The following is a 286822-nucleotide window of genomic DNA, read 5'->3' on the forward strand; positions in this document are numbered from 1 at the left end:
TGGAAACATCCAGAGCCACCGTACACAGGCGTGTGCAGGAAATGGGCTACAGGTTGCCGCATTCCCCAGGTCAAGCCACTTGATAGCCACTGCTATCAGCAGATTTTGCAGCACTTCATGCTTCCATCTGCCTAAAAAGCTTTATGGAGATGAAGATCTCGTTTTTCAGCACAACCTGGCACCTGCTCACAGTGCCAAAACCACTGGCAAATGGTTTACTGACCATGGCATTACTGTGCTCAATTGGCCTGCCAACTCTCCTGACCTGAGACCCATAGAGAATCTGTGGGATGTTGTGAAGAGAAAGTTGAGAGACGCAAGACCCAACACTCTGGATGAGCTTAAGGCCGCTATCGAAGCATCCTGGGCCTCCATAACACCTCAGCAGTGCCGCAGGCTGATTGCCTCCATGCCACGCCGCATTGAAGCAGTCATTTCTGCAAAAGGATTCCCGACCAAGTATTGAGTGCATTACTGAACATAATTATTTGAAGGTTGACTTTTTTTTGTATTAAAAACACTTTTCTTTTATTGGTCGGATGAAATATGCAAATTTTATGAGATATTTTGGAGGAATTTTGGGTTTTCATGAGCTGTATGCCAAAATCATCAGTATTAAAACAATAAAACAACAAGACCTGAAATATTTCAGTTGGTGTGCAATGAATCTAAAATATATGAAAGTTTAATTTTTATCATTACATTCTGGAAAATAATTAACTTTTATCACAATATGCTAATTGTTTTAGAAGGACCTGTACACAAATAAATCACACGCACATCCACGCATAATAAAAATAATAGCACGCCTCACTTACCAACACACAACCGGGCACCACGTGGGTTTACAGAGGTTTAATAATCCCTCACAGGCGTATTAGAACCCTTAAGGCGCTCGCTCGTTCCAGACACGGTTTGTGTGCCTTTGTATGCACTTCAACCACAGCCGCCAAAAGCATACGCTTCTGTAAACGTATGCTATACTGTTCAGTTCCCTGCTAGGGTGAGGCAACACCCAAACAGACACCAGGAAAGTAAGGACAGTATCAGACCACAGCGGATAGGACAAACAACAATCAAAAAGGTATAGATTCTTAAAACAAATCCTTAAAACTCAAAGTGGCAAAGAAACTAAAGGCAAAACAGACAGGCCTCCGGGAATAGGCCACAACGCTACCTGGTGGTTCCCTCTCGGACTCTCACTCCCAGGCTGGTTGAATCCCTGCTGGTGGCAGCCAAAACAGCCAAATGCCTCCCTGCACGAGCGAGCCCCTGCGTGATGTCTTCTGGTGCCGCCCCCACCGGGATGGACCATCAATTACCTTCTGCTGGGCTGTCTGCAAAACACGGAAAGACAAGTATACACAGGCCACCAACAATGGTCAGGGACGTAACAATGCTGTTTATGTTCAATGCTGAATGGGGTACTGCCTACACATACATGTGCACAAAGCAGTAGCTTCAAGGCCATCAAGGCAAAGCCTTAAGCCGGGATTTTCCTTTCTTCGGTCTAATTGAGATTCAAAATCGTTCACCATTTCATTGCTCCTCTCGCATTTCATGAAGCACATCTTTCTCATATCAGTCTTTTTTAGAGCGTGATCCAGACGCTTGACTTCGTGACTAATTGACATTGATCTACGACTAAACATCTCATTGTCGCTCCCTTACTTAAATGAGGCGACATCCCTGGGGAGTGACAAACAAGGTAAATGTTTAGGCAAACAAGAACATCGGCAGGGCCAATTAATGTGCATCTCCTGCCAGTTTCAGCATCTTGTTGACAATTAAGACAACATGACAAAAACACAAAACTGTGATGTCGTTATTAAAGATCTACGAAGCAGCAATAAAGGCGTGATTGATTGAGGGTGCAGACACGTGACGGATGAACAGCATCCTAAACTGTCGTTATTGTTTGACAGCGCCACAGAGGAAATGTATATAAAAAAATGTAACTATATGACATTCGATGTCCCTAGGACAAATAGCTGGCTCGTTATATAATTTATAGAAAGACGCGAGCGTCTTCACGGGACACGTGGTGAGATGCTGAGAAAATGCTTTGCAAGAGTTGGCAGGAGATTAAACAGAGACGGGGGGGGGGGGGGCGTTTTGTTATTGTTTTGAGTTCATTTTAAGGAAATGGATTTCACCCTTGGCAGATTTTTGCCTGCTGGCTATGATGCAATAAGCCGACTGATGTTCGCTCTCCAAGATCTCTCTCTCTTTCTCTCTCTCTCTCTCTCTCTCTTTCTCTCTCTCTCTCTCTCTCTCTCTCTCTCAATTTGTCTCTCTGTCTCTCGCTCTTCTTCTCTGACTGTGTTTTCCAACTACACATCGATGAAGAGCTAGCAGCAGGGAGACCCAAATCAAAACCTGTGCACACATACATATACATATGTGCATACATATATATGTATTGCCTACAAGTGTATTATACCTGAATCTGAAAAAAGCTGTCAAATTGTAATAAGAAGTGTAATATATGGTGCAACATGACAGACTTATAAAGAAAAATACAAGAACATCAATAACATACGTAGGTATGGTATTTGCATTTTAATTGTGTACCCTGTCATGATTGCAACCTTCCACTGCAGGTAGTTTACAGCAGAGGAAACCAGAGAAGAGGCAAACAGCTGATTTCTTATGGCGGCTTATTAAAGAGAGATTGAGATACAGTCAGTTACTGTAATAGCTTTGTGCACTGTGATAATTCATCATCCTGCTTGTTTGTTGGCCCTTTGATTGCCACATTATTATGCACCGTTGCTCCATTCAGTTTCATTTTGTGAAATCACATTATGCGAGTGAAGATGTTACAGCGCCAGCCACATTTTTCCAAGTAATTGCTTTTAAGACTTGGAAGATGATAAAGTTCATTTAATACAACCGTAAAAGGTTTTAATGGTATATAAACCTTTAGCTGCATCTAAAAAAGCACAGTTTCCCACAAAAAAAAGCAGATTGAAATGCTCTTACTGTCCTCTTATTCCTTGGACAGAGGTCTGATTGTCCCCTCTCTTGCCATTTAAAGCTCCTCATAATGATGATGCTTAAGCCACTATTGAGCGGATGATAATGGATGGATGTGCTCCAGCCTTTATGCTACATTGCTACCTTGTTTTATGTCATGCGTGTGCGGTGTTTTACGTATTTCGGTTACTTCTTATACATCCTTTTCTTCGGCCTGTTGAAGTTGTGCTTCACCTGGCTAGAAGACAAATTCCCCCATGGAGACAGTAAAGTTCAAACTGCAGTTGGGTGCGGGCTGTGAACTGACATTTGGTTTTGTGAGTAATGACAGATTTTAATTTCCCTCTGCCCCTCTTAACGCACTGTTTGTCACTCTCTCTTTAAAAAAAATGTCACGTTTAAGGTGGAGTGTATCTCACTGGCTGCAATATTAATAGCTCTGGGCTCTGGAGCAACACGCTCCATCACTCTTGTGCTTCTGGTTTGTTTGTGAAAGAGGAAAGCGACGGAAAGCGCATTGGTTTACTTTTCGCTCTTTACTGTTGTCCATGAACATGTGATGCCTGCCCTCCATCAAAGTGATGCGTTCTCTTGCGTGTGTGTGCGCGTTTCTGTTTGTTTGAGGGTGAAACTATCTGAACACATACTTTGTTTTATCCATCACACGGGACGCATTGTTTTCCAAATGAGTTCCACTAACCTTCGTAGTAAAAAAAGAAAAATGAATGTGTCAGAAAACACAGAAACCGTAATCTCTCCATGTCTGACTAAGTTTACAGGTGCTCTTCCCTCCCTGCCTCTCTTAGCCTGGGATGAGAGAGATAGACACAGAGAGAGAGAGAGAGGGGGGGGGGGAGGGAGAGAGCCTCCAGCGTGTGACGGGCTGTGGGCCGTGAGATCCTTGAAAACAACTGGTTACAGATCAAGAAGGGCCCTGCAGTAGGACGGGGGCGAAGCAGAGACATGTGTCGTGCTGAGTGTTCAGTCATTTATGTTCCTCTCATCTTTGCCTCTCTCCTCTTCAAAAAAAAAAAAAATCTATTAAAAGCTAAATTAAGTCAACTACAAAAAAAAAACAACCATCATTTTTGATACCGGATACAGCCTCCCTTACAGTTTATTATATCCTTCACATAGTTCAAATATTTGCACTTTTAGGACACATTGTTATATTATTTTAAATGCATTGTGGTGCTAAAGATCTGTTTTGCTGTAAAAAAAAAAAAAGAGGACATTTAATTTCCAAAAGATTCTTTTTTGATTGTGTTCCATATCAATAAATCAGTTCCTCCTCTTTTGAACGAAGCCTAATCTTATGGGTTCATCGTGGCATTTCTATTTGAAACACAACTCGTGTGAGATGGTCAACTGATGTCAGGTGGCAGTAATTTAATTAACTATGTTTAATTTGATTAAAAAAAACATTTCACTAACTACTCTACATCAAGTATTGTAACTATTATTATTAACTCCTTGTCAGTCTATAGTAACTAGACTTTTACTCTGTCTAATGCGATCAGACGATTGATCCAAACCTAAAATCTATCATATCCTTTGATGACCTCATGCCAGTTGATGATCAAAAAGCAATAAAACATTGCATTCATTGAATTCCTTTTAATGAGATTTGTTTCTCGGAGTGCCTATTCTTCATGTGGCCTTTGTGGCGTCACACTTTCAGTTGCAACGGCTGTTTGATATTGATCGCTTTAATCAATGTCACAGGAGCACATTGAAAAAAATTACAATTACGTAAGAAAATGAAATGTTAATCTCAAACAAAAGGGTTGCCTGTGGAAAAAAAAGGCTTGTTATGTTCTGTGTAATGTTTCAATAGATAATCTGTACATTATCAATATCTGACATTGATGCCACTTTCAGTGGTGAAAAAATGCATTGAGCAGCTCTGCATTTACACCCGACCATCCTTCAAGCTGCTGATGATTGCTCAATTAATAACAACCTGCTCTGTGTTGGCATAATCTCCTCCCGTTTCTATGCGGATTTCGAGCCAGAGGGTAGTGGTGCATATACAATAAACTCTGTAATCACCTTGTTTTGTGGTGCCATTTTATATAATCCTCTTGCCGTCTCTTCCCCTCCCGGGAGGGGGGGGGGAAGGGGGGGTGTGACACGATGCTCCTGCGTCATCACACTGCTCCGGCCTCCCTAAGAATCCTAGAGGGAGTTGGATTTAAAACGGCCCTACAATCCAAAGCTTGCATATTACTACGTAGTTTAAAAGATGTGGCTGCCTAATAATCCCTGCATCCCAGGACCAAAATGTAATGATTTTAATAGTGACTGATGAAAAATAAACTCGACCATGCTTAGTGGCTCACATCACATTCTCTCCAGGGCCTTCTGACGCCGCCGTACCTACAAGTCACAGGTATGGGATTCATTTTCCCCAAAAGCAACCAACTGTTAAACTGACTACAGTGATGGTAATTGTGGACCCTTGATCGAATTAATTCTTAATTTATGGCTACATTTTTTACTTTGTTATTGCGCTGTTAAAGAGGGCCGCAACTGAAGAATAAAGAAGCTGAAACTAATAGAGTTGCAGAATCATTTTTCTGTTGAATGACTATCGATTCATTGATTCATTGATTCATTTCAGCGGTCGTGTATAGTGACGGCAGCTCAGGCCGCAGCCTTTCTAAATCCCTTTTGGCACATGCCTAATCTATATTTCCTAAAATCAGAGTGTGATATTAGCTCTGGTGGGAAAAGTCCATTTTTTAAGACTCTATTAACTTCTGTGATAAAGATTCTGGTATCGACAGCCATTGGACAGCTAAAATTTAAATCATTTTATTTTATATTATTCATATATATTTTATTGTGACCACTGCACTCCATATTTAAAAAAATGTATTCATGAATAACTTATAAGACACTATATTGTAAGCTTTTGCAACTGGTTCATTAAAAGTTAATGATTCATTAAAAATACAGTATGTACAGTTGAAATATTGTTATATAATTAAATTTATTTATGATGTATTTATAAATACTTCATTGCTACTGAGCAAAAGATGAGGCAAGTGGACCTGGAGTTACTTTTTCTAAGTTCGATGTGTTTTTATGAATCCTGAAACACACAAAAACTGCATTTTATTAATTGATTATTACAAACTTTAAGCAGTTGTTAATATGTGTGTATTTAATTGCAGTTGATTACAGTTGTATTATTCTTTATTATCAATCATTCATTAACTGTCACAGCTTCACAGGTGCCTCACAGGAGGAATTAGGGTTGACATATTGTCCTCAACTCTGCATACACCACATCAATGCTTTATAAATGATTTTACATTTAGATCCAATGCTTACACATTTTTACCTCTAAATTAACTATAGTGCCACAATTGATTTTTATTATTAATCTATTTTATTCATTATTATTATTATATAAGTTATAAATGTTCCTGTAACCTATATCCATCCTGCTTAGTGTCATCTGTTTTGTGTCTAAATTGCCACACGGTATTTTACATTCTGGTCTGTTCGTGCTCACTTAGCCCATCCTCCACGTTGACTGACCCATGGTGCCTTAGAAGCCGAAACTGCCCCCCCCCCCCCCCCCCCCCCAATGTGAAAGAGGGATGTTGCATGACTGAAAACATATCATAAATGTAATGCCAGCCTTCATTTTGGGAAATAAATTGCCCATCATCTTTTCTTTTGACTCCTGCAGGATTGATGTCAGAGGGGTTTTACACCACACTGATTTGCTGAAACACATCAAACACACCACGTGCTCTACTAGATTGCCCATCATCATCATCATCATCATCATCATGTGGCTTGTGTGGAAGCAAATTGATAAGTTCCTCACTGCTTTGTTTACTCAACAACTTCAATTGATCCATAAAGATTTGATGATGATGAGCAGGTCCCAAGTTGTGGTTTTCCTCAACATCACCTGATCCCTGCTTAGCTCATTAACTTTTTAATTGTCTAAACAAAGATGGACTCATATTTATTAATGACAAACTTCGATTGCTTTTATTGTTTCAGTGCTACAAAGCTCATGGTGTGGGACGGAAACCCCACGTGTCTCAGGATAGAATGCATGAAATCAGCACATGACACGTGTTGCATGGCATTATAGCGATGGCTGCTGTCGCATATAGGGTATATACTGTGGCTACAACACAAAAAAAAAAAACACGAGCTTGTACATTAAAAGCGACCGTTCCCGTCATGTCTCATTTCATCACCGGGTTTTGATTTTTTTTTTTTTTTTCACGGTCGAACACACATTTGAAAAGACACAGTCCCTGAATGAAAAGTCTTGATTCCCTCCCACCCCAAAGTATACGAACATTTCCTGCTGTCAGTTCAGTCTCTCCACTTTTGAGTAAACACAAACGTTGTTTTCGTCGTGTGTGGTCACGGTCTGTGGAATTTGCATCGTATGATCTTCTTGAAAGCACTTTGGAAATCTTTGTTGAAGTAGGCATATATGATGGGGTTGAGGAGAGAGTTGGAGTAGCCCAGCCAGTTGATGACTGCCCCCAGCCAGTCGGGCATGTAGCAGCTTTCTGCACAGAAAGGCAGCACAAGTGCGACAATAAAAAAGGGCAGCCAGCAGAAAATGAAAGTTCCCATGATGATACCCAGTGTTTTCACCGTCTTACGTTCCCTCGCCATCGCAATCTTCCTCTTCGCCCCCGAGTTCTTGTCGTTCATGTGCTCATAGCCCTGCGAGGAGGATTGAGGGGTGTTGGGCAGAGGCAGGTGCGTTTTGGAGGTGCTGATAACTTCTATTATCTCAAGTGACTCGCCCTCCTCTCCGTGTTTCACCGCGCCGTTTACGCACGGAGAGCTGGGCTTCGACTCGTTGCAGCGCTTCCAGCCTTTTCCCCCGGCCTCCCCGTTGGTTTTCTTGTGGAAGATAGCCGGAGACACAGTCAAGCACTTCTCGGACTCTTTTGATCTATCGGGTTTCTTCACCGTCTTTCGAATCCGAAACCGAGCAGCCTTGAATATTCGCCCATACAAGACGAGCATGAGGATGAGAGGGATGTAGAAAGCCCCAAATGTGGAGTAGATGGTGTAGCCCGGGTCCTGGCTGATGATGCACGCGTCGGGGTTCGCCCTGTCTTCGGCACTTCTCCAGCCTAACATAGGCGGAATAGAGATAGAGAAACCAATTAGCCAAGTCACGCTAATCAAGATCGCAGCTCTCCTCGGTGTCCGTTTATTTACATAGTCAATCGGGTCTGTGATGGCCCAGAACCTGTCCAAGGCGATTGCGCACAGATGCAGGATGGATGATGTGCAGCACAATACATCCAAAGAGATAAATATGTCACATATCTCCTGCCCCAGTGTCCACTTGTTCAAAACCTGGTAGAGGGCCGCCATTGGTAGAACCAGAACCGATACCATGAGGTCTGTCACAGCCAGAGATCCAATCAGATAGTTAGCCACATTCTGGAGAGATCTCTCCAGAGCGATGGCAGCCACAACGCACGCGTTGCCAAATATGGAGCAGAGGATGAGGGCCACCAAGAGCAGAGAAGTGATAATCTGGTAACTCAGCTTTACATCTGGTGGAGCCCCAGAGCCTGTGCCATTCTCACTCCCGTCCCAGTCGGTAACTACGTCCACCCCGTCAGGGTAACCGCTGGTCGCGTTGCTCCCGTTGCCTCTTGCAGCTATAAAATCCATAATGCGACCACACCGAGAGCGCAACTTTCCCAGAGCAGTCGTGGGACGCGCAGCTGGTCAGATAAGCAGGACCCAATCAGCCCCTCACACTGCTGTAGCTGTGCGTTTTGCCGGGGTCCATCGGAGTTACCGCGTTCGTGCCGTCGGTCCCAGGACGCATGACGCAAAGGTGTTGTGTGAGTCTGTGCGCGTGTGTGTGTAAGGGGGGTTGTGGGAGCTGTAGCCCATGAGTGTTGACAGCTGGGTGCGCTCACGGGTACTGCGAATCATCTGAGCTCGGTGACGCCGTGAATTCATTTATACCAGCAGCTTTGGATACGTCAGACTGTGTGGAGGTCGCCCTGGAGTTTTGTGCCTCTGCTCTTCTTGTTGCTCCGTTTTTCACCGCAGACAGCAGATGAGGGCGCAGAGCCCTCTTTAGTATCTCCTTTGTTCTATTCTTTGGACTCGCTAATTGTAACATTTTGTGGATTTATTTTAGTTTATATTTCAGATGCTGTAGGTGCAAATCAGGATTAAAATCTAATATACTAATAGTTATTACAAAAATAGCATGATAGCAACATGCAACATGGCAGCAGAATACTCGAACTGAGAAAATGGCTTATTTTATTGCTACTTCTTCTTTACTTTTGGTTTAAAGTAACTTGATTGGAAACAGACGGTTTTTTTATAAGCAAAAAAACTCAGAGAAACCCAGTAGGTTTACAATATATATAGGGACGAAAACACGCGTTTCAAGCCGGGATGAAAGGTAAGGCACCCTGCCGAAAGAGCTGGAAGCGAGAGGTAGTTTCAGGACTAAGGATAGCGCCACAACGGTGCTGAGAGGGTCGCTGCTGCCATCTGGTGTTTGTAGCGGGTACTGCATCAGACGATAGCCCCCGTTGCACCAGTATTATGCTTTCATAAGTTCGATACAGAAGAAAAGGATAAGTAAATAGGAAATAGATAATTTTCGCCTTGAATAAAAAAATAGCAGATGAGGGAAGACTTGCTTGCAGGGTGGCTAGGAGGGAGCGGTATGCAGGGGTTATAGCTGGCATCGTTTTACCAAAAAATTCCATATGAAAAGTTAAAAATGAAAGAAAAAAGAGAAAACATTTCAGGAATCAGGAAAAGTTTATTGCCATAATATGTCAGACATACATGAAATTTGTCTGATGGTACTGCAACATTAGCATCATTAAAGAATAACCATGTAGACCCAATATGAAGGACAAATCACTCATATCTCTTCCCACCACGGTTACAACAGTGAAGTTAAGGCACTGTGACATTCTGCTCTGCATGCTCGTTGAACTTGACTGACTCTCGTTGCTGCCTTGAGTGTCATAATGAAAATCTGTACGATACTACCTCAGGGCCTTTATTCTTTTATTACAACATTTTCACTTGAAGTTTAGTCACAGTCACGCATGGATGAGTTTCATCAGAGGGCATAAGTTTGAAGATTTTGCCTGAGTGTGCAATGTGGGTGAGTAAAATTCTGCTGCAAGCGGCACTTAATATTCAAAGTGGACTCACTCATTAATTTAGCTCATAAAATACAAGAACATGGCTCAGTCTTACACTCCCTCCATTTGTATGATACTCCACATGTGTGGGGGCTCAGAATCATCAAAAATGCAGTGTTCATTTTGAGAAGCAGAAGGGATAAAACACTGCAAAAACACATCAGGGAGTACTTCCTGACCTTATTAAATCTGAAGACAGAGACATGAGCAGAAAAATGAGGGAAAGTGGGAGAAAAGGGGATTTGGGAGGAAAAAGAGATGGGTAGAGGTTACCGTCAGGCCAGTTGTTAAAGTCGATCATGTCCTTTACTTATAAAGGAGACAGCTGCACAAACTGCAAAGCAACATCAAACCCTGAGGCTGATTATTCAGATTCGGTTGAAGTCTTATTTTCTTTCTCCATATCCTCCATATCCTTTTTGGGGAAGAAATCGAAACAGAAGCCAAACGTCAAACATAAACATTCAACAAAAAGATGATCAGAAGACATCTTCAAGTCAAAAACAAACATAAAGGGATAAAAACCAAGTCCAGTTGAGACCGCCTGTCATAAATCCTTTATAGAGTCTGCTCTACGGGATCTGTTTGTGTCTTGGACTGTAGCGTCTTTACAGCCCCGGTGGAGTCTGATGCATCAAGGACATTGGTGCATTTTAGTGTTTCGACAGGCTCTGTATGCTGTCGTGTCTCTTACAGCCTTGGTGGACTGTAGTGTCTCTGCTGCCTCATGGACTGTTTCTTGACAGCCAGGTGGATTGTGATCTTGTGACAGAGTTGTCAATCAACTTTGAGGTTTGCCTTAGTGATGCCTTAGTGATGGCTTACTGATGCCTTAGTGATGCCTTAGTGATGCCTTAGTGATGCCTTAGTGATCCCCTAGTGATGCCTTAGTGATCCCTTAGTGATGCCTTAGTGATCCCTTAGTGATGCCTTAGTGATGCCTTAGTGATGCCTTTGTGATGGCTTAGTGATGCCTTAGTGATGCCTTAGTGATGCCTTAGTGATGGCTTAGTGATGCCTTAGTGATGCCTTAGTGATGCCTTAGTGATGCCTTAGCCATGGCTGTGTTGGTGGAGAAATAGAAGGAGGTGTGGCAGGGTTCCTTCTGTCTGACTTGATGGCAAGAAAGAAGGTTGATTCTGTCTCTGAACTTGAGTGCATGCATTTTGTTATGTTCTTCTATTTATTTTAGTGAAGGCAATAATTTTCCTTCTAAATACATTCTTTGTTCTTCTGTGCTCTTTACTGTAACAATGTATTTAAACACTTAAGACACAACACATAAGCTGTTCTGCTGTTCTGTCTTACGAAGAATACCTTCCTTTTTTTTGTCTCCATTTGATAAAGAATAAAGCAACCTGTTCTCATGTCATCATCATATAGGATTTCTTAGGGTCTGGAAGAAACTTCAAATCAGACACACAAATAAAACCCACACTCATTCTGTGTTCTGTTTGTGAACCCTAGGGTGAGAAAAAAAGCTGACACCATAGTTGCGGTCGTGAGAAAAGAAAAGGTGGCTCTGGTTTTTTCACCTGACTTTTTGTGTATTCAGTGGTTGCATTGCAGTGTGTTTTGTTTTGTCCCAGGGACAATAGTCAAGCCATGAACTGCGCACCTATTGTGATGAGGCCCACCGGGGGGGACATTGTCTTTGGCAATAGTGTGGAATGTCCCAGCGGAATGACAGAAGCAGGGGAGGGCAGGTCATGGGACTGCAGTGCTCACCTCTCCTACACGGGACCAGTCCCTTTAGCACTTGCAGAAAAAAGGAGCTGGAAGCTATACAAAAAGGAGTTGGAGGCATAGAGAAGATTTGTGGGGTGGGGAGGGGGGTGGTGGGGGGGGGTGCTCGAAAGTGCCGTGATGAGCACCCCTTTGAGGCGACCTTCTGGTGTCAATGTCTCAGGCCAAGTCGGCGGTGACGGAGGTGAGGATTCCGTCGAAGACAACGGTAACAACAGGACTAACACCCGGTGTGAAGGAGCAGCGAGACCCGGGCCGGGGAATGCGGATCCGGCCGGTCAGGGAAGGTCGAGCAGCGTGGAGCAGCTGGTGAGACCTGCCCTGCCAGGCAGGAAGGCACACAGAAAGACCTGCAGCAAGGACCGCGGGGGAAGATGGAAGGGGGGAGACCGAGACAGGGATGAGGAGACAGGACATTTTGAGCGCGACGCAGGAGGCAGGGGAAAAGGAAAACCACGACAGAGAGAGGCCGAAGGAAGTGGCACGCAGGGAGATGGAGACCGGGACAGACCGGGAACAGGAGGCACTGACAGTCTGTCGAGTGGTAACTCTGACACCCCCTTCAACAACACTTTGGAAGTTGGAGAAGGATCCACCAACTTTCAGCGAGGACTCACGCATCACAGACTCCCATCCACTGGCTGCACCCGGACCTTCAGCACTAATGTAAACCCCCAATCCCCTCGGCCAGCAATGAGATCCATTTCTTCTGATCTCCATCAGCCTCCCAACCAAACCAGGTCCACACCTCTGTGCCCCCGGAGAATGTCATCCAGCACAGCGGCAGGAAACCTGCACCGCCACTCATTTAGTTCCCGCAGAGAGGCAGATCCATTGGGGGTGGAGGTGGGAACAGGGGCAGCAACCGCAGGGTCATCCCAAAGTCCTCAGACGCACATTCTGTCTCTGATAGGCCCGGAGCTGAGAGAAGAGGAAGAGCAGGAGGGAGAGGAGGGGGAAGGAGAAGAAGAAGAAGAAGAAGAAGAGGAGGAGGAGGACTTGGAAGATGGCGAGGAGCGAGGCAGTGGCGTGATGGGGACGACGGGTCAGACCGCATCCTCAACATTGGTTGTGCCTAGTGTTCCTTTTGGGGACAGACGGATGAGTAAAAGGGAGAAGAACAGGATCAAGTATCTGAGGAGGAGGCAGAAGAGAAGGGAGAGGTGGAGACAAAGTCAACTGCAGGAGAGCAGACAGGTGAATGACACAATTACCTGAGACATGTCAATGTTCTTTTAAACAAATGATTGGCCAGTAATTTTAGATTTAGGATGAAATTATTTATATCTTTGTGTGTTACAAGGACAAATCACAGGGCTTATGATCAAATCATGGAATGATTTATTCTCCCCTTCCTGTTTCCCAATCAATGTTAATACAATGCAAATCAGTCATTAACTATAGAAGTCCATGTTTTATTGGCCACCGTGCAAATGTCTACCGCCGAATGACAAATCGCTTTATCTTTCAGTCTCCAAATCAAGCGATGCTGTCATCGTGTGTAGTCTTTTTCAGTTTGCATTAGCAGGATACTTGAGAAAACCGCACAATTCTCCTAAAATGCTCAGGTCCAGGCAATCCCTCCTTGAATTATCTAACTGATCCACTTAAAGGTCCATTTAATATATCAAATTAGAGTTGTGTGTGTGTGTGTGTGTGTGTGTGTGTGTGTGTGGTTCAATATAATGGAAAATCAGACTAAAATATGGCTACCTGTATTTATTTATGTCCCTTTTTGTGTCTGTGTGTGTTCTTTTCATCTACAGTCTAACAGATCTATCAGCAGCCAGCTCATCTCAAAAGCCATTGTGTATGCAGTTTAAAGTGGGGTTATATCTGAATTAGTTGCATGATGAGGCTTGGATGGAGAACCCTTCAAAAGCAGCCAGACAAAAGAGCAGAAACAGATTTGATTGGCTGCCGCACATCTGCTGTTACGTTGGTGGATTGAAATTATTCGACTGCTGAATAAGAGAAAGTAAAATAGAATGAGTTGCTTTGAAAAACAGAATGTCAATTTTCCAATTCAACGCCTCCCTGCTTAGTGTATTATTTTTGGGTGAGATATTCCCCTCCCGCCCTCACATTGGAGCTGGTGTGGTACTGTATTCATGACGTAGATACATAATACCCATTCTATCTGGCTCTAGCAGATACAATTGTGTTCAGTATAATGTGGACAATTAGTTCTGTGGGAAGGAACGTATTGCACATGAGGAAAATTCATGAAATGTTTTTATGTTTCCCAATTGGCCCAACAGTTATCATGAGCCACGTATTGAAAGCTCACATTTCTTTCTGGGAGTCGGATAAGAAGCTTGATACCAGTCGCAGGTCTGAGAGTGGTATTGTTCTTCTCACCTAAAAGAAAGAGCGCATATTTGTCCCACCTTTACCCTTTCATTTAGAAAAGAGAAAATTAAATGATTTTGCTTGGTCGTTTATCGTTAGTAAGGCTCTTCGCTTTAATTTGATCTAATTTTGCTCCTAACCAGTTAGTAGTCATTTTCACATGGGAGCTTCTCAATGCAGCATTTTGGCTATTAGTAGTAGTCCAAGATATTTATTTTTTTGGTAACGGCAGCTAAACAATAGTCATTCGCCCTCTCACATCATTGATTTGTTTTTGGACCCATTGGTCACGTAGCCTGATGTAAATTTTGGAGAATGATTTTTGGTGGATATGGTTGTCTTAACTCGCATGTTTAACAATTGTGTAAATGTTTTCTTGCTGACATTTCTGCGTAGGGTAACATGCGACAGTTCCTGCATCCAGTTCCATACAGAGAGTAGATGACTGCAGATCTGCAGATACAATTATTTGTCTTACAATAGTTTACAATAAACAAATCACATGTGTTTTAGTTTAGGGGTGCAGTAGGTATCTTAGAAGTCAAGAGAAGTCAAGATGGTAAACAGACTCAATTTATCCCTTTCATTTACATTCCCTCTGGCAATGAATCGCATTTACTTTTTCACACATTTAAAATGTAATCAAGACAGAGGTGCCATGATAAAGTTCATGTTGCCAGGGGAGAGCATCAGTAGGCCTACCCATGATCACTCGGGCACTGTGTGTTCTCTACTCTGTGTTAATGACACACCTTGGGAAACAGGGCTGGTGCAACACGGAAGTCGAAGGAGCTCCCCCTGGGAGAGAAAGTGGTAAATACTCGGCATATAGTCCCCCACCTCTCCATGGCCTTTTTTTCTAAGACACATGCTTCCAACACCAATCCACCAGGTCTGCAGACATAAGTCTGAGAAAGAGATGGGAGCCTTTTTTCGGGGCCTTGGATACTGTGACGAATCTTAATCTCACTCTCACATGAGTTGTAGCCGGAATTTGGAAATGTGGGCCTGACCACTGCCGAGGAGGTGACAGAGATACAGGCAGAACTAAACATCAGTAGTAAAGAACATCAGTAGCATAAACAGTTGTTTTAAATCATGGCATCTAAATTGTGTATTATGGAAAAAAATCGTTGTGATGCGATGCAACACCTTTGTTTTCTGTAGAGTAAATGGAGTTGGAATTAGGGTCAGCGTGGGGGTCAAATAGCTCTCTTTAGCAAACAACGTTTGTGCTTTACAGTAAGACGTGAGAAAACGTAGGTAGACGTTTCACTCTGCTGAGCTCACACCCACCTTTTCCTCACACATATTATTATGCTGTGCAGGTCGGTGTCAAAGGCATTTGCACCCAATCAAATAGGGTGTAAGAAGAACAGAAGAAAGTATTTTATGCACAATCTCACGAGATACATGAATGAGGACATTCTCACTTATTTGTATTGCCAGCTGGTACAATGACATGTTAATGCTAATGATAATACATGTAGAATGGGAGGGGACTCATTCCGTATGGACGTGACACGGGAGAAATTAGTTTGGCACCATGACTTTAGAGATGAACAACGCAATAATTTTTAGATATTCAGAAAAGCATTTCCAATATTTTCAGTTTTCTTCAGTTTGGTCCACGGTGTGGCCGCAGAAGTGGACCCCAGTTTTCCGAGCAAGGTGCTCTTTGTCTGGCCGTTGCTCTTGATCTGACCCTACTAGGTGTTATTGTCCCTGACAACAGCTTTCATTTACAACAAATAGGATTGGAGATGTTTGCCACTAATCTGAACACACACATTGTATATAAATATACCCGAAGAGGAGGATGCTTACGTAAAAACATACAGATACACCTATCAATCTTGTCTATCTCTGCCTTACCTCCTCACCCAGAGCTCAACGGGGAACCCATCCAGCAGCAGCGAGGATGAGGACATGAGCGCTGGGGACAAAGAACGTTACATCTGCGCAGTGTGTTTGGATGTGTACTTCAGTCCTTACATGTGTCAACCCTGCAACCACATCTTCTGTGAACCCTGTTTGAGGACGCTGGCTAAGAACAGCCCCACCAGCACCCCCTGCCCCCTCTGCAGAACCATCATCACTCATGTCTTCTTCCAGAAGGGTGAGCTAATGAGCAGAGAGCACTTGCCGTGCAATTCACATGATTATAAATAACTATAACCTCGGTTTGTGACTCTGCTCGGAAGTCGTGATTGAATAACGTCAGACACATAAAAATAGAGTTTTAAATAAGCCAGTAAAATGTATAGCTAACTGTATTAATATACACGTCAACTTTATTCATATGTTTACCTAAATGTATAATCAGCTCTAAGTGTATTTGTAATTCTGTTGACTGATGTGCTGATGACATCTAAACTACAATTTGTTCAGAGGGCCCAGCTGCAAATATCCCATAGGGAGCAGAGTAGACCTTTAGTTCAGGCCCGACCAGATGAGTCAGCCATAACGAGAAGGAGAAGACAAAGTAAACGCTGTTGTTTAGTTCCTTCTTATAAGGAATAAGAAATACAATCCTTTGTCAGTGAATAAAGCATTGGGCTGTGACAAGAAAAGAGGTTTTTATTAGGGCGGCAACAGTGGAAAATGAAACCCTTACCTCCTAATCATCAACCTTGTGATCCCCGTGTGCTGATTACAGGGGACATAGTCAAGTTCACCCCGTCACTTTGGCCTACTTCTAGATGTGTGTAGGAGAAAGTGAGCGGCAGGGATACCGCTGCGGCCATAAAAAGACCGAGTGACCACGGTTATGAGCACTGCAGACACACTGAGGGCTCTTGTGAGTGATTGGATGATGACGAGGGTTGTAGATTAGATTCTTGTGTTGATTGCGAAACCCGAGGTGACACAGAAACAAAACATGACGGGGTCCGGTGATGCAGCATCTGCTGCTTTTTAGAATATATCGCGCAAATCAAACGTTATGCATCCAGGCTGCCATGAAGTGGCAGTGTGGTTAAGATGTTCATGTTTGTTCCCTTTTTGTTTGTGCTTCTTACAGAGCTAAACCAAACAGCGAGGACATTCTTTCCAAAAGAATATCTTTCACGGAGACAGAACTTCCAGAAAGCAAGTTGTGCGAAGTGGCCTCTCCCAAGCTGCCGAAAGGTATTCCGTATCTTTGGAGGCAAGTTTTTAATCAATCCTGCAATGCACGATACCTTCATCAGATTTGGCAAAGCCGTCAGTGAATGCTAATCACTTTGTATGAACGATTGAAAGTCTCGACAAGAACTGTGACAGGTTAAATGATACCTTCTACACAATCACCTTAAAAGTACCTCAAAGGTTACAATGGTACAAACATAACACTTTGACTTTAAAGAATACAGAATACAGATTTAAGGCCTATCCACGCATGCAGGCAAATTCCTAATACACAAACATCTTTGGAGAAGATCTTGATGCTGAGCAATGTTGCGCCATATGTTTACCCATTAAACTATGTGCAATTACTGGCAGCTTTATACTCATTAAAGTATTAAATGTGGAGTCAGCCATTCAGGAGAAAGATTGCTTGTATTTTGAACCCAATGCCCAAAACAATTAATGATAAAAAGAGATTTAACATGCCACTCGCTTTATACATGGACTGGATTGGGTCTGTCCTGTGTACCAGTATAAATCCACAAAGTGTTGCCCAGTTTCAGCCAGCGCTGTATAAACACCAGATTTTTTTCAACCCACGCACAAAATGTACCGCAAGTGGACCATGAGGAGATATTATCTGAATTTGAAATTCTGTTTCTGATTTAAATTGCTAACTACACCTTTAAAGGGTCCCACCTTACGCCACCACGTCAAAATTGCTATTGGCATAGAGCACACAGGATACAAAGTAGTTTTTTGGAATAAACTGAGCAAATAGAATTACAGAGAGAATAAAAGTTGATTGAAACATTTCGTTCAGCATTTGGTAAGATAATGCATCCATTAACCATCTGAGAAATGTTTCACTAGTTGACCAACAGAATCTGTTTAATTTTGGTCCAAAGACAGATTTAAATACAAATCAGTTAGGTACAATTTTTCATAAAGTATTTTGGGTTCAGTATCAGTACCACCAGATGAGATGCCCCATTTGTCACCTAACCAGGCTTCCAGAGGCAGTCTGGTCCCATTGTTAGACGCCAGTTCCCCCACGGAGGAGGCCACCAACTGGGCGACTTGGACTTTGAAGAGGACTCTCGAGGCTGGAGCTTTGACATGGACATGGTCATCATCTACATCTACTCGGCCAACTGGGTTATTGGCTTCTTCATATTCTGCTTCCTTTGCTACCTCTTTTTCCCTTCTTTTTGACAGTCGTGGCAACAATGATGGCGTAACAAAGAAAGAGACAACGATTCATTTTTTTAAGCTGGTGGGATGACGAGATGGAGGGAAATGACAGGTGTTCCAGATTGTTGTCTCTAAAAATATTGTACCAGGAGGTGTGGGAATAAATTGTTTTCTGTCTCCATATGTTGCACATGAAATGTGGGTTAAACAACACGTTTTGTTCCTGTAAGGAGGGGAATTATATAACATTTCTTAGGTTGTAATGATGTGCTTTAAACAAGTCTACATACAGTGTGTTATGTAGTCTTATATCTTATTTGTACTAACAGCACTTTATAAGAAGTAGATATGACCATTTTGATTATTTACAAATTTGGTCAGCAAACCTGTGTACTATTCAAAAGCAAACAAGTGGTTTGACCGCAATAAAAGTCCGGGGCCTTGGTAGCACAAGTGTAACTTCTGTTGTTAGTTCAGTTTAGCAATTGTAGGAAGCAAAACAGTCCTAAAGGGATGGGTATTCCTGGATGACACTCTGTCCTCTGCCATTGTTTGTAAGATGAGGGTTGCAAAGCCTGCAAAAATACCTTTGGGGAGGCCATGGAGACAGACTTTCAGTTGGCAACTGAGGAAGGGATAATTTAACATTCACTAATTAAAATGGTGTGCATTTTTTGGACTAATAGCCATTTAAGAGGAATTCTTTAATCATTAAAAAACAGAAGATGGGTTATATTCTCTTCAAAAAGATTCAAATCTAAGTCAAAGAAATGATCAATGCATTATCGACATTTTAAAAGACAAATGATAAGACAATCATACTGTACATTTGGGCCTCTTTGTGTTCGTCTGAGTGGAGCTGTGGCTGTATGACACTTACATAGATGGATTTGAAAGTCTTTCTCTTCTCCGCTTTCATAATTAAATAATAATGAAGGTTTAAAAAGAGCTCTCCCCGTACACTGAAATGGACTACTAATTTATTCAGAACTTTGAAAAGCATGCTAGGGCAAATAGTCATTGTTGAAAGATGGATCCAAGTTGCAAACTAAGGAATGTTAAAAGAGTATGGTACTGATACATTATTGCTTTATTATATTCATATACTGTAGCTCCATGTGATATGAAAGGAGCATATTACCTATCACATAATACTTATTGTGGTCATGCATTGTCTGGCATGATTTAAATGATATAGATTGCAAGTAAGCTCTTTGTCGATAATAAGGCAATGAAAAAAGCTACAGCCAAGTAACAGAATTTTGAAGCATTAGGTATATTTTCAAATAGACTCTACATAATAAAACACAATTATTAACAATTGACCTAAAAATATCCGTCCATATTACGTCCCTGTGAGCTTTAACAAAGTGACACTACGCCAAACAATGTCACATTTTTATTGCTGCAGTGACAGAGATATTACCAAAACACACAATAAAACAAACTCTTTTAATCCCAAGACATAGTGCACATACATATCATGATTATAGCATACATGTGTATTTCAAGCTTAGTGTTCTAAAGTTTAAATTGACCCAAATGTAGTCATCATTTGTGTATTGAACTAAGTGGCCCGCAGTCTGGTATATCCACACGTGTAGGAGCTTATGCACAATTCAGGGGGGGGGGGGGGGGGGGGGTTACCTGATGAGCCCAATTAGCATGCCCGTCCTTTGGGTGCGCAGTGTTGCCAGCCAGCCCCCGAGCCACGTCAGGCCTGCAGCAACTGCTCGTCTTCTGTCCAAGGTTAGAGAGGGGCCCGCCCGGCCAGATGGAGACACTCGAAGGGAACGCACTCTGGAAGCCGGTTGAGACCCGTAGCGGGGGATTAAGTTTTTCTTTTTTGTAACGTTCAGCTTTCCTCGGGCATATAGGCTGTGCGATGTTAAACTATCAGCGGCATTGTGTCTCTGTTAGAAGACAGAAATAACGTTATCGCTTCGGTTTCCTGCTGCTTGATGGAAACGCGCAATCACGCAAATGGTTGCATTTGGAGAGTATCCGTGAATGCGATCGTCTTCTTCCGACATCGGTGCGTCAGAGAAGACTCCTCGGCTAGCTGGACCCCGGGTTGGGTGTGAAGTCTTCGCTGTGTGCACCGTGTGCTGCTGGAGTGAAGGTGACTTGCGCCCCGACGCAGTCGAGGCAATGCGGAGAAGAGTCGCAGGCGCTCATCCGGTACTTTTTCTGCACTCTAAGGCTCGTCTAGCAAAATATTTGCTCCCTCTCCCACAGTAGAGAGGGAGGAACGTGAAAGATAGACAGAGCAAAAACAATAATCGGGGTTTCAACCCAGCCGGTAGTTGTCTGCGGTGAATTGAGCGTATGAGCGGAGGAGAGAAGAAGGTGAACAGTAAGGTTCAGGGGGGTGAGGCAGGAAGCGAGAAAGTGGTGGACTTCTGCGGGGGAAAAGACAGAACCGTTCTGTGGTAGGGCTGTTTTATTCGTGGATGTGTATGCATGAGTTCTGCATCGAATGGGCGCAAAAACCGCCCCAGATCAGCCGGGAACATCTTCCAGATCGGCAAGCCTCCTCACCGAGACCCGGAGAGGAGGGAGAGCACCGAAAGTACCCGCAAAGCCCAGCGTGCCGTGGCCGACTGCAGAATGGTAGGTTTGCGACCCGTCGATGTCTGCATGGTTCCTCTGATCAGGCTGTTAATAGGACAACCTTCCTTTGTTCTAAGACGACTGACTATCCCGTGAACGAGCGATGCACAGGCGACAGCTGTTAACAGCTGCAACAAAAAAAATAGGATGAAGATTATTACCTGGTCGAGGAGCCTAAAAATAGATGCATTTTCATTGCTTTGTTGACAGTGACGGCAAACAGATCATCTTGGCGTGCAGATCGATTGTGATTGCATTTTGAGCGTTAATGATTTGAGCTAATTTGAACAACAAATTAAAAGATTATCGAGATGTTCCTGATCGGAATGCAGCTGAGTGCAGCAGGATGTTATTCAGGAGTTGCACAAAATGAACGAAATATTTGTAACCCAATCTCAAGCTCTGGTGTTGTGCAAACCACCAGATGTAGCAAACGTTAATACGTTTTTTCACCATTACTTGTATTTATTAAAAGTTATTTTAATGGCAGGGCTTCACGTTTTGCTTAGTCACCGGTTTCTGTGAGATATTAATGGACTTTTTTGAACATATATGTGCAAGTTAGTATTTCTTTGGATCACAGCAAGCAACATACGTTGGTACATTATTTGTGTTCAGTATGGGGAGACAAAGAATATGAGGCTGGTACTGCTCGGCAGTCCTTCCTGTCCAACATGTTTTCATGTTGACATGTCTATGAAGACCAGGGTCATTCTACGCAACGATCAGAACAAGCAAAAGTTCTCTCTTTTGCATTTGTGCGGTGCTTAGTTGAACAAGTGATTTGAGAGAATAACTTGGTGTGATTTTGCATTGTAACACAGATTGTCCAAGAATTCAATACGCTTGTGGCTCTGTACCGTGAGCTGGTTATCTCCATTGGGGAAATCACCGTGGACTGTCCTTCTTTGCGGGCCGAGATGCTGAAGACCCGGACTAAAGGCTGCGAAATGGCCAGAGCGGCACACCACAGTCTCTCCTTGATATCGGGGTGAGTTGGCACAGTCGCTCTCCATGGTTCTGGAAATAAGTACACCGCAAAAGGGCTGTCCACGGTTGTGACTGTGCACCAACATTGGGCGCTCTGCAACATTGCTGCGCTAAACTTCCATGGCTTTTTTAAATTCATTTTTTAACCAAAGCACATCTCTGATTTGCATAAGCATCCCCCGTTTTCGGCACTTGTAAATTTAAGCCTGCTTAAACACTTCAAAAGACGTTATCCATGTGTCTGCCTTATAAATATGAAAGGGTGGGTAGTTTGGGGAAAACAGAAAATGAGTTTAACTACAAACAAGAAAAGCAAGTGATGCCTCTTAATAACGAGGGAGACATGCAGCTTTACCAGGAACCAATCCCAACAACATGCTGTAACTGACCACTTCCCATTAGCTGGGGCCTAAAACGTTAATGCAGGAAATGGAACGCTTTCCCGGGACAAATATGTGAGATAACGGTATCAATGATGTGAAACCAATGACTTCTGCATTGCTTTTAATATTTAATGTGTTTTGAGTGTTGGTGGGTATGTGTGTGTGTTTTGTGTTTCTGTTATGTTCATTTGATCATTTATATATCAGCATGTTTTTGAACAATGGATGTTGTTATTTTGTAGAGTTCAGAATATTCTCAAAAAAACGAAATCCTTGGATTCATCCTTCACAAAAAAAAGAAGACAGCCCTTTGGTAAAAGCCAATGCAAACCATGGATCAGGGGATTTGAGGTCAAATAGAGGCTTACTTATGCAAGAGGTTTTGTTGAACAGAAGAAGCTCGACATGTCTGTTGAATTGGCCCGCCTGCTCCATTGAGCACAACATCTAATCCACATTGGTGCCAGTGGAAGAAGGGCAAAGGGAGGCTTGGGATTTGAAGGTCCTCAGTGATGCCAAGATGCCAGTTGACTTGGAAACCTCACACTTACTTAAAGAACAATTGGACAGACTGACGCCAGTAGTGAGAGGGATTTGGAAAAACGCTCTGCGGTGTTATCTGCTTGCAAAAGCCCGGGCGCTAGGTCCGCTCCAGCTATAGTCCATCTTCCTATACACGTTTGTTGGAGACCTGCAAACTCATCTATCTCATCAATCTCCATTAAATGTAGGTCTGCCATATTTGTCATTGGCCCGAGTTTAAATATGGTTAGCCAGTGAGCATGTCTACTGCATGTTTCTCGTCATAAGGAGGCATGAATCATGCAACTTCCTTTGTACATCTCAGGTGCATTTTCATAACAAGGCTTTAATGACCTCTCATTCAAATCATCCGAGAAACAGAGCAGTTTACAGTGCTGAGCCTTTATGCTCTGCACTCCTTTTTTCCAATATACGGCTCTCAATTAAACAGCTAGATACAGTTATACCGCCAAGCCAACGTGTACTATCATTTATAGTCCTGTACCTGAATTTTCAGCTGCTGCTTTAGAAAAAGAGAGTGTAGCGGCTTCAGAGAGAACTTTAACTTCTTTTTGTCCAAGTTTCCACAGGGCATCGAAATCACTCTAAACTTCCTGCTCTTTAAAAGTTCTCTGGGCCATTTTAATGTCCGTCTCCACTACTAGACACAGGGCTCGAATTAGACGGAACAGATCATGCCCCTTTAATCAAATAAAGCTGGTGTGTCTCAATGGTTTGAGTGATGCGTGGCCTCTCTGACTTAGAACAGCTGTTGAGCCGGATAGCGTTGATGACAGCTCTCCTTCAGCAACGGTCCTGTAGAAGTAAAACAAGGACGGGAAGGAGAAGGTTGTCGCTGAAAGAGGGGAATGCAACAGCAGGATCTGTGTGAAAAATATTTGAACCAGGTGCCAAGTTTCACACCTTCCATCGCTGTCACTTTCCCCAGTGATATCACACCCGCTGCATATCTCATGCTGTAGTTCCCCCCTCGAACACCGGATTGATACGTTGGATGCAACTGTGGTGTCTTTTAAAAGCTAGTCACCAGCAGTAGAAAATACTCAGATAGGGGTTTTATGTTTGAATGTACCCACCGCATTTTATTTACACATTTTTTGGACACACAGTAACATAATCAAGCAAAATCAAGCCAGTTTGGCCTTGTCTACATTAAAGAAATACAACCCGGTCTAAAGAAACAGGCAGCCATTGTTTATTCGTCCTTAAATGCAAAAACCCAGCATATCTCTCAACTCTTTTCATGTAGTCTACAACCGCTTTTGATATTAGTAACTCTTCATCTGTGTTAAGATATTTCAAAAACATTATCCACACAATCCAATCCACCATGTAGTATTTAAGAAATAAGTAAGTTAGGTGAATTGGACTCTTTACATTACTATTGGCCATATTATTACCGTAATCGGGCAATAGCTCCATTTTTTATGCAGTTTGTAGTGATCAAAGGAACTGCTACAGACTAAAGGGTTAGGTTTGGCACATACATGTCAAGTTACTGAGCTCAACAAATTCAAACTCATCAGCTAACTTTTGTTTTACTTTACACAGAGACATGAACTTTGTGTACAACGGTTTTATTATAAAACTATGGTTTTATTTTTTTTTCATAAAGTTAATTGTATCCAGAGTTCAACTAGTTCCAGTCATCCAGTAAAGCTCTCTGTGCTCTAACCATGTGTCATTTCAGGCCAGAGGATGGGGAGATCCATCCTGAGATCTGTAGGCTCTTTATCCAGCTGCAGTGCTGTCTGGAGATGTACATCACTGAGATGCTCAAATCGGTCTGCTTGCTGGGCTCCCTGCAGCTTCACAGGAAAGGTTAATACACAAAGCCTCATGGCATAGCTTAGGTTTGCTAGTTATTATTCAGAATGTCATCTAAGCCTTCACAAACATTCTTTGAATGCTAACAGCAGCCTAATCAACACTCCTGGATATATATAATAAGTGATTTTTGTATGTTTTGAGGAAGTTGACAAATCATTTAATTGGACGGGTAAATTCATGTCCGTTTCCTTTCATCCTTGTTTCCCCAATGTTTAATGTAGTGGTGACACATGTTTAGGCTGGCTGCTCTCTGTATGCTTTAGGTAAGGACTCCTGCGGCCCTACCGGACTCCAAAGTAAGACAGAGGAGAGTTCTGACATCCCCATCCTCGAGGAAACCTCTTCTACCCCCACTGACTGTCCTCATCTCTCCTGGCTGGTGGCAACTGACATAGATAACATAGAAAAGTAGGTGTATCCTTCTTCCTGTGTGTAAGTGCTGTGTTTGTACTTGCGTGTATTTATTGACGTGTAAAGTGTTCCTCGTTGTAGTACGTACGTAAAGAAACATACGTATATATATATATACACACTGGTTGACATTCATCATTTCAACATTTCATCGCGACACAGAATCAAAAAATATAAAGTGCAAGGAGTCTGCAAACTACTTGGAAAAAAACCTCACATTCATGCCACAAAAAATGTATTTAAGATGTATTTTCAGATGACACTGCAAAAAATGGGGCAGGTGAGCATTTTCTGAAGTTGTATGTCTATGTGTGTGTGCGTAAATACACCACATGACAGACGTCCTAGATCTAAGACTATATTTGTGTCGTTGCAGGGATATGAGGGAGATGAAGAATCTTCTCAGTAAACTCAGGGAGACAATGCCTTTACCATTGAAGAACCAAGGTAAGATAGACAGCCAGTATCTATTAAGCTTCAGCCTATTGTACATCCCTAAACACACCTCATGCTCTGCTGTGTGTTGTTGTGCCCAGATGACAGCAGTTTGCTGAACCTGACTCCCTACCCACTGGTCCGACAGAGGAAGAGGCGGTTCTTTGGGCTCTGTTGCCTGGTAACCAGCTGAGGGCCCCGCCTTCGTGGGTAGGAGGCGGCAACAAAGACACCATTACCCACTGTCCTTCACCACTCGTGTCTCCCACCAATCTATTACTGCCATTTTCAAATGAATTGTCTCTTTCTCTTTTTTTTAAAAGGCTGCCCATTTTATAATTTTATTTTGTAATACAAAGAATAATTGTAACTGCAAAGTAATGAAAACAAAAGTCATGAACATATATTTAAGATATTTTGCAACACCTTTTTTTTGTAAATGAAGTCAGATATCTGCTTGTACAATGTTAAAGCGAATGAGAGGTGATATGAAAGTGTTGATGTTTATTTACTTCTGCAATGCCGAGTGACTGAAATGAGGATTCATGTAAAAAAAAAAAAGAAAATCGAGAATGTTATTGTCAGTTTTTGTCAAAAATAATGTGTTAAATTATGAATAGAAGCCATCTGAAAATTTCAAGATGACACTTGACAAAAGTTATTCATATGTGTGTGCTGGGATGAGAGGTTTGTGCAGTGTACGTCTGTTGTGTATTACAGTGTATGTTTTCTGTTTAATGCTGTTTTTTCTTCTCAATGTACTTAAGTTAGTCTTCCATAAACCTAAAGTACCTGTATCCAACTTTAACCTTTCAGCTTTCAAAATGGAATATATGATACTCAAAATACTCAAAATGAAAACTTCTTTGCACATAATAATATATCTACAAACTGAAACGTTAGACATGTATATTCACATACTCTTTAGGCAATGCTCTCTGAATTATTTTCAAAGATGGAGATGGAAAGTAAATAATCTGTTTGTTGGTGTAAACAGGGAAGGTCAGTCCAGGGCAGACCGAGGCCACGCAGCATGGCTATTAATGATAGTGATCAATATTTATGGCACGGTGAAGGTACGGTAGTCAAAGCTGATATAGGTCATTTTACATTGTTAATAAACTTTTGTTATTGAAACTGATTAACCAGTCTCCGGAATTGTCTTGCCTGTTATCCACCAATTTCTCCACGGGGTGGAGACAAACTATTAACAAACTGAAAATTAAGTGCTTTGTATTCATAAACGTTTGAAATTGCAATGGGTCTCCATCAAATGGTTGCACATCCCTCCTTGGGAGTAAAGAATGGTACTGCTGCTCCACTAGCGTTGATGTGATTTCATTTTGTTTCTCTAGGACTGCTACCAGATGTTTAGACTCAGAACTTTGCATTCCAGGTGTAGGTTGGTGATGCTCAAACTGGGGCTTTGCATGGGCCGGAGGCAGGTAAGTAGACATGACTTGTGATTGTGGTACCATGTTTACTGTCAGAGTTGGCCTGTGATGGTTTCACTCTGGGCCTTGCACCCAGTATGTGGTCTGCAGCTGAAGAATGACATGGTTGTCGTTCTGATGCTCTCGGGGAAAATATCCCAGCTTCCGCGTTTAATGGACAAAGCTTAACTTTGTTCCTTTCTCCTTCCAGGTAAGAATTCATCCCGTTGGTTTTGCTCCTGCTAACTTCAGATGGGCAAGAGTCAGACATTCCAAGGACTTTCAATTTGGCAGTGAATGCAGCAATATCCATTTCCAAAGCCAACTTTTCCTTCCTTTCTCTGAGTAGTTGTTCTTCCGCTTCCAATGCATGCTTATCTTGCAATAGTTTCTGACGAACCATGAGTGCAGCCATTTCTGCTTCAGCTTTAATGTGTGCTGAGCGGGTGGATGAAGTGTTAGATAGTTTTGGATTGTTCTGAAATATTTGAAACGCTGTCACTTGGTTTCACATCGTCCAGTTGTATAGCAGAAGTCAGGAAATCAGGATTTTCTTTAAAAAGCACATGACAATTTTCAAGATGAGACTGTATGGCCTTTATATTTTGTTCATTTTGGTTTACCATAAGGTTATTTATTATGTCCATTAACCTTCTAGTTTCTTGATTTTTGTTTGTCTTTCCTTTTGAATACCTTCAATTTTAAGTGCTAATGCTTTGGCAGTAGGTTTAACTTGTCTCCTTTCTAAACCTCCATTTTGACAGTCATTTACCCCTTCAGTATTCATTTTTAATTCAAGTAAATGACCATTCATCGATTACCGGAACACCATAAAGTTCAAACACTCAAAAGCAACGGCAGAAAATGACATTAATCAGACTGTAAGCAAACAGCAGTTCACCACGTTATTAATTCACAGCAGCAGGAAAATCGAAATGTTCATAGGGGAAACACCATCAGTAATATGCAGCAATGTCCATAATCCACAGTAGGCCGAACAGGCACTTGAAATGTTCATAAGAGAGACCACGAAATTTAAAAGTATGATCTTATGATCCCATACGATTCAGTCAAAGAGTCTTTATACCTCAACTCCAGCGACGAGGCTACGAAGACGCATTTAATCCAACAGGGGGCGTTAACGTTGAAGACGCCGAATGCCGTTTTCACCACACTGATAGTCAACTTTGTCAATACCTTTGATTCCAGCGGTTAGGGCTTTGACGAAGACGTCGTAGTAGACCTAGTTACTCTCGGAAGCTTTTCAGGAAGCAAATGAGGAATGAATCAAAGCAGGCGCCCACAGGTACGTAGAATCAGCTTCTCCAATCGTCTCGTGGCTCAGTAGATGCGCGATGACGTCAGGAACAACGTGACCATCTTCTTCACGTAGTAGAATACGATGATCAATTCCAAGAGATTCAGCGACAACGTTTCACTGTTAGCGTCTTTGTGTACCCATGTCTCATGACAATCAATAAACAAAACATAAATCAAAACAAACCAACAACCCACAAAATGTAACATTTATAAAAAGCAAATAATATAAAGAAAACATCTATGGCTCCTACACTTTGAGTTCACATAAGGTAATGGTTAAAGGGTGGTAATTTGTATTTTGGGATTAACACCCCAAAATGTACTGTATTTATTTTGTCGAGACAGAATGGCAAATAAACCAGATTTGCTTTCATTCATAACAAGCAGCGTTTGTCACTCTTTACAGAAGGCTGGAGAAATGGAGTGAAAATGAGAGTAAAAGGTTAAACCTTCAGATCTCAGACAGGATTTAACTGCTTAGAGTTTGCTGTTTTTGTAATGGTGAAGTGATAGATCGTTTCAACACAAACATTTAGCCAAATGACCTTCAAGAGTTAGGATTAGCGTCAAATAAATTTGATGATAAAATAGGATTATGGTGTGACCATTTTAAAAATTGTTGTGACATACAATATTATTACTTTTTCATGACATCAAGAAGCGGGTGTCACACAGGTTCAGATACACATACGGCTAACTAGTCGGAATACATTTTCAGCAGGTCCATTTTTCTATTTATTTGTTGCTGTGATACAGTTTTACAATATGGTTTTATATATGCATAACCATCTGGTGAAGTTACATATAATGAAATACATATTCACTGAAGAAATATCATCATCTTCTATATAGCTTATCCTCGTGGGGCTGACAGAGAGAGAGACAGGCATTCAATCTGGCATTTTAGAGTGACCATTTTACCTCTACTACATGCCTTTGGAACATGGAGCATTGAAACAACATGCTATCGCCCACACCACCGTGCAGCCCTACGAGGAGAGTGTAAAAGTGAATGAATGTGTAAGGGAAGTCATGTGGTCAATCCCGCATCTTCAGCAGTACAAGGCTGGATACTGACGACTGACACCTTTTCTCCCTTACATCGGCGAAGTCCCGTTTCACACTCGCTCATGCTCTGAGTCACTGAGGTTAAGTTCTCCCCAATTCTCACACACACATTTATACCTGGGCTCAAGCAATCTGCTGAGTCCTTGCAGCGACACGCGTTGGTTTGATCTGAAAGAGTGGCGAGAAGAGGAATGGGATCAGTAACGAAAAGCTGCAGATACTTACGTTAACGGATTGAAACTGTTCGATGTCCCTACCGTCACAGGTCTCCCACATGTGGCAGTTTGTGCAGCCCGTTTTGCTGCTGGGCTGCGGCCACTTGCATGAGGCATCCTCCGCTACGGTATGGACGCTCCCCATACACAGCAGGGCATGCATTTTGCAGACATTCAGAAGGACTGACTTTCTACTCACAGGATTAGTGGCGCATACCTCCAAAGATGAACTGGTGATAACAAAAAAAAACTTCATCAAACACAGTAACCACAGAAACAATAGAATTTAATAAAGTCCGTTCAATTCAACTACCTGCACTCAAAAGGCATTTTGCAAACACATTTTCCTTTGTGAAGCTTCTCCCACGGTTCACATTGCACGACCAAAGAGCGGTCTACTTCGGGTGTTGTGACTGTGGAATACATAAGAATCACTCCCCCACATTGCTGACATCCATGCATGCAACAAAATAAATACAGTTTACGAAAAAGTGGAGTACAATATACCACAGTCACATACTGCATATACAGTCTGTTGGATGACTTCAAAGCATATAAACCTTGAAGTAAAATGTACCTGGGCTGCATTTGATGTCTGATGGGTCTGGGGAAAAATGCAGACTGGAGTCACATATAATCGTTGGTTCCCCTAATAGCTGTCTGCCTTCTGGACAGGACAAGGTGACTCTCTCCCCTATGCCATAGTTCTGCTGTGAAGGAGAGGCTGTGACGTCATCAGAGAGGGACAGTGCGGTGCACCTGGAGACTTAAAGAAAAGCCCCAAATTTGCAAAGCACACAGTATACAAGGCAACACACCTGGCCGTTAAACAACCCTTTTTTTCTGTTCTGTGTTTCTCACTTTGCCCACTGACATCTTGGACATCATGTCAAGCTCCATTTCAGGCTGTGTGAACACTGGAACAACACAAAACTGATGTCCAGGGTGGGAATGCAATGTTGTGATGTACCTAAAATCGGAATGATTCTGTGCGCTTAATGATGACTTGCGTAATTTGGTATGCATGGTGTCCACCGCTTGTCTGTTTGACCCCTGCAAAGTCAAACCATGGCTCTGTCATGTTAAACTACATACCACCCGGGTCGCCGGGAGCCCTTTATACTGCATGGTGTTTAAGAACTAAGTTGCCCCTGCCGCTCTTAATACACTGAATAGGGCGTAGGATGGTTTGTGCTGCCCTAAATACTGGGACCACACAAACAGGAATGACTGGAGCGCCGGCTCCGACACTGATACATCCACAATTCAACTCGGATTACAATATGCTTAGCTTTATTATAGTTACTCACCTGTGCAAAGTCCAGGGCTGGTAGACCAGGTTTGATTAGCAGTGCATTCTAGGATGCTGGCACCAACGAGATAAAATCTGTCTGTGCAGGTGTACTCAACTCTACTACCCACAATGTAAATGTCCAGAGGTACCTGCGGAGCAAATGGACACAAGAAGGGTTTTACAGTAGTTTTACATTCACAAAAATATTTCCCACATTAGTATTGTTGTTTTTATGTTGTGTCTCAAATATGCTTTAAAAAGCTGCATCATTTCTTAGAGTAGCGCTAAACTCTGCCCTGCTTAGTCTCACTAACCCTGTAAAAGTGTTAAAAAACGAATGAGTGTGATGATGACAGTATTTGATCTCTGCAATGGTTTGTTATGCAATGAATGGTAAGTTCATGTTTGGTTTAATCTTCACCCGGATGTAGCCGTTGATTAGAGGAGGTGGATTTTCACACGTCTGACTTGCTGGGAGAGTTTGGTCAAAGCAATTAGGCTCCATGGTTCTGTAGACAAATAATACAAATTCAAGATATTGTGTAGAGTTGATGTTGGATGTTGGGAAATTTCCATCAAGGCAGTGAACCCGGGTTACAATAGTGTTAAACTTAAAATGAATCTGACTTTAGGTATTGGAGGTCTTGGTCTTCACAGTCAGACGCCTCAGTGGGTTCTCCGATACAATGCTGCCCCCCGTTCCGGGGGGGGGGATTAGAGCAAGTACGTCTTCTTGATCTTCGACCCCCAGAGCACAATGACCAAGCGGACCAGCAGGTCCAACTGCCGTGGATCACTCCTTGATGGGAAGAAACAGAAAAGAAGAGCGTGGGACAAAGTGCGGAATATATTGCTGTCGGTGTGATTTTCTATTAATTACCTCATCTAACCGGGAAAGAATTGAATCAGCCTTTTTATCAAACTGTAAAATCAGTCCTTTAAACATATCAAACCACATTGAGACCAAAGGGACAGGAGTTGTAAAGAACCTGTCAAAAAAAAATGTAAAACCCACCCGGCTGACCCTGCGCTTCGATTCCCTGCTCACAGCCCAGTCCTGATGTGCCAGGCTTACAGATGCATTTGCATTCATCTCCATCCATGACAACCAGGCCATTGTTGCTGCAGGGCCGGCAGTGGCAGGTGTCGCTCTCAGTGAGGTACTGCTCTATGGCATTGCGAAGGTAGAGTCTCTTCACCCCAGCACACTGAACCTCTTTCACCAGCTCTGACACCGGCCGCAGCTGCAAAACAAGAGAGATGCAGCGTTGCAGTGTCGCTATTCGATAAAGATGCATGTATGTGGATTACTTTCATGGTTTTATAGTTCAAAAGTGCTTATTTCAGTCTACCCTCACCGTTTGTTTTGTCACTTTTGGAAATGATCGAACAGACTCTGCCCAGTTTGAGAACATTTCCCAGTTCCTGTCCGGATTAGCGAGCTCCATGCCCTCCAGTGCTGCGATATGTTGGATGCCTCCTCCAACCACATTCACTTTTTTCACAGAATTGGAGCTGGAAGAACCTATTTTGAAAAGGTTCGCCAAGAAATAGGATGATTCATAAATGGCAAAGGACCTCATTGGTTAGTTAGTTAGTTAGTTGTATTCGCCATAACATTTGACCTGATCTTATTGGCGTCCAACGTCTGTCTTTCTTGCAGTCCACATGATGGATGGGGAATATAAGAAACCAACGTTTAGTCCTTGTACATTCGTCAAAGTCATGTAGTGTGTCCTCTTGGAATCCAAGGAAAAAGACAAACAAAAGGCAGCGTTAACAGCAGGATTGAAGCAGTGCTGTTCAATTTCATCCATTGGATGTTCAGAATGACGAAAAAAACTGATATATTTATACATTTCCATGCAACCACATGGCTGCATTCAGCCCATTTAAAAACGCATATTTATTATTTATAAATTCGATGTGATTTACAAATTAAAACGATGCAAGTATACACAATTAGAATACATCTGATCAGCAACCAACGCTATCTGAGGTTAAAGATACTTTATCCCTGTGCCTTGCGTCCCTTGCTGGAAATGTATGTTTCTTAATAATACATAATGCTGAATCTTTCAGAAGGTTGACGATTCTTTCATTCCTGACCCGACAATCCTCACCCGTCTGTTTGTGAGTTTCCGCATCAATCTTGGCGATGATCTCTAAGGAGCCTCCGAGGCTTCCTTCCGACAGGTAGTGTGTTCCAAACATCTTCAGAACCTTCCTATAGGCGGCATAGTCGTAGACCGATGGGAGTTCAACCAGTGCCTTCCAGAACTCCCCGGACAACGGGAGGTACTGGTGGGAGTTGCTCTGGAACTGAGCGACCTCTATGTCACTCTTCAGAACCAACAGCTTGTGGGTCTACAAGGAATAAAATAAGTGAGTATGCTGTTTTTCAAATTTTCAAATTAGATTTTCCCTTTTCAATCCCACAAATGACCACTGGGATCTAGGGTGACAAAAAGTTCAACACACACCTGGGTCTGTGATTGTGTCTGGTGAAAGTCGTAGTTGTTGTGTCCTGTCGTGGTGCCGGTCACTTTCTCTCTGTTGACAATGTCCTTCGCATATTTCCATTCACTGGTGTACATCTCATCTGAGAAGTCACTCTGAGCTTTAACCTGAGGACAGCACAGGTTTCAAAATGTTAATTTAATAATATCAATTCAACCAATCACAGGAAAATGAAATGAAACATGAACGTTAGTAAGCAATGATTTTACTACTAAATTGTGAGCATTAACCGAAGGTCTTACATAATAACCACAATACTGCCTTCTTCAATCTGCATATTGTTATATGCGATAAGCAAAGTATCTGTTTTTTCAATTGAACAATTCAAAGCTGATTCAGAACTAACTGATGCCCATTTGTGGCATTGCATTGCTTAATTTGAATGCATAGTCTTTGTCATCCAAGCCCAGATAATTGATCACTAACGAGCTCATTAACACCAGGTGTAATGCATAGTTACGTCAGATCATAATATGGTATGTTAGTACCAGGTGTAACTGGGGTCTTTGAGGGTTGGATCAACTTACCTCTCGTCTTTTAAACCAGCTACAAGTCAAGTCTTTGTCTCTATTGTCCCTGAAGACTCAATCATCACCACATTCTTTCCTCAACTTTAGTTAGGAAGCCGCCCCAAATGAACCAGATCACAAAATGCATCAAATGCACCGAGGAAGGGGTGAAGAAGCCGTAAGTAGAAAATATTTTAAACAGTTGATAGGCTTTAATGATCCGGAGAAATGTCAAGGCAGCTGCCAAATGCCTACAGGGTACCTTCACAGCGAGACACCTCCAAGAGAACTGTCGATAAAACATTGCAGTTCTAGATGTGACCAACCATAAAGCTGAACTGGGTGGTACTAAGCGGCAATCGGTAGAGAGCACTGTGGACGCCGCTGAAGATGACGCGGCACTGTCCCCCGAAGCTCTTTGTGTTGATGACAGGGGCCCTCTGCTTCCCTGACACCACGTCAAACCTGCAGGTTATATACATCCCAACGTTACGCATATGGCTCCTGCTTTTGTGTTGGTGCAGCAACATGTCACTTACCCGAGTCCAAGCAGTTCAATGTTAGGCGGGGGAACTGACTTTTGACACACAATGTGTTTTTCCGCGTCACAGCCACGTTCGTCATCTCCGTCTTCCTCGCAGTCCTGATCGCCGTTACACAACAGCGACTTGCTGATGCACTTCCCTTGTGGGGAAGGAAAAAAACAAGACAAACGGCCCTGAGATTCATATTCCCATCTGTGTGAACACGGAAGGGAGCCATGGTTCATCTTCTAACCTGAGCGACAGCGATACCTGTCTCCACACCCGTCGTCTAGAGGGCAGCCTTGTGTGGTTTCACAGGGCCTGGTCTCAGTCCGCTCCCCAGCGCAGGGGTTCCCTCCAAACTGAGCGTAGTCGGCCATCGCTCGGCTTCTCGTCTGCGACACACGTGACAACGAAACTTAAAATATATTGAATTAACAAGCATGCAAAATGTGTTCTTTAACTACTCTAAGTTGTGTGGTCTAATAATTACAGAGACAGAGGAACACTCTTCAGTTCTAGAAGTAATCGTCCTCACCATTGATTTGGTGCAGCCGTCACATTCTGACCATTCACCATAAGGCCCCCACTGGCAATGAACTCTTTGGTAACAAAACCTTGGAAATGAAATTTAAATCAGGTGCTTCAATAAGTGAAAACAAATGTGTAGCGTAATGAAACCGGATTGTTATCGTTTGTGTCATTTATATTGTTGATAAAGCTGAAACAGTCGAGCATTAACATATTTACCCTTGGGGAGTGAAAAGGAATAGCAGCCATGGAAGGGCTGCCGAACAGAGTCGTGCAATGCTCTGAAGAGGAGGAAGAGGAGGAGAAAGGAGGGAGGAAGGCAAGAGAGGAGAAAGGTTTTAGCAGCAAAACTTGAGGGCACAAAGTAACTGAGTGTAAAGCCTACTTGCCTTCATGGTGAGGGAAGAGCAGCAAACACAGTCTTGAAGATGGTTTGGAGCAGCTCAGTTTTGTTCAAGTTAGGGAGGCAAACTCTTTCAGGAACATTCCTTGGAATCCCTTGGGTTTCATAATTTCATGTGTGTGTGGACGGGGGGGGGGGGGGGCAGGGAGTATTTGCTTTAGACCAGAGTAAAAAAGACATTTTTGTGGATATTCCTGCCAAAAAGCTTGTTGCGAAACTCAAAAACACAAAACCAACCAATGAATCTCTATCTGCTGTTCCTCTTCAGACAGTTAGGAAAAGGTTACTATTTAGTTTATTATTCATACTGAGACAATCATGTTCTCCACCTCAGGCACCACGAGATTATTTGGACATTGACGAACAAACATCTTGACTATCAGTTGACCCCAAACACATCTGGCCAGAGAAAGAGAGAAAGAGAGAGAGAGCAGACTCTCTCTCATCTGAGTTATTTCGAAGGCGAAACATTATTTAAGTTTTCCCAACATTCCCCAACAGACGATGCTCAGCGGTGGTTCTTCTTCCCATAGAAAATAAAGTTTCATTTCCGGGACTGTCACACACACTACGTACTAATACGTTACTGCTCCACAACTACCTCTCCATTCCCTCTCTGAGAACTGAGTTAGGCTTTTGCATTTAATGTCCACATCTCAGTATACGTGGCTCTCTGAGACATGCGTTTTGCCGTCTCATCACATTCCCAATAGAGAAACATGTATTAGGCTGTCACAATAAACGCTATTCATCATTCCCCACATCCCCTCTGGGATAGCAGAAGCAAAAAAAAAAGCTTTCTAAAAACCATTAACAATGTTCTTGTGTGGTGCTTAGCACAGGGTGCAGCCACAATATCCTCGCAAAATAGAAAACAGACTTATAACCATAGAACACACCAGCTGTTTCTCAATGATTGTAAAAACAATCTCAAAGACACGATAGCTATGAAGTTTCTGTGTGAGTGTATGAAGAAAACAATTCTGATTCACTAGGCTGCAGAGAAAGGGGCACCAGCAAAAAATGTTTTTCCTAATATGGCACGTCAAACTGTCTGCTGTGCATTGAACCCATCCATGGTGAAGGTGAAGGAAATGTCATTTCAACCCAATCAGCACATCTGGGACTTCTCGTGGTACATTACACATGATAGCTTAAAAGTTATTGCTTTTTTCAAAGGTCATCCTCAACTTTTAAGCCGACGTAGACAGAAACAGAATCAACTTTATTGGAAGTTTTTCTTGTGTGTACAGAAATAGACAATACAGCTTGGAACAAGGACAACAAAGCTGAACAGTTAAAGGTAAATGATAATGTGTAGAAAAGTACACTCTGACCTTGATTTTTTTTGGTGCCAAACGATATGACTTTTAATAACTTTATGACACATTGCATTATGACTTTTTTTGATCAATTAGGATACAAGCTTTTATAACCTTTGAGATGATTACACCATGATACTTTTATTCCTTTCTTGTGACTTTTGACCCCCAAAAACACATTGATATTCTTGTTAATGTTTAGAACTTTTTATTTCATAATACTTTGATAATTAAAAAAATATATTGATCCTATTGCAGAGTAACCTTTGTCACATTTAGGGTTAGGGTTACTTTTGCATTTTGAGTAATGTAGTGTATGAATAACCTTGTTCTAGGAGCCTCACATCCACAAAGTCAACAATTGTTCCCTGCAGTGTTGGTTTCTTCCTCTCCAGACACTTAACGCTTTGTTGTTCATCAATGCCAGAGGAGATGCAGATGCTTTGTAATAAAGATGACATGTTAAAGGCTCTTCTTATGGTTTGCAATGATGCACATTTCAATCATTTAATGAAGCAAGGACACAATTAACTAATTATCTGCAAATGTAGTAATCACCAGGATGTTGGCTTCTCCGGCTGATTAATGCCATTTCGGCGTTACAATGTCCAGAAGATATGTGGTCAGTGGGGTCACACACTTCCAATGGAGTTAGGTCCACTGTGTAGGATCGAGGGACATCTAGCGGTGAGCTTGCAGATTGCTTTGAACAGAACCCCCCCCCACTCATCACTCCCTTACCTGGTCCACTGTCAGGATCTCTGGTGTTTTTATAATCTTTTGAGATATCTAAAAGAGGATGAGAGCTTCTAGTTTTTAAAAGCCTTTTTAACGTGCAACATCTTACGCCTTACCTTTATCTCCATCCGGGGCAGCCAGCTAATAAGGATGCCAGTAGCTTGACCTGCGCCTAGTGCATTGCATCCTTGACCTTGTTATAAATTTCACTATTTATATGCAAAAAAGGGAAATTGTCAGCAAAATTCTTGTTGGAAAAATGCAGAGTGTAGCGTTCAAGCAGACAAGTTTGAACATCTACAGGGATATTTAGCAGATGTCTTCTTTTTTTACATACAGTTCATAACATTTTTCTAAAATCAATGTGCATTGGCATTTCTGAAAGCCTGTATGAACAAAAACTAACACGGAAGCACATGCCTGTGAGTATTGAGATGTAGTACAGTCTAGGAAACAGCAGAGAGCAATAGAGATTTGAGAATCACCTTCCTCTTCATGGCTGAGAAGTGATTCAAGGCTGAGAAAATTCATGGAATCATGGAGTAAAATGGCATTTAATTAGGAACTATTAGATGATAAAGTTGTGATCCTAATGATTTGTCCGCATGTTAAGAGACAAAGAGCAAGAGAGTCTGTATGAAGAAGTTTGACAACCAGATGTGCAGAGAAACATACCTTAACAGACTATTTAATGAGAAAGTGTTTTTTTTCATTTTTTAGATGAAATCAGCATCAGCTGCTCTATAACAAGAGCTAATTCATACGGACTTGCAATCTTGGCTTGCTGCATGAATTACTATTACTGTAAGTATTGTAATTGTCAGTCGTCATGTCTGACATTTAAACTCAACATTTATATTTATATTTAACATTTACATTTAACATTTATATATAACATTTAACATTTACATTTAATATTTGTTATTTAACAACTTTGTGTTACTGCCAAACATTGTACTTGGAAAAGTTGTTGCATGTATTAACATGATTTTGTCTCTAAATGTTTGAAAAAGTGTGAATATTGTCCTGATTTTTTTATTCATGTGATAATGCTAAATGTACGAAAACTGCGCAGGATTTTAGAAGGTGCAACATTTTACAAGCGGCGCCCCATAATTATGGGTATATATCTGCTCTCATTGCCAGACAGGAGGCCACAATGTGCATATACATCACAAACTGAGTTTATGTGTTCCAATTAAATTTTTTTTCAGCAGCATTAGGTGAGGTTGTGTTGGTGAGTGTTAATTCCTGCGACCTATCATTTTGTGAAATGACACAAAGACAGTGTTATCCTGCCCATAAATTTAGAATGTCAAATGGGCTTGGTTTTACTACCGTGGTAATTTCCTTTTGGAAAAGCGGATAGATTTTCTGACACTTCACAGCAGAGGTATCAAACAGAGAGAAAAGCTAAAACCATTTGCCAACAATCCCCATCACTACATTTACAAAAAAAAATGAAGCTCCCTCAAGGTAAGTATCTCATTCAAGAGCCATTTTCCAGGTCTAGCAACTTCAGAGCAAACTTTCTTTAGAGAAAAGTCGTGTCATTTGTTCTTACCAGTGCCTTACCAAGACAGACCTATGTCCCCAAAGCAAGGATTGGTAGCATATACTAGTCGGGCTTATGCGTGTTAAAGCCAAAAGCGTTTCATTTTTGGATTCATAATTGGAGACTGTTGAAAAGTATTGACTCTTGAAGCCACAAACATTTACAGTACTCCCTCGCTGTCGCTTTGATGATAAAATAAAGTAAAGTGGTGTGTAAAATGCTAAACAGACAAATCTGCACTGCAACTTACTACATTTGTGCAAAATAATTAATACACAATATTGTTCTAGTTCAAGTTTTGATCAACATTTTGAGAAAACATTTAGATATTGTCACCTCAGGTCAAAATAGACGATAAAGAGATAAGTACAGTACATTCTACATTGGATAATTACAAAAAAACAGATTTTCGGTATTTTTTAAATTAACCCCCGATACTAAATGCCTTGCTTCTGTAGAGCAGTGACCCAAGTCCCTGAACAATAAGCCACCTGAGAGCGCCCTGCATCAGGGCTGCTTCCAGGAGCCTCGTGGTGTTCAGAGGGCATCTCTGACCGCCATCTGCCCGGGAAGACTCTGACTGAGACAGACTTAGTGAATGCACTAAGTATATATAGTAGTATATATACAATATACTGTATATATATATATATACACAAATTTGTCCATTTCAAAATGAAGCAGGATTAGATCTTCCTTCATTTGCAAGTTAAAAACAATTCTCTACTGTATGTATAAGACAAATATGACACAAAAACTGCATTTTCCTTTTTTTCATCAAAGGCTGGCGTTTTCTGAAGCATTTTCTAAAAATGTAAAAAAAAGTAAGTATTATGAATATGTGAAACCTGGTTAATTAACATAAAGTACCCAACCCCCCCACAATGATTTCATTCGAAGCGTAATAAAATACGATTACATTAAAACAGATAATTGACATACAAATAGGCAAATAATCTGCTGGTATACTGATATAAGCTCTGAAAGGGCATAGGGAAAGCTTTGATTTAGAACAGAGACAGGACATAATGCCAGGCTATGCCTAATTCTTTGACTTTACAGATTGCAAATGTAAATGAAAGTAATGCTCTTTGACGAACAAAGTAATAAAGAACCACTGGTCAGTTCTGTTCAATGGCCCTTTCCAATAGAATGACACGATTAACTACTGTTTTTCTCCGTCCCCTTGCTGTGAGTGGTGCTTTCAGCCTCCCTCCTGACATGTCTGACTGAGTAAATAAATGATTACAATCCCAAGCTCTGTCTTCTATTGACTTTTAATTACTGTGAATCCAAGCATTTTTGTCTCTCACTATGATATTGTAGATTTTTGTGTAGCTTGTATAGGCAGTTCAATTGGCAGCCTGCATGGGGTGCACGCCATACAACTAGACACAGTGGTTTGTGAAATTACTCCTCCTCCTCCTCCTCCTCCTCCTCCTCTTCACACTTTTCTGAAACATCTCTTTATTGCCCCTCTTTAGACTGTCTGAATGCCATTATCCATCTCTACCTCCCACACCTTTACCTCCTCATCTATGTATTCACCTGTGTATGTGTTTGTGTGTGTGTGTGTGCGTGTGTGTCGGAGAGATTGACAAAGAAAGACCCAAACACATGCACTCATAGATAAGCATTTTTGTATTTTCTATTTGCACAAACTCAAAGGACATAATGGTGCCTTTTCCTTTCACTTTTCTTTCACAGCATTAATAATGGTCTACTGTCCATTAGGAAATGGAATAAAGCAGCACTGTAGCTATTACCGTAGCCATTATCAATCAACTGTGCATTTACAGGAAATGCTAAATGTGGACTTTAATATTCAGTTAAGTGTTTGTTAAAAACAGCCTCATGCATTGTTTATGAGTCACATGACAGAAGGCCAGAATAGCAGATGTTTGTTATTTTATAAAGTAACAGTGAGACCTTGATCCTATCGAGGGAAGACGCGCACACACAGTGAGGCACTGCATCTGGGATACCTGTTTCCTCTTTGTGCGCAACACCTGGCTCCAGAAGGGCAGATGCTAAATCACAAAACAGTCTCAGCAAGGTCACCCTGGGTGCCACTGCCCACCCACTTCCATCCTCATCTCCCTGGAAACCGGATGATTTTGGGATGCTTCTCTTCAGAGATAGGGGAGGAAATACTGCCATTTTAGCTTTAAAGCTGCAAATCTACCTTATATATGTTCTACCAGTAGCTGATTGAACTAAATCCCAATTTATTTATACAATGTTTCTTCATTTAAGCAACTAACCCAATTACCACTTATCAAGCCACAACCTTTACATAATCACCCATTAGGCATAGATGCTTTATTTGATTGATTTAATTTGCCGTTTCCACTTAAAACAGAGTAACCTTTGAACAAAAAGTTTTGGATTTTTACAACAGCAAATGGTTCTTGTCACACCAGAACATGAAGGCAGAGACAACAGTTGGGACCAGGGAAGACGCACATGTCCGTACAACAAAATTCACAAGCCTGCTAAGGCTTGTTTTCATTCTTGGTGTGTATGGGGGTATTAGCAGTGCAACATTTAGAAAACAGATCACTTTGGACATGGGTCCTAAAGTGTAAAAGCATTTCCAGCTGAGATGCACTCATGCTTTTGAGAACATTGTGCTGAAGTACTGCTGAATTACTAATGGGCGAAAGAGAAAAAAAATAATGTTGAATAATGTTCATGCTTGCACTTCAGGGAAAATAAGAATAGAAGAAGCGGTATGATAGCTCAGTTCAGGTATAAGTTAAGAAATTATTGTCAATGACTTTGCAAAAGTTAAAATAATTTACAGTTCATCGGCAGCATACTATTTGCAATTACAATATGTACAAACCGTTCACGATATATAAAACATCTTAACATGAAACCACATTGAAGTGAAAGAAGAACTGTTGAAACTCGACAACTTTAACATGAGCTCCACATTGAAGCATAAAATACAAAAACAGGAGTTTCAAGCCGATACTCAGTCACTCCATCATTTTGTATTTTCTTTGTAAATGTCAAAGTTACTTGCACATACATTCACAAATCCAAAGAGTTGAGTTTCCTGTTCTGGTTGTACGTTACCAAACTAGACAACGACGTCCTTACAGAATACATTCTCAGCAGCAGATGCCACACTGAGCATGTGCGGACGCATGTGTCACTCGTATGGGATTGTTTTCATGCAAAGTGAAGCAAAACCTTGCAATAAACCTTCTGGATGCCATTTTAAAGTAATTTCCCATCTTAAATGACATCCTGCAGGGTATAGAATGACATCGATAATAAAACTGAATGAAATGATAAAAACAGAAATCTGGGGATTCAGTAACATTCAGAAACATTAATACACCTGATAAGGTAGACACCAAAGATTCACGGCTAGACATGAAACTAAACATTTACTGTATTATTTTCCATGTGTTACATCACGGCTTTTGCATCAAGACCCACTGACTCCACATTATGACGTTGAGCCTTTTCTGACTTAAGAAAAAAATAAGTCTGGGTGAGTGTTAAGCAACATTATTCCCTGTTTTTTGGAAAGACACAACTCTGTGATACATCTCACGATGACTCCTGTATATACACTGCACTACAGCAGTAAGTATAGACGCCCACACAGACGGTGGATACACTTTTATACCCAGACGTACTGTATTTTTATGCTTGGCCATCACGACTCAGCACCCACCACAAAATCCAATGCATTTGACACGTTGGAATCAGAAATTACTAGTGGTATTCATTGCACTTCAATTTGTCCTAATTTTTTTAACTTGTAGCGACAGCTGTTGCTTCTCTTGGAATTTCAAAACTAGCCGATGTTGTTATGATGGTTGTTTTTTTGAGATGCGCCAAAGAATAAAGTACACATCTTGATTGGTACATTGATTTATTTTAGCCACGCTGCACTCTCAAAATCTCAGTGGTTTAATGAGTGAGGTAATTAGCGATGCACAAAGGTATGTGAGCAATGTCTAAGCTGCAAGTTGCCTTTAAAGGACACTATTAAGCGCATTCAGACATTACTGCTGTAGAAACATATTGAAGATGGTGCATTTATTATCTATGTACTGAGTAAGCAAATGGTAATGACACTTTTTTAACACCGTCTGTATTTTTTAATCTTAGAAACACCTGCAGTGATGTGACCAAGGCTGCATACTATAATAATAATAAAAAAAAACGTTTGTATATGTTTGGACAAAGAACAGCAAGCTATTTTAACCAGCCTAGAATTAGAGTGGTTTAAGTTACATTATTTTACAACAACTCCTGAAAAGAAAGTCACTTGAGTACTGATACATTTAGCTGAGATGTACCATCTATGCTGTGAGCAAACTACCCCAGGTGAGGCGATAAGCCAGAAAACGGGGCATTGGATCAGTGTGAAAACCCATTTTTAAAGCACAGGAAGTAAAGCAAATCAACATCCTTTGGGAAAAAGAATGTCAATCCCCAACCTCACTCGCTTGGTGCTCCAGCCAAAAACCTGTGGCGTCTCTTCCAATCCCAACTTCTTTTACCTCAACACACTCAAGCGTTTGAGCTCTCAATTCCCTACAGCCCTAAATAAAGTGGAAGGAGCAGGGCAGCTGCCTTCCTGAACTAAATGCCAAAGAGAAAAGAGGGAGACCAGCACAGACCAGCCCCTAGTGCTAGTGGTGGTGAGCGCGCCCCCCCCCCCCCCGACGCCCCCACCCCCCCACCCCGCGTTAGCTCTCAGGTGGCATCATCTTCATCTTCGTCGTCCATGTGATAGTTGAGGGTGATGACGGCGCTGATGAACTCGCCGAGCTCCACAAAGTCCGCTGTGATTATGTTGATTCCGCTCTCCCCGGGTCGCTGCGATCTGATCCACTGCATCATGCCCGGTAAAGCCCTGCGAGGACACACACACACGCACAGAGACATGTTAGGGGTATGAGGAAAAAGGGGGGGGGGGGGGGGGGGGGGTATAGAGTCAAAAAAAAGGGGACGATTCGTGGTTGGCTGGTTTAACCCGGAGAGAGACGTGCGGTGATAAAAGATCTCTGCGACGCAGCATGAGATGTCTGCCAGCCTGACACCAGCTGCGAGGACGGCGCTCTGAACACTTGCTGGACATGTTATCTCTGTGAGGGGGGGGGGGGGCTGGGGGGTGTTACTCTTGCGGATGCCTCGCCCCAAGTTTCCGCTTGGCAAAATTCTCAGAGTTGTCTCCTCCTCATGCTCGCTTTCTTGTTCTGTGCGTAGAAAAAAAAAAAAAAACGAATGCATGGAATCCTGAAGGATGCCGACATTAAAGTAACCAAGCGCCTGGTGAGAATTGCTGATAGTGGACGTGTCAAATGAATAATTCATGCCAGGGAAATTTGTGTTTTTTGCTCCCGAGGCTTTTAACTAAAATGGTGACAGTGAGAGGGAGCTATTTACAGACAAAGCAGGGGGGCAAATCCTGAAGAGAGAATCCTGAACCAGAACTGAGCAGGGGAGATGTAGCGAGAGGTAAGTGACGGATGAGAAGCATCGCCTCAGGCCTGTGGCAGCTGTAAAAAAAAATAAAAGTTAAATGCTAAACTACCTAGGCATACCAGCAAAAACAACTTGCCTCTGGATTTAGTAAAAAAAAAAAAAAAAAAAAGGCTGCAGTGGGTCACATGAGACTGTTAATGTGAGTGCGTATGCAGTACCAGTCAAAGGTTTGGACACACTTTCTCATTGAATTGAATGAGAAAACGTGTCCAATCTTTGGACTGGTACTGCATGTCAACATGCACATGGTTTTTGGTTGCAAAAGGTTTGGTTCCACACCGCCTGTGTATACATTGAATAATACAGTGTGACATTCAATTCTGATCCAATGTTAAACTGTATATGACTTGCAAACATTCGGGCACCTTTCAGTGATTGTCTCTCTCAGTCCGCTGGCAACGCCCTTCATCACCGTGCTGGCCTTTGGTGTCAGAACAACCTGGGAGACAAAGAAGGTCCCCTTCCTCCTGCAGGAGGAAAAAAAATAAGATTTACGAGTTATTTTGCTGTATTTTGTTTTCTTCTGAACATGTGAAAATAAATCAAGGTTGACTCATCGCGGTAAGCTCACTTGCACAGGTGACATGACAAAGCACATATCCCTTTTAACCCAGTGCACTAAATCAATTAAAGTCAGAGGCTGACCTGCGGTCAGTGACCGATGCCTGGAGAAACTGCACCAGCTTCTCTGGGTCGGTGGTGTTGGCCCAGGGAGAAGGCATCATCTGCCCTGGCCACAGGAAGGGCACCTCCAGGGCCATGGGGTGGTGGTAGAAGACAAGCACCTGGTACTGCTTCTCCCACAGGTACTGCAGAGACACCTGGAGAGGGAAGCAGGTGCTCAGGTTATAAGGGGAGAAATGGCGAGACTTGATATAAGGATAAGAAAAAGGGGATGGGCGTTTAACAGTAAATACAAAAGAGAAAACACTTTGCAAAGGTGCCAGTTTCTCTAGTAAGTTTTGTGATTTTTTAAATAAGCAAATATGAATGAATGGACATAATTGCCTAATGCATTAATAAGCAGCTTTAGTTCAATATCCAGTTCTGATTGAGCGTAGATATTACTAGGAGTGTTCAGTGGTGTAGTCCCTGCATTTGATACATAACTACGAGTGTATACTAGTATTTCAATGGCTTTTTGGCTTCTATCTTATCATATTGTAAAATGGATTGCAAAAAAGGTTTTTGAAGACAACCGTTGCGTTATGTCTAATCATAGTCTATCGCTCATCCAGAAAATAAACCATGGCAAAAGTTGTATTTTAAAGCCCCTACAGGCTATCCAAGAGGTACGACCATTCCTGGTAAATAATAAACCCTTTGTGCAGATCTATACGAGTCAATCCTTTTTCATAAAGGGGTTAGCAGCAATATTTTACATGGACGTGGCTGCGGTTCCACAGTGTGGACATGAGGAACATCTTTTGATTGAATCTCTGTTAAAACATTTGAGCTGGAAGGGTAAATTAATTAAAGTTAGCAAACAAAAACAAAACAAAACAAATGTGGATATCCCCAGTGAGCGGTTTATTGGGACAAGCCAGGTAATAGGTTAGACCCAGTTGTGACAGTAAAATAATTGTCCTTTTCATCTCAACGCCCAGCTCTTTTTTTTTTAAGATTCTCAATTTAGATTTATTTTGTGATAATGAGCCTCCATTTGTATATTCCCTTAGAATAAGTCGAGCAACCACTGAATTGTGGTACAGTGGATTAAGTGTATGTCTACGGTAAGGTACAATCGTAGAGAAGAAAGGAGTGAATATATACCTGTGGAGGTCATTTGTCTTCTCTAAACAACACTGCATTGTGGAGGCTTTTTGTTATAAATCATTACTTTTAACAACTAGTCAACATTGGCCCTCTTTCTTTGTACTTTATATTCTCACTCGGCAGCAGAACCAGACTGGAAACTATGATTTGTATCATTGATTTCTTCTCCCTCTTCCAGGTCTCGGAGACACACCGTTACTTCAGGGTGGGGGGGGGGGGGGGGGTGGAGGTTAACCAAGTGGTGATGGGTGGAAAAAAAGGGACTAAAGATTGCAGGAGGAAAAAGACAAATGTATCCGAGCATGTGGTCGCATTTGTACTTGACTTATATGTATGAAGGGCATACTTCATACAAACCAACAAATACAAGCGAGGTGTTGTATCATCCACAGTACCTCCTGAGCGAAGACGACGGGGCAGAGCTTGTCCCCAAACACGTCTTTTAACATGGTCACCAATTTTTCATGGTGCATGTTCTGGACGCCGTAGAAGTGGTTGAAGTCCAGGAAAACAACCTCTCTGGCGTGAGCCGACAGGAAACCGCTGATCTGCTCTAGACCTTCTCGGACCTAAAGGCGGTGCACAATGATTATATAATTGTGAGAAACAGACGGAAGAAATGATGAAGAAATGTGGTATACTTATAATCTCTAAAAGACCACGTGTCATTCGTAAATGTAAAAACATCACTTAGCAACCGCCAGCATTGCCAAATACTGCCATCACATCAAAAGCCAGTAAACGTCCATGCTGACCGTGGCGCTGAAGAGCCCGTGGGCGAAGAACAGCTCGTTGTCGGGGTCGCGGGGCTTGGTGGAGATGCGAAGGTCAAAGAAGCGGATCCCAGCCTGCAGTTGGCTGGTGAAGTTCAAAGTCTGTGTAGCTAACCACTTCCTCATCAACTTCTTGGCCACCGTGCCAAAAACAGAAACAAAGTTCTGCACCGTCTCCGGCTGCTCGGGCCCGACCGGGGACGCCTCGTCAATGTAGAAGCTGAAGGAATCATGGGAACCTGGAGGAGACACACACGTGAGGGTGCGTGCAGTCATTGAGCGCTGCGGGTCGTACTTCTGCATGTGGGACGCAGCTGGACGAGTGGGGTCAGTGCTGGACAACATCCTGGTGCCATGGCAACAACACTGACAGTGAATAACACTATTGTTCAGGTAAAAGCTGATGGCGGTCTGTGATCCTCTCTATCTGTGCATCCCTTTGAAATCTGGTGTAGTTTAGTATTCCATAACTCAATTTACAGGAAAGGTTCATTTCTAGCTGTCACAGGTCTGTCACACCTGTATATCAGATGTCTTTGTAAATATTAATATCCTTCCTCCCCCCCCCATAAAGCGATTGGTATACTTTGGTTGGTCAGGAGAACCTGGGTAAATCAATTCACGGTGGCACTTTTCAAATTCGAGTTTAGGGTTTATTTCAGACGGAAATACGATCCAAGAAATCTAATTAGAAATAGTTTCATTTTCAATAAATCATTGTCTCTTGCAGGGACAAGGAAAGACAAAGACAGACTAAAAACTCCACTCGTCTACATCACAGCTATTTTCCTCCCTCTGAATAAAGGAGACGTCGCTGCACAATCAATCTGATACAGATATCTATCAGACAAGGTCACTGAACTGAGATGTAACTGCGACTGTAAACGCGCTGACCTTCCATAAAAGTTCTGCTACACTAACATTAGTGCTCATTATGACTCAGTAAAATATCAAACCATTCTTACATATATATATTTCCTCTGCAGAAAATGTTCCTGAGGAAACTGAACAGAAAAATGCTGCAATAAAAATGTAATGTAATTTATCATTGCCGCAAGGTTTACGAACAAAATGCTCATTTACATTGACAGCCGTTGTTTTGAAGTAGCGGCGAAAACTTGCCAGAGAAACTGTGAGATATCTCAAAGTCATACAAAGTCTGATAAAACAGAAACTATCAGATAGCATTAGATCTTTCACAAGCATTTGATTAAACCCTTTCAATCAAAGGGGAATTCTAATATAACCGTTATTGAAGGAGCTTTATAAAAAGAACAACAAAATCCCCATCACAAAATCAGCTGTTAAATTGACATTGGTGTGTCAATGTATTGATGCTTTCCTCAGTGACACTTAAGTGTCTTCTCACAGTCGATCCATGGTGAACTCTAGCTGGTCTGAAGGTTGTGTGTCATTCCATTCCTTTTGAGAGAAGGAAAAGTGTGTGTGTGTGTGTGTGTGTGTGTGTGTGTGTGTGTGTGTGTGTGTGTGCGCATATGCGGGCACATCATACAGATTAGGAGGGCAGTAATTCTGGTATTGTCCTCCTGCTCTCATAACTGCAATCAGCGTCATCATGCCCCTTCACTCAAACAAACACCCCCCCCCCTCCTCCCGCCCCCTCCTCCACCAACACACGGACACAGAGCCCGTATTGACCTTCAGCTCTACGCCATCGCCAGGTCTGCGCAGTGGGCCCAGAGGATGACTGTAAGCAGGTTAGACAGCTGAATCCTGGGGCAGGGCAGCAAACAGCATCTCCACATGATCAACCAGCAGAGACGCAGCGTAACAGAGGCGCAGCGTAAAACAGTGTCTGTGCGCTTTCTGCAGAATGAAAACATCTTGTTGCGGTAACAAAGCACCATAATCACACGTATCCAGGAATCTACCTGCACCTTCCATCACCTTCATGGAGTGAGTTGAGAACGGCAAAACACGCTGAGGAACGCTCACAATCACAAATGGCCCGTGTTAACAATTTGCACACGTGACAGGAAGGCCTGTGCATGATGCTTCGCTGCAGAGACGAGAGAGACTGAGGCTGAAGAAAAGGTGCAGAACCTTGGATGAGAATGGGCAAAGAAAGCTGCAATCCAGCACGCTCGCTACCTTCGGTCTGAATATGATTAACTGTTGTTCATGTTATGAAATGATTTGCTCCACTTTGATACTGGGGCTGTGTGCCAAGTAAATCAAATCCATTTAGAATTATGAGGAATACATTGTCAAAGTAACTATGTAGACAGCACCCTTTAATACTCGTACAATACATCTCCCTTTTATTATTGTGTACTATAAATAAACACCCATGCCGTAGCAAGTATATGACTTTTACACAATTTTCTTCCGTTTGATATGTTTAAATTAGACAGAATGAATCTCAAAGAAATCCAAATTACTGCTTCCCTCAGCCCACAGTGAAGAAACGTCCCTTCCTGCATCAAAAAACAACTCATTTGGAGGTAAAAAGCTTGCATGGTGATTGTGCTTTTGGTTCATTTAAAACGAAACGCTTACTGTGGAACACTAAACCCAAACGTCTAAGCGTGCAGTTTCTATAGCTTTAGCAAAACCGTGACGGTAAAGTGACCAGTAAGTCGCTGAACAACATGAATAACCATGGATTTCACAGGCAAAATGGCTAAAGTTAAGTTGTGGTGCACTGGAAGGGAGGAAGTCCATTTTGTTCGACCGATACGCTTCACCTCCCACCGGCACCATGTGTACTATTTTGCATATTTTACTAAGTGAGTAGACAGTGAGTAAGATGTTTGCAAGGACGAACTAATTGCACTGAAAATAGCAAAGAAAAGTAAAGTAACAAAGCAAAGGTGAGCTAAATCACACTTCACTACCTCCTATAGATTTGAATGGTTTGATTCAACTGTTGCTCCTTACGGCCCACTGTTCTTCAAACTCCTGTTCAATTTGCACCAGTCAGACTTTGTCTTCTACCTTGTTGCTTTATTCCATCTTGTTTGACTGGTAGTGTGCACAAAGCCCATACATTTCCAATGAGGCCGAATTATTTTGCTTTTAGAATCAAGATAAATGTCCTCCTGCTGGAAAACTCAATTAACTCCTTCCGTGAGGCAAAAGCAGCCTGTGGAGAATCCATACCGAATCATTTCTGTCCATTTAGATATTGTGACAAAGGGATTTACTCGAAAATACTTTAATATCACATCAACGTGCACCTGGTCAAACACGTAAATCCACAGTTGGGGTAAACAGAGATTTGGGTGGTTTGTGACATGTCATCCATTAGCTTCATTTCCCGTAGGATCATCATTTCTCACTCCCTCTCTTTCTTTCCAGCAAGCCTTTTTTCTCCTACTTTGTAGGTTTGAGATTATACTTTTTTTTTTTTAATGCCATGGCTTTTAAGGCGACTCATTTCCTGCCCCTCAAGCATCACCCTACCAGTGTTCATCGTGGCAGAGATACCATTTATCTTTCTTGTTCGGGGGTTTAGGACTAGAGGTCCTGGTCCGGCCTTTCCTTCTGCCCGAGGTGCCTGGGAGGCAATCTTATTCCTTTTTCCCCAACTTATTCCAAACACATTCATCCTGGCCAATATGCTATTAATATTTTACCTCTGGTTAAGCCTTATGCTGTTGTTTGTTACAAATCATTTCATCCTGTGTCGGTCAGCTTTAAATGAAAAGAAAACTACATTTTATATATGTTGAAACCAAAACATTTACATTGAAAATGTGAATGCGCTCCTGCATGCTCATTATATCTCAATGATCTCAAATCATCCCAGTAGTACAACTATGACCATTTATTTCATTCTAATACGACAAGGTTTGAATCAAACGTGTCTCTTTTCTAAACTTGTTTTATGTTAAGCAAGACAATTTAGTTACACCAGTTCAACAAATACATTTAAAGCCGCCTTGATCACTGAGGTTTATATCAACACTGAAACAAATCATGTCTCTATAAAAGGATTAAAATATGTCATTAACAAGGAGAAAAAAACGTGCGGAATGAAAAGAGTTATTCTTCCCCCTAGTGGCCGAAAATTTATTGGATTTTTTAAAAGAAATCCATGCCGCTAAACCACTTAAATTAAATGTAAAAACCTTGGCTTGCGGGGAAGAACTGGAGCTTTGTTGATCAGTATACAAACAACATAGAACTCTAGGAATCTGAATTTATTTTTAAATCCCAGTGCACACCTGTTGGACAGAGATATACTGAACATCAAGTTGAATCGCTATGGTGGCAAAACAGGTGTAAAGCGTGTTTCATGGTGAGACAACCACAGAGGAACAGAATCACAGCACAACCTCAGTCGGATGAACATGCCGCCTGGCAGCCTGCAGCACTCACCAAGCGGGTCTAACAATAGCCTCTGAAAAACTGCCCATCATGTCCCCCCACTGATCAGCTTGGGGGGGGACGGGAAATGATAACTACTCCCTGCATCTTCTCCTTTTCACCTTTCAATGACCTCCATATTTAATCTGCCACATCTCCCTCCTGCTCCTCCCCTCAGCCCTTCCCTAATTAGCTACAGAGCGGAGCAGGCGCAGGTCGTCTGACTCGAGGACTCGACAGTTTGTCACAGTGTGGGGCAAAAGTGGCATATGGGGCACTGAGAGATGAATCATGTCTGAAAGTAAACACAATGTTATCTCCAACTAGGTGATTCGGACCAGCGGAGCACTGGCGGGAATATGCTAATAAAAATATGGATTATTTCTATGTAATACATGATAGGGTGCTGGTTTTTATCATGAGCAAAATAAAGAATTGGCAAAAAGTGAAAAGTTATGTTCCATGCTGCCCGAGTATTTTTTTTTAAATGTTTTATTTTTATCTATGGCTGTGAAAAACGCTCTTCTCCTTCTTTGGGCACACATCAGTCAGCCTGCAACACAGCACTGAGTCAGCTCTCTTCAGGGTGACAAATTATTTATTGGTATCTTTGGACTCTGACAATCATGCAATTTGAATTCAGTTGGAGCTCTATGACAATGGAAGAGAAAACAGCAACACGTTTTGGTAAAATGTAGGATCCTTATTGGCACTCAGCATCGGCCTTTGAACAGATATGGACAGAATATATTGTAGCATTTTGTCTTCCTCTGCACCTGTTTTGGGCACCACAGTGTTGCTTTATAATGCCCATTCTAGTACCATGGGAAATGTTTGCAGTGGGATCTATTCAAAGAAGTGAAATAACATTTGGTAAGACTTCATGTCCTGTAACAAGGATGATATGCAGCTTGATGACACCTGCTGTCCATCGTTTTGTGCTCAGTGGAAGGTTCCACCGTAGAAATAATGAGGATATTAATATTAATATTGTTAGATTAAATATTTTTCTTTCTTCTTTGGGGACGTTTTTATCTCTTTACTTATTGATTACTTGAACTCTTGGGAGTCGGTCAGTTGGACGCGTCTCGCCTGCAGCTTGTTCCACAGGCAACAGCCACGACCCCTCAAGTAGAAAGTCCACCCTTGCCGCCTGTTCCGCTCTCTGTCTTCCAACTAAATCAACCGTGTTATTTTTTTTCTCAAATACAGCATCAATAGTGTAGTGTATCTTTAGTTCACTAATTGCGAATCCTACAGATGATTATGTACAGTGCAGCGCTGGTAACGCAGATAGTGCGGATTGTTTAGCTTTTTGGCAACAGCAGAGCACTGAGCCATTACATCACCCTCACGAGTGCTTTAAATTGCCGAAACACTCTGGTCTGGATCTCTGAGGCCGTCGGCTGGTGAACTCACTTTTTTTTTCCTGGCAAATAAATAGCATCACTGAATTATAGGGAACAGTGGGCGGCTGCCGAGGATTGTGCATCACTACATGATGAATACAATGTTATTGTTTATTTCAACAAAGGAGAAAGTAAACTTAATATAAATAAAACAGTTGTCTCATTTGCCCCAGTTTTATTTCAGCATGACTTCTGAAGATAATCAACTGTACATTCTAATAAAAAATATAGTTTTTTGCTGAATAAACTCATGAACTCCTGTGAAATCCCCCCCAAATTATACATTATACACGTGTGCACAAAGTGCAAATAATCACAGGATGTTAACAGAATCTGTGTCCACATAAAAGATCGACACAACGCAGCTGAGCTGCAGGCCACAAGCCAATAAGAAGTAATGATACCTAATTAAATGGGACAGACCATGTTCCTTTGCCGGCTTGGCATGGTTGAGATGGGGTGCAATACAGCACGTCACGTGATTTGGCAAAATTACAATGATGAGGTAATACACGTCACGCTGCTCCTGTCTATCAGTGAGTATTTGATTACAATGCTGGACTGCATGAAGTCTTGGCATCCTTTAGAGCAGCGGACACGGCTGATAATACGAAGCCACTCATTGGACTCGTGGTCCAAGCCTTCTGCAACTGAAAAGCCATCATTGCACATGCTGTCAGTAAACACACCAACATCAAAAAAAGAGAAAGAGATAGCGAGGGAGTGGAGGAAAAGGAGAGCTGGGAGCGCAGAGGATTAGATATGCAAGAAAATGAAGAATGAAAGAGCTTTGTGTGGAGGTGTGATAATCACTAGGCAGCAGATATGGAATTAGCTAGGCCATTCCATCACTCAGGAGTGCTGGGCTTTACAACACGCGTTTCCAATTTGAATGGAGTATATGGAGACCTGCACACTGATTGGCTGAAGGTCCAACAGCTCATTTTCTACATGTGATCCCATCCCACTTTCTTGTCCTCTATGGCCACCACAGAGCTCATGTTTAGTTAACGTATCCGTTCTTTACAGTGAATGCCAATTGAATTGTCCTCATATGTCCTCCTACAAGCCGCATAGCATCACAAACGGAGGTTACTGGTTCAGAGTGGATGGCAACCTCAAACGTTGCGCAACAGGTTTGACCCTTTGTTCAGATGAGGTGAAATGAAACCCAAAACCACAATTAGGCTATGTGGGTTCCACGGGGTGCGAAGTAAAACATCAAAGTTTGCAAACCAACCCACTGTGTTACATGTGTGCTCGTCATTTACTATGGCAGCAACAGGAAATGCGCGCAGACAGAAAGACACGGACGCACTCCCTCACCTGATTACACCGGGGCAACGTAAAAGAAACACCTACCGGGAATGGCCAGATTGGTGAGCGGAATAGTGTGCATGCTCTGCGGTAAACTTGCCATCCAGTCAGCAAAGCGCGTGTCGCTTCTCCCGTGAGACGAAGCCATGCTGCCGCTGTGCACAACGCGCCGTTCTCCCGGACCGGTGCCTGCGCCAACCTGGAGTGCGCTCTCTCTCTCGCGCTCTCTCTCGCTCTCTCGCTCGCTCTCTCCCAACACACCCTCCCCGACGCTCTCTCTTCCGCGGTCTCTCTCTCTCTCTCTCACTCTCACTCACACTCACACTCACACATACACTCACCAGCGTCACGGAAAGCCGGTCCACGGGCATCGGCGGATGCCACAATTGCAAAAAAAAAAACGGGGGTTCGTTTGGTGCATCCAAATATTACAATTGTTACAATTACAATACATTCGTAGTTTACCAACTGTCATTGTTAAATCACCATCGATCTAAAATCCGCGTATTTTCTCACGTGTGTTTGTAGCGTGGTGGTAGAAGACCATGCAGTGGCTGCATGGTAAATGTAGTACTGTCTCAGTCTTCTCTAAAGGAAATACCTTCCAAAACTACAGCCAGGTTGAAGAAGAAAAAAAAAAAACGAGCAACAGTTGACTCTCCACAAACTGTACAGTTGTACTGTACACAACATTATTGAAATCGAGATTCACTCCTGAAATGACCACTTTACAACGGAGGAATAAGGCAGATACTGCGTTGACAATGTGCAATATACATCGCGTAGTCACATCGATGGGAATGTCGCTAGTGGGAACCGAACCAGCGACCACAATCCCGGACTTGAGGTGCGCATGCGTAACGAGGGTCGGGAGGGTCGATCAGCCCGCTGAAAACAAAAAGAAGATATTTGACTGAAATCATTCAAATATAGCTATCGTTAGAGAATGATTTAAAATTACGATACCGCTGATGAATGAAAAGTTATTTATCAATTCATTTTATTTATCAATTCATTTTACAGGCACAATGCACACTAAATCAACCGTTGTACTGTAAGTGAGATTTCCAGCTGCTGTCCCCAGCCAGATATTTTTTAGGCAGCCTAAAATAAAATAAATTAAAATAAGTGGTGGCATACGCAGGTTGCAGGTCATGGTTACATTTGGTTTATTCTGTTGAAAGTCGTTCTAACAGGATCAGCGCTAAATTGTGATGAGACAATTTGAAGTATTGAGAAGTAATGCGTTTTGGATAACTTTACTGTTTTGAATGAAATCTTTCTGATGTTTGCTGAAGTTAATTGGTTAGCCCTACCTAAAAAGAATTTCCACCAGCCAACCAGCGGCGACTGGTGGGACAACGAATTTGAGCAATTTAATATATAGCATTTTATCACAATGCGTTAATTAAAAGCCTCCTTGTTACTTGTATAATTTGAAGGTATACTCCAAATTACATTGTTAGAGATGTGCAATATATTATCAGTTCTCTACTAAATTGATTTCTCTAGTTAGACTGAATATTAGCATTGACAAGCCTTGACAAAAAAACCCAATATGAGCCTGAAATAAATGTTGGCTCTAAATTAAAGTGACGATGACTCAGTCCCAATAACCCAGAAGCAGGTCTGAGGTCATACACTTGGCTGATGAAGATCCATATGGCAGTGATTAATTATCACTGCAATTAATAGAGCAAGGTTTATGACTAATTGACAATCACTGTGGTGATAATCAACTGGCTGGCCCACTTATTGTCAGTTAATCAACAAACTGGGTCACCATGGCAAAACGTTAGACAATCTACCAACAACTTCAGATTTTAAGGATAATTTATACCCGTGGGGGCAACTTCAAACCTGTGTCCCTCTCCAGCCATTCTAATACAGGCTTGAGTGGAAGCCTGTATTCCCTCACATCAAGTACCGGCACGAGAAATAGGCTACTAAACGCAGGCTTACAGGGTACCACTCACATTTGACTCATAAAGGCTTGTGCCGGATTTACATTAACAGCCGGTGGCAAGGGCCCCTGTCACTTTCTTCAATTTTTCGGCTTGATGACCCAATCCAGTTCATCATCTTCATCCCAAAAGCCCCGCTGGCTGAATTGCCCAGTTATGTAACAGCCGTCAGGTGATGGTAGCTCTACTCGAGTGGAGAAATCACATCAAGAATCTCAATGCAAGCGCAGCACCCATATATAGAAAGCTCTAACCTGTCGTGTCACAATCAAAGCTATTTGCAGTCAGTCAGTGTAAGTTAATGAGTCCTTTTAACAAACAAGCTATTTGTTGTTTTTCATCCAGACGTAAGATTTAGAGAAAAGAAAATAATCAGAGTATTAAACTGGTTTCACTCAACAAGGTTGTATCTGACTTTATATACAAAGACCAGGCGAGAGCAAATGCTTGTGTAACAAATATCAGACAAAAAAGAAAGACAAAAAGTTTTACAGTGTGGCACTGATTATTGTTAAACATTTTTCTGTCGGATCCTTATTACATTTCTAATTTTTTCAAATGGAGAAAAACTGAAAACATAAATCACATTAGATGTATTGTACAAGGACATGTTTGTTGGTGTAGCACATTTACACCAACTACAAAACATATTCCCTCCCACGCTGAAGAATCACCTCAATTAAAGCACCTTTGTTTTCTAACTTCTAATAAACCTTAAGTATTGCGTCACTTGTTCATAGTACAAAGTTGCATTTTTCTCACAAAAAATGTAACTGAAAAAAATGATTAAATGAATAGCAAAGAATGTTCTGCCCTCCCCCCCTATGTCTGACCACCTCCTTAAAAAGAAGCATGCATGCCGGTTCCTGTGATTCAAGTCAACTAAACCCTTGTGATGTGTGCATGTTGATTACCAGGGAACTGAACCAGACTGCTCAATTTAACAGTCCCTTGTGACCCATCTCATCCTCCTTTATCACTGGCTGTTGACCACGAGGGAAGAAAAAAAAACAGGTGCCACACAAGCGGAAAACAAAGATCCACTGCAAGCTCCTTTTAGATTTGCTGCATGGACCTCAGGTTGGGGGATACCTAGAACATACACCAGACAGATTTTACCTAATGTAAAGGCATCTCATGGAAATGATATATAGCCCTGGTAGGCAAACTGTTGAGTTACTTACTTCAAAATCGGTTCCAGTGCACGCTTTGATATCCTCAGGAGTGAGCCCCTCCCATACTTCTATCAGGGTCAGGCCTTTTGTCCCATCTACATCAAACACGGCCTGGCGAACAAAAAGAGGCAGAAAAAGTGGAAGGGAAAGATAAAGAAAAGGATGACACGTTTAGAGAAAAAGATTAGTTTGACACAAAGACAAAATGGCCTTCTCTTCATTTCTTTGACAAATCGGTTAGAACTCCATGATGTTTGGTCCTGGGGGTCAAAGTGGAGGATGTGGGGGTCTCAACTATCACAAGTGATCTAAAAGAGATGACAAAACCCTACCGCACCACTTCAGTGACATCAATAGATGACAAAAATAGCTGCAATTAATGGTGAAATTGGGAGTGTGCAAAAGAGTGGTCCTCAACTCCGGGAGGTTAGAGCACAACAAAGTAAAGGGCAATTAGAATTTAATTGTGGAAATACTTTTAACAGTCAAAGCATGAAAGAGACAACAAAGAAAAAATCTGTTGGAGTCCCAAGTCCCAAGTCCCATGCTGGCTCTCGAGTGCTGCCGCAGGTGCTTTGTGATGCAGCTCAAGAGAAGGGGGATGAAAGGAGGCATCGCAAGCATCCAGAGGGAAGGGATAGGACTCAATGGGAACTCAATTCAACTTTTGTTGTTCTTAAAATAACAAATTTGTCAAGATTTACAAAAACCTCAACAAACATAACTAGTCTACTTGGTGTAAAAGCAACATTTCGGTCAAATCTGAAGCATCTCTTCAGCCTCCATAAGTGTCGGTCAACTATCAAGATCAGTTCTGGTTTAACGGCGCCATGGCGAGTTTCTGCACAAAACAAGCCGTGTGTGATTCAAAGACAAGGCCCTGGGAGAGTGCAACATCTCCAAGAATAAAGAATTGCAGTATGTGACAGGGCATTACTTCTGTTAAAAAGACTGGGGAGGTGGAAGCCTTTTGTAAATTACCATTAAGAATCCTCCCAACCCGGTAATTTACACTGACTGACAAATAAATGCTCAAAAAAGACAACAACCAAGTCACGTTCTGTTTTGTGAAAAGTAGGGCTGTCAAATGATTAAAAATTTTAATCAAATTAATCAGAATTTTCAGTGGATTAATCATGATTAATCACACCTGAATCCTAACCATTTTTTCTTTCTGAAATGCATACTAAAGATAAATAACAGGACACAGATACATAATTATCATTATTATCATCATTATTATTTTTTACATAAATACATGTTATTGATATTTGATTTTTTAATTCATTTCAGAAAATAATCAAAGCAATGTTATTTGACAAGTCACAGACTGATTTCCCTGCATGGCTCTAGAAGGGTCTCGAGCCTCTGCAGTTTATCCCACTCTGCTGTGAGTTTGTGCTCCTGATGGTTCAGGGCTGCGATGACCAGACATGTCAACCCTCCCGATGTTTCAAAGCCCCTCCCGAAAATCTCCCGGACCGACCTTTCTCCCGATTTCCACCCGAACAACAATATTGCTGCACCACCCGTCACTGGGCGCGCCGTTTCAGACCGAACAATAATAAAGGTTACACCTTGAAGTCGAGCGCGGCGATTAGAACGACTGGCGCTGCAAAGAAATCCGCTACCACCCCCATTTCAGTGTGAAATATCCCCATACCCGGGAGGATTTAGATCGCATTGGCTTCCCTTCCTCCGCATGTTTCAGAACAGTATTACGGGTCTCTCCGATGGTCCTCTACCTCAGCGCTGCTCTTAGCCAAGCTCTGCTGGGCGGAGCTTTTTTTCTCTGTTCTGCTGCGCGAGAACGGGGAGGGGGGGGGGGGGTGCGGGTCTCTGGCGCAAACGACTTGCTGAACCTGACGTCCTGACATATGCCTGCAGGTGGCAGTAATGTGTTGTATAGGATGAAGTGCATTCCCTAGAGGAAGAGGCACTTTACTGACCTGAATAATTTGTCACACTGCGCATGCGTGAAATGCGTCAAAAAAATTGACGTAATTAACAACAAACAGCTGATTAACGCCGTTAACGCGCTATTTTTGACAGCCCTAGTGAAAAGTCAATCTGATGCACTAAATGCTTGGCCTTCAGGGCGCAGACGTGTCATCACCGCTTTAAGGCTTAGGAGACAAAATCCTTATTTTCATTATATGAGCAGTGTCTGCGTTTAACACCTGAGTGACACCGTTTGTTCTGCCCAAAGTGCCTCAAACACATTTCTGGCTTTGGGTTGGCTTCTCTTCTTCTTGGATTCCTGTACGTGTACTGAATACTGATGCTCAACACTGCACCCGTACACAGGAAAAAAAAAGGTTCTTTGTGGGAAAGCACACACTAAGATATATATTATTTAAGCAATAAGGTACGAGAGGCTGTACTTTCTGTGCGTATGATGTTCATTTTTACATCTACAATATTTGCTTAAAGACTGGAAACCTTTTAACATGAAGATGACTTGATTTCTCAGGTACTTCCATACTATTAATGCGTTGGATAATTGACAATCTTGAAAAGCACCAGTGTGCAGGATTTAGGGGCATCTAGTGGTGAGGGTTGCAGATGGCATTCAGCCGGCATCCCCTCATTCCACCGATCCCTTTTCAAAGCGCGTTAGATCACTACGATGGCACTGAGCCAATGTAACAAAGCAAAAGGCTCCCTTGTATAAACAGTATTTGCTTTTGTATGTGCTGTGCTACTGTAGAAACACGGCCGGTCCTGTTAAGGAAACTTTAGGGACTTTACACTAATGCAAACAAAGTTAACAAAATCTCGGAATATATTCATGCCGGCTATATGAAGCAAGCTATGTGTACATCCAGTAAAGCGTATACAATAACACACAATAACACACTAAAAGGGCTCTGAGCTGCGCTGGTTCCGGTTGCTTCTGTCAGCAGCGACTGACACACTAAAGCCACCAACACATCCAGCCAAAGCCTGTCAGGACTTTCAGCTCATTAGACCCAAACACAGACACAGCGACACGGCAGGAGGCAGATCTCTCACTCCAATATAGCAAGACAGATGGAATGTCACAAGGAGCAAGGGGTCTATGGATAACACCGGCACTGACACACATCTCTAATCGGGAGTCGTGTCTCAAGTGATTAAAGGGGAAATTCAGCATGTCCCACAGGTGCTGGATAGAGGAAGAACAGGTGCTATGAAGTCACTGTTCGAATTATGTTCATTTTCTATTTAATGTTTCCTATTATCTGGACCTCGAGTCTGAAGTAAAAGTTTGATGGATTGAATGTGAGCTCACGGCTTGAGGTTTTCGCTTTAAAATACCTATAAGAACTATGACACAAAATGAGCAGGGTGAGTAAACGCTAGAGGGACAAACCATCAGCCAACCTAGTTTCTGTTAGGGACACCTTTTCTACTGGAAAAAGAAAACTGTGGCCTTATTTGCGTTGCAGCTTTTTTTAAATGGGAAACTGTTGAGTCATCTTTCTTCACAGTGTTCGGAGTCGTCACCGCCACCATTAACAAGATAGATGCTAGTTAGCCATTAAGAAGCTGCTAGTCTGGTGCGAAGTGGGCTGAATGTCATGGAACATCAATAGGAGACATCCTTTAGCCCACCTCAAACTCTAGACATATTCCAAACAAGGTAAAGAGAGGCGGCTAGAAAAAATCTCATTTTACGCGCTAACAAATGCTCTTGGTGATCGAGCGCCATGTCAATGTGTAACAGCAATCACGAGGAGGAGCAGGTTTGGTGATCAGACCAAAACAGTGTGACAAGAAATTAGCTTGAATTGGTTTTCTGGAGTAACAATTGCTGCCATTGGACTCTGCCGTCAGCCCGGAAAACGCCACAGGTAACACGTTTGATGGCCCATTGTGATGATTTAATGGAGGATTCTTTTTTATTTTTTAAACAGAAGATAATTCCCTGGATAACTATTTAGACAAGAAAGCACTGAGGAACCAAACCCCCTTCATGGCAGCGACTGGAGCACGCAAGTGGTGCGATTCCCTTTCTGCACATGCGATCATTTCAATGAGGTTGCCGAAAGCGAGCCCCACGTGAGAAAAGGGGAACTGTGGTTAAGAGAAAAGAAATGGCAACATAGTTAATAAAATGGTCCAAACCGCGTAGACAGGCAGCAGAGACGGTGCCTGAGGGACCCGCATCACGCCGGTTCTCAAAACGCCATTAAGAAGCGACACTTGAATTACCCTTCCTTCTGGCGAGGGAGGGGTGCTTGCGCTCCTCGGAATATATTGTGTGTCAGCATCTACGCATCGGTCTGAGTGGAGGGAGCAGAATATTTTTTTGGCAGGTTTGGCAGACCACAGTTTATGCAAATTGAAGCAGAAAGGGGATTTATGCAACTGAAAGAAATATATCATATATATATATATATATGATAACCATTATCAGGGTTTTAAAAGGATTTTTTGCCATCCGGTACAAAGTCACTAATGATTTACTAATGGGAGTTTTCTGTGGTGATCACCAGAATAATAATGTTCTCACATCCCAAATAATTTCATAAACTGTTTTTTCGCTCCTAAAAGCTTGAATGTTAGGCCGTTATATTTCATTCATCTGACCATTAGCTGCTCATATAAATCAACTCTTGACATTAAGCTCTAATTGGTTTTATGAAAGAATCTAATAGGTTTTTAGTTTAGCACCATATAACGCGTGCGATACAAAAGTCCTGGCAATAATCCTCCGTGAGATTGAAGAATGGGGCTTTATTTATTTGCAAATAGTTATTTTCATTTACCAGCATTTATTTGAAATAACAGCTAGTTATTTTTCAATATTGTAATGGAGATACATGCAGCAGAGGCAACTATTGTTCTACACTCAGATGCATATCTTGTTAAACGAGACTACAAGGAAGAAAGACAAGTTGAATCCCAACAGCCCCACAGGAGGAGACCGTTTCCTCTCATGATACCGATGCACGAAGGCTTTTCATGCTTGACAGCAAGTTTGAAGGTCAATTCTTTCCTTCTCATTTCACCTCACTTCATGAATGTCAACTAAACCCTCATCTATTGTATAAACGTGCAGTAAAATCTACTTGTCAGTGTGTTGCGTGCTACTCTGAATCTTTCTAGTCTCATTTCATAAAGGTAAGAATCATCCCTTGAGAAAAGATCATCATTATCATTCAGGTCAAAATAGGAACGACTTCTTCGTGTCACTTGGACACTATATTAGTGGGAAGAAGCATCAGGAAGGGAGGGATGAGAACATAACGTAATTATAGTATGAACCAAAAACATTTTCACTATAGTGGTTGACTAGATGTGGATTCAAACCATTTTTCAAACCCATTCGTTAAATTAATTTTGTTACACAATTGCAACAGTGACAAAATCGGCATATAGAGCAGAAAAGAGCGCTCTGAAAAGTAGTTAGAACGTGTTGATAGATGTGCAAAGGAATTGAAAGTAGAAACATTATCGAATTTAATCATTTGAGTCATGGGCAGGAGTAAAAAGCTGGGATGCAATAAGACTGGAGAGTACTGATGGATATAAAATAGAAGGGAAAACCGCAGGAGACGAAGAGAGGAGGAGGAGGAGTAGGTTGTACAAGTTGCAGCTGGGCAGCAGAAAGAGCTTTGACATTTATAAATATTGACAGAAATCGGCTTGCTGAGAAACGTTGGGCCATCGCGACAAAAGCCAGCCGAGCGGGAGAGAACAGCCGGGGTCAAGAACAAAAAGCACGGACGTTGCCCCCGACAGGTCGGGTTTTATGAGCGAGTTCCAAAAGCAGACAACAACAGCGGCCTACTGGAACCGCACAGTTTAGACCATTTCTTCCCCCCATCCTCCCACGCACATTTCTTTCCACCCCCCAATCAGCATGTATGCCTCCTCCTTCCAACCTCCTCTGCTCCCACTAACTGCCACTAAACCCCCCCCCCCCCCCCCTCCCCCACTTCACAGCTCTTAATTTCCTCCCAATCTTGTACTCTAGCTTTCCGCTTATTTCCCCTTCAGCAGAAAATTCCACCCCTGGGCCTTCGTCATCACTACTCTGACAAGATAAGTGTTACCTGTGAGTTGAATGTTGGCCATTACAACTTGATTGGAAGTTGTGCAAATAATGGGCAAATAATTATGAGGCCCTCCCTCCCCCCCGGCGCCACACGTGCTACCGAGCGCGACGGCGTGTCGCTGTAAACGGCTGTATCCAAATAGTTTGACCTTGCTGCGTCACAGCGCGTGGAGCGCTTCACATACAAATGAAGACGTTGGAGATCAGGCGTCATAATTTTTCCAAGGGACACTGAGCAGGGAGATTCCAGAGGAGCAAAAAGGGGGGCTCAACCAGGATCAATGTTTTCCCATCTGTGCCACTGTGAGGCTTCTTTACCAGCTCAACGATACCCTGCACAAGAAAGTCCAAAGCCTATGACGCTGCAAGTTAGCTACGACTACAATTATTGTTAGCATCAACAACAGGGAGGCGGGCCCTGAGGCGGGGATGGTACATTATTAATAAGAAGCCGCCTTTACCAAATCAACCGATTCATTCGTTCATTTATGAATCCAATCTAATTTCCGTCTAATGAATATGTCAGGGAGACGAAATTGAGAGATGAAGAAATAATGTGTGACTTGTGTTGATTGTGTCAACTGTCTGTGCGCGTCAATTATTGACATATTCGGGGGACTGATTGGCCAGCATAATAAAAGAATGTAACCCCACGGATTTTTTTACAATAATTCTGTGAAACAACTTTTTACGTTTTGATCTCGCTATTGCTTCTCAAAAATGGAGAAGCAGCAAGCTCTGTCTCTGTGGGCTTGTAAGTAATAATTTATATAAATAAAATGTACAAATAAACGTACCTTTTCTGTGATGATTCGATCCACACATTGCTTCCCAGTTAAAGGCAGGCTGCATTTGTCCAATATCTTGTGTTTTCCGCCCTGTGAGACAAAGGGTAGTTGGTATAAAATTAAAATAAAAAAGAAATCTATTATTACAATTTGTGTTAAAAGTTGCATGGAAGCAGCTACTTAAGTGCACGCATCCTATCCCCAAATGATATGCAGCATTTCCATCAGAGTCGGTCTCAGTTTCCACAAAATTCTCCTTTACAAATAGGCACTCATGAAAATGCCTCGGACGATGCTCGAAAAGCAAACATCATACATCAACCCGCCCCCCCTCCCTGCCGATAATGACCACAGCAGACTTCAGTGCAGTACTCTGGTGATTTATGCTCACCTGATGCACTATCAGGAATATAGCTGGGCAGCCAACAGGCTACTATTAACAAACCAACGCATGCTACTCGGAGTGCAGAATGTTACGTTGAACTTGCATCATATTGGTTTGGACTAAATTTCAATTCAGTTGGAGTGTGTGCTGCTTTTGTTTAAAGCCCTGTGAGGTTACTCATCCCTTCTTACAAAACGGTGCCAACTAATCAGCTTTTCCCAACACACCAAATCCAATTCAGGATTGGCCGGCGGTCTCTGGTGAAGCAATCCATTAACGGAGTTATGCCTAATCAGTCATAACACTCATTACCGTGGGAAGCAGAGAGTAGGTGCGCTGCTGGGTCGTACCAACTTGTGAAAATAATATTTCAGATTTGATTGGACCTGGACCTTTGGGGAAGGAAATTAGTATTTTAAATTTGTGACTGCAATGGTGGTTAAAACCAGCGCCGTAAAACGCCCCCAATACACAAACACACACTGTGGTATACCCACCTTGGCTGAGTGCTCCATTGTGACCACCACCTTGGTCCCAGCGCTTGCCACCAAATCCATTGCTCCTCCCATCCCCTTCACCATTTTACCCTAATGGAAGGAAACATTAATTATGGCTTCAGTGTCATTTCTTCTAAAAAGGTCACGGGCAACATTGACAACAATATATCGCGCTTGAATCATACGTAGCCAATAATCCTGGCCTTAAAAATGACTAAGAAGGGTCTTCAAACCAAGGGTCTCTTCCAATGCCATAATTTCTTCTCCATAAAAACTTAACAGACTGGGACAGAAGAGGAGAAGGAGTTCAGAATGGATCTTCAGCAACCATAAAGCCAGGAATTTCTATAGATGTGTACGTTCCTTTGCACTTCTCGAGAAGCATTCATCAATTTGCAAATGTAACGCTGTTCACATTAAAAATGATTAAGCTTTTAGTAAACAAGCAATAGCTCTCAGCAAACCAGTTGTGGGAGGCGGGGGGGGGGGGGGGGGGCTTAAGGGCTCTGCTCAACGTAAAGCCTGTGGCTCTGTAATGTCTGAACATGCATCAGCGCGTTAGATCGCAGATGTCTGCCAGACGCAATGCGATTATTCACGTTTAAAAGTTTACTTTTTTTTAGCGACACGTGTGTAAAGTCCAAGCGGATGCTCAATAAAAAGGCACGGAAAAGCGATTAGCTGGTAGCCCAACACGCCGTCTAAAACGATACAGTTGATCAAGCTGTATTATCTCCACCATGTCTCACAACGGGGGCCAGTTGAAGGGAAGTGAATGATGAGTCAGCAGCCAATCAATGGAGGTTTTAAACCGGGAAAAAATGTTCGAAAAAGATGTTTTGAAAAAGCACTGCAGCCACGAGAGGTCTTTGGGCGTGCAGCCATAAACGTGTTCGGTGCGGCAGTAAGCAAGTTAAGTCATGCACACACCTACATACCATTTTATTCACAAAAGCACAAATTCACTCATGGCTGATCTTCTGATCCACTGGTGGAGATAACAACATTCACCCTGTTTATATCGAGACTCCAGCAGAAATATCCGATAAGACCAATTTCTTTAAAAAAAATAAATAAAACAATCTGAAAGATAATAACAGCCACAGATTTGCCAGCCGGGTGAAAACATTTCTTCCCGAGTCCCTCGTGTTCAGAACAGAGGGTTTCCAAATAAGGATGGCTGACATGCAGATATGGCCCCAGGATGACGGCTGAGTAACTGAATTAAAATCCCATTTGCCCATCAATCATGTGAAGAGCCTGCTTTGCTCTCCGCTCGATAACCAGCGATATATATGCCAAGTGTGGTAGGGATACTGTCTGCCTCCAGGGAGGCCAGCTGCGTGGAGAAGATATCAACAGGGAGCGGAGCGAGGGTAGGACAAAGTAGGGAAAATCATAGATTGAGGATTTCGGAGAGAGGCTTTATTTTTAATGTTATATAACAGTATTATCTTATAGAACACAAAACGCAAAGGGGGGGGCTCCATAGCATACCACAATAAATACACCAACATGTATGTGATTCAAACAGGGTACATCTTGACCTTCAACCCTCAAAATGCACTCATCTAACACACAGTGCTTCTAAGATGATACTCCAAAAGGAAACGGGGTCCTTTTTCTTATGATCAATGTTAAATCACCAGACGATGCGTCCAGAGGCCCGAGGGGGATAATAACATGATGGTAGCAGGTAGCAGGATTTATAGCTGCTTATGTACTCCACTCTGCAACTTAAATTCATGCAACAGGGCATTTGCTTTTAAAATGACTAAATACGGGTCAGGGTATGATCAAGAGTCAAAAGAAGAAAAAAAAGAGCATTTAAAGGGAAATTACAAAATGATCTGGTTTTGCATTGGGGACAATCAAATGTTAGTGGCAGCAGATGAATTGTTGTGAGTCATTCATTTTTTTTTATTTTTTATGAATGCAAGTTATGGAATTAAATGATGTGGCCACAATGCCTGTGTTGCGTCGCAGTGACAGCAGCCAAGCTGCAGGAACAACAACGTGTGTGTAGTTGAATGTCTCTCTAATATTTGTATAGAAAAACACCATGTCCATAACTACTGGGAGGATTTGCATTTGCTTGCATCAGATCAACGGCTCTGCATGTGGTTACCAGAGGCCGCTTTGATCTGACCCGTCAAAACTAAAATTCATGAAAAGGGCGCAATGAGATAGGCCTTTAACCCTTTTCTAATCAATTGTCAGCAAAGGAATTCTAAAGTATCTATAAAAAAAAAAAACCTGCTACATGGACACTTCCTTATACGCTGTCAGAGCATGCAAGATGGCACTTTAACCAAACAAAAGAACTCACAGTGCAATATTCACAGAAAGAAATATCCCCCCCCCCGTCTCATGGATGATTTGGCAATTTAATTAGCTTTGATGACATTAACATTGCTGGTCTGACCGAAGCCCGACAGGTTTTTAATTTCCTCACCACTCAGTGTCCATTTGACTGCTGTTATCGCCCTTCTAAACTGCAACTATAGTTAAAATGATGAATTTAGCATATTTAGTAACAGCACACAAAAGTCAGTGTGGGTTTGGCACTGTAGGAAATAAAAGTAGGATGAGTTTATTGTCATGCATCTTGAATTTTGGATAACACTTATTACACTGTGCAAATAGTTTTGATTGGATTGGTGTTCCACAACACAACTTGGACCAGCACCGTATTTGACGTAGTAAGCTTAGGGGTTTCCTTGCATATTATAGTTACCATGACAACAGAGTATGATTTGCTCATTTGTGTTCAACACAGAGAATGACCCCCTTTACAATCCTAAAGTTCCCACTTACCAACTGGCTTCATTTCTCTCCCCCACAAATCCCCTGACAATCTCCGCTGTCGGATACGAAAGGCTCTCTACCTAATAACATAGCGACGGACCATCACCGGCCTTAGTTACTCACACAACTAATTACAAGATTCAAGAGGGAGAGACGGGAGAAGAAAGGAGACAATGGACAACATGCACAAAGTACTTAGAATACGTAACATTTTTACAGTGAACACATTCAAATGTTTTTCTAATGACACTTTTCATTGTTTATGCAGATGCTTCAGACTGTGGAGATGTAAAAGGATATTAAAGCCCTCAACCGGACAATTACCATTTGCATTTAGCATGTTTAAAGTATTAAAAATCGACATAATCAAGCGTATTAATTGTCTTGAGTAATTAATCAAGAGTACTGCATCCACCCCTCCTGGGTAAAACATTTCCAATTTTCCGCTACGTGCCCGTTGTAGGCAGTGAATCATTTTCATTATCCTAAAAGGTGGGAAATTCCCATGGGTCCCTTTTAAAATCCCTTTTTTTAAAAATTGGTATAATAAAGATGAGTATGGAGGTGAGGACACAGCGGCATTTCTTTCTGTGTTGCAAGACACTGAGACGCAGGCGGGTTAACAGCTACACTGCAGGGCCTCAATATTTGCACATGTGTGATCAAACACCGGTTGATTAGCAATTACCGTGGACAAACGAGTACAGCCGGGGAGGCAAAGAGAGAATGAATAACCTCGCAAAATTTAGAGACCACCAGCGACCGAAGCCTGCCTGGGCTCGGAGCTCGTGCCCTACGACGTCACCTGTGTGGGTTTTTTTTTTCGAGGTCCCTACATGTGAACCGCGACTCAGTCGTCTGTGTAAAAAGATGTGCAGGCTGAACGTCCTCGCGAGCACACTTGAGTCAAACAGGAAGCAGCTGTGTGCCTGGGGCCATTTCTGGTTGAGTCCTCCGACGTGGCAAAAAGTCTTTCTAATGGGTTTGTGACCTGGGTAATCACCCAGAAGGACCGTGACCGCTGTGGTGTTGGGAGCAATTGAGCTTGTGAAACGTCTATCGATAATGTCTGCCAGCCTTTGCACTGTAACTCTTCCCCCCCCCCCCCCCCACCCCTGACAAGCGTGTGCCTGTGCTCTTGAATAACAATGACCAAAGGCTGCACCACTAAAGACACCTCCTATCATGCCGAATACAAAAGGCCATCATCTGTAAAAGAAACAGGAGCTAAACAATGAACTGTCTAAAGATAAATAATACACCACTGAACTAAATAACTTTGGGATTTGAACTGACAGTCGGACAAAATAAGCAATCTGTAGCACGCAGCTCTCGGCAGTTCTGGTTTAACCGATTTGGAGGTTACATACAAATCCCAGTTCAATCAATAAATATGATAACTGTTTTTCAGTTTTCATAAATCAAGTCAAGTGCATTATCGATTGACAGTAAAACATATCTAAAGTCAATTTAAAAAAAGGCTATTATATATTGCGTAAGGCAGCATTTGGATCAGCCTAGTGCACTGATGTGGGTTTGTTGACCCCCAGCAGATGGAGCAGAAAGACAGAGTTTGCAAACCGAGGGATGCGGGGCATAAGAAAACCAACTTACGGGGATCATCCAGTTGGCTAGGTCTCCGTGTTTGGACACCTGCATGGCTCCCAGCATTGTCAGGTTGATGTGGCCGCTACAGAGAATGACACAAAAGACGACGACAGCTGTCAACTTCAGTCCTTGAGCTCACTCATCAAGTCCACTCATCAGACAATGCATACAGTCCCAGATTACCTGTGGCAACACACAATACAAAACAGTGTATTTGAAAATGAATGGTAGTAGATTCTCACAGCAAACAAATGACAATAACAACAACCTTCCTGTCTTTGCTGTTTTCTTGATAGCAGAATTTGTCACGAATAAAACATAACTTGTGTGAAAGTGGTATTTTCTTTCTAAATCTCCATAAATTCCATCCTTTTCTCCTGTTTCTCCGGAATTAATCCCGGCCTCCCAAGCAGTTGGGATGGTTAAGATGCTTGCCGTTGTATAGGGTTAATCCAGGATTTATGGCAATGCTGGCTACAGCAGCTAGCGCATCATTCCTCCATTGCACACGGCAACACGTGGCCGGTAAAAAGTTAAGACCAACACAGAGATGCTAAAAAGCGAACTGGGTTTGTGATTAAGACGCACAAGTCATCCGAGTAGGAGAAGAGGCTGGATTGGTATTTGAGGCCCCACAGTTCACAATCCATCATAAGTTGTGTGATTCTCCCCCAGTGACTCTGTGCGCTCTGTTGTGCCAACACATTGTAGAGACCACTCGCACGCACAACGTGGTGTGCAGTCGCACGCACCCGGTTCTGTTCTCTCCCTGCCAGTGTGACCAGACAGCTCTATTTATGAGCACTATTGGATTTCCACCGGGTGTCGGACAAACTGAACCGATGCTGCAGGGTGTGCGGGCGAGCAATTTCAGGCAGTCGGCAAATCAATAAAAAAGGGGGAGATTGGGAATATTGGCAAAGTCGCCGTCTAGTTGAGCCGGCGACATTGCTATTTGTCACTATCCAGCGTTGCAAATCGTGGCCGTCTTCTCTGCTCAAATCCAATGGTTAGAGCTGGCTACAGTGCGGGGCATAAAACTAGTGAATGAAGAAAATGTTTGAGAAATGAATGTGTATGTTGTGCAGAAAAATGCATCACAAGGTTATAAAAGAGAACACCAGTTTGATGACTTTTCCAAAACTTCTGGTCTTACCCTCGGATCATGGCAAAGGATTCATCACTTGAGAAATAGGCAGCACCTGGAAGCACAGTGACAGTCTCCTTCCCTGCGGACACATGATATTTTTAAGTCTTTGAGATACAGCAATAGCAATTTCCTTCATTTAATATATATAATTTTCAGGCAATTTTATGCTTCGAGCGAGTTTAGAAAGTTCATAATTTCTCCACTAAAATTGGCTTCAAACAACTGTATTTACTCAAATGTTTTGATAAATAACATTACAACACATCGCGATAATGTAATTGATCTCCACACAATACAAATTCTCACTGAATAGAGCTTGAATGCATCATAATGCGAGTCAGTGGAACCTGGGTTAATGTTAGCTTTCATAAGCAGGACTGATGCTATCTGATGAAATCACTGCAATTACTCCGAGACAATAAGTGCCTGATTATTTTAGGGATGTTTCTCCTTAATTTTGGACTTGCAGAGGTGACAAATTGCAACATTTACGTCTTCTTCACTTGCACTGAACAACATCCACTCAGACGAGAAGCCCTTGAGTGGTTTTGCACAGGTATTGGTTTTCGGGGTGTGTGTCCGTGACACAGTCTGTGCCGATGTAAAACTATCATGCGGCGCCGTAAGTGTGCAAATATGAACGGAAAAATGTGAGACCGATCAACTGAGAGGCGGTCGCTTCTGACCAGCAGCCCATATGATTTTTTGGGGGGGCAAAACTGAATATTGGCATTTATTGGCATAATTGATCAATTTCACAAAATAAGTGTATTTAAAAGCAACACAGATAAACATCATCCCATGGACAGGAAGCATAATTATAGAAGACTTACAAGAAGGTGATTCAAAGGAAATGTGCACCTGTATTGATTGAAAGTGCAACTGGATAAAAAATGAAAGGATTTTCATAGAAAATATAGTGTGGGAAATAAGAAAAAAATAATAGGATAGCAGATGCCAACAAAAGAATCCCTTAATAGATCCATCTTTTAGTTGGAGTTTTACACACGCATACATTTGTCATTGGTGTGCATTGATTGGGACGACACTCACCGGCGTTAATTAGGTCTGCATCCACTGCATCCTCAGTGGGGTACGGCCCCTACGCAGAGAGAGAAACAAAGATAAACGAGACCGTGCAGAAGCGAGGCAACCTCACGTCATTCAGCCAAGACGATTCAAAGAGACGAAAACACAATTCAGCGATTTCGATGACACGTTGATTCACGCAATGCTCAAACCGTTTGGGTGCAGAGGGCGAGAGAGAAGAGAGGTGGGATCTCTTTCAAACAGACACTTGGAAAATAAGGCATTAGCATAGGCACTTACATCCTTCTGCCAAAACCACTGAAATGAAAGTCATTCCATGGCAGCAGCCTTTGTGGAAGGCTTTGTCAGCAAATAACGATCGGGCGACCGAGGAATGGAAGAAAAAGTCAACTTCGGTTGTATAATAAGCACATTTTGAATGATAGCGCTCAAATGAGTGGTTATTCGTCTCAGCTTGAAAATGTTTACTGCTGCCGAGACGTCTACACACAGGACGAATAATGAGCCGTTGGTTCGCTTCGTTTAGTTCTGAAGCACTGAAGAAGAAAGCTCTCTGCGGGGGTCTTACCAGTCCCAAAATTCCATTTTCACTTTGGAGGTTTACAGTGATGTCTGGTTTTATAAAGTTGCTGGCCAGCATGGGGATACCAATACCAAGGTTGGCTGATAGGCTCTTTGTTAAAGATGGTAACCATCACATCAGTGGTCATGCAACGTGAAGCAGGTATTTCGAGAAACATATTCCGCTTTCAACAGAAACAATCAAACACCTTACAGCACGCCGCGGACATGTGTGCACGCTTGATAGATTCCACACAACCATTAAGTAAAGACAGTTCCAAGATACCAAATGCATTGGACTAAACAATACGAGACTGTATATAAATATATAAATTATTATATAAATGTAAACTGCTGACGAGTAGAATTTGAAATCGCAATCAACTACAAATATTTTCATGTGTGTTAAAAAGACAGCAGGGCATGGCTTTCTTTCTCTCTGTACAACTGGTTTGCTTTTACCCATTTTATTTTAAAGAAGGGACCTAAAGCAGAAAGTGATGAGGTTTTGTGATATGCCGGCTCCTTGAATTCTTTTTAAAGGATACCATACATCCCATCCTCAAACTCCAGAGCAGCCCGGCGAATGATCCTTTCCCGAACGATGTCGGAGTCCTTCTTTGGTTTGGGCTTCTCTTCTTGGCTTCTCTTTACTGTGCGTTTCTGGAACCAAACAGGGATGTACGAGGATCAGGGAGGCATCATGCTGGGAGGATATTTCTGGCTGAGCATAGAGACATGTGAACAGGAAGCGAGAGCATGTGCATTTCTCAACAATGATGGAAACCTAAAATCCTGCAACAGTGGCTTAGCCAGAAATGGTTTAATCCTGCACTTTGCCGCTGTAGGATTAATCGTTCCTTTTAATAATTTAACCACTTGTTGAATGTAACTTTCTATAAAAGACGCAAGTAATAGAGAGAATTGAAATGCATACGGCCGGCTTGGTACCTCGATCCTTTTTTCGTAGCTGGCTCCCCGGACGACCCTCTGGACGTAGATGCTAGGTATGTGGATGTCCTCTTCAGCAAAGGTCCCAACATCCACCACCTCCTCCACCTACACAAGACACACGGTAAAATATCTCACGACCATTGAGATTAAATTTCAGATAAGGAGCCCACACACTGGTGGAACTGCACTACCGGAAAATAACCTCTGTCTGCCCACCTAGGAAATTGAACAGATTAAAGACTTAAGAGTTAAAACCTTTTGCAGGTTGGTCTGAAGAAATGATCTTGATATTTAGGTTGCGTATTGTATTATACAATACATGTAGATGAAATCCAGCGTTCTGATTGGTTGAGTGAGTCACGAGGGGCGCATTATTGAGCGATAATGTACAGTTGCTGTTCACATTGACCTGATCGTTCTATATCACCGCGCACACGTTAGACTTTGTGGAACCATTAGCTGACATGTTAGCTTTTAGCTCGGTGGCGATCGCCGGAAATCCCACAAATGATCGTTTTGAGGCAATGTGAGCTTTCAATTAAGGTGGACGTCATGAGCGATGTGAATGAATGAGATGGTGTAGGACAGCTGTTTACCTGCACGTACAGGGACTATTTTTCCTCTCGACGGATGAAATGTGATACAAAACGTTTGGTGGCTACAACTATTTTATGCTGAAAAGGCAGCTATTTACTTACTATTTATAATTTCGCTATTTATAAAACCGTGTTTGTTTTAAAAGCAATAAGGTACTTGAGGCAGTTTGGAGGGTTGCCGGGCCTCCCCTGCGCGTCGGGCCTAATTACACCCTCGAACTGTTACATTATTGAAGATGAAGTACAGTCTCTCGTACCTTGCTTTACAAAGCCATTCCTCGTTTTTTTTCACTGTTTTTATGTAGTTTAAATGTTAAATTTAGAAATTGAGCAATAAGCTCCCCTCAGGGTGACACAAACACATAGATATATGCACTAATCTCATGGGTTAATTTATTAATGGTAAGGCAAGGTGAATATTGTAGGGAGAATGTCTTACATTTATTATTTTAGCAACACCAGTCCACTGAAAGCCGTCTGACTGAAATCAGGATCCTTAGAAACATCGACACAGGGAACGCAGATTCAGAAAGCTTATTCTTTGTATCTCAGTGGAGCGGCTGCAAACCTTGCCATTTAAATGGTCCGAACACACATCCATTACACAAATCATTTTTCATATGGCAGCATTGTGTGTGTTAGATATGCGCTAAACAATATTTTCCTGCTCTGAGACAGAAGTGCATCACCTTTGTGTAGAAAGTGTCCAGCAGCAGACGAGGAGTCTACATAAAAGGGTTATTTCTGTCCAAATAACAAGACAGATGGAAATGGCTATTGATTTAAGTTGGGTCAACATGCCTGGGATAAAAATCCCTGAACAAACGCACCTGCGCCATCCTCCTTAGGTAACATTTGGAACGGCTATAAACCAAGAATACAGCCTCAACTCGACTCAGGTGTTCAGGGACCCGTGTGTGTGGGCTCCACTTAATCTCGCTGCCCACTTTATCCTGCTCTAGCGCCTAAAAACTCATGTCATGCTTATGTACACTGCGTTATTAAAACACTATGGCCCTTCGGGTTTTGAGTCAACATGTGATTAGATTTACAAGAAGGAAGAATTTTCTTTATCAAATAGAAAAAAACTCAAAAAGTTGCAATTGCTTTCCTTCTGAGGATTCATCAAGGGAGGAAAGAGCATTTTAAATCACAGAAATATAAATAGAAAAATAAGAGTTATCATCCTATCTTTGGGGGACCAAAAGGGGACTTAACCGTGACAACATAATTCTCGCCTTTTCCTTTTTGCGCTTGTGTGCTGCTCAGAGTGCAACCCCCTTAAATCCATTTACATGAGCGACGAGCAGCCGTTCACAGCAAATTGAATTGAATCTCTCCTTATCTCCACTTCCTCCCTCGGCACTGACTGAGAGGAGTCAATGGCTAAGAGTGGATCCCATCTTAGCGTTGTCATGGATACACAAGCTTTGGTGTGGTGAGCTAGGGCCACTCAGGGCTGCAGAGTGATTTTTAAGACTCTTTCTGTGGCAAATCTCCGATGCTCCACAGTGGAAACGAGGCCATGCAAGATGAGATTGAGGGCGCCCAAGAGAATGGATACGGCCGTCCCACACATCCGCCCACATCCTTCTGCGGGGGCTTGATCTGTCTTTTGTGAAAATTAGGATTTCCATTCGTCAAGCGCGACTGAGCTCATCCCACTATGAAGCAGTTACGGTGACAAAACAGGCAAGACCGGGCTGCAAATATTTCATGGCACTAATTTCGACACTTTAGATTAATTTACTTAATCAACAGTGAAAACCTCTCATTTTGTGTCCTCAATCCAAAAAGTGGCAAATAGTCACCTCAAAAACCCATGGCTGAAAAAATAAATAAAAAGAAACTGCGCGTCAAACACACGTTACCACCTAGTCAAACCCATAAAACCAAACCGTGTAATGAGCTTGATTTTCAATCAGCCTTCCTAAAAAGGTAAGTTGCAAGCTCATACAATTTAAATGTGCGGTGTTCATAAAAAAAAGCCTCCTGCTCCTTTCATCTGGGGGACGTGTCCCGCCTGCACCGGCGCTCGCATGCTGTTCAGACAGGAGGTTCAATGGACGGGGACGAATAAAGCATTACAATGACGTTGTAACCCCCGCGAGAACTACACACAATTACACCCCCCCCCCCCCCCCCCAATGACCAGGTGTGTGGAGCAAGCAAACGGGCACATGCACATTGATATTCCTGTAACCGTAGAACCATTCTCACATCAATGACAGCGCAGCCAGGCACCAAGTGAGCTGGCAGGAGGATAGAGGGAATCAAAGTGCCCTCCGGGGACACAACAAGCCTTTTTTCTCTCTCCAGGGTTTGTGGCTTTTTAAAACAGTGAGCCGAGTGTCTAATCTTGTTCATCTCAAAACGGATTGGATCACAACGCTCGCAGATTCCTAGAAAAAAAAAGAAGAAAAAAAACGCCAGCAGCGGTGTCGCATGCAGGGTTTCATCTGCGCTTATTGAACAATGCGCCACGCCGATAGCCAATGTTTGCTTAAACAAAAAGGCGCTACATTAGCGCAGTTGACCGCATTTTCCGTTACATGGAACAAAAACCAGGCTCATCAGTGAGTACACAAAACACAAGCATGCTTACAGACAGGAATGCAGATGCAGCCAGACAACCCTTCAGAATCAATCACACTCAATTCTCGGAGGAAACGTATTCATTTGGTGCACATCTGGCGTACACCAGAGAATTTATCAGATCATGAAAACACCTAAAAAAAAGGATTAACTCCCCTGAGTGGCACTCTTTTTTTGTTTGTATACACAACATTGTGGTCAATATAGTTTGTTTTGGGGGGGGGGGGGTTTACAAGAAATTGGAAGAACAAAATATCAAAGTGGAAACACATTTTTGCAAAAGAATATCAAAGAATTTATAATAAATAAGAGTAAAATAAATAAGATTCACCCCTTTCAGGTCAGTATTTAGTAAATGCACCTTTGGCTGCAATCAGAGCACTGAGTCTGTGTGGATAGGACTCAATCTGGCTGGCACATTTGGACACTGCAATCTCTCTCCATTCTTCCTTGAAAGACAGCCCAAGCTGTGTCGGGTTGGCTCATCAGATCAAAAGAACTTTCTTCAAATTGACCTTAAAGCCTCCCACATGCCTTTTGGGCCAATTCCAGGCCAGACTTCATACAAGCCCTTTTCAAAAGTGGCTTTCTCTTTGCCTCTCTGGTGAAGAACCTGGGCAACAGTGGTTGTGCAGCATAAACATGGGTCTCCTGCCCACCTGAACCACTGAAGCTTCACAGGGTGGTCCGAGGTGTGATAGCGGTGTCCCTCACCGGTCGTCTTCTTCCTGCCCGGTCGCTCAGTTTGTGAGGACAGCCAGCTCTAGGCAGACTAATCAAGTGCCGTACGAGTGCCATGTCTCGATGATGGATTTAACTAAACTCCGTTTTTTGGGGGATTTTTTTCCTCTTCATGTCGCAATTGTAGCAGAAGCACTGCGGGGCGACTGTGGGTGAGTGGAGAGCACGGCCGTCGTCCAATTAGAGGACTGGCGGTTTCGACCCCCACGTCCTGCTTACCCACGTGTCGCTGTGTCCTTGGGCAAGACGCTTCACCTCGACATTGCTCCCGAAGCTGTGACTACTGGGTGTGAATGGTGTGAAAGTTAGTGACTGACGGGCAGGTAGCACCGTGTGCGGTGGCTGCTGTCATCAGTGTGTGAACGGGTGTGAATGGGTAAATGATAACATGAAGTGTTGAAGCGCTTTGAATGGTCAGAAGACGCTATAAAAGTCCATTTACTGATGAGCCAGAGACTGGACCTCCCAGACGCGGGTGTTTTTCTACTACAATCCCTCGACACACATGGACTGCCCTCAGGAGAATTCGGTTTCACTAATTGTGACACTGCTGGCATCAACTAGCTGGACCTGAACTGGTGAAATCAGGTCTGTCAGGTGGCGCTGCAGTCGTCGAATGGCATGACCACCAAAAATAAAAATCAACAGAACAAAAGTTCCTTGAAGTAGAGTATTGAATAGTCAGTTTCAAGCCTCAATCTTTACACGTCGATAAACTGAGATATTACCGAGTGCACCTCTTCAGTGGCCGACACTATAAATTACCAAGCCACCTGACTATCTAATCCACCCTGTTTGTGTCGGGTGTGCGTACGGATGTGGGGTAGCGGAGAAGGAGATGCTAAGGGTATGGGCAACAGAGCAGGAGGATGACAGAGACACCGCACTCTCATTACCCCGTGTATTTATAGCCTCTCCATCTTCCTCCCAGTGTGCGTACGTGTGTGTGTGTGTGTTTGTCTACGCGGGCACTTGGCCATGCTCGGCTGCCACTTTTTTTCGGGGCTCATCTCCGGCTCCATCCTCTAACCCAGAATACTGACAACATGAGCAATCTGTTTCCTCTCAGTGGAAACTCGCCTCGCCTTTGACAGGCTTCATTGTATCCAGAAAATGGGACAGAGCCAGCCAACGCAAACCCTGACGACATTATACGAACTAAAAATATGACTTTTTTTTTTTTCCAGCGACACATGCTGCCCACCAAAGGACATGGCGTCATATGGATTTCAAACTCCAGTCGCAGCTCAAATGGTAATGTTTGCATTTGAAAGAACACTTAAGCCTCTGTGCAGCACGCTTCACATGCAGATGACAGGCAGCCAGTCAGTCATCAGAGAACATTAAACACTGTCTAATTTACCATTGCAGACATCCAGTTTGTGGATCCCTTCCTCTCTTTTTTTTATAATGTAAACTCTCCTCCTTTCTGATCAAATAACCTGTACAGACACCTACAGCGAAGCAGAATAATAAACTAGGCAGTTTGTCACTGGCTTTGGCACCAGTCATCCTAAGTAAATGTCAGGTTGGAACAGACCTACTCACACACAAGTTTTGTTTTCACCAAATTGCTCACTGTGCCCTTTATGTGCCAATGCAGAAGGGCAAATAGTGCCATCGAGATTCCTTGAAAAGGTACGCTGTAAGACACACTAGTTCTTAAATATTAATGAGCGTTTCTGTTGAGACTGTATCATCAAATGCCTGAATTAAAGCAGGAGAGGCCTGAGCAGAGCCGCAGCAAGCTCACAGACTACATCCAGTCGCCCACTTTAATACACAAATACACAACACAAATCAGATTTATATGTTTATTATGTGCACAAATTGATGCACCACTTCCAAAACAGAAATGGAGAACCAAACCGACGACCTACAATGTAGAGAACTTGCACACGACCGTAGAATAGTATCTGGTCTTACTCCTCGGCTGCCATTATCAAGCTTTACGGCTATATATATATATATTTAAATTAAGGCAACCATAAATGAATAGAGTTCTCGAAGGATTTTATTTTCCTCTTTTTGTTGTTATCAAAGCAATTTGCTGTGGTTATAGCCAAGCCAGCCATGCAATTACCACTGAGAGGCTTCACCTCAAGGTGATAATAACAAATACTCACAATTCTGGAGGACAATTTTAACATTGTGGACGAGTGTCCCTCACCAGTATGTAAAAAATGGGGACGCAGTAATGTGCAATGACTTGGTAGATATGGCACTTGTTTTGAACCAGCATTACTATATTGCACAAGGACTTTCATGTCAAAGTCACGTCAGAAACAAAAAAGCAAATCCCCCTGCAGTGCAACACAAGTGTGCTGCAAAAACACAAAATAAGGCCCTCCCATAGCAGCTTAGACAGAGCACTGAATGCCTGTTGCATTTCAAACTGCATGAATAAGCGTAGCCGCAAGCATACATTGCCTTATTCATTAGGTCTTCTACTTACATCTACATATCCTGACATCATTCAGAAGTGTATGAAGATTAATGTTATTCACCTCACGTAGGTGCGGGTCTGAATCTGAACAGCTTTAATTGTAGCGCTTTCAAACTCCTCCGCATCAAAACCTTAATTAATTACCATGTTTCGATTCTACTTCGAGCTTTGTAAGGTCAATTTCTGATTAGCGGAAATCACAGCCACATTTGTTATAGAATGCAGACTCAGATCAATGGTATGGTGGTGCTTACGGGTGGGTCCAAACACATGACGGGTTAGTGGGAAGCAGTCAAGGAACACCAGCCCAGAAAAGGTGGGACAGATTTGGAAAAATGTGCCTTTGGTCTTCTTCACTTAGCGCTAAATAGCAGGCATATTGGAGTGGGTCATAGTTTGTCAGTCCCTAAAACATCCCGGATAAAGTAAATTAGGCAACTGCACTTGAGCCAGCACCACTCCCAAAGCTGGATGTTTTTCGATGTTCTCGTAGCCGGTGGGAGGGTACTCCTTTAAGGGCAGATAATCACCACTGCTGGGCCAGGTTGTCAAGGCCTTAAAAGTCAATGTCCGGATCCCGAAAGAAATTGGGACATTCATTGCATATTTTATGTAGACCAACGCTAATTCGTGAACCTCTTTATGCGGGAAATGATGGAGAAAATGAGTGGATTCATAAGTATTTGTAAATAGCTCGAGGAATGGAATTGGTCGGGGGAACACGTCAGGAAAACTCAACAAGGCATCGTAAGTGCTGTATAAAGGCTTTACGAATGTGAGCTGCGATGAATAATTAAAATTCCAGCAGGGAGCCAACAAAGCATTAAGCCCCCGATGATAACAACCGTGACTCCCAGGCCAAACGGTGAAGGGAAATACTTGACAGGACCTACACATAGTTGAATCCAACAGTTCCCCGACTGAAACTATGTTCTCCTGTGATTTAGAAATGTGCCGGAGAATCCCTCTAAGGGGGTGGAGATCCATTATATCAAATTAGCCTCTAGCTTGGTGAAAAAACCCCATAGTGACACATTAATTGAATTCATGCGTGACTGGCTGGTTGTGTGTTGCACGGACACAGTCACAGAATACAGTGGATCGAACAGCAGCAGAAACCACCGCTTTGAAACTCTCTCTGGTGTATCTTATCCCACAATGCAATGGGCCTATACTATGACTGTGAAAAGAGAATTACTGGACCAGCTGGAAACCGTGGAACATTGAACAATTGAATAAGCAGGGTTTGGTTGCCTAGTAACCATGACAGGAGCTGGTGATGATCTGGTCATTTCACAGTGCCTTTTGTGTTCTCGTTTTTCTGACACTCCTCCTGCCTCTTTTTTTTTTACTAAGATTCAGAAGGAAAAAACAAAAATAGGACCAAAAGAATGCGCCTCGGGTCACAGACTTCGGGGAAGGAATCCGTAGTTAAAGTTGAATCCCTCTATGATGGTGCGTGCGTTATGATTTCATGTAAGCGGTGTGGTGGTTAGCACTGTCACCTCACAGCAAGAAGCTCCTGGGTTGGACCTTTCTGTGTGGAGTCTGCATGTTCCCCCCCGTGTCTGCGCGAGTTCTCCACGGGTACCCCGGCCTCCTCCCACAGGATTAGGTTGATTGGTAACTCTAAATTTTCCCGTAGGAGTGTGGATGGGAGTTTGTCGGTGTTTTAGCCCTGCCAATCCAGGGTGTACCCTGTCTCCTGCCTCGAGTTGGCTGGGATTGACTCCCATTTACTAATCCAAAAGAGTTTCTCAAATCCAATCCAGCGTGTCTGTGTACAGGATGCAGCGTCTGTCTCTATGGAGTTCACTACAGCAATTTTAGTCTCAAGTCCTTTTGACCTGTGATGAAGCCTCACATTTAGTTTCTTCATCTGCGTCATCGATTACCCCGTGTCTCCAAAACACCGGTAGGCATGGGTTCGTTTTCATACAGGTGTGCACATGGGAAGCGGCATGCGGCTCGTTTCAGACCCCATTTTGGTTATAAATGAGAGACCCGCCGTCTAAATTGCTGCCCTTTAGCCGAATGTGAGAAGTGCGTAATCTTCATTCGACCCAATTTTCCGTAGACCAGTCAGCCTACCGCCGCCATGTCCTGACATTTTTTTGCCCTTTGATAACAACGAATTGCTTCGCTGCTGAACAGCTCGAACCAACGTGGACCGCGCTGTTCAGGCTGCAGGAGAAAGAAACCTGGTGAAGCAGACAACATGATCGTGGAGAGCTCGCCGCACGCTGGCCCGCGCTGCAAGATACACGAATAGCCTCAAAAAACACCTGACCCCGTCGGTTGGTTCTTTGCCAACTTTAACGAGTGCACCAGGGGAGCAAGGTCAATATTGGCAGCACATCACCATATTCATGACCGAACATGGACTGAATTCTAAAAGGGTCATTTATTTTCAGTAAAGGTGGTAATTGCTTCACTATCAGAGATAAAAAGGTGCTTAATGGATATTTCAATACAGGCCTATCATTTTATTGTCACCCCTGAATTGGCCTGTCAAAGATAAGGTTCATACGTCACCTTCACCGCCATAAAAAGGAACCATAAAAATGGTAGATACAATGAGATAAATAACCTTAATAAGACGGAAAGAGAACGTTTTCAGGTGGCTGTAATAAGTTTAAGTACTTGGGACAACTATTGAATATCATATCAAATATACTTCTGACATATTATTATTATTACATATTATTCAATTTGACACTTAGTATTTGTATCTGCCATGATCGCATATTTATTTATTATTTCGTGCTAGGAATTTGAAGTGAATTTATTTCTAATGAGAAAGCGACTTGACTCTGATTTTGTTTTCAAAACGCAGATCAAATCAACCACATGATGTAATAGAGACCGTTTTTAAAATGTACCAAACGTCCAATTATTAATTAATTAATTAATTTGGATTTGAATTCTGTCTGTATTCATTTGTCACACAGAAGCAAAATTGAGTGAATGCCCGATTGTATAGAAGCATTTGGTTAGACAAGTATTTGAAAGCACTATTTGTTGAAATCAAAAATCTTCAAAAGACTTCCTCTACAAGCTGACAGTCCGTTTTTATTGCTGTGAAGGAACATAACATTGAGTTCAAATTGATTAACTACAGATGCAAATGCAGAGCTTTGCTCTCCCAAAATAAGACGATCTGTATGAGAGTCTGCAATGTCTTTTGGTTGAGTTTAATTAAGTGAAACATTACTTCTTTTCACAAATAGTCAATTTAATTCCTCCAGGCTGCACACCACTGTTAGTACTCGACTGAAATACTGTGTCCTTAGAAAATGGATTTAAGAGTTGGCAGCAGGTGCACGGTAAATAACTTTCCTCCTTGGTTGTGAACTGAGGTATGTCAGGGGGCTCCTGGAAGCTTGTGATAATGTGGGATTTAAATATCACTTCTTTTTTGTACATGTCATTTCTTGCTTTTTTAAGAAATGCCACAAAAACAATCTTAGAAAAGCACCTGCAAGTTGAGAAATCGCTTCATCCTCTCCAATCACTAAAATACAGTGTAGAAGCAGGTACCAATTATGCTTGCATGTCTCAAGGTGGCTTTGCCATGTGACCACCGTCTACATTCCAACTCCAGCACACTGACACATTGGTAGCGCTGCTGCTGTCGGAGTGACTAGTCAGATTATCCCTTCAGAACAACATTAGAAAATGGAGAACTGACTGGCCAGAAGTCATTGGCATCGTCACCACACACACACACGCGCGCACGCACGCACACACACGAAAACTTCTTCAATTCCTGTCCCCCGTACCACTTGTCTATGTCTAAAGATGTCTAAACGCCGATATAGTGAGGAAATGTCATTTTCCCATTTGGTCGCAGACATTTATGAATCAACAGAAGTATAAATCTCAAATCCAGCCACTGTGGAATAATTGAAAATGTGGTTCGTGGAACCCACTTAGATTTATGAGAGCCCCTTCGCTACCTATTTATTTTCAGAAAGCGCCTGTGTTTTATGGTTTTTCACACACACACAGTTTTTCTCCCTGCTGCTCTCTTAATCAAACGGTCTCTATATGGGAGGTGTGAAGTGTGTTGGAGACACACACACACACACACATACTGTACACACAGAGAGACGAGATGAGCGATCACATTTCTAGACAATTGAATGCTAGACAGGTGGATGACAAGAGAGAGCGGATGACACAGACATCCGAGAGAGAGCAGGACATTCTAACCTTTCAGTTATACAGATTGAGATTGATCTTTGAACTTCTAATCTTTTAATATTCTCACGTCCAAGACTTATCTTCAGATGAATATAAGCCACTTCCAATTCAAAGTGATTTTTTTATGCCAAGCATTTAACCCCTGTAAGATACCCGTCTCACATTTCTGCTTCGGACCTTTCTTGTCATTCGAGGTTGGTTAGATAGCATCTATTTGATGATGAATGTGTTGTTTTAGGGTAATTAGTTCAGATGCCGTTTTATTTACACCATTTCCATCAGGATTTGGAGACTTTCAGTTGAAAGACGATACCGCAGGTCAGCTGTGACCCCCCCGTGTGAGCGGTGCAGAGCGGCGGCTGTGAGCTAACCAGTTGGGGACGCTCGCATACGCCAACGTTGATAGAAGCACGCGGGGCGGTCTGGCTTCATCATCAAGGAAAGGACACACAGAGCGAGAGCAATTTTCCGCTGTGAGGGCCAGAATAACTAAATTCCTAGAAAATGGAAGTCTACATAATGCATGACAACCAATCAAAAGAAAGCTCGAGTCTGGGTTGTTAGATATTCCTACCTCAACTATTGTGGTTGTGGCTGCCTTGCACATGGGTTGATTGAAATTCCTTGCCGTTTTCCTGAAACATAAGAGCAAGAAATGAGTAATTTGAAAACAGATTTGATAACAATATTCCAACCAAAGGCACCGATGAGCAAGTTCATGCAAAATCCCCCGTAGCCTAAATATCTCGTTTCCCATATGGCATGTTAGTTTATTGGAAAAGACTGCTCTCTTGTGGAGAGATACTTTACTACATCTACTAATTATCATTCCCATCCGCCAGGCATGGGGCATTTACATTAGTGATAGTTTAGATTTTATTGATCTTCAATCCACTTATAACCGGGTATAACTAATGAGGATATCCATAAACCTAATGAGGGGTTTATTATTTGGATTATTATTAATCCATGTACATTGTTGAACTGGATCTCAATTGGTAATTATTAGTTATGATCTGAAACAGAAATCAGTGTGCTCAGAGAATAATTCAAGATATAGAAGCTGATACTGATGTGTGTTGAAATTAGATCTTACAAATGAAAAGCATGGAGCGAATACACACAGAGCATATACTGAGACTAAGACTCAGTCCATACAGTACATCCCTCAAGGATCCTATCAAGAAGGTATGGGTTAAAGAGCTAAGAACATCTTAATGAAACCCAAGCCCAGCCTTCCCCTAAACTGTTTCACTATCAACACATGACACCGGCATCATGTGCAGATTGTTGTGCAAACAACACGACTAAGACTAGTCGGAAGCGCTTTGGAGGCAAGAAGAGCAGATAAATACTGGTATTTTGCCACATCATCTTTTACCTGAAAATTATGTTTCCGGCCCTGTCAGCTTTCCACGCCTTGATCAGGGCGAAGTCTCCAGTGATGGCCTTTTCCATGATGTAGTGCCTGCCGTTGAACTCCCGCACCTGCACAGTGACAACACAATCCAAAGAGTGAGTGCCGCTGGATGCAGCCGAGGCTGAACACGCTGACCCGTTCTACCGCCTTTTCACCCTAGATTTGCGAGTCCATAACAAAGTGAGTCGTTATTGCGGATTTGTTTAATTCACACAAGAAAATCGAATCACATTGGAAACAACTGTGGCGATGCATCCGCCAGCTGTGAACAGTCCTTATGTCTGGATGTTTCCCTCGTTGTTTGAATACAGAACCAATGAGTGTTTTTGCCATGTATACATATATATTATATATCCACATAGTGGACAAAGCTCTCACCTCTCTCTTCTCACTGGCGATGCAAATGCTGCCGTCTTTGTTGTACTTAATAGGAGAGCCTCCCTCTTGGATCAGTGTGCCGTAGCCAGTGGCTGTGAAGAAGGCTGGAACCCCGGCACCCCCGGCCCGGATCCTCTCTGCGAGAGTTCCCTAAGGGGAAAAACGTGTCAGATTAAAAGACTACAGTTCTTACATGTCCCCTGCATGCCTTCTCCAGTGTATCAACGTCTACAGATTGAGGTCAGATCATTTGGAAGCTAAAAATGATACATGTAAATATGGAGGGATATTGGTTGGTTAATGTGCATTTTCATATAGTTTGTATCGTTTTTACTGAAGGGAAAGGTATGTGTAGAGCTTTCTATGTATTCTGACTAACCTGTGGAGTCAGTTCCACCTCCAACTCCCCGGTCAGATACTGTCGCTCAAACTCTGCATTCTCCCCGACGTATGAGGAGATCATCCTCTTGATCTGCTTGGTCTTCAGCAGCAGACCCAGGCCAAAGTTATCCACCCTAAAGAAAAACCAAGACTTCAATTAGAAATGATCGGGTAAATTGTTAACGGAGGTAATTTGCACGTCTTCCAGCCTTTACAAAGGCTACAACCCTTCACAACACAAGCCAACATTCACCCCTTAAAACACACACACACACGCACACGCACACACGCTCTTCGGGAACAATATGTACTCACGTATTTTAACCCAAGAATCAAGACCTCATACATAAAGGACGGACCCGCCACTCTTCTGATTGGTGGACGTCCGCTCTACTTTCTCACATCATATGGTAAATGTATTTAGTGAGGTTGTAGAAATTTGTTGCCATAGTATTTTATCTGCTGATCAGTTTCTTACAAATCCTAGCCGCATCCACTGTTGTTCTACACTACCCCCCACTGGATTGGTTTCATGTTTCCCTCCTCTTTCACTGGGAGGAATGTCCTGACATTGTACAGTATGTATGCTAGCTCTTATTACCAACGCGGTAATTCAAGGTTGTTGTGAATGGGCCAAACCAAGTGAAACGGCTCCTTCTATGCGATCTTAAAGATAAGAACAGAAAAGCCCAGCAGACCACTGAGAAACCAGACATTTGAGAGGGCCCCTTTGTTTATTGTCTTACTGTATCCTTACTGTTTTCATGATGCACGAGGCTGTGGGGCATTTCTGTCTCAAGTCTGCGTTACACAAGCTCCATGTGGTTCTGTAGGACGTCACACATACAGACCTGAAGAGACCATTTAACAGCAAGAAAAACTCATTCCCATAAATATCACTGTGGCTACAAAGACAGTCATTATGTTACATGTGTTGTTGGGATTCTGGTTGTGTGAGGCGACTGAGGTTAAGGCCTGTGGCTGGTCAGTCATTAACACATCGTCTTCATAAACCACATAAAGCGGTTTTAACAGGGTTCTGTCTTTTATGTCCATTTCTCACCCTGTTTTATTACAGGGGACATTACTTTGAGGACACAGCAAATGATTTTTAACAGCCAAACAAATAAAACTTTTTACTGCGTGTTAATGGGTACAGAGCCAATGCAAAAGCTCAGCTTTGCACAGAGTTTCTTTCAGGACTGGAGCCACTGCTTTGTACACAACTTTAACCTCAGATGAGAAGATATCTAGGTTGTGTATGTCCAGAATATCGAAAACAGATGACTGCGTGAAGCCCCCTGCTCCACACAGCGCTAGTGTTACAAAACATTCAAAGCAGTCTGTGTAAAACGTTCGGCAAAGTCTGACTAATGGTAGCAGTGAGTCAACATCGACGGGTGGACTCTCCTGTTGAGGACAGACAACAATGTAGAACCAAAAAGCAAGCTCTCCAAAATAAATGTTGTGTGATGGGACCAGCTACAAGCACTGCACACAATGTCTGCCTTTCGTACACAAGCTATGCTCATTAGACACCGAATACAAAAAGTTGCAGGGGGTGCAGTTCTCTCAATTATCTCTTGTATACAGCGGAATCCCCTCTCGACTTGTATTACAGTGCACAAAGAGCCCACTGTTTATGTCTTCATCAAGCAATAATTCAATCTTCCCACCGTGCCGAAACATCAAACACATTGCCATTGCTATTTATACGACACCCTTCTATTCGCAAAATGATGAAAGTACTGCTTTCCCCTTCGCAGCCCTCTTCCCGAAAGACACGCTTCGCTGTGTCCACATCAAAAGGTTTTATATGCAGCAAACGCAGGGCTGGTAACTCTAACAAAACAAGAAACAGCAGTCATCCGTTACACCGTCTATATTAAAATCCTCTCCCCTTGATGCAATACGAGCCGGACGCGAGACACTATTTGGGCGCACTCCACATACTCGAGTTCCCACTAATGACATGATCCACTGTGTTGGGATTGGCTCAGAATTGACACAATAAAAGCATACGCCACTCTTTCTAAGAAGTTGCACTACACAGTGCACAGGTAGCAGTGTTCAGTGCTCAGGGGGACGCCCAGGGCTCCAGTTAATATTTTGTGTAACTATTCAAAGAATCAATATGCAGAAAAATCAAAGTCCACGAGAAAAATCTAGTGAAGTGTAACTTCTGTGCACCACATTGTGAAGTCTGACAGTCTTCGGCTGAAACAGCTACTTTGAAGAGACATTTATTCACCAACTTTGAAGCCATTTAATCTTCTTACCTACAATAACTACAATAAACAACACTGTGTGTAACCAATTGGCACTCTAACCACTATTTTGCCATTTTATTTAGCACTGACTATTTTAATAGTTGAGTCTGTGTTTTAATACTGGTATTTTGTAGTGTAATTACAGTAGTGGATTCCTATCATTTGGGATTATACCTGGAGTTTTTCCCCACTGAAAAAGACACACACACACACACACACCAATGTCACCTGACACTGCAGGAGTCACTTTCCTTTGTGACTGCAAATCTGATAACTTATCAGAAACCAACATCTGGGCATCTCTCCAAGTAAACACGGCCTGTTTGATGATACAGCAACAAGGTCACTAATTCCTCTCGGATAAACCTTTAAAACTAGTCTGAGAGGAGATTAAGAGACACTTGTTTGCAGGTCCAATTAAGGTCCTTTGTAGGTCCTTTGCAGGGCTCATTTTTATTACACAACTAACGCACACCTTCCAATGAAAGAGAAATGACAGATGACGGGATACATTAACTTTCCAGATAAGATCAATGAATAAAACAAATTGGGATTTAGAAATGACAGTGGCGCTGGCATTACATGAATACTAAATCAATCACCGCATGGGAAAGCACGGTTCTGCAAGTCAGCGTTCACGCGCACACTCGCACACACTTACCCTGCATTGTTGCTGACGGCTGTGAGACCGTCAACGCCCGTCTTTAGTAAACTGTTGATGAGGTTCTCTGGGATTCCACATAATCCAAAGCCTGTGTTGGAGCACACACAAAATATAGAAATCTATAATAAATAAAAACAAGTAGAAGCAACCGAGGAATCACTGCAGTGTCTGAAAAGAGAGGACTATTGTCATTCAAGGTGGAATTTTCACCCCCTAGTACTTATCTAGTACAGATAAAAGTAACACACTGAAACCTTATAACATTAATTAATAACATGGTCAACCTTGAACAAAGTCTTAGATAATTCAATTTGCGTCTAAGTATCAGGTGTTTCTCATACTGAGGGAGGCAGGTTTCTGTAGGACTGTGTTTTCCCCCCCCACAGATAGAGAGGTGTGACACAATGGAAAATGTTTAACAATGTCACTCCGAAGTTGACTATAAATAAGAGCTGTGGAATTTGTTGTGTGTGGATGGTAGTCAACCACCATGCCAGACAGAGTCCAAGCTCACTTTGCTGTCATGTGGTCATTGAACATCTTTCTGTACTTTTTATCAGTTAACAAAACTTGCATGCAGCTGAAAACTAAGTACAGGTAACCATCCCATAATCTTAAGAATGCGTTTGTGAAAGTGGTGCAAATCTTACCTCCCACGAGAATGGTAGCTCCACTGGGGATATCTTTGACTGCTTCTGTGGGATCCGAGTAGAAGAGGGCGCTTCTTTGGCTCGAGGTAGAAAAGTGGCAGCCGCTGGTCTGCTGAAAGCAGTTCAAGAGGTGCAGAAGATGAAACGCTTAGATTTATTTTTTCAAAAGAGCTCCAGGAACAAGCTATACGGGATTCTGTACAAGAACAAGTTCAACTCAAACAACTGGCCGATGCCCGAGGGCAGCTGTGTCGGTACAGTTTGAATGGCTCATTGAGTTGATTCAGTTGAGAAGGGGAAAGATCAGCAAAACCAATATCATTACAAAAGGAGCAAAGCCTCACAGCAAAGAGTAAAAAAAAAAAAAACAGTTATCGAAGTTTAATTGTTCAAATAACATTACATTTTGTTGAGTTTTGCCACATCTATTGCACAGACGGGGGTTTGATGGATTAAAGCTATGACCCCTATTGTGGTGGACCTCAATAGGCAATACGTTTTTTGCAATTTTCTTTATAAATCAGTATAACCGAAATTGATATTGCATATTTGTAATTTCAGTAACCCAGATTCCTTTGAACCTGTTACCTCGAGCCGTTTTTAAATCCAGACATGACATTGCAAGTCAAGAAATACTTTGATAAATATATTCTTCAAAGTATTTCTTGACTGTATTGTGCAACATGGGCATTGACATTACAGACGCACGATGGAAACTACTAGAAGTTTAAATACAGACTGGAAGGAGTCTATTTTAAAACGCACCTGTGTTAATTTCACCTTCCGCACAACTTCGCCATGGACGTGTTGACTTTACAGTTTGTAAAACTGTGAGTTTAACCAACGTGTGCATCAAATAAAAGTCGTTGTCTACATGCAAATTCACGTTGTGAATATCTGAAAGTCAGAAACAGTTTGTCATAAGGTGTCGAACTTTTGACGTTAATATGGAGAATCCCTGCTAGGTTAAATTGTCGCAGTTAAAGGTCAGGTAACGGTCAGAAAGTCACTAAAATAATATGTGAACTCTGCTAAATGACTCGTTTCAAACATACATTCATGACTCAGTATTCCGAAATGTTGAAAAAAGCGGCAACATGAGAGTCACAATATAATTAGCATTTATTAGGTCACAGCCATGTCGCTTTAACCGTGTTAAGTCTAGAAACAATGTAGCCGCACCAACCTTGCTCCACTGGAGATTAGCGACATTTAATTGGGTTGTGCACGGACCCAGAAGGACTTTTCTGAAGAATAAATTCTCCGCTCCGCGCAAAGCTGTGAGCGCCGCCATGTTTCGGAGACGGCCGAGGAGGTGCACAGTTACAGCTCGAGGAGACAGATGCTGTGGGCTGCACAGAGGTCGCAGCGTGGCTACTAGCAATGTAGCTAACACCGCGCGCGCGCGCACGCGCACACACACAAACAAAAAGCCTGGATGGGCTGGACTAACAGGGGGATGTGGAGAGGCTCGGCAGGCGCGTTGACATTTAACTATTTCACCGCCACCGTGAAGTGCTCGGCAAGCTGCCAACTGTTTCAACTAATACAGAGATGTTAATGGTATTTGAAAGCTCAAAGCCGGATGAGGCCCGATCCTAATCTCCACCTCCGCGGACTGTAAAGCGCACTCCCGCTAGCTGCGTGCGGGTTTAGGGCTGTTGTCACACACCGCCGAGTGTTTGAGGCCCTCTGGTGGACATTTAAAAAAAGGTAAACGGCACATGTGTGTTCAGACTGTCATATAAAAATGTATATCCTTAATGTTTAAAGCATTAATAGGCATACATTATTCATAAAGTATTAAAATCAAAGCATTTTGACTAAAAATATTATTTGAAAGCAGCTCTCATATTATGATAAAAAGCATGAAAGAAGAGTAATAAAAAGTATTCAATAAATACACTTAAGTGTAAATCATTCTTTTTGACGTCATGGTGAGGTGATATGTTGCAGCCAAGTGCTGTCCCGTCGTTATTTAGTTACACCATTTCAAGCCCTCACAGACTGTCACACTCAACCATTTACCGGGTGACGACAGTTAAACCCCTGAGGGTCGATGGTTTAGGGGAGATTTGGGGATTGATCCTAAATATCGTAGTGAGGAGATAACTAGCCTGGGCACGCGCACTCAAACATACTGACGTCAAAGCGTGACACCATGAGCACGTGAGTAATCCCAGGCTCACGTGACGTACACTTTTAGTCATGGCCGACGACTACAGGCGACAGGGTTTCGAGTTGGAGAGAAGGATATTTGAGTTAGACATCAAGTGTTCCAGTCTCAGAACTGAAAAGCAAGGTATCGACGAGACGTTGTTGTTCGTTTGTCCCGTGGCCATTCGTGGCACCTCGTAAGCGCGCCTGAGCTTATTGTTCAGTTTATTAGCCAACTAGCAGGCTAGCTAACGTTATCAACCGTAGCTTGCAACTATAACAACAACAACAGCTGTTGTCTGATGCAACGCTGCTTATCGGCAAATACCACGTTCCGTCCAGTTAACGACGGGGCAGTGAACGGTTAACTCGGTGGCCGTTAGCAGCTCGCCGATGTTGGTTTTTGAATATGTGTCAACGGCTAGCGTAAATCTGCTAACGTTAGCTAAAATGCATTATTGTTGACAAACGGTTTACGTTAGCTGACTGGGAATTAAGATGCACCGCACTAGTCAAGCGAAAGGGGCGAGAGTTAACAGTAGCAGTGAAGTTGCCATCATTTTGTGTGAATTTAGCCTGTTACATTAGTCATTACACGTAAACATTGTCAAACGCATCAACATGTCAGTTCACATTTCATGCAATAATTGTAACGTGGCAAAACATTTATCTTGTTCTGGTCCGGTTGTTCTTCAACATTTAACAATTTATCTTCGTAAAATTCCGTGAAAACTGTTCTGTATAAACGTGTAATTATATAACGTTAGTGCCATTCATCCATGCCAGTACTGAGAAATATTTGACATTGGAGAAAATTCTGAGAGGACTTGTAACGTTAATTGGTAACATGTTAATATTTTTCCCACAGATGATGACTATTTACAGAATGCTTCTGCCATACTAGATAAGTTGAAAAGCTATTACAGGCAAGGAGGGGAGAGTAGCAACCTTTCCAAGGTGCTTCAGGATTACACACAGGTAATTCATTACATTACACTTCATTACTGTCCTGATTGAAATCTGACTCTATTTTTAATTATTAGTTTTATATTTTATTACGTTTAACATCAAATTCGGTCCTTACTTTTTATTTTATTTTTTCATAAATAAATAAGCATTGAACCATTATTGACAGATGTTATTTTTTGGCTTGTTTTACCCCCATTAAACATTGAGCCCCTCCAAAGTTCCAAAGCATATGCTATACATCCAAGTAGGGGTGCCATTTAATATCATAATTATATCATGGTAGTTACTCAACTTTGTACCACAAGATGCTTAAATTGACTGTGTGCCGGAGTCAGAGTTTTGTTGTAGATTTAAGGTTGTCTTGTGATCTAAATCCTGACAGTAATAGACAGTAAGGTCTTTGATATCAAGGTGAGAATAATCAAGAAACTGGTTTCCTCTCAATACACTCTCAGACCCTTGGCTCTCGAGTCTGCTTTGGAGAAGATGCTACAGTTGTGGCTAACACTTCCTGGAGCTTCATTGCTGATTTGATCTACTTTATTAATAAAGAACTCAATATAGTGATTTAGTTTGCTTCAGGTGACTTCAGTTGTTTTTTGTTATTGCGAAAGTTGTTTCATAGATTTTCTTGAACATTGTTTTCAATGTGCAGTGTAAGTAGGCGTTTGCTTGTTATCATGTAGGTGATCCTGGACATCACATTTTATGAAGAGAATAAACTGGTGGACCAGGAGTTCCCTGAGGACTGCTCACCTTTTAAAATCCAGCAGCTGCTGCAAGACCTGACCGAGCCAGAAGTTTTGGCAGGGAGACTAGCACCAACACAAGAGGTGTGTATATGTGTCTCTCATAATGATCTTGTTTTCATGTTCTGTAAATCTTTTTTTATTTATTATTCCCACTTCCCAGTAATAGCAGTTCAATTATAATGTTGTCTTTAATTCATAGATTTACATATAGTAGTAGTATTAGAACACATTTGCTTCAATGTTATTGTCTAACAGGGCTGTGTTTTTTAATATAGGTGCAGTCTATGTTGGGTCTTGAGCTGTTAGAATGCCTCTATTGGAGACGTGGAGCTCTGCTGTACATGTACTGCCACACCCTTCATCAACGAAAACAGTGGATTAAGAAAAACAAGGACACATTCCTTAAGGTGCCACACAATGAAGTAGATTTTGTGAATTGTGTTTCATTAATAGAGACGCGGTCTGATTCTGCTAAGATACATTTACTTTGTTTTGGTGAAATCTGAAGTGTAGCCTTCATTGTTGTTGTTTTTTTGTTATGTGCGACATTGGTCCTAATCCTGATAAGACTCCGGTGGTATTTCAATGTAGTGTATTCAGGAAGGGGTGCGCTACCTAATGCGGATGCTGCAGGTGAGAAACTCTGTGAAGCTCAACGATGGGGTGGTGCTCCATGACACTGCTACAGCAAGCTTCCTTTCTGAAGGTAAATATGTCATCGGTTATCTATGAATTACTCAAACGTTTGTTCCGTTTCTGTCTAGTCTGAGACAATTGAATCAGAGAAAATTCTCCATGTGGACCGTTTGATCATACTCACTACTTACTTGTGATTTTGGTCAGGCATCTTCTCAGACACACACCTGTTGACGATGATGTACATTGGGGAAATGTGTTTCTGGGCGGTCAAGTACGAGGACTGCAGTGCTGACACAATGGATCGCAAAGAAGATCGCCTTCAGTTTCGGGACATTGGCACACAGATCCTCAACAAATACGTGCTTGCCTGTGAGGGCCCCCTGCAGGGCCAGGGCTGGAATACAGAAAATGCCAAGGAAATCCTTAGTATTTTACAGTGAGCCCAGCTGCCTCTGTATTGAAGTTGCCCTCAGGCACCGATCTAAGTTCAGTATTCAAATGTGTGTCAACCCCAAATAAAAATGCAATTCATCAGATGGGGTGTAATCTTGTGGAAGGTGAAGTGGAGGTATGGAGAGAAAGTGTATGTGAAGAAAAGAGTCTTTGGATCAGTGTCTACAGGCAACCAGAGCCAAACGGTCCAGGCCAAAGCCGGTGACCAAGAGGCTAGAGAGGATAAGATTGGTGGTGTAAAACTGACAGGGGGGATACACCCAAGGTTGTTAAATAACATTTAGCCCTGTCCTGCTGAAAAAGCAGTTGTCATCTTGATTCCAGACTGTTGACTGGGGCACTTATTTTGCTCTGAGAATGTGTTATAATAACATTAATATAAATATTAAAAGGTTATTAATGAAATTGACCTTTCTTTTTTTTAAGTTTTAAGATAATCCAGCTGGAAATGAAACATTGCACAGTAACATTTTATTTATTGTTTTTTTTTTGCCATTTTGTTAAGCTTTTTAATATATTATAACTACATATACTTTCTATGTGTATGTGTGTATACAAATATACACTAAAGGCAGAAGAAACGTGTCCACTAAAACAATTGAGAATGATGTGTTCCTGACTATTTGAAGTATGTTCACATTTGTTCATACCAGCTTTGTAATGCGCCACTTGTATTCCCATCTATTGCGAAACTACATTTCTTTCTGCCACGTCAGTAATCTTGAAAGTGCAACTATTAATAGAGACTTTGTGTTGTTTGGACGAAAATCATTTTCTGTTTTTTATGTCCTCGTTGACAATAAACACGCGCGTTGTTTTAAGAAAAACAAGATATAGCTGCACATTATTGAACAGACATTACCCACAATGCCTCACTACAGCCAGCAACAAGGAAGTACACCGGACGGATATGTCGTCATCGCCTTGATACCACGGTGTTTTTTCAGTATCTGCGGGCATATTATCACTCACTTCTGAGACCATGGCAGGACCGACCCAGCAGCTCAACGAGTCCGTTGTGATACGAAGCTTCAGACGGTTCAGAGACCGATATTTTACAAACTCTGGTCCGGTTGTCAAAGATGACTTGACGGACGCGGCCGCAGAGCCGCAACCGGGGCTCCTGGATAGTTTACCGGTGAGTGAAAGTCACTTAAAAGCTTTTGGTTCCAGCTCTCCAAAGCGATATGGACTATTCTGTTCATCTCATGAATCGAGTTAGCGTAGCTATGTGAAGTTTAATAAATCGATTTATACTTATTCAACTGTTTTTCATACTAAAAGCCAGGAAACTTTCCGTCTTTCTGTGTGTGTTCTCCGTGTATCGAGAACCGCACCGATACACTTCTCCCTTAGTGGAAATATATCAATGCAGTCCATTAAGTGATTTTTTTTTATACGTTTGGTACGATTTTGACAGTGGCTCCTGATTATGTAACTTTGGCTGTTCGCCTAAGGAATGCTGTGTGACGTCATGACTGAATATACCTTCACTGCCCTGAACGCAATTTGAAGCTTTTTTTAGTTGTAACGTAATAATCACATTAGGTCATGTCGTCCCTGTTTTAAGGTGGACATACAGTTCTTGATCATGACCTTTCTGTATCCGGCGGATATCTGCAGCCTGGGAGCCGCCAGTCGTTACTGGAGGGCCGTGGTTAGAGATCCATTACTTTGGAGATACTTCCTGCTCAGGGACATGCTGAATTGGCCCTCCATTGATCATGTGAGCATGCCCCAACTGGAGTTGTTGGACGCGCCACTGATCAACGAAGATGAGAGTCTGGACGACAGAGAAGAATGGGACGACAAAGGGATGGAATCAAAAGTTGACTACATGTCAGAGTGGGTGTCTTTTTCTGTCGGCCTGCGTCAAGGTCAGTGTGTTCGGATCGAGAGTTGATCCGCCGTTTCCGTGTCTACAGATACCTGAAAGGATGCCCATCCAGCAGACAACAGTGGCTTCCCTCGCGGCCGGCGTACAAGGTCGTGACCTCATTTCTTCAGTCTCTGGTGCCCTCATCTGAGCCACGTTATGCCATGTTTGGCCCCGGCATGGAGCAGCTGGATGTCTCTTTAGTCACAAGGCTCATGGATGCTCCAGATATGCTTCCTATGTTGGCCACTTCTCACAGACAGATCAATGGTGAGATGATGTGCGCTGAAGGATCTTGTTGGACAGATTAACTGAGTTTATTCACTCCTCAGACAACCTGTTTGGCTTTAAAGCCAAACATCGCACTGACTCGTGTGTGTGTGTATATATAAGAAAATTGGTTAGCAATGGTGTCCAACAAGGAGGGATTTTGTCCCCAGTTCTTTTTAATCTACACATTGATGGTTTGTCCAAGCAGTTAAAAGCCTGTAATGCTGGGTGCATAATTGGAAATATCTTAATTAATCATATCATGTATACAGATGATCTTGTGATTATTAGTCCATGCAGCTCCTTACTACATGACATCAAATACAATGCCAGTAAGAGTGCTATTTTGTTCTGTAGAACTAAAGAGGAAAAATTCTAAAATTCCCTTCAAATTGTCTGATAATTACCTCAGTGTCATGAGGTGAAATATCTTGGATGTCTTATAACAGAACAGATGACCAATGATGAAGATATCTATAGGCAATGTCGTAGGGTCCACAAGGGAAACTTCTCTCACACGAGTTTAGTATGTATACAGATGGTATGAAGATGTGTCTTAGAGCATATTGTACACCACTATACACTTGTGGTCTAAAGTAAAAAAAACAAGGAGCTTATAATGATGCCGTGAAAATATTACTTAAAGGGACAGAGGTGGTGTAGTGGCAGCGAAATGCTTGTGGCTGCAGGAGTTAATACTTTTTTCAACCCTTTTGTATTATGTATACATTTATCTGCCTGCTGAATATCTCTGAAAAGGAAATCATTTGGGATTTATCAAACATTGCTACAGCTGTCTATTTATTCTATTTAATGTTGTATACTATCAGGACCTTCAGTCTGATATAAAAGCTTGATTGATTCATTGTAATCACAATCAGTTCACTTTATTGTTGTAGTGTGATTTGCCTTCCACTAGGTGGCAATATTGGACAATAATTCTTTTCAGATCGACGCTCCAAGAATCTAACTTGTTTTTAACTCATTGTTTTTATACTCTAGGTATTGGCTCGGGGATCAGTTACATGTTGAGGAACCAACATAAATTCAATATCCTGACTCTGTACTCAAACATGATGTAAGCACTTTGTATTCAAAATAACACGTCATCCGTTATTTATGCATATTATTGTGAATATGGCCACAATCGTCAAACTGTGTGTGCTTGTGTGTTCAGGGCAGAGAGGGAGAAAGCCAAAGTGCAGGAGCACAGCATCAGTAATAAACTTTTTACCTTTGAAGGAACCGATGACTCAGGCTCTCCAATCTACAGGCCTGCTCCTCAAGTGCAGCAGGTGTGCAGGGTGGTGGACGGTTTCATCTATGTGGCCAATGCAGAGCCTGGCAGAGGTGAGATTACATTTCATTGCTATTCGCAGCTTCTGCTCATCTGCTACCACCATAAATTGCCCCTGTCATCATTAGGGGATGGCGAGTCCGAGGCGGCTCACATTCGGGCTGTGCTGAGCTCTGCTGAGGATTCAGCTACGAAGCCTTTGCTGGTGCTCTCTTGTGTCTCCAGAGAAGAATCGGAGGAAGTCAGAATAACCCGTCTGCAAATTGCTAGCAGCAGAAACATGGGTAGACGTCGGACTCCCTGTGTCGACATGGCAAAGAGACTCGGACTTCCCCAGCTGGCCAACCCCTGGATGGTAAATATCTAGTCAACTGTGAACGGCTTCAATTGCATTTACATCCACCCAGGGTCAGCTTACAGTTATCATCTGAACATGTTGTGTTCCTCTGTCTTCAGGTGCAGGATACAGCAGCAGAATCCCTGTCAGGTCTCATTGACGGTGTCTCCTGGCTGTTGAGATGTTCCAGAGTCAAACTCTATGGTAGCTAGTTATCTAACTTTTTCTGGCCGCCAGATGAATGGAAGCCACAAGTTGTATTGCAGTGTCATTGTGACACCCAGACATGCTACGCTCCACTGAGAGGAACTCGAGAGAGCTTCATGAAGGAGTGATTGCAGGACATCAGGACTTCCGACAATAATACTTGCAACAGCACAACAAATATGACATATTACATACAACACATATTCAGGTCAGTTCGGTTCTTTAAATTACATAAAAATAATGTTGTTGTAGAACGAGGAGATTGCTGCTTGCTCGATGAAAGATGCAGGAAAACCCAACAAGGAAAACAGCCTCTGGTGCAAAATTAGAAAAAAATGCAAATATTAAAATGTAAATTCCCCCTTTGACTCAATTTATTACCACATTATTTGTCATGGCAGAGCTTTCGGACTCGATGTGCTACTGACTAATCGGGTTACCTGCAGTTGAGTTCAACATGTTTTTGCACAGAAAATAATTCACGCTTAAAACTCATTTAGTTTTTGAGCTAAACAATAATGTATTCTCTTTAATGAATTCACTTTATTTTAAATACTTGATGTGCAATAGTAAATTCTAATCTGTAAAAATTGAAATGTATATAATGCATTTGTTGCATAAAAATGGTTTCACGATTGCAGATTTCTCTACACATGGTTTTAAATGTCCCGAGCAGTAGAAGGACAGTCCCCCTGCTTCCCTTTCCCCCTGATGTGAACACGTTGAGTCCACATCTGGACGTCAGGCAGCATGTGAGGCGTTTCTGCCGCGGCCACCAGGGGGCGTGACCAGTAGCTGGTGGCCAAAGGCTCTGCCTTTTCCAACCGCCTCGACTGTTTGGCCAGCGCCGACCATAGGAATATGAAATGGGAGGAATATTTGTTCAACGTGGGTATGAAATAAACGCAGAAGAACTGAGCCAGTTTGTATGGTCCCATAGATAATCCAGGTGCGCAGTTGGACCTCTGACTTATTGTGTTTGTCCCATTTAAAACGACCAACCCGTTCCTATTCGGCGTCTCTGGCGGCGGCGCCTGCAAGCCTTAATGGCAGTATGTCAGGCGTGACAGGATAATGTGCCTTGCTGGTGCTCTTCTGTTCTAGTCCCCTAGGTAACCACAAGTCTCTATTTAAAAGTATGCCTCGCACCCCTGGCATCAAAAGGCTCTTTTGTCTCAGCAATCATTTTCATAGACGTACAGATTTAGAATAGTGCCATAATTGGTGCGATTAAGGTGCATTAAGCTGAGCTGAACAATTCCTAATGAAATTTAAAGAGAAATGATGGTATGTGAGCCACTCTCTCTCTCTCTCTCTCAGGTTTTAGCACCACTGTTATGTACCTACATTGTATGTTTGTGCCTTGTGTGTATTAAAACTCATGCTTACACAAACTGACCAACGATGCTTTGCCATATGTCTTTGATCCATATGATGCCATTGAGCTGTCAGTGTGGATGAATATGTACAGTTACAGTCTAAATGATAATAATAATAATAATGAAGATGAGCTACTTTGGGTGCAAGGTCTCTTGTTTTAGAAGGAAGGCCACTTCCAAAAACAAAAATGGGCCTTTGGGAAACGATAGCACGAGGAAGACACTCGTATACTGACCCAAGACGGGTGACAAAAGTCTTGAGGCAATAGAAAAGAAGAATCTGCTATTTCCTGTCATTTCTCCACCGTTTGCCCTGCTCATTTGAGCTTGTGTTTTATTGCGCTCTGCAATATTTATAGTATCTCCTTATGAGCCACAATGGCTTCATTCACCACTACGTTTAAGCATTTGTAGATTGAGTCAAATATTGACTGATTATGCTTTCTGTTGAGTACATTGAATGAAAAACACTTTCTGTGCACCTATAAATAACAGCTTGGGTGAACCACTTTTAGAAGCACCTGCACAACACAGTCTGTCATTTTGCAATTACTGTTACTGTTGCCATGCTTTTGATATTACGTCGCTGTTGGGTCTATGAGTACTTTCTGAAGCTGTGGTGTGGTTTGTGGTGGTGGAGAGTTATGTATTCATCAAGCATCAATCATTCTTTGTTGATGCAAAGATTCTGTAGATGTCGATTTAACTTATGTAATTAAACTGCTTTGAATCCAATGGCGGTCTGCAGCTGTGTCAATAATTGTCCGAACCTCAAAACTTAACTAAACCCCCCCCCCCCCCCCCCCTGCCAGGGTGAAACACATCAATCACAGTCTCTAGCTCTACCTCGCTGCTTCCTCAAACATCACCCTCTCCATCAGCCACCGTGCCTCTTCTTCACGTTTGTGTCATTCCACCCTTTTCACTTCTCCTCCTTTCATTAGAGTTAAGTCCCTGATTTGTATTCAGCAACAACGGCCAAGATTGAAGTAGGCATTGAAAAAAAAAAATACCAGCATTTGCATGATGCATTCACTGATTAGGCTAAGCGCCCCTCTTAATTGTGTTGTTTTGCACATGGTGGGGCTCTCATGCTGACACTCTGTGGATCTTACTCTTCCCATGCAATCTTGCCAATTCGCTTCAATTTCCTCCCCACTTGCCTGCGTCCATGGCACCTACCTCCTGCTGCCGTACACATGCAGTACACGGCTGGTCAGCGACTCGCACTACTGGAACAGGGTTTCAAGGTGTTAAATGCCCACTGTGTGTGTGTGTGTGTGTGTGTGTGTGTGTGTGTGTATCTCCCCCCTGAAGCCATCTCATCTCTTTTACACTAATCCAATAGGTAGCAGGGTGGTGACATATAGTTCTGTGTGGCCACACTTGATATGAGCCTGCACTAAATGCATTACGGGTAAAGGGGATGACACACACAGGGCACTCTTTCAATGTGTAAAAGCCCAACAGGGGAAGAGGTGCCTGTATTGCTATTGAAAAGCTATCTCAACCAAAAAATATATATATTAGGGGAATATGATAGTGACTGAAGCAACGGTGCGCAGTTAGGCGGCTCAGTGTTGGAAAGTGCGGTGAAATACATGTTTTTGATACAAATCACGACAACAATGAAAGAATGATGCTTTAACACATACATATGGCACAGTATTACATTGAACTTGAGTCCAGTAGAGTAGGGTTTTTTTTTGGTTTGTTTGTTTTTTCGCTCATCCTGTTTACACCTTTCCCCTTCTGTAGATTTCCACAGGCACATTAAATCCATGCTGAAATAGTCCTTGATGAATACACTCTTTACTTCAGTTTCACTAATGTGTCCTCAAAGGTACAGAGCCTATGGCTGTCTTAGGAAATGATTTAGCCTTTTTAAGAATCGCTCATTCAAGATCTACATATTCAGTCGGGATCTGGGAAGCAAAAACAAGATGTGGAAGTTGGAAAGTGTTTACGGAAAAGTAATGCATGGTTGTTCACGGTCTTTTCATATTTCTAAAATATTTAAGATCACCCTTATCAGGCTTGTCAAGGTTGAGTGACCAGCGGCCGTGCAGTGCAGTCACCGTGGCATCAGTCTGTGGGCCAGATGCATTGTTCTGTTGTCACATTCGATACAGCGGCCGTCCACATGATCACTCAGGGCAGACAATCGCAGGAATGACTACTCAATAACAAAGGAACCAATTCAATGGACGCCCCCGCCCAAGCTCCAATCAGGGCTCTCCGTCCCTTTGCTGACCAACACGTGGGCATGTTCAGGGTTCACTTAATACAAACACATTGCTTGCAGTGTGTTTTCCCTCTTTAGTCATTAATGTCACTGTCTAGTCAAGGGTCAGCTAATTACAGGAACCTCATTAAATGCATTTTAGTCATAGCTCTTTTCCATTTGCAACTGCACTCTTTCTAATTGACAGTATTTGTGCTGCATGGTGCTTTAGTTGCCTCGCGGACAGTGTTTTAATGTGCACTGCAGCCGTAGGATTTAGGAAAGCTAAGCCATAACTCGAAGGCCCTTTAGATTCAAAGGAGACGAGGATGAGACTATAAAAATAAAAGCAGACATCCCAATTTCATTTCTCTCCCGCTTGCATCACAAATGATTTCAACAACAGCGTGGAGAGGAACATAAATACGCTGCCAGTGTGTTTCACATCGGGTCTTCTTTTTCCCACTGACAATGTGGAATGACGTAGATTTGAGTTCATCACCTTTTCTTAGTGCTGACATATACGCTCCAATTGTAGTGTTTGTTTGTTCAGAGGACAGTGGTGGCGTCACGAGGACGCTGGTGATGTTCGCCTTGGGAAGATGATTTAGAATGTAAAACCATTCAAGTTCCATCTACTGGTCATTCATCCTACGGCTGAACTATGGTCACGGAGGATGGGTCGTGACTGAGAGAGCTCGGTCCTGGGTACAGGACATGGGTTTCCTCAGGTTCCCCCCCCCCCCCCCCCCCCCCGGAGACCCAGGACTAGGTGGAGAGATTATATCTCCACACTGGCCTGGGAACGCCTTGGGATCCCCCAGTCAGAGCTGGTAGATGAGGCCTGCCAAAGAGAGGTAAAACAATGTTGTATTTTATTCCATGTGCCACATTTGTTTTACAACCCTCAACCAGCTGACGTGCGATCACACACATCTTCTGTTTTATTATGACAATTAATTACAGTCAGACTGAATGATGATTACGCTCTCTCTGCAGGTTTTCTTTACAGACATAGCAATTTCCTGTTCCATCTGCAGTCTGTAAATGGGGGTGATGTGGTGCATCGTCGATGCCCAATTATACGCACGCCGTATCCGCTGGTTATTTACGTGCAACGTGCACCAGACTGTTAAATAAAATAAAACAAAAAAAGTCTATGTTTTCCGACGAAACTATCAAACTAAAAATTCATTTAATTCAAATTGAAATAGCTGATGTTATGTTTCTTGGTTCTCTCCAATAATGAGCACTATATAATAATTTATATTTCTATACAAAAGTAACGAGCGGGGCCGCTGCTCCTCACTGGAGAGTTTTATTTTGGAGGTCTTTCTCCCCGGCTGTCCCCGCTCATAATGGAGCAGATTGGATTGCTAGCGGATGAGGGCGCTTCACCGCCATTAGAAACACACACATAGACACACAAACACGTCTGCGCACACACGCACACACACACACACGCACATACACACTGACTCTCAGCTGCGTAGCGCGTGTAGTTGTGGAAGTGGGTACATGATGGACTGAGTTGCAGATAAGACTGAAAATATTCAGCCCGAAAGCCACGCAGAGCTGATTATTCGATGATCGGATGCTCTGGAAAGCCCGATCGCACCGATCAGACTGGACCGAGCAGGCTGCTGTGAAGAGGCAGGACTTTTCGGGCTCGTTCCTCGGGCTGGCTATCAGATGAAGTTCTGAAAAGTCGATCAGCATTGTCTTTGCGGCGTTTTAAGCGCAAGACTTCAAAATAAGTAAGTACATTTGCGTTTTGGTTTCTCTAAAAAAAAAACTGCGCGCGTTACGCACGATCAGAGAAACTTTGCTAAAAATAATTTGCAGCACATTTGTTCTGTGGGGTTTTTTTGGGGGGGGGGGGGGGGGGGACTCGGGGCTCAGGCTGCTTGTTGCAAAATATCTTTGACCAAGCATAAATATTTAGTACACCGCGTGTACTGCAAGCTGTCCTGCTCTCGCGTTACTGTGACATAAACTTCGAGTTGGTCCAGGGTTCTGCTGCAGACCTTCACGGATGTGTCCTAAAGGGCGTACCGATAGCCACGTTATGCCGAGAGAGGGACACAAACATCTGTCTGGAATGGACACAACGTTGAACATGCTGGCTCAATGAAACCCTGCAATGAAGGTGGTACAGCTGGAACATCTGCCCAGATGGACGTCACCATAGGCCCACGCTCCCCTCAGGGAACATTATTTATTTTTTACAGTAGGAGTGCAACCATAGAGATTATCAATGGTCTTTTTTTTCAAAAACTGTTTTAATTTAATTATCAGCAAATGTAGGAGTGTTAATGAAAAGTTTCCAGACTTAGTGATGCCTTGACTCATCAACAGCCCCAAACATAAAGGAGTTCATCTGCATTTTTCTTCCTGTTGTAGTTCGTTAGATTGCTTAAGAAAACGTTTTTACCGCACCAATGGGTACCATTACCTTTTATTTCCACAAGTCCATCTGTTGTTTCTCCAGATTGTCGCTTTGATCCAAATCCTATCAAACATCGGTACCAAATGCTTTGCGATTTGGATTGGGTCAAATTTAGGGGAAAATAATAAACAATCCCCAACACTGTGGGACATTGTAAATATCAAATACCAATTTCCTCTTTCCCTTTCCCCGCATGTGTGGATGATACACACTAAATACGAGAAAAAAAAAAGTTGAGCCATATTCAATATGTGTTACTGTTCCATCAGATGAAGCACGATGCCTAATGGCAGCCATTACAGCAGCGTCCAGGTACAGCTGGTACGCACTAGCAGACGAGGCGAGTCATTCTCGGTCACATTCAACACTAAGTACAGCTGTTTGGTTTCCCTGAGTGCCGTCAGAACATTTCGATTTAATTCACATCGGCTCTGTCTTCTGTGATGCTGGTTTTCTGGGCAGGACTTGGGTGCAAATTAAAAAAAGTTTGTTGCTGAACGCTCAAGACTTAGACTTTTCTTTGTGGTTCTGCGCAGAGTTCAACTCTCAAGCACTGGATGTGTTTCATTTATTTGAACCCGATTAGTTCACGTGTGACGGTCCATTCTTTCAATTCACTGTGGAAAAAAGACCCAACGGAGACAAAAGGAAGATTGTTGTGCTGATGTCGAGCAGAGGAGACAACAGAGAAGAAAAGTTAGATTCAGGCTAGAATCTGGCTTGAGAGCAATTATTTGAGAAATCTTTGTCAGACTGTTGCATGCCCGTGCGTGCTGACATGCACACATGGGACGAAGCACGCCGTCTTTCCCCAAAGCTACGTTTTAAGATGTGTGTCTCTGTCTGTTACTGCTGGTCCCAGGCTCCTGCTTGCACTTTCTACCTTTCTTGCTCTCGCTCCGTTACACACACTTGATTTTTACACACACGTGCCTGCATTCACGTGCATGCACGTACATGCGCGTCAATGCACACACACACACACACACACACACAGCTTTCACTCGGTTAACGCAACGCACACAGACGCACACAGACATACAGTGTAGTCTGATTCGCAGATGTGTGTCGTGCTTCCAGTACTCCAGTACAGCTAATGCTCATGCCAGTGTGCTGACTCTGAGTTTTCCACTCTCTCTCTCTCTCTCTCTCTCTCTCTCTCTTATGAAATAAGAGTAGGAGACATTAGAGCACTTCCAGTAGCCAGATCTGAATGCCTGAGCGCGCTCACAGGGACACGGGTGAAAAGTGTGTCCTGTGCATGCGTGTAGGGCCCCTTCCTTCTCCACAAACACATGTCCATACTCATCCCACCACTGGTCACGGCATTTATGTGAATTTACCACCAGTCGAGGGTCTATGGGGAGCAGCTGGCTTGAGCTGCGAGCTTTCTGGCCCTGCCTCCTTTGCCTGTGTGGACTCTTCCTCACCAGTCTGTGGTCTGACGTGCAGGCTCAAGTCTGTGGTATGTTTACTCCCAGTTTGTTTATTTTAAAGGAAGAGGTGATAGTGGTGGAGCCTAGAAAATCTATTTGCATGATACTTGTGTAATTATTGAGAGGCCAAACGGTGGACCTTGGACTGCTTTGCGAATATTTTTGAAATGATCCCAATGTTTCTGCAACCATATTTTTAATGTAATGTTTAATGTGTATAATGCAGCCATGAAACCCTGCCTTGTTGAGACAGTGATTCAATATAGGGTTCACTGATTGGTGCTAGGTGCTCGGAGGTCTATGTGCGTACAATCAAGGAAAGGCATTATGTTTGCATTCATTTGTCGAAGTTGTGGTTATTACACAAAGCCCTTTTTTATGTTGACATCTTCGAGATCCTTCACTGGCTGCACACCAGAAGAGGGAGCGGTTTTCACTTATAACTACGATTTTCAAAACAGTGCCTATCTCGTCAAAACACAACGCACAATTTACACCATCGGATCATATCAAATTTTGGCACTGTTTGGCCGACACACACACACACACACACACACACACACACACACACACACACACACACACAACACGGTTCATCTGGTCCAACACTGCTGTGCCCAATCTAAAACTTTGACTTTGATCACTCCTACTGGTCGTCTTTGATTGAGTATTTGAATGAGTAAACTGTCCGTCAACACACAAAAGTGTTTTGCACACTAATGAAAATAATAATTTCCCTTCACTTTGTGAAAGCAATAAATGAATCCCAGCTGCTCCGTATGTGCCATGTCGAAGTGTCCCTGAGCAAGACACCTAACCCCTAATCGCTCCCAAGGCAAAATGTTAACCATGGGTGGAAATGCAATGCATGTCGCTTTGGATAAACGCGTCAGCTAAATGACATGTAATGTAATGTAATAACAGCCTCAACAAATTGTTTTTCAAGGGTTGCATTTTGCACTGCAAATCAGAAAAGAGCATATTCAAAATAAAATACCATTTATAGCCAGGTGATTTGGGGGGAAAAAACAGACAGGATGAATTACAGTTTTTTTTTTTAAAACTAAATACACATCTTTGAAAACAGGTGTGTCGCTGCTCTCTTAACCCTCCATTGTTGCTGAAAGCGGGACGACAGTCTGTGGTTGCTTATAGTGGCAGTGCTTCGCCTCGGTTTGTCTGTCCGCTGGTACGAGATCGCTTACCTATGTGCGTCTGCGCACGTGTCCGTGTGTGCACACACGTGTGTCGGGGGGGGCGGAAGCGCCGTGCCCAGCGAGGAATGGACAATTGTCTGAGTAAACATGGCTGAAGGGCTGCTGTATTTTCAGTACGTCAGAGTTTTGGCAAAACATAAAGCGCCGTGTGGAACTGCTGTTTTTGTTGCACAGCAGACATTGTTTGGCATTTCGAGACCCGAGCTAAGTGTCAGTATAATTGTGCGTTATGGGTCATTTTAGTGTGTTGGCGGTGGAAACGAATACTGCAAGCACAGTGGCTCAACATCAAGTCTTCTCGGTAAGATTTTGAGTGTGTATCTATGCGCTTTCTTTTGGGACGGCAACGCTGGCTCCAGCACATGCTAGCTAACATAGCACGTTTCACCCAAAGGCCTGTTTCCTTCCGGCATCACGCTCACATGGGCTTTACTCCGCGATTGTAGTTTGTCTTTAGATTATCTTTGGCTTAACTTTTTTTTTTTTTTGTCTCGTTCCTTGAAATCTAACAGTGAATAGATATTTTTATGAAGTCATTCAGACACTGGTTCCCGAAGCAATTAACAGGGTTATACTGAATTGATTAATACCATTCTTTAATTTTAATTAAACTCCGAGCACTAGCACATTTGTAGTGAAAGAGAGACCGTAATGAATGAAAGGTAGGGAATAAAATACATAATGAAGAGTTTACAGTGAGTGAGCAAAAGCTCAAGAGTGCTCTAATGTGAGGCTTCACATTCAAATTAATTCATTCAAACACTTGATACATTTAGCTGCCAGTCTTACAATGAGTTTTTCTTTTTAGGCCCTTAAGATATACTTCTCGACAACAGTGGTTTTGTTGTATGACACATTCTATAAGATGAGTTGCAGAATTAAGTCAATTGCCATGCATGTCTAGGCGGCAACCTAGGATTGAAAAAGTGAAATGCAGAGGATGTTCAATTAGTATATTAGGACAAAGCATGGTTCTTTTGGGCTTGCTTGAGTTGTGATGTGGCTCGGGTGTGTTCACTGTTCATAAAAGCTAATTGTTACAACGTCTTGCCCATAAATGTCTTCATCAGCTTTTGATTATAACTCTACTCTCTCATATAACTTCATTAGATTGGCATCGGCCGAAAAGACTTCTCTGTCTGCTTTGACGCATACATTTCACAATTTTTTTTTTATTTTTATACTTTCATCTCGGAAAGCTAGAAATGGCACAGTGTCTTCACAAGACATAATTGCAATATCTTTTTGCAGCGTCTGACTCCAGCTGAGGAGCTCTGTCCTGGTTGTTTTTACCAAAACTCATTGTGAGTATAGAGCTGGTCCATCAAAGCCATAATCCCATTCAAATCCCATTCACGGATGTGTTTCTATAATCGTGTTAATGAATTTGCCTCACACTAGGTAAGCATCTTGGTGGATGGTCATTTCTAGATTGTTTTTTTTTCTAGATGTTAAGCATAGAGCCTGTGTGGTATTTTTACAATGGTTTGCTGAGTTTCTGCATGCATGGTTAAGGTCTGACAAACCGGTTGGATCTATTTTAGAGCCAACATAATCATATCATAGATGATTACAGGCATTTCTGAAATACCGGACTAGTGCAATATTGTCCCTTTGCACTATAAATGCATCCAGCCATTCAATCATTCATCCACAATGTATAAAACGTGACACTGTCACCTATACTCTAACATTTCATTTAGCTCACGCTTTTATTCAAAGCAACTTCCAATAAGTGCATTCAACCAAGAGGGTGATGACCCATCACAACAAGAATCAAGAAAGTACCGTTTCTTCAAAAAAGTCAAAGTGCTATAAGTAAGGGCCATCTTAAGTGTTAGTAAAGTGCTACCTACTCCAGGTGTTTTCACCTGATGTTCAACATGAATCTCTTATTTACCTCATACGCTTCATAAAAAACATTTCAAAGCTTCAGCAGTGGTCTTGTAACAAATTAGAAATACAAGTAAAGCCGTTATTTATTGTTGGACTTAAAAAGTTTTAGTGTACCCAGAGTCTATAGAAAAAGTTAGTGTCCACCAGCTGTGCAGAGAGATGATGAATGTGGGATAAAGACAGAATAGCAGAGTCAGAGCAATCACTCCCCAGTCTTTCTGCTTTTTCTTTGAAAAAACCTTAAGATAAACTTTGGCTTACAACATCAATCTGTCTGCGTGTGCGTGTGTGCGCGTGTGCGTGCGTGTGCGCGAGGGGGTGGGGGCCAATTCTACAGCTATGGACGAAGCAAACACAGAGATGATGTGACCTCTCACCCCATAACCTTTTATTTCCTTTGGCTTCAATCTCACACCATAACCCCATCTACTCCTAGAAGCCTATCCCTCTTTTGACAGCTCCCTTTGTCCGCAGATGATCAATTCAGAATTGAGGAAACATGGGACAGGCGGGCTGCTGATGGTGGGGGTGCCAAATCTAGTGTGTGTGTGTGTGTGTGTGTGTGTGTATTTTAGGGCAGAGGTAGTGGGTGGAGGTTTGACCACTGAGGCCTTAAATGTTTACCAAGTGGACCCCAGGAGGCCTGAGCTGAGCCTCCCTCTTTTTTGATTGGCCATGGTGGCCTTCTCGCGAGTCTGAGAGCTCGCACTGGCCCAGTGGAGGAGTGGAATGGGGGAGAAACATGCAGGAGATGAAAAAGCACCAGCCATGCCAGAGAATGAAGGCCTGAGACTAATGCTGGGATTAACATGAAGCCACATATTGGAGTGGAGGGACTGTTTGACCCCCCCCCGCCCCCCCCCGCCCCCTCGTCATAATACCTTGAAGAAAAATCTGTTTCAAAAGTGCTGATAATAAGGCTGATAAGTTCACTGTGATGATGGCCCTTTAGCTAAGAGTGAAGAGAGGTTTTAAATCAAGATTCCAAATGACAGATTACCCAAACTAGAAGGAGAGTGTATGACAGGATCCGATGAAGCAATAATTGATCGTAAATGGAAGATTTTAAATGGACCAGATGCACCCGGTGTCATTCATTCTTGCATAACTATAACTTGGCCATTTATAGCTTCTGATACTTGGAGTTGGTCCCCACACACACACACACACACACACACAGTCACTCAGGCACACACACTTATGACTGCACGTTGTTGGACTAAAATGAGAAATATGTATAATATTATACACACACAAGTCCAGTTTTACAAATTACAAGTAACAAATTTACATTTAGCAAAGATGTTGAGATTATCTTTACGTTGCATAGGTTTTGTTGTAGTTGCATTTTGCACATCTGTCATTTTCAAAGCTGCATAGCCTTCACACAGGGTCGCAGGGGGGCTGTAGTCAATCCCAGCAAACGACGGGGTACACCCTGGAGTGCTCACCCTGTCAATCGCAGGGCTCACATGGAAACAAACAAGCATTCACACTCACATCCTCACACCTTTTTAGAGTCACCAATTCACCTAATCCCCAGAGCACAGTCTTTGACTGTGGGAGGAAGCCCAGGTACCTGAAGGGACCCCACGCAGACACGGGGAGAACATGCAGACTCCACACAGGAAGGCCGCTGAGTGGACACAAAGCCAGGACCATCTTGCTGTGAGGCGACAGTGTTAACCACCAAATGTTCTTGTTTTCAACAACTACCGGTGATTTGAACGCTCATGGGAACCTTTAAATATGCATTCATGTGCAACTTGGTCTGGCTAAACTCGCCACGCTTGTCAGCCATAAATAAATGCGCATTGGCTGGCTTCAATGCCCAGCAGTTGTTCTCTACGTGCGAGAATGTTGTGAAATAGTCAGTTTGCCGTACTATTTTCTAGGCACAGCTAACTGTTTTCCATATATCAAAAAAAAAAACTACTGACGAATTTCATAAGCTGTATTACTCACTGTCAGAGTACATCAGACCAGGGAATAATATGGCCACAGTTGCACTGAAAAACACCCTCAACGTTTTGGTTTGCTGGCTGCTAGGCAGCTGTAAATAGCCACGGGTGCGGACTGAAAGTTTGGCCTATATTTAGAGGTTGGACTTCACTTGTGAGTTGGCAAGAACATTTTATTGACAACAGTTCTTGTCTCTGTTTTTCTATGTCAGAACATACATCAATAGTTTTAATTGTAGGTAAAAGACCCAGATGAGCGAGGCATGCACTTCACAGGTCTAAAGGTTTTTAGTGGAATCTTTGAGTATCATTTGGAGGAGTCAATGTTCCTTTTGAAGTGGTACATTGACATCTTTCTAAATTCTCACAGCTCAACGATTGCACACCAAATGTCAAATACTACTATTCATTGCTCTACTAATACTGTAAGAGTTCATTCTGAAAGCTAGTTGGCGCTGTTGGCGGGCATTTAGAGGTGAGAGGGAAAAGTTAAAGTGAGAAGAAGAGGCAGAGGTGGTTCAAGAAGACTCTGGGCTTACTGTGAGTTGAGTGATATATAAAAACCCTGTGGGACATGAATGATTTCATGAGCATACACCCACGTCGCTTACAATACTGTATGTACAGATTTGGCATTGGAGTATTTTGTTATGGATCAACTTTATTTTGCTTTGAGCAGCTAAAAAGTGCAATATTTACCTTGGAAAGTGGTAAAGACCAAAACAAAGTTTAAAAAATGTGTGCAGCAAACGTGACTGAATGATAATGTTGGCACATATCTCTTGGATAAGCAAAGGTTTCCCAATAATTTCCCCAACATCACAGGCCATATAGAAGAAGCGGCCATTTTGTTTGGGAGCAGGATTTTTTTGCAACCTCAAGTAACATGAGACGGGAACAAAATGTGACAATAAAGGTTGGTGAGCAACTGAGAAAGTTAAACAGAGACAATTCCGAGAGCGGACAATGCTTTGGTAGCGCCCTGTCCTGACATATCACATATTTTGGATGTGTTGTGTTGTGTTCACAGCTTGTTTCTGCTGCCCCCAAGTTGCCATAAGAATCCATACAGGTTTAATATTACTATTACTATTATTTTGTTTTTCTTTCTAAAGACTAAATCTTCAAAGCAATGAGTTTAGACACTGTTGTTTAATTGTTAATGTTATTTTAAACACAAAACTACTCCCATCTTGGAGGCCGAATTTCAACGGGGTGGATAATGTTGAACCAGTGACTCTTCCTGCTGACCTCGTGCACTTTGCTCTCAACTCTCCAGCATTTTACGGCTCCCCACATTTAGCCACAACGTTTTCAAACCAATATTAGGGACATAGCGGTGGTCCTCTGCAGACTGTGTGCCACGCAGGGTAACCTTAGATGTTGAGATGGAAGTAGCCTAGCAGCTAGCTTAGCCTAGCAGCTAGCTTAGCCTTAGCCATGCTTTAAGTGGTCCTTTTCGCCCCCCTTCTGTTTAACACGTGGAGTAATTCCTCTGCACAGTTCTCCGCTGGCGTTTCCGCGGTCAACTTTCGGTGTATATATACTGTATATATATAATAAAATATATTGTTGCCTTAATCTCGGCCACATTAATGGCAGAGATGTGTTTATGTTGACAGCGCTATTATTTAGAAACCAGAGTGGTGTAAAATGGACTTGAGTAACGTTTCAAAATATTGTGATGATTAGAAGTTGATTTATGCAACTCTTTAATTCATGTTCGATGGCCGTCATGAGTTCTGCTTCTGTCTCAATCTTTCTGTTTCTTAACCTACAGTCTATATTTTTAATTATATGTCTGATTAGAATCAAGTCCAATGACCATACATTTCAAATGGGCATGACTGAGAAATATTTTTTAAGAAAAAAGAAAAAAATCTTTCTTGGACATTACGCAAACGAATAACACATAGCGCTTACATTTCACATACACTAGCTGAAAATAAATGGTAAAAAAATGGTACCGACCCACAATGTAATGCTCTCAGGGCACAGAGCAAGAAGGAGAGAAAAAAAAAGAGGGAGCGAGCCAGAGAGTAGTGAGGAAAGGAGGCGGTTTTTCACATGGGCATGTCATCATTGAGTTCAACTGATAATTATATTCCCTGTGTCCCTGTCCTTTGCTCATTCTCCCCTCTGTCTCTCTCTGCAGCATCATGGCTCTCTTGTCCTCCAATCTCCTGTTTCCTCTCCTTATGTCCTCCCTGGATTGGCTGTCCACTCCGGGAAATGGGTTTTTCATGGCCCGGCACGACGTGACATCACCAGGTAGGCTTATTTGTGGGTTTTTTGTTTCTTTTCAAAGGGGAAAATCAAGCAGAAGTAACCGACTGATGCAAGGCAATTATCATCCTTCAGCTTATTAAGCTCTCTCCATGGTGTTCTTCGAACATTAACGTGATCCAGGTCCTGCGAGGACCACGCTGTTGACACTCGTTATCATGTCTGATGTCAGACACCAGTTGCAGCACGCCGTGTTTGCGCGGATACATGTGGAAAGGTTCAGCGTTGAGCAAACGCCGCTCTTTCCTGGTTTGGCTTGTCAAACAGTCTGGTGATCAATAGTGCTAGGGTAAATATATGGTTGGAGCTTCGCTGTCAAAGTCCAGGGACAGGATGGCGCAGGATGTTCAGCCAGCCAGTCCAGCTGCCATTGAACCATTTGAAATAATAAGGTGAAAGAAGGCTGCGGCTGAGTAAACGGGCCAAACAAGCAGGTTTGCATATGATTCGAAACCCAACGGGCCGCCAAGATGTCCTTTACCGCTTAATATCCACAATCGATCATTGCTTACGAAATTGAGGGTACATAGCCCTGTGGTGATTCGGCACCTTCTTGTGATAGTTGCAGGCGAAAGCAGCTCCGCCGAAAATAATTTAGACGCTAGATCATCATGATTTAGAGCAGTTTCAGCTCCCAAGAAGGAATTAATACTGCTGTTGACTTTGTTAAGTCTTGTCTTTAACCTTTGAAACAGCTGTGTGGCTGTTGAGTTCTGCTACGGAGGTTTCTTTATTGGGGATGACAGCAACACTTTTCAATGAAAACCTTTTTCAAGGTTGCTTGATGCTATGTGAGTGGTTCCTACCTACAAATTCAGAAAATTGACAATCAGCAGGAATTTATTTGTATTTAAATGGTTCATTATGGTAAAAATGACATAAACAAATGTGATCAGCATGCCCTTGTGACATCAATTAGATACAATCAAACATAAAGTAGACCTGAAACAATTCCTGATCACATCATTTGTAAAGTAAATACATAAATTCCCTCTATAACTTGGGCCTTTGTAGCCTCTGATACTTGGAATTTGTCCACACACACAATTACTCAGACACACACTTAAAACTGCACGTTGTTGTTGATGGACTGAAATGAGAAATATGTTACACTGTGTTATAGATTAGTTATAGATTATATTCACAACTCCAGTTTTTCAAACTTAAATTTTGCAAAGGTGTGTGTGTTTGTGCGTCTACTCGTAATTGCCATTCGTAAGCGAGCCAGATGTCATTGGACAGGGACATACAAAAGATCCAAACATGCCTGGCGGGTCGACACAGCACCCACAGCCAGAACCACGCACGTTACCTGGAGGAACGGCTGTGTGACCCGACTCCGATGGAGGCCTCATGCACTTGATCCCTGGCTCCTCCTGTCCACGTGCACATGGGCAAGAACCTGAAGCCCAAGTTTCTCCCCAGGGTGCTACACCGCAGCTCACGGAGCGCTTTGGAGTGCCAAATCTCATGTCTATACCTGTATCTTTGTGAGACTTTTACTAAAGATTTATCACGAGGTTCCTGCACATGTACTCGGCCTGTGTGAAGGATTTGTCTCAGCCCTTCATTTGCATCGGCACAATATATTCCTTTTAATTGGATGCACAGAAATTGAGATTTGATGTTGCTTTATCTGGCTCAAACGAGGAGAACGTTGTTACTTGAGTGTCAAGGGACTTTCGTGTCACTCTCTGAATGTGAGTCTTCTCCTACACCCAACTCAATGGTTATGTTGCTTAAAGCCAACTTCAGGTAAAGACGGTATATTTTGAAAAGATACTATGCATGTAACGAGTGAAAAGTGATAGGCCGTGTCCGTCTTGTCCCAAACTGATTGTAGATCACTGACCGAGCGTCAGCTTGTTGAGAGTTGGGTGTGTGAAAAAAGGGTTCATTTTCTAATTTGTTATTATCTGGCTCAAACTCAAAAACAAATAATGTCCTTGAGCGGGACAATGAACCACTACAATGAACCACTATCTATACAAGACAAATAGTTCAGCTTGCCTTTTCTGGTTTTATTTGGGTTTAGTGAAAACCAGCTGGGAATTTCACCACCGCCATCCACTGGAAAAGGCCAATTCCTCTTGTCTTCTTCTGCCTCGTCCATGATGGACATTATCATGTTTTGTGTTAAAGCCTCACTCGGTCCATGAAGGCCATTGTGTAGTCTGTATTTTTCTCGGCTGCATCGATCGGGGAATCAGGGAAGGAGTCAAAGCTTCACCAGTTGAGGAAAATAAATGACTCAGTGCACTGAAGTTTGAGAACATTGGTTCAATTATTGTGAGCTGTGAACATATTGTTCTTTGCGCTCTCCAGCTTTAAGTGCTTTTCCGAGTGGAAGAAAAAAAAAGATCACGTCTCAGACATTGTGGTTTTCAAACAAATCTCCTCTTCTTTTAAACCATTGACTGAAGTGATGTCTGCATGAACATACTGTAAGCATTCCTATTTAGTAGATCAGGGTGATCATGGTTCATGGATGGAATTCTGACTATACGTTTATGACTGAGATTTCTATCATAAGATCTTTGTTATTGCTAAGAACTTTGGTCATTGGTAAATGGACTTGTACTTGTACAGCGCTTTTCTAGTCTTCCGACCACTCAAAGCGCTTTAACACTACATGACATCATTCACCCATTCACACACTGATGGCAGAACCCACCATACACTGTGGCACCTGCCCATCAGTAACTAACATGGAGAGAGGAGAGTCTCGGTCAAGTGATTTGGGAGTTTAGTAGGTATAGCAAAGGGAGAACAACACCTCAAAATGGGAGTGTCCCGATAATATACTCCAACAAGCATGTTGGAACATGTGTATACAATAGAAGCAGCCAGTGATATCCATGCAAAACAGATGGGTCTCTGTGGCTCTACTTTAAGTCAATTAGTTCAGAGCTCCACGTCTCTGCTCTTGGGCCTTTCGGCGTCACAGCCTGCAGCCGATGTCTATATCTCTAGCGTCAAGCTACTTTTCTGATAAGCTCCCGGACAAAGAGCCAGGTCCAACTCCTTAAATATTTACAATGGCCTCTGTATGCTTCTTCCTGGACAACCGTTAAAACATCTTTAAACACAAAGCAGCCACTGACTGCATGAGCAAACTCACGCAGCCTGTGCCAGCATCAACTCCAACCTGACGCACGCTTTTCTACCCTTTAAACAGCCCGTCTACGACCCACCGCTCTATTTCCCAGGCACATCTAGGTTGCGGAAATTCCTCCATTTTGTTGAGTACTACCGAGTAACCCAAGACATTGTATTTTGGTGTGGTTTTACACCCCTTTTTTTTGTTCCATTTAATCTTTCCTGCATTTTTTGAGTGTTTCATTTTTTTTTTCCTGCAGCATTTCTGTGTCCACTGTCGAGCCAGCCACATAACAAGCCCAGAGTAGAGGTTTGGAGACGCTCGTATGTATTTAACGGCTTACCAAAGCGATTACAGGCGCTGGTAGTCGTTTGTCTCGAGCTGTCCTTGTGCACACGCGGTCCTTTTCCTTCCCCTAAAACCTTTGCTGAGCATCTGTTTGTCTCTCGGGAGAACTGCTCCTCGGGCCCCGAGTCTGATGAGGTGGTAACCAGCGGTTAACAGTATGGAGGGTTGATTTGTACACACAACCTAACGTTGCATCTACTTTAAACACGAGCAGTGGGTGTGTTTTTCTCTGTGCAGCGAAGCCGGAGCCTTCCTTGAGATGCTTCTGAAGTTAAACGCTCCAACAATCGTGCATGTAGGAAAAATGTTCCTGGTTTAACAAAAGTGGGCCCTATTGGTGTAATGAAGCCTTTACCTACAGCTTGATATGTCCAATATCATATTCTATAGGAAAAAAAGAAATACTTAACTTAACTCAAAATGATACTGTTCAGATTCTAATGGAAAGTACAGTCCCATTTTTTTTAGAACATGAATCCAAGGAGCACTTGTTCAGAAAGATAATGTAAGTTTAATAAAAGCCTCCTAATAGGAGATGGCTTCGAGATTGGGCGAGTGGAGCGGTGGCTGCAGCTTAGAAGAAATGTCAGGTTTTCAGCATCTCTCAAAACGCTACGCAGCCGTTTTGGACTGATTTCCGAAAGTGGGACGTCCCACCTCATTGTGAGACCGCACAGTCGCCGGGTGGATTTAACACGTTGCTTTGTCCCGTGTGACAAAAAAACGTCTTGACGGCCTGCTGAAGTATCGAAGCTAGCCGAATAGAATAGGTCAGAAAATAAGACGAAACAGAAATGTGGAGCGAGTGTGCCATTGGTATTTACAGGTGTCCAAGCTCGCATGTTATATAACATAACTAAGTCAATACTGGGCCATGATGTCATTAGGGGAGATTAGCATCATTACTTCAGGCCAACATATTGCTGGGAGAAGGAAAAGCTTGCATGGCCGAACACATCAGATCGTTTCTGGAGGACTTCAAAGCCGTGAACACTCACGGGAATCATGAGGATCCGATGGAGCGGCATCTCCTCGCTCTGAGCTCCCACACTTAAAGAAGGAGGAGAAAGCCAAAGGTCCTGTGAGAAAAGGCGGAACGTTTTCGAGGAACCGGACAAAGGAACTTTGATACTCTCTGTCGGTTTTTGTTTTCGAGGTGCAAGTTCAGTGTGGAACTGTTTGTGCAGGTCGGTAGTTATTTATACCACCTGTTTGCATTCCCTTGTTTGTATATTGTTGCAGCCTCTCACCTTTCTCCCTCTCCCTTCTGGCCCACTTCTTGCTCTTTCCGGTTTCCTCCATGGCCCCCTGACTAAACATTTAACCTCCACTCATAAGCGTAATTGGTAGTGGTTTTTATTCAAATTTCACATGAATAAAATACAGAGTCGGAGGCTCGTTGGCTTGATTAAACTCACCTGGCCTTCTAAGCCACGAGGGCTGCCCCATGTGTGACCTTGGCCTCTCCATTCTACGCCCCTGCATTGCTTTCAGTTGGCATAACCTTGAGTGGACTCCATTTTTGTCACATGTCCACGTGAGTTAGTTTGTGACACAAACTAAAGATGAGACTAAAGTTGGGTGGCTGGTGAACTAGCCCTGTGACTCTCTGGCTTAAGAACACTTGGCTACTTTGATGGGAGAAGAGCTGATGGCCGCTGCGGACACTGACCGACTTCACTTAGTGGTGCAGCTCTAAATCGGCCTGTGTAAATCCCGGCCACCGAGCGACCGGAGAGAGACCCAGAACTGCCAGGGACCACCTGTCCGCAGGCCACCAGCTCACTTGGGAGGGATGAATTTAAGTTGCTACATCGCTATCTCTTTGATTTCCCCCTCCGTGTAGCTCCAATGCGGTCAGCAGAGACTCATTTGGGATATAAAGAAAATCCACATTCGCCTTTTACAATATTTCCTTCTAGTCCGTGCATTTTCTCTTCTTCTCATCATCTAAGACACGTTCCCTGTGGGAAAACCGAAGAGAGCTAACCAAACAATGTTTTTGCCTTTCATGTGTTGGAGGTTACATTTCCCTGTTAATTTGAGACTTCCAGGGTCAATTCAGCTGTGTGTGTAATTATGTTTACACTGTCAGAGGAGAGCAGAGTACGAGTCGAGAGTTAACGGACTGAGAACAACAAGTTCTACTGTTCACAAGCCGTGTGTGTGTTCTTTTCAAGCGTAGGGCAATTCAAATCAATTACGTGCTAATAGCACGATGAAAAGTCACTCAATGTCCATATAGCTAGGGTTAATGCTAGTGTGTATTGTTTTTGTGCTGTTTTTTGACAGTGAGAAACACGTAAAATCACTTTGTAAAACCCCAAAACTGTAGATGCAGTGTCATGGTTTATTTTATTTACGTTAACCAGCCCTGTTTCTAAATAGTGGTGAACTGCGTGATAATGAATCCCCTCCAGGGACTGAAATTTCTCTCGATAAACCAGTTCATGACGGACTGCAAAAATATTAAAACCCTACAGTAAGAAAAGGGCTAGATCTGCACATTCTCTCTTCTCTTCTCTCTCTTCCTGCTCCTTCTTACTGTGCGCATCTCCTCACTCCCTCTCGCATCCCTTTAACACTTTAATCACCTCAACACCAGCTTAAATCTGCAAATGAGATGGAAATGCAATAAGGCGCAGGCCGAGAGCCTCGTTTTCCGACACATTTCATACGGCCGTCGAGCATTTCACAACAAGGTAACACGTCGCACCTTTCTCCCTGTATTCCTGCTGCTTTTTGCCCGTTTGCCAGCTGGAAGAAGAGAATTTTAGTGGATTTTAAACCTTAATGGCTGAAGCTGATTCAGAGGTAGATAAGTGCTTTCCTAGCTCCCCTCCACGGCCTGATGAAGACAGGACGTGAAGCTAAGAGCTGTTTATCAGCCCCAGACAAACACAGCCCTCAAGGGCCGACAGACAAATATAGACAGACAGGATGAGCACACACACACAATTAAGTTTCTTCTTGGAGACGAAAGCTTTCAACGGCTGATCATTTTATGGCTGCTGGCAGGCACGGGCAGGATTTAGCTTTCCATTGCTGAAAGGGGGTATGTATTAGTAGAAAATGGGGGAGCGAGGCCCTGCTACAAAATTACCAGGCAGGACTTTGCCCCGTGGCCTTGAAAGCCAGTCACAACTTGAAGACTTCAGGCTTATTTCTTTTTATCTTTTTTTTTTTTTTTTTTTTTTTTTACAGAACTTCACAGGGTTAAGCATCGTCATATCAGGGTAGAGTGAGAGAGTAAGATGACAGGATTAGAAAATGAGGGTTAAGGGGGAACGCTGAGAGAAAGGGGAGAATTGGACACTCCAGATGTTTACCTCTGGCAGACGTCAGACTGACGAGCAGCCACAGCCCTGCTTTAAATAAAAAAATTTAAAAAACTTTACCGTTTGATCTTTCCAAGTGAAGGCCTATTCTTCTTCTCTGAATTTAACTTTCAAAACAATCGCTGTGCAAGGTGAAAAAAAAGTGTGAGTTGCCTGAAATATTACCTTACCATGACACCCATTTAACCCAAAGACCTTCATAACAAAGGCGTTATTTCACTTTTTATGTAATCTGTCCTGCTGCAATGCTAAGCACTCCTTTGCATCCAGTGTCAGCAGTACGCTCTTTGATGGTCGCAGCTGGAATTTGTTGAATGGGGGAGGTGAGGCCCAGATGAAATAGCAAAGCTCTGGGAACCAAGACAGAAGATGAAGGGAGGGAGGGAAGGTGGGAAGCGGGGAGGGAGGGTTGAGAGCTCCAGGCCCAATGCCGTAGGAATGCAATGAATTGTGAGGCCGTAATGGCATCAAATTCTTATTTGTTCGGAGGGTTTGTTGTGGTTGTTGTTGTGTGTGGTTGATGTTAATCTGGGATGCATGATAGCCCGTTGTGTGTATTTGTGCAGATATCGTATGCATGCACATAGCGTGTATTCAACGCTATTTAATGTTGAGATATTGCTCTTAATGCCCACAAAACCAAAAAACGATTGCATGAAGATGGCCTGCATTTGGCCAGCAGTGCTGTTCTTGCTGCCCCCGTGTTGTGAAGCATGTTTATGTTTCCGGGGTCGGGTGGGTGATTTATGCTGCAGCAAGCGCTGCAGGCGAGCGAGTATAGACAAAATCGATGATGCCTTTCACGTGGCTTATTTATGATTGTAGCCAACTCTGGGACTCTCATTGATGAATGTGAAAATAGCCTCCGATCGGAGAGGAAGCGGGTGGCGTGGGGATTGGTGATGAAAAGCGACAGGGGTGCAGAGGGAGAGGTGAACAGGGCTGAGTTAGGACCTTGGGGCAGGGCAGATGAGAAATGGTCAATAGGTGCAGGAGTGGATAGAGTTAAAAGGTACAAAGGCACAGAGACTGAGATTTGATGCAGCCCATAACTGTCTTCCAATGGGTTGATTTTCTACCCACAGATGTACAGGGAGCTGAAATTCATTTTAGAGTAACACAAGATGCAGCAGCAGAAAGCGTCATTCCCTTGCTGCAGGGCTATCATCATGGCGGCTGGGTACTACAGGAAACTCTTAACCCCCATGACTAAAAAAAACACAATGCTACTGCAATGCACTGTGTATGTCCAATTATGTTACTAGTAATGAATAAGGTGTTGGGCTTGTGTATTGGAAAAATATATTTAAATATCATTTAGATTGGGTTGCAGCTTGCTAGTGTGACAAAATTAGACGACTATCACGGTTTCAGGGGGAGTGGGAAAAGACAGTGTTGGGTTTAATTAGGTTTAATAAAACCTTTAAAAAAAACAGAGATTTGATAGATCAGCCTAACGCAGCCTTCTGTTTGTCCTGCCTCTCATCCTACCTTTCTTTCTCTCGCTGCCTTCTAGCTCCCCTGGAGCCTCACATCACCGAGTGCATGTCAAGAGACCAGGTGACATTCCAATGCTGGTGGAGTCCGGGCAACTTCCACAACCTGTCTTCTCCTGGAGCGCTCAGACTCTTCTACATTAAGATAGAGTGAGTGTGGTGGCCACAGTGTCATCTTTTTTCGGATCAGCGTGTGCATACGTGAGTTTAACGCAAAGGGTAACCGTTTCGCTCCATCCTTGTTTCCCGCCCTCTAGATCTCCCCCCAGCGAATGGAAGGAGTGTCCAGAGTATGTTCATTCGAATCGGGAGTGCTTCTTCGACACCGACCACACGTCCATTTGGGTGACTTACTGCACGCAGCTCCGCGCCCTGAACAACATCACCTATTACAACGAGGAGGACTGCTTCCGCGTGGAGAATATCGGTTGGTAAAGACATTTCTGCATTGAGTCCAACGTTTTTTGTTTTTTTTTACGACTCGTTCAAATCCATTTGGGTGGTTCTACCTCAATTTAATATTTAGCAAAGCACGTTTTCTCAAAACAATTTCTTTCAAACCTATGTGGAAGTTGCTGCGCTGGTCATTGTCAAACCTTGCTCAGTGAATAATTCAAATGGCGAGAAGACATACGCTGTGGGACAGCAGAAAACGGGCAAAGCAAGTATAATAGATCACTTTTCGCTGCTGCCGGCAAATGTCCCATGCCTGTCAATACCACAGGGAGTGTCAGATACCCAGTGTTTACATAGTGAATGTTTTGTCTGATGGCCTTTATTTGACAGGATCTGTACCAAACCCTGAGAGATACTGCGGTATCACATGATATTTGTCATATCTTTGCTGATTAGTCTTCAGGCGGATCATCTCTCCGCGTGTGCACACATTGATTATCAGCATGTTGTTAAAGCTAACTTTTGGACGTTGCCCTCTGCTGAAGCCACGGCAAAGATGTTGGACGTTCAGTAAGTTTGTGAATATTTAAGGATGATCCTTAACCAGCCCCGTCCAGTCCCAACATCAGGCCAAAAGTTATTTGTTTGTATTCAACATATTTGCATTAAATGGATTCACTTTTCTCCCTGTTTGACTGCTGCCTCAAGCCAAAATATGAAATCTTTATTCAATATATATTTTAATCTAAGCCAAGGGCCATGCATTTTTTTGGGACACACAATTTTAATGATCTTGTTGCTTTACATCCAGTTTCATCCTCAAACCAATCTTTACATGTTGAGCGCCACAGCTGGAAAGGCCTAGACTAGCACAGTTGTTATTTAACATGTTTTTTTAACTAAACAATATTGTACCGTGGAGTATAATGTATAAATAATGTCTACTATGCAATTATTATTTTTTTTTTCAATTTCAAAATGTTGGCCCATGATGCTAACATAGTGACGTCCACTACACTGTAGACCTTTACAGTTTGTTTGTTCATCTGCACATAATCAAGTGCATTGAAAGCAAGTCTTACTTAATTATGATTTTGATATACAATTTTCATAAACGTAATATATTTATGAGTGAAACTGACCTTTTCTCTTTCCCTGGCAGTACGTCCTGACCCACCAGTGTCTCTGAACTGGACCCTGCTCAACATAAGTCGCTCGGGGCTAAACTATGATGTCATGGTCAACTGGGAGGCCCCGCCCTCTGCCGACGTCAACACGGGCTGGATGCGCATTGAATACGAGATCCAGTACACAGCGACAAATTCCACCAAATGGGAAGCAGTAAGTCTTCTCTCTACTTGCTCCCAAATGATTCCCTCCTCTTTCCCAAATGCAGACACATAGCGGTACCACATAGCGGTAACACACGAGAACACGCAACTTAAAGCGTCTCAAAAGGCACCATGTGCTCAGGCACGAGCCGACACATGCAAACACTCATGCACTCTCTTTAAAGTAAATTGTAGGCAGGTCAAACAGACACAGTGTCGTGTTTCCCTTTCCCCTCCCCCTCCCCTGAACTTGTGAGGGTGAAATGCAGAGTAGCTTTGTTGGCGAGGCAATGGAAGCCAGAGCAAGGCCCTCTGGGAAAACACAGCCTCTCTGAAGGAAGTGAAGGGAGGGATCTGTAGGTCAGAGGCCATGGGACCTTGCTCAGGCTCGTATTTAGTAATGCGGGGCCATCCAGTCTGACAAATGCAGCCCTGGTAACTGTTTTAAAGCCTTCCATTGTGACAGTAGGTCCTCTGTTTAATGGATCTGAAATAACTCAACTATTTTACTTTGGGAGAAGTTATATTCTTTGGCAAAACTAAACCTATACGTCTTCTTTCCTGATAAAAAAAAGCTGAACCCTTTTGTTTTTATTCTCTCTCTTCCATGTGTTGTACATTAGGTGGAGATGCAGACGCAAACCCAGCGGACAATCTACGGTCTCCGCACAGGAACAGAGTACGAATTGCACATCCGCAGCAGGATGCCGGGCTTCGTTAGGTTTGGAGAGTTCAGCGACTCCATCTTCATCCATGTGGTGAAGGCTCCCGTCAAAGGTGAGATCAGCCAATCAGTCTGTAGTCATTTGCAAAAAGGTAATAAAGAGTTGGGCCTGGTCTGGGTCAGACCGATGGAGTGAACCATCATTGGTGATGACGACGGGATGTGTTTCATGCTGTCTTGCAGAGTCTACTTTTCCGCTCACCCTAGTTCTCGTTTTCGGAATCACCGGCATCATCATACTGGTCATGACTGTTGTTGTCTTTCTGCAGGAAAGGTATGAGCGGACTCTTTCTCACTCTTTCATGCATCTAAACCAATAGCGTGGATGCCACATTCAAACCTCTACTGCTTAACAATGACAGTTATGACACACACACACAAATACTGTGAACCAATTATCTTCATCATGTCAACCCCTTCTCCTCACTGTTACAGATTGATGATGATTCTGTTGCCGCCGGTTCCTGCACCCAAAATTAAAGGCATCGATCCAGAGCTGTTGAAGGTACATTAATGTCTGTGTTGTTATTATTGTCTGGGATTGCTCTCACCCATAAGCAACCCTCACATACACATTGGCATCCCATTGGCAGTCCTAAAGATACCAAGGATGCTGTATGTTTTTGGCAGTTCAAATCAGTGTCCCCATTATCCACCAGATAGGCCCTGACAAGTTTCATCTGAAACATGTTCAACTTGGGTTAATGTTATGCATTCGTGTTAAATATTGCATTTCTTTCACTCGCATTAATGAAATACTGGTCGTTCATGTCAATGAATCAAATTGCTCCAAACACGACATTGCAAAAATATGTTAAGGAATTCCCGGCATCCAATAAATAGATTAGATAGATTTTTTTTTTATTCCATAAAGTAGTTATATTAAGTGTAGTATTAAATGTATTATAGTTTTGATGAAGAACAGACAAATCTAGGTTTCAGTTGTCTGAGGCCTATTCAGCCACCTAATCATCACACCACTTACTATACCTTTCCCGTCCTGTTCATCATCTTTTTCAACCAACAAATAAAGGCGTAAACAATTTCAAAGCAAACAGGTCCTCTGGTTTGCGTGTAAGTAAACGAGGATAAGAGTTCACGGGGTAACGATGTGAAGAGGCTCTTAGTTCAGCATTGTGTTGTGGGTGTGTTATTGACAGAGGATGTGGGCATTTACCGGGCTGCCGGTGTGCTGTTTACAAAAGTTCCTCTCCCTTGAACACTGGGGGAAAGAGTGCTTATAGGAATAAGGACAACAACAAAGCTGCTATTGCATGCTTAAATCTGAAACACAATGCACCAGGGCCGGAGTGGGATTCATCTTTGGCCCGGTGGGGGGGGAAAGAGTCTCGTGCCTCAAACCGGCCCAGCTTATTTAACAATCTATTTCACTGGAGATAACAAGTTATAGTCATGACCTGGTTGATCAGAGTGTTTTTTTAGCACATAATAAGCCCACAAAACAAAGCTATTCGGCAGCTTAGTCAGGAACCAAATGAGACAAAACAACATAATAAGGACTTGACCGCCTTCACAGTCTCATTGTGTATTTGCCTCATGCAGGCTTGTTGAACTTCTATTATATTCTGATGTAAGCTCTTTACTTTGGTGATCAGAGTGTGGTCGTCAGCATGTTGTCCTAAAGTACCATGCTGTTGTTTTTTTGCAAAAATCCCAAATTCAGTGTGAAAATCTCTTAGGTTTTTGTCCAAGGAACCAGTGCAAAGCTCTAGGGCTGGCCTACAAACACTTCCTATTATAATGACCCCACATGGATCAATTATTTAAGTACACATTTAAATAAAAAAAAAATCAATTTGCATCTACATTTTCACTTGTTTTCTCAGGTGTTTTAAAATGTAAATGGAAGTCTTTTTTCAGCCCGGCTGAACAGCGGACCATTCAAATGCAATACAAACAATTGAACTGTATTATATATTTCTGCAAGCAGTATTTAAGTCACACTTATTAAGCATTTGCAAATTAAAATTCAAACAGCATTTGACATTTCATTTCCTGGGCAACACTGGGCAATATTCAAATGTTAATGTGAATTGAAAAAATATTATTACTTATTTCCAATTGTGCAAGCAGGATTTAAGTCAAAATTAGAAATAAATGAATTGATGAGTCATCCTTCATCCTGATTGCTTCATGCAGAAAGGGAAGCTGGACGAGCTGAACTTCATTCTGAGTGGTGGAGGTATCGGCAGCCTACCCACTTATGCAACAGATTTCTACCAAGACGAGCCATGGGTGGAGTTCATCGAGGTGGATGCTGAGGATGCAGGCACTGGGGAGAAGGAGGACACCCAGAGGCTCCTGGACGTGTCCCAACCCGTTGGCCACCACATGAACACAGGCTTCTCCAATGCCGTGAGGTACTGTGCAGATGGTCACGTACGGCAATGACTTCACGCCGCTGAATGCCGTTTATTTTTGTGAAATCTTCTTTTTGGCTCTCCCCCAGCTTCCCCGACAATGACTCGGGGCGGGCCAGCTCTTATGACCCAGATCTGCCGGACCAGGACGCGCTGTTGCTGATGGCCACCTTGCTGCCGGGCCAACCCGAGGACGGAGAAACCTCCCCCGAAGTGGTGAAAACGGCCCCGGCTCCAGAGAGGCTCCTCATCCGTACCCAAACCGCAGGGCCCCAGACTTGGATCCACACAGACTTCTATGCCCAAGTCAGCAATGTGATGCCCACCGGGGGGGTGGTGCTGTCTCCTGGCCAGCAACTTAGAAGCCAGGAGAGCACCTCTGGCACGGAGGAAGGAACACAAAAGGGAAAAGAGCACAAAGGCAGCGAGGATAGCGAGGAAGAAAAGGAGAAGGAGGAGCAGTTTCAGCTGCTCGTAGTGGATCCTGAAGGAGGCAGGCAGGCTTCAGAGAGCGACGCCCCACAGATGTTTGCCCCCCCCAGCTCCCCCATGCCTGGTGAGGGTTATCAAACCATACCCCCCCAGCTAGCGGAGACTCAACCTGCAGCCAGAGCAGGGGACAACCAATCCCCTTACATTCTTCCAGACCCTCCCCAATCCCAGGTCTTTGCACGGGTTGCGGACTACACAGTGGTACAGGAGTTGAACAGTCAGCACAGTCTGCTCCTCAACCCGCCTCCCCGCGAGTCTCCCCCCGCCTGCCGGCCACAGCACCCACTCAAAGCCCTGCCCGCCATGCCTGTGGGGTACATCACCCCGGACCTGCTGGGGAGCCTCTCTCCGTGAAAATGCCAACGCCGGCGGGCCTTTTTTAGGTGTAAGAATGATCGACCAGGACGTCCCCACGCAGTCACAAGTTTCTCACTGATTCCCGCCGCAAACCAAATAACTCGTGCGGGTGGTTTTTTTTTTTTTTTTTTTTGAGGGTGCCAAATTTGAGACGAGAAAACGCCGCCGTCGATAACGGAACCACCGCAAAACCAAACGACACACTTTGCTGGATTTCTTTGACACGCGCACATAAAAGGCCAACGTTGTGATCGTAACGCATCAAAGAGCATTAGCCTCGCCGCTACTCTGGATCGCATTCGCTGATATCGTTAAGAGCAAACGGCACTGTTGAAGTATTAATCTCACGGACGGACGTCAGTGTGTGAGCGGGAGGAGACGAGCACGTTCTGGCCGTGTTTTTTTTTTCCGCACACCGCTCTGAGAAGAAGCCCCTGTTGATCCTTCTTGCTGGTAGAGATGCTTTGCCGCTCGATTGTGGCTTAGTTTGTATTTTTATCTCGTATTCAGTGATTGAAGTAGAAATCGGCCACAAAATAGAGTAAAAAAACACTAGTATGCAGTTTTACCTTGCATTCCTGGCTCCATTTTGTTTAAGGCTGGTCATATTTTCATGAAATTTAGATTATATGATGTCAAGATATTTTTCTCTATTTTTCTACTGCCACAATAGTGTTTAAAAGAAGAACAACTTTTAACAACTGAAAAAGTAACGTTCAATAGAAATGCAGACACACACTCAGACATGAGTGGGATACAACTATATCATCTATTTCCTTCCTTGGGGGATATTTAATGAAGGAAATAAAAGGTAATTTCACAAAAACGTATTTATGTAACGTGTTAAATATTCTGGAATGATTGAAAACAGCCCAGCATTGACCTCCTCATTCTACATTCACACAGCGAGGACAACTGCAGCACTGAATAGTGCTTATTTAGGAGAATTTGGTCGGATTCATTCGCAGCCGGGAGCCGCTCGGCTCCAACAGCGCTGCGGTACCCCGAGCACCAACAAGTGCCTTTTCTTAGGGGCCCATTGACATAGTTGTTCAATAGAAGGGACGATAAACACACCTGTTGCATTTCACCCTGTGATAGCAGCAACCTCTGTAACCAGCAGCCACCCCTAGTGGCTCGACTGAAACCTCAATGAGCGAGCTCTCTCCCTGGGAGTTGTATTCTTCTCCTGTTGCACTGCTATTGCAGGGACAGCATCTGGAACAAGTAGAAAGACTGTGAAAGTAGGTAAGAGCTGTAGTAAGCTAACATTTTATACGTGTTATCTGCCGAGTACACTCGGCAACTTGTGCCTATCGATAGTGTTAAAAAGCTTTCCGTTCATGTGCCATGGCATGCTTATGTGATTAGGATTTATGCGTTATTGTACTATGCGTAGATGGATAGGTGTAAAGCCTCCACTAAACTAAAAACCTGCACATACACTAGCACAGCCTACACACACGCACTACACTGCAAGTTTACCTTTGTTGTGTTTTCATTTGGCCTCCATGACGTGATCATGGCTGAATTTTGTCAAAGCTAATAGTTTACTTCTGTAACCGTGTTGGTGTCACATCACTCTTGTAAAAACTGACTTACCAAAAATGCTGATCAGGGCTGTTGATGACAGACTTTGAGTTCCACTTTCTGGTTTAATTTAATCTTTAAGAGTTATGCATTGATTACTTTGCCTCGCAGCAATCAAAAACTGGGGCAGAGTCCGTTGCTCACTCAAATATTTAGTCCCGATCAATTGTAATGTAAAGCGCTCTGGGTTAGGTGTGCAGGTGAGTGGGTGGCATGGGTGACACCCTCTATCAAGGTTCTCCTCTTATACATTTTTTTATTCTCACCACAAAGGCTTTGATAACCAACGCGGCTGCACAGCATAACGTACACAAAAGCTATACAAGCTTTGGCTCGAGGAGGTTACCCGATGCTTCAATGGCAAACATAGAATTCCCCTCACGGCGAGTATACGATTGATTTAAAAGGATCGTTATTGAATAACGTCAAAGCAGCCTCCGAATGAACACATCGCAACAACAAAAAAACACATTTCAGCACGCAAAAGGAAATGCGTCATGCCGCTGAATCACGTCGCTCTGGATTCACCCTTGAGATAAGCGGGCTAAGCGGATGGAATAGGTCGTTAGTAATGGACAATCCCTTAATGAAGAGAGACAGGGCGAGAGCCATGAAACGGCTTTAGAAAATATTAAACTGTGAATGTCAAGAGATGTGGGCCATTTCTCTGCTTCTGTCCCTCGGTCGGTGTTCTGTTCCTGCCGCCTCGTGTTGAGGTTTCCAGCGAGCCGATGCTGTTGCAGAAATGTCTTAATATATTATATTCACACTAAAAAAAAGTCAAACTATATATACATATATGTAAATTTCTATTATGTTGTTATTGTTACTAATCCAAATACAGTATATTGCTGCTCGGTACACGTAAAGACATGTGAAAACATGCTAATTGGATGATGCTGGTATCTGAGAATGGGAGAAGTGGGAGAGCACGGTTTGGTTCAAGCGTTTGTTCCATTATCAGTAGCAACAGAAGGGCAGCTTTGCCCCAAAGTCCACATGTAATACGGTCCACACCACAGATGCCCATCCAACATTGGGTGTTGAAGGCTCTCTGTGTACATGAAGGAAGATGGGAGAACGTTAGACAATAAAGATGAAGGCACTGCTAAGGTGCCGTTTCAGGTAATTGTGAATGTTTGGAAACTGGAATATGCGATCACATCTTTGAGGGAAAATTGGCCAAAACAAAAGAAAGTTACATCACTGAAAGAGATATATATTTTTAAAAACCAACCGCGCAGAAGATAAATCAGGATGTGTATGTTTTCATTTTATTTTAAGGATTGCTGTACAAGTGTGTACTACATTGTGTCTGCAAATGTGTTTGCCAGTACAAAATGGGCTCTTTATTAACCTAGTGTAAAAGTTTGCAACTACTATTTCTAGCTTATAAATGTTACAGACACTTTAGAGCAAGCACTTTGTACGCAAACACATATATTGATGTATGATTTAGTATTCTGATTTGGGATTTTGGACTGAATCAAGTCCAAAACCTACATGTTTTTTTTTTTTAAACCGCATTATCGTCTCGTTGTTTTTATTCAGCACAATAATCAGACAATGTGGAAACTTCAATAAGCTTTGCGTCCGAAAGAGCTAATGCGACATATTTTACCAGATTGGTTGAATTATGTTCATCGATGGAGTATTTAATGTTTGCTGTAAGATTTGTGGTTACCAGGAGCAGGTCGACCTCGCCTTTTATGAAGTCAGAGTGAAATATTTACACTGCAAAATGACACTTGCAGTTATCTGACTTTGTGATTTCAGCATTTCTTATTGGCAAAATGCATTTGAAGGGGCTACAGTGTTTCATTTGGGCGTCTTTGTGTTTTTTTTGTTTGTTGTTTGCGTTGGTTCCAGGTTGGCTTTGGTCACTCTGTGAGAGCCTGGAAGACATCTTGAGAGCCTGAATTTGTACCGGTTGCAACTCTTCGTTGTAGAGTTCCCAGTCTGACATCTTTTGGGTTGTCGGCAAAATGTTTTAATTCATGGCCTGAGTGCTGCTGGTGGCTTTTTCTATGACAATGTTGAGTGGCTCCACTCTCTGTGTGCTATTTATTTGGTCTGCTTACAGTCCTCAGATCACCTGCCCACTCATCTAACCACAGCGAGTGGCAGCTTCAGCGTGTACTGTTATTCTCCAACGTGTGGCATCTAAGCTCGGAAAGCTGCAAAAATTTGGAAACGGCTTGCATTGCATTGCAGGCATGTGTGTGTGTGTGTGTGTGTGTGCGCGTGTGTGTTAGCTTGCATCGGCTTCATTCTTTTCCCCATATTTTCAGCATCTTGGAGCCACCGTCGTTGTCTTTTGGCTGCGGTTAAACTCGAGGCCGAGAAATGTGTTGATCTTCTGATGATTTGTATTTTTTGTTGTTACCCGTTGAGCCTCTCTGGTGTTGTATGTGTGATCGATGAGCTTTCAATAAGTTACACAATAAACATATATACAGCATCTTAATCATCTTGTGCATGGTATTTTTTTTTTTAGATCAGTTGTATTACCCAGTTAGTCCACTTTTATTCATGTCTCACAGGTGCTTTATTCTCTCAGCACACTTTCATGACTTTGTATCATGGTTTTCTGTTTGTAAAAACAACAAAAGTGTATCTATGTATTTTGATGCTGGGAGATCCTAGTTGAAAGCACCTTGCCTATGCAGTTTTGATAGAACTGTTTATAGATTTCATGTTTCCGACAGATCCTAGTTTAAGATCTCGGTAGTAGCACTCTGTCAGTGCCAGTGTAAAAAAAATCTAGTATAAATGAAATTAGTTACAGAAATTAACTTTCCTAACTAACTTTCCTAATATAATCACATGTTGCTTTCAGATTACATGATTGCATAACCAAAATTGTTTTGAGAAGAGAATAACTCTGTTTCCCCAGTCGGCAGCATGATGATAATGAGAGTAGCACTACCGTTAAATTGGACCCAGTATTTAACCAAACATATAATCTAATGTGTTATTGTAGGAAAATAAAAGTAAATGGGACCAATTAAGTTATCCAGACTACTTAAAGTGATTTAGAACGGAAGCCTGTAGTGATCTTTTATTTGAAATGTAACTGATAGAACAAAATATTTCCTTATCTCACGGGCAACTGTGGCGTTGAAAGTACACGAGCAGCATTCAGCACAGTGAAACACGGCTCACATCAGCACAGACCCCAAATGTACAGCACACTGAGGCCTGAGACCTTAAATGCAAATAGAGTTGAGTGTCTGAAAAAAAAAAAAGAAGTGCATCTGTGGCAGTTCCAGGGTGGAGAATGCCTACTTGTTTGTGAGCAACACAAGGGCGCTTTGTGTGTGTGCGAACGAGTGTGTGATTCTCCCTTCTTGCTGCCAGAGGAAGCGGCTGCAGAAGCAGTCGCACGTCGGGGGGAAAGCATATCGGACAATTAAGTCAGAGGCTCTGTATTGCACTGCTCTGTGTGGGGCTGATTGAATCAGAGAGACAGCCAATCACAGCTCTTCGTCTCAGGACATTGCAGGTAATTACCCATAAGTCACTGTTTCCCTGTATTGGATCTTCAGCCCAATTACGCCCACACAGGCGGTCCACCCAGGCCTCATTTTATTACCTCTGGTTGGCTGTTGACCTTTTCAGACACACAGTAACACACACGATTCAGATTAATTACGCTGAGGAGAGGGTGTTGCAACCTTAGTCTTGAAGACAGTTTTGTCGATTTTCACCCTTTAAGTTGATGCAATTGTATAAAAAACTGCTAGAGAAAATGAGCAAAACCCGTATTCAAGAACACTGCAGATAAACAATCCCAAACACAGATATTGTTAATGCACATGTCTTACTGCATATTCAATAAAAACTTTTCTAGAGTCTGTTTGACAGCCTTATCAATACAAGAATTAGATCACGAATAAGTTTATTATCAATCTATTGTAAGATTCTTCATATATGTCACAAACCAGCTGAATAGTTGGTGAACCAAAATACGGTGTGTGGAAAACAGGTTGGGTGTTTTTTTTGTTGTTGAGTTAAGTTTAGTTCGAAATTATGAGCGCTCACTTTCACCCACTGACATGTGACAAAAGAATCTGCATATCATATTTTGGACCACTGGAACTGAGACTGCAATGTTTGTTTGTTTGCAAAGCGGAAACAAGATGGAGATGGCTAACTTGCACGATGGTTAGAATTGCTAGAGTAATTCATCGGAGCGGAGAAAATCTGAAGAACCGTGTGGTGAGCTAGTGTGAGGCCAGTGAGAGGAGGAGTGCACTCAATAGACAGCTGTTGGTGTGGTGGATGATTTATAGTGTGGACCTCCATCGCCATCTGCTGTACCGTCTGTACAAATATCAGTTATATCTATATATATATATATATATATATCTAGTGAAACCCGTTTTATCTACCTAACAGAATTGGGACACGTAGATTTAAGATCGCTCTATCGGTCTTAAACAGCACGCTGGAAACTTGTGTGGATCTCAGGAATCTACAAGTAAGGAGGTTATATGATCCCTCTTCCTTTTTCCCGAGTCACATGCGTCCACCTCTCAGGCACGTGCAGGACAGTTGAGAGATATTTACCAAGCCCCCCCCCCACCCCACACCACTCCCTCCAGACCCATCAATTCTTCTCACACAGCAAATGTAAGAGTCAGTATGCTAAAATACAGTCATCTTTTATCTGTTTAAATTGTAATTACAGAAGAGATAAAGAAATAAAAATAATAAAGAGGTTAGTGTTAAAAAAAAAGATTACTTGCATGTTTATGGAAAGATGATTACTTTACTCATCCCGTGTAAAATGGATGAATATATTGTGAACAAAGGTATTCATATTGTAAGCATTGGATATCAATAAACTACATGAAAAAAGTCCAATTGAAACAAAAGAGGGATAACTTGTACCATTAATTAGGCTACTTGAAATATAAAGGTCAATATAAAGGTGCATTTGACCTTGGCACAAGTTGACCTGCAAAGAACCCTGATTGTAGATCTGAGGCCTACAATTCAACAATGGCATCCAGCAGGACAGAGCTGCTGGTCTGAGTCCTTGAGTTGTCAGAAGGAGGTAAATCACAGCTACGGTTGGGGTTGAGTGTCTGGCCCAAGGACACGTTGGCACAGCTCGGGATCGAGCCCCCGATGTCGTGATTGAAAGACCACTGACTCTACCAACATCTTAAACGTGTTTTTGAGATAGCATTAGATAATGATCATTAGAGAATGATTATCTTTAAGTGAATCTGGTATAATTCCACAGACGGAAATAGAGTAGTAATTCACTTTGATGTTTATTTTGATTATTTTCCCATAGGAAAATCTCAATATTGTGTAAAAAAAAACAATATTTTCACATGTCGCCCTTTAACAAGAACACACACCCACCGACTCAAAAGTAACTCAACCATCTTTATTCAGCTCTCGGTTCTATGTTTGACATTCGTTACACAATACAGTTTCCTGTACAAGCATCAGGTTTTCAGGGTGACTTTTAATCTTTCCGCTGAAACCATCATTGAGTACAGAGAGCGTATTCCAACAGTTGCAGCTTCACGCTCATTTTCCCCTCTGCCCTCCTCACTTCAATAGAGTCTTTTCATTTGTTTTTCTTGCACTCAGCATTTTAAATGTATATTTTTTTTTATCAAACAAACTATGCTAGATACATGTTTTTTTTGTGGTGGTTTATATGCGCTCATGAACAACAAACAATAGCCTGCACTAAAGTTTCAGCTTTTAAATGTGATCAGAACTGTGTTCCAAGAAAATAAAAACAGTGCTTTTCAGGTTTCGCTAACAAATAAATGTGGCATTTACTGCAAACTTCTCTTTTTCGGTTCTAGTTTGATTTTCTCTTCGCAGATTGTACACTTTTTCTTCTATTCTTCTTCTGTTTCCTCCTAACCTCTCCTCCGGTAATGTTTAACGTGTTTGTCGTGTTCACGAACGACCCTCTCCTCTCCCTCCATCCTGACTTCCAACAGACGCCACTAGAGCGTAGTTTCTGCGCCTGGCTTCATGAAGGATGGAGAGAGCAAAAACGGCGGGGGGGCCCATCTGTGAACACCGACAACCACAAGCATCCTGAGACAGGACGAGGGCAACCCGCAGACCGACACATGGAGAACAGGCGAAACACAGCATGTATTCTTGGATTTGTATACCTCGGCCGGCCGACAAATTGTTGGCGTTATTTACCCGTGTGACTTTGGACTTGTGTTCATCTGTCCCACGTGCGTGGCGCGCAGGCTTGCCCTGACCTCTCCCAGGGTCGTACTAGTTGGTATAAAAGAGCGCTTGGCCCCCGGTGTTTCTAGGTGGTCTCAATCTGAGGCTGAAATCAGAGTCGGCCTACAGCTGCTCTCATCCTCAGCTCACACCGGCGGCTCAGGCTCACGGGGCCGGCTCAGGCTGCTGTCAGCCGGCCGGGGGCGAGCGTCACTGTCAGGTCTCCCTGACGTCGTTGGCTACGCCGGCCGTCAGCCCGTGTCACTGTCAGGAGGCGGGAAGCGCCTCGTCACAGTGTCACAGGCCCAGCGGCTGCTCGCTCCCCGCTTCGCCAAACAGCCTGCGTCAGTGGCAGCATCAGCTGAGCTTAAGAGAGGCTTCGTTGTCGGAGCCCGCTGCCAACTTTCAGCTGTGCTTTGACTTACATCTGGCGTTCTCTTCCACTCAGGGCCTCGCAGGGGCCGCTTCGGCCCCATGCGGCATCTGGGGAATATGCGCTTCTTGCTGCATCTGGTCTAAAGCGGAATTATGTTGCCTGTGAGATGCCCCAACGTGTCCCTCGTGCCCGTGGTGTCCTACAGCTTGCTGGCCATCACCATGGTGACGACCATGGTGGTGACCATGGTGGTGACCGTGGTGGTGTCCGTGGCCGTGACCGTGGTGGCCATGGTGGTGATGTCCATGATGTCCACCTCCCTCACCATTGTCCTCCACAACCGGGGGAGCGTCTGTGTCAGGCTGTGCAGCCGCTTTCTCCACACACTCCTCAGGTGTCGTGTCGCTCTGTTGGTTTGAGAAATAAAACTCCACAAATGAGCTTATTTTTTATTATTCATTATGTCTATTTTTGCTGATGTGAGCGGTTTGTACCTCGTGCACACAATCCCCACATGTGCGTTTGCAGTAGGCGTCTTTGATGGCGCTCTCCACGTGGCCCTGACCGATGATGGAGTAGGGAAGAGCGATGTGGTGCGTGAGGCGGCCACACCTGAGGGCAAAGGGATACAGAAACATTGGTGAGGAACGGAAAAGAAAATGAAAATGAAATCCACGATCCACCGCTGGCGACAGACCTGTCGTAAACCAGAAAGTCGTCCTTCTCTCCGCCCAGTGTCTTCCAAACATCAGGTTGCTGCTCGTCCTGTTTGTAGAGGTTGATGTTCACCGACAGTCTCTGTGCCAGCATGGGGTGCAGGCGCTGTGCCTGCTCCCCCTGCTGGTTAACGACCATGTAGGCCACGTCCCTCAGTCCCTGACTCTCCAGCTTCTGGCGCAGGCCGTCCATTCTGCTCAAACAAGGATTGAAAAAAAATAAAGTTTAAAAAAACAATCTTTACAAAGAGCTTTCCTGGTTCGTTTGCTTCACAAACAAGCTGTAACTTCTTTAAAGGGGAACATTGTTGCATGAGAAGGACGGATGTTTGCACACACCTGGAGGCCTGCACCAAGCAGAACAATCAGCTGGCCTGTAACAGGGCCACCACCGTCACCCGGCCCATCGCCCCCTCCATAGGCTCCACCTCCCCTATCCTCCACGGCGCAGGCGGCTGACAATGAGGCCCATCCCCAACACTCTCCGCACCGCCCCCTTGGAGCAGGCAGAGAGTGATGAGCAGGCTGAGGGACGCCCACATCCCTGGGATGCCTCCTCCCCACAGCCTAAATCTGCCGAGCACACACACACACACACACACAGACAGAGAGAGAGAGAGAGAGAGAGGTGAGTGTGGAGAAAAAGGGAGGGGGGGACATCAGAGATTGGTCAAATTCAGAGGACAGAAGGATAGGATTGTACAAAAGGTCAGAGTAGGGTCAGAATTTTAACATTTCCACAAATCTTTCTATAATAGATAGTATGACGATATAGAAGACTGCAGCAAGTAGAGGAGGCAAAGCGCTTCATTCGAGGACCACAAATCACATTTTTTTCTGATCAAACTGTAAAAAAGAAAGGCAGGAATGCTGCTTTCGCTTTCTGGGTTTTTCTGCATTTCGTGGAACTCGGTGATAGCCAAAGAACTCTCTCACTTACCCTTTTGGTCGAAAAGTTTCCGTCTCTCTATTCAGCTCTGAGTTGCTGCAGCTCCTTGAACAAAACAAGTCTCCTCCTCCCCTGCTCCCCCCTTTTATAGTCTGCCTGTTGTTTTTCTTTCTGGAGGTAGGACAAAGTTCAGCCCGATCTTTATGCTGATGCCTACACTTTTCTCAACTTAAAAAAGGAAGTCTTGTGATGCTTGTGTTTGCAAATTCAATTGCTGATAGGATCGCCGCTTGTTCTTTTTGTTTTTTAATAGAATATGTTTTGTAGCAGATTGCATTTTACAAATTCTTTCAGCAGAAGGAGATACAGTTGCCTCTTCATTATGGCTAGGCAAAATATGTCAGCCCGGGGGAGAGTGCATTGCCTTTGCCTTTCAAATCGAGTTCAGCATATGATAGAGTTGCGTTATGAGTTCCCCAAAACATGGAAGAATATTGTGCAATTGTGTTTTTCGCTTTTAGCAAGCGAGGGGAAGTGAAAATGGACACATGCTGGGACTCTGGTCCAGTGCCAGCTCGCTTTTGCAAGGTCAACACAAGCACAGCAAGAAAATACGCAGTGACATGTTCTAAGGATAAAGTATTCTACAGTTTAGCATTCAATACGGTTAAAATAGGAAACTATGAACAGGGATTTGTATAGTTCTGAACATGGGAGATGAAGCCAATCGTACTTAGTTACGGGCAAGCCCAACAAAAACAAGAAGTGTAATTTATTAGAACAGAGGAATTTAACTCACTAAGTGAGCGATCGGGTGGAAAAAATAATAATATTCCAAACAGGGCAAAGAAAGCAAAATCAAACCGTACAATCTGCCTTCAGGCAAGTTTCTATTCATTGTTGAGGCACATTTAAATTCTTCGTACAACTGGTTTCCCTGCTTCGGGTCGGTGTGCAGTTAATGCGTTACAATGCGTCAAAGTCCGACCAGGCAGGGGAGATTGTCTGCATGCAGAACAGATAGGCCAAGCAATTTGGGGCAGTGAAAGAACAATGGCAAGATTATGTTAGCGCCGTTGTTGTTAAGCAAATAATGAAATGCGTGTGAATACATTTGAAACTATGGTGAGCCGTACACACAAAGGACATAATAAAAGTAACAATGCAGAGCTGTAAGTTCTATATTTGCAGCTTCTTGATGTAACTATGTTTGGGAAGTGTTTGTTTTCTCTCCATGGTGATGCAGTTTAATGCCTGCCCCATGGACTGTGCTCCATGTGCATGTTGCTGGTGCATGTACAAACACATGTTTGTACATGCACCAGCAACATGCACCAGTTTTCAGAGTAAATATGAATATCAGTGTTTTTAATCACCTTCTGATCAATACAGCAAGACAGGACCACAGGATGTGTGCTGGAGCATCAGCTGACAGAGCAGAAACATTTGACCTGCCATGGCTGGCTGTCTGCATCACCATGTTACTCATTTACAATGTCTGGCACTGTGACATGCGCCTTTCATTCGCACTCACTGACCTTCAAAAAAGAATACACATCAGGACATTTCAAGAGATCTGAATTGATTATAATAATTCACCATAAACTGTAAATAACTGACAGTAAAACAGATCACAATCTTGTGAACCTTTGTCAGCATAAAACCTTGTCAAAGATACTTTGGACTTTGCCTCTGAATTATAGATTGTAACAACTGTAGTAAATCATGTCTAGTAGTTTCACAAAATTGAAGTTGAAGTAACGTGCTTTCTCATACCTTTATTGCAACATTCTGTTTAAGCTCTTTTTTCGATTCACTTAACTATGACTTTTTTAAATACAATTTATACTTTTATGCAGTACACTTTGTTCAAATCAGCCATACCTTATCTTATGGCCACAGACAGATACTGTCTGATAATACTAAGACATGTGTGTATCACATGATTATACAGTACCGGTCCAAAGTTGAAATGAATGAGAAAAGGCATCTTTTGACTAATACTGTAAGTGCATGGCTAGCAAAAGCTGCAGTGTTACATCATCTGACCTGGTCTAGCGCATTCTGCTGCTTTAAGTACTATATTTTGCTATAAGACGGTCCTCTTTAGTTATATCTTAAAGCACGGCCTTTTCTTGTGTGTTGAATTTTAATACTCTGTTTTCGCTGTACTTCCCATGGTGATAGGTATAAATAAACTGGTTCAATGTAAATTTATACTGCATTATGCATTACTCAAAGTTTATGTTACTTACTACGGCTAAATGAAGGTGTGGTTGTTGTAGATTTTAACTTACATGGTTATTTTTGTTAGATTACTGCCAATTTATGAAGAAAAGGTTTTAATGTAATGCAAATTAGATTTTAACATAATGTAAATTAAATCTGAAAATATTAGTACCGTTTCACTACCGATACATTTCAATTGATCAGAAGAACAACCACAGCTGTCACTAAGCAACGCTCCTCAGCGTCCTTGACTTCGCAAGGGTTTCTGGGAATCTGAGGCCTGCAGGCAGAACGACCGCCCTTTTTTGGAGCAACGAAAGAAGAAGAGTGCTACATGCGTCGAAGGAAATAATATCGCAAAGCAACTTTCTGAAGCAGATTGACCAAACTTGAGGTATGAATTCCGATGGATTCTGAGCCCTATTTTGACCCATGGCGATTATAATTACGAAATCTCTCTTGGAAAAGTGTATTTTAATGCGCGGTTTGATGACGTAATGTTGATTGTCAAACGCGAAATGGCGAGCGTGCTAGGAGGCCCGTTACCTTCTAGACTCTGGGGCTGCAGCATGTTTATTTCCTTCATGTTGCTGAATCAAAACTATTACATTGGTTTGTCAAGTCTTGGTGAGTTTGGCTTGGGTTTAACTTATCTCTAGGGAATGTGAAATTACTTGTGTTACAGTTCTTTCGGAGGCCGAATCTTATGTTGTGCTAGTTAAGCTAACATGGAGATGAACTAACGTTAGCAGAGGCGTTAACGTTGCCGTGTGGGGTCATTCGTTGAATTAACGTGTCATGCCGGACTCCTCGTGTGCCACGACAGGCTCCGCTATTACAAACAAACGGGGAGGTTTTTTTAAATGTAAAGTTTTAATTGTTTAAGAGCAACGTAACACCTCCGATGAATTCACTTCCTTCCGAACCGGTGCAGTTTAATTAGTCTGTTGTCTTTTGCATAAAGTGCTTCCACTTTAGCTCCAAAACAGCGAACTCCGATGCAGTGATACATAAAAATAGAATAAAAATGCATTCACTTGACATTTACCTCAATAATCTCTTCATGACGTTTTTTTTTACTTTAGTTTGACATAATTTTCACCTGAAAAGAAACCCGATGGCGTTCACAAAGTTGTTCTAATTGATGACACATGTTCTTATTATATGATTATTATAATAACGTTATGTATATATTCTATGTTGGTTAGAAACTGTAGTGATGTGTGAAGGGACTGAGGTGCAATTGAACTCTAGTTTTCTGTTTGAAGAGAGACTACACACTACACTATATCTTGTGTCAGGTTGCACCCATTGGGGTCACAAACCCTGTCTGTGCTGACATTGCTGCTGCTATGACATCTGCCACCCAAACTTCATACATGGATTTCTGATGAGGGAGAGTATTACTGTAAGGGTTATGCAGATGGAACTTTTATTTATCACCACCAAATGACTGCAGGTGTGAACAAGTGTTTGAAAAAACGTTTTTTAAGGAGTTCAGGGGTACCAAAGTGACATTGTCAGGCCTTCATGCACGTCTGCGTGTGTGTTTCGATCGCTTCAGTTAATGGCTGTGTTGCATTTCATGAAGAATCTTAACTCTTGTGTTTCCATCTTCCCCCTTCTTCCAGAGAAGGATACGGTCCACGATGGCGGCTGAGGCGGAGGCGGAGCTGGAGCGAGGCGATGAGTACCCAGCGCATTACAAAGTCATGATGGACAAACTCAACGAACAACGACAGCTGGACCAGTTCACAGACATCACCTTGATTGTGGATGGTGAGTTGGCATTTACCACAGGTCATCTTCATGATGTCTCATTCCTAATCAACGCCTTATCAATGCTTCTTATGGCCATGTCTCTCGTGTCTCTTGCAGGACACCAGTTCAGAGCCCATAAAGCAGTGTTGGCAGCATGCAGTCAGTTTTTCCATACGTTTTTCCAAGATTTCACCCAGGAGCCTCTGGTGGAGATTGAAGGTATTTTGTGCTTTAATTTGAATTTTGATGAAGAAAAGTAAGAAGGCAATACAGATTTTGTTATTAAGGTATTGTTCCAGGCTTCTCCATCAAAAAGTCTGGAGCCGCAAATATATGTTATTGTGTTACGTCCAACAGCTGTCACTCACCAATGCTGCTCTGTCATACCCAGGAGTGAGTAACGCAGCCTTTAGCCAGCTGATGGAGTTCACGTACACAGCCACGCTAGTTATAGTCGGAGAAGAAGAGGCCAACGATGTCTGGAAGGCCGCTGAATACCTCCAAATGCACGAGGCCATCAAAGCGCTCAACGTAAAGTGAGTCTTGATTCACTTGTCATGTCACCTATTGCTGACCATCAAAATAAAGATGATATCATTTGCATATTCACTGGTGAAGCTTTTTCTATGAGCTAGAAAGCAAACTGTCTGCACCTCTTGGTGCAAACTTCGGTACCGCTCACCAACAGCTTTCTCTTGTAGAATAAATGACAATCCCTCGCTGACTGCAAAGAGCAAAGGTAAAAAGAGGAAGATTGCGGAGACATCTAATGTGATAACAGAAACCCTTCCTTCGGCCGAAGGAGAACAGGTAGGTACTCTCATGGTGGTCACACTCCAACAGCTAGTATTCAGGGCTGGACTGGTAATCTGGCATACCGGGCAAATGCCCGGTGGGCCGACGCACTTGGGGGCCGGTCGATAGGCCTATACAATTTTTTATTTATTTTATTGCTTTCGACCGGCCCATAAAGCAGGGACAGCGGCCCAGTGGTTCATTTTCCATACTGACACTGGGCTTGCCCAATCATCTCTTAGCAGGCTCCTCCCCTCCCTCTCCGTGTGTCAGTCAGATGCAGTCAGTGGCTCAGAGCCAAAAAGAAATCTGTGGATTACGATGGAGAAACAAAAACGTAGGCGCAAGGGGGGTGTGGAGAAATTGCGGGCCAAAAAAAAAAAATCTAGAGGTTGATGCCTCAACATGTTCAAAAATAACTGACGTGTTTAGTGCTGTAGCTTCAGAGTTTCCAAAACTACTACAGTACCTGACGACATGTTGCAGAAACAGCAGGTGAACACAGCACATGGAGGAGGAGAGGTGACTAGCCATAGCGATAGCGGTGCTTGCGGCTCGCAGGCAGCAGAGGAGAAGGTGCAGCAGGTGTCTGAGTCTGACAGTGAAGTCAAGGAGGGGCAGAGTGAGCAGGAGAGTGTCATTGAAATGGTAAGCAGGCAGGTAGCTACATGAACAGGGAGGGAGTGTTAATCAGGGCAGTGCATGAGGATAGTGTGTGTGGGCCTGGCTGGGCCACAACCAAGATGATGACGATTTAACAGTTACCTCAATTAATGAATATTATAATAAGGCAACTAACATAATCGTTGTCGGTTGTTGCTATTATAAAGTCTGAGTGTCAGGTTGTCGTTTGTCAAATTGTTGCTTAAAAGTTACTGCAATGGCCACTCAGTTAGCTAAAGTCAAATAACACTGCATAAGCTATTTTGCACTGTTTTTGTAGCTAGCAGAGTTGAGAGTTCACTTATTCAATTGCAACTTTGGATATTCTAATGTAACCATTTCAAACTCATAACGTCGACGGCCCTTCTTCTCTAGAAAAAAACGTAAATGATGCCATTTGATTATTTTAATTATTACTCGCCCACAACAAGTTTACACCTTAGAAGAGGCCGCTAATGTATGTTATTTAGGGGTTAAAAACCCGCTTTGCATTTTGAAAGTTGTATATTCAACTAACGAGATATTTTCTAATGTATATTCTGAATTTCCAATATCATCAATGTGCAATATTACGGCAAGTGAATACTCTAAATTTTATAAATATTATCAGGATGATATGTGTGAGTAATTTGTTTGTATAGGTTTTTTATGGGAAGTATCTCAACAATTAGAGGTAAATGTTGTTTGGTGTCACATTAAAGACGGGTTTGTGCTCTTTAAAGGGATAGTTCACCCAAAAATGAAAATTCTGTCATCATTTACTCACCTGTTTCAAACCTGTATGAATTTCTTTATTCTGCTAAACAAAAGAAAGATATTTTGAAGAATGTCTGTAATCAGACAGTTGATGGACCTCCATTGACTTCCATAGTAGTGGAAGTCAATGGGTTCCATCAACTGTCTGATTACTTTGTGTAGGCCCTGCTCCACTGCCAGCTTTGATCACCAGGGACTGGGAGTCAGTCAAGAGAGAGTGGGTACACTGGTCCATGGCACTTACAGTAGTTCTCAGCTTTGTATGGGTTTTTGGGAACGGAACAGTAGATGTGCATATCTACAGGGACCGCAAAGATAGTGTACTGGTTGGTGGTTGTGTCCGACCGATTGTGGTGGGCCTGTCTGAAGCAAAAATGCCTGGGCCCTTTTTTTGTCCCAGTCCAGCCCTGCTAGTATTCCTTGCAAAGCAGTGGATTTTAATATTGCATCCAATAGCAATACATTAGTTGGTTGTAACAGCTACCTTTTATGTATGAAGTGCGAACATTTAATTGTCAGGACTGCATTTTTTCCCTGTGTTATAGATGGAGATTGAGGTATTGGGGGAAGGGGCCATCGAGGTGGAGGAGACCGGACTGGAGGAGGTGGTCGACGCGGCAAAGAATGCTCAGGCGGCGTCCGACGACTCTGCTTTGGCTCTTTTAGCTGACATAACCAGCAAGTATCAGCAAGGGGAACCTGCGCTGCATGTCATGAAGAAGGACGCAATAGAAGAGGTAAACTCACTTGCATTGTCACAGAGCCTCGGTCGAGCTGAGTGTCTTGTGCCATCTTGTTTATTAATTGTTAAACGGTGTGAATACAGTAAGTGTTCTACATGTCTTTACCCTGCTTTGCCATGTGTTTGCACTCGTCAGGAGGTGGTGTATCAGGAGGAAACGGTGACTGCCTCCAAGGTGCTGGAGAATGTCGAGGTCGTAGAGGTCCAGATTTCCCAAGTGGACAACATGTTCCGCTGCAACAAGTGCGATCGCAGCTTCAAGCTGTACTACCACCTCAAACAGCACTTGAAAACACACCTTGGCTCGCTGGAAAAACCCCACGTGTGCAACTACTGCGGGAAGGCCTACACGCGGGAGGGCGCCTTGAAGCAGCACGTCACCACGTTCCACTTTGATGCAGAGGAGCTGTCTCTGAACCAGAAGCCCCAGAAGAGAGTGCACGTGTGTGAATACTGCAAGAAGCACTTTGACCACTTTGGCCACTTTAAGGAGCACTTGCGGAAGCACACTGGTGAGAAGGATGAAATAAAGCTGCTGGCATTCAGTAGTTTTTCGTTTGGTCATAATAATGCGTCGTTGACTTATTGTGTCGCATCTAGTATTGAAATGTATTCCTTGGTTTTATGTGTCTTTCTGTAGGTGAAAAACCTTACGAGTGTTCAGACTGCCACGAGCGATTTGCACGGAACAGCACCCTAAAGTGCCACATGGCAGCCTGTCAGAACGGGGCCGGAGCCAAGAAAGGACGCAAGAAACTCTACGAATGCCAGGTACAACTGGTCTGGAATCAGGGAAGGGGGAGGATTGAGTTTTAGCGTGTGTCACAAGATTGTCGTGAGTCGTAACTTAATTCATGGGATGGATTAAGATGGGATTTGTAGGTTGAGATCTTGAATTTGTGTTCAACAATCCATGCATCATATGTGTTCAGCCATTTCCCTTCTAACCGCATTCATACCAATACATTAATGGCGGTAGTGAACATCCTCTTGATTGTACACGTGTATTTCCTAATGGCAGCATGGGACGTGTCAGAAAAGGCCAGGCATTCTGATATATTTTTTCATTTGGGACCCCGACTTCCTTGAATATTTAACCAGTTTTGTGTGTACTGATGTGTTGTCCCAGTTTAGATTGTGGGGGTCATTCCTGTGTATTCCTCTTAATGTAACACATATTTATGGGCAACTTCTTGATAAAATGTTAAGGACAATTTAAACATTTGTTTTCATCCAAATACTTGACATTTCTTTTAGCTTTTCTTTGGCCTTACATTAGTTGATAGCAGTCCAAAACCAAACGTACCTTGAGCTCCGGGCATGTGATGTGCCTTTTGTTACCGTTTTAATAAACACCAAATGTAGTAGTAATAGCAATTCCTATGTGACCCCCACTTTTTTTTCCTCCTCCATCAGGTCTGCAGCAGCGTATTCAACAGCTGGGACCAATTCAAAGACCATCTTGTGAGCCACACGGGCGACAAGCCCAATCACTGCACCATGTGCGACCTGTGGTTCACCCACCCAAAAGACCTCAAGGCCCACCTCAAACACATCCACTCCATTGAGGACAAGTCAACGGAGGAAGTGGTCATCAGCGACTCTGCCGCCGCCACGTCCGCCGCCCTCGCCATCGAAGCGCAGGGCGTAGAGACAGCCGAAACGGTTCTGCTGGAAGACGGCATCCAGGTGGAGCACGTCACGATGGAGCCCGTGGACGTGATGGAGATGGAGGAGAGGACGACGGTCGTGCTGGAGGACGGAGGGGTGGCGGAGATGTGCGAGGAGGACGTGGAGCGATTGAAGCAGGCCGGCTTGCAGATCCAAGTGGTGCACGTGACCACGACTGAAGTTGACGGGCAGCAGGTGGTGAACTCTCAGGTGGAAGTGGAGGTGGCGGGCGAAGTGGTGAGCGTCGAGGAGGAGGAGGAGGTGCAAGCAGTGGCCGTATGAGAATGTGGAAATAAAAGGACTGTGTCACAAAAGGAAGTGCAGGACACTCTTTCAGTCCCGAGCGGAGGCGCTCCCCTGGAAGCTGAGAGGTTTTTACATAAAGAACTGTGCATGTGAAATACAGCATGTTGCCATGCAACATGTCCGGCTGTCTGCCATCACTCCCTTAACTTATGGGCGGGGCTACGGAGACGCATCATTTTCCGCTACTGATCCTGTATTTATTTTTAAGGTGTTTGCCATCATATCAAATGTTTTTTTTTATCACTCTCCAGTGCTTCAATCAATTTTTAAAGTTTTTTTTTGTGCACTTATTTTACATCTGAATTATATTTTATTTTGGGTCACTTGCCAAGACCGTTTGACAATGAAAAGGGCCTTGTTGCTGCATACGTATGGTGCTGAATTTCCAGTCTCCAGGTTTGTTTAAGCTTATTTTCATATAGACTTTGTGTTTTCCTAGGAAAAACCAAATAAAATGTGTCTCCAGCATGGGCTACTAGTCTTGCATCTATTGGCTGTGTAGATCATCTTACAAAGTGTGACTTCATAATCAGCTTTTTCCCCTTTTTGCTTAAGTCTGCTCCATATCTGCTGGATGAACATTTGGCCTCTTTCCTTCGTAGGTGTCATATTTCTGTAGTAGAGCACATTTTGAGTCATATTTCATTGAAAAAGATTTCCTGATCTTAACCTGATTAAGTTATCTATATTATTTTAGCTATGTTGTTGTAAAAATACAAAAAAAACCCACAAAAGTTTATCGCCCATGCTTTGGAAGGAAAAACCCTTTTTTTCCAGTGAGTACATTACTCATCACGTTCTGCTGAGGGAAACGAAAGGCCTCCTATCCTTCTTAGTTTTGCTGTTTTCACTGACGTTCCCATGATGCTGTTTTCTTAAAGGTCAATTCAACAAAAGCCATTCACTGAGGAAGACCATGGACCCATAGAAAGCTGAGTGGACCTTGATGTTTTAGTTAATTTCATAAGCTTTTGGTGCAGTCACCCATACTTATATTAAAACAACCCGGTACACACACACGCACACACACACACACAAAGAGTGAGCTCGAGACATGGACACAGCTCGCTCCAACCTCCGGATGACCCCCTGACCCCACCTTGGACCTCTCCGGTGCTGCGTCTCCGGCAGGGTTATGGGGTTACGTTCCGCCGCCTCCTGCTGCGAACAGTTCCCGTGGTGCTGAACCACCGGCGCCATCTCGCATCCGATTGGATAAGCGCTCCACGCAGGACTCCCGGCAGTCCGCCGCCCATTGGTCGCTTCACCTGTCAGACAAGCGGAATTTCCTCCACGAGACACCGAACCGCGGAGCAGCTGCTGCGGAACCGGGGGGAGCTCAGTGTCTCCGGGATGCCGGACAGAGGCGGTGTCACGGCGGGGTCGGTGAAGCTGGTCGCCACGGGCTCGTGAAGACACCCACGCAAGTAAGACACGGTCACGAACGTGACGTAATTTCGTGGTGACGGGATTATGGAGGGAGCCTCGCCGGCCCGCGGAGGTAATGGCTTGCTGCCGCTGTTGACTGTTGCCATTGAACACCGACAGACGGACCAGTGAATGAATGCAGGGGCTTCGTTTACTCCAGAGCAGCTTTTGTCTTATTTGTCGTTATATTCATTGCACCACTTTTGGAAACAGTATCACAACGCAGATTTAAAAAAAGAAAGTTCTTTTCTTAAATTATTCCAAGTACTTTGCTGTGGACTTAAATGGATGGAGAGGAGGGTTTATATCTGATATGCACACTTTATTTGCGTGTCAAAGTTGCTGTGTGTCGGTCGCTGAGAGCGATGAGCGATTCTTATGACTCAGCTGGATTTGCATGTCTCAACCACATTGCGTGTCTTTGCAAATGTAACTATCAGAATCCTCCATATGTGACTTTTGCCATTTGTCAAATTAGCCAGAAATATGTAATGTATTGCATATGGCACAGGCAACGTATTATGTGTAGACACCATTTCCATATCTTTGAAGCAATAGCACTTTTTTGGTGGTCTGATTACTTCCGACAGAAATGCAATTTGTTCTTGATTTTAATTTATTCGATGGCCAATCAGTCAGAGCACATGAAACATTGCGCTTCATGTGCTCTTTCTTTGATGCAGATCCCTTTGAAGCGCTGACAAAAATGAAAAAAATGCACACTCAGGCTCTTTAAAGCAGGACGAAGAAGTAATTGGCCAAATAGATTTGGATTTAAATCGGTGAATGCAGGATTTAAAAGTGTCCATTATGTGCTCCATTTCATGCTCCCTGCATCCCTACATTGTCATGGTAACTTTGTTAATGCCTCAGAGACACCTCTCTCTCTCTCTCTCTCTCTCCCCCCACAGGATGTAGTTCAGCCTCTGTGTTGTCACGCTTAGAGAGTAACACCCTTCGTGTCATAACCACAGTAGAGAGAAGTCATACATGCAGAAGATAAATGCCTGGTGGAGTTGCATACAGTATATGTCCATGTATTATTGAGTGCATGGAGACCTGTGCAGCACTACTTTGGACTTGTGAGGTCAGATATTACTCCCATAGATCCCAAAGAGGCCTGCCCCTCTGTTCCTACTGCCCGTATAGTCTCCATTGTCGTCACTGTTGAGCTCTTTATTCTTGTCAGCCCTGTGTCTCAATTAACACACTGGGGAGCTTTGTGTGGAGAGAGCTCGTCTGCTTGTGCACGCACGCACATACACACACACTTGTGTACGCGACAGGAGTGTGCTCGTGCAAAGGGGGTGTGTGTGTGTGTGTGTTTGCACGTGCGTCGTCTTTGTGCATGAAAGCATGGAGAGAATGTGACACAAGCATACGTGAAGGAAGGGGAGGGGCTTATCAGGGACAAAACAGATGTTTCATAGCTGGTGAAGTGTGTCTACTTCTCCATCCACAGCTGGTGGGGATGGGCTCTCTTGTTGCTTTTTCAATAACATGCTGCTGATGCCTGTGTGTGCCAGGACAACCCTCCGCCTTCTCTTCAAGGATCCTCGGGCGGCGTATTGACTTTGATAGTGGTTAAAATGTCTCTTTGTCAATTGTCTTAACAGAGTAGTTTATGTTTTTAATACTGCTTCTGTTTGTAGTTTATCCTGGAAGCAGCAGGCCAAGGTCCCTCTCTCCTGCAACGTTTCACAGCCTACTCCTTTGGGATCCCCGGGGTCTTCCAGACTCAAATGAGATACATGAGATAAATGACATGTACTCTCCAGCCTGTCTTGGGTATAACCCAGGGGTTTCCTAGTTGGATGTGACCGGGAAAACCGACGAAAGAATCTCTTAGCCGGAAGTCCTTCCACCCGCCAGAGGAAACTCATTCAAGTCAATAGAGGGTTCTGCTGTTTGGGAATATCATTTTAAAGGGCTGTACTTTTTGTGGCCACGAATCCGCCGCTCATGCGTCACGCAAATCTTTTGTTAAGTCTTCACAGGGTGCATGACGAGCCAGGCAGCAACCGGTGGGGGTTCGTTTGTGACAGTTCGTTTGGTGCGTTGATGGCACATGTGACCTGCGAGTTGGTCCAGCCGCGTGCTGGTTTTTGTTGTGGGGTTTCATTACCGGGGGGAAGAGTAGTTTTAAGCTAGAAGGCCGGTGGGGACATTGTGTACTCGTCTTTAACAGCGTTTCAGAGACTGTCTCGGTCTACTAGGTTTGTTGTGGTATCTGAAGTAAAAGTGTTGTCCATTGAGGAAATGTCAGTCTGCTGAAGGAGACTTGCCAAATTCTAGGTCGCTCCTGCAACATGTCAAGAGTTTCGGGTACAGCTTAGTTGTTCAACCTGCTCTCTGAAACAAGCCACAGCTGGTAAATAGCTGACCACCATGAAATTGTTGTTGGTTGGCAAAAAAAAAGCTTACAGAGGAGTTAGAAATCCACAAGATGTTGCAGGTGCTTGAGTCAGTGCCTGTACCAGCATGTGTGATATTGGCTGGCCTTACTCAGTATATCAACAATAAACATTTATTATACACACACATAAATATATATATGTATATATATATATATATATATATTAGGGCCGGGACTTTAGCGCGTTAATTACGATTAATTAATTACAATGTGAATTAAGATTAATTAATTACACAAAAAATAACACATTAAACATTTTTTACGCATTTTTACACTTATTTTTTGCACCGCGGAACGTTTCTCACTGGATGAGTTTCGGAGGACCGATTATACTGGAGCACCAACTAGCGTTCATGACTTCAGACAACAAACCACAGTGAACATGAACGAGACCGTGTCGGGTGGCCCCGTGAATGGGAAATCTTATTATAATAAACACACAGATGGAAGCGTCGATAAGAGCGTGGTTGTGTGCAAGCTGTGCAACAAGGAATTCACATCGAGCCTCAAGTATCACCTCAACGCAAAACCTATAGGCTACCTGAATTTCTGAAAGTACTATATTTCCAAATATGCTGTTTCTACACTTGTCTGCTGGAATTGGTTGAACAAAAATTAAAATCCATGTGAGAAAAATTACTTCTCACTGTTCTCAGGTCAAATATTTATGCAATTAAAATGTGATTAATTTCGATTAATTAATTACAAAGCCTCTAATTAATTAGATCAATATTTTTAATCGAGTCCCGGCCCTAATAAAATTTATTAGAACATATGTATATGTATATATTGAGATGCATCTATGAACCTAGTTTGTTGGGGTCAGTGATTTGAGGAAAGACTCAAAAGCCCCACAAAACTTCACACAATGAATTATTTAGGATAAAATGTGCGTGTTTTCATCCACGTCCTGGTTGTGTGTCCTCACTGCAGCCCTGTGTGTGTCGCAGCTCGGTAGCGGTGTTTAACACAGTGACGTCATGCGAGGGATATATTGCGTTAGCACGAAGCTAACTAGCTAGCTGAACCTGCCGGGTTAATTCATATTTTTAATCGAGTCCCGGCCCTAATAATATATATATTATATAATATATATGAATATTGACCTTACATATATTTTTTTATAATATTGTTTTACCTATTATTTAGAAAAAATCTTTTCTGTGACATTTTTTGACCCTACATATTTTGACTTTTTTCACAATATTTTTTTTCCCATGACATGACTGGAATGATCTTAGATGGAGCAACCTACACGTCCCTGTCACTAATGCCCCAAATTTCGGTACTTTAAACCTTATCTGGGTTCAACCCTCAAGGGACATGGTGGCTCTTCCTAAATCCTTTTTTAGTTTTGGGTAACTGACATTTATAAAAAATCATAATGGGATATTGCCCCAGAGACGGATTGGTGCATCTTGGAGGATCAACCATTCTATTCATCCTTCCTGCATTGGTAAAGGCACAAGTGAGTTGAATTTGAATGTAACAGAGAATTGGAGGGTGGATGCACTAAAAAGGGTAAACAAATCTACACCCTGTGCCAGACTGTCAGTTTAAGGTTGTCCACAGGATGCCCTGAAGTAGACAAACATGTGACATGAAAAAGGCCCTCAGAGGCTGTAATAAGTTTCATGTCAGTGTGACCACTGAATGAGACACATCTGCTCATCTTTGCTGACTCATCCGCTTCTCTCCCGTCAAAAAGGTGGAACGGCTATGTAGCGTGGCTAATAAGTGCTAAAAGCAAAGCAATTAACATCAAATTTCGTCAATCCAAAAGTTTCTTCATCATTCTTGACAATGCCATCATAACTCAAGTGAACGCGCCTTGTGTTTCTGCATAACCCCTTGGGTTCACTTCTCTGAAACAACCAGTGGGGACAATGCCCCCACTACTACCTCCGCGGTAGTGCGCTCAAGACTTGGCGGGTGGGATTTGAACCCACTGGCGGTGCGCACAGAGGCTTTTGGCACCCTGCACTCACCCCTACACTACCAGTCCTGGTCACATTTTGGGAACTTTGATTCTCCTATTTAACCTTGAGCATGTGAGTTAAACTTTAAAACTCTTATAAATACTATTTTCACATCTGGGCTTGAACCCGCAACCTTCAAGTGCAGTGCAGGGGCTTATGCCAGCAGCTCTTCCGATGTGCTACTTCACCACACACTAATCAGCCCTTTGTCTGTTGTATTTAACCTTGAGCTTGCTACTCAAACCTGAAGTAAAGCCAAAGGCTCAAACCCAAGACTGGGCTTGAACACACAACCTTCAAGTGCAGTGCAGGGGCTTATGTCAGCAGCTCTTCCACTGTGCTACTTCACCACACACTAACCAACCCTTTGTTTGTTGTATTTAACCTTGAGCTTGCTACTCAAACCTGAAGTAAAGCCAACCTATAGAGTAAGGACAGTTGCTCCTCAGCTCTTGTGCTGCATTACCTCACCATGCACCAATTAAAATTGTGTTTCTCGTATTTAACCTTGAGACTGCTACTCAAACCTCAAAACTCTTTCAAAGCAGAAGTGATGTCTGCATGAAGGGGCTTGAACCCTCAACCTCAGACAGCAGGTTGGAGCCTGTAGCCCTTCAGTTGTTCCCTTGTGCTATTCAAGCACATGCCTCATTGTGTCCGTTTCTCATATTAGACCTTGGGATTGTTTACTAAACCTCAAAACTGTTTCAAAGTTTACAGTTTAAAGCCCTGACTGCAACCAAACCCTCCTTCTGAGAGAGCAGGTTTGAACTGAGGATCCTCCACACTTCAGCCTTCCTGCTATCTCCCTGCACTGTTCCACCACACACCTGTTGATGCTTTTGAATCCAACCTCAATTCTCATAGATTCTCAGGCTGGAATCCACAACCGTTCCATACCGTTATAATAGAATTGCAGGTCAAGTAAAGTCATATAATGGCATTTCTAATAAAGCCCTAGTTGATTTCACTATGCTGTGATCCATATTTCACTTTTTTCGACATGTGTGCTGATGCCCGCGTGTGAATTGAGAGGATCCATACCGACTCCCCTAGGGAGCTAAACCAGTCTGAGGGTATATACACTCACCGGCCACTTTATTAGGTACACCTGTCCAACTGCTCGTTAACACTTAATTTCTAAGCAGCCAATCACATGGCGGCAACTCAGTGCATTTAGGCATGTAGACATTGTCAAGACAATCTCCTGCAGTTCAAACCGAGCATCAGTATGGGGAAGAAAGGTGATTTGAGTGACTTTGAACGTGGCATGATTGTTGGTGCCAGAAGGGCTGGTCTGAGTATTTCAGAAACTGCTAATCTACTGGGATTTTCACGCACAACCATCTCTAGGGTTTACAGAGAATGGTCCGAAAAAGAAAAAACATCCAGTGAGCGGCAGTTCTGTGGGCGGAAATGCCTTGTTGATGCCAGAGGTCAGAGGAGAATGGCCAGACTGGTTCGAGCTGATAGAAGGGCAACAGTGACTCAAATAACCACCCGTTACAACCAAGGTGGGCATAAGAGCATCTCTGAACGCACAGTACGTTGAACTTTGAGGCAGATGGGCTACAGCAGCAGAAGACCACACCGGGTGCCACTCCTTTCAGCTAAGAACAGGAAACTGAGGCTACAATTTGCACAAGCTCATCGAAATTGGACAATAGAAGATTGGAAAAACGTTGCCTGGTCTGATGAGTCTCGATTTCTGCTGCGACATTCGGATGGTAGGGTCAGAATTTGGCGTCTACAACATGAAAGCATGGATCCATCCTGCCTTGTATCAACGGTTCAGGCTGGTGGTGGTGGTGTCATGGTGTGGGGAATATTTTCTTGGCACTCTTTGGGCCCCTTGGTACCAATTGAGCATCGTTGCAACGCCACAGCCTACCGGAGTATTGTTGCTGACCATGTCCATCCCTTTATGACCACAATGTACCCAACTTCTGATGGCTACTTTCAGCAGGATAATGCGCCATGTCATAAAGCTGGAATCATCTCAGACTGGTTTCTTGAACATGACAATGAGTTCGCTGTACTCAAATGGCCTCCACAATCACCAGATCTCAATCCAATAGAGCATCTTTGGGATGTGGTGGAACGGGAGATTCGCATCATGGATGTGCAGCCGACAAATCTGCGGCAACTGTGTGATGCCATCATGTCAATATGGACCAAACTCCCTGAGGAATGCTTCCAGCACCTTGTTGAATCTATGCCACGAAGAATTGAGGCAGTTCTGAAGGCAAAAGGGGGTCCAACCCGTTACTAGCATGGGGTACCTAATAAAGTGGCCGGTGAGTGTATATATATATATAAATGTTGTTTCCTAGTGACAATTACATCCCAAAGTCTTTCTGGCTCTGCTCAATATTGATGTGTTTATCTCATGCATGGCTGTCCTTTTAGTCTTTTTATTTACATATGTGAAAGGCAGGTACCACGTTTATGAGGTTGTTGCTTTGTGCTGTAAAGTGGGAGCCTCTGCTCTCTTAGCAAGTCCTTTTAGGCTGCCTGAGATCAATGCTTAGATATTCATGGTGCCATGGCAGGAAGGTGTTTGAAGGCTCAGAGACCGTAGGCCTCACAAAAGACAATCGCTTTGATTTCCTAGCGAGGTTTAATATAGATTTCATTCATCTTGCAGTAGAGATGGATGAGAGAACACCTTCCAAATAACCAAGTGTGAACACTGTGTCAATTTAGTTTAAGATATAAACTGTCAAACTGGACAGATTTTGCAGCAGTGAAGTTCTTTCTCAATAATAAATCTTTATTACCTTAATAAATTATGCATTTTTTTTTTTGTTGCTATTGTGTAGATGTGTAACAGCTGAAGTCAGTTCGAGTTTATTCTGTGATGGGAGTGATCTCTAATTTGTCCGTTTTTGGCTCCCATGGCAACTTAGGGCTGTGTCGCCCTGGGAGCGCTAAACTAAGTACGGATTACAATACACGGACACTGAAGCAGACACGAGCACACAAACTCGGTGGAAAGTACATATTTAGTTTTGCACAGATGTTATGTGCTAAAAGGGGAGGGGTAAAAGAGCAGCACATCTAACATAAATGACATTTCTTTTTGTATCTCTCTTCAGGTTGTCTCACTTAACGCAGGATGGTTGCACCCTGACACTATCATCTGTTCAACCTCTCTCCTGAACACCCCCCCCCCCCTCCATCCAGCTCCTCTTCCCTCCTCCTCCTCAACCTGTCGCCTATTTATACCCTGGAGACTCAAAAGAGCCCATTAAACCTCCGCAGACCTCTTCAAGCAAGCGAGACCAGAGAGCATGAATCCACGGGCCGTTCTGATCTCCTTTTATTAGACAGCTGCACAAAAGGAAGAAAAAAAACCACAATGACTTCGACTACTGGACTTTGGTGAAATACAACAAGACCGTATGTCTATCAAGCTTCAGGTGACAAACTGATAAGACTTTGTGAAGCGGACTATTTGTGACTGGCACAGGTGTAGGAAAGTCTGGGAGCAGCACGCACTTGGGGCCCTGGAGCGGAGGCTCCGATCCGTTCCTATGGGGGAAAAACGCCTTCATAGCATTTGTTTGATGACGACATCTGAACAGCTATGTGTTTTGGGCGAGGACGGTGAAATGATTTAACCTTCTAAATGGCTCACTTCTAAAGGTAAGTTCAGATGTTTGTACTTTTTATTTGATATAATAATATAGTGTAGTAGCTTTTAATTTTTGTTATTCTATTAGCTATGTCACTTTTTAACTGATATGTTTAGTCAACAAAAACACATTGTAGTGGGCTTAAAATATATTGATGATACCTCGCCATAAATAAAAGCTATGGCAGATTTACTTCTTATCATCATGCCTTTTAATTTAACCTTTGTACGGCTGTGGGACCCATTTTCATTTTTTCATCAAAAGAAAAATACGATTCATTTATTTAGACTTATTATCCTTGGCGCATTTTCTACAAAGAACATATATTTTCATGCACATGAAAAATCCAGGGTAGAGAGACAACATCACATGCAACATTTCTTTACATACAAGCTTTGACAGGTCTACGGACTACAGTGGGAACGAGGAGAAAAAGCCGGTTTGAGCTCCCCAATATTAACACTATGCGATTTATATTGCTTTTAATTTAGATAAAGGAAACATCCGTTGAGTATTTTAACATAATAAAAATACAGTGCGTCCAACAGACTCACACCAGCGGCTGAGTAACAAACAAAAAAACACCATACACTTTACAGGCTGTGGCAAAATAGGATAAATCATTGAGCAATGAGCTACAAAATTGACATTTTTCTTTGATTACCGGGAGACCAGTCCCCCCCACCACCCTCAGCCATGAGCTAAGCCCCTGCTCGGCCCCCCCCCCTGGGAGTCCCTTGCAGGATGACCGCTGTCTGCCCGTCCGAGAGCAGCCCGGAGGGGGCTGAAGCCGGGGCTAGGACAGCAGGCACTAGGGGCCCAGGGGCAGCGAGCACCGCTGGGAGCATCTCCGAAACCGGGGAGTCCAACGGGGACTCGGTCGGAGGTTCGGTCGGAGGCACGGCCGTGGTCAGCGGTGGCCAGAGGCATGCGCGCTGGAGCCGCCAGGACAGCTCTGACATCAACACAGATGATGAGGGAGCAACCATCCGCCGCCTCACGCCCCTGGAAAGGCTGAACCTGGACATGTGCCAGGATGAAAGGTAAAGGGGGGTCAGGAGATACGGCAGAAGCCTCGCGTTAATTCACCATGTGTTCTATTTATTCGCTTTTTTTTGACTTACCAGCTGGTGAAATTGTCCTCAACAGCCACCTGTAAAGAATATTAAGTGGTACATCTCCTGTCCTGTAATCCGCTCACAGGGTGGTCCGAGAGCTAACAGTGGGCAGAAGGATCGGCTTCTACAAAATTCGGGGAGAGATTGGCTGTGGAAATTTCTCTCATGTCAAGCTAGGAATTCATGCGCTCACCAAAGGTAGGTAGTACGAGACCTAAGTGAAATGTAACTACTGAAACACCTGCACTCCGGTGCAAGGAAACATCTGTGGAACAGTGTCAATCCTACACACTATAATGCACTATGACTACCAGGACCGAATTATATTTTAATAGTCTTAGCGGAGGTGATGTGCTCTTTTGGATTGTATTAGATTAAAGTGATCGTATTGCCGGTGAGCTGTTTCCATCAATGGGCCGGTGCGCTAACTAAGTGTGTCCTTATGGAGCAATTGGCTTACAAAGTGCTGTGTGCCTGGCCAGGAGGCTGATTCAGCCACAAAGAGACAGACTGTCGGCTGCCCTTGAACAGATGGATTGATTAGAGATCTCCAGTTTCCTTAGCGACGGCTAAAATTGCTGCGTGTCTCATCAAATGCTTTAGAGAGGGAGGAGAGGGGGTGTGTGTGTGTGTGTGGCCTGTATATTCTGGTGTATTCTATGTGTACTCTCTGCCTGTCTTTGTCATGCTGTGTGTGTATCACTTAGTCCTCCTAAAGCAAAATGAGCTGCAATGCATTTTAAATGCTCCTATTGAAAGCTGAAAGGGAGCCTAATACCAGCCTGAATAATGCATACTGACACACAATTAGATATCTCAACAGCATTTTACCTCTTAAGAACTGTACTGTATTCAGTTACCTGAGGTCTATTTACCGTCACTTTGTGAATCGTTTGACAGTCTACGATGAAAATAATAGTTGTATTGAATTGCAATTGTACATGCAAGGTGCATGCATGGACTTTGTCACAAACCATTGTTGTATTCTTGTCATTAACTTTACCTGGCAATCCAAATGTGCTCATACAATTTTCAAATTCTTTGCACATTCACTTTTCAAGCTTATTTAAAATGGAGAATTGATTTGTGAAAGAACCTAATCAAGACAATTGGTTTCTGATCCTCCATCAGATTATCTAGAGGAGCATCAGGTTTGGCCACATCTAGGTCAATTCTTTCTTTTGCTTAGCTACACATGGCTCGCATTTTCTATCCTACATACATATGTATGTATCACGTGAAATGGATAGTCTTTAAGAAAAATTGAGATATTTGAGGTTCATTTATTTCCTATCATGTATTTATTTGCATCTTTTGATAACGTCCTTACTGACGCCACTCTACAAATCAAGATCGTTGACCGTAATATTCTCCCTTGGCATTGCCAGACAAAGTGGCCATAAAGATCCTCGACAAAACCAAGTTGGATCAGAAGACTCAGAGGCTACTGTCCAGAGAGATCTCCAGTATGGAGAAAATGCACCATCCCAATATCATACGCCTCTACGAGGTTTGGTTTTTTTTTTTTTATCCCAAAAAGCTTCCACGATGATCACCACATGTGGCCCTCCACATCTGATATACTTCTTATTTACTCCGCTCTGTGACATTCTGGTCACACCATTTCATTTTTTAGGTGGTGGAGACGTTGTCACGGTTACACCTGGTGATGGAGTACGCAGGGGGAGGGGAGCTCTACACCAAGATCACCACAGAGGGGAAGCTTTCTGACTCCAATTGCAAGATCGTCTTCGCTCAGATCCTCTCCGCTGTGAAACACATGGTCAGTCCGTAGGGTTTGTATCAAGGTGGTACGTTTCAGTAAAATAGGATTAAGAAAAATATTCATATGAGGGTTAGTTTATTGTAAAAGATTAGGAAAACAATGTTTATGAATTTGTCCACGTTTTTTCTGGATCAATAGAATTTCGGTGGGAACAATGTGTGGTCATTGGTTTCTGCCTGGTGGAGATTGAGTATTAATGCAATGAAGATACAAACATTGTTGATGCCAAGAGGTTTGACTGCTGGACACTCTCCATTCTGTCCATGTGGGTGGCCTTTACATAACAGCAAGTTTCTCCTTGCACTCACACAGCATGAAAACAACATCATCCACCGGGACCTGAAGGCCGAAAATGTCTTCTACACCAGCAGCTCCTGTGTCAAGGTCGGGGACTTTGGCTTCAGCACCCTGAGCCGCCGCAACGAGACCCTCAACACGTTCTGCGGCTCTCCGCCGTACGCCGCGCCGGAGCTCTTTCGGGACGAGCACTACGTCGGCGTCTTCGTCGACATCTGGGCCTTGGGGGTGATGCTGTTCTTCATGGTGACGTGCACCATGCCGTTCAGGGCCGACACCGTGGCCAAGCTGAAGCGGGGCATCCTGGAGGGAGCCTACGTCCTGCCCGCGTGGGTGCCCGAGGCGTGCCAGAGGCTGATCAGGGGAATCCTGCAACCCATACCATCTGACCGCTTGACGGTGGAGCAGATGATAGGCTGCGAGTGGCTGCTCCCTGTGGACTTCCCGCGTGCCATGGAGCCTTTTAAGCTGGACCCATGCTACCTAGCGGAGAGCGATCCGTCTGATCTCGGAGGGGAAGAGGTGGAGGTAAAAGCAGCGCTGGAGACGATGGGGATCAGCGCGGAACACATCTTGAACAACCAGGGGAAAGACTGCAGAAGCTCCATCACGGGATGCTACAGGATCCTGCTGCACCGAGCTCACAAGAAACGGGCCGCTGAGCGGACGCCCGCGGTCACACAGGTGGTCAGACCAACTCCAGCGAGCAAAAAGGAACGGCTAAAAGTGTACCGTAGCTTGAGGCACACGTCTAAACTCTGTGTGATTCTGTGAAAAAGTGCTCCGCCTCGCTCTGGGAATTAATTGGCTTTTCACTCTGGGGGGAGATTGCATGGACTTTGTTAGTAATATAAAAAAAACTGCTATTCAGTCCAGCAGTTCTGGTTAAAACGCCCAGTGAGCTTCTGAAATCTGGGATTTCTTACTTTAGTATCTTTCTTCTAGTAAGTAATATTAGTCTCTGTGAGAATGTCGATGCAGTTAATTCTCTGTCGTTTCCCTTTTGGACGGGGACCTGTAAAACCGATGAGAGTTGGAAATGTTATGAAGTATAACTGATTTGCGTTAACATAATAATGATTGGATGGCATTCACTATTTTGGGTAACGTATGCCAGATATTTATAGCCAACGTTCATGCTATGCTCAGCAAAACCAATAAGCCCGGTGAGATATCAATGTAGCATACATCTAAAGGAAAAGCGATATCCACTAAATTATGCTGTTGATAAAAGTGGTAAAAAATGCATTCAGAACATGGTACATGGTGTCTTTGAGTTCAATTGCACAGTTCTTCAATGCCTTTGTTTTATTTCATGTTCTAAAAATAAATCAGCCAGATTGGTTTAATTATACTCGTTAATGTTTGTGATAACTTGAATAGAGGTTTCACATCTCACATTACTTGATGTATTGCTATGAGGCGTTTCTGCTGTTACGCTGATTTTATCTGAATGACCTCGCTATATTTTTCCTGTGGCCTGAAAAAGCACATATGTCATTCAACTGCAAATACAAACATACCAATCACCAAAGTTTAATTAGTTGATCATGTGGCAAAATACATAAACTCGGACATTCTACGTATGAGTCTTAGTCATTGTTATTTTTTTTAACCCTCTGATGCCATGTTCATGCTCATGTGTTGATTGAAATAAATTATAAAATGTAAATGCATTTGTCTTTTTGTGAAATATTGATGATGCCTTTGTATTTAAATCATATCAACCCTAGCTATGCATTGACTGGGATGTTTTGGAGCAGTTAGTCTGGTGTCTAGCTTTTTATTTAATTGTTCATTTTATCAGATAATAAAGACTAGTATAAGAGTGTGAAGCAAGCATAAGAACAACCCACACCCTTCAGTTGTTACATAAATGTTGTATTGTTTTTATTATTTCTTTTAATATATGATATTTGTTTTGATTTATGATTTGGCCACATACATATTTTTTTATAACATACTATTTTTGCTGTATTTCACAAAGCGACATCAGAAAAGAATAACGCCAAATTGATAATTTTCATCTTTTGTTATTTTTTTCTATTAGTTACCTGTAATTAACTCGTGCTACTAGTTATGATCTTGAGCATAATACGTGGTAGGTTGCTATAAACTACAATTCCCAGAACCACCCGGGTGGCTTACGCACTCACATCCGCCTTTACGCGATGACGCAATTTTTGCCTCGTTGGAAGGTAGTTTCAGGAGGAAGTGGTGCCGTGACAGTAGACTACTATTAACTGCAGCCAAGAAACGCTGAGTGGAGAAACCCAAAGACACCCGGACGCTCTCACTCGAATGGTATTTTTGACATCTGTCATCGAACGGTACGAAACGTAATTTAACATTACCGGTGTTGAATGTGTTTCAACGGGTTTATTTTGTCGCGAGGGACCACGCCCTCCTGGTTTTAAAGAGCATTAAAGGCTTGTTAAGCTAACCCACTGGCACGTTGACGTTGGCCTAAGCCATGTATTGTTACTTCTTCCTGCTATTGGAGTATATCATGTACCACTAGTGGTGTATCGTATTACTCGTATGTGTTGAATGCTAGTGCAAAGTTAACTAACATTTTGTTTATTACACGAGTCTAAAGGCTATGCTACAAGACGATGCTCTTATTTTGCCAGACAGCAAAAACACGGCATCTGGACAGATTTCCATTTTTCCCCCTCTCCTTTTATCCGTTGCAAGTAATGCAGAATATAACGTTATTTCCAGTAATTATTATTATTAATGCTATAAATCTGTATTGTTTGTATATTCTTGACAATGCATTCGGATCTCATGACAAAGGCATGTGGGGGCGGGGCTCAATAAAGGATGAGGTCATGATGGGAGAGTAGCAATGATGCAACATGAAGCCATTAACAAAGCAATTCAGCAATTTAGCATACGTGTTATCAACTCATTGACTGAAGCACAGTATCTTGTTTGAAATGGCACCCTTACATATTGTGGCTCCTGGATTGTTTACAGTCAAAACCGGGTCCACATGCATATGCAGTCTCCACGTGAAAAGCTACAGAAAAGGGCCCTAGTATTTCCGTATTTATAGTAGAGTAGAAGCTGGGTGGAGCATCGCTTCATCATAATCATTTTCATGTCTTAAATCACACATTGCATGGTCATAGTGGAGTCACAAAGTCACATTGTTGTGATTTGAGACTCCACTAGAACAACACTTGATTAAATACTGAAATGCTGTGATAATTTTTTTTTTGTATTATTACCTATTTATATATCAAAGCCAATTCCTTATCAAATGACAGTAACGAAAAATCCAAATATGTTTCGTTAAATTTGCCACAACATAAAATCGTTAAAACGCATAAACAGCCCTTTATTTTGGCTGGCATAATCTCTTTTAAAAGAACAACATCTAATTATAATAGCAGACATGCATGCAAGCATTTCTGTTTTAATCTTTAAAATAAAGTTTTGAACTCCGTTTTCATTGCCCAGGCTTTCACGATAAGTCGCCTTTTCACAATCGAGGTGATGGTGTACTTTAGTATGGACGTGCATATGTCCTTCTGTCACTGCTGTAAAAAGTTTAAACTCGGTATTAAAGTGAACATGGCTCCTCCAGTTTACCAAGTGATCAATATGCTCAGTAAAGACGTTCAACAACATCACAGCGTTTTGTGCAACCAGGGTCCAGCTGAGCCAGGCTTGAAAAGTATTGTTCTCAACTGCTTTTGTCAAAAATAATTGAGCTTACCTTTCCATGGAAAGTTCCCAGAAATGTACCAGAATTAGTTTTGCTTATAGGCAACACAAGAGAAACAAAAAAAATGGCATTCATTGGCCAAACCCATTTCCAGAGAACTTTGAGTTTTTCACCAGGTTTGTATTATTGTAGATATAGATATTATGTGTACATGTGGTTGTTAATGCAGTGCTCTGCATTCTGATGTGCTGCTACAGATGTCAGTCACTGAGGACCTTCCCGACATGGATGGAACAGACCTGTTGGGGCTGCTGTTCCACAACGAAGTGGATGGATCCACTGAGCCTCTGTTTGCTGATGGGAACGGACTCATTGAATCCTGGCTGTCGGAGCAAGATGTGAGAGCTCGTTTACAGAATAGAAATATGCAACTGCCTGTCCTTTTTTTTTTTTTTTTTTTTTTGGTGACTCACTTTGTAGTTCTAATGTCGACGTTTTCTCGCCCTCAAAGCTAACCCTTAGTTTCCTCCCAGATGCTGACGGGAATGGATACTGAAGACTTTCTGTCCAGCTTGTTGGAGGGAGGGTACAACACGGAGGCCATCGGCCCCTCTCACTCTCCCTTGGGCAGCGACAGCGGCATTTCTGACGACAGCAGCACCGGGGCTGGAAACCACACCCACCTGGGATGCCCAAGTCCCCAGGGCAGCGACAGCGACGTGGTGCCCAGTCCCCGCTCCTCCGAGCCCAGCCCGGTGCACTCGGACCAGGCCGCGGCTCCCGGAGAGATGCAGACCGAGAGCCTGGAGTCTTTGACGGTCCAGGCGGATCACAGCTACTCGCTGCTGCAGGGCGGGGGCCGCGACGTGGACGCGCTGCAGAGCGTGAGGGCGGAAAAGCCAGATACCGATGTCTTCATTGATCTGGGTACGTTAAGTCCAAGAACCCCCTGATTCTGACGTTATTTTTAAGTTCTATGGGCTAAGGTGAATTTGTTTTTGCTAACTTTGCCAACCCCTTAATAAATGCTGACAAAACTGGGGAGATTAGGTCAACTTCAAAGGTATTTCTCTCCTGTCAGACGACTTGGTGAGTGACGCAATAGAGGAGGACTTCACAGACGAGCTGCCTTGCACATTGGACATGGAGGACTCAACACAGGATTTGACCCCAGCAGACCAGGTCAGTTCTTTCTACTCATCCTCATTCCTCTTGTTTCTTTTTGGGATAAAAAACAACAACTGAACGTTTCCGTTTAAATGACCCCTTTATGCTGGGGACATTATCTGCATGTTGTAACTGTAGCACCACATTTTACAAAAGATTAAAGTCCTTCCTCTTTTTTAGTTCCAGTTTCACGAGATAGTGCTCACTGAGGAAGAGAAGCGGCTTTTGGGGAAAGAGGGAGCAACGATTCCCACACACATGCCACTCACAAAGGTAAATGATGCAGAAAGTGTTGTTTTCTCTTTCTGCAGCAGCTGCTCACATCTGCCTTTTTACGTGTACGTTGTCCCGTGAAATTCCTCCATCTGTGTAACAGGCTGAGGAGAGGACCTTGAAGAGGGTCAGGAGGAAGATCCGCAACAAGCAGTCTGCTCAGGAGAGCCGCAAGAAGAAGAAGGTGTATGTCGACGGACTGGAAAACAGGTGAGAGGACCAAAATGCCTATCAATTGGAAATAAATTGATTCTGTTAACCTTTGACCGACATTTTTGGAACAAGGTTCTCTGTGTTACGGATGAAAAAATTGGCAATTAACTTTCTATAGTTTGACTAATCAATGAATCTCCTCCCGTGACTAATTTGCCTGTAACTAATTTGTACGGTTGGTTCAAAAGTCTGTTTTTTTGGGGGATAAATCCTCTAATTACTGAACCAATACCTACCACAGGGTCGCCATCTGTACCGCACACAACCTGGAACTACAGAAGAAAGTGCAAATGCTCCACAAACAGAACATGTAAGGGCTCTTCTGCATGAATCCCTAATAACACGTATCTAGAAAGTTTCTGTTTTCATCTGCTGACGGCCATTACGGGGAAATTGTCCTCTTGCATTTCACAGCTCTTTGATAGAGCAACTGAAGAAACTGCAGGCGATTGTGAAGATGTCGACAATGAAGGCCAGCACAACCAGCACTTGTGTCATGGTAAATTAGACGGCGCCTTTTTCCCTCTTGATCATTGCTCCCGCATGAAGTGCTGCGGTTGTGTTTGTCGGTTTTTCACACTCTCTCCGTGGGGATTCCCCTCTAGGTGTTCCTGCTCTCTTTCTGTCTCATCATCTTCCCCTCAGTCAATCCGTTTGGGGCCAACAAAGATCAGAAGGAGCAGTACACACCCTCCTCCCGTAAGTCACCTCAAAATAACATTTTAGCAAAAAGTCTTGTCTTTTGTCCATATTTGTACTTTTCTTGCGGCATCTTCTTTTGTAAGTAGAAGTTGTTGGATTCTTCTGCAAGATGTTCATCCATCTGTCTCTGCTGTGCAACTGGTATCTCTTGAATTCCCTTTCCCCGCTCATGCAGTCATCTTCCGGACTTTGCGCTCGGTGCCACAAGAGAGCACAGATGTCATATCCTACTTCGAGCCGGAGGACGAGGAAGTTCTCTTGGTGCCCCAAGCCGAGGTGGAGAACTCGAAAGCCTTCTCCACCGGCGGCCAGAAGAATCACACGCCCGGCTTCCAGGCGCTGGAGCAGCCCGACCCCGAAACGGGGGTGAGCAGCAACTCCTCGGCGGACTTCCCCGCTGCCGCCCAGGCGGCGGAGATGAAGCCGGGGCCGGCTGGCGGAGCGGGGCCCTTGCAGGAAGGATCCATCGATGCCGCTGTGGCCTACGAAGTCACGGGATCCAAGGACAACTGGATAGACCGGAACCCTCCGTCCGTCATCCTCCAGCAGCGCCGCTCAGATGAAATGTAGTGGGAGATGATGATCGATGTGACCAGCAGAGGGAGCTACATGTTGCTACTGCTTTGCCAGTGTTACTTAAACTGGCAAAAGGATGAAGGGAATATACCAGGAATTATTAAGCTCTTCAATCAAATCTTCTGTCCCTGATTTTCCCCTCTTATAACCTTCCGATGTTCTACTGTTTACTTTATTTGCACTTTTTCCCATGTCCAGTAAGCAAAAAGGAACTGGAGAGATTCCCATATTTCCGGAGTTTGAACTACCTACAGAATTAGACACTGCCGCCATAAACTCAACGGGTTTACATCTGTGGGCCACACGCAACCTAAGTAGCACTGAGGGCTCTTATTTTTTAAAGCACAATGCGGCGGTGATGGGAGAAGTTTTATCTGATTGGCTATTGCTACGTTTTAGGGGGTCGGTGCTACGTTTGGTCCCCGTCTCTCATCAACTAAATATTAACATGAATGACTCTGAGTACGTTGTTGTGAAAATAAGGAGCCAGACACATCCATTGCATCGTAGAAAATAGGCTGCTTGATTCTCGCGAAGCTTGAATGAAGTGGTTGCTTGACCACCGTAATGCTTAAGCCATTGCAGGACATTTGGCCATTTAGAAGACTTTTAAAGTTGTGTTAGTATTTCCCTTGTAACAAGGGTATCCATGGTCCTTTTAAAAAAAAAAATGGAACGCTTTGTTTTTATGCTGTACAGTAAAGCAAGAAATATAATGTCACAATGTATAAAAACTTTTGAATTTGCCATCGTCCGCCAACCGTAGTGAACCCCTACAATCCCCCCCCCCCCCCGTTCGATGGGACGGCTCCTCTTTCAGAACGTGGGGTTTGAAGTAAATCTGTGTAAGATAATATAAACCGTGTTGCAGTAAAATGTACTCAAAAATGTAATGACCTGTTTTGTCAGCGAGGCATTTCTTTCTTTATTGTTTATTACGTTACCTACTGTAGTATGTGGAATCAAATGGTATTGGAACTGCTTTTTGTTATTACTCGACAGTCGGTGAGATTTTAAATGTTGATCATCGTTAAACAAATGCACTTGTCATTTGACACAGTCCAGGAATCAAATGTTAATACTGTTAAATGATCGTGGTGTTCTGTACATTGGAGCTCTTTATGTAAAGGACATTTCTGGGCATCTATAATGATAATAAACTTTTATATATATATATATAGGAAAAAAGTTGTCTTGAACCCTTTATTCAAGTTTCACCTGAGAAGTTACCTCATACACCTGTAAAGTTTCAAATGCCCGCCCCAGCTTTTACAACCTTGCTTATACAACCTATGCTCAGGATGTGCTAGTGCAGCCACAATCTGGAACAGTTTGCGGCACCTTTCCTGTTGCATTTCTCAGTTTAACCTGCATCGTTATTTTCACAGCCACCCAGGGATCTCCCTTTATCATCTAAGCCAGACTGCTCACTGCATTCACATCTTTTGAAAACAAAGAATATATAAAATACATGTATGAATAGATAATAAAGGGAGGGTGGGCATACACTTCTGTCAATACAAATTCAGTTTTAATCTGCTTTATTCTCCCGTTTCTCCCGAATGCTGCGTGGCCGGAGAACAACCACAGCAACCCCAGCTGTCTGGGAATAACAACATGGGGGAGGGTGTGGGGGGGGACTGGCTGGTGACTCAGCATGCGTGAGGTTGGACTCATGAGTCATGGGACTCACTCAACATGTTGGGACTAAAGCCTGCAATGAGGTAAAGGTCGCAAAATATGTTTCCTCGATGACCACCAGGGGGCGATCTTCGTCCGCCCGTGCGCGTAGTGGTGTGGCTGCAGATGTCACCTGCATCTCAATTTGCATGAATAAATGTCAGATCGGTGTGTCATTTGAATCATCATCGTTTGACTTTGAAAAGAAAGCAACCTTTTAACGTAGAGAAACATTCCCACAATCAGACTTCACATAGAGCCCCCCCCACACACACACACGTAAGTTTAGGAGACATCATCTTTATGTCAAGGCGACCTGCGGCTGTGTAAACACGCACAGTCTTCTGTGTATAAAGAGAATGCTGTTGAATGCAAACATGCAACCCCGCACTGATAACATCAACGGGCCTGAAAGGTCTATATTGGCCGTGGCGCGTGGCACTTTTCGGGAGGGGGGGGGGGGGGGGCGGGGGATACGCGCATCTGTCGGGCATCTGCCGCGTGGCACTGAATGGAGCAAGAGGGGGGGGGGGGTCATAAAGAGTGTGGGGCCGGAGGCAGGTGAAGGACGTGCGCATTGGCGTATTGTTGTGACACAGTATCTCTCTCTCTCTCTCTCTCTCGCGCTCTCTCTCTCTGTCTCTGTCTCTCTCTCCGTGTCTCTCTCTCTCTCTGTGGACAAACGACACGCGTCAAGTAGCACGGCTCCCTTTTTTTTCAACGGGGTGAAGAAAAAGTGGCGCGTGCCAGACCCCCCCCCCAAGGCGGTTTCTTAGTAAATTCTGCCACACACGCGTCAATATAAGACATCTTGTCCTGTTTTGTTATTCTTTTTTAGTGGCCGGAGAGGGGGGGGGGAATTAGGCAACGCACGCGAGTCTCACTGATAGTTCTCTGAAGAGCACGTGACCCGGTACCCGGGCCGAGACGGAGGATGCGAGCGCGCGCAGGTGCACCGTCAACAAGCTGTTTATTGAGGGCAAGGCACGGCTTCAGACACCGATGGGTTATTTATAGCGGGACGCTGGGGAAGTCCAATCCTCAAGAGATTGTTCCAGAGTCTTTTGCACAGGAGAGTTTATTTCCCCGTCGATTCCACCTGCTGCCCCCCCCCCCCCCACCCCGCAGCGTCCCTACCTATCGATTAGATTCGTCACTTTCACGGGAAAACATCACATGGCGCTCAACAATTACACAACCAAAGAATAGAAAGCAGGCTTCCAGGTATTCGTCAATAATAAGGTGCATAGACAAAGGGTTATAAACCTGTAGTGCAAAACAATGAGATTATAAATTAAAAGTATAAAAGTGTAGAATATGTATAAATTAGGATGCTGAAACACATTTCTATCCTCCAAATGTGAGCTTTACCGAATACTCCAAATACATTGTACCCCAATGTGTGACATTTACCTGCAGTGAAAAGGGACTTTTACGTTTTTGTGGTGATGTTGGATGTTGACACGGCTGGCAGGAATCGGTGGTGGGTGGTGCGGGGAAAGGGGGGGGGGCGAGGGGACATTTCACATTTCTTGAAAGGTTGTAATCTGGCCCCACGTGGGTTTGTCAACAAGCTCAGTGTAACTGTCCGGCGACTTTTGCTTCCACCACCCCCCCCCCCGCCTCCTTCTGGCTGCTCCGAGCCAATGGAAGGACGCATGAGCGGAAAGGACCGCCCCTTGCCGAGAAACTACGCCGATCAGCTATAAATTCGTCCGCCGCCTGCTCCGAGCTCAGAATAAACGCGAGAGACTTCACCAGACGCCACGGCGAGAGCAACGCGCTGCCTTCCGACCACCCCGATCGCGCTTGGATTATAACTATGACTCTGGAAGAGATCCGCGGACAAGAGAACGCAATGGAAATCCCGGACAGGTAAATATCCGACGCGCGGAGTGCAGCGTCGCTGCTGCCGCTTTGACGCTTCCTTGAATGAATTTCCTTTTACCCCGTTTGCCGAAGTGTGCGCAGTTTCCTAACGATGCCCATTTGTCTTCCTCAAGGGTGCAAAGTGCAGGCGCAGCCCTGGAGGAGCTGCTGCTGGCCGCTAAGAAGCAGGAGTACCTGACAGTTGGAGTTTATGAATCCGCCAAAGTCATGAATGTGTAAGTATTGCAATCCGTGAAATGCAATTATCTTTTTTTTTTCTCTTCCTTGTTTTATTTTAAGCCATACGCTTATTATAACGAATATTATCTGACTGGCGCTCCTCTCTTTTCCCCCTCAAACAGCGACCCGGACAGCGTGGCATTCTGCGTCCTCGCCACCGACGAGGAGTACGAGTGCGACATCGCGCTCCAGATCCACTTCACCCTCATCCAGGCCTTCTGCTTCGACAACGACATCAACGTGGTGCGCGTCAACGACATCGAGCGTCTGGCCGACCTCGTGAGCGCGGGCGAGCCCGGCGAGCCCAAGGACGCGCATTGCATTCTTGTCACGGTACGTTGCCCCGCACGCAACCGGGGAAGGGGGGAGGAGGGGGGCGGGGGGGGGGGGGGGGGGCGGGGGCGGGTGTCTGATCATTGCGCACACGCAGCCCAGTCAGCGCGTGTATGGCTCTGGAGTCCCGGCTCTAAATGTTCATTCTTCATTTGTTTGCAGAGCCCCAGTGCGAACCCGTGGAAGGACCCGGCTCTGGACAAGCTGAGTGTGTTCTGCGAGGAGAGCCGCAGCGCGTACGACTGGGTGCCCACCGTCACGCTCCCAGAGCGCTGAAGGGACACTCCGTCGAAACAACGCTTCACATGATGATGGTGATGATGAAGAAGAAGAAGAAGATGATGGAAAGTCAAGGAGCTGAGACTCAGTTGGGGATTGAGCGGAGGGGGCGGCGGCAAGCCTCTCTGCCTCACGTCTGGATTAAGAGGATGTGGCTGTAACCCACCCTACTTCCCCCCCCACCCCCCTCACCCCCTTGCAAGAGAACAAGCTTCTAGTGCATACTGGGTCGGCAAGTTGCTTCTGGGTCAACCCGAGGGAGGGATCCGAGTTCAGAGGTCAAGTGGGCAGTCGAAGATGGAGGGGATCAAAGAGCATGATGGACACTGAGGAGGAGTTTGAACGTGCTGCATAGTGCACGCATAGATGACGAGCGGCGCCCTACGTAGAGGGCAATGGGGGACCGGGCAGGGCAAGGTTTCAGAGACTTTGCGAGAAATGGACTTGTGCAAGGGCCCGAAACCCGGACTGAATTTCATTAGATGGGAACGAGGAGGATGCTGGTCCCGAAGAGGGCGTCTGAAAATGTCTAAACGGACTTTACTTTTCTTTACCAGCGCAGAAATCAGGGACTTCTTGGAATAGAGCACAAACTCTGCCTGCTCATCCTGATCTGTGCTGCGTGTGACACTTTGTCACAGACTCATATTTTGACTTTCAAATATGCAACATTGTTCGAATTGTACTCATTTCTTAATGTTTTGTGAATAAAACAATTTAAATCCAACTCCGTCCTGTCTTGTCAATAACGTTATTTCTATTTTTTTGGCCTGAATCTTCACAGACCATTGGCACACTCCAAAAAACCGCGGTTGGCTTCAATGCAGCAGAGTGGGAAGTTACAGCAGTTTGCGTAGATATAGAAGCACCAGGAAGTGTTGCACGACCTCAATTACACGCATGACGGGAAGAAGTAAAGACAGTAAGATGTGGGCGGCCGTGAAAGAGAGAACGAGACTGATTAAAGCGAGCGAGAAGTTACGACATAATGATGCTTGTGACATGTGTTCTTTCCAGGCGCTGACCTTATACCTCTCGTACCACCAGCTGCCTCATACAACAGCTTGCACAATCGCTGCAGCCAGAACCGATGCCGAGCTTGGGAGGTGTGGGGGGGGGGGGGTGCAGCTTTGCAGTTTTCTTTTGTCTCCTGCGCACCAGCGGCTGAGTCCGTAGGAGCCCGTGTGTCAGTGGGTAGTGCGCTGAGTCGGAGGAGTTTTGTGCAGCCAGGTGGAACATCAGAGGTGGGCTTGTGGGGGAATCTGAAATACTGCACACGTGGTTTGACGCTGTGTTGAATAAATGCTGCAACAGTTTACAATTCGTGCAACACACACACTGAGGGGGGGGGGGGGGGGGGGGGGAATGAGTGGTTTTTGTCTTCCTGTAGACATGCACGACTACACACACACACACACACACACACACACAAAGTGAGCTGCCGCAGAACGAGGGTCATCGAGATCATCAGCGGCAGGCAAGGGGAAGCGCGTGCGAGTGTTGCGGTTCGGAGCCGAAGCTGACGGTAGAAGGGAGGCCCACATCAAACAGATGAGCATACTTCAGAGGAACTCGATGTATTTCGTCTCGGCAGGAACATCTCCCCCCCCCCCCCCACCCCTCCACCCCTCAAGCCCCCCGCAGATCTCCCGCCAGCCGCCGGTCGACCCTGCGTGTGCGCACGCACGGACACGCAGGTGGATGGCGCGCACAAAAGAACCACGCGGGGCGGATCAGCAAAGGGGGCAGTCCTTCCCTGCTCAGACCCATCTCGGGTAATTGCTCAGCGTTCTAAGAACAGAGGAAGCTTCCCCCCCCCCCACAGAATTACACAGACACACAAAAAGTTGTAAAGAAGCAATGGAGGGACTTTCCTTCGTGCATTAATATCTGCAGGGGTAGGCCTACGGGAGACCAGAGTAATTATCATTAGATAAAACTAGTCATTTTCTCACTTGCGGTTTCAAAAGTAACTCGTTTGGGAGTAACGCTGTTGTGAGACACCCTGATAGGACCGATGTGGCTTGTGGAGATGGTGTCTGTGGATGCTGCACTCTAAGTCTCGGGCATAAACAGTGAAAGAAGAATGTTTTGAAAAAGACAACAATAGCGGTATCAATCATGTCTGGTCTTGAAGAACAAACCTTTAATGCTGCAGATGAGAGCCTGCTATCTCAAGAGCATGAATGTTGTGGTTTTACATTAGTTCCAGATAAACAAAAAGTGCATGGAAGTCAAGTCTATTGTTGACTTCCTAATTCTCGACGCACTTCACTTAACAGTTACGCCTGTGGTCTTTGCTATTGATACAATTCTTCTACAGATTTCTGTAGCAGCAACTCACGCAGGCCCTATGGAAGACCACCACAACAACAACAACAACAACAACAACAACATGGCTGGCAGGTGCAGCCACTTCTGTGGGCCAGCAGAGAATAAAAAAGAAAAGAAAATGAGTCTATTGTAAAGGGTTTGCTCGCCTCTGCTGCTGCTGCTGCTGCTATTTATATGACATTAACAAACATATTCTCCCCCAAGAGCCACAGTCCAGACTGTAGAGGCCGCCTGGCTGTCTGCGAGAGGTCCGAGCCAGAGCTGGTTTAGGGCTACGACAGACCGAAAGGGAGGGGAGCCACACCAGACTGATGTGTGCTCATCTGGCTTGGAACCAGAACTGTGGCGTGGAAAGATGGAAGACATCTAGCAGCCGTCTGCTCCAGACTGTTTCCTTTTGCTTCCTACGAGAAGTGCTGATGATGAGTTTCCCTCACGTTCTCATGGGCCAGACAGAATCTCTAGTTCATCCACGATGAATCTACCAGAACAGACAGAATATTTAGTGAGATCTCTGAAGATCTTTTAAGAGCTTCTACGACACGTTTGCCGTAATCCACTCTCTTGTCAGGAGTTTGGTGAAAGCAAAATCCACCTTTGAGCGCCTCTAAATCTCACAAATGAACACATAACGGGGGCAGAGCTTATCTCCGGAACTCTTTAACAATCTGTAAGTCGTTTTTCCGAGCAGAATTATTGAGCGATTTAAATAAAAAGTCCCAAAGGGAACTCGCAACCTCACTCATGTTTGACAGCAATTCTTTCCCCTGTCCAGACTGTACATCTTTCACTGTACTATAACACTGTGTTGTTATGGTACCACACAATGCTCTGTTGAAATGTTGCAGTGCATGTTTCCATTTTGGGACCTGATTCCCAGACTCGTGGTTCAACGGTAAACACTAAATGCCTTGGATGTTTTTTTGCTAGAGTGATACTCCGCCCTTCCCAGAGTGATTACTTTCATGGGAATCTGTGGGCCCTTCTTCCCATTCCCTCGTCCATCTCACTTACAGTAACCACAGCGAAGATGAGATTACACAACGAGCTGGCAGGCAGCATCCCTTCTCACCCCGCCCGTCTCTGAGCCCCCCCCCCCTCTCCCTCCCTCTCTATCTGTGGCCTGATTGGTACCATGAGCTCATGGCCCGGCTGCCTCTAGCAGGCAGAGGGAGAGAGATGGATAGATGGACGGCTGGTGTTGGGTGTCTCTAATCTAAGCGTGTGTCACTCACCGCAGTACCAGAGGCAGCGTGGTGAGCCAGCACAATGTGAAACTAGCAAAAGTTCTTAGATTCTCAGCAGCAGGGAATTTTCTCCCTGCTGCTGCTGCGGGTGCTGCTGCGGCGGCCCAGCTCAGCAACATGCGATCACACCCACGCAGCAAAATTCTTAGAGTTCACTTTACGGCGTTAGGCGAAAGTGTTGAAGTGCAGAGTTGAAATCACACTGCAAAAAGTTGATTAAACTGTTACAGAGTCAATTGTACGAAAGAGCTGGAGTCGCTATCCAGTGTCAAGGACTTGGGTTTTTGACTCTACAGAAAGTGTATTTAACACTCTAAATCTGTATCTTATTTGCAACACTTCGTAGAGTTAAATTAACTCTTTGATAGGTTTGAAATGTAAATGCACACCAGTGTCACACTTCTGTAGGTTATTAACTCTACGTACAGTGTATTTAACACTGAGCAGATTTATTTTTGACACCAAATTCGAGTTCAAATGGAATCTCAATTTAGCTGAAATGTGCTGTGTAGGCAGCTGCTGGTGAGAAATCCCCATAAGACTCTCTCTGTGACCTGACGAAAGCTTTTTTTTGGGGGGGGGGGGGGGGTGTTGTGGTTTCAGTTAGGCTGAGGTAGCTGTGCATTTTGAGAAGCGCGCACACACACACACACACACCTGGGGCCTTGCGGCGTCCGCAACACACTGGGGTGACGTCAGGTGATCTAAACCTTTCAGTTTAGAAGAAATGAAGGCGGTTGTAGAACCTATAATCAGAAGAAAACAGCTGTGTGTGTGTGTGTGTGGGGGGGGGGGGGGGGCTCAGGGAAAGGTGACCAGGTTCCCAACAGACACACCTGACCTACACCTATTCAACACGTCCGATTGGGGAGTAGAGTGACACACAGCAGGTCGTTGCAGATTAGGTCATGACAAATACTTAACTGCTACCAGGGGGGTGGGGGGGGGAATGCAACTCTTGGCTATCTGGTTGAAGCCAATGAGGCTATTGTCATAAACATATCCGCTGCGTTGGGAGTTTTACATTTTTGAAACAATCCCACCAGTATTTCTGCAGCACATGATCATTTGGATGTTTGTTTTCAAATTGTTATGTCGGCAAAATTGCCCAGGGATTGCATCAGGGTGTTTGTTCAGTAGCAACTGAGTGGATTTGACTGGATGAAATGTGGGATTTCTGAGTGCAATGTCCATATTATGAGTATAAAAGGATTGTGCGATGCCCTGTATTGCATTATTTTAAAGAGCTTATGATGGGAGCCATGATAGCAGGGACTAAATCTCAACAGCTATATTTAGATCACATGGTCCAGGTACCAGAACTCTTACATGATCCCGCTTCAGGTTTTTTCACATCCCCTGAACAGAACAACGATGACACCAAGTGCTGAATGATAATAAAGATGACTTAACTAATCTAACGAGTCAAGAAGGCGAGCCAAGTCCGAAAAGGAATAATCTGATGCCAAATGGATTGATAGGAGGCTACAGCGCGGCCCCCTGTGCATAAGCTGCAATGTGTTAAGTGTAAAAGGCAAAGGCTATTTCGGGACATTTGAAGCGGCTCAGAGAGTCTTAAAGTCTCACCTAGTGTGTTCTGGCACAAAATAGAAGAAGGGAAGATGAGTCTAGAAGGTGAAAACGGAAAAACAAGCCAAATATAGCGACAAATGACTTCAGATGAAACCTCCAAAGATTGTTATCATTCACGGTACTTTATTTAATGAGAGCGGGCATGTTTTGATCCCTTGTGCAGGATCCCTCTGTTCCCCTGTCTGCCTCTGCATTCCATTCATATTTTCTGCTTTACTGTAGCTCCAAGACTGGCCAAGGTGGGGTGATCCTAAGTGATTTGCCAAATATGGGGAACAGCCTGTAACCTCCGCTGGGGTTGACGCATTGCTAACATAGCTGAGCTTATCCTCCCAGAAGCACATGTACTCGAAGCCGTGCCAGGAATCCACAGGTCTTCACAGTCCCACAATCCTCAAGTATGGAGCAGCAGGCCGCAGAGAAAAGAGAGGACACAGAGGCTGCAGATCGACACAAGTGGAAAATGCAGGAAAGCTGTGAGCTATTTTCTCATCTGATGATGCGGTCTCTGTTCGGTCTTGGCACGCAGACAGAGAGGGCAGACTGGACCACGGGGGGGGGGGGGGGGCGATTCAAGGGTAGATAGGAAGGGTGTCAAAAAAAAGATAGAGATGGATGCATTGCATGCATGGTGAGCATTCCAAATACCATCACGCTGATGTGTAAAACTATGTGGGGCCAAACAACGTCGTATCTGAAATAGCAACGGCGCGTCGCGCGGATCGTTTCGTTCAGGAGCAGCTCTGGAGCACGCGGGAGAGAAGGAGAGAAACAGGAAGACTCGGTTCGCTGATGAGGAACTATTCAGTCGATGAGTGAAGGAAGAAAACCAATTGGAAAAATAGGAGCTGAATGTTCTCACTTTTAAGGAAGTTCATAACCATTTGAGAGATGTCAAGGCAGCATGACATTTTTACAGAGCAAGAGCGCAGAGTAAACAGTCGGACTGCCTTTCTGCTTCCAGTGCATATGCTAATTACAGGCCCGTAGACAGAGAGAGAGAGAGAGAGAGAGAGAGAGAGAGAGAGAGAGAGAGAGAGAGAGAGAGAGAGAGAGAGAGAGAGAGAGAGAGGGCGATCAGCCGGGGACACGGCCTGCCCTGACCCGGGGAGAAAATGCGAGATGGAGTGGGTGGTTAGGAGGGAGGGCAGGATGGATGGATGCGAGAAGGGGTGTCACGCGGCCCTCGCAAGCGGACAGCTCCGAGCGCTTTGCGCTCAACAGAAGAGGGGCCGGGGGGGGGGACAGAGGGGCCGGGGGGGGGGGGACAGAGGAGCCGGGGCGGGGGGACAGAGGAGCGAGGGGAAGGGGGGCACCGGGATGCCTGACGAGGGCCTTATTTGCTGGTTGTCGTCACGCCGCTACAGGTCAGGGTTATTAGGGGGGGGGATGATGATGATGACGACGCGGCATGACAGCCTCCAGCTCGCGCGCAAACAAGTCAACTTCCCTCGTGTGTAAATGTGCAATCGTGGATTAATCATTGTCCTTCTTCATATGCAAGACCTTGACAACAAAAGGCACGTGGTAATCTCAGCCCCAGGGGTAAGAACACGGTATTGAACCACAACATGTTTCCAGTGTTTCCCGTAAGCCCGTGGGGGAGAGGTAAAAAAAATAAATAAAAAATGCTCCTTGAACCACTGAGGCGTTGCGTAATAACAAGACCTGGACTGTCCACGTTGTTGGCAGCATATCTTATCTACGGCGGTCTCTGCTCTAACTGCAGCTTTACCGGCGGATCAAAACAAACAGCAGCTGGTTTGCGACTTTTCACTCACTTCACTTATCTGAGCCGCCAGCTGCAGAGAGGAACGGTGTGTCGGTGCAGGTGATTGCCACAAACCGAAACAGCTCAGATTCAAGGGTCTGAGTTTCTTTCACGCACGGTAAAAAAAAAAAACATTAGCACCTTTGCACATGTGCGGCGTTTCAATAAAATTCTTCCCAGAGGGCGGCTTGAAAATGCAATTTGAATTTTGCGCAGGGCACGAAAAAAAGAGGAGAGACGTGTTTTTCAAGGACTTTTAGAGGGAGTGATGCAATTGCCCCTCTTCCTTGCACTCTGAGTTTCTTTTTTTTTTTCTTCATAGCAACGCACCATACTTAACCCAGTAACACACTGAGGGCGCATGGCAACAGCGCTTCACCCTATCTCTGCACCTCTACACTGCTCCATGCGACCGCAAAGCACGCAGCATGGCATCTGAACAAGGCCCCCCCCGTTTGTACGGGGTGCGCTGTCATCGGTGCAAAAACAAAAATAAGCTCTTTTTGTTTTGCCGGTGTTACTTAATCTGCAGGGATGGAGGAAACCGCGGTGGAGGGACACAGTGAGAGCGGGCGAAGAGGAGGGGGAAGGGGCTCCGCTCAGAGGCTCGGGGCACCAGCCAATCGGAGGGCGCGATCGGTTACAGGCAGGCGTAAACAGGAGTTGTTGCTGTTGGTAACAGAAATCTCATTGGCTGTTGGGAGTTCTTGCTCAATGGGATAGGTGTCTCGGCGTGTGGGTATTTTGATCACTGTTATGAGCGTGTTTATCGGCTGTTATGTGCGTCAATAACCTTGTTTTTCTTCCCTCATCTCTTTCCACTTAGAGGGGAGGTCTTGTAGTCCAGCCATAGAGGACTAACCATAGTAAAACTATTGTGTACCAAACCTCCTGAACTTTGGATACCATTAGCTGCCGGCCTAAGGAGGAAAGGCCACGTTGTACTAACTGTGCTGCAGAACTGAACACAGCAGTATGATGGAACATCCCGTAAAGGGACAAGGGTTAGAGGGGAGATATGACGCAGGAGCAGAGGTCGTTGACACCTGTATCCGAGTCACCACAGTGACGAATCGCTGTTTTGGTTCCCTATCATGCATTTAATGATCAACAATATTCATATATCAATTATAACAATGATGATACCACTAGTCCTACTGCTGCTACTGCTACCACTAAAAAAGAGTAGCAGTAATAATAATGGTAAAAAGAGTAATAATAACTATAAAATAAAAATAATTTTGCAGAAGTAATAACCGTATAGTAGTAGTTTTTAGGTAGCTTGTTTAAAATCATAAAGTCATTACACAAAAACAGCAGAATAACAAGTGGGCCAGGAGGTCGGCCTCAGTCGGCCTGCACACAGCGCACACTGTGTTTACCACACAGTCAACCCGCACATGTCGGGTTTGTTGACATGCACTTCCTTCCCGAGGAGGGGCGGCGCTACGCACCCGGCATTCCAATGTTGCTTTGGAAACAGGGATCCCGTGGCAGCCAATGGGAGGGCGGGGTATTATGACATGTGTGTTTGTGAATTAATAAAACAGTATCTGGCAGCGGATTGACTGTAGGGGGATTTTTTTAATCAGCTCACTAAAGGAAGAAAACACACTGGGCAATAATACCAATGATTAAACAAGCACACGCCGCTAAGCCAATTAAAAATCAACAGTCTAATCTCCCATCGAAGGCTTGTGCATCTGTTTTCATGGGTGTGCATTGCGATAAACACACCCCTTGAGGTGGCTCTTGTTTTTGTTTTTTTGAGACAGAAACGTTTTAATCATTTGAATTTTTTTCAACCCGAGGCTGCTATTGCGGTTCCCGTGTCAGTGTCTGTTTGTGTGTTTTCTTGTTTGTGTGGTCATGAAGATGTTTTTCGGTATTCAGCTGCTATTGTTATGACGGGGGGGTTGATTGCTGGTTCCGTCACTTGTTTGAGGCTCCTTTTACCGTCAGGCACTCGTTGTTTTCCAGTGACCATCGCTGGGAACGCACACAGAAAACAGAAGCTCCGCTATCTGGCCAATCAGAAACAAAAAAACAAAACTATCCCAATGTGGACTTTTGGGATCGTTTAACCGTACCAGCGGATTGCAAACATTTTCATCCGTTCGCGGAGTTGTAAAAGACTGAAAGGCGTGTAAGTGTGGTCTGTGTTTTCATGCGTTTGTGTGTGTGTGTGAATGGATGTACACAGCAGGAGCCACGTGTTACCTGCTACACAGGATGCAGCTGCAGCAAGTAAACAGTGGCTTCATAACAGTGAAGTGAGTGTGTGTTTTCCAGTGTATTTCCTCAAAACAGGGTGTCTTTGTTACTGCCATCTATCCTTTGTTCCTTCTGTCGGAAATCGAAGAGCAGCTCGTCAGATGGATGCGCCCTCAGGGCAGCAGAGAGGTAATCTAATCAGAAATCCAAGCTCTTCTTCTCTCTCAGTCACTCTTTGTCCACACAAAGCATTTCAGCGCAATCACGTTTGCTTAATCATTAGAAAACTGGGGGACTTTGTATTTAGGTGACAGTTTGTCCTTAGCGGTAATACTGACGGACACATCAGGATTCATCTTGTGAGCAAGAGGTTTCTTTCCAGATTTAGCGTGTTGTATGCTAAGGCCACCAAAGAAGGGGCTGACCCTGGTCCAGTTTGATGTCCTGCACTCCAGAAAATATGAAAGGAGAAAAAAAAGAGAGCACAAAGCAGGCTCTTTCTTTGGTCACATTTAAGAAACAAAGAAAAGGGATAACCAACCAAAACATCCTCCTCAACTCTACCCGGCAACCACTGTACACAGACTGCGAGCCAGCTTGTTTCTGTCCTAACAAATGCAGGCATGCATTGTATGTCACAGACAAAGGACCCAGACAGAAAGGGCCTGTAAGTTGGTCAGTTTGCATGTACTGTGCTGTTTGATTGCAGGTAGGAGGAATCAGGAAGTTTTCTATCTGCTGTTTGTCTTGATGGAATAATCATTTGTTCTGCAGTGTCTTTGTGTGCAGCTCTTGTGTGTGTGTGTGTGTGTGTGGGTGGTCACTACGATGCCGATATAAATGAAGGGGGGGGGGGGGGGGGTTCAGTGTGGGCAAGCTTTATTCACAACCTTCGGGCAAGACAAACTCTCACTGACGTCTGAGTTGGAAAGTGACAAAGACCGACTTTGTTGTGTTTGTGGGCGAACTGAAAGAAGGCAGCCTTTGAGCGACCGGCTTCGACTGCGTATGCATGTGGTCGTGTGTAGGTCGCCGCACGGGGTGTGAAGTCATATGCGAGCGTGTGGGAACTTTAACTCCCACTAGCTACGAAGGGGCGTCTCTGCAGCCTTGAGACCATGATGCCAGAATCCGCAGGATGGCGAGAAGCCCCGATTCTGTCTCTCTTAGCGTCTTTCTTTCTCTTCAACGCAGCACGAGGCTCTCTCTCTCTCTCTCTCTCTCTGCACTATTTCCAACACACTCAAAATAAACAATAGCCCCACTCATGCTGCCGCGCTCCTCCTACTCCTCCTCTCAAGGTGTGCTGGCCTATATTTAGTGCGTGTGCGTGCAGTCTGCCGCGCGGAGCATTTCGTGCCATACTACGTCCTTTCAGCTCTCCCGGCCAGACATGAGTTATCTCCCATTCAACAACAAATCCTCTTTGTTGGCCGTGGATTCAGAAGCAGTGAATGTCTCTTTCAAACACTGGCATAGATGCACCCCCCCCCCCGAGGGCACGCTTCCTTTTGATGTGGATCTTACTCAGGCATACAGAGCGTGGCAGGTGTGAGTCGCCCCGTCAGGTGTGCGTGTAGGAGAACAAACGAGCGTGGATGTGTCATCAGCCATATGGCTTTTTAGTTGCTAACTACCCACCAGGTCTGCCCACTCAAGCAAATCCGCCTCCATATAGATACACGCTGGCTCCCCCCCCCCCTCCCCGTCTCCAAAGCAGCTGCACGTTTTAGAAAAACACACTGACTCTGGTGAGCGTGCTGCCAGGGGCAAATCACAGCGCTCTCTAGGCAGATGCTCCGCCAATCGGGGGAACGCAATCACCAGCTCGGCCAATCTGGGATGGAGAGAGTGGGAGAGCCAATCAGGGCAAGGGCCAGACACTGAAGCAGTTAGAGATAGAGATAAACCAATCAGGACCTGGAGACCAAATCAATTGATGTGTTGTTTTTTTGAAGCTCTGCTGAGAAGTTCACCTTTAAAGTCAAACATGCAATGACTCCATGCACTCACTTGGTAATCCCGGCTTTATCGCCGTTAATACACAGGGAGATCCAAACTCACACATGAGCGGTGTGCCTCAGAACAAGTTTTTTCTTTTTTTCTTTCACAAACTGAAAACCAACAGGTCTGCGACGTATGTTGCAAGATGATGAAATCGCAGGACTAGGCAGAGCAAACGGCACGTTGAAGTCTGCTTTGTTTGTGCGCACGCACCCGTTTGTGTTTCAGTAAGTGTGTTTTGTCACAGGTCCGACTTCATGGACAATAAAGTTGAGAGGCGTGTCATCGGCACACGTGCTGCCAACTGTTGCCGAGACACAAAGCGGACATAAAAAACACTTAACTGACTGTGAGGGTCCACCCCCCCCCCCCCCTCTTCCCCATGGCCACGGCACACTCCAAAATCATGAGCCACACACGCCCTCCTATCCTGGCCCCATTGTCCTAAATGAATGAGCGGAGGAGTGTGTGTGTGTGTGTGTGTGGACAGCTGGCTCACTGGCTCCATCAGTAGCAGCTGCCCCAACCTCAGGCCCTCGGGGTGGAACAGTGCAGATTAGAGGGTGGCTGGGATGGAGTGTGTGTGTGTGTCTGTGTGTGCGTGTGTGTGGCCGTAAGCGAGGACGTAAGGCTGAGGCCTCATCCTCAACGAATGGACCAGAGGACCCCCTCCCCGTCTTTGTCCCACCTCGGTGTCATTTCCGTTTTTTGTAACCCTGCGGAAATAAAAGGAGAACACATATTTTGACCAAATAAAAAATGAGGATGCACCGTTATTGGGCACAGGGGGAGACAGAGGGGTAGCGAGAGGAAGACAGACAGCCAAAGTAGCCAGCGACAGTCGGTCCAAAAGGCTAGACAGCAGCATGGAGACAGCGGGCCGGCGTGGAGGGTTTTGGGCCCCCACTGGCTGCTGAGGGGGGGGCGGCCACGGTGGCTTAGCGACAGCTGTTACTCCCGCCTATAGGATATTTGAGCCAGGCCCTTTCAAAAAGCCAAGGCTATGAAGGAGAATAAGGGTTCCACTTTTCCTGCTGAGTGTGTGTGTCTGTGTGTGTGTGTGTGTGTGTGCGAGCTGGAGAAGGAAAATAAATAAAGAGCTTTTGAAATAGATGGGTGTGGATTCCTGCCAAGACATAAAAAGCGGCACACTTCACCCCAAATGTCAAAAAGAGCAGTCTGGCCCGACTGATAGGAGGGAGGGAGGGAGGGAGGCAGGCTTGCACCACCTACAGACCCATTTGGAGCCCTGTCCTAATTCATGTTGATTTATTAAGACACAGCAACATCCTCAGGAAAAGCACCACGGCGTGTTGACCCAGAGGAGTCATCCAGGGCGCAAAAACACGCTATTTGCACAGCGATAAGGGCTCGTGAGACTCTTGCAAACGCACCGTTCTGGCGCGCTGCAGAGCCTTGAAACATCTCGAAGAGCCCACAGTGCTTAGGAACAAGAGTATTGAGTCATATGTTTGCAAAACTCCAGGACGTGGAGATTGACGACGGAAAGGGGATATATGCGGTGGATTCTCACAAGAGAGATAGTGTATGACGCATCGTAAATAGCGCTGTGAGACTCCCTGACCCTTTACAGACAATTGTGCAAAGTCTTTCCCCATGATTTTATTATCTGATTTAATCAGATGCTCGCGCAAGACCGGCTCCCAGCTGATTGCTGGATGTAGATTCTATTTACACCCTCCACTGTCCCGTCCTCCTCCCAACGTCTTCCAAAAGGCACAGCAAACCCAGTGACCCCTGTTGCCAAGGCAACACGTTAGTCTGATACAGACTGACGGCTCTATTGAGGGACGAGCGCCGCTTAATTAGGGTGAGGGATGCCCCAGAAATTAGAACGACGGTTGATTCAATTAGCGAGCCTTTGTCTGCGCCTTGTTTGTGACACACATTGCTGTTAGCCTTAAACCCAAAAGTCGTTTGTCTTAACACATATCTCGGCCAAAGTAAATAAACGAGAGAACAATGCTTCCTTTTTTTTTTTTTTTTTAAATAGAGGGTAATGTGTTCTATGAGGGTATTTGATCCCACATGGCGCAGTGGGAGCCGGGTAATGAACGCCGTGGTGCATTCAGGGGATGCCAGAGACGGTGTTCAAAGTTATTCTAACAGCAGCAACTGTCGGCTGTGTCTGAGCCAATCGGAAAGGCTGCCAGGGAGCGGCGAGGCAATCAGCTGGAAGCAATCTCCCCGCAGGAGGGAAAGGACGAGACCGGCTTCAGACGTTTCATTTCATTATTCCTGCGTAGTGGCGCATTGCACAGAATAAACAAAACGCGCTGTGATCGCATTTTCTCCAATGTCGTTGAGGTCCAAGTCACAAGCCCGTCTTCACGTAACAGTTGACCATGCACTTTACAACGTTTGGACCTTGAAGATGGCGAAGGTTTGGAACAGCTGCCTCCATCGCAGTTGATCTGAGAAAACACATTAGTGAGGAGAGGTTGATTCCCCGCTCAGCTGTCAGGGAAACGTTTTGCGTGTTTGGCAGATATCGTCGGAAATGATTCGGCAGGGTAATTATGGAGTAAACAGGACATGTATTAAGGTGTTTATTTTTCACTCCTTTGCACTTTGAAAACTAGATTAGAAAAAAAGGCAGCATAAGTCACCTGGACCCACATGTGTGAGTGACTGTAAGATCAAGTAATTTAAAGTGCTGTATGGCACAACTTTTTATTTTAATAAAGGATCAGTCATAGAATATAACACAAACACGCGTGCATACACACTACTCGGCTAGTTGTACCTCAAATGACCCTAACTCATGTTGGTTAGGCTCATAATAATTTCGTCAGTCCATTTGGGTAATTAGCAGTAGGTAATAGATTTGAATCAATGACTATGGTCATAATCTCGATAGCAGGATATTGCCTGAACATACCTGGTCTAACTGCACAATGTGGCCCAAGACACATACAAGAAAAGACCATTTTAATATAAGAAATAACAAATAAAATCAAACATACTTCTTAATGTGCAACATACGAGGGATTAGTTACCAACATAATAGTATGCAAAACACTTTTCTTGCACTCTCCTGTGTTACGTTCAAGAATTGAAGACTCTGACAGTCAATAATCTGCGATATATTTGGGGAAGTATTGTATTGCTGTGTCTTTTTACCTTCAACTAATACCACCTTCAGGGATCCTCAGTCTCATTTAAGAAAAGAAATCATTCTGCTTTTTGCAACTCTGCATATGCACTCCATTACTCCAATAGGATTATGATTTCAAGGATCGACAAAACATCAATAAAATCAACCTCTCCCATGACACTATTACTGATCCTGACCCTCGACAAACCGTCTCCATCTCACCCTGTCAGTACATTTCCATCAGCACACTGATGACGATCATGCGATGCCCCTATTTACCACCGAATCATTATTAACAAACAGAGACAAACCGTGTCAGGGATGGCCTTTGACACAGAGGAACTCCAGGCACCTGGCCTGCTTTTCCTGACACACTCCACTGTCTGTTTCTGCTGCAAATCTGTCAGATGGGTATCTGACTCCGATGACAGATTGGGTGGGAAAAATACAGAACCAATCTCACACACACACACACACACACACCTGTTCTCAACAAACATAAGGCACGCTTCTGCTTTTGTCTCTGCAAGCATACACAAGTGGATGCGCATGCGTAAACACAGAAGAAATACCCTGCCAGGGGTACGATTGTCATTTGACCCCCCATATCTCCAATGTTTGCCCTCACAACAGCACACGCCTGCTGCATAGCTGATAACAATCTGTCTACCTCGCTATCTGACTCTGTTCCTGCGCCTACCTGTCGGTCGCCGCCGTTTACCGCCGGCCCAGCAAGCACTGTCCGACCTGTCTGCTCCTGCTAAAGCCCTGCGTTAACAAGGCACGCCTATTAGGAGCCCCTCCGATCTATGTCCTGATCGCAGATTGAGGGCAACCGGTCTTTCCTGTACATCATTCTGTCCGTCAATGCACCACCAGCTCTTTGTGTTTCATAGACGGACTGCTTGATCTAATCAGCGCGATCCAACGTCTTACTTTCCAACGATATAATGCTTACCTCCAACGACATAATGCATGACCTCATGGGTGGAAAAAAAGCACTTTACAAAAATGCTGTGAGTGCAAACAAAGTGGCAGCTTGTGAGAACGCTTGAACGCACGATTAGCATCAAAATATAAACATGGATGATTCCATTTCATGACAATGTGAAACGATCCGTTTAATCTCCATGTTGTTGGGTGTCTTCATGTTACTGTTTGTGTGCACCTTTGTCAAAATCTCTGTAATCCTGAAACAATCTGCAACAAACTTTTATTAATTTCCATCAGATAACAACAACTACTTATTGAAACCGAGACAGACAGCATGGAGCACTCAAACAGGCAGAAACATAAAACTGATGACATTGGCTTGAGGCAACATGTTGAGACTTCACAAGACTCTATAGCTTAACATTGCTGCAACAAAGACAGGTGCACGTGTGTGTATATATGTGTGTTTGGTGCAAACACTGAGCTGAAGCAAACCCAGCTGCGCACATACCAAACCCAGCTGGAAAAATCAATGCAGCGCTACATTGTACGGGCACAAGAAAATAAGGAGGTACGGTGCGCAGTGGCTCTATTCAAAAATGAAGCTTTTTTTTCTTACATCTTGAGTGCAGGCTTGGCTTCTCTGGCTTCACCAATGTGAACTCTCTGAGACGTGAGCAAACGTACAATACTTGTGTGTTGGAACCTCCCACAGAGAGGAGCTGCTTTGCTGAGCGCGTAGATACATAATTCAAAAACTTGAATGTATCAAGACCAAATCACATACAGTATGTGCAATCAGACATGTGGAATATGAAATACTATGCATTCCTTCAAAAGGTTCTTGGAAGCATTTAATAAAAAAAAAAGGCCCTTGGAAAGATGAAAGAACTTTTTTGCAAGGAATGTAGGGGCACTCATTAGGGTTATATGATGTGAGATTCAACCATGCGCAGCAAGGCTTCTTCTTTAATCTACTCATGCACTTTTTTCGAGCGTGTGTGCGATGCCGCTCACGCACATGTGACAGGTAAGCCGCCGCGCCGAGAGGATTCAACACCGTCTCCTTAACCTCGGGAGCCAGGGGCTTCTTGCAGCTCCGGGGACGGAGTGTTTTGTTAACTCTGCCCCATCTGACAAATGCTCGGTATTTCTCGTATGGGGCTGAGTCGAGGGTGTGAAACCGAAACGCGGCTTTGGCACACTCTCACACCTGGGTAACAGTACACGCGACCGGTCAACGCTGGACCATGAGCCCCGCTGTGGAAGATGAGACAGAGGGGTGGGTACAAGGGTGAAAGATCAGCCTCGCACTCCTCCGAGAAATGAGCCCGGCCCTAATCCTCGAACCCGGAGGGGGGGGGGGGGGGGGGGGGGGGGGATTCCCGTGGCCTTTTCGATGGACTAGAAGAGGTTGAGGGTTGAGGAGAAGACGGAGGTGAGGTGAGAAGTAAAGGCGAGGTTTTGGATACCTCTGTGAAATCCAAAGAACGACAGGTTCTGTGTCAAAGAGTGCATGTGTGTGTGTGTGTGTGTGTGTTCTGAGTGTGTGTGTGTGTGTGTGTGTGCTTGCAGCAGCTGCCAGGAAAAAAGCGCTGCGCGGTGACTTCCAGCGAGATCAGACGAGAGACTGGAAAGTCCAAGCTGACTCACCGCTCTGTCACCTGCACAAAAATGTAGCGACCCCAGCAGGAGAAACAGAGAGAGAGAGAGAGGGGGGGGGGGGGGGGGGGGAAGAAAGACAGACAGACAGGAAGACACACCAAAAAAAAAAAGCAGACAGAACGCAAACACGCAGCCGGCCGGCTGAGGTTGCGTTGATGTTTGCTGCCAGCTTTCACCGTGGAGCCAAACAAAGAGCACGCCACTGACCCCCCCACCAGCCTCCCCTTTTCGGGTGTTGAGCAGAAGAGCGTAAGATGTTTGAGGGCTTTGAAGTCTGAAAGTCAGAGAGAGAGAGAGGGGGGAGAAAAAAAAAAAAAAGAAAAAAAAAAGGATCTTGAGGAGAACAAATGCTTTGATCGTGTGTCAGGGAGTTTTGGTCTTTGTTAAAGAGATGAGTGAGTTAAAATAAATCCGGCGTTCTGGTGTCGTCTAAGTCTACACTGGGCGGAATACGGTGCTTTTGTCTGACGTTTGAATCACTTTGGGGTATAGATTAGTTGATAGATTGGGGGTTTGGAATATCGTCTCTTGAGTGAAAAGACAACAAATAGAGAGTGATCCTTTGTCAAATGATACATTTAGTGGAGGATTAATCCCATTAGACGGGCAGATAAGCTTGAGTACCGTTCCAAAGCCCAAACCAAAATAATCTTGAGACTCGGCTGCTGGAACATCATCACACGTGAAGACAGAGCATGTCGTTATTTCACATGTGCTGCTTCATCTTTAAAACACTCAGTGCCCTAATATTATTGAATCCAGACAATTTAGTGAAGTGGAATTGTCTTTTTTTCTACTTACTTGGAAAATGCAGTCACTTTGATGTCGGAAAACACCGTCTGATGTGAGCCAGGCATCCCCTTTCTCTGTCAGAATGGGTTCCACAGAACGATGGAGTTACAGCACAGACGCTAGATGGAAGGAAGGCAGATATGATGTCACTTTCGTGTGAAAATCTCAAAATTTCACTTTCAGGGAGCTAAGAAAAACAGCCTGTTTTCAGTATTGTTTCACTGTATTTGTAATTACTTCTCATACAATTTTATAAACAACTGAGCTGACGCAGTTCTAAAAATGCTTTTATATTGATAGTCTGTCTTCTATACAAAGATAGAAATTGGTCCTTGAGTTAATATCATTTTGTCAAACAACAACATTTGGCTCAAATGTTTTGAATTGGTGCCTCGGTGAATCACGCTCTTTGATTAGCCATTATTACCTCATTAGAGGGGAAATCATACTTCAATAACAAATAGCTCAGCTGTATAAAAGGAGCGAAGGGGGTCAGGAGGAATCGGGCCAAGCGAGGTCATTTTAATTCGTTTTTTTTTTTAGTTTGTTGGAGTGAAAGGAGGCGCATCATCTCCTGAAAACTGTCTACACAGTTCCACTACAGTTCTGTGACCACAGGCAGGCAGATACCCTGTTAAAGAGCACTGCATTAAACACCCCGGGTTGCCAAACACTCATCCCATTTACTTCAGTCACCTGCATTTACCTCCCCACTGGCGCGCGGGCAGACGTGTTTGTTTGTAGTGAAAAAACGCCACAGCCGGCTGTAAAAGTGCGGCTGAGTGAATAAAGAGAATCCTGCAGGGTGAGTAATGTGAAGCGGTCGGAAGTTAAAACTGCAATTCTAGAAAAATCTAGAAAATCTTTCAAAATTGACCGCCTGACACCAGACTTTATATGATGCATGACATTCAGTAAGCAGTGGTAAGAGTCACTATGGGATTAATATAGGAGCATGTTTGCTATGTAGACATATAGCGGAGCAACGTACAGAACCAGTCAAACGTCTGGACACACTTCCCCCTTCAAGTGAATGAGAAAACGTGTCCAAACCTTTCACTGGCACTGTAGAGAATAAGTCGAATTACTCCAATCAAGAGTTTTTCCAGTTTTTGGGGTTCTTCTTTGAGCATGGAGTCATTGTTGCTGGCAGAAAATCACCAGTGCAGCAGTGTCCTCAGCAGAGGGGTGAACTTGCAGCCCGGGCCTGCAACAAAGAGGGTAAGGTTACCTTCTTAGAAGCCTTCAGTGTCCCTTGCTTTCCGAGTAGTACCATGTTTACCTCCTCGAGTGGTAGAAGAACAAACTAACAACAAATTGGAATCAAATAACACCATGCAAATGAAACTGATTAGTTCTTGGTTCATTGTGAATATTATTTAGCGCTGGGATTTGGAATCAAGGCCAGGCTATCAAACATATTGAGACTACACCATAGAAACCATCATCAAAGTGTCGTACCCCGAAGCGTCTTTTAACTGCACGACAAAAGAAGAGCCTTCCATGAAACTTGTGAAATTACTTCTGACTAATGACTGCAAGAAGATCCCTGCAGTGAGTCTCGCACCTCAAGGAGTCCTCACCGAGCCAAGTCCATTTATATGTCCATCGTTCACACACATGTACACACAGTACATTTCCAAATCCGCCTACAATCATGAGTTCATTAGTTCCCTCCCGTGTCGTGCTAACCCACCCTCCCTCTTCGCCCCCCCCCCCCCGCACCCCCACCCCCCCATCCATCAGCTCACTAAGCCCTCTGTGCAGTGTCTCCAGAGGACCTACTGTGTGGCAGCAGTCAGTGGTAAGGTTTCCTAAACACAGACACACTTGGGGTGACAGCTTTCCACTTTACTCTTTCTCCCCTCTCCTGACATATCCAGACACATGCGGCTAATCACCAGGAACGGATGGAGGGAGCGTATAGCGATAGTCTGCAAACGTCAGATAAACGTTCGAGATCCAAGAGAGAGAGGGCCACTTCTACAGGCCCCCCCCCCCCCCTCTTCTCCTTCCAGTCGTACAAGCCAAAGCAGCTGCCCCACGCGCACAAAAAAAAAAAAAAATAGTTCAAATCCACCCTGGACAGGTAGTGCCACATGTGCGGAATTAAAAGTCTCTCGAGTGCGCCGGTCCTCGGGTTACCAGCTGCACGCGACAGCTGCCTGAAAAGGGATCTGGTTTCTGGTGGTTTTTGTACAGTTGGTGAGAGATGTGCAGCAAAAAGCAGGGATTGTTAACCCCCCCCCCTTCAACTGCCCTCCTCCTCGCGAGTAAAGGACAGTTTGACTGTCGGGGACAGGAGGAGCATTGTCTTACCTCCATGAACTCAAAAAGAATGCGGTACTCAAATAGGTTTTGCATGCGCTGGTAGGCCCAGCAACAGCTTGATGGATGTCACCAATGCTTATATGTTTTTCCACTTCTTGTTTGCTGTGTTTCACATCAGACTCTATGATAAGACATGGTCCGCGAATGCAAACTGTAGGTGAGTGGATTCCGATGTTGCCGCTGTGCTGCAGTCATTATCATCTGATTTGAATACAACACGCTCACACACACACACACACACACACACACACACACACACACACAGCTTAATCTGCTCTCGCGCACAAGACGGGGCCCGAGCGTTTGCACGGACTGCGAGGGGCCCCGGCCCGAGGCGCATGGAGAATAGGCTCTTGTCTGAGGAATACGCTGCTGGTTGTGAGATAATGTGTGATTCATACTGGGGGGGGGGAGGGGGGGGGGACGGCGAGCTGTGAGGGGAACCGATGCGTTCCGTCTCTGACTGCTCTGCTGTCCTACCTATCTCTGGAGAAAGACCTCTCTGTGCGCCCCGTATGTGTGGCTCGCTGTTAAGGTCGATTACAGATAACGCAGCCAAAAAGAAGGTGATGTCGTGTTTCCAGTTATGAATAGGATGTTATTCTCCGAAGGGGGGGATTGTTGTTGAGGGGGAAGAGCAACGCTTGTGTGTGGAACAGTTTCTTAGATAAACCACATTTATGTTGTTGCACCGTATACCTGCACATGTAGGCTTTTGTATCAAATGATTTGAGGATGGCCATTATGTGCTAGTGAAATTCTTAGTGTGAATAGAATCTTTCACTTTCTTTCACTTTAAAGACAGCGTATTCTCTATGAGCAAGTAACTGAGGCAAAGTGAGGTGGACTTTCAACCTTGAAACCGTAGTTTGTGTCCCCAAATATCTAAATGATATAGTCCTTGTGTTTTCTGTACTGCAGTCTCTAACCAGTACGTTAGAAAGTGACACCAATGCATGTATGCATTAAGAAAGTTGGTTATGGAACGTGCTATGCCAGCTTCCTGTTGGTGATTTCCCCTCCTGGTCAACTACGAGTGACACCAACGGCTCAAATGTCCCTTGGGAAAGATACTAAATGGATAATAAACAAATATGTGAAAGTAATATGTACATTTTAGCTGTCAGAAGTTTTGCTAATGGGGCTATTTACACTCACTCCACAAAAGAAAAGAATTACATTTATTTAAGTGCTGTATTCATTGTGCTACGTTTCTTTATGGAGGCTCAAAACATCCCGAAAACAGCCACCTGAAAAGGTAGAATCCTCTGATTTGCGATTTGAGATGATGCACTTGTATGATGTGTAAATGCATTTATGCACCGTCCAGGTCACGTTGCACCACTATAATCCCTGCTTATATATTTTGGTTGTTATAGTCCTGTTGTTTATTTGTCTCTATGTAGAAATGAGAGCAACGTGTAACCGGGGACAGATTCCACGTGTGTGTATACACGGCCAATAAATTCTGATTCTGCTTTGTTTGTGCATCAGTTCACTCGTTTATCTTGCTTCGCGCTCTTTTAACGATCTATCGATTTGCTTCTTAACAGGCGAATGTGATTTAACTAACTAGGATAAGAAGAAACACCTCCAGCAGGTCTGATGGCCGCAAAGCAAAGAGCACATGTTTTCTTGTTGCCGGTCCACAGTGTACTTGACAGCGTGATCCAGGGTTGTGTAACTATGCGGGGAGCACGGGAACACATCATGCTGTTTGTTTGGTAGGGCTACTGACGCCCTCTGACTCCCCTGACTACAACATGTGCAGAGAAACCGCCTGCAGAAGCATGTCAGCTGATCAGAGAATTAGCTATTTGTTTTTTTATTCTGTTCGGTACGGCCAAATCGTCACTGTGTCTGACCACATATACTTAGTGCATGACTGCAGGCTTTGATATTTGGTGCCTTACATGTCAAACACATTTAGTCACAGTGAGTTGCTTGTTCCTGGCCTTTTTGCCGCGGCACATACGGAAGGTTACACTTTAAAATTATTAAGTCTGTTTTCTTTTTTTTAATGTCTAATAAATTTACATTTACAACACACATATTGACGTGTGCCGATTGTGGGCTTTTTATGTACACTGTACAACTAAATCACAAGCTTGTTCTTTACAAATGGATAATATAGAATATAACATGATCCCTTCTTCCTGACTAAATCCTTCTTTTCATGTAGGGGCAGTTAATACAGATTTTGTTTTACTTTATTGATGTCTTAGTCTGTAATCTATTGTGACACTCCCTCTGTATTGGAAGAAGGGAGAACTGCTACCAAACATGTGACCCTTTTCCCATGTAGCCTTTTAAAAAATGATACATTTTACTCCATGTGTTTGTTGGATTGGGTTTAACAATTATTTTTTTAGGCAGCAGGCCCGGACACAGAACGTGGGGCAAAACAATCTGTCAAACAGTTGCTGCAAATCCAGGCCATCGATAGTATGCAATGAGCACAGCGAAAGCACAAAGACAACGAGCGGCTCCACAGGTGACCTGACCAGGATGGAGCTGTGTTTTTGTTTACAGCTGTCCGACGCATGGCTTGAACAGAATAAAGGAAATCACAGGAAATCATAGTTTAGAGCATTTTACGGTAATATTCTCCAACAAGCGTGCCTCTGATTTGATTGATATTGCTCGTTTATTAATCTGATCCAACCAATGTTAGTATTTCCGTTTGTCGTTGAACGAACCCTCTCACTGAACTGTTTTGATTCCTAACAACCTTCTCTGGTTGTTCAGAGGGGGGGGACGGGGACGTTGCAGGGACATATTGACTTGCCACATAATTCACTCTCATTACACAATTCTAATTTCATGTTCTCTTGGGTTTCTCCAGGCACAGGGAGAAGTGACTGAATAGTGTGGAAATATTAGAGCAAATTTAATTAAGAGGCTGGCAGAGGCAGTGTTGTTTCAAACCAAACCGATTTGTGAACGGGGGTCTGTTAACAGAGGGATCCGAAGGGAGCAACCTGGAACATGTTGCAGGTACATGTGAAATTCCACTGAGCCAACTGGGCCTGAAATACTGTGTCTATTTCTAAACACTTTGGCTATGAATAAATGTTTTGCTGACATTCCCTGGGGTTCTCCATCAGAGGGAAACACAATGTGTAAAATAGAAGAAGGACGTACTTACTTACTGTACATAGCAGATCATCTCTTTTTCTCACTCGCTTTCACCACAAAGTGTAAAACTACATTTCGCCACGTCTGTGGCCGAGCATGTGATCAGGATGCGGATAATCAAATGAACAACAATGTCTTCAATTGACATACATTCGGGCCTGAATGTAGGGACAAAGTATTGATGCCTGTCTCTAATCTCGGGGTGAGTACGAAAGCTCGTGAAACGTTTTAATCTTCAACTGAAATACACACAGCATATCTTCTATAATACACATATAAATGCAAACACAACACCCTCCCATTGGCCTCTTCTGACCTTCTGTTGAGACCATGGCCCACTTTGAGCGGCCTCACCTCGCTGTCATAGCGCCCCCGACCACACGCTCAGGACCACTGGACCGCTCGGCCCGTCGGCACCGTGACCGTCACTATGCAGGACCGCCTGAGCAGCTTGTCTGGCGGTCCCCCGTGGATCACATGTTGCTACATTTGTCTCATGGAAACCTAGTCGAGAGTATAAAAGCGGTGGGGGAGTAAGAAGAGGAGGAGGAGGAGGAGGAGGAAGAGGAGCGAGTTGGCACGGTTGTGAAAACCTTGAGAGCAAACAAACTCTGTATGTGTGTGTGTGTGTGTGTGGGGGGGGGGATTCACTCTTACCCCCCGCTCGTCGCTCTGGACGGTGTCCAGGCAGCCTTGTAACAGGACCAGTTCCCTGACGTAGAAAGAGCCTCAACCGGGGCGGGCGAAGTGGAGCTACGCTGTTCCCCTGCTAATGAAGACCTTCCCCAGCTGATTATCCGGAGGACACAGCCAGTCTCTCTGTGGGGCCCACACAGGGACACTGGGGTCTGGCACTGCACACACACACACACACACACAGTCATTGAGGCACATCGTTGGAAGACATGCAAAAAAAACATACACAAGCACACACACAGTGGGAGGGAAGGGGGGCGTCCTTCTGCAGATGTATTTGATGTTCCCTGTTGCTTTTTGTTGCGTCAGCACAAGGCCGTCTTTGTGTGCCTGATGCACAACGCTGCACGGTACCAGAAAAAAAAAAAAAAGAGTATAGAACCCGAGAACCAGCAGCGTTTTTCTGACCAATGGGGGACGTGTAGGCGATGTAATCTGGGTCACACGAGGAGATCTCTGACTCCAGGACGCAGCCACCGATTGTGTCACTTGCTGCAGAACAGGCTGCCTGGGATCACACCTGCTGATGAGCATGTGGGTTTTTACCTTTCAAATATTTCACACTGTGACATGCGTGTTGTCTTAAAAAAAAAAAGCTGACAAATGCACATTTGAGGGATTTCTTTACAGATACAGTTCGCATTTGAAGTATCTTAAGACTTTATTTTTTACCCTCGCAATCAGGACTTCATGCTTTTAAAATGATCCAAGTTGATTCCAGTGGCTTTAGATTGACTCAGTGGGGCATCAGTAGCAGGTAATAACCTGAATCTATCCACTCTCATTGAAAATCTATCTCAAAGGACAATTCTATTGAATCTGTCTCATCAATGAGACGTTGTGCAGAATTGTGGTGCTGAAAAAACAGGTAATGAAGAGGTTTGTTTACCTCTCACTTCATGGATGAACAGGGCTCTCTGGGTAATAACATATTTTGATTTCATTTTCTATTCCACTTATCCTAGAGGGCGTGTTTCAAAAAGGTCAAATAACTTTGAAGAGCAGCTGTCCAACTGTCCTTTGGGAAGATGTACCTTTAGCCTTTATATTGCAACGGAATAGTTTAACCTTATTGGAGGTACATGCATAACATGCATTATAGGAAGCTTAGTAGAACACATACTATTTATAGTGTTGCAACATAAAATAGCAAAAACTAAAAGTTTATTGATTATTAAAACTTGCGTTATTCACAGTAATTTCCTTTTTTTGAGCACATGGCTCCAACAAGAACATGATCTGATTACTTTCCTGGAACGGAATAATACCATTGATAATTTATGAAAAAATAGCTAATTACAGTTGCCACCTACTATGTTTCAGACAAACCAGCGCAAACATAACACATGTTTATTATTGTCCTTATTTTGACTAGACGAAGTCATAATCCTCCTGCATAGTCACACAATGCTTTTAATGAATTCAGTGTCCCCCTAAAGGACACAGTGCTGCCCGTTGTGGACGTCAACAACACAACAGCCCACATGTTAGAATACACAACATCCCCGCGAAAACAAAAAAACAGAGCAATGCATCCAGATACACATGTTTACATATTGACACATAGGCAATCTCAGAGGATCAGCGCCCTCTAAAATCCCCCTGGGATGTTTTTCACAGCAAGAGCCAGCAGCTGAGCGCCCCCCCCCCCCCACGGAGGATTTAGACCTGTGTGTGTGTGTGTGTGTGTTTATACATGTCTGTTGGAAAAAGACAGCGAAGTGTGTGTTTGGAACGGGATGGTTTTAACTTGCATAAAAGTGATTGATGAGATGAAAATGATTTACTTTTTGTGTCGATCCTGTGAAGGGAGTTTGTCAAAAATGTTTCCAAAGTCTCCCAGGTGTATTCACACAACTTTCCAAATAACTCCCAACATTCAAAAACCAAAATCAACCTCTCCCTCTGTTTCTTCACTCCTCCCGTGTTCCTCCCTTGCTCTGCAGTCATCATTTACCATTTATTGAGGTTTCTACTTTCTCAACTTTTCTTACTGGCCAATCTCCTTTTTCTTTCTCATCCTCTGCACTTGATCTATCCCTATTGCACCGTCCTCTAACCAGGAATATGGTAGAATATGGTTGTAATATCCAGTAAAAGGAATTAAAGCATTTGCTAATCTGACACTGAGGGATTACTATCCCTGTTCTTTAAGGGGGAGCCACCATTTATAGATAAACATATCAGATCACATTATGGGAAACATCCAAGTTTGACTCAGAAAAATCGCTATTTGCATTCCATTAGAACATTCAGGAAAATCTATTTCAGTGAGGCATCCCGTCTTTGCATTAGAGAAATAGTTTTATCCTCCGGATCTTCTTTTGTCTTTCTTAATCGGAACATCGTAATACCAGCTGAACTAAGTCATTGTTTTTTATCAGTCGTAATCTCCTGCTGAACCAAAGAGGAAGAGATAATGATTGTATCGAGATCAACACATGCTGGAGCTTAAAGATAACGTGGTGACAAACAAGGCGAGTGAGCCTGATGTCCCTGATTGGTTTGTGCGTGTTGGAGGGGAAGGATGGAGGAATGGAGCAATATGAAGCGGAGGTCGCCAAAAAAAAACTACTGTAGTGGAAGACGTAGCAATATTCTGCAACGTAAACTACCCAAACATATCAGAAACATCAAATACTCTGGTAAAGTACCAGCACGTGGACATTTCAAGTAAATATAGCACTTGAACAAATGTACTTTGTTCAATTGTCTGTTCAATTCGGGTCCTGAACAGCTTCACAGGAAAAAAAAAGAAGAAAAAAAAAGTCTGGATCTTCAAACTGAGAGATTTCAAAGGGCCAACAGGAGCTCCATTGAAGCACAGAGGCAGCTTGGTCAAAACACAGATTTCATGGGCTTTTTGGGTGGTTTGATGTTTGGCAGCAGGTTTTCCCCACATCACACACTTGTGTCTGCAGCTGTTGCTGTAAGCGTTTAGTGTGCACCGAAAAGAGAATGCCCCATGGGACTTCCCTCAGTGCCCCCTATCCACCTCTCTCTCTCCCCCTGAGCCTGTGTGCTGTGTAAAATGAATGGAATCAGTGGTATGTGTCCTCGGCACAGTCTGACGTAAGCAGTTGGAGAGTTCGACATGACATTCCTGCAGAGACTCGTGACTTCATACTCAAAGAGCTGAGAGAGAAGCAACTTGCACGCTGAACAGAGCATAATGGACACTTGAGGGTTTCAAAACACATCAGATTAACGGGGGTCAGACTTTCAAATTAACATTTTCTCAGAAAAAAAAAAAGATCCTAACAGCTGTGCAACAGACTGCCGAATGTGGCAGGACAGAAAGAGTCGTCAGTGTGTGTGGTTATTAATAATTCAGTGGAGAAGATGCTTGGGCTGCAATTTCCACCCTTACCTCTGCACACAGGGTCTACACAGTAACTCCTGCTACTCTGTTCCAATAGGCTATTGGTCACGGCGACATAATCCCCTTTCTAGTAAATCCCCTTAACTATGAGGATTGAAACATTTCTGTGTTTTACGGGATCATGGTCTGTCAAATAGTGTGTGTGTGTGTGTGTGTGTGTGTGTTTGTGTGGGCTCTGTCCTTGTGCTGCCACTCACAGTAATGAGCTTCACAACAGCTTGCCTGGCATTACAGATGAGTTGGTTGTGCAGCCCGCCCGCCAGCCCTCGGGGTGTCTTCAGGGTGTCGTGTTTGAATAACACTGACCAGGCAATTAATCCCAGAACTAAGCATCTGATAAGTGGCTCATTATCTTTGTTAACACACACCCCGGAGGATCAACGTGGGCGAATGTGATCTGGTGGGCGTACCTTCTGGGAGTTAAGGTTGAAAAAGGGGGTAACTTGAGCTTCCTTAATCTCTTGTACTGACATATTTGTATTTATAGTCGTTGCTGTCTTCATGAAGGGGGGAAAAAAAACTAGATTGTCTTTATTGTGTATAAGTTTTGATACCAAAGTTTATTATTTTTTGTGTCTACTTTTTAGCTGACGATAAGATATTTGGAACTTCTAACAATAACTTCAAATCAATGTCCTTCCGCGCTCCCACTAGAGAGTAAATGATTTACCTAATGTGTCTGCACTACTTTGGAGGGAATTAGAGCTAATCATTCATTCCCCCAGAGAACTTCAACAGGTAGCCCCGGATAAGAAGGTCCTGGGTGCGTTCTGCTTGACGATTTAATTATGTGAAGAGGAAGAATGTAGTTACTAACAGGGCAGAAGTGACCCCCCTCTGATCACCTGGGACCCCCTAAGGAACAGCCCCTTATTCTCTAACCCTCTATCTCCTCGGCCACACCCACTTCCTGTGTGGTTACCTGGGCGGGTGTTCCACGGTCATTGTTAGAAAGGTGTCACTTGTGCTGTAATGCTCACAGAGGATAAGTAGAGGTCTTTAAACACAGACGCACTGTGTCTGTGATCCCCGATGCAGGCGTACAACGAGCTTCTGTGAAAACACACAAAGGAACCATCAAACTATCAAAACCCTAATAAGACAATGGCTGCTACTGACTCTGCAAACTTGCTGAAGGAGCAACTAATCTTGTGCACCCCCGCCCCCCCCCCCCCCCCATCTTGAAGATCCCCAGTGGACCAGAGCTCTTGTTGACTCTGCTGAAAGACAACTTTGGCCGGTTCACGTCACGTCTACAAGTTACTGGTCACCGCAAACATCTGTTGGCATGTTTTCCACCAGCAGAACAAAGACCACCTTCACTGAACGGTCTGGACGACTAACAAACAGTCACTCGTTGAGGAGGTGGGAGGGGGGGGGGGGGGGGGGGGGGCACCGAACTGGTCCAGCAGGTGGTTATCTCTCTTGGATTGACCCATGACTTGCACGGGGGGCTGATAGTGGACCATCTATCAAGGTGAAGGAGGAAGTGGTACGATTAGGCCAACCTTATCGGCACCAACACGGGGGGCCACAGAGGCAGTAATGGGGGGGGGGGGGGGGGGGGCCTAACCATGGGGGATGTTTTTTAATGTGTGCACTCATGTTTGTGTGCACACATTATACATTTCATACATTTATTATGTATAAGACAATAACACCCACGGCATTGAGTTGAATGGGTTTTAAGTGGAGTCAACTTTGGTGGTAGCCTGCTATGCGAATGATGTATGTGTTAATTATCTTGAAGGAAAGAGAAGAAAGGTCAACTCTACTTCCTGCCCCGAGTGTGATTGTCTGCCGTGTCCCTGAGTGTACTTAAACCAGGTGTGTCCCTTGTCTCGGCTCTACATTCATTGTCGTTCCGTGTGTGTTCCTGCGTTTTGCTCTCTATCAAACAAAAAGTGTTGAAAAGTGAGAGTCTGCGCTTGAGTTTGGATTCCGAGCTGATGAACCTGACAGGAGATGGCCATTTGCGAGTGTGACCAGCAATTAATTCATTTGTTTTACGTGACTTTTGTGTTCCAACTCAAAGGTTAACTTATTAGTCAGGTAAGTTCTCTACCTCCATAACACCTCTTTCCTAGATATTTTAACCTATCTGAAAGATAAAAGGTCTGCAATAAAAGCTCATTTTTAAAAGGCCCTGTGCATGTGTAGAGCGTGAGGAATACATCAAAATTGGTTATCAAATAAGAATCTTTTGAATAGAATGAGTAGTAAAACAGCATGCAAAGTGACCTATACTAAAGACCTGTGTTATATATTTTAAAAAGCACCTTGCGAATGACTAATTTTTAATCTACACCCTTAAGCTAAATTGTGTACCTAATCATGGATGTGTGGGTGATACTGTTTGGCAAATAACCGTACGGTTCATGTGTTCGTGAGGACAGCTGTGTCGCTTGGGACTCCCTCCCTCCCTCCCTCCCTCGCTCGCTGCCTCTCAATGACCTCTCTGCTGGGACAGATGCGTACACATTCCTGCAGCTGTGCTCTCACCTGTTGGTGCGAGAGTTAATGGGACGTGAGATGTCACCAGCCGACCGGCCTTTTGGAGCGAAGCCACGGAAAGCTGGGTGGCTGTGGCTGCACAAAGGAGGGGGCAATACATGCTTCACTTACTGACTGTTTGAGTACAATCATATTACCTCGAGGAATATGCAATCCTTGTCTACTGCAACACATTGTGATTAGAGACTGGATAGATGCTATGTGCATGACTTAATATGTTGCATAGTAACTGCAAAAGTTAAAGACGGCAAAGATTTGGATTCCCCACCTGGAACTCTCACTCTGACTCATAGGTTTAACGACACGTTTTTTTTCCCCCCCTCTATATTCTTGGATGAGGTTTACTCAGAATCAGCCTTCTTGCAAAGCAGTCATTGCCACACAGCTGCTGGGTCTCTCCACGTGTTACAAAGCAGCTAATGACAACCTTTGTTCTTCAAAACAACTCACCCAGGTCAGCTTCACTCTTCTTTTTTTTTTTTTTCTCCCTGTGTTTTGGAGTGCACACAGGTTGACACCCCGAGGCGACATACACCGTCCCATGTTGGAGGCACAGTTAGTGCAAAACAACTGTAAAAAGGGGAGACGGAAAGAAAAGGGATGATAATAGGCAAAGGGGGTGCATGCACAGCGGACGGCATATGAGCTGAAGGAGGAAAAAGGAGAGGGAAGAAACGCGTGAGATGGTGAGAGATGAAAAGAGAGGGGCGTGGGCCAGTGTTTGATGTGGTTTACACGGCTCAGCACTGAGGGCGCTGCACCCGTTGAACTCGCACTGCTTTAATGGCGTGAGTTTTGGCAAAAAGATCAAAGAAAAATGTGATCTTATCGTTTTAAATACACAGCGTCTGCTGGTAATCTATTGAACATTGTTCATGTCATTATTAGCTTCATCGTGGCTCTTCCCCCCTCTGAGCGCGTGCACTACTGCAAACTACAGGTCAACAAATTTAAGGATGCAACACTTCGAGGGGTAGAGCCTTTAAAAAGAGTCGAGATCTATGCCTTGATGCAGGAGGACTGTTGAGAGTTACTTCAAATTAACCTGCACAAGGGAAGAGGCCTCCCCGAATTTCCCCTTTCTTCCTGCAGAGCCCTCCCAACTACTCCACAGCCTACCTGTCTGAAAACATTAAAGAGAACCCCTCCTCAGATCTTTACCTTGTCTTTATTGTTGGCCTTAGATGTCAAAGGGGACATGCATTTCTAAAGCAACCAAAGAGCTAGTTGAGTGGGATTGCTGAGAACAGCAGATAATTCACACACAAACACACACAAACTCACAGAATGACAGAGCGCTCACTTTCTCTTAACGTGTCCCATATTTGTCATTTTTCTAACGCATAAACACTCACTCACTGCGTGCGCAAGGGGGCCGTGTGGTTGTTTGGTTAGTGGTCAGAAAGACAATGGTGTGGAACATCTGGACGTCGCGAATGACTGTGGGCGTCAACCCCATCAAATCCCCCCCCCCCCCCCCCCCCGAACACGCACAAACCCCGGAATCCCCTCAGAAATATGCTTTAAGGGGCGATAATGCCGCCACAATGGCAGTCCCACCTTCTGGATAATAATCCTGGCGTGTGTGTGTGTGTGTGTACAGTACAATCTGATCCGAGTCCCCATATGCTGACTCCTTTGAACTCATTAATCAAGGATTGGAAAAAGGCGGTGGGCACAAAAAGAGAAGAAAAAAAACATACAGGATTGGACAGGATTATTCCAGAGTGGTTGTGAAAAGCTATTAATTCCATGCCTCTCCAAAGGATCATATTTAGTGAGAAAGCGCCCAGCCAACCAGCCCTGGGAACAAAGGAATTGGGGTTTTGGAAGTGTACATGTCACTGTTAAAAGAGAGGGATAGAAAGTGAGAGAAAGCTGAGCTATGATTCTGTGGAGAGACACAATGTGACATGAGAAAGTCGCGCACACAGAGGGGTCTTTATTCACACAACACCTTCTCACTGTTTCAATCCCCCTCTAAAAATAGCAAGTCCCTGGGGAAGTACATTTTTACCCAGATCAGGTATTAAATTCACTTGTCTGACTATTTTTTCAGAAATTTCCATCCCAACCCGCCTGTTGAATTGCTCCCGTACAGCAAATGTTAACCTTCAGCTGGAGCTGGATTTCCTGTTGCACCGAAGGTCGTTTCAGAGTCTCTTTTCTTTCCTTTTCTGCGCAGTCATTATGACAGCAAGCAGCACGTCAGCAGCAATAATACCTCTCAGTCCTCTGACCCCTGTAATCTGGGCAATGCAAAAAGAGACTGAGCTCTGTAATAACAGCGGCCTTACCCGTATTGTTTACGGTTTAGGCTCTCTATTTTTGGAGCGGCAGCTCGTTTTTTTTTTTTTTTTTTTTTTAGCCACAGTGACACAAATAGATCCTCTAAATCACAAAAGTGTGTATTGTGTTTTTAGCAAACGGCTGGTGATGTCATGAATGAGGTAGGGAGGCGGAGAGCTTGTAAACAGGCCTGCGAGACGAGGTTGTTTTTGGAATCAGGGAATCCAGGGAACAGAGGTTCCCACACAGCACCACTTAAGGCCCTTGTAGACCAGACACTACGGGTAAACAAGGCACTTTTATTTATAGATACCAACATGAAACTAAAAAAAGTTTTCTACAATAAATAAATATTTTGTATGTTTAAATATGCTCACGTGACCTCGGCTATGTGGTAATTTGCAATTTCTTCTATTTTCTATCTAAAAAAAAATAAGAATTAACTATTGTAGTGGTTTTAAGAATATCGATCGGAATGAAACGGGTAAGTTTGTTTGTTTGCATTAAAGTTATACTTAGACCTACCTCTGCAGGGCTTTGTGCAGGAATATTTGCAAATAGACGAGCAGCCATACGAGACAATGTTGTGAAATATCGCTAAGCCCCTCTGCTCCAAACTGATTCCATGTTACCACACTGTTTGCCTGTAATTGCTCTAATCCCGCATGCGGAGCGCAGAGTCAGAGCGGGCACGTCTATATAAAGAAACAGCTGATCAACCTCGATTGGGAGACGCTACTGTTTCGAGAGCAAAGCACTTTCAGGACGGCTCATGCAACCGATGGTTTTCCCCTTTCGCTGAGCAGAACTTACACAATGACATACTTCTGTTTACTAAGGAGTTAAGAGGAGAAACCCAAAGCCCGTACAGTCGATCTCAGGCATGCGACGAGTAACTGTGGCACATTAAAGTGCTCAGTAAAGACAAAATTAAGCTTACTTCCTTTTCATGTGCTGAGTTCTGAAAAATCTCTTGCATGCAGCCGGTACTTAAGGAACAAAAACGTGATAGATGTTTTTACAGTTTCGAACCTCGAGACATAGATAAGAACTGCATTAAGTTTTTTGCCACACGTTATGGCATCACCAAATGCATGAACTCTTTATCTATAGAGAAGAGCTTGAACGCAAAAATAAATACATGGACAGAGGTTTTTCAAATGTTGAAGTTGCAAGTTGGAACAGCTGGCTGGTTTCTCTTTACCAATTCACCATTTTTCTATTGCATTTTATATGAATACAATCGGTGGCAGTATTTACATAAATGATTCATTGCATTGATTTATTTTTTATGTATTCCTTTCAGTGTTGAATCAAACCAAACAATGTTTTTTTTTATAGGTAAAGGGGAAAATTTGTAATTAATACATTATTTTTCCCTCGTGGACAAAGAAAGCGGAGTTTGCAGCAGTTCATTCTGCTGCAAGCTCTCCACGAGCCGCTGGTCACGGCCTTCTCCATCAATAAAGCATGCACTGAAGGATGTGTTGCTTTATTTGACAATATTGACCACGATTGCTCGGTCCTGGTGCCTCACTGCTTAGTGCAGCTGCCGTAGCTTGCGTTTGAACAATCTCAAAAGACAATTGAGCGTCTAAAAGCCTGTCCTCTCTCTAATTACAGTGTCTCCGTATTATAGGGCAGGGATGGAGTTCTAAGTATTCTATTGCCAGGGCTTTGTAAATGGTAGAATTTGAGCTGGCTTGAAACGGGAGCCTTTCTCTCTGGTCTATCCTGCTACTACCCTGCTGTCTTAGACCATATATATATATCACGTTAAGTAACAACAGACGGAATAACTGCAAGAGAATGGGTTCCTTGTGCATAATAACCCTTCCTTAAAAAATGTCCCCACCAGTGAGAGCTTTCATCAAATGCAATGCGTTTTTTTTTAATACACAAAAAATGTACTGCACTGGGATGGCTCCATGTCAAATAGAGAAGTCATGCAAGGACATGCAAGTTTAATCCATCTGTTCATCATTCTCGGTTTAACGAGGGTGGCACACGAAGAGGAGTTGTAGGTGAAGATACCCGAGCCTACACCCAACCGCTTTGATGGATCTCGATTGATGACAGTGGCGCTCAATTCGACCGGCAAAGGTGCGCACTCCTGTCCGCGGAAAATAGAGAGAAGCGTGGAAGGAGGTGGATCGACCCGAATAAGAAAATGGAGCAATGCCTTTGCATTTGCTTTGCATCCGGAATGTGAAAGAAGAGGTGGCTGAGTCATTCTGTGGCGCCTTTTCGTCGAAAATGTGGATCAAAACCGCTCGGAGAGCAAATTTCAGAGTGATAGCCGTAGGTGAAAGCTGCAAATATCATGTGGATGCAAGAACAACAAAAGGTCGCCGAAACTTGCATGTGTGGGAAGTGTAAATTAGTGGCTCACGTCTGCAGGGCATGCAAGTGTGTGTGTGTGTGTGATCTGTGTGCGTTAGCCGGAGCTTTGTGCACGGCAGCTAGTATATCTGGGAAGGGAAAGGGACGTGTTGCATGGGGAGGTGGATTAGCAGCAGGATGCAACGGAGACACTAAACGGCCATCTCACACGCATGGCTGGAGGTGGACAATACAGATGTATGCGAGAGCGAAAGAGAGGGCAGAGGACGGAGGCTGACAAAAAGGAGAAAAGAAACAGGGAGATAGGAACCGATAGAAGTGTTTTTCATCGCTCATGGTGCACAACACAAACTTTAATTTCAGTATTCCACTTGATAGAAACACATGCATTCCTTTTCGCAGCAGTATGTCAAGATTCAAGTCTTACTTTTGCTCAGATGCAATTGGAAAGTACCAGATCCTGCGCCATACCTCTTACCGGAACAGTCTGGATTACCTCTGTGTACTTCAGGGCACAGCCAGGAGAGCATGAATGTAGGGCAGCCAGAGTAGGAATAAGTGCTACTTTAAGTGGATGACAGCGCAGAAAATGTCCCCTAAGATGTGTTGTTCTCCCTCTATACTTATCCTGGGAGCTTTATTTTGTCCGCGCCTGGAAGAGTTTATTTCTGGAGCCTTAGTTCCTTTTTTAAGCGTCCATAGCTTCTATTTCCAGCCAACCGTACCCCGTGGTTTACATCTCTGGCCATCAGTGTTTCTAAATCAAGCAGCACCTAAAGCGACGTGAGCGCTGATGTGACTGCGACACATGAAGGACCAGTGGGGGGGGGGGTCAAATGGTGGTCAGCTACTGTCAAATAATCCAATTTCTGTGCTCATTCCGATCCACTGAACTTGTTAAACCATGTACCCAGACAGACCATCATGTGATTTGTACAGGCTAATAGAAACTGCAAGTTGCGACTGCCCGTGCTGTAACTCTGGAGCTGTAATTGTTTGCTAAATGCAAGCTTGGGCGGTAGCAGTTGGCCAAATAACAGGCTTTGGATATGACGGTTATCATCTATATAACTGTATGACTGTCTGTCTGCATCCCTTCCCATTCAACGGCTTGGGTTTTCTGCTTCAACAGTGCTCAGACACGATCGTGTCATTCGCAGATACTCCTATGAGTGTCTGTGCAGCATTGACTCACGGTACCGGAGTCCTTGGTGGAGATCCGTTTGAGAGATCCGTCATTTATGAAGTGCTGGCTGAAACACAAGATTATAGATGTTGCATCGCAAATATGTGATACCAGCCACCCCTCCGCAACGATGCAACCTCAGTGCGCAGTAACAACACCCGTATGTAACGTCTGTCTGGGTAGAGCTGGGATGCATGTACATGTGAATGGAAATTCGGTGGTGGGTGTGTGTGAACCATCTGCCTGAGGGTGTGTGTATCTGTGTCCCCGCAAGTAGGTGTGCACACTTGTGAACAGTCTGATTGAGGGTGTGTGTGAAGAATGAATTGTCTGTTACAGCAGCAGGTCTCAATGTGCTAGACTCCTTCAGAGTACATTGCCCAAGTGCCCTGAACTCCAAACCAGACACAGCAACAACAAGGATCACAGACACGGATCAGCATGGGCAAAACACACACAGATGCAAACACTTTACTGCCAGTGCAGCAGGAAACATGGATTTTTTCGTTTGACTCAAAGCATTAAATTAGCCTTCTTTGTTCTAAATCCTTTGTCATATATATGCATGCAGACATGTGGCCGCAGTGCAGACACACAAAAGCTCCGCAGCAGATGTAACATGCAAAGTCCACAACACAAGAAGAATCCTTTCATGTTGGATCCCAGCACCCACACACACACACACACACACACACACACACGCGAGCAAGATGGAAACAGAGCAACAGGGAGAAATGTTGTCTGCGAAGACAAGATCCAAGCTGCCGTGATGAAGGGCCCTCAGCTGTCGGTGCCCCCAAAGCCACACGTTTTAAAGCTTTTGGGCGCTCTGTGTGATGACCCGCCGCGACCTTCTTAGTGGACCATGTTACACCTTACACAACCCGTTCTTGTTTTAGTGCGTGCAGGTTGGGTCATTTACATAATGCATGGTTTAGAACGTTGTATTACGCCTGCTTTTCAACAGTGGACACCCAACGTCTTCTCCAACTGCAGAACATCCATTTCTGAGGACGCAAGATGAGTGTTTTTGAATGGGACGCAGTCCAAGCACGTGCTTCCCCACAGAGAACGCCGTGCCTTTCCGCTGTTCACCGTCGCCTTCTGTCTGCCATGATTAGATGAAGTTGAAATTCTGTTGATGGGATTAGTGAGCCTTTCCACCTGCCACAGCATTATGGGCGAAATAAGATGCATCTCTTGAAAGTCTGCAGATCCCCTCTCGCACTCTCATTTCATCAGCTTATGGGGAGCAGCTGAGGCGGATTCTGCACCCGTGCGCGCGCGTGTCAGACAGACGCTCCGGCGGAGTTCTCACTGTGTGCGACAAAGAGATTACAAGGGGGTAAAGCCGCAAGAGAAGGATTAAATTATGCTGTTACGCTTTATTGACCTTGTAAAGTGAAACTTTATTTGCGCCTCTCATGGAGGTCAGAGGTCAAGGGCAGCAACCGAACACCTCCCCGCTGTTTGTTTTTCGAGCGCACTTCGTCAGGACAGAGGGTCCATACCAGAGGGACGGAGGCCCACCCTGCTTCCCCCTCCAAAAGAGGTTGTGATGTCTAGCCCTGATTGTGTGTGTCTGTGGTGGGCATCGGACCTGCGGGCCCCTAAACTACAAGGCTACAAGAGTACCACCAGACACAGGCCCAGACAAATCCTCTTCTCCTCCCACGCACAAGCGCACACACGCACACGCACGCACACGCGGTTCGCCTGTGGCTCTTCAAATCACAAACAGGCCGGCGTCAGTCTCTTCTCACAAACACCTGCGCACAGACGGGCCACGCTGACAGGTTGCCCCCCCCCCCCCTCGGCCATGAGTCTCACTAGCCACGTAGATGTGTAAACAACGAGCTGGCTTGTGCCATATCTGTTGATTGTTGAGCTAATTTCTGGAATGTCAAGATGTATTTGATCTCAACAGAGGATCATGGGAGCCCATTTGGAGTTTCACCGTTTTGAATTGGCTGATGGCGGAGAAGGAATATACTGAAGCTGAATCATATGCCACAGACATTAGGCCAAAGATCTCAGTTGCACAATGACAAAGTGGTACCCTGCCTCTGGTCGTTGAGGTTGGCTCGAAAAAATATGTTTACCAGTAAACAGATTGTGTAAGGTGTGTGAAATAGGAGAAACAGATAATGCGAATGTTGTTCTGCTGCAACTCTCTACAACGGGGCCCATCCGAATGTTGTATACATAAATGCATGACAATAATTAAAAGAGAAAACATCCATCGCAATCATGCGTAAGCTGTGTACTACTGTTAGTAATTCATCATGTTGAACTGGAGACCACAGGGACCACCTGGGTACACTGGGGTCCCAAAACTCATAATCCCCGTGACATGTTACTACTGGACCAAAGTGCTGCATGAAAACATCAACACCAGAGGGGCGATAAGGAATGAATAAAGCAGATACCACTGTACTGGTGTAGAGAAGAGGTGGAATGCCAGAGGGATGAGGTGGCAGCGTCCAGGCTTCTGATGCCGTTTCGGTTTCATGGAAGTTGAGTTTGAGCTGAAGGATTAAACTATGAACTTTGGCTAGCAACTAGCAACTAGTTGAAATGGGCCTTTCTGCCCTCCGTTGCTCACGTCATCTCCTCCACAGGCTGCCAGATAACCCCGGAGACAAAAGGGTTTCCTGTCAGTGAGATAATCATCACATTCGCTTCCTCCACACTGGCGACCACGCTGACTGCAGGGGGCGAGAGGCTAACATGGTCACAGGAGCTGATCCGGAGCTAGTTTTCTCTTTATCCTCAGGGGGTGAGGATCTCGGCCTGATTCAATAAGTGGCGGTGCGGGCGAACGGGTCAGAGGTCATCATACTCCATTAGAGGGGTCAAGCCAATGGTGAACTTTGTCTTTTTGGCCCTCTGCCGCTGCGTGGACCCCAGCGCGTCACTGAGATCTCGGTAACAGATTTGGGATCCGGTTCAGGCCGTTACTCTTCAAAATGTTCAACTTTCACGAATCATTGTTTTAGTGTAAGGATTAGGTGTTACCTTAATCAAACTGAACATATTGCACCTTTACAAATGCAATAACAATATCAGTAAAAATCATAGACAGGAGGAAAAAGAGCCCAGAGACAAAATAGAAAGATCCATTCCATCTCCATGCAGACTAGATGAATTAAATATATCATTACGAGCGTTGAGTGAGTCTAAACAGCTGCACTGTAAGCAGCACTGTATGTGTGGGTGTCTACGAGAAAGAGAGCAGGTTGCAGCGAGGGGGGATTCCTCCACTGAAGGAAACTCCACTCTGCTCGGCACTCTCCTCACAACAGGACGTCATGGGCTCATTCGAATGTTGGAACCTCTGACCTCGTAAACTACTGTTGATTTTCACACGACACCATTAAACAAGCTATCCAACATTGTGCTCGGTAATGTTAAAAATGCCGACATGGTTTGCAGATCCTTGCACCAAATGGCTCTCCACGCGCTACCACGCACGCCGACAATCCCGCCCCTGCTAAAGGGCTGAAAGCGTCCCGGGGAGAAAGAGGCAGTGAGTCACACGCCGATTGGCTGTGAGGTTCTCTCCCCTCTCACTCTCTCACTCTCACCATGTGGTGTGGCCGTGGTTTAAGATACTGCACATTACCCACTGTGACTCAACCAACTTCTCCTTCCGAAAAGGTCACACTGACAGCTCATGGCGGCACCAATTAGGATCACTTTGCAAGGGACTCTTGCTTCTCTCATAACTGGACAAAGGTGAAGTGATTAAAGTAACATGTGGGAAAGATCCTTGACTCACGTTCAAATCAAATGAGATTGAAAGGTCAGCCCTTTATGTGATCCGGTGCTTTTGTTATCAACACTGACACAAATCCGACAGCTAAATCTGAGAAACGTTTTGAGTTGGCTTTGAATCTAAATGAGCAACATTTCTTCTCTTTTGCTGGTTTGCCCGGCAGGTTGGCGAATAGTTGCTGGGAAGCAGATCAGTGTTGAGTTACTCGGTTGTTATCAATCTGACCACGATATGCCACCTGCACTTCGTCCTGTACTTTTTCACTATTACTCCTATATTAAAAATTGAAATGACTCTGTTCAGAATTTGCTCCCACGACTACCTTTACTTTCCAGCAAAAAATTAGAGCGATAGATAGAAAATGTGCTTTGCTCATGCATACATGGAATTTGACTGTTACTCTCTTTACTCTCATTAAACGACTCCTTGCGGGAATGAAACATGCTCTTGGAGAAACAATTGTGGCTGTCACGTGCAGTAAATGTCCTTCTGTAGACTTTTCATAGAACAGTTGCCGTGGTGACTAAGACCGCCATTGTGCATCATGAGGCTCATGCTCGGCAGCAGCTCCGTGGCACACAGCGCCTGCAGCCTCCTCGAAGCACTGAGAGCCAAACGGGTCATCGTCTGCAAGCGCTCCACCCGGCTCTCTGTTCCCTTTTTTCCCCTCTCACCGTGAGTCACTGCTCCCCGGGGTAAACGAGGGGGTATTCGTGAATCATTTCTGGGGGCGGGGGGGGGGGGGGGGGGGATATGAAAAAGTGTGTACAAGCGTGCGCACGCATTTGTGTTTGACTGTGTGATTCAGGCGTGTGGGCTGTGAAACCTGAGCAGTGGGGCAGAGAGAGAGGAGCAGCAGCACAATAGAGACATTACCTCCTCACCCCCTCCTCTTCTCTCGTCCTCCTCCTCCTTTTGCCTTTAGGGAGATACAACAGCTGCACGAGACAGAGAGCACCACCCCTTAACGGACACACAACGCATAAAGACTCCCGTTAATGACCGCCTCATAAGAGCGGGGGGCCACAAGGCCGGGTGGCTTGTGCATGATACAGAACATACATGCTCCTCTAATACAGATGTCGCACAGCTGTTTGATCAGTTTTCATGTTTTAACTGACTATATCCTGCTCCAGCCGCTACATTAACAATGGCTCTGGTTTGCACTCCGCTAGGGCAGGGTTAGTGTATCTTTATGGTTGCAGGACAGCTGTCTAGTCCCTCTAATGCAGCCCATGGGACGGCACAGTTACAATACAGAGACCTACCTCTGACCCCATGACCCCTCAGCCTGTTACTGGTTGACCTTCCACCTCCCATTGCCGGTCCAGCGTGTGGCTTTTCCACAGGGAAAGAGAGGTGGAGGCAGAGCATTATTGCATCATGTATGATGAATAGGAATATCTGAATGCACATATAGTAGTTTAAGTGCATGTAAGCTGCACGCTACATACAATAGTCAAGGATTGTAGCATTCAGAATGTGTTCCCTCAACGGCTTGTCTATTGACAAAATTCCTTTTTTTTCAATAATGATTGAACATGGAGTGTCCAACGGAAAGTCCTAAGTTCCTGCAAGTCATTAACATAGCAAATGTTTGTGATTTGTCTACTTCAACAGGGCTGAATCCAGAGAACATCTTACTCTCGCTGAGCCCCGCTAATATAAAAAGGCCTGCAAGTACAGTGTGATCAGCTGTGCTTCATCTGGTCACCCTTTAAATAGGCCTCTGTCCTACATCCAAAATACCAGACTCCTCAAATTTAGAAAGTCAGCTGCATGTGATAAAAACTGCCCCATCCTCTCCAGAGCACACTGTATCACAAACCTTTCCTGGTCTACAATTTGTCATGTTTCTTTAAAAAAAAAAAGCCCCTTTTTTAAACACTGTTACGGCCACATGTCCAGACCAAGACATCCTGTTCCATTGGGTAGCTATTTTAAAAGTTTCTCTATGGAAATCAGTACTAAAAGAAAGGCACATGGACAAGTAGTAGTATCTTCCCCAGATCTTCTTAAGCAATGTTGCCAAATAGCTGTCATTATTACACATTCCGTGCCATGGCCTAACACGAGATATTATCGGGCAAAGAGGAAATGTGCTGCTGGTAATATTTAGTTGTTACCGTAACAGTGAGCGAGCGGCTTAAAAAAAAAAAAAAATGGCTACGCACTTTTACTGAAACAAATCTTGGCCAGCAGGCATTAGAGGGAAGAGAGAGAAACACAACCTCACATTGCCCTCTAATAGCTATCGATCTCCTTTCCTGCTCCATTCGAAGAACAGCGCTAGCTGTGTGCTCTTAGGGTGGTTTGCGTGTACGTAGTTGATGTGTGTGTGTGTGTGTGTGTGTGTTTGTGCAACCTCGTTTCCCTGTGATCTTTTGATAGTCTCGGCATGGGGCCACATTACAGGGGCCAAAGCAGACTAACAAAGTAGCTCTAGTCCTCTGTTCAATTGCCTTCCCTCTGGGTCACAATGTCCTGCACGGCCTTCCTGTTCCATTTATATACTCCCTATGCCTCTGCTTACCTCTCACCTATCTCCCCCCCCCAACCCTTGTGTGCCATATTATTCACCTCTTGTGGGAAACACGTGCTACAGTATGAGGGCCTAGCGTGCTAATGCTGTGCATATTTCATTGCTGATTAAAAAGCATGTGTGCATCCTGCAAACAGAAATAAAGGCCCACCCCAGCTATGAGTCAGTAAACACATCCCACTCTCTGCGTGGGGGATGTAGAAGTGCTTGGTACATGAGATGGGTTTTTTTTTTCCTTTTACATAGTCAAAGGGTACACATCTCTCATCCTCATGGAACCTCAAGGGACATTTGTATCACGTTAAAAGTCAAATGGCCTGCAGGCAAAATAAATGATGCTTGTGTAGCAAGAAAGGGTTCCTGATCTCTATTAAGGAAAGCGCTCCAAATGTTTAGCATCTGCAATCTCTAACTGTTCTTTGCAGGTTATTTTTCAGCATTCAGTCATGAAAGATGAGAGCCCTGAAAAACAAAGATGGGTAATGTTCTGACACAATGCTGCACAGCCAGGCAATACGCAGACTGCCTTGGTGCAATGAAATCTGACACAAGGGTTTGCTGTTACTGTAAGGGGCAGAATGCTCTGCTACTGTACCACAAATCCACTCCCCATCAAATCCCTGGTTTGTAAGCACAAACTGTAAACAGGTGGTCTGTATCCGACGGTGTTACACACAGCAGATGAAATGGGAAGAATCCACAAGCAATAACTTATTTCTCTCCCTCTGCGTGGCTCAGAAATGTAGGGAGGTATCTTTGGGGCTTTTACCCTCACTTCCAGTGCTGCTTATCTTGTCTGTTGGTCAAAGTATGGTAACAGAATTCTGCCTCAAAAATAATGGAGCATCTGTTGTTTCACAATGACATTTCTAAGGTCACATTGGATTGTAGCCTCCTGGCGAAGGCCAATTCCAAATAATGAAATTACAGAATGTAAGATATGCGTATTATGAAAATAGGGTAGAAAAAAGTATCAGATCATTTTTTCACCTGCAGGCTGTGGACACGAAGAAAAAAAGAAGACTTTGGTTTCAGAGAGGGGAGATGCATGTGAGTCAACATCAGGCTGCTGTTACAAAACCACAGGCAGGCAGGCAAGAAAGGTGAAGTAGAAGAACCAAGTAGGGTGGGGGTTGGCTGCAGCGCTTCCCTTTCAAAGAAGGGTGCCCTTCGGACAGGAGAGGTGATGCACAACGTCCCTAGAAAGACTAGCGTGTTCCACGAGGTCTTCCATAATCATTTACTGAAATCACATAGATAATGCCGGTCGCAAAGCCCCAGATCGCCTCAATCCTTCGGCGTTCCTACTTCGCTTTAGAACCGATCCAAACGCAGAAGAACCTCTGCAGCAGCCAAGTAGTCAGCAGGCCACTGAGGTCACAGCGAGGCATGCCACAGCTCCAGAGTTTGATGTTCTGCTGCATACCAAACGCCACATGACTGGATCGCTTAAGGCAATCCAGCTCTGAAGGCCGTACCGGCACATTGTGCTCTCTCTGACACTGACGGACACACACACACACACACACACACACACACACACACACACTCGCCCTTCACAGCAAGGGGACGGCATGTGACAGAAAGAAAGGCGTGCACCCTGGCTTTTTTACCCCTTGCGTTGACGCGTGTGCTTTAGAGCGCTCGATCGGAGCAGGGCGCCACTGTGAAGGGACGCACACTATTGGTCGCAAGACGGGTCACAACACGCCATCGGTCATGTAACGCGAGTCCGTTGCCTCGAACCCACTGACATGGATCATGTGTTTGTTTCAGATGAACATTTCTAGTGAAACATGCGGTTGTTGCCATGCCCGCAGGGTGTTTTGTGACATTCGGAGGGAGGAGCAGAAATTGGGAATCCATAATCAGCCGGTTTAATCAGACTTGAGAAGCACTCGGAACTTTTGGAAGGCTCAAAGATAGTCGGATGCAGTTCAGTGCTCAAAAAGCAGAACATGATGTAAGGGGGTAGTAATAATATCATGTTCTGCAGAGCGCTGGTTTATTCTACGTGATGATCAAGTATCTGGTGACCTCTGCTGGTGTAACAGGTGTAATTATTCAACGCTCACTAAGCGAAAAACATTTAACTGCAACAGCTCGTATATTCTAAGATTCTGCATTTGCTGTCTGATCAGATAAAGATAAACTGACCACCATATTCGGTTGTGATCCTTACTTAAAAATTCAGGGTAAAAATGAGAATCAAATAAAATCAAAGTCCTTCAAGAAGTGTTTTAAGTCTCCAGTCTCCAGTGCATGACATCCCTAAAAAAACTTTAAATCCCATAATTAATTTGATCTGGAAATTGTTCTGATGACATCCAACCACAGTCAGATGCAGTTCTGCTCGGTTCTCTTGCTGGTGATTATGCATCTAGTTGTGACGAGGTCCGCCCACCAGCTCTAGTAATATCTGCCGCAAAAGTAGGAATCGTTACTTAAGCTGTTTTGCCCGCTTCAATTGTCACACGTTTTCCCAGAATACACCATTCTCTGAATTATTAATTGTTGATTTATGGCAGGCTTCCCATTTTCAAGCAGCCATTTGTAGACAAATGCAAAGCATCGTCTTCTGTGTCGCCTCATATTTCCTGCTCTGCTTTGCATTATGGGAAAGCCAGAGATTTTATCAGGAAACTGAAGCAGATAAAATCCCATTCAGCCAGGGAGAAATTCTTATTCTTATTATGTCGACATTATCAAACGAAGAACTTCTCATTCTGACTTCTTTTTATTGTTTCCTCGTTGACACGCCTTCCTCGGAAACGCATTTGTGGAGGCGCTTACGGGTAATATTTAATTAATTATTAATTCACTCGTTTCATAGAATTAGCCATCCATCCATCCATCTTCCAGTCAATCCCAGCCAATATCAGGCAACAGACACACCTACGGGCTAGGCGGGTATAGAATAAACAATTAAATCAAAGTTTTAAATTAAAAATAAAAAGTTAAAAATAAAGTGCACCAGCGAACATATCCATACTCTACACAAGTGTGTTGTGAGTGCATGTGAAAGTGACAAGTGAGAGGTGTATGCGCATGTGGAGCCTGAAGTGAGTGACGGGTGGAAAGGGAGGTCAGAGTCGGCCAGGGGGGGGACGGGGGCTCTCTCTCGATGAGCCCGGGAAGAAAGTGTGTGGCTGCCTCAGGAAGAACATCCTCTGCTGAGCCCTCTTGGTGATGTTCAGTTCCCCCCACTTGAGGTCCTGGGATATGATGGAGGACTCCACATCGGTGACGGGGGGGGAGTCACAGAGGGTGAGGGGTGGGAAGGTGGAGCTGCGTACTTCCCTCAGGTGGTCAAACTCCAAACCTGTGGGCGGACTCGTCCCCACCAGAGATCAGTCCAGTCAGGGTGGTGTCATCAGCAAACTTCAGGAGCTTGACGGACTGGTGACAGTTGTGCACAGGGAGAAGAGCAGAGGGGAAAGAACGCAGCCTTGGGGGGAACCAGTGCTGATGGTCCGAGAGGCAGCTTCACGTGCTGCTTCCTGTCAGACAGGAAGTCCGTGGTCCACTTGCAGGTGGAGTCGTGCATCGTATTGTTAGTACTACTGTATTTAGGAAGAACCTATTGCATTTGCTGAGAACAGTAGTTCAGTGAAGGTCTCATGAATTGTGAAGCGGTTCATTTGAGCTTTGAGGTGGGTGACACAGCTGAGGGTACCCGCGATTGGAAGAGAGAGTGAGGTGGGACATTTGTTGTTGTCCTGCTCGCTTGATGAGTTGTTTTTCCATGATGCTGGTGAAGAGAGCACCTACCAGTTTTTACATTTTCCTCACGGATAAACCAAGAGGGCTCAGCAGAGGTTGTCCTTCCCGAGGCAGCTGGAGAAATTCAATCTGCCAAAGACGATGATCGTGCACTTCTACACGGCCATCGTGGAGTCCATCAGAGCAGCCTGCGCATGCTGTGGAATAAATCAAAACAAGCAAAGTGACGTCCCAGTCGGTCGCTCATTGACCCGAGGAGACCTCTCTAATGAGGGCACCTTCCTACATGCAAGTCGAAACACTTAAGCTAAACCAAGTCTGCAGCCATAGCGGCTCACTGAGGGTGGACACATGGGAAAGCGGACACGCTGATGTTAAGTTCACCACCTTAGTTTATCGTGTTAGCATGCATATTAGTTAGACTTGTGAACAGAAGTATAGAACAGAGATAAAAGAGAAGTAAACCGATCACTGGAGTGATCATGAAACATCCTGAGGTCCACTTGAATGTGTGCACTGAATTCCATAGTGATCTGTCCGTCTGTATTTCACTCAAAGTAACACTTTTTGACCCCATGAACGATCTATAAGAAGGGTCAAGGGATCTTCAAAGTCAGTAGGCTCCATGACCATGAATATATGTGGAAAACATCACGTCAATCCATCTAACAGTGTTTGGAATCTTTCATTCTTGACCAAAGTGGCCGGTACCAAAGAGCCCTGCACATCGCCAAGCAACAAATTGGGAAATAGCCATCTGTTTGAGTCATTGGTTTTTCCCCCTTTTATCTTCCTCTCAACGTTCTGCGAATGGGGAAATACTATTGTCCACAGGGATGGCTGATGGCTGACAGAATCCGTGTAGAACACTTGGATTCATATGTGCTAATTGATAATAAAGAGCAAAACTATTTTTCTGTTAATTAACATCTTAAAATACTTACCCTGTAATAAGTACATCTCTGAAATGTTACACCGATGTTTGAATGTAAACTCAAAGTACCTCTCCCTTTAACCACGCGTTCCAAGTCACACTTCAGTGGTTAAACTTCCCTTGAGTAATATTGGCAGAGTGCTTCATTACTGCCATCTACTGGCTCCAAGTTGAAAATGCTTTCAGTGATCGCTTGAACAGGAATCTCGCGCTTCAGTCTCCGGTTTCTTTGACTGTCTGACTGTCCCGTTTATTATGTTTACACAGATCTGCCGGTGCTGAGCCGGTTCTCACGGGGGCGTTCACGGGAAATGCAGTCTGCCAAACGCAACCTCGGGGAGCTCATTCCGGGGGGGGGGGGACTGGTGCGCTTGACAAAACAGCTTGCGCTCCAAAAGAGTCGAAGGCCGAGGGCCATTCCCGCAGACGCCTCGACATATGGAATAACACGAGGGTGCGAATATACGTGCTGGCAGAATGTGTCATCCGACATGTTGGCTTAATGGTCCGTGCACAGCAGTATTATCTGTATCGTTGGCCGGATACCTGCTTTTCACAACTATTCAATTATGTCCTAGGTTGACTTTTGGGTTCCGTTCGGCGTTCCTCCTCGTGAAAAAGAAACACAGCAGAGATGATGGAAATGGAAGCGAGGAAGGGGAACGGGGTGGGTTTGAATGTGTTTAAACAGTCACAGCGTCTTTTTTTATTGCACTGTAAATCCCCGCTGTTTTTCCGCATAGGGAGGACATTATCTTTTTTTGCCACTGTCAGCAACAGGTGCGTTGCAGGGGCCGGTGACCGGCCTCGCAGAAACATTGTCGACAGCACATCAATAACACCGTTCACTGAGGGAACTGCGACGCCCCGCGTTTCCTCTCCCACGAAACCTCATGGCTTAAAGCGGACCACCCGGCGAGAGACGCAGCAGACAAACACTGGTCCGCTGTCCAGACTGTCCGTCGAAAATTCGGTCAGAGTCGATTCGTTTAACGTGGGAGACGTTATGCTGCACCGTAACCAAGGAAGAATCCGTTCAGTCCGTAGCTTCATGTGTCAGTAATGTGTCACCCAAGAGGACATTTCAGACGTACTGTAAAATGAACTAAAATGAACTAAAACAATTCCCCAGTTATTTTCATCGTTCAATTGAGACTTGCAATTACTATTCTTAACAGCAAAATATGAAACAAGAACTTATTCTCCTTCAAACACACAGCAGGTACTGAGCAACATAAGATGAATAGAAAGTTTAATTTTATATTCCCACTTCTCACTGTGTCTCTGGTTGGTGCTGTGCAGGTAAGCATTTTTAACCGTCGCCATGTGACTGTATTAAAGCTCGATGGGGCTGAAAATAACTTCTCTGACCCACCTCACAGACAATTTGTCACATGACCCATCTCTGACGCAGAAATACCGATCGAGGTAGCTGGGAGTGTCGCGCACTCAAACAATACCCAGCCCAAACGAACTTGTACAACAATATCACAGACAAACACAAGAGAAAACAAGAAAAGAAGCAGAAACACATGCCGTATGTATGAGAACTGTAGTTGATCCAAACATAAATGAACAATGGAAACATCGCTTAGCCACTGACAAGGGCTTACAACAGTTATTTAGGAGTAACATTGCGGGTTGGGGGGTTTAGACTCGAGCCAAACTGCAACATCTGCATTGGCCTGCAGTCTTTGTTGCACATGTCGTACCACCTCTCTGCTCGGGGATATCCAGTATCCAGGCATTTTGGAGTGAAAACATTTATTCAACTTGCCTCTCATATTTTCGGACTCCTGTTTCTGTTGAAACACACATATTGGCCACATGAGGGCAGTAGATGTCTAGACATTTCAAGATCATTTAAGACCTCGACACGGCGACCCACCAGAGCAGCTCAAGCTGGGATACAAGTAGTTAATGGCCGAAAAGAAATTAAGCTTCTTCTTCGATAGATATCTAAATATACTGACCAGACATTTTTACAAAAGACATTTCCTCTGCTGGATATAATTTTTATGATATGATAGGACTGTGCATTTGGGCAAAGAACATTGAAAAATGGAAGTAGAGACCTTGTTTCAGTGTATAAACACATAGGGAGAGGAGAGAAACGCCCTGGGGGCGGGGCTTGTATACGTTCATATATATGTCCATGTCAGCGTGTGTCTAGGAGGATAAATTTGAAAATGTGGGGCCGCTCCAACCTGACAGCCTGATTCTTTACCTGTCACCACACTCAAGGTGCATTGGGTAATCTGTGTAGGTCTGACCACCCACACTGCAAAACACCACAAACACCTGCATACGTACACATCACTGCAAAAGCATCAACCTACTCGTACGCCCTCATCCACCAACAAAATATGGCTCCCATGCTGTGCGGAGGGTTTTTTTGTCATGCCCAAGTGGCTCGGTGACAGTCTGTCAATCAATCAAACATCGCATCGCATCCCCATCTCACCTGTAAATGAGTGTCTGTCCGTCTCCAGGGCCACGATAGGCTGATTGGCTCCGTCAGTCACCGTGTCAGGCGAATGTAGATCAATGGGAAGCATTCCGTACAGTGACGTGTAGGCATCTCCACAGTCATGCACTGCTGATGCCAGATGTCACCAAAGATGGACCCAGCTTCAGTGAGCTGCTGAGTACCGCCGAGGCTGGCTTGTGTCAGTGGAAACAAATATGTAAATAACCAAACAAAACGCAGGACAGCAATGGGGCTGGCCGGGCCTGTCAGGCAAAACCCAGAACTTAAAAGTATTATCATACAACCATGAATACATGTATGAATGTATTGTGGGGTTTAGCACGTGGCTCTGCAACACATGAATACATGACATGCATTCATTTGTGCATAAGCAAATGAATGGAAAAACATGAAATGAATACAGTCATCTCATTAAAATGACTTCAGCCGCACTGCTAACACATACTGTATCCACAGACAAAACTATGATACATACGTGCAGAACCGACGCCGACAGACTACAAGGCACGAGATTCCAAAAATAATAATCAAGGATAGTTTTTCAGGCAAAGCTCTGAACACCTGAGGCACTCTTGGTAGCTGCATGAGCTGAAAGTGAAGGTGCTGCGTAACAATGTCAGGTCATTATTACAGCAACGCCAAGTAGTATCTCGCGTTGTTGTGCGCGCGTCTCCGTTTCTTCTTTGCTGTCGGCGTCCCAGTGAACAGACACCTGTGGTGGAGAGAGTGGTCAGATGGAGTAAAATCAACCCTCGTTGCCCTGAAGCCATCCACGCAGTCGCAAGGACGCGGCTGCAAGTGCAATGTCGGCGTTACAGTCGGTGTCTAGAAGCCACAGAGAGAGGCACAATGGCAGAGGAAGAAGACGAGCCCTTTGGCTATATCCATAATTGTGTTAAAACATAACTTTATAAGTAGCGTGATTTGAGGAGACCTCTGGTTGCGCTTATAGAGAATTGTATAATAACCCACAATATTGGGTGGAGTTTACTACTTTTTTTTAAAACTTTTAATTACTATCCTTTTCTCCAACACTGACGGTAGTGAGGATGTCACTCCCTATTCTGTTCTAACACTTATTGGGATTACTTAACTCACTTAGGTTGTATTCAAAAGATTTTAATACTGACGATTCACATTTTCTCTAAATCACCTGCTAAATCCTCAGCCCTTAAGGCACCTAGAATCATATCAAAGGACGAAACAATTATTTTATTTTTTCTAAAAGGTTAAGTTGCTAGACCCACGGACTCAGGCTTGCAAAGTGATTCTCTTTTGTTCATGCACGAAGGTTAAAATCAATGAGGCCCAGTTTGGTGAGACATTAGCGTTTGTTTGCAATTCATCCATGATTTGAAACACTTGATGCCCCGAGGCAGCTAAACTCTGAGCTATTGAGGCGATAGATGCCTCGCAGCTTGCATTTTCACCACAAAGATTCCATCACTGACTCTCGACGATGTTATTTATTTTTTCACTTGGAATCTCCGGATTCAGAAGGTCCGGATTCTTGCTCAAGTGAGATGTTAATTTAATCGGGGATTTCCGTTAACGGTCATGTATTCAACTTGAGTACAAAAGCTATGCTGAGACTAAGTAAATCCAGGCAAAATGTGTATAAAAAGACACCAGCTGTCAACCTGTTCCAGGAACAGTTAATCAAGGCTGTGCAGGGTTTCTGGGACTAAAAAAAAGAAGAGCCGTTTCCGTGGCTGGATCTGGATCAAATAGTGAATTCTAGTGCCTCATGTCTCTTAAATAGCAGTCTATAACGTTCCATGCAGTTAATGTTTGGTGCTCATTCAAACTCATATCCGTCATTCTTATTCCAACTCATTGCTTCCCCCCCCCCCCCCCCCCTCCTCAAGGCTTCAGACGAAGCAATTGCTGCATTTGCATCTTTAATGTATTAAAAAAGGTATCGGAAAGTGTCCTCGGAGAACATTTTCCAGCTATGAGCCACCATTTAGAACGACGTAATGTGCTGCACGATGCAATGATGAAAGGAATAAAATAAAAAATAAAAAAAAAAGTCATATTGCAGAACGTCCTCTGGTGACTCACTGTGGCAAACAGCTGCACGGGTCAGTGGCTCAGAGGCTCATGTGTACTAGCAGTAGGCGGGAACCTGGTCATCGATGGGTCTGCATTGCGTTGCCATGCCGAGGGCTGTGCGAGGTCAGCTGCCCCTAAGCACTGGATCCGAGTTTGAGACCAGGTGAACTGCGTCCCACAGGAAAACTCCTCAGAGCGTCAGTAGTCCTGTGCTCGGACCCTGTCCTCTATTCTCCATCTGGACTAATTGGCCTACTTGGCCCAATCATACAAACATGGATGAATACTAAACATCCGACCCCCTCCTCTTCTGTCTTCACCCCCCCCCCCCCCTTTCTTGCTCTCCCTCTTTTTAGCTTACACAGTCAATGTGTTTCCCTACCAACAGCTTTTATGCTCTTGGCCACTGCTCATCCTCCGTTTTGGATGTGCTTTCTGCGTCCCTTCCTTCCTCACTCCTTACTGGTTTGTGAAGTGGGGCCAGAGAGAGACGGACTGGCCACTTCAGGGACCAAAGGCATGAGGTAATCCAGGCAGGGCTGTAGGCCTCCTTTGTCCCAAATCTCAAGACTTCCCACAGCTCCATGTGGGAAAGTAAGCCCACCGGTCTGCATTCAACGGGGGGGGGGGGGAAACCCTGGAGTGAATAATCGTGTTGACAGGTGAAGAGGAGCTCTTTTGTATTTGCAGAGGAAAACATAGTATAAAAATGTTTTGTTGTCGAGTACTCTTGAAGGAGCCTCTGATGCTTGCCAGTCCTGCCACAGCTAGTATGTGAATGATGGGAGCTCCAGTGGGCACGTTCTCACCTCGGCCACAGCAGCACAGGGCAAATACAGTGAGAAAAGGAACTATCGCTAATGAGAAATGTCACCCGCTGCCAAGTATCCTTGTTCGGTCCGTAAGCAAAATAAAACATGTGGATCCCACAGCCTGAGAAGAGATCTCAATGTAGAATTCCGTTCCACCGAGTTCATTTTAAATGAATTACTTTAGCGATTTAGTTTGGTGCTACGTTGTGTTTCATCCACATCACATGAACCCCAACCCCCCCCCCCCGACGTTATTATGTGCAGAACACGTGTTTGCTAACCACTGCTTCACAAGAAGCACCTCGCATCCTAAATCGCGTGCAGAAGTGCTGCTGACAGCTCACGCTGCACCTATCGGGGTCACTTCTATCCCGAGCCGGGTCGCATCTCGATTAAAAGCTAATAGCATCTGGTCAGCAGGTCCGCGCCGGCACAGCAGCTTCATTCAGGCCACGGCTGCAACGCGGAGAGATCCATCGATCGGGGAAACACACGAGAGAGAGAGAGACCGATGGGTTGGACAAAGGAGGAATAGACAGAAACGCGATATTGGAAGCTGGATTTTCCGATAAACTTGGTGGGTGGGCTGAATCAAGAAAAATGTTATATGGGATTAGAGATTGTGCCTGTGGCTTTCAAGCCACAGCCTCAATATAAACATCATGTCCGCTTTATGAGATCGTCTCATGTCCTTCTCTTTACTTCCTCTGTCGTTGTTCACTATACCAGCCAGAGGACACACAGTCCCCCTTTTCACTGATTATAATACAGCAGAGTCCAATCATTGCCGCGCACGACTTGAGGTTGTTTCCATAACAGTAATCATACTATTGATTAAGCCAGCTTCCTTTTAACAGTATGCTGGTTTCATTGCCATACAGAACGTGAGACATTATTTTTATTTTTTTCCTGTTGAAAGAGCAGAAGTCCCACTCGTCATTGGTGCATTTCCATCAGTTGGTGCGGGGCGGAGAGCGGGCTGCTTCACAGCCTCCGGGCCGAGGGAGATAGAGAAAGCAAAGCTGGCAACTAGATGCGGTCAATTTGACAAAAGGCAGATGAGAAAAGAGTTTTTTTTTTTTTTTTTGTTCGCACAGTGTCTGCGTCGCGTCACATTGGAGGCTGGAGATCATACCTTGAATGAAGACATAGATCATGGGCTCAATCGTTAGTGGTTTAACATCCAAGGGTCGGGGGGGCTTGTTTCCCGGACACATTTGATGTTGTCTCCGAGCCCTTTTTTAAGCCTTACCAGGATGCTCTTAGTGCTTGGGTTGCCTAAACCTACCTGTGACCGTTTCATCGTAACAACGTGGCGTGAAATGACTCACAAAAAGCCAAACATGCAGGACAATGACTAATGGAAATGTTTTTTTGAGGCTACAGACAATTATAAAAGTACGTAGTCAAATCCAGGTCAATGTAAAATATGTTTAAACTGAAAGATGTTGAGTTTAATATGACTTCAATTCAATTCTGCAATTGTTTAGAAAGTAGAATTCATTTGACTCATCCCTTTCAAATGTATTTTGACATTTGAGGTCCTGTAGAGTGTATGGATCTTCTCACTAAACTTCATATACAGCGTCACAGTCTACTATAATACTACAATCCTGGAACACGTTCCACATTTAATAACCCTACAGAGACACAAACCTTCATCCTGGATGATCTTCCATATGAAGCTAAATCAGTGCTATGTGTTATGTTGAGCAAAGGCTTTAATGTTGTTTTTGCATTAGGCAGATTAAACCATCGTTCTCTTAATCCAACCCTCATTTTCCAAATAAGCTGAACGGACTACCGGTGACAACTTGAAAACACCTCAACCCTGAGTGTATCACGTAAAAAAAAGAAATAGCTGCTGACCAAACATCTTCATTTCTATCACGCATGCGAATGTGTGCATGAGCACTCGCGCCTCCTCTTCCTTAATCTCCCGGATCGTTGGGAAGACGGAGTCATCTGCCCCCGCAGCCTCAACTGTTAATCTGGAGCCTTATCATCATGCTCCAGCAAGAGCGCTGACACACTAAGTCCCGCTCAAGGTCGCTTTAATGTCAGTTCGAGGTCATTTCGCCTGGCAGGGCTCCTCGGGAACTCTCGCTTGCCCAGTAGGGGCCCCCGCGTCACTCCCCTCAATCATGGACGAATTTACGATCCTAGGAGGAACCGTCTCCCGCATGCTACGGAGCCTCTCCCTGCGTTTTAGCCTGCTAATCCCCACAGGGGATGGGGAGCAGCGGACCGCGGTAATGTGGATGGAGGGACGGAAAGCAGCAGAAGGAGGAGGAGGAGGAGGGGAGGGGGGGGGGGCGAGGTAAGACAACTCGAAAGGGGGGAGAGTCAGTGTCAGCAGAGAAGGTGGCCTTAACAAATCAGTGACAGCGGGGAGGAAAACTCACAGCCGCAGCACTTTCCGTGAAGTGTCTGCTATCAGATAAGCTGAGAGATTTAGTTAAGACTTCATATTTAGAGCGTGGCTTAAGCTGTGCGACGACGCCTTAACTGTGGTGATGCCAATGTCACATTGTGCCTGCCATGCTCCATTTGTCAAATAGGATTTGGTCTGCTTTCAAATAAAAATAAAATAAAAATTGAGCTGTATTACTGCATGCCTTCACCAAATGATCCAAGACCAGACGCATACCTCCACATTGATTTGCTGATCCCGGCTTTTACGTGCAGCTGACGCAACTCGCGTCAATCAACCCTCCTTAAAAAAAAACTTCCACAATCATCATTAATATTCAACAAGTGAATGAGGCAATTTAGGAGCGCGCTGTTCCCACCCACACAAGATGTCACTTTGCACCACCGTTGCGGGGGCCTGAGCACATTGAAATTAAGTCAAGTGCACATCGCTGCCTTCGCAGGGCTCCCATTTCGCTTTTCTCCCGTTCTCGTCATCGTTAACAATAGATGCAGATTGTCACGAAGAGGCTGCAATGCTTTCATCTCTCCCCACACGTCAGTTAGGAATGATGCTGCCCCACGTTACAATCATCATCATCATCATCCACGCTTAATGAGTACTTTCATACACTAAATACTACTCTCTTGAATATAGCGCTGGGACCTGTTAGAAAAACAGCTCACATGATAGAGAGGTCATCGTGGGATTTGGGAGAAAGGTCGTTGTAGCTCAGGCTCAGTGACGCTGGGGAAGGACTGGTCCTCCGTTGAACAGATCGGAACAGACTCGCGGAATGATAATTGCGACGATTGCTTTATTATGATATTTGTGACAAAATGCCCCTGATTAGACCAAAGCATTAATTTGCACTTGTTCTAATTAGGGCTGGAAAGAGACGCAGACTGCAGAAGGCTTTCGTAAGAGGCTAACTTGAAGTGACAATGTGGTTGCCTCTACGGCAACTCTAATCAATGTGCATACAAATTGGGTTAAAACACTAATGGCAGAGTTGCAAAATAAAGTGAAATATTTTTATCCCGCTATACATTTAATTGTGGTGCATATCAAAATGTAATCTTGCAAAAAGATCCAGATCACTTTAAATCCTTGTGTGCCAAATATATAAGACACGTGAGCAACTTCACGCTATTATCAAAAGGTGATGTTGTTTACTGCTACTTTAGCAGATTTATATTCATTCAAGGTATAAACTGTTTACTTCTGGATTGCACTCCACAGTAGCACTCACTTTAACATAAGAGTCAAAATGATGGCAAAATGGAGGCAATGAAGTCGTTTGAAAACGACTAACGTAGAGAAACCCTCGCTGTTACCGAGATGTTACTTTACAAGCCATCGTTGGCGATTCACTCGTCGGCTCTGATCATCTTTGGTGAATTGCTCTTGAGGCTCGCTGACATCGAGCCACTTCCTTCACGCGCTCGAGGCCAGGTGAAGTCTTCCCTCTAAGTGAACAAGCAATCCGGGGGGGGGGGCTTAGAGTGACGGATGTTGCAGCACGCGTGCGTCAGCGGTACACAAATTGATTTTCCTCAAGTGGATAGTTCTGGTGTAGTAGCTGCTTTGGGCAAGAGAGCAAACAGATATTTCCGAAGCACTTGGCTGAATGGACCCCGAGCGACGGGAGGAAATCGGGGGACACAACGCTGGCACGTTGGATCCGGGTTAGAAGAAGCTTGCATGTTTTGTTTTTGCTTACGTGGATATTGTTGGGATTCACAAGTTTAATTAAAAAAAGTACAGAAATAGGTGTGTTTCAATACCAGCCTGGTCTCACAGAAAACAGAATTTTTAAAGACGCATTGCACGGTGGTGGCGTGTTAGACAGAACATGACGATGCTTTGACCCTTCCTGTGCAGGAGATGTGCCACCCCCCCCCCCCCCCCCCCCACTCAATGCGCGGTTAAGAGGTTGTCCTCATTTCACATTAGATCACACTGATCTAGACAGCTGCTGTTTCCTTGCATCATTTATTTCTTTGGCCACTTGGCATTCAATTCTGAAACATATTACCATATTTATTTTATCCCAGGGAGTTAATATGTCGAACCTGTTTGCAAACAGTTCCCAATTAACACATCCAGCCGAGAGGAAGGCACATTATTATTGATTTGGATGTTGATCTTCTGAGTTTAGCAGTTGTCTTTTTTTTTTGGTGCTAGACAGGTACAAAACAGTTTGATCATCAGATCTGCTATCAGCTGAAAAAGGACTTTCTGAGTGCTGTGTTGTGCTGTAAGACGCATAAAGTGAACGATGCTAAAGTGCTCCATAAAACTGAGGGTAACTGCAGAGTTAGTGTTGATATTTTTGTGCGTGTGTTCATCCCAAGAATTTATATATTTCACATCACTTAGTCATTTGACCTTAATGTAGGGATATTGATGAGTGCATTAAATTGCTTCGAAGACTGTGAAAATATGAAAATAAGGTACCTACTAGGAGTGTAATGCCAATCTGATACATTGCAGTGTACTCTGCCTCTTAAGGTTTGATTGATGTTTGTGCACTATTGAAAAGTACTTGTATAGCATGGCCATAGCCAACTCCACTATGTCACCCTCCCAACAGGATTAAGACCGGCTGGCCAGTTTAAAAGGTGCAGAAAGTGGAGAGTTCTAAAAACTGTCACTACAGCGGCGACGCTTGGGTGATTAAAGCCGGCAATTAAAGCTTTTATAATCACCACTGTCAGTGAACTGGTGCACAAGGATTAACGCTCAGAGCTGGATCACTGGATGCACGCTCTGCCATCCAATGGTTTTAAATTCAGCTTGGATCGAAACGGAGTGACTTACAGCGTACGTGACAGGGTGATGAAGAGGGCGGTAGCCGGGTGTTAGCAGAGATGGGTCTGTGCATAAGCCCATGCGTTTTTGTGTGACAGTCTACCTTTGCAATAAGATCACATAGAATTCAGCGCGCCAACGTCACAATCTGGACACTACAACAGACACGGCCCGGCTTTTCACCACATGGCTTTTGAGGGCGGGGCGAAGCATCAAGTCATCTCCATGGCAGCACTTATCGGTGGGAGTGAGTTATGAATGCATAATAAAGAGACGTAAAATGAGATTCCACTTCCGTCTACACGGTGCGTCCCGGATGAATGTGTCTGCGGACCTTGGCCAAGGGGAGTCATGGCAGAAAATAATGTTGTGTCTTCTGTTTCCAATAAAACAAAACAGTAAATTATTTACAGAGGGGGCCACTGCGTGTGCATCCAACTCATTTGTATTCCCGTTGCCACGGTGATAGATGCGACATCGTGCGGATGAATGGAAGGCATACGGGGATTTTCGAAAAGCGCTTCCTTTGGAAACCAAGGACGAGTGCTGCAGAATAATCAGACCAAATGAGCAGGGCCTTTTTTTCGGTGGTCGCGTGCAAGTGAGAGTGAAGACGTCAAGACACTCAAGAAACACGTGACGTGATGTCAGAGAAAAGGCCGTCTACAAACCCGGGAGTCAGAGACGGTCGTGATGACAATTGATTAAAACGACTTGTTCATTTACGGGGTAGTCAAACAAATTCCTTGGAGTTCGCACTGCGTTCAAGGAAATCAGTTTCTCCCTTAATTCATTTCCTGACCAAGCTGTTGTACATGTTCCTGTGACGGGAAAAGGAAAAATCAGCAACATAACACACACACACACACACACACACACACACAGGGGGATAAAACCTGCAATGTGGTTTCATACAAATGTGTTTTTTCACAACCAAGGTCAGCATATGGGTCTTAAAAAATAAATTGCTTCTGAAAGCTCTCCCCAGCACATGGCGGCCATCTTGGCTTATCGGTGCGCGTGTGCCTTTCTTGAGCCGGGTTGTGCTCCATCGTAGCCCCCCCCTCCCCCGACGGCCGGGTTGAGCGCCGGTGTAACGGCTGAATTACAGACATTAACCCCCTATATCTGGACTGAAATAGTCATTACTGATGACACCCAATGTAATTGCTAATTTTACACCTCAGTGAGCACATTTCCCCCCCTCTTCTTCTTCTCCTCCTCCTCCTCCTCGTTCAACTGCTCTTTCTTCTCTAAAGCGGTTCGGGCATAAGTTATTCTCCCCTCTTCTCTATCTTTCACAACGTCCACAACCGCGAGAGCAATTTGTACCCGTCTCCCTCACTGAGGTGTCAGTCGGCCACTTCGCAGGTAAAACTTCAAGGGACACGTAAACCTCTCCCTCCCTCTCACCTGCAACTGTGTGCCCATAGCTATGTGTGACTATTCATTCGCCCCCCCTTGCCCTGGCTCATCATCAGCTTGCACTACGAAAAGCACCCCGGGACACTTCATTAGCCTGCTGGGCTCCCCCCATAAACACACGCGCTTACGCTCAGGAGCAATTTGGCGTGGTGCATTCGACTGTTTGCAAACCTCCAAAGAAATGCAGGACTCGTGAAATGCAGAGTAAACTCGGATGCAGATTGTATTATGAAGAACTGGAAGGAAAAAAAAGGAAAGTAATTCACGGTATGACACATTCAAGTGGACCGTTTCCTCGCAGTTGCAGAATATTACACAGGGTTAAATTATTCCAGTAAGATCTCAGGGAGTAGTCATGAGATTTTTGCTCAATGGTGGAAGCTTTAGAAGACTTATAACTGCCTTTTCAAACAATTTTTTCTCTGTTGCACATTTCAACAGCAGCGTATTCAACCCAGATTGCAGCATTGGGAAGCTTGTACCTGAGAGTTACATAGAGAACTACCATAAGAAATATGCAAATAGGCTCAGCTGCTCCAGGAATTTCTATAATTGGAGTAGTTTGCTGCTCCTTGGTGCTGAGGAGCGAAAAGCAGCATCCTCTTGTGAGATGATTCACAAGACACTCTACTCGTCATTTAACAAAGGAGACGGCTTGTACCGATTCAGCGACGCGTCAGGACAGCCTGAAACCAACGGGGCTTCATGCTTTACTTCTCACCTGTAATCAAACCGGACCTCTGACACACACACACACACACACACACACACACACACACACACACACACACATACATTGTCACTTGCGGAGTCCACCTTCCCAATCAGCCGCGCGTCGCTCAGGGGATAATTACACCTCATCATCTCTAATCCCAGTCCATTCCTCTGTCTGCCCTCATTGGGACATTAAACCCGCAATTATTATCACATTGTTCTGTTAAAAGTTAGTGTGCTTGTGAGTGCAATAGGGCCGACGCGGCACGGAGGAAAGTGCAAAGAGGAAATGTGAAAAGGTGAAATAAGGCCCGTTCTTGGTTTTGCTGATGATTGGCTGTGTAGCAACACCGAACCGACCAAACCGTTGAACCATGTGTCATTGATATGAGATTGCATAAATATCCTATTTTCGATTATTCAGGTTATTTCTGCCACTAGATAGAAACCTAACAGACTCAAACAGAGTATAACCTGAATATATAAATCCACATCTCGGTGCAATAAAATAGGAAATGAGTATGCAGGATTGTCACTGAGGAGGACCCTTCTGGTCAAGGTCAGCGTGAACTGCTGCATCCACACTGCCCTGACTGACGGGATGCTGATAGGAGACAGATGAGAGGCAGAAAATTTATGAACATATTTTCATCCTGGAGAAACCCCACCTCCCCCACCCCCACCCCCTCCAACAACTGTAGGATCTAAAATAATCCCTGATGTTTGAACCAAAGCGGGCAGAGGTCTTGATCTTGCGTTGGCACCGGCCACATGCTCATCTGCATTTTGCACTAAGGTCAGCTCCACTGGATGGGGGTGGGAGGGGGGGGGCATCCAAGCTTAAGGATGAGGGGCAGGGTGAGCGCGCTGCCCTTGAACGAGGCGGCACGTGGCCACACACGAGCCATAGCCGCCGAGGATAAAAAGGGAAGTATTTACCGGTAGATAAAAAGAACAGGAATATTTCATAGGGTTTGAACCAATTCAATTTAGATGCAGAAAGGAGATCGATCGGCCTTAAAAACAATAACGTTGAGCGCACGCGAGGTTGAAAGATCTCTTGTGAGATAAAAAGAGGATGTATTAGCGCGCGTGATGTTCCGCTTCCTCGCAGTAATTCTAACACGATGGGGATACGGATGTCGCCAGCGTGAATTTGTGGTTATGGATCTATTTGGTTCAACCTTAATTCAAAGTGAAAATAAAAAAAAAGGTAAACAGAAATGATTGGATGCTGCGTTGCTTTGACGGAGAGTGGCAGAAGGGATGAAACCTCATAACAAACGCACTTCTCCTCACAAGAGGAGTTGCTGTTTGCGGCTTGTACCTCGTGATGGTGACATATTATACTGACAACATTTCAATGACTTTGAGATAGCTCTTTTTTTTCCCCTGTATCATTACGCCCAAGTGGTGTCCTTCTCGGAAGAATTATTTGTTTATTCGTACATATCAAACTGTTTGTTTTTTTTATTATATAATGCAATTTTGTAGCGGAACAAGGAAGAAAACAACAAGGTCACATTTGATGGAGAGACTGAATAATGCTGATTAAAGTCGCTATCTGTGAACCCGCGTGCTCACGCACACGCGTTACCTGAACATCTGTTGAACGTTATTACCTCCGGTGGCAGCTTAAAGCCCTTTCAAAATGCATTCTGGAACCAGGTGTTTACAACAATACACAATTGGCAAAAGTACGACAAAAAAAAAAAAAAAAAAAAAGGTACAAGAGGATGTGTTTGAGTTCCTCTTAAAATGTTCAGCCATTTTTCATGTTATTTTTCAGTGGGTTTCACATCAAGGACGGTGGCCGTCGCAACAGATCCAGATGAGTGTCTTGATAAAAGGCCACTTGAGTGTGTCTTGATTGCGACGGTGGGTGGAATGCTACTCATCATCAGCGCTGCTACTAGTTGAGTGGCTTCTCCTGGCTTCTGCACCTTTTGTGGGCTTGTGGGTTTTCTACAAATCAACAGTTCTACTGCCATTGTGGTTTTGCTGTTGTCGTGCAGCGGATGCAAACAGCGTCGACAGTGGCAGCCTTTATAAAAGAAGTTGACGCTCTGATCCATGCTGCACCGATACTTTTAGACTGTTGTGCTGGCAAAGCCTTGCCTCCTCTATCCCGGCCTTCATTCGTTTTTAGTTCAGTTCATCCTGCAGAGCAAATGTTTAAAATAGCACTTTGGGCTAATTCCTACCCTCGGGGAGCTATGGTGCTCCCTGCATTTGGATGGTCAAAACCAGGGAACAATTAAGAGCACCAGAAAAATGGTTGTCTGTTGCTATATTAACGTCTAAATCTAAATCTATTGCACCTTAAGTGTGAAGCACTTTTACTTTGGGCTAATTCCTGTGTACCTTGGGGAGCTCATGCATGGTGCTCCCTGTAGTGGCTTGGTAGCTGCTTGGCCAAAACCGGGGAACAACTAAGAGCACAGTCACCCCCAAAAAAACGTTTATTGTTGCCATATTAACAGTCTGAATCCTGTCTATTGCACCTTAAGTGTGAAGCACTTTTACTTTGGGCTAATTCCTGTGTACCTTGGGGAGCTTATGCATGGCGCTTCCTCTGTTGGCATGGTAACTGCTTGGCCAAAACCAGGGAGCAATTAAGAGGCAGAGGCACCAAAAAAAACGGTTGTTGCTATGTCTGAGTCCCGTCTATTGCACCTTTGATTTACGTGAGCATTTTAACATACAGTGTAGTCTGCTAGTAGTACATCTTCATACAATAGGAACTAAATGAAATCAATTCATCATAACTAAGGAATTGTTAGGGCAATATCAGCAATAAAATAAGTATAAATGAAAGTAGTTGCTGCTCCAGACGAGGCACCTTCAGTTGCAGGCATGTGCCTAAATCTATGCTGAGCAGCATTTTTCAGCTTTCCCCACTTAATCAGTAAATTTAACTGATTGCACAGAGGTGATCGACTGAGGTGATTAACAGGGGAACAAGAGCTGAAATGGCAGCAGCTAATGAGGCACACTGGGGCTCCGACAACAACTTCAGTAAACAACATGCTGACTCATCCAGTGACACAGAGTGAGAGTCCCTGCCACCCCTCGAGCTGCACGCAGTGGATTTGTACACAGTGTTTTGCAAACACACTGGAAATGAACTGAATGCGTACACAAACAGGACATGCGTAATTAGACCTGTGCATAGTCGGGAGATGTGGCTGCCAGAACACATTTATCCAAAGATCAACAGTTTTTCTTCCTTTCTCCCTCTATTTTTTTTTTTTTTTCCCCCATTTTACCCCCGGACCGTGGGGAGCTGGGGAGGAGCGGGGGAGCGGGGGGGGGGGGGGGGGGGGGGGGGCTGCTGTGCTGACAGACATCCACACAGCCTGCGGGAGGACGAGGCTCCGAAGGAGTCTGGCAGATGTGTTTACCTGGAGGGCCTCCCCTGGTCGACGCGTCCCTGGCCCTGGTGTTAATCCTCCTTGTCCCACCACTCATAAAAAGGGAAGGGTACCGACATAAGGGGTACAATGCGAGGAATGTGCGCCACGTGGTGCCAATGACACACGGGTCACCGCGGTTGGTTTCCACGACGCTTTGGCCGGGAGGAGAAGAAGAGCTTCGGCGTTCAATACGATATGAATCATGCGCTCGTTGACGGACACCTGGCGGGTATCTGGAGCGGGCTATTGATCGGCACGTGGGGCCGGGTGCAGATTTATGCCTTGATTTCCTGGAGTAAGCGCAGTGTGTGTTTGGATAGGGACGTAAACTACGGCCCCCGGGCCCGTTGGCTCGATTTGTCATATATATCCTCTGTCCGATAACTCAATAAAGTTTGAGACAGCAGCTGCTGAGGGAAGAACTTCAAGGCGACGTCTCGGTTAATGTATTTCTGTCTGCTGGATGAGGGAACTAAAGAAATACTGGTGACATAAAGTAAGAGGTGAGTGATGTCTCCATGGTTTATGTCCACCGCCATTGTTGTCTCTTTCTTTCTTAGCTGCATATTGCTCTTTTTCTCGCCTCATCCTTCGTCTTCAAAAGGGCCGATTAGACAGGAACACTAACTATGGCCATCGGTTAATCAAGTTTGGATTGTGGCTAACTATTAAGAGTTCTTGTTGACATGACACCTGTATACCGTGTACTAAAAGGGGTTTTCTAAATTGGTTTAGTCTCAGTTCACTTTCTCCTTTTTTGCCAATTTAAAGCGGAAAACTTTCTTTTGAGGCCCTTCGTAGATGCAGCTAGATTAATAAACCTTTTAACATGTAAATAACATATCCCGTAGAGCTACAGGCTTTATCAATAAGGATTTTATACAGTTCTAGTTGGCTGTCTATCGCACAGCCTCGGCCAATTGTATCCAGAGAGATTATACAGACATGACAGCCCATCACGTCTGTTTATTACATTACCCAACATCTGATCCCTCTAATCTCTCATAGGAGAAAGAGAGGTATCCAAAATGAATGTACTGACATACTCACATCCCCCCCCCCCCCCCCCCCCCCGCCGTCCCCATGAATATGGATGAACGAAGCCACCGGGAGAGAATACACAGCTAGCTTTAATGCTTTAATACACATTACGGCCATAAGAAGAAGAAGAAGCTGCTTAGATCACACAATTCTCCAGAGGCTCATCATAAATAACAGCTTACACGTAGCTTACTTGGATGAATAGCGCTCGCTCCAACTGCTCACAAACCTGTGTGTGTATCCAACATGTGCCAGAATAAAAAGGGGTTTTAAAAGTCACATCCCCGGAAAAGGCTACTCATCAGAGCCATGGGAGAGGAGATGCGCAAAAAAAAAAAAAAAAAGAAATCTTTACAGTGCATCCTTCCTGCCAGTCCACATGACCGACCAAGCATGCGAGCACACACTGCTGTACGTCAACGTCGCACACCGCGTATCACTCATCGCTGGACCACACACACACACACACGCCCTATTCATCCAACTGTTTGTGGAGCCATACATTATCTGTGTCTTGACACCAGGCCATTAGTTACAGTCTCTCATCCTGCTATCAGATGGCGAGTCGCTGGGAATGTTCTGCTTTCACGTCACACTGGACATGTGGCAAACAAAAGGCCTTTCTAACACACCAAAATCACATGTCCACTCGGGGGGAGCTCGTTGTACTGTTGAAATAGGGGGGAAAAAAAGTCCACTTGAGTTGAGTCTATGGCTTGATTTCATTTAATCAGATGTACAAAAAAGGTGCGGTGCTTGCTTATGTGGGGGGTTTTGACCACGTGCGCGCACCGCACACAGCACACTGGCGAAGGGGAAGGCGGATTTACGGGTCTGAGCCATGTGCTGTACAGAGCATATCGGGTTTACGCGAGCTAGGTTAGCAGGGGCATGACCGTTTGACTGCCCCTCTCCTGCTATCTGACAGTGAAAGATGTGTCCGTAACGAGGTAGCGACTGACATACTACGTAATGGGAACCCAACCTGTGAGACGAGCCATTAATCTTGAGGCGGAGATGACCGCTGGACCCGGGTCTGCTCACTGTAACAGGAAGGGTAACATTAGGATTTCATGCCTCTTTGACTCCTTCCAGGCGCGCCCTGTGTTCTGGCTTTTTGAACAGAACACACCTGATTTCCCAGAGGATGCCAGCTATAAGATAATCTCCGGTTTGGTGTGCATGAAGCCTCTAAGAATAGCAAAAACGATCTGCGTCCATTAAACAATCCTCTGAAGGAATAGAAACAGCATCTTCAAGTCAATGTTGGGCAAAATATGGCAGAACTTGTGGTACATGTTTATCTTTGAGTGCTCTGAATTCCTCCTACAGGCCATAAACACAGAAAATTAGGGTTATTGTGGACTTTGAATTGTGAAATATATATATGTGCTTGTGTATTTAGTCATGCAAGAGTCTGATAAATGTGTTCAATGTATCACCCCATATTCTCCGAGGGATGGAAGAAAAAAACAACATTGTGTTTGTATAATGCGCCATTGTAGCTGTCCTTAGATCTTTTCATCCAGAAGATAGGTTTAATTCTTGAAAGACTGACCAAAATTATAAATTAGTCACTGAGTTTTTTCAATTTCGAACTAATTATGGAGTACTTGTCGAATATTGACGACATGTTTATTGTATACACAATATCCACAGTATATAGGCAAAACCTGCAAGTGTGCTGAAGATATAACTGGGTCTAATGAAATCAAATATTGTAATTATAAATAAGTGAAAATACATTTAAACAATACAAATGAATTCTGTCCAATACTAAAACATCCCTCCAGCAGAACCACTTCACTCTCACAAGGCTCCATCTGCAGCAGCAGCTACTTGACCCAAGCCGCCCTCCCCGCCGCGCCGCGGCCCGCAGCGCGCTTTAACCTGGCTGTCACTGGTCTGCTGACCCGTCAGCCCTCCTGCGCGCGCGCACACACGCGCGCACACACGCACACGCACACACACACACACACAGTGTAGCTTTCCCTGCGCCTGCCCCGGCCTTTCAGGCGCATCAGGAGGTTTCTTCAGCAGCACTCTGAGAGGGGAAACCAAACATTCTCCCCAGTGCTGCTGCTGGACTCCATTCGGTTCCTTTGTCACAATACGCTGGAACATCAAATGTCAGTTGAGCTGTCACTTTGGCAGCAAAGGAGACTTTCTCTCCTAAAGGGTGACGAGCTGAGGCTCACTGCTCCCCCTCAACATCCCAAGTACCAGAGCGCGCTAACTCCCTATGCAGAGTAGAAGTCACTGAGATGCTCCTGGGTTTAGGTGTGTTTAATGGCTTCTCAGAGTTAACGGAGATATTGTGTTTGGGCTTATTAGGCTTCGTTGGGTATGTTGTCCTGGGAGCCAGTGTGTTGTTTCCTGCTGGCTTTCCTGCTCATTTGTGTCTTTGTGATACCAAAATGAACGTACTAAGAAGCTGCCGTTTGTCTTATTGAATACTGTTCAGGGGGTCTTGTGCATTTCTGTGCACTTATATCCAATATTTAAAACAAATTTAAATAAGTATATCAAGTTTGTGGGCCCTGTTTTGAGACCTCCAAAGGGCAACAGTAGATGTAGTTCATGTAGAACGCGTGGAGCTGTGTGAGCGCCGGACCCGGCCCACACAACCTCCAACAACGAAAATCAGAGCCAGTCCCATGCAACAAACCACACGGAACAAAACAATCGCACACAAGGCACGGCACCTCTCGCCAGCAGGGCGACGGGGCACGGGCGCCGCTGATTGACGACCAAATATAAATATAATAATAATATATATAGCAAAATATTTGATGTGTTTTCCTTTGTCGAAATGATGCCCTTGCTTTACTGCGTTGGGGTATCTCTAACCACGCTGATATCAAGGCCTGAACTTCCTGGTTCAGCTGTGTCCTACTTATTGTTTTTCTCCTTCTTCCACTATGTGTGAAATAATTAATTATCTCAGCCAGGTGTCAGACTGGGCGGAGATTGTGTGCGTGTGTGTGCGCGTTTTGTGCGCGTGGGTCCGTCTGTCTGATGGTCGAGGGCTCATTTTGAATACTGGTGCTCATTAATTACTGAATGCTAAAGGATGCAGAGATCCTCGTTTCATCCTCATTCACGGCTGCCGCTTCCTCACTCCTGTGAAACTAAGTGATCGACACGACTGATTCAGTCAAAATTTGTACACCTACGTTAGCTTCAAATGTTGGTCCGGGAGTTTTCCAAAAGTGAAGGAAGACTTTGGGGGAACTCAAACCAGTCTCAGAGCCAAACAGTGGCACTTTCTATCTATTTCTAATATATTTCTTTCCATTGTATAATAACCCTGTCACCAAGCCTGGCCATTTTGCTCTGTTTGTTACTGTTGTTCTGTCAAACTGAATTAATTCCCCCTCTCAGAGTTTAGCGTTAATTATGAACACCAGAACAGATGGGACATATTTCTTTTTTATGGAAATTTAGCAGGTGGGCCAAAGTGCTGCGGCCACGTCTTGTTCCGTAGTTGATGTTCACAGAAGAAGCCTCAGAGCTGGCCTGGTCTGAATTTTCTTTTTTATGCAAGTGATTGCATATTAAAAACACATTTTTTTTTATTCATTTCAGTAAAAAAAAAAAACTTCATTCATTTGAACATTTAACTGTAACCAAAAATCTGGCAGGAATGTTCCTTTGTCAAATTCATTTTTTTGTAATTTGACTAAATAAACAGAGCTGATATTTCAAACAATGGCATGATTAAATATTGGATTTTTTCAATGATAAAACTCAGTCAATGTTAAACATCGCTTTTAATGCTGCTCTTGTTTTTCTCCAAGGTTTAACATATGTACACGCTACTTTTCAGAGTCCCGATGCTATCTCGCTGTGAATTAAGGTGGTTTTTCAAAGTTTATGTGCATACGGTGCACGTGTGTTTCACACGTTATGGCACAAAAAAAAGCACCTCGTTGTGCAGCCGTGTAATCAGCTTTTTGACAGATGGCTTCCCTTCTAAACTGGCTCATGTTGGCCGGTGGCTGGGCTTGGACAGTCATCCTAAACCCGCCATATGTTGCAATATGCCGCACAGATTGAGGCAGGGGGGCAAGTGTTCTTAAGGGTATAGAACGGCAAGATGGAGCATCCATAAAGGGATGGAGCATATGTTCATATCATCTGCACTTCATTTGAGGGATCCGGAGAGCTGCCAGGGACAAGCAGTTGTTTCAACACAAAGGAGAACATTATAAAAGAAGGAAAGAAGTTATTCACATGAGATGGATTCCATATTTAGCAATTGGCAACTTCAACCACTTACATCTTAATAGTGAAACATCATTTATGCATTTATTATCTGTCAAAAAGTGCTTTTTGTAATTCTATTGTTTTCTAAATGACTTTGCACAAGTTAAACAATATGTCACCTATTTGTCTGACAAGAAATTATAGTTTTCATTGTATCCTCTTCTGTTTTTGTCATCCTCTTATATATATATATATATATATTTTTGTTGCAGAATGACATAAGAGGGTGGATCCAAGTACAAAAGAAAGATTCGTTTTTAGTCAACCAAAATGTAAAGTTAACGTCATCAACTTTGATGAATTGAAAACACTGAAAAAGTTACAGGGGGCGTCTCCCGGACAGAACAACCTGTCAATCACATGTGTGCCGTACTTAAATGGTCCCTGGACCAGTCGTTCTCAACTGGTGGGTCATGACCCACGTGGGGGGGGGGGGGGGGGGGGGGGGAGGGGGTCACGGCTTGTGGTAAAGGGTGGATCCCCGCAGCCAGACCAGTTGGGAACCACTGCTCTAGACTGAAATGGGACCCTACTTTACCAAATTTGGACATTTTACGGTAGGCTGGCAATAAACTCCTGTTTACAATGTTTGACAATGTTTGAATGAGGTAATAAATAGTGGCCCTGAGGACGTGAGCTCAAGCGGATGCTGCGTGGTGTTCGCGTGTAAGAACAGCAGGTTGCCTGCCGCCTGGCATGGACGAGTCGTGACTGTTTTCAGGGCTTTGAAAGTCAATTGATGACTATTTCTCACAACTGCAGAGTGTCGCCAGGACAGGACCTTTTCTGCAGACCTGCAAAATGGCTCTTTTCCTTTCTGTGAATGATTTATTTTCTCTGTGGCTTGATAGGAGTGAGGGAGAGCGGGGGTGGGGAGGTGGAAGAGAGAAAGTGGCTGCAGGTGTCAAACCTCGGGAAATTGGTTACCTTCCCTCCTGGAGTTGTGTGTGTGTGTGTGTCTGCAAATGCAAGTAGAGGCACGCATTTGCCTGAGCTTTTGCACGGCTGCATGTGACTAACTAGGAGTAGTGGTCTAATGACTTCTCTTTTGTCATCCCTTGAGTGAATTCAGACACGAACCAAACTACAGGTTAATTGAAGAAATCCGAATAAGACTTGAATGCGATAAGGAGACTTCGGGCTCTCTGACACCACACTGTTTGAAACTCTCAACTGTGGCCCGGGGACGAAATCCTGCAGTGATTGTGCTTGTAGAAAGTTAAAGTGACATTTCAGGTTAGGTGGTTTGTCGCTGAACCCCGGTGCCGAGGCAAGGACGGCTCCGTTGCCGTCCCACCACGGCACACCGACAGCACTTCAAAGGGAAGGGAGGAAAGAGAGAAAAAAAAGGCAAAGACAAGACCCCAGTCTGAAAAAAAGAAGGATACACGTGACGTTCAATCATTCAGAGTTGAAACGCCACCCAGGAGTGAGTGCTGAGGGCAACACTGAGCGCCTGTCACTCAAATTCTATTTGAGCAGTGATCCATTGAGTTGTTGCTGTTCGACAAGTGTACCAATAGATTGGGACATATGGAATGTCCCGAAGACATTTTGACCAATGTTCTCAAGTTCTTTAAGGAATAACCCAATAACTGAAGTTGTACAATAGACCAGAACCAGAACAATTCATATCCCCTTTTTTAAAACGCTGCCAATTAGCCCAAAGGATCAATAGAAAATGAATGGGGAAATATCAAAAGGTAACAAATCACAGCGAGCAGTAGGAGGGCCAAGCTTTAAGTGTGTTGTACTTGAGCTCTGAAGGCTTTTGTCTTGCATTAACAGCAGCGGACCTCGCGTGCAGTCCAACACTGCATTTCTTTGCCGGGCTGCATGCTGTGTTTCCAAGTCCCTCCAGTCGAAAATTTGACAGAATGAATCATTCGTATTGTTATATAAATATATAAAATCTGAGTAAATAAATGCTGATGCTTTTATGCGTTTATCTTACTCGATCGTGCACAAAATCACAGCCAACGAGAACAAATGTTATATATATAAACATCCACCCCTCCTCCCTCCCCCCTGAGAAAGCAGCAGCAGCAGGTATCGCTTCAATTGACCCAAACGGGCCCTTTGAGTTTCTGGCCACGCGGCACGCATTACCGCTTCTCCATCGCCAAACCGAGCACTGCTGGGGGGTACTTGTTGTTCACCCACCCTGGCAGCCAATTAAAAAACAGCTGGAGTTCTGCAGAGCCATCGAAGATAAGAGCGGTTCTCCAGGGTGGAGCATTTGCACGAATCAAGCGCGTCATCCTCGAGGGACAGTCAGCCAGCCATCACCTATGTGCCGTGCAAATCAGAGTGAAAGAAAGAGCTCTCCTCAAACTAAAAAGATCAAGTCGTAGTAGAGCATGGCGTGTATTTCTGTTACGGGAGACTCTATTAATAGGCACAGTACTCATCAAAACAATGTGCTCATCAAACAATGTGGTGCAATATAGAATCACGCACCGTCCAGGGGGGGGCCTGTGTATATGCAGCCATGAGAAGCCCTGGATATGCGAGGACCCCACTTTAACAGGCCCTCAATCCATCTGGGCCTTGACGGATAAAGAGACCTTGCTCGGGAGAACCATCATACAACTGGCAGCTGGCTCACTGCGGATTTAATTAGAGCAACCACATTAATGATGATTGCATCTCTCGGGGGGGTCTGTGGTGTTGACATTACATCTGCAGAGCTTTGTGTCCACAGCCACCTTGTATGTCTTACAGCATGACCATGCATTGGAGGGAAATGGGGTAGTTTTAATGGTTTATTCCTGCTGCTGTAATGGCACGCTTTAGTTAAGACCAGGTTGAGCTTTGTCATATTGTCAGGAATTGATCAGCTGGCAACTTCCGCCCATGAAAAGTGAAGCCAGGTAAACTTCCATTCTTTATTTCTTTCTTTCAGTTAATGTAGACTTTACCTCGTGAAATTCCCAGAGACTTGACACCTGCAGCCTTCCGTTTCCTCTGTGCTGTCAACTTCCATAGAAATGCAGTCACAGAGAAAGGAACCATTTGAGGGTCTGGAGAGAAAATCCTGCCCTGGTCACGCACTGACCTCGTGAGAAATGGTCATCAATTTACTCTAAAAAGCTGTAAATCAGCTTCGGCTCATGCTTACCGGACGGCAACCTCTCGGTCTGAGAAGTGGAAGTTTTTCAATGACCAGCAGGGGGTTGGCAGGGGAGGAAAAGGGGGGGGGGGGTTCCCTTTTAGTAAAGTGATCTCTAGTTGTATGACATGTGAAAATGACTCGACTTCTTGACGCGATTCATCACGTGTCATTTAGCTGACGCTTTTTTCCAGAGCGACTCACAATAAGTGCATTTCAACCACAGATGAGATACAAACTCAGAAGAACAAAACACAAGAAAGTGCAACTTCATTAAATAAGCTGATTTACAACTTGCTATGGATAAGTGCAATTAAAGAGCTACATTCTGATGGTGTTTTGAGTCGAGGTGTAGTCTAAAGCGGTGCGTGTCTTTAAGTTTGCGGAGGAAGATGTAAAGACTCTCTGCGGTCCTGATGTCATCAGAGAGCTCGTTCCATCATTTAGATAAATATATTTATATGGTAATATATTTATTCTTTAACATTATAATTTATATTGGATATTTATAGTAGTTGCAATATGATATACAACATATTCTGAATATTGTTATATAGATATATTCATTAATATAACGAATTGTTTGAATAAGATGTTCTTATTATGTTAAACTGTTGGAATAAATGTTAAATATTTAACTGCAAAGTAATAATGAGTGTTTGATACCCTTTTTTTGGCATTAAATCATACTGGAATGTGTTCTGAAACGGATTGGCTGGCCCTACCAAAAAGGAATAAATCCACCAGCCGCCACTGGTTTAGTCTTTCCATGTATTATGATTCATTTTTTTGTTTCCTTGATTTAATTCACCAATTTCCTCATTTTAATTTCAACATTCATAATCCCTTGCTCACAGCAATGTAACCCACCTTAACGGATACAGCTCAGCTGTATGCAAGGCAGCTTTTTATATCTCTTTTTAACCGTTTGTTTACATATTAATCAAATGACTAATAGTTTGAGGGCAGTTTCCACCGTGTTTGCTAGGACTTGTGAATGTTTACATGTTCATTTAGGTCTATAATTTGTCCTCTGTATTTGCCTGGTCTCTGGATGCCAAGAATGTGTCTCGAGTTTGTGTCCAAAAATGTGCTCAAAAGGTCAGCCTATCCTGTTACATATGGCAGTACACTGGGACTGACCTGTAGTTTTAGGTTTCTTGGTACACATAGGAAACAGGTTTACACATTGTGAAGTTGCTCCCCGGCTTTATCTCTTTTTGGATGTCTTTCCTCCAGCCAGAGAGCGATTGGAATCGCGTCGGGTCAGGCCGCCAGGAGTTCACGGCGCAGAAAGGTCCGCTGCAAGGACACAATCTTTGATCCCCGATAGCATCTCTCCCGTCTCTGCCTCGGCGCTCCCTTCATCTCTTCCCTTTCTGTTTCCCCCTTCTCCTCTGGCCGCACCGGAGCCTTTTAACAGCCTCTCTGATAAATGAACTTTTTCTCGGGTGCACAGAGCGAGCGGGAGGGGCAACGGGCACCAAAAAGAGATGGATTCATTCCCAGGTAGACGTACCTCCAGCTGGGTTGTGCATTCCAGCGAAGCTGCTGGGAGGCCAGTGAGGGATCAGGTCCTTGCTGCTGCAACCAGTGGCTCTTTGTTGGTCCGGGCGGCTGCAGAGGGGATCAGTGGGTAATAGTGAGAATCATTCTTTAATACCATTTAGCATGAATCTGTGAGCATGCACACATGGATTGTCATTGGTTTGTGAGTCTAATAGTGTCTCCCTCTAATCCCGGGTATATCTTCTGGTCACTGAGGTGGGGACGACACCAAGGCGTCCGTCATCTAACTGACCAACCAAAACCTCTTTATTTCCACTGTCACTGGAACCCATTTGGAAGGGTGGAGATTTATTTGGGCCCTCTTATCTCTGCAGTCCAGTCAGGAATCACATAGCTGAACTTGTGTATCTTTTCTACCTTCTGGAGAGTGAGGCCCTGAGAGCTGAAGGTCTCATGAATATGTTCCTGCAAATCCACACCATATTGTATGTCGGATTACATAAAAAAAAAAAAAAAACTGCACTCAAAACTTCCATGCAACAAACAGGTCTTTTCTTCTTTCCTCTTCATTTAGGCTGTGAGCTGGGGGCTGGAGAGCATCGGAATGAACTTTTCATGCTCACATGTGGTCGTGTTACATTATCCAACTGAAAAGGGTGTGCACAGCGTGTTTTGGAAAATATGTCCTGTTATTTTTCCCTGACCTCCTTCATCGACGTGGCAGTATTAGGCTTTAGCCGACAGGACTTCATTCCTGTACTTGCTAGACATATTAAACAGGGACAGGTTTTTACTGTTTGAGGGTCCAGATTAATACATGACCAATTCATTTAAACCTCTTTGCATGAACCGAAGAACTACACCACATTATAAATAGGATATTTAGTCCGCATTTTTACATCAGCTTAATATAAATCCAGCCTTTATATTATTGTATTTTCTCTTTGCCAATTCCAATCCAAGAGGTGCAAAGGTTTCTGTAGTTGTTGAAAGCCGGGTTAAAGTTAAGTTAATAATAATAATAATATGCTTGCCAGATGTTACTGGAAAGTTGAATTAATTAATCCTGAAAGTTGACCAGGTGAAATAGCCCCTTTTTTTTGTTGGTAAAATTAAAAAGAAAAAAAGGGTCAGAACGGGAGGAAATGGAGAGTTGGTGGGGAGGGGGGTAAAGGAAAAAAGTAAACCACTGAAACAGCATGTTTCCATTTTAGCTGGGAGGCTAGAGTGTGTTTGCCACAAGCATGCATCAGGCCAGTTAAGAGGTTAGGCCTGGCGAGTCATTACTGTCAGAGCTAATGTAGAGAGATGAGGAGAGGGACCAGGGAGGTAAGCGCTCGCTAATAAATGAACACACTGCTCAAGTTCAACAATTACACGGCCATGTAAACGTAAGGATAACACAGCAACACAAGCTCTCCCTAAACCTCAGTGAGCCTGAGGACAAAGGGAAAGTCTATCTAGATACCTTTGCCTTCTGGCTTTTTTTTTTCTCCCCCCTCACAGGCACTGGATGGAAGATTATACCTCCAATTTCCAGGCTGAGAGATTTAGAAAGTGTCATTCAAGGCAGAATTAAGGCAAATTTTCAGGAAATCCCTTACATTTTATACTGTACATTTTTTTTTAAATTCAGGAGGTTGGAAAAATAAACTCTGGGACTGTTTTGTCCTCCTTTTTAGAGCCGTGCAATTCAATAGACAGCATGTTTCGCTGGTTTATTTAGTTTTTCTATGAAATAGAGGCACACTGCCTGGCTGTATAAAGTGCACCGTCTGTTCCAGTAATAATTTGATTCGACACAAGCGATGCCTTTGTTCCGTTCCATGCATCATCCCCGGATTAGAAATTGTAGTTTCCGAGAAATATTCACACTCATTTGTTGCTTTGTCATGTGGGATCTATTTGGTATTTTTCGCTCCACATGCTTTCTAACAAAAAGGTGATTCATACCATTATAACCAAGCAACAGCACCTGGTTAATAGAGCACTGTTTAACCTGGAGAACAGTGGCCCCAACCTCTAAAAGACAACCACAGCCCCCGTGTTCTTTCCATTTTCACATCCATTTTCTCTTGACCTAAAAGTCACATTTTATATATTATAGTGTTACGAGAGGGTATGTCCTATTCTTGGTCACGTGTCTGTCTCATATCATTGTGAATGTACGATTATTAAGCTCTGGACTGTAGAGGCAATTCAGGTGCTCTGGAAAATGATGACTGGCATGCATCATAAAAGTCTTCAATCAAGAATAATGAATATTAAATCAAAAGATACTTTGCTGCTTTTTGTGTTATATTTTGAACTAGCACATGATTGACATAAGAGTTGATGAATGTGGGCGCTCTGTGGCTGAACTTTTGTGTTCATCAGCATCAATTTATTTATTGTGTTCTGTATTTATCACGCATAGGTCGGCGTATGCATTCAACTGCAACGTGGTCATTCTGATTCATTTAAAGAGCGACAGATCACGGTCAGCATGTTTGTTGTGCAATATGTAAACATGTGTATGCACTCGGCCCCTCATCCCCCTCACCACGGTGTAGCATGTAACACCTTCCCTGGCTTTCTTCCAGCACACTAAGCTGCTGGATAAGCCTGCGAAAATGACAACACGATTATACTCAACAGAAAAAGGCTCAAAGCCGGGCCTCAAAGAATCTTTTCAGACGTGCTAAGCGTGCTGGAACATGGACAAACATGCAAAAACACAAAAAAAAAAAAAAACTTACAATGTGTGTTTCATTTGGGATAAACCAACTACTGACTGATATTTCTGTGATTCCCCGCGAGTTGCGCGCCCCCCCCCCCGTTCAGACAAACAAAACAAGCCCCCCCCCAGCGCCGCGACCCGTCCCAGCCGCCAAATCCTGTGACATTGCCTTCAGTCGCCGTCCGTCTGGGACCACCGGCACCGGCACCCGCCCCCTTTTGGCGGTCCCCGCCGTCCGCCAATAAAGGGTGTTTGCCACCGCCCGCCTCATGATGTCATCGCGGCTCCTGATGCCAGACCAATAACCCGCCCAGTGCGGGGGGGAGATGCGTGGGAAGAATGTGACGAAGCAACGAGGCTGATTTGGAACGAGGGATAATGAAGCGCAGCAAAGAGGTCACGGCCACAAACCACCGACGGGTTTCAATTTTCTCACCCTTTCATTTCATGGGTTGTTTTTAAAGTTTTAAACTCCTCATTCATTCGTCATCGCTTTAAGAAAATGTTTCTGGAGGAATGCAGGGAGGCGTGGAGGTTCTTCATGTCGACGTCTGAAGGAATGACAGCGAGCAGGTGGGCTGACAGAAGTAAAGCAAAAAAAACTCCGTTATGCAGCTCATCTTTCAAATGAAATGATCTCGTATTGTATTTCTACCTCGGACATAGTTTTATGTAACTTGTTTTAGAGATAAGCCTTTTTCAAATACAGCCTTTTAATTGGATGCCACCAGTAGAATAGTAAGGCAGCTTTAGTTGATCAAAAAAAAACTTAATTGCAGTTTCAGTGCTAATACAGTGTCTTTAACACTGGTTCCCCACATTTATCATAATACCCTTTGTCTTACTTTGCTCATATTCCTTACTTCTAGGCCTAAAGCACTGCATTAGGTCTTCAGATCCTCTGTACAGCTTTACATCCTTGAGATTTCAATATTATTAAAAGGCAGAGAACAGTGGATTTTGAAACCTAAAGTGCTCGATGTGACATAATGAAAAGAAAGATCCTTCAGTAGAAAGAAGGATCCTTAACTGTGGTCATGTTCATTTCATATTTACACTTTCTAAATACTTAAGCAACATAAGGTGGACAAGCAATACAATTGGAGAGGAGGATAATAACAAATGGAGCAAATGAAAACAGCAGAGCCAGCTATTGGACATTAAATGGGCTACAGTACATAAAGAGAGAGAGAATATAGCAGGAAACGGTCCAAAAGTACATCATTTGCTCATATCTGAATGAATCAGGGAGAGGGAGTAAAGAAGGGCGAGAGAGAGATAGCGCAGTTGGTGCGCCATCCATCATCTGTTTGGATCGGACGCCAGTTGATACTGGGAACATTGGCTGATTAATATTCAGCACGAGGGGTGGAGGGAGCAGAGCGATGTGGGACGAATTAGCCAGCTTTCCTCTTAAGATTCTCCCATTGGGCGCGTTGATTTTTTGTGTAATGTTAAGAAATATAATCAAAATGTAATTTGGAAAAAGGGAACAGCATATAAGTCCAAACACGACGTCTCTGAACGGGACTCTGTGGAAAGAGGCGTTGCTTATTAATGTTTTCACCAATGAATTTACATCATTTCAGCCTGAGGTTTGGCAAATGACCTCGAAAACCGGTCTGTGTTTGATCTGAAAAAGAAAAATTCCCCCACTTCACATTTCCCTGTCGTGAGCGTGGTCCCGTTCCACGGCCCCCAGTCACTAATCAAATGCAACAGCTAACGTCAACAGGTCTCCAGGTGTGAACGCGGGTTTATTTGCATTAGAACCTTTCCGTACGGTACAGCTTCAGGCAATCAATCGAAGCCGCTGAGCCAGACGTCTGGTCGGGTACGTGGCGGACAGACGAGACAACTTGGCACACCGGCGTACAGCTGCCCCCCGACCGCAGTTTCCAATTTGCCGAGGTAAATACAGGCAGGGATGTGATTGGCTATAATGGCTACTAGGCTGTCCAAATATCACATGACCTCACAATAAGCTTTTAGGGGTCATTCGGACTAAATGTCGCTGCTGCCCCGCATACAGCCAGACACACGCATGGACACAGGGACACACACACACACACACACACACACACACACACACACACACACACACACACACACACACACACACACACACACACACACACACACACACTGGGAAACTGTACTCTCTCTCCCGTAAGGCATTTTTTTATCTCTGTAATAAACACGCCACTCTATAACTGCGGATAAAGTTTTCAGCTGGTTTCCAGCTTGGTATTTCGGTTATTGTCAGTTGTCTGTACAGCACACACTGCCTACTACGGGAAAAGGTCACAAGTGGTCCATATCACAGCATCTCGGGCCAACAAATTGCGTCTGGGGAGACAATCTACTGTACACAGACCGAATAGGTTAGGCCTCAGCGTCCAAAATGATGATTAGGTTTTGTTTAAGAAAAAACTGGGTGAGTGGTTAAAATGTTGGAACAAGCTGGTGGGGTTAAAATATCCGAGATAAACAAGCGCTGTCGATTTCCCCCCCAGCGACGCTTGAGCAAGGCATTTCCCTTTCCGACCGCAGCAACGGTGTGACGCTCCGTCCCCGGCAGCTGTGTTGCGTGGTTTAGCGTGACGGACCAGCGTGAAGGAGTGCCACGGCATGACTGTGTGCCACGCGGCTTCAAAAAAGGAGCAGACACGCCGAGCTGGCTCCCTCAGACGCATAAACCGTTTAAATAAGAAGAAGAAGAAGAAGAGTTGAGCCGTGCTGGATCCTCTCTCTCTGGAACGCAGCAAGACAGATGTGGATAAAGACCGGGCAATATTTCGTCTTTAATAAAGCCAGAGAAAAACGGGCCATTATCACTGACTTATTACACCGAGATGTAGGCTATTGGCTGGGTGCCTTCCCCCCCCCCCCCTGCAGATATTTGTTCCAGAGGCTTCTCAAGTGGAGGGAGGATGATTGGCAGGTCTTGCTGTTTGGGATGCATTGAGGAAGGATATCGTATTACAAAGGACTAACTCATCTACTTTCTTTCAACGTTTGTTCCGTACCCCCCCGTTCTACCCCACTGGGGGCGATGGTGGCACATGGAGTAGTGTGGTGCTCTGGGAGCTGCAAGGTTGACGGTTCAAATCCCTGTGTCCTCCGTGTCCCTGAGCAAGACACCTTACTCCTAATTGCAAAAATGTAATGCATGGGTTATAATACAATGCAAGTCATTATGGAGAACAGCGTCAGCTAAATGACATGTAATGTAATGTAATGTATCTGCTGGTGCTGCGCAAAGGCTGCCTTCCTGTTGCTTTCTTTCCATCTTGTGACCCCCCCCCCCCCCATATGCTTTTTTTCTGGTACGTAAGAAAAAAGTAGTAGACAGGGCAATAAATGAAGTACAATTTCAGGAATGGAAAAATCAATGGTGGGGCATTACACCGTTCATTTGGAGCCCTACGAGGCCATCCTCTCTGTAATGTGCTGAGGAATTGGACTTACTGCTGATTCACGGGGTGCCGTACTCTTTGCATGGGGTGCGCTCTTGTGTGTAAGTGAAATGAAAGTCTGCTCAAAAGTCAAAGGAAAATAAATAAATAAACGTGTCAAAGGAGTCATTTGCGTCAGGTGATCGACCCTAGACCGGGGCAGAATTAATATCAAACACATCTAATTTAAGTGCAGGATTTGACCTGCAATGGTGAGACCCTTATTTTTTTCTTCCTTACCGAATTTCATGGAATTTATTTTCCTTTCATGACTGTACTGTTTATGCACACGAAGCGCACGGAACGACACGCGCACGCACCCAAGCTCTCAAAATATTTGTCGCTCTCTTGTGGATGTCACGCAGCCGAGGGTCACCAGGCTGCAGAAATATGCCGACACAGCCGTGCACTCGGTCGGCTCTATTTGGAAATATCACATTAGCCGTTGATCAGCAGGAATGAAAATCACCTGGTTAGCAAGGTTTTGGTTTGCTAGGTGTAAACAGCTACATCTTTGACCTCTGCGAGAGTTCGGAGGGAATGGTTTTCCATGTGCAACATCCAAATGACTATTTTACTTCTTTGCAATTTTAAAGGAGCTTGTCATCATAAACCAACATCTTTCTGCTCTCCCTCCTCTCCATTGCAGTTTGTCCATCCCGGGAGAGGGATCCCTCCTCTCACGTTCTCCCTAAGGTTTCTTCCCTTTTTTTCCCCATTGAAGGTTTTTTTTTCATATTTTGGGGAGTTTTTCCTGTGCCGATGTGAGGGTTTCGGGACAGAGGATGTTGCATGTGTGTACAGACTGTAAAGCCCTCTGAGGCCAATTTGTAATTTGCGATTTTGGGCTATACAAAATAAAATGAATTGAATTGTATCCGTGAGCCATTGTAAGACTGTTATAAGGTCAAAGCTACTGGCCGTCCCCACCCTCTGATTCATCGGAGCGCCTTCCAGTCGTCCCATTTTTGATCCATAAATAATTTTGCTGGCGTGATACCCAGTAATAGCCCCAAATCATTTTGCTGACATTTTCTCTACAGCCAGAGCGAGATTCGTTATGTCTTCATGAGACAATAGACTTGCCTGGTAAGGGGGGGTAATTCAAAAAGTCACACCCAAAAATGTCTGTCTTTAGACATGGAACATCGGCTGTGCTTTCCATTCTGTGAAGGGCATTACGGAAGGATGCAATCACACAGGCAGGAAATTCAGTTTAAAATGAGTTATAGCCTGCAGACCACTATAAATCACATCCTCCAAACTCCACACTCTCTCTGCCCCCCCGCGCACACACACACACACACACACACACACAAAGATGCGTTCAGCTGTGCATGCATTGTGCGTTTAGTGTGCCAAAGTAAGGGAAGGGCATACAAATCTTTTAGAATAAAGTAATTACTAACACGTAGTAACTTGTGTAAGTGACTCTGCTTCCCGTTACTGTTGGCACATCATTTAAAAGCATGGAGAAAACCCTAAATGACTGATCAGTGATTGGATTCAATATCACATCTGCACGGCCACTCATTTGAAGTGCTTATTGAACGGCTTGTTGGGAAAAGTTGGCAAACGGTACCTTTATTTAAAAAAAAAAAAAAATGCCGAATGGCATCCGTGTGGGGAGTGTTTTGTGGTTCCCCTTTGTAAACGAAGGCCTTTTTTTTTCCCTTTGCAATTACTATTTACGGTTGCGGCGACTGTAATTGGTTTCCTCAGCTCATATCGTGATCATTATCATCACTCCAGCTATGAATATATATTAGACTCCCCCACTCTACGGCCCTAATTGGAAAAAGCATCTATGTGGCCAGGATTGAAGAAACAAGGGGAGACAGAGGGTGAGTGGGGAAGGAGAGTAATGGCAGTGGTTCTGCCCTGGTCCCCTATTTCCATCCAGTGTTTATTATTTCTCACGCGACAGTAAAGTGCAAAGCCCATTTAGGTAGAGCAATGAAAGCAAAAATTAGTAGAACGTGAGGATGTTTCACTATGCGGTGGGGGGCCCATCGAGCAATAGGTGCCTTTTTTTTGGATGTGAGCTGAAACAGCAAGTACAACAATCATGTAGGTTTCTGATCTAATATTTAAATGTTCTGAGATCAATTATTTTTGATACTTCTCTAATTGCCTTGGATGTGGGAGAGTACATTTATCACTATAATGCAGTGTTTACAGTCCTAATAATTAGAATGAATATTTGGCTAGTACGGTTGCATAATCCGGTTACATATTTTAAAAGATGATTTTTTTCTCTCTGTAATTAGCTCTAATGGATTGTTTTAAGGCGAATGACAGAAGATTAATGAGGTGATGCGAGTCCATAAATGTGTGTGTATGAATTTAAACCCCGGCATGATGCATTTCTTGGAAATGTGTGTGAGCTGCATCACTTATAATAATAAAAATAATAATAACTGATGTCCCAGTGTTTCAGATTGCATACACAACGACTTGTTTTCCATTGAGTACCGCTGTGTATTCCGTTGAACATTTCATACCTCCCTTATAGATACATTGTAAAAAAATGTGCTTTGAACAACTGTTGGCAATTGTGCAAAAATGCCATTGTCATTTGTAGGATAATTGGCAGAAAGTTACGAAACTATTAGTATAATTATTAAACAATTATGCTCCTTAAATGTCATGAGAAGGGATTGATCAGCATTAAAGAGCAATAATTTAAAAAACAACAGCTCCAATCAGCTGACGGCTGAATTTTAAATGTGTAGTGGACACTGGTGTGGTCTGTCAGTGGTTATAAACAAGGTTTTAAAAGGCAAGTTGTTGTTGTTGTTGTTGTTGAAGGTTGGTGGGTTAGAAGCAAAACAAAATAAAGAAAAAAGCCTAAACATTTTTTTTTTTAAAGGGCATGCAAGGGCACACATAAACAACTTATTGAGTGTGTTATCAGCAAAACACAATGCATATAAAACCTTAATCACTTGCTGTGCTGGTTTTATGAATCATGCCCAGATCCAGTATGCTGCACAAAAAGCTCCTTTATTTTTCCAAGAACAAAATAATCAGTGTTTTATTTGGCCTTTAACAAGGGACGACAACAAATTAGCTTTTATAGCCGAAAAGGAACCGAGGCAACTTTGGAAAACTTAGCCAAGGGGGGGGGGGGGGGGGCCTTCAGTTTTTGCCAGTGTGCATTGGATGCCGTGTGGATCTGGTGACCACACAAGGAAGCTAATCACTGATAGCCACGGTCCCCCGGCCCACTGGGCTCAACAGTGTCACGGTGCGTATTGCTGATCAATTTCCCACCCGTTTTATTTGGGAACTGTGGTATATCTGGTCAAATAAACAATCCAGATTGCTGTTGCTGTGGAGCGGGCCGAGCCGAGAGAGCATCGATTGTCATTGTCCCGCCTGTGTTTCAGAGCGCCGAGGCGGAAGAGAAGAGGCCGACACCAACAACCCCCCCTAATCGTCCTTTTACCTAAACCCTTGCTCTGAAAAACTGAAAAGAACTGTAACTCAGTAGGGAGTGGAATGCTGAAGAGCCTCCAACCTTAACAGATATGAGGTACAATTTACGTCCCATGTTTGCCTGACGCCAACATAAAATTTGATGTTATGTTCTCAAACCTAATGGTCGCAACGATAACAAAAATGTGTTCATTTTAACAGAAGCGGTAAATTCTTCCATTTAAAGTCTCATACATCACAAGAACCCGAGACACGTCAGACATCAGAGGCTGTTTTTTTTTTTTTTCTCCCTCCCCCCCTGACGGAAACTTGTGGGAGGAAGTGAGCAACTTTGGTGGCTTGGCAGTAACGAACCACGCAATAGAGTCTGGTCACGTTCTCATCCGAAAGTCCAGATCTCTCCTCCAGATGTAGAGCCATAATGCAAAACCCAACACCAGATAGGGTTTTTTTTGGGAGTTGGGGTTGGGGGGGGCTCTCATCGATCAACTTCAGACTTGAAGCGACTGCCGGGGTCAGGGGGCGGGGGGGGGAGGAGAGTCTCATTATCTGTGACGCAAGGCAGCTGAACACCCACCGCCTCCACACCTGGACCAGCGTGGCAGATTAACAGTTTAATGCTTCTGAAGACAACACAGTGTTGGATCGAGAACATGTTGAAGGAGTATCTCGCACAGAATCTAACCTGTGGTTGAGATCTATATACTCATCTCCAGGGCTGTTGGGGGGGGGGGGGGGGGGGGGTGCACTACTCGAGGTACGACGATGATTCAACATCGTATTTCAAATATTCTGTATCTTTTGTCGATTTCGAACAAGTATTGTGCAAAGTGAGAAAATAAAAAAGACTAAATACGTTAAATACATAAAAAATGTCTTTGACCAAGCCAAGACTAGTCTGTACTAAATATAGACAATAAAATCACATTATGGGCAAGATAAGTTTGCATCAACCTGAACGTTCAATCTTTTAATTTGTTCTGACTCTATTCCTGAAAAACTGCCAAAACATATTCTAATGATTGCGAAACACATTTTTATTTTGATACGAGGTAGTTTTAAGTTTCTTCTGACGGGGGAAAAAAAACATCTAGTCACTAGAATGAATCAAGATTCTAGTGGTTCATTAAATTCACCTCTGGTCAGCCTCAAACCTTCCACAACATCATTAAAACTAGAAGAGTCTTTAAAGGTTTTCAAAGTAAACTCAAACAAACCCTCCTTTATTTACCTGCCACACTGTACAGTGTGCTCCAGATTACCAGCAAGGGGTTCTGCAGCCATGCATCATTTCAGTAAGCACCATGAACTTTTTTCTTTTTTAGCATTGACAGCATTATTAAATGTGTTCTACATGCCAGATTGCCTTTAATGGTTTTGATGCATCCCTGACACCCGTCAGCAGAATATAGAATTGTAGAAACATGTCGTGTCAAATGTCAAACCAGTAAAAAGCTTTCTGCGGCGACCGAGTTGAGGAACATCAAATCAATCTGAAGAATGCGTCTTTTCCGTGGGAGTCCTCCCCCCCCCCCCCCCCCCCGCCCCGGCGTACCAGAAGGATGTGACCTTCTGTCGGGGCGGCTGTGGGTTCAACCCTCTTATCTTCAGTCCAAAATGAAATTTTTTTTAAAAAAAGAAGCAGTTTTAAGATCCAAAGTAATCTTGTGGCCTGTCCTCTCTGATATTTATCAATGGTAGAAACATGTTTCCAGTTAATTTAGACCAGTGAGAGGTGGATGGGTGAGGGGGGGGGTCGGATGTTATAGGAGGCATAGTTCCTACACGTAAATACCGAGGAGAAACATGATCTAAATGCTTATTAATTGCTGCGAGGGAATAACATGGGGGAGCAAACGTTCAGAGCCTGTGTTCATTCAACCGTTAAAGCACAGGGAGAGGATGTACATCTCTGAGCAGCTTAATGAAAGCCATCTCACTGTAGCTTAAGAGATGCAATCCTCTGTACTCCTCGTTTTCAATTCATCGTCAACTAAAGAGCTCGGGTCACGGGGAGCCACTCACCGAGGAGACGCGTCTATTCACAGACCTCACGGCGCCGCTGTGGCGTGAAAGAGCGGAGAGACGCCGTGAATCGTGACCTGCAACTGCTGCTTTATTCTAGTCTGAATCCTCCTGTGAAATAAACACATATTGTGCAATTCAATGTACCTTAAAGCGCGGGCCCATAATGCCAAGTACACGAGGTCCTTCAGGCACGGGGGGGGGGGGGGGGGGGGGGGTGTGTCTGTTTGGGTTCGGCACTGTGGGATGAAACGGATGGGAGGCAGAGGGCAAGGACACGCGCAGAGGGAGGTCCGGTGCAGATTGCTCCGCCGCCTCTTGGGGGAGACAAAACGCAGCGGAACCTTCAGCGCGTCCTCCCTCATCCCGGCATGCGAGCGGCAGCCAAATTTGACCATTATTCACCCCCCCCCCCCCCCCCCCCTTCAGCCGCCCACACCGTCTTTAGATGAATTCTGATGTCAGAAACAGGCGTAACTCCTAACTAAATCCGCTGGGCCGCGGGGGGGGGGGGGGAATGCGGGATCTTGGAGAGGTCAGTGCCACAGGCTGCCGTGCTGCCACCTCAAATGACAATGGATGAGGCTAATAGCTGGAGGAGCCATAAAGCCTTATCAGATTAGAGTCACAATGAAACCATAACATATTACTGCTGGCTAAACACCATTATGGGGGGGAAGTCGGTGATAGTATCTTGACAGGAGTTTTACCATCCTGCTGTTTTTATTCCTTGCTGTTGTTTGTGCTCCACAAGCTCCCCCCCCCACCCCCATACCTGCAGGTTTAAAAATGAACATGCCTGTATGTTGCATTTTTGTCCCTTTTGTGTGAAACATAAATTCCCCACCACCACCACCACCACCACCCCCACGCCCCCCACCACCAACGTCCATGTGCGTTTGATAGAATTCTCCTCGGTCCCCTCTGCATTCATTCGGCAGCCTCTAAGCAGCCGCGGCTCCGCCTTCAGCTGCCTCTGGTTTCAGCCTGCAGGCCGTAGTGAGAGCCAGCTCGGCCTGGACACACACGGCCAACCCCCGCGCACACGGGCCTACCTGTCACGCCGCCTAATACGCTTTCAATTGTCTGTTCAAGCTATAGAAATGGGAACAGTTTCCCCCCCCCCACTGTGACCACTGAGATATGTTGCCCACAGGGACGTTTATTTATGTGTGACCCGGTAATATTCTAAGCACGAGAGGCAGAATAAACTGGCTAATAAATTAACTCTTCGAATCAGTCCCAATATAAAAGATGAAATACTGTTCACATAATACATAGATCAAATAAAGAAAATACACCACGTGGGACTAACTTGTACTATTCAGGAGGTTAGTGTAAAGGTGCAAAACATAAAGTAAATTGTCATGAAATGTAACAGAATAACACGTGGAACAATTAAATCAAAGCAAATAAGAGGACTAAAAATAGAAACCCGTGTTCTATCCCCGTCACTCTCACTCAGAAACCCTCAAAACAAAATGAAACATAAAGGCAATAAAACATAAAAAGCCTACCATAGAATAGGCTGGCTCTAATGTTTGTTCAAAACATTTATATTTGAATGAAACTTTACCAAACATTTCAGAGTACATCTAATAAAAAATGTATTTGTTTAATGTGATTAACTAAAAGTTATTCAGTGTTAAAATCCTGTTTTTGCGGCAGGTAGACTGACGCAGGGCTTAGCCAATCAGCTGGCCTCAGGTGTGTGATTGAAATGCCCAGGGGCGAGCTTATCTGCCCTTTAACCTGCGTCCTAACAGTGGGCTGCTGCCATTTTACCTGCCTTGCCACATGTGTGTCTAGAACTGGGGAAACATGACGTCATCTCTTACCAACAGGGCAAAATGGCCTTTCACGAACCAGCTGCCCACAGGAAAACCGCATCCCAAAATCGTCTACAACAAATGTCCTCGGGGTCTCAGCGTAATCTGCAGGCTTTATACTAGTCACATACTACATTATGAATTCAGAATCACTGCAGTGCGCTCGGAGGGGCTCTAAAGGGGGGGGGGATTCTGTTTTTCTATTTACAGTGATTGATGTGAGAAACTTAAGTACATTAACATCTCTCTGCTTATGATTAGACATGAGCGTGTTTACGAAGGCTTATGATGTGCAAATTTAAATAAGACAAATTCCAGCGAGCCTCCTTTGCCACATGTGGCTTTCTGTCTCTCGCTCCGTGCTGTGGAGGTCGTTGGGGTCAACGTCTTTCCTGTTTGGCAGATTCACAGGCCCAATGGAGAGCAAGCAGGCAACAGATTTTGGTCTTCCCTTCTGGAGAGCACCTGGAGCATTATACGCCCCCCCCCCCCAACACACACACACACACACACACACACACACACACCACACACACACACACACACACACACACACACACACACACACACACACACACACACACACACACACACACACACACACACACACACACACACACACACACACACACACACACACACACACACACACACACACACACACACCACCCTGCATTGGAGGGAATGACAAGCTGATTTGGACCTTTGACCTTCACAGTGGAAGACTGAGTGGGAGTGTGTGTCAGGTTTTTTGTGTGAGTCAGTGTGTGTGTGTGTGCATGCATTCTTGGGTGGGATTGTATGTTTTACATGTGCATGCTCTAATATACACACACACATGCTTACGTACATATACATAATGGACAGAAGGGTTAGAACAGAGTTTGAGTGATTATAGGAAGATTAGTAAAAGCAGTTCTCACATCATTCCTGACAGACGGGTCATTTACGAATTTAAATTCATGTCCATTTGATTTAAACTAGGAGTATAACATTATATTTAAAAACAATGTTATGGACGCACTCCTCTCTCTTGAAATCTCTGGTTATTGTAAAAACATTGTTAAATGTTTTTACAATACTACTTGCAATCTTTCTGAGCATTGGAATGCCATGTATTGCTATTGAAATCCACAGATATTCCCCATTAAATATTTATGACTGTATAAACTCTTTCAGCCATGTTTTGGTCCAGGGCAATATTACATTGGCCAAACCTACAAACCCATTGGAGTGAAGACATATACATAGACAATAAATATAAATCAAGCATTAAGTAAATAATATATGTACATATATATTAATAAATACTGAACCACTCAAATATTCTTTTAGAAATACACAAAGGAATCTACAGCATCGTATACTATTGTTTAAATGAAGCTTTTAAGTCAAATATGACACAAATCCTTTTTGAGGAGTAAAAACTTGATCGTGACATTGAACTCGTACCTTTTCTGCTGTAATTTATTTCTAGTCACGAATTGTGTTATTTTTTCAGTGCCTATCGACTAATTCTGAGATGAAGAGTTAAAAGAAAATTGCCTCTTGGCTGCAGCGAGGGAAGTGTCATTGGAATAATAATAATAATACGTATTTAGTTTAGCCCCGTGGATATCTCACTCTGAAAGCCATAAAGAACACGTTAATGTTTGTTTATTGGGAGACCTTGGTGCAGATCTTTTATCACACGTATGTGTATGGGGGCCATTCTATGTGTACAGTATGTTTGAATAGTAACTCCATACAGACACCCCTCACCTCCCATTACCAACACACACGTAAGACTGTTCTCACAATACTGAACAAAAGGTATACTGAGTAACAGTTTTTCTGTGGTTTCGATATGACAAACAGCAAGGTATAATAAGAAAAGGCTTTTTTAATACCAAGTAACAAGGTAATGTACCCTATAATAAGTCATATTATATGCTTCAATGGTTTCCGCAGGATCAAGGGTTGAATTTGCACTCGCATTACAAGTGATAGATTTGTTTTTTTTTAATAACGGACGCTATAAATCATGAATCCTCACAAGGGAAGGGATGTTTTTTACTTTAGTCTCGGAAGAAACAGAGAATTCATCGGAATAACATGAGAAGAACAGTGGACTATGCATGAAGTGACTAATTAGGGCATACTACGACTAAACAGACAAGAAAAGCCTCCTTATATATTATTAGATGTTTAGAAGATGCAACAAATGATCACATTGAAAATAAATGGAACGCTAACTCATCTCACTTCCCAGACCTCCAAAAAGTGGGTTTTGAGCGTGTGCTTCAATAAGCTTGATCACTATTTGCTCAACTCATTTGGTGCTAGATAGCGACTTAACGGAAACGTATTCAAACGAGTCTTCAAGATTATTACTTAAATACAACACGTAACTGATCATGACAGGTGTAGGTTTTTATGAGATCAAAGTTTTAACGGAAAAGTGCTGTACACTTATGTCGGTGGACACATCGTTGCGTAAGCATGGGTTTAATTTAAAGGGCCGGTTGCACTGAGCCAAGTGCATTCCTCTTGTGTATCTCTTTGCATTTATCGTATTCGTTTTTTGAGTGCCGCGTCTGCAGCGAATCAATGAACCCATTGTTTACCTTCACCTTCAATCCAAGACAAGTTTCTGGCCGTGTCCTTCTACGTGATGTAGGTGTGTATCGTACAATGCTTGAGCATCGATTAGCTGCATTAGCACACAAACAAAATACTGTCAGTCTGTGCGGTGAGAGGGGATATGAGCGGTCTGCCACTGACTGCGCTCAAGGCATCGCGCTGAGCTGTCCTTTTGATAACCGATCAGATCAGGACCCCGAGAAATAGCCCCCACGAACACTGCTGATGCTCCTACAGTGGGAATGAAAAATAACGGATAATGTTGTTGATGAAGAGCGCAGAGGGCGGTTTGGGGATTCTTACAAATGTCTCTACGTCCCCCAAAGGGGCCCCTGGCAGAAAAGGCTTGGGAAGCACGGCTCTGTACTGTGGGGGGCACATTAAAGGCTTATTGTCTGTACTCTGTACTGTACTCTGTATGTTTTATTATACGTCAACTTGTGTTTACTCCACTTCCTTTCTTTCTAAACACAAAATTGTATCAGCTGTAAACAGAACTTTCTTTTGTTTGGGGCTTCAAGAGAGCGTGATATTTGTATATGCAAAAGGTTTTTTATTGTTTAGTCTGTCTTTTGTTAAAGGTGGTGATGATTAAAAAGCAATGGGGGGGGGGACATGATCACGACCTCATTTCTTCTGATAATCTTATTTCACGGATGGAAATGTCCTTAACGACGCGCTCGCTGGAAGGTGCACGTGGAAATTCTCCGACAGGTGCTTTTGAATTTTTGATGTGTTTTTGTCGCTTTGATCCAAAAACACCCACAGCGTTCAAGAGGAGATGGACACGTCCGCAGGCCCAGAACTCGCACCAGACTAACCTGCCCGTCGATGAAGAGCACTACAGGTGAGAGAGGGGTTGGCCTTCGGTCCTCATTGCAGCCAAAGAAATATCTTGAGATTTTTTTTTTTAAATTGATCAAAAGCCGTTCTGCTCGGGTCCCTCTTGCAGACTGCACACCTGGCACTCTTTATAGTTTAAGGGGCAGATGAAAGCGGGAGAAGCCTCGTAAACTGTGATTGCACCGTCCGCTCCGTGAGCGCCTCGCACCTGATTACACATCGGGGGGGGGGGAGGTAGGGGCCACAGTGGGAGCCTCCGAGAGACTCGGGTGGCTTCTGATTGATTTTGAGATTGTATCGACGCTTCCCCGGAGGCTCATTAATCATTAGCTTTTAACCCCTTTTTAGTACCACGGTCTTTTCTCGTGCTCTACTTTACAAAAGATCTCAAGAGTGTGAGTTTAAATTCCACAGTGACACAAATACGCCAAACAAGCAAAACCTTTCAGCGACGTAAATGACAAGCTGACGTGGCATGATCCCTTCAGGGCGAGGTGAGCAGTCAAAGTGTGTCGGACAACTCCGTCTCAGTGCAGTGCGTTAATTGGATCCTCTCGGGCAGGGGCAGAGAATGCAGATGTGCAGCCAGCTGGTTGCCAGATGTGTACGTTGGTTGCAGCTTTACGGTGCGTCCAACACCATCGCCTTCTCTCTTTAGCGCATGGATTCGGTTCAGAGAGGCGTGAACATTTGACCCGCTACCACGCCGCCTCTGAGCTCGAGAGTTGGTACTTTTGGGGGTTAACTGCCCGAGGGCAAAAATAAAAAAATAAAAAAGTTGCCACCCACATTGCTGAACGTCCATTTTGTCCCAACTCCGAGGAAAGGTTTGTGACGCCGGGTGTCGGCATTCGCTGCATTCCCCCGGCCTCGTTGTTATCTCAGACTCCTTTGGGCAGGCCGGGGATCCAGTTGTTGTCGCACCGCGGGTAGGAAACCCCCTTTTTGGTTTTTTTTTCTTCCTGGAAGCCGAACAAAGAGCCACCAAGGTTGAAAAAAAAAAAAAAAAAGGTCGTCGGTACCAGAGCATTGTTAGTTTAGGGTTTTTGTCTCAGGCCCCCCCCCCCAGGCAGGGTCCGTCCTCGGTTGCTCTGGGCTGACCTTAATGAGGAGTTGAATCAGTCCTTCAAACCAACACACAATATTCTTTTCCCCACAGTGAAGAGGAGTTAATCAGGGGAAATGTTCTTTCTTGAAAACACACACACACTTCACACACACACACACACACACACACACACTTCACAGGGCAAAACCCCCTTTGTAACTTTCCGGGTACGAGTAAAGACAAATTACTTTTAACTTCTTCACAGTAACTTGTTTCATTAAACACTTTTTTATTACTTATTTGCCCAATTTAGGAGCAGAGTGGTCCCTTACAGTTTGCCACTGTCCATCAGATGTTAAATGAACAGTGGCTGCTGTCCATTAAATCCTAATCAGTAGTTTTATTAACCGTTTTCTGATCCCAGATATAATCTACTCGAGACTGGTTTGCAGTTTTTTTTTTTTGTCTGTGACCTTCTGAAGTTCAGGAGGCCCTTTCTCGTTCATGGAATACATCAAATAAAATGTGCTGCAGATCCAAGTTGTCTACTGGATTGCTGTCTAACATCATCGGGATGATTAGTGCAATGGAGCACGCCTCCCCGTAGGTTTGAGCATGTGACCCCCACAATGGACCCCACCTCATTAACTTTGACCCATCACATTTCCTAATGTACCCGGGGATTTAAACCTCACTTCCTAATATAACCACAAGGCTCGTGCTTTCTTGGGTTATTCCCACTGGCTCACCTCTGATGGACGCAATGCTGACGCAGGCAAAAAGAACCACTTCTTTTAACCCTTTTGGAATTGCAAGAAAGTGTTTTTTTAATTTAAAAGAAATGGGATTTCTTAAATTAAAAAGAATTACAGGATTTGAGATTTTTTCCTAATGCATCGGGGCTACCAAATTGCTAAATACTTAGCAAACTCAAGAAATCATGCTTGCTTTGTCATAATAACTGTATTTTGCCTGGACAAATGCTCAAGGACCTGCACTGGAGTCTTGGATTGGTTTATACTCACGGACAAAAAAACGTGGAAATCTTATGTATTATATATATATAATTTAAATATGTGAAAATATTATACACATATTATATACCATATTTTCAGTATATCAACAGTCCACTTAACAAAGATCAGCACTAATGGTCTCACGCCGTGAAATCATTCCGATGGTAACTGAAGCGCATAAGGGGGTCTTTGCTTAAATGTATTTTATTTTAAGACAGACACTACAGTGACAGGATGAAACAAAAAATTAATTAGTAAAGCTCCCCTACAGGTCAAATTTAAGATTACACGAGAAGAAACAGGATTTAAATGATCAATCAAATCCTGCAGCAGTGCCCCTTAATTGGGAGACGCACCATGGGATTTCTGCAACTCAACAAAAAAAAAAAAAGTCTCCTCAGTCTCTTGGAATTCTAATTAATTCTTTCCTAATGTCAGTATTAGTATGACTACTAATTTATCGAGTGCATATTTGCGCTGTGGGCACAATGAAAAAACAGATTTGAAATGGCCTAAGTCCGACCGACCGATTCAACCCACTGCCCCGAGCTGACAGGCTTACAATCAGATGCAGATGGTTAATTGGACCTTGGGACAAGACAGGTAGCGGTTGCAAATGATGCGCATGTCCCGTTGCCATCCCCGGCTGCAATCCACTCTTTGTGAATTTGCCCCTGAGGATCTCCAATCCGTGCACGGGGTCTATTAATATTGACCCTGAGAGCTGAAACCCTCATATAGAATATTGATGCCCCGTAAAGCCATTGTGCACAGGATGATTTGTGCTGCACATGCTTCCCCATTGATCGTTTTATTACAGCTGCACGCGTTGAGACTTCATCCATCAACCAGCAGTAATGAGTTTTTACATGCAGACTCAATTCATCCAGGCGTCTAGCTTACTATGTGGCAGTACAGCGCGAGGCTGGGTGCTCCATCGGAGGATGCGCGAAACGGTTTGCTTCAAGCTACCAGCCTGCCGTCTCTCAGCCCTACAGCACAAACATCGGATCAATGAGCTTTACCACTTGTTGGCAGAGACAGACTATCGTGCTCCCGTAGAAGAGCAGACGAGACGTCCCTGGTGCGAGCTGTGCATGGACACCGATGAGCTGCGCTGCCGCATGTTGGCGCGGCCAATTAGCGTCACTTCTGCGCGTTAGAGAGCGGCACGCAAAGGAGGAAGGTGACCAGCGGGCAGCAGGGCGGACATCGTGCCTCTGCTCAGAACGCCTCACTGACGCGCTAATGACGTAATGGTGACGTGACGCAGTGTGTTCAGACTGTCCAACGGACCAATGGTTTACTTCTAAATATAAATGATGGCGAGCGACATAAGAGGAAAACACGCTCTATACAGAATATAATGTACTGTAGAAAATCTATTTCACTGATTCTGGGATTTGAAATTGCCTGAAGATAATGTGGTGAAATATTCACTTCAATGGAATAGCTTCAAATAACATTTGCATTTGTTGTTAATGCTTTCCGGCAGTAGCTTGTGTCGTTGCGTACGCTGTAAAGTAGATGAATACAAGATGTGTTGCTTAGGTGCAACCTCCGAGTGAACACTTTACATACACCAGAGCTAGTTTGGCACGCAGTGAGCCGCACATACCGATGCATTATCAAGCACGCCCCCATATGTGATTTTGAACACAAGCCATGGCACTCCGTCCTGGCATCACACCAGGGAGTTCAAGGTCTTTTCAGAGATTTTCACTAACACTATGGGGCCTCCTGTGGACCCTAATTTAAAGCACATAGACATTTTTTTTTTCTTTTTCGCCCCATTGGAAGAACTTGAATCCCACCATGCAAATAGGAATTATTCACAGCTGTTTTTGCTCTCGAAATTTTGGCTCCCGCCTCTTAGTGGGAGCCAGAGACGGGTTATGTCCCGACAGCTAATGATAACAAAAAGAGTGCCCCTTGCCCCCTCGGGGCGCACGACGCCGCCAGATGTGTTTCAACTGAGCTAATGAAAATTTGTCAGTCCACATCGGACATGTTGGACCTGGCAGCTCGAGCGGCTGCAGCGCGGCGTCTGAATCCACGGAGGCTCCATTAAAGGAGATACGCTGATCAATACTGCAAACACAAATGAGAAACGGCATCATCTTTATTGATGAGGATCTTCTCGAACTTCACGGGGGAAGCTCTCAATAGACACGCCGAGAGAGGTTCATCTTTGTCACATTGTGTTGGGTTGAATGGGCCTTTGCCTTAAATACGCGAGCACGACTTGAAGGGATTAAAACGGTTCCCTCGTGATATCTGATGCAATTACGGGGGGGGGAAGCTTTTAAGATAAAATAGGAAAAGATAAAACTGTAATCATCTCTGCGGGGGAGATGGTTGTTGGAGCAACGATGAGCACACGATACATTAGAGGAAGGAATAGTGGAACAGAAGAAATAGAATATTGCGGTTACAGAGCATTGTGGGGTTGTGGACGTGTCTCTGCGTAGCCATACTACACATTTTCATTACAACAAAAAACATGTTTGTACAAAATAGGTTTTTCCTCTCAAATAAACTGCCTTGAATTCCATTACGAAAAGGGATTTCCTGTTTGTATCATATCTTTTTGTAAGGAAACTGGATTTCTTTTCTTTTTTTTATAGGCATTGTGTACATTGACAGTAACATGGACATTGGGAAGGCAGAGCTCCTGAATCAAATGAGCTTTGTATGTTCTGCGGTGGAGACACAACGGGCCCGTTGTACACAGTCTGTCATTTGCAATCTGGTCGATCTGCAGTGAATGGCCTGTTCCGCAGGGCTGCCCCCCCCCCCCCCCCGAGAATGTAAGGCTCATGCAAGCTCTGGTGCCCAAAACAACAGGAGGAGAAATCTCTTATATTGTATCTCTGGGTATAAATTTGCATTCCTAATTTCTTCGGCGCTTAGCTGGCAGCCCCACAGGCCGATACAGATGTCTCTGGCAGTGGCCTGAGTCTTCATTAATATGTATGCTGACAACCAAGCAAAAAGAATAATGAAATTGCTGCTCTCTGGTTACCGCTTGCGTTGGCTTCCCGAGTACTGGGGAGAGCCTCGCGCTGTCCAAGCGCTCCCCGTGAACCCTCCCTCTCCTCTCGCTCCTTCTCCCTGATCAATCTGGAACCGAGGCGGGTGGTCAGCTGTTATTAAGAGACATTTAAAAGAGGATCCTTTACCCGCTTGGTCTTTAATGGAATTGTTTAAGTATCGGAGCTCACGTCGCGCCGTGTCAGGGAGGGAGACCTCTTTTGTTTGAGAAGAGGAAACAGTGATGGGATTGTTCGACGGCTTGCTTTTTTTTTTTTCTTTCTTTTTTCCCCCTCCTTCGGTCACATCTTAGACAAGTTAACCTCTTTAATTAAGAGTACTTAGCTGTGTGGGCCCAGGACGGGGCAGGAAGCGATTGTTGAGACCCTGCCAAGCTGGATCGGGTTTCTCGTCGGCCCATGCCTCCAGCCAAGGCTGAATGGGAGGCTGGCTTGTCAGCAGATGCTGTGCTCAGGGATCAGTGTCTCCCTGTTGGGTTACAAGAGCCCCTTTTCCTCAAGACAAGAGAGAGGGGGGGCGGGCGGGGGGGGGGGGGGGGGGGGGGACAGAGGACGAGTAAAGGGTGTAGTGGCGAAACAAGGATGAGGGGCGATATGCGCTCTGATGTTAGAAACTGAATACATCGTCTGTCAGTTTGCAGAGCAGTGGCCTCCGCTGGGACGGCATCAGCAGCGGTGGCAGCGTATCGGAGTCTCCTTAAGAGCGCGACACAAGCCAGTCACTTGGCGCAGGTCAGTTGGCAGGGAAAAATACGGCAGCACTGCGCCGGAGGAGGAACGCACAGCTCAACACTAAACTGTACTAGTGGACAAAAGGCGAATAAATCGAGAGAGATATGAGATGTTTTAGTTAAAACGCCGCGTTACCTTGTGGCTGATGCAGCTGTCAAAAGTAACTATGGACGCTCCGCATTCCACATGAAGAGGTGTCGAGCCGATGAAGTGAATTATTCTTCTTGCGTGAGCCCCACATAACGAATCACGGCTCCAAGTCTTCAGTTCCGGGCAATAAAAAGATCTGAGCATGGTCCTTTCAGCCAACGTCCGACCCTAAATGAATACATGCAAAGTCATGTGGTTTATGTACTGAATCTGTACTGGTTTCCTCCCGGGGTTTCTGATACCCTTAGTGCGCTTTGTTCTTGTGGTGACATGGAATGTTCTACGGGGAATACCCCATAATCTCTGTGTTTATTGGTCCGATTGGCAGACATGGAGTGAGACGACCGCTCTGTGGAAGCGGAACGCGGCTCGGTACAGTTACGACTGGAGAAGCAAACACTGCTAGTGCTGCAACACAAGCCGATGTGATCACATGATTCATTTAACTGTATCAGCGTTCGCCCGCAGCTCAACGCGTTTGTATTGAGCCTGATGTCAGATTATTGTGAAAAAAAAAAATCAAATTCAAACTTTTTTTCATTTACACAATACAATGAGCACGCAAATTCATTTCAAACTTTCAGTTTTGTGGTGTAATTTTCACTGACATTTGTATCCTATCCCGATCAGTATTGTTTTTGTCTTGTCTATAATATATATATATTTTTTTTAAATACCTCCCAGGGCTCTGAATTGTAAATAATATACTGCATGTATATGTACAAAAATGTTTAAATATAAAATATATAAAAGTGAAATCAATGGCAATATTTGGTTTCATTCAGAGCATGTCATCATATTTCCTAACGTAATATTATTTACTCCTCTATATTTTCTATTCGTATATTCAATAACATAAAAGTTCTAACCATTCTGACATTCACGTTAATTGTGTGCATGTAGGAGTTCATGTACAGCATGTGATGGTCCTGGATAGACAATGTTCTTTGTCCATCATCTCCCTGACGGGGGACATCTTCTTTACCTGCGAACTGGACCTGGCTCCCGTCCCAGTGGATCAGTGTCCGGGGAACACCGCCGTATAGAGTTTCGTTGTCATGAACCACGTACACACAACTGGGGGCTACAAGAGTTCAAAGTTCTTGGGTGTCCTATGGGACAAACCAGAGTGAAACGATAGACTTATTTTGGTCTAAATGACTTCAAATGACTTTAAAATGATACCCTCCAAAGGGTAGACTCTAGAAGGCCTAAATGGTAATAACGTTCATTACGTTCGCCCCCACAAAATCTTCGCTAGAGCCGTGTATTTATCTTTGAAAAGGGGAAAAAGGTGTGTTGCAGGTAACATTTTAAATGTGCACCTGTAGATATAAGTGTTTCCTGCACGACGTTTTTTTCAGTGATCAAACGAAATGAATGTCTGTGTCTAATTGGGTTTTCTCTTTGAACTCTAAATCAATCTTTACCATATGAGCCGAGGTTTTGGTTGAAGGGAAAATTGAGTTGGATGGCAACCTCATTTCCCAAGTACACCACAGGGTTCAAGCACCTTGCAGCCTGTGGTCAGTGTCTGCTCCCCCCCCCCCCCCCCCCCCCCATTTCCACGGTTTCTCCTCGCTCCCTCGGGAATTGAAGAATTCACCTCTTGGGGACCTTTTGAAGCTCAAAAAGGTGGCAGCCCCGCTCATTCCTCCCGGATTAACAACTCACCGCAGCCAACGCGATGCACATGTCCACGCTCCTCGACTTCATTCCGCGGCTGTGATCGATTCCTATTCGTTCACAACGGGAGGCAACGGTAATGAGCATAGATGGAGTGAAAAGCTTTAGGCTTTTCGTTTCATTTTAGCGTTTTAAGATCCCCGCGTCTACAACAGAGCCTCCATTGTCCAAGAGTCCCACGGTCCGACGTGCAAAGAGACATTTCCTGCATCGTGACATGTTTTAATGCCAACGTCAACAGCGGCAGCGGCTCAATTGAAATGGAAAAGTCATCTGAAATCAGGAAGGGGCTCCAGCGAGCGGCCTGTGGAAGCACTCAGGCTCATCTGGAGCTGTGTGCCGCAGCACAGGGGGGGGGGGGGGGAGGGGGGGGGGGATTCAGACTCTACCTGTAACTCATTATACCCGGCAGCAGACACCATCCACATTTTCATCTTTCTCCGTTTGCAGTTCCGCGAAAAAGAGCAACGGATTCAGGGCGTTAGCCGACGCAGCTGCCCCCCCCCCCCGACTTCCTTCCCCTTAGCTGGCCCCCCCGACTGCGCACGATTAAAGACAGATTGCGGCCTGGGACTCTGGCCTGGCCCCGCATGGAGCAACAAATGACAAGGAACATGCCCCATCCCGGGTCCGCGGGACTTTCTACCGATTTAGTCTTTAAGTTGCCGTTCGGAAGCCATGAAACGGAAGCAGGTTGGCATCAGATGTTTCTTTTGGCTTTTCGTTATTATTCGGAAGGATGCGAGACGCGCACTTGGCTGCAGACGCCTGCGTTGACATTGTGACGGTTTCAAACAAACATGTGCACTGGTGTTTTGTAATGAAACTGCGCAGACATTTCATAGTGCGTGCAAACAAGGCCGTGCAGCGTCTGGAACGCATTACGGGCACGTTACAGTGAAATGAGATCATTTTAACAGACAAACTACAAAAGCTGCTCTGAAGACACTTCTTTGCGTTATCGGCGCCGCAGTTGCATCCTTTGGTTTTCTTTGATTAAGGTGAGCTACATACCCCCAGATCAAGCATCTTCTTTAATTATCATTTCATACTTTTTCCAACCTTTTTTCCCCCAAAACGCATCAAGCCCCTTAGGCTCGGGTTTCACGTGTGGTTTTCCCCGTCTGACAACTGAAACGCTCCAAACTTTGGCATCGCCGCTGTCCGGGCCGCAATCCAGAAAAGCCCCAAAAATGCTCTACAATGTTCAACGTCGATCCGTCATCCTCTAGTTTAGACACAGCATTAACAAGCTAGCTTCTCGCCGCACGGTCCGATGGATTGGGTAAAATAAATGAGCCGTACTAGTATGATTAATATACCGAGCGTTTCATGGGGGCTGCTGACATTGTTTAACATTCAGCATATTCCGTTCTGTAAAACAAATGAGGTTTTAGGTCTTTTTTTTTTAATGGCAAATTGGTTTCCTGCAACAACAATTGGCTGAAAGTGTTAAGTGTTCTTGGTGGTTTGTTGTTTCCCCTCATCAGCAGAATTAAGCCCATTTATATCTTTAGTCTACCGCTAACTAGCCAGTGTCATGTTGGATAGACAATTCTATCTCAGTGAGTTTTGTCAGTACAACGCAATTTGATGAGGACTTCCTTTTGCTGTAAAGGCCGCTCTACAAAACAATGATCCCCCAAACTGTGGGGGAATTATAAATGACTCATGTAGGTCATTTTTCAGTACAGATATACTCGGTTTCATAAAATGCAGCCCCGGGAACCAGGACCACGCCCCAAACACGGCTCGTTTGTGTTTAAGTTCAATAAACCTACGCCCTACCATCCCTCCCTGCTTCCTACATCCTACCCTCGCCATCATGCAACAAACATCACGCAGCCCGTTCTGGTTATTAGCGTCGTACTTGTGCGATGCTAATGACGGCAGGTGTTTGGTTACCTAGGCAAAGGTTTCCATATGGTCTTCTTTGACCTTGAGCTCATTTCCCCGTTGGCGGCACACAGGAGCCCTGTGTGAGATGACTCATGCTCGACCCGCACGTGTACAGGACATGCATCGGTACAAAGACACCTTTAATCTACCTGTGCATTTGATTTGGCTTCCAGAGGACAGGTTGTGAGGTTCCATATATATAATATATATATATATTGTATGCGAGGGAATACATCTTTCTGTCCATTAACATGTCTCCTGCTTCGTATTAAGCACCTGGCCAATACCTTGAATCAGCTGACACTGACCGGCTTCTGAATATCGAAATGAAACAAACCGCCCAGTGTTTCCTCCAGACACCTTGTGCGAGTGTCTTTCCGGGGTCTGAATGGGGTCCCTGTGGAGTTGCCAGAAGGAGAGTCGGGGCTCAGCAAGGCCAGGTGAGCTTACCTGTCGACAGACGATAGCTGCGTTGTTCTCTCTGACTTTTCTGTTTGAAAAGTCCTCTGGATTCATTTGCAATTGCCCCCACAGCTTTGATACAGTTGCCTGGATACCGAGTCCACCTGGACTAGCATATGGTCGCAGCATGCCCCTCTTCATGTGAGACAACCACTCAGCCAAAACAGTCACACACCCCCCCGCCCCCACCCTCTCCTTCCTCCTCTCTGGGTCTCTACCTTTATCTGGATATTTGACTCTTTTGCCGTTTCCTCCCTAATGAAAATTCTCTTGTGACATAATCATGTGAATATCCTAAAAGAAACCAAATAACAAAAATGAAAGATTATGCAGCAACAGCAAAGTAAATCAAAAGTTTACCCAACCAGCCTGCAGCGGAGACACCTCAAATTGCCTCAGAGATCTTCATTTTCCCACTGATGAGGTTGGGCCCGCGTGTCTCCAGCTCGCGTCACTTCTGCAGAGAGACGGAGGGTAGACGCGCCCGGGTCTCGCCCTCCTTCTGAACATGGCTCGTGAACGTTACCGTGACAGGCGGAGAAGTAGCCTTACAGGGTAACTATGCCCCGTATGACGGATGGCTCCTACTCAGTGACTGACAGGAGGCGGGGTCACGCTGCACAGCCCCTCGGAGAGAACCAGGCGACGGATATATGAAACTTTCCCTTTCATCATCATCAAATATGAATATAAACAGAGAGCATATTTAGTTAAGAAAGCTTGTGTGTTTAGATACTTTCTCCTTTGTGTCAGCGGCGTGTGAATGAATGAATGAGTACATTTAGTGCTGGACAACAAGCACAAATTATAAATGTGATACGAATATTGTGACTTCAAAGACGTGCTCATACAGTGGGATATTTTCTCTTTGAACTATCTCATTACATTTCAGAAAAAGCAGCGCTAAGGGTGCAGATACTCGCAATTTGTTTTGCAATTTTGGAAGCATTAGGCAGCTCTGTGTGGCTCCTTTGGTCAAAGGAAAGAATTCTCAAAATGTCCCAGAATTTTCTATGAAGGCACAGCACCCATTTATGTACAACTTCCTTTTGAACTCGCCTTTTATGAGGTTTCTACGCATGGAGACGTGGCAGAGGCAGACCCAACACTCTCATTCAGTGAGTGTAGCTGCAGGGACGGACGAGAGGTCAGAGGTCAGCGGGGCACAACAGATGCAAACACCTGCAGCTGCTGTCAAGACTGATGTCGGCAAAGCAAATTACTGATAAGATTAGCATGTGTAGGGAAAACCTGTTCAGACAAAGGGAATGATGGTGGATAGTGGTTATTCAGAATGGTTATTCAGAATTTCAGAGTATGCCGGTGATGACTTTGCCTGATTCTAACATTAAAACTTTTGAAATCGTTAAGCTATGGAGAAAATCCTCAAATCCTTTTTTACTTCTTTCACCTGCAGACACTCAAATTTACAAAATTTGACAAAACCTTGATCGAAGGTATAAATTCAGCTTTAATACTACCATTGTTGATATACAGCTTCTGCTACTACTCCATCCTTGGGTACCATGTGACAAATCATATGCGACCTTACAGTTTTGTCTGATTTTACCCACAGAGAACACTCCTGTGTATTCTCTTCACTTATGAATGGCCAAAGTGAGAGGTTTCAGTTTGTTGATGAGGGAAGAAACCAAAGAACGCAAAGTAAACCCTTTGAGTATGAGTAAACTCTGTCAAAGTGTCTTTTAGAGCCTTTAGCTAGAGCGTCGCTCTTTGGTTTGATGTTGCTCGACTCTTTCCTCATTGCCTGCGTTTGTTTACTGCAGAGAATCTTTCAAACTTGACCCATTGTTACGAGTCGTGAGTATCACGTTGCAGAGTGCCCTTGTTTTGGCTAACCGCCTCTCGGTCGGGTCGTTACGACGTTGCGCGATTAAACAAAGGCTTTCACAGGCCGCTCTGTGCCCTCGAGCTCCAGGAGTCTTATGACTTTGTGCAGAGCGGCTTTGTCTGTGTAGCTCCTGAATCTGACATTGCGGAGCATTGTTCTACTGGCTAATTGCTTCTTTCTGAGCCTTTGTGACCATGAAGGATTTCTCCAAAGCTTTGACATGCTAGTTCCTCTTTTTGAACAGCGTCAGCTCTCATCTTTTGCCCTGGTTTTCCAGGTTCAATGCATCGGTCACATTTACTCCGAAAAAGGTTGCATCTGCATAGTTCATAGCCTCCATAGGTTATTTTAGTTTTACTCACAAAACATTGCCAGTAATGGTCCACTGCTTTGTTTGATGCTTTTGCCTCTTTTTACGTTGCATCAACAGTCCTGGGATTTTAGATCCACCTGACCTGTCTTTAAAGGGCTTCATATTATTTCCTTACAGCATTTTCCACTGACATGAATTTGTGGTATTTCTCATGTTTCCGAATCTGAAATGTTTACCTGCCAAAGAGGCTTAATTGATTTGAAGAGGTTCTATTGGCTCAAACCAGTCAAACCAGGTGAATGATGTCAAGTTTAAAAAATGCCTTCACTAGCCTTAAATAGCTTCTATCTGGACCAACATCATCTCGTGTTACTACAGTTGGGTTCATACGGATCCAGAATAATCTCTCTCATGCAATTCCAAGCCTGTTTAGAGAACCTAGTAGGAAGAAATATTCCAGTACACTTTTGGAACAGGCCAAAATAAATATATTCATACTGCATGCCAAAAGCCAACTTGGAGGTTTGCCCAAATGGCGTGGCGCTAGTATAAAGACTTGTGGATACCCAGGGAACCAATTATCATTCACACATCTTGAGGTGTGAGGGCATGGTGCCCCTTGGATGATTCCAATCAAAAACCCTAATCTGCCACAAACATCTTCAAGCACAGCACCCACTGGGCCCAGCTGAGAGGCCTTGGGGAGGCCAGAGCCGATTGCCGCCTCTGTGGACGCCGCTCGTGTGTCCACCAGAGAAGCACCAGCACCTACATTGAAAACATAGCCAGCAAAGTAGGCACGCCACTCAAAATCAACGCCAGCAAATCAGTTCCTTGTTAAATAGCTGTGCAATCGGTAATCGGGTGGGTTTTTTTTAAAATCTTTTGGGTATTTCCTTGTTGCTTGAATAAACAGAAATTTGTCAAAGATAAGATTTTTCCCGCACTCCCCTTTGACAAAATAGACGATTACAGGGAGAAGTAGTATAAGAACTGTTAAATAATTCAGTGCTGCTAAGTCTGTACTATTGAGATTTATCTCAATGTTTCTATACGAACCTCCTACGAACTTTTTTGTGGGATTGGAGATCATGGAGCAGCTGGATAAATAAAACATTACTCCAGTGCATCGTTTAGCCGCTTCAAATATGGTCTGTGCTCGGCTTGAATAATGTAGATGGGTCCCATAGAAAAGGTCATTGGATATTACCTTTCATTTTGAGCTTGAATGTATTTTCTCTAAACAGGTGGTAGATCTACTGCAAGCAATGTAAAGGCAGCAGGCTTCTCCAGAGCCACCCAGGCAGATCTGGAGAATCCTGATGCACACTGACCGGCGCAGTGTCAAATATCTGACTGCATGTTTACAATAACTGACTGGCTTGCTCACTACAGGTTACAGTGCGGTTTCTCATGTAAATCATGGTGAAATGACAGCTGTCTACTCTGAATCCACGGTCACATTTTTATGCCATCGGATCACTGTGACACTGCAGTATATGTTGCTGCGGAATGAATGATTACCGTGTTGAACTGTGATTTTACATCGGTGTACCCCTCAGATTACGGTGATGTGGTGTTTTATTAAAGTTATGTTATCACTCAAATCATCACTCCAGGATCATCACCAGTATCATGCGAAAGTCATATTTTCCTACTGCTTAATCCCGGGAATAACTTGCCGTGTGTGTGTGTGTTTGTTAATAACAGTAATGTGTGAACAGTCACCCTTACTTATATCACATAATGGGTCCCAGTGCGCCACAGGTGTCAATAAACCTGCTCTCGTTGCACTGAATGAAATGACGACTTCTAAAATCATAACGAGCTGCAATTAGTTCATTACACAAGCCAGAGCAATTAGGAGGTGAGGCAAACAATGCGACGTGACTGAAGGCAGCCGAGGGAGTTCTCCTCTTGTCAACATCGATTCACTCAGCTCAAACGCTGAACTTATTTGTCCCAAAGCGAACAGCACCGCTGACAGCTCACGTGTCACCAACAATTTGACTCACATCCAACTCGAGGTGTGACACAGCAGGTGGCGGGAAAGAGCCAGCGGGGACTTCAGGTCGGACGGAAGTGCCCCCCTTTCTCCATCCCTACAAGCAGCCGTTTGTGGGTAAGAGGAGGCCCGGCGCTGCTTCCCCTGCTGGTGTCCGGCGGAGCATTCGCTGCGAATTTATTTCTCCGCTTCAAATCTAGAGTCGGTTTTGGGAAAAGCCGAAGGTCCTCGGGCCAGGGCTAAACCTGGACGCCCTGCAAAAAGCGTGTGGCAGACTGGCTGGACGGGCCTCCTCTGGGAGGCTGGAGCGGCCCGGAGGGGAATGAGAGTGAAGTCGAGGAAGGAGATGGGAGTCAAAAGGGGACAGCGAGATAGCGCCAGGATGAAGAGATGGCCTGTGGGCAAGTTCACGCCCGCCTGAGGCGACCAGACAAAGCTTTGAAGCTTGATGGAAATGTTAAACTAACATTGTACTCGTTTGCAAGGGCTTCGGGAGAGGCGGGCTTGAGTTTTAACTGGCAGGCGATTTCTCTCAAGTTCAGCAGAGAACGGACAGAGCGCCTCCAGAATCACAACACAGCGGCTGCGAAAATACCCCAAGATGAGGAATCTCTGGACGAGGGAGAAAACACATCCAACGCGTGCTGGTTTATTGCTTTTCTGTTAACATACGTCTAATTATGAAGATTGATACTTGCCTATTATAGGACTCCTCAAGCCGTTCATCTGTGATGTACACAGGCATTAAGTGCCCACACGCTTTAGTTTTAATTAGATTCCATACATTCATTTCGGTCTTTAAAAAAAAAAAAAAAAAAAAAAGCCAATAGAAATCCACAGTGTTCATTTGTTTCAAGTAATTGAAAACAAAATGTGATTAAAACCTGTGGAATCAGTTATGGGCCTCCTGAAAGGGAAGTTTGCATCTCCAGCCACTTAACAGTCCTTCTAATGACCCTTTTTTTTATTTTTATTTTTATCTCCCCTCAGGCTGTACACCCCTCCCCCGACTCGGATGGCTGTCCGTTTCCCCTCCATTGGGTTGTCCTGTCAGCTTTTAGCCAACCTCCGTCACCGGCATTATCATTCCTCTCCCCTTCGATATTCATCTTCTCCTTTCACACCCCAGAATACCGGACATTACAGTCGCTGTCTCAAACCATTACAGCTCAAGTGAAGTCCAGTTGCAGCAGGACAGAGCATTAGTCCATTCGTAGCCATCCTTTGCAGCAATGAGTTGGATCATGGTGAGCCTTTGCAGGCTATGTGGACCGATATGGAGAGTCTTTGATCAATGCATTCATGTCTATAATTGAACTCATTTGATTCAATCTCATCAAAATAAAAGTTTTTGTCAGAGGTTAAGTTTTAACTTATAAGTATTTTACTACTTCAGCGGGGTAGAAATGACTGTATGAACTGCATGTACTATAAAAGTTGCCCTTAATTCAGTGTCTATCTATCAACTGTATGTCCTTGAGCTGCTGTATAATGCAGTAAATGTAGAAGTCAAAGGATCAACATGGTTCATTTCGTTTAGCCCATTTTGCATTACACCTCTGTCAACCAACATGGAAGTTGTTTGTCTCAGGAGGAGACCTTTAACATTAAATGGAAACCCTTTAATGTGCTCCATACAATCACTCTCTCATCTGCTAGCAAACACACATGAACACACTTTTATACTTAAATACTAGGAAGGAATCTACAAGCAACTCATCCAGATATTTACCAGGATTTTCCTCGCCAGTGAGTAAATGGTAAATTACGTTATCATTTTTTTTTAAAACAAGTGTAAAAGAATTGGTTCTCAATAGGTCTTTTTCAATTCTCTTATAACCTTTGAGCTGATGGATATACACTCACCGGCCACTTTATTAGGTACACCTGTCCAACTGCTCGTTAACACTTAATTTCTAAGCAGCCAATCACATGGCGGCAACTCAGTGCATTTAGGCATGTAGACATTGTCAAGACAATCTCCTGCAGTTCAAACCGAGCATCAGTATGGGGAAGAAAGGTGATTTGACTGACTTTGAACGTGGCATGATTGTTGGTGCCAGAAGGGCTGGTCTGAGTATTTCAGAAACTGCTAATCTACTGGGATTTTCACGCACAACCATCTCTAGGGTTTACAGAGAATGGTCCGAAAAAGAAAAAACATCCAGTGAGCGGCAGTTCTGTAGGCGGAAATGCCTTGTTGATGCCAGAGGTCAGAGGAGAATGGCCAGACTGGTTCGAGCTGATAGAAGGGCAACAGTGACTCAAATAACCACCCGTTACAACCGAGGTGGGCATAAGAGCATCTCTGAACGCACAGTACGTCGAACTTTGAGGCAGATGGGCTACAGCAGCAGAAGACCACACCGGGTGCCACTCCTTTCAGCTAAGAACAGGAAACTGAGGCTACAATTTGCACAAGCTCATCGAAATTGGACAATAGAAGATTGGAAAAACGTTGCCTGGTCTGATGAGTCTCGATTTCTGCTGCGACATTCGGATGGTAGGGTCAGAATTTGGCGTCTACAACATGAAAGCATGGATCCATCCTGCCTTGTATCAACGGTTCAGGCTGGTGGTGGTGGTGTCATGGTGTGGGGAATATTTTCTTGGCACTCTTTGGGCCCCTTGGTACCAATTGAGCATCGTTGCAACGCCACAGCCTACCGGAGTATTGTTGCTGACCATGTCCATCCCTTTATGACCACAATGTACCCAACTTCTGATGGCTACTTTCAGCAGGATAATGCGCCATGTCATAAAGCTGGAATCCTCTCAGACTGGTTTCTTGAACATGACAATGAGTTCGCTGTACTCAAATGGCCTCCACAATCACCAGATCTCAATCCAATAGAGCATCTTTGGGATGTGGTGGAACGGGAGATTCGCATCATGGATGTGCAGCCGACAAATCTGCGGCAACTGTGTGATGCCATCATGTCAATATGGACCAAACTCCCTGAGGAATGCTTCCAGCACCTTGTTGAATCTATGCCACGAAGAATTGAGGCAGTTCTGAAGGCAAAAGGGGGTCCAACCCGTTACTAGCATGGGGTACCTAATAAAGTGGCCGGTGAGTGTAGATCTTGTAGTATTTGATGATTGATGTTGCCATAGCAGTGTGCAATCCAGCTGTTTGTATGTGATCTCAATTAACCCAGAGTTCCAACGTATTTCTTTAGAACATGTTATGCAAAAAAAAAAAAGCTTTGGTTTTATCTGTATCAGCAACAATTTCAATTCAGGTGTTGCAAAGAGAAAAAAAAGTGAAATGTTTCGTCTCTATTGCACACTATGTCTATGTTTATTTCCCCTAACCCGTAAATGATCATTTAAACTAAAACAACAATGTTTCATCATTAAAGTTGGCAGAGACAAACGATGTTGTTCTTGTGACAGTGACAGTGTGTGTTATATATATATATATATTATCCTGTAAATGCCCCTCTGGTCGGCTGTTTCAAACTGCATCTTTTGTCACTTAGTCTGGCGGTGTTGGGATTGTTGTGGCTTGTTGTGTGTCAGGAGGAAATCAGGATGTGGCGTTTTTGCGGTTTTAGGAGCCACAATGTGGGAGGAGGTTGGATTAGTCAGTTAAACTCAATCATCTCCTACAATGACAAGTTGTTTTTTAACCATGAAGACAATATCATACAGCTCTAGATAAGTTGTTAACAAAGTGAGGACTGGCCAAAAAAAAAAAAAAAACTCTTCTGGTCTTCAATTCAGATGTAAAATAATGAAAGATCAACGCAGAGAACATGCTGTGAGCCGTTAACTTGCCTTTGAACCAGCATGCCCTGGTCTTCTCCAAGGGCCGCACGAGCCCTAACTGGGAAACTGTAGAACACTGGTGCTCTATGTCTGTGTGAAATCATCATCAGCATTACATTTCTGCAGCAGAAAACACCTTTGCATAGCAATATTCCCGCTCCCAATGCGCCGGGAGGCGAATAACCATCTGGCCTCCGTTTCCCCGTGCTGTGAGATTTACGCTCTGGGGCAGGAGGCTGAAACTTTAGCCTGACGTTCTACAGCGCGCTGCTGCGCCAATCGGGGCCTCCATCTTTCTGTTTGTGGATCGCAGCTACCAGCTGTTAAGCACTTCCACTTGAACTCTAGTCATTTCCCGGCAGAGGCTGAAGGAGGTTCACTCGGACCCAGGCGGGACGAGGGGGGCTCCCTTCGACGCCCGGTGGGGAAGGTTTCTTTTAGGTCGAGTCGAGCATTGCTCGATTTTTGTGATCTCACCAAACGTGCTGTATTTTTGTGTTTATTCTGGATGAAGGCCACGTGGTTATGAATATTTCAGAAGTTTTATATTGAAACCTCTTTATAAAAGGATACTTTTCAACATGAGGGAATCTTCATCTGCATGGAGGCAGTACAGCAAAAAAATAAGTCATGAGGATATTCCAACTTTGCCTCTCAAAATAATGGAAATAATTTTAAAAAATGGTTTTCCCAAACTTGGACCACAGACCAGGCTTCACATCCTGGCTCCTGTCTGCGGTGAAGTTTTGGCAATAAACGTATACTTATGGTCAGAGGAAGGATTGTGGTTTGAGTTAAATGTTTACAAATATGCCGTCTCATGGAACTTCCATAAACTCACAGCCACTACATGTGAATCATTTATTTCAAGATGAAATGTTAGGGGTTCAACCAATGAAATATGTTGTCAATGAACATTTTATTTACATGTTTGCCGTCACGCATTTGCAACCTGCCAGACATGTTATTTCCTCATATTAATACAAAACATAATCTGGTCTGCGTAACGTGCTGTTTTGACCATTCTTGTTATGGAATATATTCCATGAAACTAAATCAAACACACAGCTTGAATGTGTTGCCTTTTAATGACATCTGTCATGAAACTTTGCACAACCTAGATCAATATGAACAAATAAGTAAACAAGATTATAATGATGCACATGTGACATCATAACAGGTGTCTGAACACATATTGTGTGTCCTTCTTCTCTACAAACTCAAAATGTGCAGCAAATGATCTGCAAAGCGCATGTTGATCACTGGTTGCTAAGTAACCAGTCGGTGCGTTTCAAAGCGCCGGGACTGACCACGTTCGGTGTGTGTGTGACGTTTTCTAAACTGCCCCAAAAGAGAGAAACGTAGAAAGTGAAAGCCAGTGAGTGACACATCTTTAGAAGGAGAAAAAAACAACATCTAATTACTTACTTCCCTCTGCAGTATGTAGGATGACGCAACACACGCATGCTTTTTATTAAATGACATGTGCATTTGTGCAGAATGGGTATGATAACACAGATGCGATCAGATGCGATCAAAGTATGCTTTAGAATGCATCGTGTAGTCAGGTGTGCATGCCTTAGGCGATCCTCAGGAGCCTTTCAACACTATGATGCTGCACGCACTGTCCAATCAATGACTCCCGACCGAACCCAGCACACTGATCTTATATTACAACTGCGCAATTCATTGGTGAAAAGCTCGCTGTGACCAAAGCAGCACGCGCACGTGCCGAGGAACGGAGCCCACAATGTCCACAACAAATATGCTAACAATGGATTTTTATATATATATATATATATATATATATATATATATATATATATATAGTCAGAACTTAATGTAGACTCAATGTGCTTAACAGTGCTGCTTTCACATTGCATGTGCGCGCACAAATCGTTTGCAGAACCTATTATGCTGTTGATGCTGATTAGCATGTAAATGGCCTCAAGTTTTAACAGGGCAGCTAAATCTTCTGAAATGAAAACCTGGTGTTTTGCTGCAAGGCTTGAAGTCGGGTGCATCAAACAGCAATGCCCTAATTGCTATAGTCTAGCGTAACTACAGTCAAGCATGCAGCTGCACAAATCCTTAGTTCACTAAGTAATCTTACATTCATTTCATTCAAGATGGGTTTCCCTCAGGGAGTATAACGAAGGATCCTGTGATGGATTTACAAAGTAATCAGATAAGGACATCACAAGTAAAATCTAGGAGACACATCAATGCTATTTTCGATATTCACTTTCATTCATGGCAGGTTTTTTGATTGCCATTTTCCAGCAAAACAAACACAAGGTGGTGAAAAATGGGGAGGAGGAGGCAGTCACAGGAAGGGAAAGAGGCAGAGGACCAGAAAGCGATGATGGCGTAAATCTCGCCATGAGCATGTAGGCTCCTCCATAATGGAAATGGGAAAATGCCGTTTCATGATTCACGGTGGGCATTTCCACTCATGGTCTGCAAATCATTAGAGCAACAGACGTCATATTTCTGTGGGCTGAATGGCAGCAGAAAAGCTCAGATGCTGGAGAAGAAAGGAGCACACGGAGATAAAAGATGTTAGGGGAAATAGGTCGGGAGAGATGGGTGACGCAGTACTGGCTTTGGGTCTGGTAACTAGTGAATGCAGCACCGTACCACGTAAACACAGGCAACCACAAGCCTCAGTGGCTTCCAAAGCCAGATATAGCTGGATGTAAGGCCAGGGAGGTGTTTCGGTCTGGTTTAGTGACTCAGGAACAACAAGAACACTGGCGAGAGTGTGGATTTACTTGAAATGGAATACTATCCAACATCAGCAGGCTCCGAGCTTCTTTTCTCCACTGAAAATGTGCTGTGGTTACCTCCTGTGAGTGCGTCCCTGCAAGCTGCGGCATCAGCACGCCATGTCAGCCCAAAGCCGGGCAGAGTCTTCGTAACGTTAGGAAACACATGAGTCGTAACCACAAGCATATGGACACATGCGAAAACACAGAGGATCATATAACTTCATTCCAGCGGACGGGCACATATGCAAGGCAGAGAGGGAGAACTATGGAGTAAACGGGGTTTTTTTTTTTTTACAGAATGGGGGATTCATGCGTCATTTTTTCTGTAAGGAGATGAATTGGCTGAAGATTAGGTTCAGACCTGAGCATCAGATTGATCGAACATGGAGCTTTGTTAATAACATTGTGGGAACGCTTCTTTACTCACAAGCAAAAAATGTCAGCCTTGAAAAGGGAAGGTTAATTACAGCACAACAAGTTCAAAAATCGGAATTGGCATGTTTCATTAAAGCCATTTGGTTGTATACTGCAACTTACTTGACACCTTCAAAAAGCGGCCTAATAAACCGACTGGTCGCGGGCTATTTGGGACAATTTGTATCGGGTTGGGTTTAATTGAGCTGCAATTGCTGCCACAGAATGCAGAGGAAGGTGGAACGCTAATTGGTGCTCTCATTCTAACACATAAAGGGGGACATAAATCATACGTTCTGGAGAAAAAACTGACACTACTTGAAATTAGGAAGTGAATTCGGCAGGGCGGGCAGTTTGGGTTCACACATGTGGTTCTCATTTTTGTATCACCGCCTCTCTGCCCAACTCTGTCACTCTCTATCTCCTGAATTAAACAAATACCATTCTCCCATCTGTCCATTCATCTCCGTTTACTATATCGTTTCCCCAGACGTGGCCCTTTGCTCTGTCCCAGCCCTGATTGGTGGAGAGCTCTCCACATCACACCCTGATCCCGGGCAGAACACCGATTCCACTCTCCCGTCCCGAGGATGACAAATGGTCAATTGCCCCGGACATCTCTTCTGTGACACAAAAGCCCAAAAGTCACACGGAAGATAGAAAAGGAAAGAATCGTTTTGCAGGATAATTGATGGAGGAGAAAGAAATGCACCCCAGCTGTAACAAAATGTTATTAAAGGCAGAAAGCAGAACACATTGTTCCAAAACATCAGAAACCACACAAGAATTAACATGCTTTTCTTCTCTTTTATCTTCTCGAGCCTTTAGGACCTTTAATGTTCAAAAAATGTTCAAACTCGCTGCACTGCCTCGGCCGTTTCTCCCACCGCCTCCTCATCTTTTCATCTAAAACCACGGCGACGGAGCAGAGTTGTGACTCTCCACCAACACGAGCACCCCTCGATGGGTCCGCTGCCCCGGGCTAAAAATACACATGCAGATCCGCTGCGCTCCGCCCCGATGTCTCGAGAGGCCCCCGTTCTCTCCGCGCCTCGCCTGCTGCTGATGCTGCTCCTCTGCGATTGCCATCTCCGAGCCTTTTGGTGGCCCCTTCCGCTGCCACGGCGCTTTTATCGCCCGCCGCACACTGCCGTGTCCCCGGACTAATATCCAGGTGCCTGTTACTGCTTTCCCCCCCCTCGGGGAGCGTGTATCAGATGGAGATAGGGCGACACCGAGAGAGAGAGAAACGTGCGCGCTCACATGCAGATGCGCGCTTGTTTGTGCGAAGAATAAAAAATAAAATAAAAAAAAAGGTTCTTATCTGTCCGTCTGCCACAATGAAAACGGCAGAGATGCAGATAAATCTAAACAAGGCATCCGTATCGCACTAACCGGGAGGAGCTCGTTTAATTCCCTCTTTAATATCGGTCTCGGCTCTCACGAGCACATCTCAGACAACGAGCCAGCGAGACACAACTCTGCCGATAGCCGTACGAGAGGGGCGAGGAGAGACGGCGTTACGACCAAGCCGCTGGTAGAGGCCCCGCTCGGCGTGGGGCCGCGCAAATCGCTACTGGAGGAACAACATCATACTTGGAAAAGGAAATCATGCAAATAGGAGGCCGCTTAATTGCTCAGGGAGGAAACGAGGCTTTGCCAAAACTCCAAGACACTCTGCGAGTGGCTTTCCCCAGAAGCAGGTCGGGTTAACATGTGGGTTTGAGGTTGCCTCGTGACGGCGTTCAGTCGCTTAGTTTGGTGCGGCGTACAGACCAACGTGGTGGGATTCACACAAACAGGTTACCACTAATGGTCAGCGTCCAGACACGATATCCAACTGTCTGGGAAAAACACAAACAGGAGCAGGCAGCTGTAGCCTAACCAAGCTGCATGCCAGTTTGTCCTCCAGAGAGCAGCTACGTGGCTTTAACAGCTCATTCGGCTTCTGTGTGATGGCTTTATTCACAAGGAATATTTGATGGCTTTTCTTTTTTTTTCCTGGAGGAAAATATGCAGGCAGTGGAATCTAGTGCCAAATGACTTAAAATGACCGCGGGCGAGGGACCCGGATCATCCATCCCACCAGTGGTCATCCGTTCCGTTTGTTTTATAGGGGCCCCGACACTTAAACTAAAATGTGTCCTCTGATGCAGACCTCGAACTGCCAATGGACCGTTTCACTCGTCCCGACTGCGGTGCGATGGAGAGGATCAACAGCTACTCCCTTCAACGTCCACTTATATATCACACAGTCATTGGGTTTTATCGCAGTAAATACAGTGGGAGATATAATAGAAATCTGCCAACTAATGGCCCCGTCCAAAAGTTCCATTCATTTAAAGATCCTTGTGGGAGTTTAGCGACAGCGAGAAAGAGAGATGTGTGTGTTATTGCACTTGTACTTTGGCTGTATGTGCAGCCGAGCATGGCTCAAAGCCTGCAGACGTCGTGACGTATCAACGGGTCCGCTTCACGGTCCGCGTTCAGAGCCGGTCGAGTAAATCACCAAAAAATGGCATCATCGCATTTGTTGTGTTTTTTTTTGCCCAAATTAGTTGAGGGGTTTTGGGATTAGATGGGGAAGGGGATTACACCAACTACAACATGGGGATGAAGGGGTGTGTGTGTGTGTATGCCAGGACTCAACAAAGAATTGTAAACTTGAGTGCCTGTATGATACAGAGAAAAAATGGATGATTGTGTCAGTGTCTATCTTAGCATTTGTGCATTGCGTGCGTGCGTGTGTGTGTGTGTTTGAGTGTTTGTGATCGATCCGTATCCAGCTTTCTCCAACACAGATGGTGCAAATATGGCTGCCAGCGCGAGGATTCTTCCAACCCCAGAACGATTGTCTGCGCTCTTGGAAGAGCTACAAGACAGAATGAGGCACAGATTAGACTTGTTAACGGAGGACAATGAGTCCGACATGCAGCCGTCTAGTCTCATGTCTTTGAGCCATGCACAGAGCATTCAGGAGGAGAGCTGCCTCTCAGATACAGGCCAACAACATGATCACGTCTGGTGAAAAAAGGCTCTTGCTGAGCCATATTCTGACCGAAGGTCTGGCACCGGCACGTCGGACACCGCACAATGGGGATCTCTTCAAAGTGTGATTGTATTGTATTATATTGTATGTATAACATGCATTTATTCGGCTCAATTGACACATTCACTTGCAGATACTGATGCTGAGGGGGGGGGGGGGGGGGGGGGGGGGGGCGGACTTGGCCAATCTCTGATTGCTGCCCTACAAGAATAGGTCTCTTTTATACAAGTCTCTTTCTGGCTCTCTTTCTGCTCCTTTTCGTTTTCCTGAGCTCTCTTTCATCCTTCCAAGGATTTTGGAGTCATATCAGTTTAGGAGTCGGTTGAGGAAGCACTCACATATTAATGTAGACGTTTTTATGAAAGTTGAAAGATCAAAACGATCACTGTGGATGTCACAACGTATCCTGCGCCACGAAACATTTACTACAGACGTCGTATCAAAGCGATCCTATAAAGTTGGCAACTCCACAATCACAGCGTGGGATTGGAGTTTCACCACACGCTTCTTGGCCTCGTGTTTACTTTCTTTGGCATAAGTGGAAGCTGAACTTTGAACCTACAACAGTCTCCGGAGTTTCCGAGTGCCTGCCGGCCAATCCCGGCACAGGAGCTACGGATGGGAGATGTGGGAATCATTTCAGCCAAATGCTCAATGCATGGATACCAGTTTTTAGAGTTATAGTGTTCTCTAACATGACCTTACAAGACTGAGTGATTTTAATGGAGCTATTTATGAGTTAAATTGTTTTTCTCCTCCCTCACAGGGAGATTGATCCCCTCCGTCACTTCATAGCTGTTGTGGTTGAGGCCAACGGTGACGACTTTAACGTCTCCTCATCTGAAAAGATGGCAGAAATTGTATAAATTATCTCAACCATAATAATGAATGAAGGGCATAATGAGATGCTACAAATTGCCTTCATTATCTGCTCCCCCTTTTGGATCATTAGCCGCAGTCCCACATGACACTGCAGATCAGGAAACTCTGTGTAGCCGTTGGAATACCAGTCGAGCACATTTTTAGGGCTCATTTGCAAAGCATGTGAGAAATGTGGAGTAAAGAGCGTGTGAGTGGGGAGATGAACGCGTGGCTCCATTTTATTCTTCATGAAAATGGATTACTTCACAATAATCCCATTCTTTGGGATCATACATATCTTAACTCGGAATCCATTTGTCTTGGAGCCTTTGGGTGTTGTGTGGCAGGCAAATGTTGTCATTTCCCATCTGGAATTACTGTTGTTTTTGTATTTTTTTTTGAGGGGGGGGGGGGGGGGGGGGGATTCAAAAGGAGTGCACATGTAGACACACACACACATATGCGCACCACGTTGGAAATGCTGAAACAATGGCTATTGTTTCGGCATTTCAAGGAAACTGGAGCAGTGTCCTCGGCTAGCCAGGTATTTTTGAAAATGTACAAATGGACGTGCAAGTTTGAGGCTGCGCCTCGCCCCTCCCTCAAGACTGGGCTGGGTATCAGTTGAGGGTTGACCCTTCAGCACCCAGTCACATTCAATTACCACCGCGACTCGGGCAAGCTGGGCTTGCCGGACGGTCGGTTGGACGGGGCCCGCTCGGTCCGACCCGGAGCCACGGCCGAGCAGAGCAGACCCGGGGAGCCGGGTTTTGACATTCTGAGAGATAGCAGCAGCACAGGAGTCCGGGGTCTGCACCAAACGGGCTTTCTTGGCCACGGCAAGTGGGGCCCGTAATATTCAGCACATTTCCTACACAGCTAATATCTTCTGGACAGTGTCTGAGCCAGTATAAATACACTCATTCCAATGCCTTGAAGCTGGTTTGCATCCAGGTCTCCTTAACAATTTATGGAAAAATGTGAGAGGGAGCAGGAGGGGAAAATGGAATTTCCAGTTCTTGAATAGTGTTGTACTATTTGACTGCCACAAAGAAAAACTGTAGCGTTAGGAATTTCGTGCAATGAATAACGAGGCAGTAAAGAAAGACAGCACTGCTTTTAAATCCAGATTAAGATCAATGAGATCAACAAATAACATAAGAAAATGATTTCCACTCAGATTAAATCAACCAGTGTGACGTTAGACACAGAATTATCACTACAGGCTGGTGTCTGACTGTAGACATTTATAGGAGGTACACGCATGAAATACAAACAACATGTTGGAAGCAAAATGTCAATTGTTCTCGTGGAGAGACGTTTGTTGTTACCAACCCAGTGGATTGAACCAATGTGAACCCGTCTCAGCCCATTTCCCAGCCCTGCAGCCCAACTTGGCTCTGGACCAAACTGCTGCGGTTTGCATTCCTGAGGGAGATTTTGGGACAACATAGCGGACAGTTTGAGTTGCACCAACACTATTTCCAAAAATCTACTGGTCATCAGGAAAAAAAACGCTGCGGCTGGTTCTGGCCAGTTGGTCTTGGACACACTCCGTCATCCCAAATGAAACGGGACCAAGTTTCAGTGATCGATATCTCCCCGTCTGCCTGTCAGCATGCAATAATCAATATGGGCTGCCCGAAATACCCGTGGGTGGATTGAAAGGCGTTGGTTGGTGGTGTTCCTGGAGCGCATGTTAGGATGCTGTGACATCAGAGCGCGGTTAAAGGAAACCAATCTCCTGCTTGCCTCAGGTCAAGATGGATGTGCTGAGAGCCACTGCCCAGACCAGATTCCCCATGGTAGCTGGTAGTTGGCCAATCTGGGCTCCCCTCTTCCTGCCTGACCCTCCCCCCCCTCCCCTTTCCCCATACATCCCCTGCGCTTTGCCCTCCCAGGGACTATTCCACCTCCAACGACTGGAAAGCCCCCACTCTGTCGAAAGGCATCGCTCACTGGCAGTCAGCAGGCATTTCGGACGGACATGTGATTCGGGCCCAGAAAAAAAAAAAAAGCATTTACAAGCGCCTCAATCTTTCAGCCGCTGCGAAACAACTACTGACAGGCGTCAGGGGAAGGAAGTACTGTGACGGGAGAGAAATGTTTATGCCGTGTCTACTCAAGACTTGTAAGTTTTGGATTAGGAACAATTTTTCAGGGGTGGAGCAGTCAAACTGGTCAGGATCATGTTTGTCTATCTTGACAAACTGTACAAGGGTCGAGCTGCATGTTTTCTATCCAAATAACCATCATGTTCAGCATCTGTTCAACTTGATTGTTTTAGAAACAATAAACAATGTGCTGTACAGTAACACTGCCCTAAACGGCCATGGACCAATTCAACTGGAAGGCAAATGAGTGGCAGTGAGA

General features: G+C 44.2%; 14 protein-coding genes across 22 annotated transcripts; 9 read left to right on the top strand and 5 right to left on the bottom strand.

The window, feature by feature from the left end:
- Positions 1 to 7207: 7207 nt before the first annotated feature.
- Positions 7208 to 9412, bottom strand: htr1aa (5-hydroxytryptamine (serotonin) receptor 1A a). Its single transcript, XM_037483054.2, has one exon. It carries the CDS (start codon positions 8662 to 8664, stop codon positions 7381 to 7383), a length of 1284 nt encoding a protein of 427 aa, XP_037338951.2. The 5' UTR covers positions 8665 to 9412; the 3' UTR covers positions 7208 to 7380.
- Positions 9413 to 9438: 26 nt separating this feature from the next.
- Positions 9439 to 19434, top strand: rnf180a (ring finger protein 180a). The gene is made up of 4 exons (XM_037483053.2): positions 9439 to 13124; positions 16167 to 16398; positions 17302 to 17427; positions 18397 to 19434. Exons 1-4 carry the CDS (start codon positions 12048 to 12050, stop codon positions 18600 to 18602), a joined length of 1641 nt encoding a protein of 546 aa, XP_037338950.2. The 5' UTR covers positions 9439 to 12047; the 3' UTR covers positions 18603 to 19434.
- An 814-nt stretch (positions 19435 to 20248) lies between these two features.
- On the top strand, positions 20249 to 26927 carry rgs7bpa (regulator of G protein signaling 7 binding protein a). The gene is made up of 6 exons (XM_037483056.2): positions 20249 to 21194; positions 22019 to 22185; positions 24801 to 24931; positions 25204 to 25348; positions 25728 to 25798; positions 25888 to 26927. The coding sequence occupies exons 1-6, from the start codon at positions 21045 to 21047 to the stop codon at positions 25977 to 25979; spliced, it is 756 nt and encodes a 251-aa protein (XP_037338953.1). The 5' UTR covers positions 20249 to 21044; the 3' UTR covers positions 25980 to 26927.
- A 1041-nt stretch (positions 26928 to 27968) lies between these two features.
- Positions 27969 to 35680, bottom strand: c7a (complement component 7a). Its single transcript, XM_037483483.2, has 18 exons — positions 35590 to 35680; positions 35420 to 35481; positions 35208 to 35286; positions 34923 to 35064; positions 34685 to 34829; positions 34472 to 34610; positions 33600 to 33743; positions 33240 to 33483; positions 32742 to 32855; positions 32475 to 32641; positions 32132 to 32360; positions 31744 to 31915; positions 31538 to 31625; positions 31133 to 31265; positions 30400 to 30588; positions 30136 to 30235; positions 29865 to 30052; positions 27969 to 29775 (listed from the first exon to the last, which is right to left on the bottom strand). Exons 1-18 carry the CDS (start codon positions 35593 to 35595, stop codon positions 29570 to 29572), a joined length of 2547 nt encoding a protein of 848 aa, XP_037339380.2. The 5' UTR covers positions 35596 to 35680; the 3' UTR covers positions 27969 to 29569.
- Positions 35681 to 43929: 8249 nt separating this feature from the next.
- plcxd3 (phosphatidylinositol-specific phospholipase C, X domain containing 3) lies at positions 43930 to 54589 on the bottom strand. 3 transcript variants are annotated; one of them, XM_037481737.2, is made up of 7 exons: positions 54388 to 54589; positions 47267 to 47523; positions 46907 to 47080; positions 45381 to 45556; positions 45101 to 45202; positions 44637 to 44749; positions 43945 to 44103 (listed from the first exon to the last, which is right to left on the bottom strand). In XM_037481737.2, exons 1-7 carry the CDS (start codon positions 54488 to 54490, stop codon positions 44087 to 44089), a joined length of 942 nt encoding a protein of 313 aa, XP_037337634.1. In that variant the 5' UTR covers positions 54491 to 54589; the 3' UTR covers positions 43945 to 44086. The 3 variants fall into 3 exon arrangements, with proteins under 3 accessions (XP_037337636.1, XP_037337634.1, XP_037337635.1); XM_037481738.2 differs by lacking the exon at positions 43945 to 44103 and adding an exon at positions 44169 to 44446; XM_037481739.2 differs by lacking the exon at positions 44637 to 44749 and having other exon boundaries at positions 43930 to 44103; positions 54388 to 54588.
- Positions 54590 to 56696: 2107 nt separating this feature from the next.
- oxct1a (3-oxoacid CoA transferase 1a) lies at positions 56697 to 91097 on the bottom strand. Of its 2 annotated transcripts, none has more exons than XM_037481736.2 (17): positions 90862 to 91097; positions 89676 to 89784; positions 89023 to 89113; positions 86090 to 86225; positions 85711 to 85860; positions 85294 to 85400; positions 84487 to 84547; positions 73326 to 73433; positions 72923 to 73037; positions 72382 to 72476; positions 71817 to 71865; positions 70770 to 70842; positions 69620 to 69695; positions 65198 to 65287; positions 64325 to 64405; positions 57491 to 57592; positions 56697 to 57398 (listed from the first exon to the last, which is right to left on the bottom strand). In XM_037481736.2, the coding sequence occupies exons 1-17, from the start codon at positions 90967 to 90969 to the stop codon at positions 57363 to 57365; spliced, it is 1587 nt and encodes a 528-aa protein (XP_037337633.1). In that variant the 5' UTR covers positions 90970 to 91097; the 3' UTR covers positions 56697 to 57362. The 2 variants fall into 2 exon arrangements, with proteins under 2 accessions (XP_037337633.1, XP_037337632.1); XM_037481735.2 differs by having other exon boundaries at positions 89676 to 89787.
- A 732-nt stretch (positions 91098 to 91829) lies between these two features.
- rimoc1 (rab7a interacting mon1-ccz1 complex subunit 1) lies at positions 91830 to 94726 on the top strand. Its single transcript, XM_037483188.2, has 6 exons — positions 91830 to 91977; positions 92701 to 92810; positions 93488 to 93634; positions 93829 to 93960; positions 94145 to 94259; positions 94397 to 94726. The coding sequence occupies exons 1-6, from the start codon at positions 91884 to 91886 to the stop codon at positions 94630 to 94632; spliced, it is 834 nt and encodes a 277-aa protein (XP_037339085.1). The 5' UTR covers positions 91830 to 91883; the 3' UTR covers positions 94633 to 94726.
- A 576-nt stretch (positions 94727 to 95302) lies between these two features.
- Positions 95303 to 100030, top strand: fbxo4 (F-box protein 4). 2 transcript variants are annotated; one of them, XM_037483187.2, is made up of 7 exons: positions 95303 to 95783; positions 96216 to 96490; positions 96571 to 96791; positions 97794 to 97869; positions 97969 to 98141; positions 98217 to 98443; positions 98545 to 100030. In XM_037483187.2, the coding sequence occupies exons 1-7, from the start codon at positions 95628 to 95630 to the stop codon at positions 98635 to 98637; spliced, it is 1221 nt and encodes a 406-aa protein (XP_037339084.2). In that variant the 5' UTR covers positions 95303 to 95627; the 3' UTR covers positions 98638 to 100030. The 2 variants fall into 2 exon arrangements, with proteins under 2 accessions (XP_037339084.2, XP_062418239.1); XM_062562255.1 differs by lacking the exon at positions 96571 to 96791 and having other exon boundaries at positions 96216 to 96522.
- A 3594-nt stretch (positions 100031 to 103624) lies between these two features.
- ghra (growth hormone receptor a) lies at positions 103625 to 131500 on the top strand. Of its 2 annotated transcripts, none has more exons than XM_037482607.2 (10): positions 103625 to 103992; positions 113350 to 113465; positions 121783 to 121912; positions 122020 to 122189; positions 123321 to 123499; positions 124113 to 124266; positions 124397 to 124487; positions 124649 to 124718; positions 126374 to 126594; positions 126684 to 131500. In XM_037482607.2, the coding sequence occupies exons 2-10, from the start codon at positions 113354 to 113356 to the stop codon at positions 127438 to 127440; spliced, it is 1884 nt and encodes a 627-aa protein (XP_037338504.2). In that variant the 5' UTR covers positions 103625 to 103992; positions 113350 to 113353; the 3' UTR covers positions 127441 to 131500. The 2 variants fall into 2 exon arrangements, with proteins under 2 accessions (XP_037338504.2, XP_062418187.1); XM_062562203.1 differs by lacking the exon at positions 103625 to 103992 and adding an exon at positions 106020 to 106149.
- A 2916-nt stretch (positions 131501 to 134416) lies between these two features.
- selenop (selenoprotein P) lies at positions 134417 to 137392 on the bottom strand. Its single transcript, XM_037482616.2, has 5 exons — positions 137288 to 137392; positions 136687 to 136920; positions 136329 to 136541; positions 136126 to 136243; positions 134417 to 136038 (listed from the first exon to the last, which is right to left on the bottom strand). The coding sequence occupies exons 2-5, from the start codon at positions 136887 to 136889 to the stop codon at positions 135421 to 135423; spliced, it is 1152 nt and encodes a 383-aa protein (XP_037338513.2). The 5' UTR covers positions 136890 to 136920; positions 137288 to 137392; the 3' UTR covers positions 134417 to 135420.
- A 2318-nt stretch (positions 137393 to 139710) lies between these two features.
- znf131 (zinc finger protein 131) lies at positions 139711 to 146630 on the top strand. Of its 2 annotated transcripts, none has more exons than XM_037482608.2 (9): positions 139711 to 139859; positions 141097 to 141244; positions 141344 to 141445; positions 141618 to 141762; positions 141928 to 142036; positions 143986 to 144177; positions 144319 to 144694; positions 144823 to 144953; positions 145599 to 146630. In XM_037482608.2, exons 2-9 carry the CDS (start codon positions 141115 to 141117, stop codon positions 146133 to 146135), a joined length of 1722 nt encoding a protein of 573 aa, XP_037338505.2. In that variant the 5' UTR covers positions 139711 to 139859; positions 141097 to 141114; the 3' UTR covers positions 146136 to 146630. The 2 variants fall into 2 exon arrangements, with proteins under 2 accessions (XP_037338505.2, XP_037338506.2); XM_037482609.2 differs by lacking the exon at positions 139711 to 139859 and adding an exon at positions 139961 to 140092.
- Positions 146631 to 147449: 819 nt separating this feature from the next.
- nim1ka (NIM1 serine/threonine protein kinase a) lies at positions 147450 to 160491 on the top strand. 3 transcript variants are annotated; one of them, XM_037482614.2, is made up of 7 exons: positions 147450 to 147660; positions 155081 to 155630; positions 156291 to 156663; positions 156824 to 156936; positions 158127 to 158248; positions 158375 to 158521; positions 158837 to 160491. In XM_037482614.2, exons 3-7 carry the CDS (start codon positions 156365 to 156367, stop codon positions 159593 to 159595), a joined length of 1440 nt encoding a protein of 479 aa, XP_037338511.1. In that variant the 5' UTR covers positions 147450 to 147660; positions 155081 to 155630; positions 156291 to 156364; the 3' UTR covers positions 159596 to 160491. The 3 variants fall into 3 exon arrangements, with proteins under 3 accessions (XP_037338511.1, XP_037338512.1, XP_037338510.1); XM_037482615.2 differs by having other exon boundaries at positions 156296 to 156663; XM_037482613.2 differs by having other exon boundaries at positions 147450 to 147586; positions 155081 to 156663.
- A 464-nt stretch (positions 160492 to 160955) lies between these two features.
- Positions 160956 to 166871, top strand: creb3l3l (cAMP responsive element binding protein 3-like 3 like). Its single transcript, XM_037482611.2, has 10 exons — positions 160956 to 161151; positions 162755 to 162895; positions 163031 to 163424; positions 163579 to 163679; positions 163845 to 163937; positions 164041 to 164147; positions 164392 to 164460; positions 164565 to 164649; positions 164756 to 164849; positions 165028 to 166871. Exons 2-10 carry the CDS (start codon positions 162755 to 162757, stop codon positions 165420 to 165422), a joined length of 1479 nt encoding a protein of 492 aa, XP_037338508.2. The 5' UTR covers positions 160956 to 161151; the 3' UTR covers positions 165423 to 166871.
- A 1949-nt stretch (positions 166872 to 168820) lies between these two features.
- gadd45ga (growth arrest and DNA-damage-inducible, gamma a) lies at positions 168821 to 170556 on the top strand. Its single transcript, XM_037483602.2, has 4 exons — positions 168821 to 168983; positions 169112 to 169213; positions 169340 to 169550; positions 169713 to 170556. Exons 1-4 carry the CDS (start codon positions 168931 to 168933, stop codon positions 169824 to 169826), a joined length of 480 nt encoding a protein of 159 aa, XP_037339499.1. The 5' UTR covers positions 168821 to 168930; the 3' UTR covers positions 169827 to 170556.
- Positions 170557 to 286822: the final 116266 nt, after the last annotated feature.

Source organism: Pungitius pungitius, chromosome 5 (genome assembly GCF_949316345.1).
Source record: "Pungitius pungitius chromosome 5, fPunPun2.1, whole genome shotgun sequence".
Taxonomy (NCBI): Eukaryota; Metazoa; Chordata; class Actinopteri; order Perciformes; family Gasterosteidae; genus Pungitius; species Pungitius pungitius.

What these genes read in the sequence shown, in the direction of transcription:
- c7a (XM_037483483.2), bottom strand. An exon ending in AGACACAATCACAGACCCAG is followed by an intron (nt 33,484 to 33,599) that starts GTGTGTGTTGAA and finishes TATTCCTTGTAG; the next exon opens with ACCCACAAGCTGTTGGTTCT. An exon ending in CAAGACCTCCAATACCTAAA is followed by an intron (nt 31,626 to 31,743) that starts GTCAGATTCATT and finishes ATTTGTCTACAG; the next exon opens with AACCATGGAGCCTAATTGCT.
- oxct1a (XM_037481735.2), bottom strand. Translation starts at nt 90,969, where the DNA reads ATGGCGGCGCTCACAGCTTTGCGCGGAGCGGAGAATTTATTCTTCAGA. An exon ending in AGCTACCATTCTCGTGGGAG is followed by an intron (nt 89,114 to 89,675) that starts GTAAGATTTGCA and finishes GCTCCAACACAG; the next exon opens with GCTTTGGATTATGTGGAATC. An exon ending in ATCGAATCATCACAGAAAAG is followed by an intron (nt 57,593 to 64,324) that starts GTACGTTTATTT and finishes TTTGTTCGCCAG; the next exon opens with GCCGTGTTTGATGTAGATGG.
- htr1aa (XM_037483054.2), bottom strand. Translation starts at nt 8,664, where the DNA reads ATGGATTTTATAGCTGCAAGAGGCAACGGGAGCAACGCGACCAGCGGT.
- ghra (XM_037482607.2), top strand. Translation starts at nt 113,354, where the DNA reads ATGGCTCTCTTGTCCTCCAATCTCCTGTTTCCTCTCCTTATGTCCTCC. An exon ending in ATTCCACCAAATGGGAAGCA is followed by an intron (nt 123,500 to 124,112) that starts GTAAGTCTTCTC and finishes GTTGTACATTAG; the next exon opens with GTGGAGATGCAGACGCAAAC. An exon ending in TCGATCCAGAGCTGTTGAAG is followed by an intron (nt 124,719 to 126,373) that starts GTACATTAATGT and finishes TGCTTCATGCAG; the next exon opens with AAAGGGAAGCTGGACGAGCT.
- plcxd3 (XM_037481739.2), bottom strand. Translation starts at nt 54,490, where the DNA reads ATGGCTTCGTCTCACGGGAGAAGCGACACGCGCTTTGCTGACTGGATG. An exon ending in CACCAATCTGGCCATTCCCG is followed by an intron (nt 47,524 to 54,387) that starts GTAGGTGTTTCT and finishes TGTCTCCTCCAG; the next exon opens with GTTCCCATGATTCCTTCAGC. An exon ending in CCGTCGTCTTCGCTCAGGAG is followed by an intron (nt 45,557 to 46,906) that starts GTACTGTGGATG and finishes TTCCCTCTCCAG; the next exon opens with GTGTCTCTGCAGTACCTGTG.
- znf131 (XM_037482608.2), top strand. Translation starts at nt 141,115, where the DNA reads ATGGCGGCTGAGGCGGAGGCGGAGCTGGAGCGAGGCGATGAGTACCCA. An exon ending in CATCACCTTGATTGTGGATG is followed by an intron (nt 141,245 to 141,343) that starts GTGAGTTGGCAT and finishes TGTCTCTTGCAG; the next exon opens with GACACCAGTTCAGAGCCCAT. An exon ending in AGAAACTCTACGAATGCCAG is followed by an intron (nt 144,954 to 145,598) that starts GTACAACTGGTC and finishes CTCCTCCATCAG; the next exon opens with GTCTGCAGCAGCGTATTCAA.
- gadd45ga (XM_037483602.2), top strand. Translation starts at nt 168,931, where the DNA reads ATGACTCTGGAAGAGATCCGCGGACAAGAGAACGCAATGGAAATCCCG. An exon ending in GCAATGGAAATCCCGGACAG is followed by an intron (nt 168,984 to 169,111) that starts GTAAATATCCGA and finishes GTCTTCCTCAAG; the next exon opens with GGTGCAAAGTGCAGGCGCAG. An exon ending in CGCATTGCATTCTTGTCACG is followed by an intron (nt 169,551 to 169,712) that starts GTACGTTGCCCC and finishes ATTTGTTTGCAG; the next exon opens with AGCCCCAGTGCGAACCCGTG.
- rgs7bpa (XM_037483056.2), top strand. Translation starts at nt 21,045, where the DNA reads ATGAGTTCTGCATCGAATGGGCGCAAAAACCGCCCCAGATCAGCCGGG. An exon ending in CCTGCAGCTTCACAGGAAAG is followed by an intron (nt 24,932 to 25,203) that starts GTTAATACACAA and finishes TGTATGCTTTAG; the next exon opens with GTAAGGACTCCTGCGGCCCT. An exon ending in TTTACCATTGAAGAACCAAG is followed by an intron (nt 25,799 to 25,887) that starts GTAAGATAGACA and finishes TGTTGTGCCCAG; the next exon opens with ATGACAGCAGTTTGCTGAAC.
- nim1ka (XM_037482614.2), top strand. Translation starts at nt 156,365, where the DNA reads ATGACCGCTGTCTGCCCGTCCGAGAGCAGCCCGGAGGGGGCTGAAGCC. An exon ending in AATTCATGCGCTCACCAAAG is followed by an intron (nt 156,937 to 158,126) that starts GTAGGTAGTACG and finishes TGGCATTGCCAG; the next exon opens with ACAAAGTGGCCATAAAGATC. An exon ending in TCTCCGCTGTGAAACACATG is followed by an intron (nt 158,522 to 158,836) that starts GTCAGTCCGTAG and finishes GCACTCACACAG; the next exon opens with CATGAAAACAACATCATCCA.
- fbxo4 (XM_037483187.2), top strand. Translation starts at nt 95,628, where the DNA reads ATGGCAGGACCGACCCAGCAGCTCAACGAGTCCGTTGTGATACGAAGC. An exon ending in ACTCTGTACTCAAACATGAT is followed by an intron (nt 97,870 to 97,968) that starts GTAAGCACTTTG and finishes TTGTGTGTTCAG; the next exon opens with GGCAGAGAGGGAGAAAGCCA. An exon ending in CAATGCAGAGCCTGGCAGAG is followed by an intron (nt 98,142 to 98,216) that starts GTGAGATTACAT and finishes TGTCATCATTAG; the next exon opens with GGGATGGCGAGTCCGAGGCG.
- rimoc1 (XM_037483188.2), top strand. Translation starts at nt 91,884, where the DNA reads ATGGCCGACGACTACAGGCGACAGGGTTTCGAGTTGGAGAGAAGGATA. An exon ending in ACAAGGACACATTCCTTAAG is followed by an intron (nt 93,961 to 94,144) that starts GTGCCACACAAT and finishes ATTTCAATGTAG; the next exon opens with TGTATTCAGGAAGGGGTGCG. An exon ending in AGCAAGCTTCCTTTCTGAAG is followed by an intron (nt 94,260 to 94,396) that starts GTAAATATGTCA and finishes GATTTTGGTCAG; the next exon opens with GCATCTTCTCAGACACACAC.
- rnf180a (XM_037483053.2), top strand. Translation starts at nt 12,048, where the DNA reads ATGAGCACCCCTTTGAGGCGACCTTCTGGTGTCAATGTCTCAGGCCAA. An exon ending in AACTGCAGGAGAGCAGACAG is followed by an intron (nt 13,125 to 16,166) that starts GTGAATGACACA and finishes CTCCTCACCCAG; the next exon opens with AGCTCAACGGGGAACCCATC. An exon ending in GGTATTCCGTATCTTTGGAG is followed by an intron (nt 17,428 to 18,396) that starts GCAAGTTTTTAA and finishes TCACCTAACCAG; the next exon opens with GCTTCCAGAGGCAGTCTGGT.
- creb3l3l (XM_037482611.2), top strand. Translation starts at nt 162,755, where the DNA reads ATGTCAGTCACTGAGGACCTTCCCGACATGGATGGAACAGACCTGTTG. An exon ending in ATTTGACCCCAGCAGACCAG is followed by an intron (nt 163,680 to 163,844) that starts GTCAGTTCTTTC and finishes CCTCTTTTTTAG; the next exon opens with TTCCAGTTTCACGAGATAGT. An exon ending in ATGCTCCACAAACAGAACAT is followed by an intron (nt 164,461 to 164,564) that starts GTAAGGGCTCTT and finishes TGCATTTCACAG; the next exon opens with CTCTTTGATAGAGCAACTGA.